The 238,032-nt window shown below is 51.2% G+C and overlaps 4 protein-coding genes and 1 pseudogene across 16 annotated transcripts; 2 read left to right on the top strand and 3 right to left on the bottom strand.

Annotated features, from left to right (window-relative positions):
* Positions 1 to 1,325: 1,325 nt before the first annotated feature.
* DOC2B (double C2 domain beta) lies at positions 1,326 to 31,218 on the bottom strand. Its single transcript, XM_045984462.1, has 9 exons — positions 30,061 to 31,218; positions 22,248 to 22,327; positions 19,219 to 19,293; positions 16,434 to 16,543; positions 16,139 to 16,265; positions 13,592 to 13,749; positions 4,104 to 4,185; positions 3,241 to 3,337; positions 1,326 to 2,593 (listed from the first exon to the last, which is right to left on the bottom strand). The coding sequence occupies exons 1-9, from the start codon at positions 30,752 to 30,754 to the stop codon at positions 2,457 to 2,459; spliced, it is 1,560 nt and encodes a 519-aa protein (XP_045840418.1). The 5' UTR covers positions 30,755 to 31,218; the 3' UTR covers positions 1,326 to 2,456.
* A 20,825-nt stretch (positions 31,219 to 52,043) lies between these two features.
* RPH3AL (rabphilin 3A like (without C2 domains)) lies at positions 52,044 to 212,156 on the bottom strand. 12 transcript variants are annotated; one of them, XM_045984468.1, is made up of 11 exons: positions 212,080 to 212,153; positions 211,525 to 211,653; positions 179,394 to 179,560; positions 139,456 to 139,568; positions 134,319 to 134,462; positions 131,619 to 131,748; positions 108,265 to 108,351; positions 56,788 to 56,898; positions 56,506 to 56,617; positions 54,310 to 54,453; positions 52,046 to 53,236 (listed from the first exon to the last, which is right to left on the bottom strand). In XM_045984468.1, the coding sequence occupies exons 4-11, from the start codon at positions 139,530 to 139,532 to the stop codon at positions 53,202 to 53,204; spliced, it is 840 nt and encodes a 279-aa protein (XP_045840424.1). In that variant the 5' UTR covers positions 139,533 to 139,568; positions 179,394 to 179,560; positions 211,525 to 211,653; positions 212,080 to 212,153; the 3' UTR covers positions 52,046 to 53,201. The 12 variants fall into 12 exon arrangements, 11 of the variants coding, with proteins under 11 accessions (XP_045840428.1, XP_045840424.1, XP_045840429.1 ...); XM_045984463.1 differs by lacking the exon at positions 56,506 to 56,617 and adding an exon at positions 77,745 to 77,919 and having other exon boundaries at positions 52,054 to 53,236; positions 212,080 to 212,151; XM_045984465.1 differs by lacking the exons at positions 56,506 to 56,617; positions 211,525 to 211,653; positions 212,080 to 212,153 and adding exons at positions 77,745 to 77,919; positions 183,649 to 184,008; positions 189,504 to 189,734 and having other exon boundaries at positions 52,054 to 53,236.
* Positions 87,178 to 87,688, top strand: LOC123929158 (annotated as a pseudogene).
* Positions 212,157 to 212,194: 38 nt separating the features above from the next.
* Positions 212,195 to 215,255, top strand: C18H17orf97 (chromosome 18 C17orf97 homolog). 2 transcript variants are annotated; one of them, XM_045984474.1, is made up of 2 exons: positions 212,195 to 212,553; positions 214,717 to 215,255. In XM_045984474.1, exons 1-2 carry the CDS (start codon positions 212,349 to 212,351, stop codon positions 215,175 to 215,177), a joined length of 666 nt encoding a protein of 221 aa, XP_045840430.1. In that variant the 5' UTR covers positions 212,195 to 212,348; the 3' UTR covers positions 215,178 to 215,255. The 2 variants fall into 2 exon arrangements, with proteins under 2 accessions (XP_045840430.1, XP_045840431.1); XM_045984475.1 differs by having other exon boundaries at positions 212,196 to 212,553; positions 214,720 to 215,255.
* Positions 215,256 to 219,793: 4,538 nt separating this feature from the next.
* RFLNB (refilin B) lies at positions 219,794 to 228,277 on the bottom strand. The gene is made up of 3 exons (XM_045986307.1): positions 227,935 to 228,277; positions 225,123 to 225,232; positions 219,794 to 222,910 (listed from the first exon to the last, which is right to left on the bottom strand). Exons 1-3 carry the CDS (start codon positions 228,148 to 228,150, stop codon positions 222,580 to 222,582), a joined length of 657 nt encoding a protein of 218 aa, XP_045842263.1. The 5' UTR covers positions 228,151 to 228,277; the 3' UTR covers positions 219,794 to 222,579.
* Positions 228,278 to 238,032: the final 9,755 nt, after the last annotated feature.

The raw sequence follows: 238,032 nt of genomic DNA, 5'->3' as shown, positions 1-238,032 counted from the left end.
AAGCTAGTAGGTACCCAGGGCTCACAGCCAGGAGGTCCCTCAAAAATAGGCTGTCTCTTTCCTTAGTCCCCCAGAGGTTCCCCCATTCCGGCCTTGTGGAGAAAAGAGGAGCCCTTGCCTCAACCCCCAGGAGGAGGAAGGCCTGGCCCACAGACACAGAGGTTAGGGAGGGATAGCTGAGTTCCAGGCCTGGATGGTGGGAACCTCTGGGAAAGCTCCAAGTGGATCAATGATTTCAAAGCCATCTAGGGGAAGAGGCAGCTCTCATCAGGCATCCCCTTCATCAGGCACCAGAGCTTCCCAAGTCTTCTATCTGCTGAGCCCTCCACAGCCCAGGAGGGAGAGGACTGGGGAGTATGATCTCCCAGACAACCAGAGGGTGTGGCATTCACAGGACCTGGGCTGAGGCCTGGTTTGCCCTTTCCCCACTGTGTGACATTGACAAACTACTCAGCCTCTCTGAATCTGTTTCTTCATCTGTCAAATGAGGATGACAAACCCACCTCCTAGAATTGTGAAAAATTCATGAAGACAGTGCATGTAAAACCCTTAACATACACAAAGCCACCTCAAGGACAGGAAAACCAAGGCTCTGTGGCCAGCCAAATTGCCAGGTGCGGTGTGGGGGCCAGAGTGCTGTTGTCTCAGCAGATTGGGAAAGGGCTGATGGGCACTGGGTGGGATTTGAATCATCACCCTAGGCCTCAGATGGTGATGTGCTTTGTGTCTGCAGCAGGCAGGGCTGAGCCCCAGGCAGGCAGCTAACAGGACAGACCTCTGGTGCAGGAGCCCAGCACCCTCCTTCGCTTGAAGCGTGGTGTCCAGAGCTCTGGGCTGGGGGTGAGGCAGGGACCTGGAAGCCTGGCCTACCCCAGCTGTGGCAGGGTGGGGAGGCCTCACTCAGGAAGGTCACTTTCCCTCTCTGGGGCTCTGTTTTCTGTTAGTGCAGTGCTGGGGCAAACAAAGAAATTCCCTGGTTCTGCATTTGTTCGTACAGCAGTCTTGAAGGCCCCTTGGCAGTCAGGAAAAACTTGGGGCTTCACACCTCGGCCCCCAAATTCCGATGCCCTCAATCTGACTCAGGGTGCCAGGCCCACCAAGGAGGGTGTTTCTCTCAGCTCTTGGAGGTAGGAGCCAGCCTCACAGGCGTCTCAGAAAGGAGGCCCTGGACTGCCACCCAGCACTCCTGAAAGGGACATCAGGGGCCACAGTAAGGCCAGGATATGTGGGCATTCACCTGGATTTCTCATTCCCCAGGCCTGAACTCAGATGTGGGGGGGTGGGTAAAGGGGAGAAGAGGGTCAAGATGAGGACTTTTTGCTTCTTTTCATGAAAAAAGGGGGGGTGGGGACCCTTTTTTTGATTACAGCTGACCTCATGCTTAAGCTGAGAGGCAGGATCCTCCAGGTTCCTTGGGAAGAGAAAGACTAAAGGTGGGAGAACTGGGTCTGAGGACTGAACCCTGCCCCAAGATCAGTTTCAACACAGTGCTTCCCTCAGTTCCCCCAAAGCTATGAGCTGGGGCTGGCCTGGCAGGCAGGGATGTCACCTCTAAGCCCCACTCCTGTCCTAACACACTGTCTCCAGCATGAGTCCCCAGGTCTTGCACAATGACCCTAGCCCATTCACCATCCTCTCCTTTTACAGATCATTCCCACAGCACACATTGCCCTTACACTTCGGCTGCCCAGAAACTCCACTCACCCTTCAAGACCTTGCTGAAGCATCACCTCCTCGGGGAAGCCCTCCCTGCCTCTCAGCAGAGTCGGAGTCTATGGCACTCACAGGTATGTCAGCCTGGCCTTGGTATTCCTCGTTCCCCATTGCAGTGGTTTGTTCTTAGCTCCTTGATTAGATAAGGAACTCAGAGGCAGGCCCTGGGTCTCATTCATCTCCAATGGGTTGTTGCATCATTGAGTGAAGTGCTTGCCAATTGCCCATGTTCAGTAAAGCTGGAACTTTACCATACTCCCTGCTCTTGGGTCAGCTTTTTCCCACCTCCCCAGTAATGCCAGAGATGAACAGATGTAGTAAGAACCTCCCTTTGGGAACGCTTTCCCAAATCTCCTTCCCCCCATGCCCCTCTCCCTAATGTCCCTCTCGGGAGTTCTCACTGGCCCTGCCAAAGCGCCCCTACACTCCTGTTCTCTCAGCCTGGGGTCCCCGTGACTTACTGCGGACCTCCAGTAAGGCCCTCACCCCCTGGACGACCCCATTCCCTTCCCTGGGGTGGGTGCCAAAAGCAGGCCCAGCTCTCTGGCCTTGCTGTCCCTAGGAGTGGCTGAGCCCTCCACAGCCTCCAAGCAGGGGCCACAGTGGCTCAGTGTCCAAGCAGGCACCCCGGGTCTCCCCCGAGATGAGGGCCGAGGCCCTTGGTGGCAGCTGAGGAGGCCCAGGGCCAGGCCGGTGCTGGGCCAGGAGACAGGCAGGGGGGTGTGGCAGCAGGTGGGGGCTGGTCAGTCGCTGAGCACAGCCCCTGGGAGCTCGTTGGTGAGCGTGTGCCAGCGCTCTATCCGCTTGTCCTTGTTTTTCAGGCAGTCAAACCAGTGCTTCAGGCGCTCACCCTTAGCGTTGATGCCCAGAACCACGCCGCCTGCAAAAACAGAGCCAAGTGGGTAGCGGGGGACCAGTGACTCCCAGGGGCCTGCGGGCAAGTGCTCCCGTAAGACTGTCCCTCTGCACCCAGCGCCCCTACCCCAACACCACCCTCTCCAGATTCTGTACGCCAAGGCTCTACTCTCCACCCTGCCCACCAGACTCTGAGGGTGGGCAGTGCTCTGACCACACGCCACACTCTTAGCCTGCCCCCTCTTCCCCTGCCCAGTCAGGGCCCTGGGATCCTGTCCTTCCCCTCTCCAGGACCAGAGCGATGCATGGGTGGGGGAAGAGGGGGTGAAGGACAACGTCCTGTGTTAGGGCCCAAGGGCTGGGCACAGCCATGAAACTGACCAGGAGTTCAGGGCCACAGGGGCAGAGAACTGGCCAAAGCACTATCATCACCTCTCCCCGCCCCGCCACAGGCTTCTGTGTGACCCTCCCAGGCCTCTCTATTCCTCTGTCACATGGAGTCAGGCTGGATAAGGTCTGAGGCCCCCTGTGTCTGAGGGCAGATAGTCTGGGGAAAGCTGGGGCCGTAGAGGCCAGGAAAGGAGGGGCTATGGCCTGGATTCAGGGCCACTGCCCTCTATGAACCCAGAACAGGCCATGAAGCCAAACAGCATTCTCACTGTGTGCTCTTACCAATGAAATCGTTGGATTTTCCAATGTCATAATCCCAAACAGTGACTTCCAGGGTCTTCTTGGCCAGGTCCCCATGCTTAATCTCGTAACAGAATTCCTGGTGGCCAGAAGAAGAGAGTCAGGGTCAGCACCACAGGGCCTGGAACTTGGACAGGAAGGCTCCGAGGCGTGGCAAGGGGATACAGGAGTGGAAGGAGAGAGGAATGGAGGGGAGGGTGGTCAGACAAGGGTAGATTCTCACCCACTCCACCCGCTTCTGCCTGAGAGTCTGGTTGGGATCCTCAGAGTCCCCTACCCTCCTACCTGCTTCTCTGTCACTGAAGCTGTTCTCTCCAGATCATCCCCCAAGAGCCTGGTTATTGGCAGATCAATACACACGTGCTGGCCTTGGTGTGCTTGACCTCTCTTGGGTCTGACTCTGCTCACCACTCCCTTCTTTGTGCAACTCTCTCTTCCACAGGCTCCTGGGATGATCTGACATCTGGTATCCCCTTCACTCAGTCACTCAGCTCTGCCCTAGTCCTCTCTGCTCCTCTCCAGATGTATCTGCTCCCCACGCTGAGGACCTGCGGATCCATCTGGACCAGACCTCAGGCTCTGGGGCATCTCTCATTCTCCCATTCCACCTAGAGCTTTCTCCATCTCGTTTGAACCTCCCTTCTTGCTGTTGGGTGCCCTCATCCCCTCTCCACATCCTACCTTGCCACGTCTCATTAATTTGGTCCTCGGAAGAGCTTTGCAGGCTTCCCTGCCCCTCCATCTCTACCACCTTGGCCTGTCTCTCTCCTGCCCCCCGTGGCAGGTTCTCTCCTGGTGACCCCTCCCACCTCTGGGTTCCCAGCAGCTTCACCAGCCCCTTGTACCTCATTGAATTCAGGGTTCAGGGTCTTCTTCTTTACTGCTGTCTTATGTTTAGATTTCTTGTCCACATCTGGCTTCAGGTATCTGGAATTATAACCAACCAGTGAGAGTGTGGGGAGAAGCTATGGGTACAGCTGGAGCCAGCAGGGCTTGGAAGAGCTTTTTGTTCCCTGGGCCTCCTGTTCCTACTCGTCACAAGCTACCCCCGCAGCACTCTGTGGCAAAGGTTAGTGGTCAGCTGCCGCGGGAGAAGCGGGCGGTTCCTCTTCACCCAGACTTGCGTCCACGCCCACTTCTGACGTTAACCACGGAGTCCCCTTCTCCCCTGGAGGTTGTTCCTTGTTTCTGGAAGTCTTATTTCATAAAGCTCTCGTTTCCCACCAGAAAAACGTTTTTAGCAGAGTTGGTCCCTTGTTAGAGAGACTCAGAGAGGTAGAGGGGCTTGCCTGAGGTCACACAGCTGCTCAGCACAGGGCTGGTACTCAGAAGCCGGGACAGGAGTTCTTTGCAGAACTTCTTACCCTGTCCCTGAAGAGACACTTGAGAGTGCTTTGGGGGTGGGGATTACACCTGCCACCCTGCTGGGGGCTCAGTACACTGGGTAGGTCAGCAAACACCTGTTGAATGGCTGAGTCCCTAGAAGTGAAATTACCCACTCAAAGGCACACATGTATCAAACTTCCTTCATTATGCAAAACTGTCCTCTGAAAAGGCCATATAGATGAGGCTCAGTGCTCTCAACAAAGCTGAGTATCGTGCCCTAAAAATCCTTGCTGGTTTGCAGTAATCTCTTGAACCTCAGCCTTAGTAACATATTTATGGATGGTCTCCGCAGGCAAGGGAAACAAAAGCAAAAAATAAACTAGTGGGGATACACTAAAATGAAAGGCTTTTGCATAGCAAAGGAAACCAATAAATTGAAAAGACAACTTACCGGATAAGAGAAGATGTTTGCAAAAACCATTTGCAAATGGTTTATCAGACAAGGGGCTAATACCCAAAATATATAAAGAACTCAACATCAAATAATTTGATGTTTATATATATCAATATCAATGTTTATAAATATCAATAATTTGATATTTAACCCCCAAATAATTTGATTTAAAAATGGGCAGGGAACCTGAAAAGACAATTTTCTAAAGAAGACATACAGATGGCAACAGATACATGAAACCAATAATCATCAGGGAAATGCAAATCAAAACCATGATGAGGTACCACCTCACACCAGTTAGAATGGCCAGTATGAAAAAGACAAGACGTGGGGCGCCTGGGTGGCTCAGCGGGTTAAAGCCTCTGCCTTCAGCTCAGGTCATGATCCCAGGGTCCTGGGATCGAGCCCCGCATCGGGCTCTCTGCTTGGCTGGGAGCCTGCTTCCTCCTCTCTCTCTCTCTGCCTGCCTCTCTGCCTACTTGTAATCCCTATCTGTCAAATAAATAAATCTTAAAAAAAAAAAAAAAAGACAAGACGTCAGTGTTGGCAAAGATGTGGAGAAGAGGAGGGGCGCCTGGGTGGCTCAGATGGTTAAGCATCTGCTTTCAGCTCAGGTTATGATCCCAGGGTCCTCGGATCAGGCCCCGCATTGGGCTCCCTGCTAGGCAAGAGCCTGCTTCTCCCTATCCCTCTGCCTGCTGCTTTCCCTGCTTGTGCTCATTCACTCTGTCAAATGAATAAATAAAATCTTAAAAAAAAAAAAAAGGTGTGAAGAAGAGGAAAGCCTCATTCACTGTTGGTGGGAAATGTAAATTGGTGGAAAACCACTGTGGAAAACAGTATGGAGGCTCCTCAAGAGATTAAAACTAGAAGCACCAAATTCCATTACTGGGTATTTACCCAAAGAAAAGGAAAACTATAATTCAGAAAGCTGTATCTACCCCTGTGTTTACTGACGCATCATATGTAACAGCCGAATGATGGAAGCAACCCAAGTGTCCACTGATGGATAAAGAAGATGTGGCGCGTGTGTGTACGTGTGCGCACATGTATGTGTCTGTACACACTGAGCGCATGTAGGTGTGTGAGTATAAGCACCTGATACACACGTGCACAGCCACTGCAGCAATGACCGTAAGGCCGAATGAGATCCTGCTATTTGTGGCGAAATGGCTGGACCTGGAGGGTGTTATGCTACGTGAAATAAGTCAAACAGATACTATGATTTCACTTCTATATGAAATCTGAAAAACAAAGCAAACGCACAAAAAAGCAGAATCATCCTCATAAACGGAGAACAAACTCGTGGGGAGGGAGAGGAATGGGAGGGGATAGTGACATAGGTTAAGGGAATTAGAGGTATAGACTTCTAGGTATTTAAAAAAAATCCTTGCTGGTTCGAAAGGCAGAAAGTGGCATGTCGTTACTGATTCTTGTCACATAAATAACACTAGTTCAATATAAACACACTACAGAATAGGTATTGAAGGAAGCTGGGGTGGGAGAGAGAAATGAAGACAGATCCGCACAAAAACCTGTTCTTTAGCAGCTGTAGGCAGTCATCAATGGCTGGAAATTCACAAAAACCAATAGGAAACGCTTAACAAAATGGCAGTAAGTGCACACCTATCAGTAATGACTTGAAGTCTAAATGCTAAAGTCTAAATGCTCCGATCAAAAGGCAGGGTGACAGAATCGATAAAAACGACTTGACTCATCCATATGCTGTCTACAAGATACTCAGTTCAGATTTAAAGACAGAGACTGAAAAGGAAAGGATGGAAAACGATATGCCATGCCAATGGAAGCAGGGGTGAGGGTGAGCAGGAGTAGGGGGGAAGCTGGGGTAGCAATACTTACTGACAGACAAGATAGATTTTAAATCAAAGACTAACAAGAGACAAGGACATTCTAAAATGATGAGGGGGTCAGTCCAACAAGAAAATACGATAGTTGTAAATATCTATGTACCCAACATTGTAGCACCTAAATGCATAGAGCAAATATGAATAAAGAAGAAAGTAATATAATAATAGTAGGTGACTAACACCCCAATTACATCAGTGGGTAGATCGTCCAGGCAGAAAATCAGTAAGGAAACAGTGTCTTTGAACGGCACATTAGACCAGACGGACTTAACAGACATGCACAGAGCTTTCCATCCAAAAACAAGGCAACACACATTCTTTTCAGATGCACATGGAACATTCTCCAGGACTGATCATCTGTCAGGCCACAAAACACTTAAGGGGCGCCTGGGTGGCTCAGTCAGTTTAGTGTCTGACTCTTGATTTTAGCTCAGGTCATGCTCTCAGGGTTGTGAGATAGACCTCCATGTCAGGCTCCACGCTCAGCATGGGAATCTCTCTCTCTCTCTCTCCCTCCTCTCTCTCCCTCTGCCCCTCCCCCTGCTCTCTCAGGTTAAAAAAAAAATACTTAAAAAACTCTGCATTTAAGAAGACTGAAATCAGGGGCATCTGGGTGGCTCAGCTTCCCTTCCTCTCTCTCTGCCTCCTCTCTGCCTACTTGTGATCTCTTTCTGTCAAATAAATAAAATCTTTAAAAAAAAAACATCAGCACTACGTCAAAACTAATGATGTATTGTATGGTGACTAACATAATTTTTGAAAAAAGGAAAATAAAGAAATGAAGGAACTGACCACAGTACAAATGATTGCAAGAGATTACTATGAAAAATTATATGCCGGGGCGCCTGGGTGGCTCAGTGGGTTAAAGCCTCTGCCTTTGGCTCAGGTCATGATCTCAGGGTCCTGGGATCGAGCCCCACATCGGGCTCTCTGCTCCGCGGGGAGCCTGCTTCCTCCTCTCTCTCTGCCTGCCTCTCTGCCTAGTTGTGATTTCTGTCAAATAAATAAAATAAAATAAAAATTATATGCCAGCAAATTAGACAACCTTGCAGAAATCAATAAGTTTCTTAAAAACATACAATTTCCAAAACTAATGAAAAAGATAAAAATCTGAACAGACTGATTGCTAGTAATGAAGCTGAATCAGCAATCAAAAAAAAAAAAAAAAAACTCCCAACAAACAAAAGTCCAGGACCAGATGGATTCGCAGGTGAATTCTACCAAACATTTAAAGAGGAGTTAATACCTATTCTCTTTAAACTATCCCAAAAAATGGAAGAAGAAGGAAAGCCTCCCAGTACATTCTGTGAGCACAGTATTAGCCTGATACCCTAATCAGACAAAGACACTTCAAGACAAACCCACAGCTAATATCATATTTGGTGAAAACCTGAGAGTGTTTGTTCTTAGATCAGGAACCAATCTAGGGTACTTGTCGCTTTTATTCAACACAGGACTAGAAGTCCTAGGCACAGCAATCAGATAAGAAATGAAAAGGTATCCATATTGGTATGGAAGAAGTAAAACTGTCACTGTCATGTTAACAGGTGACATGATACCATACAGAGGCAACTCCAAAGAGTCCAGCAAAGAACTGCCAGAATAAGTGAATTCGGTGAAGTTGCAGGATACATAATTAATATACAGAAACCTGTCGCATATCTATGCACTAATAGTGCATTAGCGGAAAGAGAAATTAAGAAAAGAATCCCAAGTAGAGTGCCTGGGTGGCTCAGTGGGTTAAAGCCTCTGCCTTGGGCTCAGGTCATGATCCCAGGGTCCTGGGATCGAGCTTCGCATCGGGCTCTCTGCTCAGCAGGGAGCCTGCTTCCTCCTCTCTCTCTGCCTCTCTCCCTACTTGTGATCTCCGTCTGTCAAATAAATAAATAAAATCTTTAAAAAAAGAAAGAAAGAAAAGAACCCCAGGGTGTTGAGCCACCTGCGTGGCTCAGTCAGTCAAGCGTCCTACTTAATTTCAGGTTGGGTGGTGAACTCAGGGTCATAAGACTGAGCCCCACGTTGGGCGTGGAGCCTGCTTGGCATTCTCTCTTTCCCTCTGCCTCCCCCACCCCCTGCTCACGCTCGCTAAAACAAACAAACCAAAACAAACAATACGGTACTGGTACAAACACAGGCACATACATCAATGGAACAGAATAGAAAGCCAATAATTAAACCCATGCTTATATGGTCAATTAATATATAACAAAGGAAGCAAGAATATACAATGGGGAAAAGACAGTCTCTTCAATAAATAGTGCCGAGAAAACGGAACCACTTTTTTTTTTTAACACCACATACAAAAGCTCAAAATGGGTTAAAGACTTAAATAGAAGACTTGAAGCCATAAAACTTCTAGAAGAAAATATAAACAGCAATCCCTCTGACATCAGCCTTAGCAACGTTTTTCTGGACGTGTCTCCTGAGGCAAGGGAAACAAAAGCAAAAATAAGCTACTGGGACGACATCAAACAAAAGAAAACTGTCAACAAAATGAAACTTACTGAATGAGAGGATATTTGCAAATGATACATCTGTTATTGGGCTGAAAACCAAAACGTATAAAGGATTTATGCACTCAGCACCAAAAATATCCGAAGAAAAAGTGGGCAGAATAGACTGTTTTTTTCAAAGACAACACCCAGCTGGACAACAGGCAGGGAAAGATGCTTGACATCACGCAGCACCAGGGAGATGCAGGTCAAAACCACGAGGAGCTATCACCTCACATCTGCCGGGACGACCCGTATCAGAAAGATAAGGAGTAACAAGTATGGACAACGACGTGGAGAAAAAGGAAACTCCATGCACTGTTGGTGGAGATGGAAATCGGGGCAACCACTGTGGAAAACCATCTAGAGGTTCCTCAAGAAATACCAAGGGGAGGGGCGGCCGGATGGCTCAGGCGGTTAAGCATCCAACTACTGATTGTGGCTAAGGTCGTGACCTCTGGGCGGTGAGATGGAGCCCGGAGTCAGGCTCTGTGCTCAGCGTGGACTCTGATGGGGATTCTCCCTCTCTAAATAAATAAAATCTTTTTTTAGAAAAAGATTTTATTTATTTGACACACAGAGAAATCACGAGTAGGCAGAGAGGCAGGGGGGGGGGGGAAGCAGGCTCCCTGCTGAGCAGAGAGCCTGATGCGGGGCTCGATCCCAGGACCCCGGGATCGTGACCTGAGCTGAAGGCAGAGGCTTTAACCCACTGAGCCACCCAGGCGCCCCTAAATACATAAAATCTTAAAAAAGAAAGCAGAAACAAACCCCCATAAACACAGAACAAACTGATGATTGCTCGAGGGGAGAGAGGTGGTCACAGGGATGGGCAAAATGGCTGAAGGGAGGTGGGAGGCACGGGCTTCCAGTTCTGGGATGAAACAGCCCCAGGGATGACAGGCGGAGCACGGGGAATGCAGGCAGTGCGGTGATGACAGTGTTGTATAGTGACAGGTCAGCTGCACCTGTGAGCAGAGCGCGGTGTGTAGGGCGGTCCAGTTACTGTGTTGTGCCCCTGACACGAATGGAACGTTGTGTGTCAACTATACTCCACCCCCAAACCCGCCCGCCAGAAAAAAAGGAAAGAAAAAGAAAGTCAAATGCGCTTCCACATAAAGCGAACTGAGCAACAACTTGTGGTCTCTCTACGGACGGGTACTTGGAGTGAACCATGTGGATGCGAGCAGCTGGATTCCAAAGGCCACATACGCAGAGTTTGCTTTTATAAGAAAGTCTGGAAAAGGCAAAACCATCGGGACAGAAAACATCTCAGTGGTTGCCTGGGGCTGGGGGAGCCTTCTGGGTGAAAAGGTTCTCCGTCTTGACTGTGGTGGTGGTAACGAGACGGTACACATCCTCATCCTCTGACCTCCACAAGGGGAGAAACCTCCAGGGTGTAAATTCTACCTCAAGGAACCCGACTTTTAATCCAGCCCAGGACCCTGCAAGTCCCGTCAGCCTGGCAGGAGCATGCTGAGCAGATTTTAAAACTTCAGCACCAGTTTGGCTTTGGATTAGCTTTCCTTCCGAACGGGAACGCCAGCATCACAAGTTCAAATGCGGGCACTTTGCTGCCCGCCCTCCCTCCCCAGAGACATGGCAACTGTGACATTCTCTGCGGAGCCTGCGATACGCAGATGTACAGACGCCGCCTCCCGCTGTGCGCACTCCTCCGGAGCCCGCTCCTGGGACCCGCACGCTTGGAGAGCCATCCGTGTTCGTTCACCCGGTCCGAAGGGATCCATTTCAACGGCACCCGACGGCATTATGTGCACGTGCCGCGTCTTACGACTATTCCTCTGCCGACGGCGACTGCTTGGCTGTTTCTGGTGTCCTGCCGCGATGGCAATGCCACCGTGAACAGCACTTCACCCCTACACGGGTTTCTAGGACATGGACTTGGAGGGGAGATCATGCAGTCCGAGGGAGTGCACACTGGCCTCGCTGACTGGGTGTTATCGACATTCCCGCCAATGTTTTTTTTTTTTTAAAGATTTTATTTATTTGACAGACAGAGATCACAAGCAGGCAGAGAGGCAGGCAGAGAGAGAGAGGAGGAAGCAGGCTCCCTGCCGAGCAGAGAGCCTGATGCGGGGCTCGATCCCAGAACCCTGGGATCATGACCTGAGCCGAAGGCAGGGGCTTAACCCACTGAGCCACCCAGGCGCCCCTTGGCCTTGGAGTTTTAAGAAATAACAGCTCTAGGAAAATACGATTCACAGGTTGTAGAATGCGCCCTTTTAAAGCATACAGCTGAATGGCTTAGTCCATTTAGAGTTGTACAGTTGTCACAGTCAATTCTAGAACATTTCATTTCCTCAGGAAGAAATACGGGCACTCCCTATCCGCACCCCCACCCTCCCCCAGCCCCTGGCAACTACTAATCTAATCTGCTTTCTGCCTCAATGGATTTGCCTATTTCAGACTTTCATGTAAGTGAAATCATGTAAGGTGTGGTCCTTTGTGTCTGGTTTCTTTCAGTTAGCATAATCTTGCAATAATCTTTTCAAGGTTCAGAGATGTTATAGCATGAATAAGTACTTCACTTCTTTAAAACAATTTTTTTAAGAGAGACAGAGTGAGCAAGCACAATGTGGGAGGGGGAAGAAAGAGCATCTCAAGCTCCATATCCAGTAGGGAGCCTGACATGGGTCTCGACCCCACAACCCTCAGATCAGGACTGAGCCGGAATCAAGAGTTAGCCACTTAACCGAGCAAGCCACCCAGACACCCCTTCACTCCTTTTTATAGCTGAATAACATTCCATCCTGTGGCTGTTTCTCCAGTCATCAGCTGATGGACATTTAGGGGGCTTCCTTTGGTCTACCGCGCACAGTGCTGCTACAAGCGCACATGCGCAAAAGCGTTTGTGTGGGCAGGTGTGTCTGCGTCTCTCGGGTATGGACCGGGGAGTGGGATTGGTAGGTCACACGGTAACTCCGTGTTTAACTTCTAGAGGAACTGCCAGTCCGTTTTCCAAAGTGGCAGCACTATTTTTGTGACAGGATTTTCTTTATTTCTTTACTTCAAAATAAAATCTCTGGGGCGCCTGGGTGGCTCAGTCATTGTGTCTGCCTTTGGCTCAGATCATGATCTCAGGGTCCTGGGATCGAGCCTGCATCGGGCTCCCTGCTCGGCAGGAAGCCTGCTTCTCCCTCTCCCACTCTCTCTGCTTATGTTCCCTCTCTCGCTCTGTCAGATAAATAAATCCTTAAGAAAAAAATAAAATAAAATCTTTCAAAATAAATAGCTTATACACCCAGCATGGGGCTCGAACCCACAAGCCCAAGCTCAAGAATCACTCACTCACTGACTGAGCCAGCTAGGTGCCCCTGTAATAGGATTTTAAAACCGCCAGAAAGAGAACAGCGGCCAGCGGGAATGGTAGCCCCAGAGTCGAGCAGTCGGGAGCCCTGGCCTCCCATGGCCTCCGGCACCCGGAGCTCCTCACTGTCCCCTCAGGCCGGGCTCATCCCTGTTGCTGTGTCTTAACTCCTTTCTTCCTCTACCTAAACAGGAATACCTCCTTTCCGTGGAGCCAAGTTCCTCCCCGTGTCCCCTCCTCCAAGAAAGTCTCACTGTGAACCCAGACTAGTATCCATCTTTTACCCAGAGCACGGATGGCGCTCGCCGTGCCGCCTGCTTCCTTCCTCTCTGAAGGGCCACAGCGCATGCCTTCCTCTCAGAGCGAGGACCACAGCCTCACCTGGGGCCCCTGTTGCCTCGCACAGGTCCCTGACTTCGGGTTTCTCGCCAGCACCAGTGGGAGCCCCGCCAGGAGGCCGGGCGACCCCTTAGCAGCACCCGTGGCAGCAGCACAGGGCTGGGCGCCCGGGGGCAGCACTGTGTCCTGGTGGAGCGCCTTCACTGGAGCTCCTGGCCCAGGTCCACCCTCTCCTCCAGCCTGCTAACGGCCCCTTCTGAGGTCACAGTCAAGGGGAGGTCTGAATGCAGAGTCGGGAGCTAACTACTCTCTCTGTGTGACCCGGGAAGCCACTCAAGTTCCACAGGCCTCAGTTTCCTCATCTGTGAACCGGGGCTGACCAGCCTGAACCCCCAGTGCTGCCAAAGGAGCACGGCAGAGGACATGCCCCGTGGGTGCAGTTGCCCGCTGTGCTGCCGGCGCCGTCAGTGTGCGCTGCGCCGAGGGGACGGGGGAAGAAGAGGGCCGGCCTGGGCCACCCACTCACGTCTTCACGTAGGGGTCCGAGTAGCCGTTGGCGTCCATGGCAGCCAAGTGGGCGCAGCGCACAATGCCGACCAGCAGGCCCTGCTTTTGTGAGCTGTACTTGAGGGAGATCAGGATCCGACCCCGTTCCTCCAGGGACTTGTCTTCGGTCTTGTCCACCTGTTGGGCAGGAAGACACCTGGCTGTCCTCACCTGCTCCCACGCCCTCCCTCAGCCATGGGCCACTGAGGTGGTCTGCTGGCCCTGGGGATGGGAAGGTTGGTGACCCTGGCCTCAGCCCCCTGCATGTCCCTTTGCCCAGACGGTCCTCTGTCACTAATGTGATGCCCATGGGGCTCCTCAGAGGCAAGAGCCATGCCTACACCTCTCTGAAGGTGGGGCTCCTGGGAGGCCAAGGGAGGGCCACCTTCCCCAACTCCCACACCCGGAGCAGACATGACTGCTGCATTTACTCTGAGTTCAAATGAAGCCTCAGCCCCTCTCAGTGCCGGCCGCTGTTATTAATGGACCTGACTGGGCATGTGGGATTGAACGACCTGCCACTCTGGCCTAGGGCTTTGTGTGGATAGCCTCCCTAAACAGTGATCTCGTGCTAGTTTGGGGGCAGCGTGAAAATTAAACATCATAAACAAGCAGGAGTGCTTTCAGCGGTCTTTCTAGGGGTAGAATGTTACACACTGGGTCATTTCCTAGGAAGCCTATCGAACTGGGCGCTGTTCAGTCCTCACTGAGGACTAATGTTCACAGACCACACAATCTAAATGTATCACCAAAGTGTCTTTACGGTCAGGGCAGTCCCTAACCTGCACACTCCCGTGGTCACCATATGTCGCCGGGTCCAGAGCGATGAGCCATGAGCAACAAACAAGGCAAGCCCACATTCCCACCCAGCCACGTGCGGGAACACACACGTGTGCACACGCATTCTACATCCCTGAAAACACGCCTGTGTGCACTTATACACACACACCCCTGCACGCTCCCGTTCCCACACAGCTCTGTGTCATGCTGGGGTTCAAAACTCCAACACCACTACAGTAGGAGCCGATGGTGTCTTTTTCAAGTGACACAGATCTTTCGGAAAAACTGGGTTTTGGTTAGTGACAGATAATAAACTAAAAAATGTTATACGCATCATACAAATGTCTATGAGTAGGAAAGACTGTGACGAGGGAATACAATTTGATCAAATTATGCAAAAAGGCAGAGCTGGGATTCTGGCCTCAGGCCGGCTTGTTCCCAGGGCTGGACTCGGCCAGCCTGCACCGGCCACATGTCCCAGTGCCCAGGCCCCACCAGGGAAGGACGGGCTGGCCACTGGGCTTTGTCCTCTTGAGCTTTCCCCTTGCCCAGGCCTCTGGGGGGGAAATGTCCTAAAAAGGGGATTGTGGGGGCACCTGGGTGGCTCAGTGGGTTAAGCCTCTGCCTTCGGCTCAGGTCATGATCTCAGGGTCCTGGAATCGAGCCCCACATGGGGCTCTCTGCTCAGCGGGGAGCCTGCTTCCCCTTCTCTCTGCCTGCCTCTCTGCTTACTTGTGGTTTCTCTCTCTCTCTCTGTAAAATAAATATTAAAAAAAAAGGAAAGAAAGAAAAAAAAAGGGGGATTGTGCCCTGAACATCAGGCTGCTGGAGGGTGTCAGGACCCTGGGGCCTCTTGGTCAATGCCTCCCAGCCCTTCTGAACCGGGCAAGGCCAGGCCTCCCAAGTGAGGGGAGGGAGGGGGAGGGAGGGGAGACACAGATGGACAGTGTTTGGGTGGGCTCAGCTGCTGCAGACAACAGGGAGCATGATTGCTTTTGACATTGTTTTTTTAAAAAACTGCAATTTCTAGGCAAGAATTATTTTGTCTCCTCAAGGCAGCTCACAGGCATCTCATGCCCATCCTGTTCTAGTCAAGTTTCGGACATCCCCAGCTGCTCCCCCACAAGGAGTGACCCCGCATCTGTCCAGGTGCTTGCCCCCCCATTCTGGGAATGCCTGATCTGCCAGCACACCCCACCAGGATCCCACACTTCTCTCCCTCCACTGGGGCTCCAGCCCAGGTTGGGTCAGGCTCGTCCCCTCACAGCCCTCCCCACCCTCAGGCTCCTCTCCTTCTCAGCCTGCACCGGGAGAGAGCCGGTTAAAATAGTGAGAAACCCTTGTCCCTGGCCAGCCTTGCCCAGTGGCACGGCTCGCTCCCAGCTCCCCCGTCCACCCTCTGGTTCCCGCCTCTTAGGACCCAGTCTCATCCCGCTCCCAGCCCTCCGCAGCAGGCGTCTTGCTTGGGCCTCCCCCAGGCTTACAACCTGCTGTTTCCTCTGCCAGGAGCAGAGGGAACCTCCATCGAAACCACTGAGCTCTCAGGCTTTCCTTTGTGACCCCGCTCACTGTCTCACGTGGGCTCTGCCTGGGTCATTCACCTCGTCTGGAGTCTGTCTGTCCCAGGCTGCGGGAGGGCGGGCATTCTGGTCTGTTCCCCTCGCACCTGAAGCCGGGCCAGGCATTGAGTGGGCGCTCCTGGCAGGGAGGGCCCCGCATGGCCCGTGGGGCCCCGTCACCCACTCACCGGCAGCTGCTTCTCCAGGCAGATGCTGAACGTCTTGGTGTGGTTGGCTTTCAGCTTCTTCAGGGGCACACGCGTCTCCCCGATGAACTCGTTGTGACGGAATTTGTCCTCATCACACACAGAGATCCTGGGGGACAGGAGGCACGGTCAGCTCTTCAGACACACAGGGGGCGGTGCTCCCACTTTGCTTCCAATGTCAGTAGGGATCTGGGAGGGCGGCAGGGGGTATGGGAGGCAGGGCAGGGCCCTGCAGGTGAGGGGCGTGGGGAGCAAGGAGTCTGGGGCCCTCACCCACCGCAGGGTCTTTCGAATCATGTCTTCGTCCGTGATCCCGTAGTAAGTGAGGGTCTCATTCCATGTGGGGTTCAGAGTGTTTCGGAGAGTTTTCGTTCTGAGTTTATTTGCCTGGTGAGAGCGGAAAAGGTGCTCTTGGCATAGGGGAGCTCAAGAATGACGGCCCCCAGATGGCCTTGCCTGGTCCCCGGAAACTGAATGTGTCAAGGGGAGTGAAGGTTGTTACTCATTTTTTTTTTTTAAAGATCTTATTTATGTGACAGAGAGCGAGCACAAGCAGGGGGAGCAGCAGGCTCGTCGCTGAGCAGGGAGCCTGATGCGGGGCTCAATGCCAGGACCCTGGGATCCTGACCGGAGCCCAAGGCAGACGCTTAACCAAACTGAGCGCCCCAGGCGCCCTCAGCTGACTTTAAAATACGGAGATTATCCAGGTGACCTGGGCAGAGGCAGGCCTCGTGCAATGTGATTATAGGGCCCTGGAAAGCAGAAGAGGGAGGCAGGAGAGGAGTGTCAGAGGGACACATAAGGACAGAAGTCCCAGGCGGACGCTGGTGTGGAAGAAGGAGGAAGGGGCTGAAAGCCAAGGAATGTGGGTGGCCTCCAGGTGCGGGAAAAGGATGGGAATCACTTCTCCTCTAGAGCCCCCCTTGTCGGGACTGCAGCCCCGCCACACCGTGTTTGACCCATGCCGGAGCTGGGCTGGCCTCCAACCCGCAGCACTGGAAGACAGGACCCGTGTGTTGCAAGCCACTAAAAGTTGGAGATAATGGCCACTCCCGGAACCTTAATACCAGAGGCTCCCCATTGCCAGGCCCCAAATGTGTGCTGGTGGGGGGGGGGTCCGCAGGAGGGGCTGGGGCTGCTCTCCCGCACATCTCCTTGCTTCTGCGCGGGCCTTGCCCTCCACTTGGAACGCCGCCGCTCCTAGAAAATGCTTGTGGGCTGGCGTGTCCCAGCTGCCCCACTGCCTCCCGTCCTTCCCCTGTGCTTCTCTGGCTCTCGGTCCTTGGGCTCCGCACGGTCCTGCCCGTTCAGACTCAGCGCCATGACTGCTTCCCCTCACCCGGCTCTGAGGTCAGGCGCACCTACATCCCGATCCCCGCTTGGTCACCTGCTGGAGCTCCGTGCCGCCCAGCAGCTTACTCCCCCTCTGCGAGCTCCAGGCTCCTGCTGTAGGAAAGGACATAATCATCCCTCTTTCTCAGCGTGGTTTTTAGGAGCCTGCTTTGTAGAAACCACTGCCCTAGGGGGGAATCCTGTCTGTGTGGGAGGGTCCCTAGGACTCAGACTTCCGGTATTGCCAGTTCTAGGGGCCTTGAGTCTAGGGCCTCACAGCCATTGAGCTCCTGAGTTGGGGACATTGCCCTGGTCACATTACTCTCACAGCCCTGGGAGTCCTACCTGCAACAGGGGCCATCGAGGCCTGGAGCGGTGAGCAGCTTCCCTAGGCTACCGCCCTGCCTTCCCTGAGACCGAGTCGTCGCCTGTCGGGGGCCCTCCTGGACTGGTGGGGAGCCTCGGCCCTTACACATTGTCCCAGAGGGTTTGGGCCTCGGACTCAACTCGGGTCCCAGCTCCTCAGCTGGCCTGGAAGAGTCCGTGGCAAGGAGGGGCCCTCTGCCCAGGACGGCATTCCCATTACAGACTCTTGTCATCAGCTGACTTGAAGGGAGCCCCCAGCTCTTGGTCCTAGAAAGAGGCCGGGATGAGAACACCAGCCATTGGGCTCTGTTCCTCACGCTCCGATGTCCTCCATCCCATGTCCCCCTGCCTCCCTCTGGTCTCCTCTTGGAAGCAAAGCTGCTAGTCTCCTGTTGACCCCATCCCCTCCTCAGCAATGATGTCCACATAACCTGCCCCTTGAAAAGTGTGGGTCCCAGACCCAACTCTGAGAAGATGATCTAACCCTCCCTCTCATGAAATTAAGATTTAAACACCACTGACCAGTAAGACATGTGTAAGAATGTCTAAACAGTTTTGACCTTCCAATGCTGAAGGTCACCTTGATGCTTTTGTTTAATAGCAAATCTTTTCTTAAAAAATGTCTTTTTTGGGCGCCTGGGTGGCTCAGTGGGTTAAGCCGCTGCCTTCGGCTCAGGTCATGGTCTCAGGGTCCTGGGATCGAGTCCCGCATCGGGCTCTCTGCTCGGCAGGGAGCCTGCTTCCCTCTCTCTCTCTCTCTCTCTCTCTCTCTGCCTGCCTCTCTGCCTGCTTGTGATCTCTCTCTGCCAAATAAATAAAATCTTTAAAAAAAAAAAAATGTCTTTTTTCCTTGGCACCCCACATGCTTGGTCAGGCTGCTGGGTCACCTAGTATAGGAACAAGGGTTCTGTGGCCCAAGAACTGGGCAGAATCTATCCACTCCATTCCCCTTTGTGGGGTGTTGCGGGGCAGCCCATCAACATGTTAAAGGCTCTGGTAAGTCCTAGAGTAAAGGAACCTGTTTAACAAGGCTTCCCAGTGTTATCTGGCCACAGAGCCCTTTATTCCCCAAAACATAGTAACCTCCAGCTGAGTCTGCTTCTTATAAAATTCTGGCCTAGAATTTTCTGGAGGGTTTCCCCAGTTCATCAGGCAAGTAGTGCTGACTGGAGGGTCCCAGGAAGCCTGGGGGCTGTGGAGCTGGCCAGGTGTGCTGAGTGGCGGTGAGTCACTGAGGTCCCATCAGCTGGCTTGGTCTGGGAGGCGGCATGGGAGGTATGCGGCTCCCTGCGTGTGCTGAGCTCAGCCGGGGCCGAGTCACCGCAGTCAGTGCTGTTTGGCAGGCCCTGGGAGGGACCCCTCACCTTACTGGCTCCTGGCAGCAGGTGCAGCTTGACGTAGGGGTCTGCCAGCCCGTTGTGGTCCATCGGCTTCAGGCCCTGAGTAGAGGGGAACGGCAGAAGGTGTGAAATGGGAGCTGGAGACACAGAGAGCAGCCAGGGCCTCTGGGCACTTTGCTGGGCACGCGCCCCTTGTCCCCAGGCCTCCTGGCTGGGTCCATTCAGGACCCTCTTTGCAGAGGTCCCCGGGAGCCCACGCTCTCAGAACAGGGAAGATGGCTCAGTGCTGGTGTGCTCCCCCTCCCCCCAAATGTCCTGGCTGGGACAGGGGTCTCAGGGTGTCTTTGTCAGACCAGCCTTTCTCTTTCCAGCCTCCCTTTCGTGGAGGCCAAGTGATCCCCCTCTTCTGAAGGAGGTCCTCATTATCCTGCTTCGGGGAGGCCCTTCTTTCTTCCAGATTCCCCTTCCCCCACTCCCCAAATACAGGGACTTCCCTCACTGGCCCTATGTCCACTCACCGCCAACGTTCCCCTCTTTACCACAGGAAAAGGTTCTGGGTCCTGGAGACCAACCTCAGTTTCTCTCTGATCTGCCACGGCTCCCTGCTGGCCTGAATCCGAGGAGGCCAGACAGCGTGGCTGGCCACAGAGGGTCCCTCCACAAGATGGCACCCCTCACTAACTTGGAACGACAGTCAAGTGCGCACAGCCAGGGAACCAAGGGAACCGAGAACAGACGGGGGCTTAGCTGACCTCATGACTGCTCTGAGCTCTGAAAATTGTGCTTTTTCTTTTGCGGTGGTTCGCAGGCTGCGGGGCAGCAGCATCCCAGAACTGCCCGGCCGGCCTCCCAGGAGAACGGAGGCGCTCACCCCCAACCTTGGTTTGGTCTGAAGAGCAGGGGGTGGGGATGGATAGAAGGGGCTGAGGCAGGAGGTGGGTCTTCCAATGCCCCTGCGGCTCTGCTTCTGGGAAGGAGCACGCTGGCCTCAGAGCCAGGCCGGCTGGGATCCCTGCTCCTGCTCGCTTAGCCGGGGAAGGGGCGGAGGTGCTCTGTCCCCAGAGCATCAGCTTTATCATCTATAAAAGGGGTTACTGGTTCCCACTTCCCAGGGGAGGTCCAGGAGTGGAGGTGGCGATGGTGACGCAGGGCTTGGCCTAGGCCATTTGTGCCCCTTCCCCACGTCCTCTTGGAAGATGCCAGAAAGGTGGTGGACGATCAGTGTAGGGCTCTCTGAGCTGTGTGGGAGCTGCTGGGGCTCCGTGGCCACGTGTGTCCCCGTGGCGAGGTGGTGGCCCTCCCGGACTCAAGTCCTTCCTCTCGCGCTCACCACCTGTCCCTGATGTGCCCAGGACTGGCGGGGCGGTCAGCACTGTCCCAGTCCCTCTGGGCCTGAGCTCCCGGGTGCCTGTGTTTGTGTGGGCGGGGCTGGGCCCCCGCCACCAGGCAGTCCTCCAGGACGGTGGCTGGGACTGAGCACTTACAGGGCTCACAGCCACCACACAGGTGGGGGATGCACCCAGTTTTACAGATGAGCAAACGAGCTGCTCGGCTTCCCTGCAGGGTAGTGTCCAGGAAGGGCCTGGCTGCACAGCCTCTGTCCTCCCCCAGAGCTCCTCAAGGGGCTCTACCTGTCAACCCCGCTTCAGCCTCCTTAACTCCCTCTGGCTCCCGCCCAACCCGGATCCAGAGCCGCAGTTCTTCCCCTGCCTGCACCAGCCTCTCCCCTGCAAAACGGGAACTAAGCAGAGAATGACCTGGAGAACAGGCCCCTATGGCTTGGGGTCCTCTCCTCCCCCACCTCCAGGCCTTGAGTGACACACCCCAAAAGATGCACACACATGTGCACACAGAGACCCACGTGTGCCCCCCCCCCCCCCGTACAACCCCACAGTCCTAGAGCCTGGGTAGGGAAGGCAGGGCACACAGCACAGAAGGGGCCTGGTGTCTGGGATGGTGTCTGGCAGCAGATGCCCATTCCCAGTTCCCAAGCCTGGACAACCTCTACAAAACTAGGGGGAGGGAGAGGGAAAGGGCTCTGCCCGGGCCCTACAGGCTGCCCTCCACCTTGGCCCCCCGTCATGGAGTCACAGTTCTTGGCTCCTTCCCAAGAGGCAGGTCTGGAGCCCCCGCATCAAAGCCCAGGCAGCTCCCGAGGGGAGGGCAGGGCGAGGACGGCCCGTGGGGGCCTCTGGGGTGCCTGAAGCAGACACCGCTGTCTACCACAATGGCAGTCCGGGTGTGCTGGCCCAGGCCAGGTGGGGACAGTGGACACAGAACCAGGCAGCCGGCCCCTCAGGGTGGGCAGAGCCCTGGCTGGGGTGCTGAGGGGCACAGAAGCGCACAGAAGCACACAGCTGGGACGGACGGTGGGGTCTGGGCCCAGGCGGCTCTGCTGGAGGCTCCTTGCTTTGAGCCTGAGCCAGACCCTTCCATGGCTCTACTGGGAGTCCTACTAGGCCGCGCTACGGCCCTTACCTTGCGCGAGAACATCAACTTTGGCACCTTCCTCCCAGAGGGATGGATGCAGGGGGCGAAGCGAACAGCATGGCTAAAGAGAGAGCTGAGGCCCCCCCAGCCCGAAGGGGGAGATGCTCCGGCTCAGGCCCGAGACCCGAGAGCCAGGCTGGGGCCCTGAGCCACAGGAGAGGACTCTCCCGCCTGGAGGAGTCTGGGGTGCTGGGAACGTCAGGAGGCCAGAGGCAACCAGTCCAACCCCCACTGGGCCACCAGGACAGACCTGTCATTGCTCCCCTTCCTGCCCTCTTTCCATCCCCAGCCCCTCCCCAGCTCTGCCCCCTGCTATCCCACCTTCCTTCTCTTTCTCTTCCTGCTTTTTTGTTCTACTCCTTCCCTGAATGTCTATCCAGTAGGGGTTTTTCAGAGCAGCGGAAGTGAATTAGGCAAGAACTCCCTCCCTGCCCTGCACCCACAGGCAGATGCCACAGAGCCTGGACAGGCACCAGCGGGGAGAACAGGCCTTGGGACCTCAGCCCCTCACCTCCACCCAGGGCCCTGGACCCCGGGGACCGTGGGGGCCGGCAGGGGCCTACCTTGGCCTTGCTAATAGTGCAGTGGAGGGCGTTGTTCTCCTGGTCGTAGAGCAGGCTGAAATCCAGCGTGCCCAGGGCAGCTGCGGACAGAGGGCTCAGGTCACGCATCGGCCACACAGAGGGCGGGGGAGGGCGGGGGAGGGTCGCCCACCCACAGCCGCACAACGCCTGCCATTAACGGAGCACCTACTGCATGCAACCCCTCCGCCCAGTCCCCCAGGCCCACCAGTCCTGGGAAGTGAGCACTGGCCTCCTCAGGTTCCAGAGGAGGGAGGAGTGGAGGCTCAGTGAGGGGAGCTTGGCCCCTGCGTGGTGCTGGGGTGCTTGGCCTGTGGCTGGTCCACTGTTGGACTCCCCCTTACAGGACACTCAGCTAAAGGTTCCCGTCCTCCTGCCCTCCTTGTGCGACCATCAATCTTGGCTCTGTGCCTCGGTTTCCCTGACCCGTTAAAATGTCACAAGGTGGGGCGCCTGGGTGGCTCAGTGGGTTAAGCCTCTGCCTTTGGCTCAGGTCGTGGTCTCGGGGTCCTGGGATCGAGCCCGGCATCGGGCTCTCTGCTCAGCAGGGAGCCTGCTTCCTCCTCTCTCTCTGCCTGCCTCTCTGCCTACTTGAGATCTCTCTCTCTGTGTCAAAGAAATAAATAAAATATTTTGGGAAAAAAAATGTCACAAGAGTTGTGTGAGAGAGCCTTGAGAGAAGCCCTGGGGCCCTAGCCGGGCTGACTGGCTGATCCACCCCCAGCAACCCTCGGGGCTGCCCCTCCCCAGTCTCTCTGGTCCCTTGAGGGGCCTGGGGCAGGCGGCAAGGAGGCCGCTAAGTCCTGGCACTGCTCCCGGCCAGCCTCTTGAAGGCGGCAGTCGATTCCCTAGGGCTGGGCGGAGCGTCCGGCGGTAATTGGGTGCACCTGTAGCCCTGGGGGCAATCACACAGAGCAGCTGTAGCCGGCCCTGTTCACGTGGCTCCTGGCGTAAGGGCGGGGGTTGCAGGTGCGGGGGCAGGCCCCAGGGGCAAGTCTTGGACAGCAAGATGCTCACTGACAGGAAGTCTTTAGAAACCCAGATCCTGCCAGACTGCTGGGCGGCTCAAGTGGCACCCAGTCGTTCCTTCATTCTTCTTTACCAAGCCTTAGTATAATAGGTGGACTCCAGGGATGAAAACATCCATAAGGCGGGGTTCCTGCCCCAAGGAATCCCATGCTATCCTGCCCCATGGCGTAATGGGAGAAACAGATGAAAAGAATCAGCCCTAGTAGAGTCTGGTGAGCCAGGAGTGATAGGGGTTCAAAGGATACGCCTTGCTCGGCTGTGAATGGGGGCCACCAGGGAAGGCTCCCCGGAGGAGGTGATCCTTCATCTGGGCCGTGAAAGATGAGTGGGAGTCGGCCAGCGCACAGGGGTGCCCAGGGGGAAGGGCATCAGACCTCAGGCTGGTTGGATGAGGGGGCCTGGGCAGCTGGGCGGAGGCTGGGGGGAGGGCGGGGCTCTGTTCTTCCGGCCAGGGGCACCCAACAAGGTTCTAGATTCACGCCGAGCTCAGCCACGCTCATCTCTTTACATCTGGTCCACGGCTGCTTTTGCATGACAAGGCCGGAGCTGAGTAGATGCCGTTGGCCTGCAGATCCCTGGGCTCCTGTGGGGGTGGCGGGGCGGGGGGGGGGGCGGTGCTGGCATGGCAGCATTTGGCTTTGCGGAAAAATGGGCAAATGAAGGCCCATGTGCGTGGAGCTGCCCTTTATTCCGAGGTGCGGGCACTGAGCCGCATGTCTTGCTCCCTAGCTCCTGAGACAGGGTTAGGAAGGCACCCAGCTCATCTCTGTCCTTGCACATGTGGGGTACCAAGACCGGCCCTCGGACACCTCACCCCGGCGGGGGTCAAGTCCTGGCCACATGCCTCCTTGCTGTGTGACTTTAGATAGCCTTTGTGCTCAGTTTCCTTATCTGCAAAATGGAGACACGATAGTATCCGCCTCAGGGCATCGCGCTGTAACAGCCCCTGGGGTACAGAACACGCTCAGTACGTAATTATAGAAGGAGCAGACCCATCCAGGGGATTTTCCTGGATAACCGTACTTGCCCCCTGAGACACCTTCTGGAATGAACTCGTTACAAACTGGATCACTCCCCTCCCAGTCTTTGTGGAGAGACTATACAAACGGTCCCTTACACCCCTCTGCATGACCTGAGTCATCGCTGTGACCACAACGACCGTTCTGGGTGTCACGGTGGCGGCCCAGATCCAGGGATCCCCGGCACGAGGTTTTCCGAGGTTTTCTCCATTTTTCTGCCTCCTCCTTTGCCATCAGCTTGAAACTCCTCTTAGGATACTTGCCTCTGATTGCACAAGCAGCCCGCCTGCCTGCCTTTTCAATAGTCACTTCTTTCTTCTACACAGCCAGGTGCGAATACTTGACAGAATTGTGCCCAAACTCTGAGTCAATAGGCCAAGCCCAAGTTGCTCTTGGCCCTTTGCGGCCTGTATCAGGGCTCCCACCTGTGCAGGTGGGCAGGTGGGGGCGCTGGAAGGGAGGTAGGTATCACCATGCCCGTCACAGTGAACACAGCCATGGGCCCAAGATTCTCCAGGTCCATGCTTTGATGATATTTTCTAAAGCCATTGGCTTGGCCTGACAGTCGGTCGGTCTGCGGTTCCGTTCAGGCCTACCCATAGCTTGTTCTCTCAAGATGTTCGCCTCCAGAGAGGAGGGACCCTGCCTCAGCCACACCAGTGACATCAGCAAAGAGGGCATGTTCAGTCCACACGGCCGGTCCCGTCAAACCAATCTGCCTTCCAGCTGTTCACAGGCGCGGGGATTTGGTGACGTCCATGTGTTAAAATACACCCACCCCATCCCTGCCCATTTCCCGCTCTCAGAGAAGGCCAGCCAGCCAGACGGTGGGGGTCACTTGCTTCCCACTGGGAAACTCAGACCCCGGAGAAGAGAGGAGCCCCTTTTGCTGGCGCCGCAGGCATCCCTGTTTAAGGAGGGCTGACACGGCTCGGTGAAACCGACACCCATCATCCATTCCCAGGAAGGAACAGCGCACCCAGCGCTCCTTCACGCAATGTATGATTTTTCTTTTTAAACTCCAATGGAGGTTTTGTAAGAAATAATAGTTTATTAATAGAAGCACGGTCACCATTTTTAGAGATCTGCTGGTGGTGGAGCTCTCTTAGGGATCTTACAGTCCAATGTCTTCATTTCCCATTCAGAGAAATGAGGCTCAGAGAGGGGAGGTGACCTGGTCAGGGCGGCCCAGCAGAACTGGACACAGAATCCAGGCCTCTTCACTTCATCCTGACAGTTCCTGTCTTAAGCCTAGTGACTTTCAACTTTTTTTTTTTTTTTTTTTTGGTCTGCTACTTTGTGAAGCTGAAATCTTAGGGGGTTGCCACAGAGAAACAGAAAAGCAGAGCTGCTCTCAGGGACGCAGGGGAGGGGCAGTGGCTGGGCTACCATCCTAGAGGGGCCTCTGAGTCGGAAATGCAGCTGTGGGCTTGTGGTGCAGGTGAGGAGGCCCCTAAGGGCAGGCAAAGGGGTTTGTCTGCGTGAGCCACGGGGTCCTGCCCTCCACCCACAGAAATCACGTGTCCTGGCCGAAGTTTACATCCTCGGAAAAATAATGAGGGTTGGTCACTAATGGGCCTTGGCGAGTTGTCACCCGCCTGTCGATAATTATAGAGCTTTAATGGGGCTAATTCAGAGAAAATCAGGCTCAAGCCCTGGTCGGTTCCTCTAAGGCCAAACACCCCTTTAGTCTGCTGATGGAGACTGACAGCATCATTCTGACCTTGGTTTTCACCTGAACCTTCCTCACCCGTATACCCTTGGGAATAGGAAATCGGTGCTGGTTGTTTTCTTCCTTCCTTCCCTCCTTTCTTCCTTTCTTTCTCTCTCTCCCTAAGAAAAATGTCAGCCTCTCAAATAGTTTTTAAAAACTGTGGCAAGAACCACAGAAAATTGGTCAAGCCTGAGTTGACACCATTTCATAGTTGGGGAAACTGAGGCACAGAACCAAGCACTGCAGGGGGTACAAAAAACAGTCATCTGTCCCTGCTTCCCTGGAGCTCAGAGGCAGAGAATTAGAACTTTAGGACACTCAGAAGTCTATTCATTCTCTTGCTTTCAATTATTCGAAGGTTCACCACTACCTCCTGGACTCAGTTTAACCTCCTCGGTGTAGCATTCAAGGGCCTCTATGATATGACCACTCTGGCCTCATCATAGATCTTTTCCCCTTGCTTCAGCCTCTTGACTACGGCACCTCTGCTGGGCTGTTTCCTCCACCTCTACCCTTGTACACAGCAGTCCCCCCACCAGGAGCATCTCTCTTTCCTCCTTCTACTCAGCCAGACCGCTTCCTCCTTTCTCCCAGACTCAGAGCACAGCCTTCTCTATGGGTAAACTCTGTGCAAAACAGCACTTCCCATTTGGCTTCCTGCCTCTCTGTTGTTACCGCTGGGCTACTTGCTCATCTCGGCTTCCCTGAACTCCCTCCTGTCAGAGACCAAGTCTCAGGCATCCGTGAATCTCGAACAGCACCTGACATACAGCTGGTCTTATAATGTTGAGTATCTAAAATTATGGTCTGAGAACAACATGCCTGGGCTCCACGGAAGGGGATGCAAAGCCAGCAGGGACTGGGAACCGCTCCCAGCTGAGGGCCTTGGAGACAACACTTTCTCCACTCCATCCCTGCCTCCAACGGCACCACTCCTGACCCCACCCAGCATGAATCACGCAGAGGCAGGTGTCCGCACGGGCATATGATGCCATTCTGGCCAATAGGACAGAAGGACAGGTCTCCTGCGGACCCTGGGAGAGCTTTCCTTGCTTTTCAACTGAGATATGGGCAAGGAAACTTGTCCTTGTCAAATTGAAGATCTTATGGTTACATGTGACACCTGGACTTGAAACGGGCACCCAGGACCAGGAGGGAGGACACCCTAAGGAGAGCAGAGCATGGCCAAGGGGAGAGGTGGACAGAGACATCACCTTTGAGGATGCCAACGAGCCACTGCCTACGCTTATCTGGGTGTCACGTGATCCCAACTGTCCCCACGGTTTAACAAACTTGGAATTTTCTGTTACTTGCAAAACCCAAACAATCTAGTCCTTATAGCTTGGAAGAAGGACCTGGGTTTCCACAGGTGGAGGCTGGGCAGGAGACGGTGGGCAGGGGATGGACACGTGCAGATGGTGGGCCCCGGGGCTTGGGGCCCAGCTGGGGGACAGCAGGCAGCGGAGTCCAGCTTGGCCCGCCCATACTGTGGACCAGTGAGAGGGAGGACACGTCTAACCCTGACATTGACTGCCTTTGGCCCCTATTAGATCAGTTTGGAACATGCAAATTTGATGCTTGGGTCTTGAGGTGACTTAATAAAGGACGAGATTTAAAGAGAAGGGGGGAAAAGGTCGAGTAGATAAAGTCTTTCATTCTCAGCCTTGGACAACAGAGCAACCGCCCTGATTTCTTTTTGTTAGGACAGAGATAATCCAATAATTAGGGCAGCAAATAGCATAACCCTGGCTAAAGCCGTAAGGAACCATCTGGCTTGAATCACTTAGGCTAATTCTAGGGATCTGGTTGTCAGAGCCTAGAGGGGGCCCGGGCCTGGGGTATGGGCTAGGGAGTGGTTCCGTGGCAGAACCTGGTCCCACCACAGGAAGGAGCCGAGATTTCTGTGTTCCCGTGCCTGCAAAGTCTGCTCAGCTGCTGATGGGATCCAAGCCTGGGGCGGGCTGTTCCTTGAAGGGGACGAGGGGGCCCAGACTGGCCCTGGCTCAGCCACACACCCTCCTCCTTAGCTCTTTTCAGCAGACTGCCTGGTGATATGAGTGTGGCCAGCCCTCCGTCTGGGCGGGCAAGGCTGTGTCCCCCATGGCCTTGCGTTGTCGACCTCAAGTGAGTCTGTTCCCTGTGAGGACATGTGAGCTCCCTGGGTCCCGAGCCCTGGTCCTGTGCCCCTTTGCCCCACTCTCTGCTGCTGGGACAGTGCTCAGGGAAGGAAGGACTGGAGTCGATGGCCTGGAGATGAAGCAGCGACCTGAGTTTGGGACTTTCGGGCCTCCTTCTTGCCGGGCGTGTTTAGGGAGAGTCCAAAGAAACGACAGGATTTCTCACCAAGTAACAGTGTGTCATCAGAGGGCCCTTTGTGGCAACAGGAGGAGCGCCTGGAGTTCCTGTGGAAGCTCTGTCCTGCCCCTGTCACTCTCTTGGTCCAGCAGGAAAGATGCTGGAAGGGTAGCAAGTTCCTTACCCTTTCTTCCGGAGGTGGCTTTGGGGTCAGAGCATCCAAAGGGGTGACTTGGGTCCCAGTTAGGGCCTGCCCAAATGCACAGCAGGTGAGGGGGTGCTATGTGCCCAGGGTGCCAGGAGCGGGGCGAGGGGGTGTGGTGGGAGAGATCCAGGCACAGCCCTGAGGGCATAAACTCTCCGGACCCAATTTCCTGATGATGCAGGAAAGTGAAGGGAGAGGACTGCTCCCCACCTCCAGGCCACGGAGGGCAAGGTCTCAGTACACCCGGTGCGGGCCAGAGTGGGGAGGTCCAGGCCCAAAGAAAGTGCACAAGGGACAGTCCCCTCCTCGGAGAGCGGACAGGCCTCCCTAGGTAGGACGATGAGAGGTAGGTCACCTCCCCCAGTGGTGCTGGTAATCTCCACCTTCAGCTTCCAGTGACACATTATCTGCTTTGGGGAAACTCCAGGCCCCCGGCCCTAGGCCCACATGAGTCCCCAAACCAGGCGCGGCCACCCTCGCTGCACTGCACGCGGCAGGACCCGGCGGAGCGTCCCTTGGCTAAACCCGCGGGAGACCCCTGCCCAGAAAGATCCACCTCCCGGCTGGTGTGGCAGATTTGAGAGTGACGCGGCTGGGGCTCCAGCCTAGCGAGCCGCGCTACTCCCAGCCCCACCCCCATCTCGCGCCAACCCCTTCCGAACCAGGCGGCAACCTCTTTGGCCTCGGTTTCCCCTCCACTCCCGGTTCCGGCGCGGCAGGCACCTTAGAGACCGGAAAGGCGAGGAACACCCGCTGGCCCGGCCCGGCCTTGGCCTGGAGGGACCCCCGGTGCTTGCCCCCTCCCCGGGGCTCGGGGCTCAGCCCGGGAAGGAGGAGGTGCGGGCTGGGGGCCCTTCCTGGAGGTGGAAAGCGGGCGTAACAGGTGGGCGAAGGTCGGCGGCCGGGGACAGAGCCGCAGCGGGGTCCACGGACGCGGGAGCAGGAACCGCCAAGGTTTTTCCAAAGGACAAGCGGCCCCGCGGTCCTCCGGTGCTCGGCTCGGGCGCCAGCCGAGCCACTGCGCTCTGCGGGCCGCCAGGCCCACTCCGGAGGCCGGCCCGGCCCCAGCCCCCGCGCCCGCCACCTGCCGCCCGAGCCCGGCCCCTCGGCTGCGAGGCCGGCCCGCAGCGGGCTCCCGGGCGGGGAGGACCGCGCGGCAGGCAGCAACTGGTGTCTCCCCGGGGCGCAGCTCCGCCCTTCCCGGGAACAAAAGCCGCCGCCCGCACCGGAGCTCCCCGCCGGCGGGCCGAGAGGGGGCGCGGCGCGGGTTCGGAGAACCGGGCCCCGCAAATGGGACGCCCTCAGGGGGCGCCCCCAAACTTCCCACCTCTCCAGTGCGGGTCAGGGAGGGGTCGGGGCAGGGTCTGCAAGGCGCGCGGAGGGCGCACGGAGCAGGCGAGGGGCCGCTACAGGCGGGGGTGGATGCCGGCGAAAGGGGAGACGGCAGAGGGCTGGAGGACCCGCGGGGTCGGGGTAGCGCGCCGGAGGCCGGGCCGGGGGAGGGGGCGGGAAGTCGGCGAGTTGGAAACTTACTGCAGTCGTCGGACTCGTAGCCGTCGGCGTCGGGCTCGTCCTCCGGCGGCTTGGCGGGCGGCCGCGCGGGGCTGGGGCCGGGGCTGGGGCCCGGGCTGGCGCCGTAGGCTCCGAAGAGCTGGTCGACATCCTCGTCGTCGTCGCGGGCGCCGTCGGAGGGGCTTCGGCGGCCCGCGCTGGCCGCGGCGGGGCGCGCGGGGGCGTCCGGGGGCGCAGCGGCGCGGGGCCCGGCGTCCGGGGGCAGGCCCCGCGGGAAGCGGGGGAAGTAGTCGGATATTTGCTTGATGGGCCGGATTGGGCCGGGGCACACGTCGATGGCCATATGCTCCTGGATGCTGATGGTCGCCTTCTCCCCGCGCCGCCGGAGGGTCATGCAGGCAGCGCGGCCCCACCCGGGCGCGGCCCGGCCCCGGCCCGGCGCGGTCCCTGCCCGGGGTGGGGGGTGGGGGGGGTGCGGCTCAGCAGGCCCGGTGGGGCGCGGCGAGGGCTGTGGGCATCGCCGGCGGCGCCCCCGGACGGTCCTGATGCGGCTGTTGCCTGCTCGGCGGCGGCCGGCTAGTGAGTGCCGGGGGCCGGCAGGCGGGGGGCGGGCCCAGCCCGCGTCACCCGGCAGCAACCAAGCAGTGTGAGTGTGCCGGCTGCGCGGGCGGGCGGGGAGCGGAGCGAGCGGCGCCGCACTCACTCGCGCTGGCATCGGCGCGCGCACACCCGCGGGCACCGGGCGCCTTCCACTCGTGCACACCGGCAGGCCCGCCGAGAAGCCGAGCGGGGAGCCGCAGGACGCACACTCGCACGTTCCCGCCCGTGCCAGCCCCCTGTGGGGTTCTGTTCGCTCTCACAGGACACACGCGGGTGTGCCAGATCTCACTCCAAGCACACAGGAGCGTGTGCAGACGCTTGGCAGAAGCGTCCACCGGCTCACACTTGTAGGACACATACGAACATGCATCCGTACAGGGCTGGTTGAGGTTGCTGTGGTACCCTACGTCCCCAGCACACACCTGCCTAACAGGATACACAAACACGCCCTTGGAAGTGGTGGTGGTGGGGGGGACTCAGAGCACAGCCCTCCCCACTCCCCACATCTACAGGACTCACAGCCACCCTCCTAGGAGTGTGGGGGACAGGTTGCTGACATGCTAGGAGGACATGTACATCCTCGGTGGTCCAAGGTCATTGTAGGCACAGTCTGTTCACACTTCTTCTCAGGTCACATACAAGCACACACTCTCTGTAACCCTGAGTCAGTCCCTCACTTGGTCAGTGGAGGGCCCTGTCTCCCCCCTCTCCCCATGGGGATAGGGTGGATAAAAACCTTGAACACAGGCTGTGGTCAGGAGAGGGTTCTGGGCAGAAGACCCCTTCCCAGTGAGTGATGGACGAGGCAGAGGTGGGGAGGCAGGGCCTCGCCTGCACACGGGCTCAGGCTCCCGCATACAGTCAGAGAACTAAACAAATCTGGACAGCCCAGCCCCAGTGCTTTCCGAGAACAGGGCTCTGTTGGGAATGGCTGCTGCTTATACAGGTGTGTCTCTGGAAAGCCTAGCGCCAGGGCAGAATCCTGTTTACTCCCTGGTTTCTAGGGACGTACCAGAAATGCTTATCTTTTCGGCTGGGTCCCTTCCATGAGTCTGACTGAGGGGCCCCAAGCCTGTGTCCCTCCCTCCACCATAACCCCTTGAAAGGGTGGGGAGCAGAGAGAAGAGAGGAGAGGCCCTTTCTCATCACTTCAAGCTGCTACATTCTGAGATCTTCGAGGTCTTTGAACCTCAGTTTTCTCATCTGTGAAATGGGGCTAATTCCAACCCACCAGCCTTATGGTGAGACCCCTGCTGGCACAGAACACGACAGAACAGAGGTGCTCGATAGGGTGGACTTTCTCTTCTCCCTTCGCTGGGGAGACACGTGTCACTGGTGAGAAAGGATGGAGAACCACATGCTGTCTTGGGTCGGTTCTGCCCTGGATGGTGACGTCACTGTGCGGTATCAAGAGCGTTCATAGCACTCACTGCATTGATTTTTCACATCACGCCACGTTGTAAACAGGATATACTGTCCTCATGTTCGGGTGAGGAAATCAAAGCTCCGGCGCATGGACTTACCCACAGTGATGCCGGCTTGTAGCAGAGCTGGGATGAGAAACCGAGTTGTCCTGACATCCCTTCCTCTGTCTCTTCCTCCCCCACCCCTACAAAGCTCCAGGGGTCAGAGCAGAGCTGGAAACACAGGTTAAATGTTGTCGCCCAGAGTTCTTCCTGAGCTTCCGGGATGGAGACAGCCAGAACTCAGGAGGAAGAGAAGGGGAAGCAGGAGGGGCCGATAGTCTCAGGGGTTATGGTGGGAATGAACTGGCCTGGAGGCCCCCTAAGGACCATCTGGGATCCTGGTAGGAGAAAAATTCAGCCTTCGAGGAGTCAAAGGCCAAGGGAAGGACAGAAGAGCCTAGAAGCCTAACATAGCAGATTTCTCATTCCTGGGAATGCTAAGGGGATTCGTCCTTAAACAGGCACAGAGTGACTTCTGTCCCGAGGTGGCTGCTTCACAAAGTGATTATGTAATGATACGGGTATTAACATACAGACACACTGAAGCATCATTCATAATTCTTTCACTTGAGGAGACAGAGAGTGCTGTCATCCTTTCACAGTTGGGGAAACTGAGGCTTCAGGAAGGCAAGTGACTGGAATGAGAGTGGATATCCTGACCCCTGACCCTGTGCCCTTTTGACATCTAAGGTATACCTCTGGGGGCACCTGGGTGACTCAGTTGTTAAGCCTCTGCCTTCTGCTCAGGTCATGATCCCAGGGTCCTGGGATCGAGCCCCATGTGGGGCTCCCTGCTCAACAGGGAGTCTGCTTCTCTCTCTCCTTCTGTCCCTCCCCTTGCTTGTGCTCACCCTTTTTCTCTAATAAGTAAGTAAGTAAATAAATAAATATATTTTTTTTAAAGAAAAGGAATATCTCTGTGCTCACTGGTGTGGGGATAGAAGGGCACTGACCTCTCCTTCTGGCCTCTTGACTTTCTGTGGGTCTGGCTTTTTGGGGGAGCAGCTCACAGCTTTCGGCTCTGCAGGCACTGGCTCTCAGAGGGTCTGGAAGGAGTGGGGAGGGCCCAGCCTCCAAAGCACTGAGTCAGGGAACCCTGGGATACCCCTTGGAGAAAGACATGGCATATGTGCCCCAAGCAAGGGGCAAAATGAAGAGTCACTCTGAGGTCTGAGTTCATCCAGCTCTGAGCCCCACTGAGATGGGGTAGAATCCCCTGGAGGGATAGAATTGGTGCTTTCTGAGCAGGTGTCCATTTTCTAGAAAGAGTATGGACGGGGGAGTCAGGCAAATTTAGATTCAAAAGCCATTGTCTCCCAGCTCCTATGTCTGACTTTGGGCAAGTTGCTTCCTTAGTCCCGTCCATCTCACCGGTGGCATGGGGGACGACATGGACAATTTTGTGAGAGATGCTGGAAAGGATGGCTATAAAGTTCCTGGCATGCAACAGGCACTCAGTCAATTGTAATTCTCTTGCCCCTACCTTCCTGGTGCAAACCATCTCTGTATGCCCTGTGCCTGCCTCTGTTTCCCTACCAGTGAAGTGCAGTGGGCAGCCCTCTTCTTGTCTGCTGCAAGGACTAGGTGAGGATGCTGGGCGAAGTGCTGGGAGAAGTGAATGCACTTGCCAAGGCTGGGGTGCTGGCTGGCATGAATGAGGATCTTTAAGTCTGGACCCCATCCGTCACATTGCCTTCCATGCTGGCAGCTGGATCGGCCCTTAACAGAGTTAATGGGACAGTCTGCCCTCAGTCACAGCCTTCAGGAACCTTGGGCCTACGCTTCCTCCCCACCTGCTTCTCCTAACAGGCTTTTGAGAACCACCCCCACCCCATAAGGCCTCCATCCAATGAAGTAGAAGTGGGTTTCTCGAAGAATGGCCCAGGGGTCTGTACCAGCAGGCGCTTGTTAATAACGCAGATTCCAGATCCCTACCTCACACCCACTGACTCCGATATGTGTGTGAAGACTCAGGATGCATCTTAACAAGCACCCCTGAATTATTTTTATGCACAATTATTTTTATGCGAATCCCTGGGTTAGAAGGTGCTAAGGTTTAATACCTTGATTCTCCATCCATTTTGCTGCCTCGAAACTGTCCAATGTGCAATACCCAGGCGGGGGTAGGTGTTGGAATTTCTAGAGTGCTTTGGCAGAGTCCCACACACACCACTTTGGACATCATGACTTCTTTTCCCAGCTGAGAATGACCAGTTAAAGCCTTTCCTTCCAGAAGGTGACAGGCATCTTAGGGGAAATGACCCTGCACTTGGCTAGATGTTCTTGGTTGGCATCTCTGGCTGGCTGGCTGGGGTCCACGGGCCCGGGGAGGAAGGGCCCTCCCTGGCCCTGCCCTGACACATACCCGCAATTTCCACTCTTCCCGGATTGCTGGAGGAGCTCTTGGCATAGTTGTGCTGAAAGAACCTTCTCTATATTGCTAGGAATCTTTTACCCAAAGGAGGCGCTGATGGAGGAATTCTCAGCACGGCGGCTGGTTGGTGAAGAGGCCTTCCAGGGGCTCTTAAGAATCTGTACTTTTCCAAGCATTTATTGAGCCCCTCCCCTGTGACAGGCCCTGTATTACATTCTCCAGGGGGCCTGGTGATAAAGTCCCCCTTTTCTTTAGATTCCAGTGATGGAAAGCAGACCGCTGCCTCCTCCTTGCTCCGCACGGTGGCCTCAGTGTGGGAAGCGTGGTGCAATACCGAGTAAGCGAGGCCCCGTAAGTGTTTGCACGGTAGCCTGTGGCTGCTGAGGGGCACGCTGGATGTGATCGTTTATTATGCATGCACATTCTCATAAACACCTTAAATGCGTAAATGCATTTACTAGCCTTACGTCTACCGGTGGGGAAAAGGTAACACTTACCTGATGGTGGTGTTTTGTAGGTTTCACATGCTCCTGGAGCTGCCGGGAAGGGCTAAGTGGCTTAGAGATGCTTGTCGCCTTCCTCCTTCTGGGACAACTGTCCAGTGGTGTGTGGACCATGGATGTGTGAGCCCCTCACCTGCCCCTCTTAATTCCCCTGAGACGAAATGGGCCTGCCGAGATGGGGGACCCGACCCAAGGTCATAGGAGGCAGAACCCGGACTCACACCCAGGGGTTGGGTGGAAGGACCATAGCTCTGTCTCTGCTGCTGGAAGGAAAGCGACCCAGGGGAGAGGCTTACCTGCCTGAAGGGACTGAGCCTGGGATCAGGCTGCGTCTGGGGGAGATCGGATGCCAGCAAAGGATAAGACAGAATCCTTAGGGGCAGCTCCGGAAATGACCTGCTGGAGGACAGGGGTGTAATCTGAGGCTTGGGAGACAGCCCAGATGAGGCGGGGCCTCCAACACGCTGCCCCCAGAGGCCCCAGGGCCGCTGGAGCCCAGGGTCTTGTCTGAGTGTCTGTAGGATGGGCGTGGCCACGTCAGCATTAGCGGAGGTTAGAATGGGCAGGAGCTCTAACTGTCAATTTTGAAGCCTAGGTCAACAGCCGCACATGTTCCCTCAAACAGCTTTATATTAATGATGCAATTCAGAAAGGGTTCACAGTGCAAATGGTGGCTTCCAATTTTAATTCATTCTACTTTTAAAGTTCAGGTAACTCATTCTACTTTTTAAAGTTCATGAAATAGTTCAGTCATACAAGAAAGGCCCGGAGGATAATCTAAAGACTGCTTAAACCCACCGCCAGCTTACAAATAAAACACTACAGGCTCCCCAGGAAGCTAAACATGCAATTCCCACAATTTAAAAAAAAAAATACAGACGCATTTGAAATGTCCCGATATTCCTCCTCCATTCCATTGCTCTCCCCAGAGGAGGTCACTGTCTCAAAATTGATTATCATCGCACCACGTGTCCATTTTTACATTTACTAAATACATACGCATCTGTAAACAAGGCGTGGTATTGTCTTGCTTGTTGTAAAATCTCGTATAAATGATATATGGTACATAGCCTTATTCAGCTGATTTTTTCCACTTCCTATGGTTTGTGAGATTTACTCCTGTGGGTGTGTGCGTGTAGTTTTAGTTTGTTTGCTTTGTGGTAGTTTTTAAGATTTTATTTATTTATTTGACAGAGAGAGAGCGAGAGAGGGAACACAAGCAGGGGGAGTGGCAGAGGGAGAAGCAGGATGCGGAGCTTGATCCCCAACCCTGGGACCATGACCTGAGCCTAAGGCAGACGCTTAACGACTGAGCCACCCTGGCGCCCCCTATCTTGTCTCCTGGCCCACATGTGACAGTGCCTTTAGAGTTCCTCAGAGAGAGAGAGTGGCTGGGCAGGACAGAGAGAACTTTAGTGCCCAAATGCTCTCCAAAGCGGTTGTGACCATTTCCACTCCCAGCAGCTGCGCATGAGAGTTCTTCGTTCTCCACGTCCGCATCACACGTGGTGTTTCCAGACTTGACTTTTTGTTAGTCTGACTGCTGAGAAAGGACATCTCATTGTATTGAATTTGTTCTCCTCGCTTCCTCAGTGCTGGTAGACCTTTGCTGCGAAGGATGGGTGTGTGCTGCCAATAGTAAATGTAGAAAACGGAAAACTGAAGAGTTTCTATCAGTAAGGGGTAGGTCAAATACAGAAGGAGTCACCTGTGTGGTGGAATAGTGTCCATCCGTCAGGAAGGACAAGGCAGCTCGTGTGCACAGATTGGGAAGATCTATTGATATTCTGAGGCACCAAAAACCTTTTCACCTCAGAAGTGTGGTTAAGTAAAAAAAGAGGCATAAACAGTATAAAAATAAGAGGATACATATATACATGTATATTTTCATGTGTGTGTAAGATACCTCTGGGCTTGAACCCAACATCAAATCATGATGTTGTACAAATATATGTCAATTGTACCTCAATAAAAAAATTATTTAGGGTGCCTGGGTGGCTCAGTTGGTTAAGTGACTGCCTTCGGCTCAGGTCATGATCCTGGAGTCCCGGGATGGAGTCCCGCATCCGGCTCCCAGCTCCATTGGGAATCTGCTTCTCCCTCTGACCTTCTCCCCTCTCATGCTCTCTCTCAAATAAATAAATAAAATCTTTTAAAAAATAAAAATAAATAATACTTATTTAAAATGCCACTGTCCGGATTTCCAGCCCTGGAGGCAAATCCTAATCCCTGTTCCATGGCTGGGATGATGGGGGCCCCGGAGCCAGCACCTGGACCCACGGAGGCAGGACTCTCCACGGGAGGGCGCTCTGACCCCCCGGGTCCTCCACTGGGCAGAGGGGCTGCTGCTGAGGCCTCACCTTGGCTGAGCACGCCCTAACTGTCCAGCAGGACTCCCGTCCACAATGACCTGGGGGGCCTGAGTGTCCATGCATCTCTGAGCTTCCCTAGCTACACGCTTCCTCCCACCACTGACTTTCTCTCAACCCTGTCCCTATGTCTCAGACAGTCCTGCTTCTCTGGAAACAAGACTTCTGATGACCCAGGCCTCCCCCACCATTTCACCAACCCCTTCCATCCCTCGGCAGTGGAGCCCCCCCCCAAGCCCTTCTGAGGCTCCTACCACCGCGCTGCACCCCAGCCCCCGTCGACATACACACGATCCTTCCCATGTCGTTCCAGTGGCTCCTGACACCTCTGCCGGCCAACACCAAGGACCCAGTCCTGGACCCCTCAACTGCCCACCACCTTCCCTGCAGCTTTATCGTGCCCACCATCCCCCTTGGCCTCACCCGGGCCCTGCCATGCCCTGTGGCCATGCTAGTCTGCAGCCCAGACAGAGTTGCAGGGACTAGACACCAGATGCGGGGGTGCCGAGCTCCCAGGGCAGAGTGGCTTCCTTCATCGTCCCCGGCTGCTACTGACGGCTCTGTGGCCCGAGAGCTGTGCATCTCCACCTGCCCCAGCCTTCCGGGGGGCCCAGGGTCTGAGGAGCAGTTTGAAAACCATTGGGCTCCCTGTGAAAGCCCAGAGCAGAGCCAAGCAGCTCCCTGAACTGGCAGTCCCTAAGCTCTGTAACTTAAAAGCCAGCCCCAAGACTATGATCTGCATTATTTACTTTACATTTTTCTTTATAAATCAACTTGCTTTAAAACTGCTTTAAATATTGGGCCTAGCTTCGTCCTAACAAAAGAATCTGGGACGGCAATCGGTGTGCTGGTTATATTTCTCTACTCCACATGGACAGAGACATGTAATTATTACAATAAAATTGTTTTCACTAAGTACATGAGGTTGAGTCCATTGCCCAAGGCCTCACAACTAGAAAGAGCCAGAACCAACATTTGAGCCCTGCAGTTTGGTTCCAGAATCCATGCCCTTGACCATCACCAGCCTGGATGTGTTCAGCCCTGTCACCCCGGCTGAGACAGTGACTCTTCCCCCAACTCCCATCGACAATCCAAGCTGGCCGCACGTATTTCAGCTGAAGGTAACAGCACAGTGCTTTGCAGACGTGTGAGGGGTGTTGAGGCTGGGTGAGGTTTGCTTAGCGTCTTCCATGGTTCTTGCCAGCTCTCGGTCCATCCTCCCCGTTCATGGGACACCCGCCCTGGGGCCGCACTCCTGTGGGGTAGGCTTGAGGCCTCACCCCTGCCCTCCTGAGAGAGCCCAGGGTCTTGGCGGTGGACGGGAGCTCTGCCCCCACCCCCGACCTAGCTTCTGGGTCTCTGAAACCCAAGGCTGAGAAAGAGACAGCCCAGCCAAGGTGGGGGTGGGGGTGGGGTCCTTTGCAGGGGGCAGGGTCCGCACTAAAGCTGGGGTGGGAGAGTGTGGCTGTTTGCAGAACTGTTTGTGGTTCAGCGGGCAGGAGCTTCCGGGGTGCAGGGGTTCCCCAGGGGTGGGGGGTGGAGGCCTGATGCCCTGCTGAGTGTCATACTGCCCCTGGGCCCTAGATGCCAACAGCGGTTCTGCCTGCCTTCTGGGTGAGTGTGTGGAGCACCTGGCGGCATCTGTATTTAGAGTTGAAGAGTTGGGGACAGCGAAGGGCTCTTCCAGCTCCTCCGGCGCCTCCCCCACAGCATGGGCTCGTGTCCAATCACGCCCACTGGTGGGGCCGCTGCACCACTGCCTGCCGCCTTCACCGCTCCCTGACCCTGCTGCTCGGGTTCTGCCCACCATACCCCCGTGGGGCCGTGTCCGTGACACGCTCCGGGGCTTGTCACACAGCTTGGGATTTTAGGTTGAAGAGTCTGTCTCCCCACAGTGTCAAATTTCTTGAAGACCTGGAGGAGACTGCTCCATCTTTGTGGCCCTCGAAGTGTGGGGTCTTACCTGAGATGACCTTGAACCCCCTGGGGCAGTCTCAGGACTCACCCCACCAGGGAGCCCAGGCAGAAGGTCTGGAGTGGGACCTGGGAATCACAAGCCCAGCACAGCTTGACTAACATGGAAAGCAAGGTCCTGAGAGGTGACCCAACCGGTCCAAGGTCATCTGGTAACTCTGCATCAGGGACAGGGCTTGAGTCCAGTATCTCCCCTTGTCCGCCTGCCCCTGGACATAAACAAGGGCTTGCCTCAGAGCATTTGTACTGGCCCGCTCCTTTTCTTTTTGTCTTTTCTTTTCTTCGCTTCCCTTTTCTTTCTTTCTTTCTTTCTTTCTCCTTCCTTCCTTCCTTCTTTTCATTTCTTTCTTTCTTTCTTTCAAGATTTTATATATCTATTTGAGAGAGAGGCAGAGAGAGAGCACACACATACCACGAGCAGGGGGAGGGGCAGAAGGACAAGCAGACTCCATGCTGAGTGGGAGCCCCACCCGGACCCAGAGATCATGACTTGAGCTGAAGTCAGTCGCTTGACGGACTCAGCCACTCAGGGGTCCCTAACCAGCTACTTTCCCAAAATATCCTTGCACCAAATCCATCCATGGTGGCTCATTCTCACTTTTAGATCTCAGCTCAAGACTGTCTCCTAGAGAGACTGACAACCCTACCAAAGCCGCAGCGTTCAGATCCTGTTTATTGTTTGTAGCCTGGGAGCTCCCTGGGGGCAGGGATCTAGCACGGAGTCTGGCCCATGGCTGGTGGAGCTCAATTCACAGTGCTCGAAGGGGAGGGATCTGAGCACCTAGGCAGCCCAGACCAACCAGGCCTGGCTCTGGCTGTGGGCAAGACCTCGGGGTTACAGGCAGGGCCAGGGGGTGGAAGGAGGCAGGGAAGGCCAGCCCAGGCCCTGCCAGCCCATCGGCCCAGCTCCTCCCCGCCTGCGCACGCGCTCCTATTCTGGGCGGGTGGCCTTGGAGACAGAAGCATTTAGAGGGAGGAGAGAGGGAAAGCACAGGTCATCCATCAGCCGGGAGACGTGGAGAGCCTGGTAAATCAGGAAGGCTGTCTGAGGCCCCTTTGCCAACTGTCTGCCGGCGCTCAGGGCGTCTGGGAGCCGGGGGCAGGGTCGGGGGGAGGCAGGCTGAGGGGCTGCTGTAGCCCAGTCACCCCCGTGGGGACTGAGGACAGCAAGGCCACCTGAGGCCTGGTTGAGGAAGGAGGACCAAGGCAATGCTCCAGGACCTGCCCACCCCCCCCACCCCCGCTACCCGCCCGCACCCTCACCGCGCTTCAGTCTGTGGTCCCAGAGGCGGCTCTTTACCCTCTACCAGCCCTCACCCCACCCGCAAGGCAGGCTATTATCTTGTTTTAACTATTTTGAATTTCAATGCATAAGAGTATAGAAATTAACATAACAAACCCAAAAGCATTCTCAACAAAAAGAACATTTTCATCTTTTTTTTTTTTTTGAGAGGGTTTCTAACTTAAAAAAAGTGAACTGTAACCTTGAAAATTGACTAAAGCATGATGCATAATCACATTTCAGCCCCGGAGTCGCGAAATGAGCCTCCAGTGCGGGTCCTTCACTTGCTCGTGTCCCCTGTCCCTTTGGGCTCTGGTTTCTGTGACACCATGGCCTGGATTCCCTGAATTTTTAAAAATATCAATACCATAAAATATCACAGATAAAACTTTCCCTTCCTGGGTCCCATGCTTACCCCCCCGGGGGGAGGCAAGCATAATTATGCAGCTGGTGTGGACCCTCCCCACACTTGCCTTTGATATTCTTACTACACATAGTTATATTAGAGAAGTATTTTTTTTTATTTTTTATTATTTTTTAAAGATTTTATTTATTTATTTGACAGAGAGAGAGATCACAAGTAGGCAGAGAGGCAGAGAGAGGGGGAAGCAGGCTCCCTGCTGAGCAGAGAGCCCGATGTGGGGCTCGATCCCAGGACCCTGGGATCATGACCTGAGCCGAAGGCAGCGGCTTAATCCACTGAGCCACGCAGGCGCCCCAGAGAAGTATTGTTTTATACAGTTTAACGCTTCTCACGGATGGCACTGAAGCCGCATGTGTTATTTTGCAACTCGACTCTGCATGTTTTATGGGAAAAAACCAGCTTTATTGGGGTATAATTTATATACTATAAAACTTACCCATTTTCAGTGTAGGACTTAATGATTTTTAGCAAATTTACAGGGTGGCACAACCATCAGCACAATCCAATTTTAGAACCGTTCCCTCCCCCCGAGACGTCTAAATGCTTGTTTTTCCTTTTTTTTCTAAAAAAAATTTTTGAAGAGCTGCCATCATGAAGCTCCCACTGTGTACCCCGCAGCAGTCTGAGAGCGCCCCGCCCCTCACTCACTTAGCCCCCAGAGCCAGGGCACAGAGAGGGTGAGAAACCGCCTGGTAGGCGGATGCTCGAATCCCACGGACGGGACACTGGGGCTGGGATTCAGACCCAGATCTGCATGACTCCCTGGGATCATGACCTGAGCGGAAGGCAGTGGCTTAACGCACTGAGCCACCCAGGCGCCCCTCTTTTTCCTTTCTTTTCTGAAATGAGAGTGATCTTGTATGGCGGCTGTGATTTTATATTCTTATTTAGCAAGATAAAAATATGGGCAGCTGCATGCCAACCCCCAAATCCGGGGGAGATTTTTCTGGCTTGTGGCCCCCCCAAAGTTGGGGTGCCCCCACTTGGCATGCCTCAGGCTGCAACTGGGACTTTGTTTCTCTCTGTCCTCCCCAGTTTCATATCTGTTTGCGCCAAAACAACCTAGCCGAGGAAAGGCAATCCAGGATGTTTGGAATTTTTGTGTTACCGGCTCAGACTCTGGATTGAGTTAACAACAAAATGGACGGAAATTCTTTTTCTCCTTCAGCAGTCAGATTTCAAGGCAACCTCAACCCCGGGAACTCAGCCAGCTCTGGGGAAGTGAAGGAATCAAAGGTCTCTGAACAGTAAAAAAAATAAATAAAAAATAAATGTCTTTAGAACAGAGCTGGGTTCGGAGTCCAAGCTTTGGCCACTGCAAATTAAGAACAATGATTTGGTAAAGCTTGTTTATCTCCCTTGTGGCAGCCCCGGGGCAGTGGGCAGAGGGTTCCAAAGGCAGCTGGGAGGATTGTGGGGGGCTGGCCAAGTTAACAAGGGCATTCAGGGGGAAGGCCGCCGCCCCAAGGGCCCCGGGTCATTTAGTGTGGGGGTAGAGAGGTCTCCTTTCCGCAGCACCCTGAGTAGTCAAGCAAAACTGACAAGACACTTATATGTTGATCTGGAGAAAAAGGTGCTCCTACTACATCTCTGGGATGATTTTCCTAAAACTGGCTAAAAAGCAATCATAAAACCCAAACAAGGCTGGAACTGACAAGGGAAAGGATGCACTCTGGTTATCTGGAAGCTTCAGGGAGAGTGGAGAGCACCATGGGAGAGTGCCTCGGCTGGTGGGAGGCAGGGGTCAATCTGAGCAAACCCTCCCCCCTCCCCTTCCAAATTACAGTGTTGGGCAGGGGCAGGAGCGTCCCTCTGGGAGCTGGCCCTTGCGGTGGGCCTAGTACCCCAGGATTGTAGATCCAATTGCATTTGCTGTCCTCCACCTCCCAGAGCTCTTGCCCCCAGAGCTCGGTAGCTATTCTGGGCCCCCTCTGATCCTGGGAAGTGGGTTTAGCCAGAAAGAGTGGGTAAGTCAGGGCATTTACTGCCCTTACATGAATGAGGCCATGTTTGAAGCATGTGTCCTACCCTATTTCATGTAATCCTCATGGTTGTTCTCTCCAGAAGACTGAGGGTCAGAGAGGTTAAGTTATCTGCCTAAGATCACACAGCCAGCTCACACTAGAGGTAAGAAAAGGATACAGGGGCGCCTGGGTGGCTCAGTGGGTTAAAGCCTCTGCCTTTCGCTCAGGTCGTGATCCCGGGGTCCTGGGATCGAGCCCCGCGTCGAGCTCTCTGCTTGGCAGGGAGCCTGCTTCCTCCTCTCTCTCTCTGCCTCTCTCCCTACTTGTGATCTCTATCTGTCAAATAAATAAATAAAATCTTTAAAAAAAAAAAAAAAAGAAAAGGATACAGCCTCTCCTCTCTCCAGGGCCTGGGCTTTCTGTCCTTGACTCCCCAACCTCTTCAGCCAGCTGGTGGCAGGTTCTGCTGCTTGGGGCTTCCAGGGAGGACACGCCTGCTCGGGGGCAGCCGTGTGCCCAGCCTGGGGTTGACCTCACATTCTCTCTCGCTCCCCAGGGCTGTACTAACAGCAGAAAGGAGAATGCTTTCATTTCTCTTTCCCCAGATACCAGCTCTGACACCTCCAATTTCTACTGTGATCACAGTGTTTTCTGAGTCAAGCAGGGTATAAGGAAAATCGCTCTTTCCCTGGAATAATTTATCATCTTGTTATTTCCATTAGCTGACTCTGTTTGAGCCTATTCCATGCTGAGCTGTTTGAATTCCCAGCTTGGAAATCCCTGGGCTGGACGGGAAATGCCACTTCCCACGCTCTCCCATGCTCGGAGGGGATGAAGGAGGTGCTGCCATCAGATGGGGGACAGGGCGTGGACTGTAGCGGGGACAGGGCCGAGTTTACAAACTGGGGCAGGAAGCAGGGGGCGTTCTGGTTTCTTCTGATTCCACAGGTGTGTGGTGGAGTTTCACAGGGGTGGCAGAGACCTTCTGGGATCCACAGCTTGGAGTGCCTAGGAAGGCCAAGGCCCTGGCAGGAATGGGGATGGTTCTAGAAAATGAGACCGTGGCCGTGGACCAGGGTGCAGAGTGAGGCTGCTTGAGGCTGCTGGTTGCAGTTTTGCACAAGGTGAGGGTCCTCAGGAGACCATGGTCATGAGCACACAGCTTAAGAGCTGCGGCCTCCCGTGCACGCCCTCGCTCCGCCCCCTGCTGGCAGTGTTATCTCGTGTAAATTGCTTATCCTCTCCCGCCTCAGTTTTCTCATCTGCAGAGTGGGAGCAATAATGTCACCCTCCCAGTGTTGTGGGAGGGAACGGACGGGAAGTGTGTGGAGAGTTTAGTCTAGCTGCCTGGCCGCCAGCCGGGGCACGTGTGACCTAGATGTCAGCCGTTTACGGAGATGGGCTCTTCCCAGTTGGCCTGGGAACTTGCTTGTTTAGGTGCTTCTGGGAAGCCCCTCAGTTGTGGAGACGCTGGCTGTGGTCTCCACACTCCTCAGATCTAGGGTGGCAGACCTCAGAGTCCACTCCAGTGCCCGGGGGGAGGCCAGAGCCTTTGCCGGGGCCCTGCACCGTCCTGGGTGCCAGCTCGCTCTGACTCTGCGATCTTACTTTGGCTGAGTTAACTCCCTGGTCCGGGGCGGACTTGAGTTTCCATTAACTTTTGAACCACAGGGAGTCAGATGTAAAATTCAGGCCCTTCTTTACCCAAATCCATCTGCATAAGGATCTGGGCAGGCAGGTGACTCTGGGGACGGTCAGGGCCGGGTGAGGAGTCCCTTCCTTCCCCGCGGTGCCAACGGCACCCAACGGGACATGGCAGCCCATGCTTCAGCCACCCCCAGGGGGCATGCGGCCACGTGGGGGGCGGGGGGGGCTGTAGTCAGGGATCCCCATCTCTTCGGTTGCAGTCTCTCACCTCTCTCCCTTCTTCACTTCTGGCATCTTTTGTGTGGCTTTGGTCCCCTGGTGAAGTGTGTTCTTGAGATCATCTGTGATCAACCTTTGAAAGTATTTTCCTAAACAAAGACAGTTCCTCCCCAGGAGGACTCGTGGGGCCACATGCCCAGATATTAGCAGCTGTGCTTCGCAGCGACGGGTGCTGAGTCATCTCTTTAGACTTGGAAAGCCCTAAGCATCGGGAAAGGCCACGTTTGGGCTCTGTTCCATTCCTCCCTCCCTCCCTCCCTCCATCCACCCTGTCTGCCCACTCACCCACCTGCAACATCCCTTGACAGCTAACCCAAGATGAACGAGACGCGGCCTCTGCTTTGATGGAGCCTGTGGGGTGGATGGACTTGGGAGCCCAGTCCTGCCCCACCCCATCTGGAGGTAGAACCCAGGCTCTGCACGGGGGGCAGGATGACAACACCTAGCCTTCTGTTCCCTTTCCCTCATAAAGCGTGAGCCTGGACAGAGAGGTGGAGAGATGGCAGTCAGAAGGGAGGGAAGGAGGGAGGGAAAGGATTCACTTGTCAGTGGCTCAGCAGTTACAGTCAGACTTAAAACGTCCCCAAAGAGTGTCTGCTGAGAGGCAGGGGGTGAGTACGCCGAATTGATTCTCCAGTAATTGGCACTGAGGAAGCTGCCGGCATCCCGGGGTCTGCTCAGAGCTCGCCTGTCTGGCTGAAGACTAGGGGGCCAGCTTGTCCGGGGCTCCGAGGGCTCTTCCAGCTCTCATCCACCTCCCCTCCCCATCTCCGAGGTACTGAGCAAGGCCAGTGCTGGGTTTTCCTTTGGTCTCATCCCTCCCCTGTGCAGAAGAGCCTCTGCGGGTCCGCTGGCACCGTGGATGAGCGATTTGAACCAACCGGTCACGCAGTTTGTAAACAGACGCATCTTTCTGTGTCTGTGTGCACTAGTGTGTGCGTGTGTGTGGGTGTTTGGTGTCTATCTCCCCTGGCAAGGGTTTCTGGCTGGTACGTGGGGCATCTCTCCTGCAGCTGGGCCCTCCACCTGGTAGCCTCATGCTGGAGGCTTCTTCTCCCTCCTGAGAGGCAGGGTGCTTGCGTGGGCAGCCTGGGGTGGGCGACCCAGACAGATCAGTTTCTAGCCATCTCAGCCTCCTGCCTGCTATGAATGAAGCAAGAGAACAGGTCAAAGGGGAGCCCCTATGTTGGTAGTAGGGATGAGCATGGGTCCCAAACTGCCCCCTGGGACTTCCTGTGTCCCCACTCCCAACTCAGGGAGCTCTGGGGGTCACAATTAGAAAACTCTCTATTTAGGGGTGCCTGGGTGGCTCAGTGGGTTAAAGCCTCTGCCTTCGGCTCAGGTCATGATCCCAGGGTCCTGGGATGGAGCCCCGCATCAGGCTCTCTGCTCAGCGGGGAGACTGCTCCCTCCTCTCTCTGCCTGCTTGTGATCTCTATCAAATAAATAAAATCTTTTAAAAAAAACTTAAACAAAAAAAAAGAAAACTCTCTATTTAGTTCTGTTCCCCCATCTCATAGATGGGAAGTGACAAAGACAGAGGGCTGGCCCAGGTGGAGAGTTTAAGGACTCTCTTCATCAGGTCTTGACCGAGGATCTGGCCGTCCTTACAGAGTGTGCTCCCAGGAGGTACATTCAGGACTGGCCAGGACTAGCCACATAATATACAGGGCCCAGTGCAGAATGAGAATACGGGCCCTTGTTCAAAATTATTGAGAATTTCAAGGGGGTGCCTGGGTGGCTCAGTGTTTGGGAAAGGGTGGGGCAGAGGCAGAGGGAGAAGCAGACTCTCCGCTGAGCAGGGAGCCCAGTGAGGGGCTTGATCTCAGGACCCAGGGATCATGACCTGAGCTGAAGGCAGATGCTTAAACGAGTGAGTTGCCCAGGCGCTCTGCCCTCATGTTCTTACCTCATCGGAGCGTCTTTTGAAGCGCCACGTCTGAATTCTATGGGAGTCATAACTACTAGCAGTGGTAGGAGTTTTATACGTGCTTTCAGGTTTTGAATTTCCACAATAGTCCTATGAAGGAAGTACTATCCCATTTTATAGCTGAGAAACTGAGGCACAGAGATGTAGCCATAATTTCAGGTACTAAGTGGTGGAGCTGGGATTTGACACAAGGTGTTCGAACTTTATGAGCTCTCTACCTGCTATCTTTTTTAGGGACTGCTTGGGTTATCCAGCGTTGGGGACCAATCAGGTCATGTCTGTACTCCCTGATGTTCTCCACCCGCTGCCATGAAAGGTTCAGCTCCAAAAGTTAATTTGTAAGTTTGCCTGTTTGAGACTCAAATAGCACTTTTGTTTAAAAAAAAAAAAAAGAAAGAAAGAAAGAAAAGGAAAAAAAAAAAGGATTTCTTGGTTCCCAGACCAGTCCACAAAGAACCCTTGACTCCTGGCAGCTCCCAGGCCCCTTGGGATCCACATTCCACCTTCCCACCTAAATCTGAGGACTTCCAGGATTAACTCAAGAGCAAACTGCTTCAGAGCCTCATCGACCCTGTGACATGCCTCTGGGATACTCATTTGGAGTTTACCTTGGAGACTGCAGGATCGGGTCCCTCTGGGGACTGGGTCTGGCCCTGGCACAGGGGTCTAGTGGGGGCTGAGTCTGGGGCCTTGTGCTGCATCAGGTCTGAGAGGTTTAAGGGAGAGTCCTTCTACCGAGGGGTAGCTTACAGCCAGGGAACAGGACAAACAGCCCTTACAGGACAGGATCTGGATATAGAGACCTCCTGGGCTGTGTTCTCTCTGCCCTGCAGGTCCTTGTTGCTCCCTCTCCCTCACCTGTTATGGCTCAGGATTCTCACTCCTACCCTGCAGGTTTATCCCGAGTTGGTTTTTTTTTTTTTTCCTTTAATAAGAGCTCAGTGCTAGAAATGCAATAGAGGGGTGCCCGGGTGGTTCAGTCATTAAGCATCTGCCTTCGGCTCAGGTGGTGATGGTAGGGTTCTGGGATGCAGCCACACATCGGGCTCCTTGCTCAGCGGGGACCCTGCCTATCCTTCTCCCACTCCCCCTGCTTGTGTTCCCTCTCTTTTTTTGTGTGTGTGTTCCCTCTCTTGCTGTGTCTCTCCCTCTGTCAAATAAATGGAATCTTAAAAAAAATATATGATATAGTATATTGTGGAAATAAGAACAACCGTCCTTCAAAGTTTATAAAATAGGGTAGAACCCCCAAGCCTCCTCGCTCCCACTCTAGGCAACTATTCGAACCCCTAACCATTCTGCTGGTATTCACTTTTGTACCAAAATTCAATTCGGTATCAAATTCGATTTCTTGATTTTTCAGTATTACATATTATATAACATAATATAAAATATCATACCATATACATGCTCTCCAACACACATATGCTTCTTCCCTTCTGTATATCCTTATATACTGCCTCTGTGCTCATGCTCCAATCTTGGCCTCTAGCCCAGCTATACAGCCACTACCATCATCCTGGGGACTCTCTCTGCCCCTCTCCTGTGTTGGATCTCCAGGTTCCAGTCCCCGCTATCCTCTTTCCTGGTTTTCTCCCTTGTCTGGCTGGAGCACATCCTTTAGCTGCCTGAGAAAGAATGTACGGGAGGTCAATTATTTAAAAAACTCACGTCTGAAAATATCTTCATTCTACCATCACTGAGATTTGGCTGGGTACAAATCGAGATTAGAAAACGTTTCCTATCAGAATTCAGAAGATAATACTTCAAAATCTGCTTTGAGAGGGATGCCTGGGTGGCTCAGTTGGTTGAGCATCTACTTTCGTTCAGGTTATGATCCTAGGGTCCTGGGATCGAGTCCCACATTGGGCTCCTTGCTCAGTGGGGAACCCGCTTCTTCCTCTGCCTGCCACTCTCCCCTGCTATGCTCTCTCTGTTAAATAAATAAATAAAATCTTTAAAAAAAAATCTGGTTTGAGAATTTCAATGCCATTTAAAATCCCTGATCCTTGGTATGTGACTAGTTGCTTTTTTTTTTCTTTTATCCCTTAGGATTTTTAATCCTGGGATCCTGAAACTTCATGATAAGAAAGCTTGCTATAGTTCCTTGCTTTATTTTGAAAGATTTCAGAACTATAAAATAATGCAAATATAACAACAACGAAATACTATGATATAAACATTGTGAAACCATCTATCCATCAGTGATGTTAAAACATTACTAACACGGGGCACCTGGGTGGCTCAGTGGGTTAAGCCGCTGCCTTCGGCTCAGGTCATGATCTCAGGGTCCTGGGATCGAGTCCCACATCGGGCTCTCTGCTCAGCGGAGAGCCTGCTTCCCTTCCTCTCTCTCTGCCTGCCTCTCTGTGATTTCTCTCTGTCAAATAAATAAAATCTTTAAAAAAAAAAAAAAAACCCCAAAAAACACAAAAAAAATTACTAACACATTGAAACCCCTCTGTAGCGGGCTCCCTCTTCTAGAGATGTGCCTTGAGATCTGTTGTTTATCCTTCCCGTGCCTCTCTTTATCCTTTCACTGCATAAAATATATGTTAATATATGTCATTTCACCCCATTTTAAAATCTCTATATAGATGGTGTCATAAAGTATGTATTTTTCTGCCATCTGTTTCTTTGCTCCTGGTTGCTCGCGAGAGTCATCTGAAAGTACCCACTCATTTCCACCAGCATGTTTCATTGTTGGTCTACACTGTATCACCGCTTATGTATCTATTCTTCTGTTGACACTACATAGGTCGTTTCCAATTCTTGTCTAATAAAAAGGTACTGCTCTTGACACTCTGGACATGTCTCCTGGAGCCCACTCAGAGGAGCTTCTGTAGTAAAATGGTTCCCATTTCTGCCAGCACACTGGAGTCATGTGTGGTTTACAGAATCCTAATGTCAAGGCTGAGCCCCAAATTGATGAAATTAGAGTCTCGGAGAGTAGGGGGAGGTGGGGATGGTGTCCAGTGTGATGCGCTTCTAAAACTCAATGGGTATTCATATTAGCCAGTGGTGACAACTACTGGTCCACATGGGGGCTACTGGCCCACACGTGTGGTCCTCCAGCCAGCGGTTTGTTAGATGGACACTCAAAGACCCTGGCCCTGGCCCCGTGAGCGAGAGTCTGTTTCAGGAGACCTCCGGTGATGGAGAGAACGTCTTCAACACTTTTCAACCCCCCCTTTTTTTTGTTTCTTGATTTGAAATGCCTATCCGTTGGAAGTTAGGCCTTCTGCATGGGCCTTACCTTTGGGTCGTCCAATTTTCTTGACTTTTTCCTTGTATGCTCACATCTCTTTTTATGTTTTACTTCCTGGGAGATTCTTCTCTCATCTCCATCCCTTCTAATGCATTTTTATTTATTTTTAAAATTTATTTATTTTTAAGATTTTATTTTAGAGAGAGAGAGAGAGAAAGAGATCACAAGTAGGCAGAGGGTGGGGTCGGGGGGAGGAAGCAGGCTCCCCATTGAGCAGAGAGCCCGATATGGTGCTTGATCCTAGGACCCTGAGATCATGACCTGAGCCAAAGACAGACACCCAACTGACTGAGCCACCCAGGCACCCCTCTAATGGATTTTTAAATTCTGCTATTATATTTTTAATTTTCAAGAGCCTTGACACTTCCTTTTTATTTCATTTTAACACTTCTTTTTTTAAAAAATTATACTCTTGATTTCAGTCAGGTCATGATCTCAGGGTTATGAGATCGAGCCCCCTGCATTGGCCCCTGGGCTCAGCATGGAGTTGGCTTGAGGATTCTCTCTCCCTTCCCCTCAAGGGAGGACCCTCCCCCTAGCTAGATCTCTCTCTCTCTAAAATAAATAAATAAATAGATCTTTGTTTAAAAAAAAAAAGATTCTCCCTCTCCCCTTTGTCCCTCCCCCCACTCGCTTGCTGTCTCTCTATAACTCACTAACTTTCTTTTCCTGTTTCATGGGTGAGTATCTTCGGAGGGTTGTTCCCTGACCCCTTTATCCTGGGTATTGGAATCTCTATTTTTGGTTTGTTGGTTTTGGTCAACTGTTGGCACCTCTGGCTGTTCCAACTGAGGACCACACAGCCAAGCTACTAGAAACTGTACAGGTGGGCGGGGCTTGCGTACAAGGGGCCTCACGGGGGTGACTGGGCAGAGAAGGGGAGTCACCAACATTAGGATCTGTCAACCTTTTCAGTTCATTCCCCAGTGACAGGCTGAATAACATCTTGCCTTGGGGGCAGGTGGACGGAGAATAAGCCAGCTGTTAGTGGGGAAGGGGATGGAGAGTCTTTCCATTAACCACTGCCTCACTCCAGTCTTTGGCTGGGCTTGGGGCCCCCAGTCCCAAATCCTTCTACTGCACCCTTGGCCTGCAGTAAACCTGGGTCTCCTAGGGACTACCAGGGTCAGGAAAGGGCCATGTGGGCTATGAGAAGGGACTTGGGGATCTAACATCTTCCCAACAATACTATTTTCATACCCATCCTAACTTTCACCTTAGGGACACCTGGCCTCTCTGAGTTCTGAGAATTTGGCAGATTCTGCAAAGCTAATGGGCTTGTTCATGGCTGGCTTTCTCCCTTGGAGACATTTTGGGGAGCTGGGGAAGCTGACAGTGTATCTTCCATCTCCCAAAGTTCCCAGACCCCTCCTCTCTGTCGCCATTCCTCTCCTCTCCTTTACGGCTTGGTAATTTATGCCACTTCATTCCTTTAGGTCGTCCTGGTGGAGCTTGGGGGTAAGAAGAAATAAACATGTGTTCAGTCGGCTCTATTGAACCACAAGTCCCTGTCCATTTTACAAGCATTTTCACATCTGTGCACAGAAGTTCTTACAACTCTGGGGCACCCGGGTGGCTCAGTTGTCCAGCATCTGCCTTTGGCTTAGGTTGTGATCCCAGGGTCCTATGATCGAGTCCGGCATCAGGCTCCCTGCTCAGCGGGGAATCTGCTTCTCCCTCTCCCACTCCCCCTGCTTGTGTTCCCTCTCTTGCTGTGTGTGTGTCTGACAAATAAATAAAAGCTTTAAAAAAAAGTTCATACAACTCATTTTGATTATTTGTATGTATACTTAAATTTTTTTTTCTAAGCAGAAATGGCCTTGTTTTTCCATTCAACATGAGGATTGTGAGTTCTACCACACATATCGAGCTCATTCTTTTCACTGTGAGCAACACGCTACATTCTTTTCCATCCATTTCTCTATCGATGCATCTCAGAAACACAAGTGACTGTGGTCTTTGGGTCAACACACTGGCTCAATGCAAATTCTAATCTTTATTGTTACAAATTTTGAAGCATAACTTGTCACAGGGAAACAGTCTGTCTTTTTACCATCTGCCAGCGGCAAGGGCAAAAAAGCCAACGGTGGGGTCCTGAGAGCCCGGAGAGAAGGCCCTTCAAGGAACAGGAGTACGGGGCAGTGGAGAGTGGCCGGATGGAGAGATGAGGACACCAACCCCCCCCCCCCCACTCACTCTTTCTCTCTCTCTCAAACTCTGTCTTCAGGGAAGGGTTTTCCAGAAGCATTTGCTCACCTTCTGAATTATTTTTCACGCCCAACCGAAGCTACTGAAGAGAAGTGAATTAAAGGCTTAGGGGAGACTTGTCCCCCAGCTGGGGACGCAGCTGAAGGCTGCTCTTCAATGAGGGAATTCACAGTATCCCCCAGAGCCCTTCCAGGCTCCACGAGCTGGGGAGAGGCTGAGCAGAACCCGAGGCCGTCAGAGGGGTCCCCAGAAACCCGAGCAAGGGCCAGCATTCGACAGCAGCTCCTGAGCCAAGGGAGGGTGCTGCTCCTGCTTCCTTAGCCCTCGGGAGGCGGAAGGGTGGGCAAACCTCTCACCCCGCACCCTCTAGGACCCATTGCTCATCTCTAGGGCCCAAGCTCAGCTTTGAAGGGCAATGTTCAGGGCTGGGTTCTTCCAATAACAGGAGATAGCCCAGCCCAGTGCCTGCTGCAGTGCGTACGGGAGGGCCCCATAAGGCCGGTCTGTAGGCCCTTCCGGCCCACCCCAAGACCAAACTTAAAATGAATATAGAGGTAGACTGGGGGAGGTTGCAAGGGAAGGACAATAAATAAAGGTCAGGGCTGAGTGGGATGGCTGTGGGGCGGAGGGGAAGGAGGGCTTCCAGGGTAGAAGGGGGCAGAAAGGCACTGAGTGGGGGGAAGGAGACTCAGCCCCCCAAACACTGGTTGGTTGAGTCAGAGGTCACGTCCAACAGGGCTGGCCAGCTGAGGGCTCCAGACTGCTCACCAGACCCTCTCAGCTCGCTTTCTCTCTCGAACTCCACTTCAAAGTCTGCTCCGGGCACCAAACGCGTCTCTGCTGAGGCAGGCAGGCGGGGCCTTGGGAGGTCGTGTCAGCAACGGGGAATTGCCCAGGCAGGCCTTTTGCCTTTAGGGGAGAGGAAAAAGAAGGCCACTATAGGGTGAGCAGAGGCCAGATCCCTCCCCGGCGACAGCCTGAACTTTGGGAATGGCGTGGGAATACAAAACTTCCACCAGCTTGTTCTGCAAGCCCTGGAGCCCCTTCTATGCCCTGGGCCACACAGATAGCCTTACTGGCTATCTGCTGAAGACCTACTTAGGGGACGCACTCCACGAGAATGCTGCATTTCACCCACCCAGCCCCAGCCCCACAAGGAATACAGCATGGTCCCCACATTAGCAATAATGGAATTGGGTGCAGAGAGATCAAATATTAGGTTGAGTCATATCGATGCCAACATCTGAGTATTTTTGGTCTATAAAAAGGCAATTTCATATGGCTGAATCTGATGGTTTGCCCAGGTTCACGTGTCTGTGGGTGGCACGGCTGGGACTAAAACGTGGCTGATTCCAGACTGTCCTCTGCGGGGGATTTCAGGAGAAGGAGGGGAGAGGCTACGCTCCACATGCACGGCCACGGGGCCTCCCTCTCCAGAGACCTGCCCACCTATGGCCTCTCTTAAATGCCCTAGCCTGTAGCTTCTTGGCACCATCGAGGCAGGAGAAAGGGGAGGAGGGAAGACAGGGAGCGGGTGAGAGCTCCCACAAGGCTTCCCGGTGTGTGGGGGGCTGCCAGCACACACAGCCTGTGGGAGAGTCACTACTGGGCGGGGCAGTGGGGGGGCGGTCAGCAGCTGGCTGATCCATGCATGGGCTGCAGGCCCACGGCTCCTGGCCCAGAGGTGCCAAGTTCAGCTAGGGCTTCTTACTTGAAGGAGACTGGGGGCAGAACCGAAGTCCCTCACACTGCCTGCCCCCATCGCATGATGCTCCCAAGTTGCCCGGGTTGGTTCACTGCAGGCAGGAGAGGGGTCTGGCTCACCTCGGATCCTCCCGTGCCCGGCACAGTGCTCAATAAACAGAGAATTGTGAACATCACCTAGCACTGTCTGGTTTGGGTGGACTGAGTGAGGAAGGAGGACCATGGGGAAGCAGAAAAGGGAGAGGAGGGTGCGTTAGAAGGAGCGGCTTGGTACTCACCGGGGCTCTTCGGGTCTGGCCAGGGTGGGGTGCCCTGCGGGTCTGCAGAGCTGGTCCCAGTCTCACTGGCCAGGCTGCTCTGGCTCCCAGAGAGGGGGCTGGGCCGGCGGGGGGGTCCCATCTTGGGGGACTCCATGCTGCCACCTGCAAGGGACCATGAACTGAGATGGGGATAATCTCAGCCTGATAAGGAGCTGATCTAAAATCTCAGTTTGGGAGCTTCTGGGTGGCTCAGTCGGTTGAGCGTCTGACTCTTGATCTCAGCTCAGGTCTCAGTCTCACAGTCATGAGTTCAAGCCCTATGTTGGGCTCCATGCTGAGCGTGGTCTACTTAAAAATAGATAAAAAAGATAAAATCTTCTTGGGGTGCCTGGGTGGTTCAGTGGGTTAAAGCCTCTGCCTTTGGCTCGGGTTATGATACCAGGGTCCTGGCATCGAAGCCCCACACCAGGCTCTCTGCTCAGCAGGGAGCCTGCTTCCCCCTCTCTCTCTGCCTGCCTCTCTGCCTAGTTGTGATTTCTTTCTGTCCAATAAATAAAAAATAAAAATTAAAAAAATCTCTAAAAAGAATAAAATAAAATCTTCTCATTTGGAACTGTGCAAGGTGTCTGTGGGATTGTCTGCTCAGAGTCCCTTACCTGCTGCCCCACATGGCTGCCATGTTCTCAGGAGACCCTACCCTCTGACCAATATGGCTGGTCCAGGATATACAAAGGTCACTGCATAGTCCTTCAGGTGGGTTCAGCAAGGAACAAGTCACCAGCATGAAAACTAGCAATGACAAGTTATTCCTGCCTTCACCGACTGAGGGGGAGGGTGTACATATTCACTAACTCAGTGGGATTTTTTAAAAGTTTGTTTATTTAAGTAGTCTCTACACCAACATGGGGCTTGAACTTGACCCTGAGATCAGGAGTCACATGTTCTACGGCCTGACCCAGCCAGGTGCCCCCCAGTTTTTGTTTTTGGATTCTTTTAGAGTCTACTTATTTATTTGAGAGAGAGGGGGAGAGCATGAGCAAGAGAGAGCAAGCACACACGTTGGGGGAGGGGCGGTGGGAGAGGGAGAAGTGGGCTCCCCGCTGAGCAGAGAGCCTGATGCGGGACTCGATCCCCAGACTCTGGGATCATGACCTGAGCCGAGGAAGGCAGACACCCAACTGACTGAGCTCCCCAGGGTTCCCCCAGTAGTGTTACTTGCTGCCTTTATTAACTAAGTACTCTTCCCTTATGTAGGCCTGTTACCTCGTGGCCGAGCAGAGAGCACAGAGGTGAGGCCCGTACTACCTGTACTCTATCTCTTCCTACCTACAACACCCCCTTGGTCATGGCTGAGAGCTGGTGTGAGGGAGGGTTCAGTGCTCTGTGGGGGGTGGGGGATGCGGAGGTGTATAAAATCTGCCCCAGAAACCAAGGCTGGCAGCTGAGTGTCCTTCACACTCTTCTAAGTTAGACTCTTTAGACTGAGAGGGCTCAGAGATCGTCTAGTCCAGAAACCAGTGTCGTCTCCTGTGTGGTCTCCACCTACCGGTAATGACCACTTGGAACAGTGTGCTGAGGAGGCTTCTGAGGCCATGTCAGGCTCTGTGGGAGAGTCCTGAGATCGACTAGTAATGTCTGCCAGGGGCGCAGGAGTGGAAGTGGAAGTGTGCATGCCAGGCATCTGCCTGCTCTGATCCAGCCTGAACTGCCATTCCCACCGGGAATTCCCTCCATATTGGCGCTGGCAGATCACCCCACCTTGGTCCCAGGACAACACCCTGAGGCATGTCCTTTGAGTTTGGGGCAGTTATTATAAAGCTCTCTGCTTATGCATTAAAATCAGCCTCCCTGAAATGTTTTTCAAATATCCCAGTTTTCTACCCTCTGGAGTAACTCTAACTGACCTGGTCCTTTTCCCAGGAAGGCCCTTTGTGGGTTTAAAGGAAAGAAAAGTGTGCCTCCAGGTCTTCTCTGCACTAGCCTCCAGGCTCCATTAACTCTCTTTCATATGACAAGGTCATAGAGGCCAGCTCGGAGAGGTCAAACTCAGAAAACACTTTGGGGACCACATGCTCTGGGAGACAGAGGCCCAAGAGGTCAAGATATGTATTATTCAGGGCCCCACCGTGGTTTCACGGCAGAGCCGAGCTAGACCAAGGCACTTTCTACCTGATGTTCACAGCTCTCACGACTCAGCAGACAAAAAAATCTCACCCTGGGGATGCTTGCCGGGAGCCTGGGGGATCCAGGTGTGGAGGCAGGAGTGCTGGATCTGCCGTCCTCCCTTCACCCCGTCAGTCCATCTGGGTCTCCCCTCTGTCCCGCTCTGCAGAGAAGCTAATGCTTAGCTCCTGGTCATCCCAGCCCCACGCCCCCTCCTCCTCCCCTGTCAAGAACAGTTCCACAGACACCGGCTGGGCGGCCACGATCTGAGGAAGCAGCCATACCACCGGCACTAGGGGCTTCAGGAACAAGCACTGTCCTTGCTCTGCTTACCTGCTTCCCCGCAGGGCTTGGCATCTGTGGGCTCCCTGACCCCTGTTGGAAGTCTGTCCTCCAGGCTAGAGGCGCTGAGATCCGAGTCACTGTCACTGTCACTGGAAACCACTGGAAAGAACAGACACTAGCATGAGAGGTTACCCTTCCTGGTCACTACCAGTAGGCACAGCAGACAGAGGGCCTGGGGCGGGCCTCCCTTCTGCTGGGACAAACTGGCATGGAACCTTGGCTGGTCCTTGTGTTTGGGATACAGAAACAGTGACCTGGGGAGGGGACTGGCAGGGTATTCCGTTCTGTCAGCCAAAGAGGTGAGTGCTGGTGTGAAGAGGCTGGGCCTCAGGCTTACCCCTCTACAGCTGGCCGTCTCTAAAGATGACCCTGTCCCATTGGCAAACTCAGGAACCTCTTGCTCTGGTAGGAGCCGATTATCCCCTTAGGTTGCAGGCACAACTGCTCTGAGACGTGCACCTGGCCACACTCAGGGTGTAAGGCCACGCCCCTCTACCTTGTGCTGAGGCTGTGTTCCAGGTACAAAATATCCGGTCCTCACCAACCCTTATAGAGCACTCCAGGCACTTGACATCCGCTAGCTCGCTCAAGCTTCTGGCCAACCCCAAACACGGGGCTTGCAGGTGAGGAAGCCAAGGCACTTGCCCAAGGTGCTAAGTGGGAGGGCTGGGGTCACTCCCCTGGCAGAATGGCTCTACCCTCTGTGTCTGCAACCACTCTGATTTTACTGGGAGAAATAAACTAGGCAGGCCTGGGCACTCGTCCCAGTTCATCCGGGAATGTACAGTGGGGTCTTGTGAACACAGACGGGAGCCAGGCTGATGGGGCTGCAGTCCCAGGAGAGGGGAAGAGAGGGAGCTCTCCTGGCAAACACCTGCTGTGGCAGAAACCTTCTTTTCTGGACTACATGGCACCACATTTGGCCAGTAGATCAACAGTGGGAGTCATAACACCAGATATATTCATAGATTAAACATTCTATTTTAATTTTAAGCATAGAAATGTACACCTATTCACCCATCTTTTGATGGAGGGATTGGGGGCTGCTTTGAGATCGAGCCCACAGGGTCTCTCATGCCTAAGCTGTGTCTGCACGGCGGTGTCTGTGCTCCCCGGGCGCGGGGTCTCTACACTGGAGCACAGCTTAGAGACATTAGCAAAGAGGGATGAGTGCAGGATCCTTCTCTGCTTTTCCATTTCTTTCTCCTGCTTTTTACAGTTGTCCTGCCCACACCTGATTCAATAGCTTTTTTAAGCACGTCGCTTCTCTCAAGACTTTCGGAAGTCCTGGTTTTAATGAAACAACTCTGTCTTTCCCTAGCTCTTTCCAGCAGTTTACATAACATTTAATTAGGTGATGTCATCCTTATACCAAGTACCACACAGCACAAAAGGTCTGGGGTCATGGGTAAACCACTCTCACGGGGCACTGACTCGGTGGACGGGGTGTGAGTCCATGTGCCTTGTCGGGGAGGGCAACATGCGGGGTCTGGAAGGAAGGGAGGAGAGGCTGGGCACTCTGCCCAGCACAGTGTCAGCTGCCCAGAGGGCACGACTGCCCAACAGCTCCGAGCCCCAGAGACCCATGGGGTGGGGTGGGCGACGAGATTGGAAATCAAGTCAGTCTATGCTCAGGGTGGCTGAGAGGCTTCATGTGATGGGCCAGGGCCCCTGTGGAGCCGTGGGCAGGGGAAAGCACTGAGCCGGCGTCAGCATCCTGCAGGAAGGACAGTGGTCAGGCAGGGAGATCCCCAGGGGTACAGGAGCAGCTGCAGCAGGACCCAGGCCATGGAGCTTCTAGGGCCTTCTGGAAAGCCTTTGTGCCTTCAGCAAAGAGTGTCACAGGTCACCGAATCTGGCAACCGGAGGGATGGAGCTGGCCAACCATTCCAGCTCTAGGAGATTCTCTACCCCGTGCGGCCTTGGCAGAGCGTCAGGTACCCAGGTGCTTCGGGAAGAAGTCCTGATGACTGCGTGACTCTTCCCTCTCCCCATCCCCACATCTGCCCGCTTTGCCTTCTGAGTGGTTCTCCAACCAGTGGCCTCCTCCCCATGGTCACCTGCTTAGCTCCAAACCTCCGTGTCTCCAGTCCGGACTCCTTCACTCGCTTCCCACCGCGGCCCCACCTGTGGGCACCTCTCTTGGCGCGGAGGGGAATGGTCCAGCTAACACGCGCATCCTAGCCTACCCTTTCATTCTTTAAGATCGTATTTATTTATTAGAAAGAAAGAGACAGAGCATGAGCTGGGGAGCAGCAGAGAGAGAGGGAGGCTCCCTGCTGAACAGGGAGCCCAGTGTGGGGTTCGATCCAGGCCCTTGGATCATGACGTAAGCCAAAGGCAGACATTTAATGACTGAGTCACCCAGGCGCCCCCATCCTGCCCAATATTACTCAGGCTTCTCCACAGGACTGGGTTTTTACCAAACTGCCGGTTGGTTCCTCCTCCAGCAACTCACTTCCTACTGCTCAGAATTCCCTGCCCGTGCCTCTTCTCCTGGGTACTTTTGTTCACTGATTTGTTCTTTTAGTAATCTCCACACCCAACGTTGGGCTCGAACTTACAACCCCAAGGTCAAGAGTCCCATGCTGTACCGACTGAGCCAGCCAGGCACCTGTCTCAGGGAACCTTCCCTCTCACATGCGCCTGGCTGGCTGAATGCTCTAGGCATTCTGCTACAGCCACTGTCTGCTTTTAGCGTGCATGTGCGCGCGCGCGCGTGTGTGTGTGTGTGTGCACGCGTGTGTGCATGTGCTTCCCCCAGCAGACTGCCCGGCTCCTGGGGGGCAGGGGCCAAAGTGCACTGGTGAACGAGGCTGGCACGCTACTTGTGCACAGCCTGACCCATGTGGGTGGGACAACAGTGATGTTAACGTGACTGTTCCCAGCTTTTCCTTCCTCTAGCTGCTCAGGGATTTTTGCCTTTTCTGCTCTTTTTCCCTCCTGGCCTTCCTGAGAAAAGAGCTCTGGTTTGGCTTTACGGGCTTTTGTGATGTAGCTTGGGATTCAGAGGGGCTGGGGGTCCATATGCCCCTTCATAGTATTTGAGAAGTGCAAAGGCCTGATTTATTCTGCAGCTGCTTTGCAGGTCCCAGATGGGTGTCTTTGATCATGACTCCATCTACAGGACCTCACAGGTGTTGGTTTTGTAAGCACTGACGTATTTTTGACTCACTTGGTGACAGATGAGGCATCTGCCCTGGGGGTCCCTGGACAAAGGGAGTGGGAGGTGGGCAGGAGGGCTGAGAGCAGCTCCCTGGGTCTCCCTTGGGGCAGCTGCAAAGAAACCAGGGAGGGTGGTGTCCTCCCAATAGAAGGGGGACTGGCAGCCTGTTAAGCAGAGGGGAGTCTCCCTGAGGAGAGCTGGGACTGATTTCCAAATGGCTTTCCTGAGTCTCTGCTTATGCATAATGTAGTCATTCTTCCTGACTTGGAATGCTCTGTCTCCCCTATGGTCAATCTTCATAATTCTGGGGCCAGAGGGGAGTGAGCCTGGGGCTGGGGCAAGGGGGACAGGCAGCTCTCCAGTGTTGAAACAAGGCCAAGGTCCTTGGGCGCTACTGTGCAGGTGACCAAGGGAGCAAAATACCAAGAGCTCCAAAGGAGACGACGGGAGAGGGTGTCTCAGGGACTCAGGTTTTGGTGGCAAGCTCATTTACCCTGCTCCTTCACCCTCCTCCCTGGCTTGTCATCTGCACACGCAGTGCTGCGTCACATAGGTCCCAGAGTGAGCTTAAATTGCAAGAAGATGGTCTCGTGTTACACCAGGGGGGCAGCTTTTGTTGTGAGGGTGGGTCTTGTCCCAAGCATCCCAAAGTTGGAGGCCGGGTTTGGGCACCATGTTGCCTAGTCCCACGTGCCTAGGTTGTTCAAGTTCTATAAAAAAAAATAAGTCCTCCTTTTACAGACCCCAAATGCCCATAGCCATGGAAAGGGGAAACGGTTCCAGATGACAACTGAGCTCACAAAGGTGTCACAGGGAAGGGAACCAGCGAATCGACAAGACTCATCCCCCTGGGCCATGCCTCCCTGGCTCATTGTGTCTGGAACTCTGAACTGGGGCCGGACCTCAGCTTGGAGGTCTTGGTAGTGCAAACCCAATCCCATTCTAATCCACTGTAATAAACTCTACTTGAAAGAAAGAAACCGAAGGAAGCGAGTAGTGTCTACCCCTGGCCTTGGCATTTACTGTCGGTGGGAAAGAAACACACCAAGAAGACACTGCTGAGAATGTACCTGGACAGGACCCAGTGCAAACACTATTTACCCCAACATTCCTCCTGCAGCAGGGGAAGAAGTTTTTCTTCCTCCTCCCCCTCCGACTGCCGCCGTAAAACCTAAATCTTGGCTAATCTGCCATTCGGTTGCCAATTGCCACCTTTCTTGCCGCATGGCAGCTGTGATCGTAAATCTTCCAGGTCTATTAAAGAAGCTTTTAGGCTCATAAATCTTTTGGCCCTTGCTCTTCCATCCTCAACAAAACACTCTGTGTGTCTGAAGGCTGATTTTCCCCTTCTAATTCCCCCAAGACAGTCTAAGATGGCTTGGTGATGAGTGCTTGTGTTCAGCCCACGCCTGATTTTTCAGATCGAAGATGGGAAAGCACTAGGGACAAGACAGTCCCACTCATCTGCCCAAGAAGAAGGAGGAGTCACCAAATGGACTCACCTGGGCTCTGCCAGAAGGCAGGGAGGAACTCCCCCACCCCAGTGGCCCTAGACCCAGGACCCTCTGCTGGGGGAGCTGGCATCCCTGAGATTTTCCCATCGTGCCCCAGAAGGGCTGCCCCACTCTGCTCAACTCTCATTCTTAGCAGTGGCTAGCTTCTCTGGGGACAGGCCAGCTTTTTTTTTTTTTCCCCTGGCTCACTCTTGGATGGATTTGCAATTTGACTGTCACCATGGAAACTCAGAGTTTTGGTACACGAAGGTGGGGGGAAGTCTTCCCTTTTGAAAAGTCTTTCCTGACTGCCTCAAAGGATAGGTGGAGCAGCTGCTGTCCTGTGAAGACGCCTTGCCTGGGATGGTCCAGGCGACAGGCAGGATGCTGTCCACTTGACCTCCAAGCACTGCACTGGGATTCTGAGGACATAGTTCCCGGCTCTTCTCGGCCACCCCCTCTCTTTGTGGCCCTGGGCATTTCTCAGGGCTTTATCACAGACAAAGAGACCAACCTGGACAGCTATTCAGTCTGAACCCTAGGATTCAACCTCAGGCCGGCTGTGTTTCTTTGGGGGAGGGCCCCCAGGGTCCCTCTCTGGCTGAGAGGTGAGGAGATGTGACTTCTGGGCCACAACATCCGCCTGCTGGCACAAGAACAGCCCGTGAGCCTGGGAGGCACTAGCGAGCTGCTGCTGTTCCACTTGGAGGCTTCCAAAGCCCCCAGAAATGATGGGAATTAGAGAGGAAGAGAGATATTTTCAGCAAACATTCTGCCAAGGCAAAGCAGATGGTGGAAAATTTTGCATACTAAAACCAAAATAATTTTTTTTTAATGTAAAGGGAAGATGAGAAGGCCCCGGGGAATGCATAGACGTCCCCAATTAGCCTTACCCTGCCTACCAGGCTGCAGAGGGCAGCAGAACTATCCCCAAGGGGACAGGGGAGAAGCTGTATCTCCTGCCGAGAGGGCGGGGCCTGCAGCCTGAAATCCCACTGAGGGGGCTCCCAAGTCTGGGCTCTGTCTGGTGGTTGCAAGGGGGAGGTATGGGGTGGTGAAGGGGCACTGGCTCTGCTGGGTCCTTTTCTGGCTTTCTTGTGAGCAACACAGGTGGCGTCTGGCACATGGCAGGGCCCTTTTGCTTGAGGGACTCTTCTGGAACTCAAGGCCCACACCACCTGCTGCAGGACTGGCCTCACTGTGTTTGGTGCCAGGACCAACCTCACAGGGGTGGACTCACCTTCTCTGGGGAAGGGGGACATGGGTTCCTAGGTCGTGCCAGAGGGATGATATGTTTCAGAGGCCATCTGCAGGCTGGGCTAGGATTTGAGCCCAGGTCTAGTTCCTTCTGAGACCTCTGCTCTTTCCTCCCCGCCCAGCAGGCAGGGCACCCCCCAGTCTGCCCTTGCCCTCAGTGCTCTGCTCCCTCAGGAGTCCTCCCCTTAAGGCCAGCCAGCTCCTACCCTATCTTCCCAACGCACGCTTTCTGGGTTTCTCTCCCGAGAAACTGTCAGAGGCAGGCACTGTGATGTGAGTGACAGACTTCTAGCTCCCTCCCCACATCCAGGCTTGAGTCCTGGCCCTGCCTTGGACACTCCTGGGCAAAGACCTTCATCTCCCTGAGCCTCAGTCTTCTCCTCTGTGAAACAGAGACAAGCGCAACCCGAGGAAATAAGATCGAGTAGGACAAAAGGCACTGCACGTTCAGCAGCTATGCAGGCCTGTAAATATTTTTAAAAATTCTATTCCAGTTCATCCCCCAGAAGCCCAGCTAAATTGTGCCTCTATTGAAAAATGTCTTCGGTGGGGCGCCTGGGTGGCTCAGTGGATTGAGCATCTGCCTTCAGCTCAGGTCATGGTCTCAGAATCCTGGGATCCAGCCGCATCCAGCTCTCTGCTCAGCAGGGGGCCTGTCCCTCCCCCGTGGGCCCCCCCACCCCCCCGCCACGCTGCCTGCCTCTCTGCCTACTTGTGATCTGTCAAATAAATAAATAAAATATTTTAAATAAAAAAAAAAGTGTCTTCGGCCCTCGGGGAAGGGGAAATGGGAGACAGGCCCTTCCTCACTCTCCCCATGACTGCTGGGGCAGCTCTTCCGGCCTCTGAGACACCGCCTGGCATTGCATTTCTTTTCCTATGAATGACTGTCTTGGTTCCCCCAGCTGTACCAGGAACCGCTTGAGGTCAGGGCCCCATCTCAAAATCCGCATCTGCCTCCTTTCCTCGGCCCCAGCACTGAGCTTTGGGTCAAGCAGACACGCAGGAAATACCGGCCCGCTTCCTGGAAAAACCTCCCCAGGAGAGGACGCAGCACTGAATAGAGACAGCAGGACTGGATGGTGGTCAGTAAAGTGGTGACGAGCCAGCTCCAGTTCCAAAAGCGGTGGACCCAGCAGGCGCCTCTTCATAGCCTCCTCCCTCTTGAAGGACACTCAGGTGGGCCAAGCCAGGCTGCTGGTGGCCTCAGCCTGAGCCAGGGACAGACAGATGGGGAGAGGGGTGGTCAGAGGCTGGTTGTCGCAAACATGGGGTGGGTAGGCCTTGGGCAGGAGATGATGGATGGCAGGGCTGAGGCACTGTTCACACAGTCTGCTCTTCTTTAAATCCAAGGCCAGGGGAACCTGTCCTCATAGGGACAGGATCCTGGGAAGCCAGAGAGGGACAGAGTCCACCTCCCTCTCTCCCAGACCCCAGAGTCAGGAGATCTGTGACCTTTGCTTGCCAGCTCCCTAACTGCCCTGAGCTTCATTTCCTCATCTGTGGGGTAGAAATAACAGGACAACCTCAGAGAGCGGGGTGAGCATATGGCACTCAGGGTGGTCTTCTTCCTTGGTCTCCCATCTGGGGTGTCACGAGGGACATCAGTAGGGACAGCACAGACCAAGCTAGGAACTGAGAGTTAGGGAGTGGAGAGTTTCCAGTGCTTGCTTGTTCCTTCACCATTGATTTTAATTAACTCCTTTCTTTGGGCTTACAGACAGACAGGAGGTGCTGGATAATGAAGACGAATCCTCAAATCAATAGTGATGTGGTCGCCGGCATTGAAATCCTATGGTCCTGCCCTTGGTGGAGGAGCTCCAGATAGAACGGGAGGGGGAGGATGGAAGATAAGAACAGCTTCCTCCAGAGTGAACATGATACTCTTTGCGGAGGCAGAGTGTTCAAGGAAAAGGGAAGTCAGGGAAGGCTTCTTGGAAGAGGTGGAATTTAAAACCAGGCAGAGTTTAGACACAAATGCTGGGACAGAAATGCTGGGGCTAGGGTGTGTCTTGCATCCCTGACAGAGAACAGGAAAGGCAAAGGCCAGGTGGTGGGCTTCTCTGGGGCCTGGACAGCCCCGTTGGCTCAACAGAAAGGCTTCAGGCTCAGGCACTTAGGGGTGAGGTCTGGCTTGGGCGTGCTCTGCACTATTTCTCTCTGGCGGGTTATTGCTGCTGATTTATAGCACAGATGAAACAAAGTGAATGAATATCTCCTGCCTTTGCTGGGATGCAAAATGTGCCTTGCTTCTATCCTTACCACAGCTCTCTCTCTCTCTCCGTCTCTATGGGTCTCTGGGCTTTTGTCTTTTGTCTCTTTGGGCCTCCTTTTTTGCTTATGTTTTTAAAAAATCTCTCTCTGCCTTTGCTTCTCTTATCTTTCTTTCCTGTCTTATATGTCTTGTGTGTCTTTGTGTTCTGGGTCTTCCTGGGTTTTTTTTTTTCTTGGTTCCTCTGTTTTTGGTTAGGTTCTCTCTCTCCAGTCTCATCTCTTGGCATCTCTGTCCGTCTGTCTTTGAGTCTGTGTCTCTCTCTTAGGGTCCAGCCTTCTTGGCTTTTGGGTTCATCCCTTCAGTTCCCCCACCTAAGCAGAAGCTCAGGGCCATGGGGTCTGTGCTCAGAGCCTGAGTGTAAGGGATGGGCTGCCAGGTCGACCTGAACCCCAGGTGGATCCAGAAGCAAGTGAGGCAGGAGAGGCCTGGCCCCCCTGTCCTGTATGGAAATCTGGGTAGATGGACTCTCCTATCCTTGCTGCGGCTCCTGGGCCAGCAGTGGGGAATCAGCTCAGCCTATGTGACAGGGCAGCCTTCACCTATGATGGCACAGCTATCTCCTTGGGCTTTACTGGTGTCGGACAGGGCAGGCGGGACTGGGCGTCACCCAGGTTCCTAGAGGCTGAGAAATCTAGAGCGGGCAGAATTGAATTGTAGGTTTCCACGGTGACACAGGTGAGTGGCTGGAGAGGGTGTGCTTCATGGCACAGGGCGGAGCCCCGCCCAGGCCCCTCAAGTGGAAGTTCAGCACACATCCATTAACAGAAGCCAGAGGCTGGCTGTGGGGGCTGCTTCCCCGGGGTTGGCTCAGATGGGGTGGGAGCGGGGACAAGGAGGCCCAAGACCTTGCCTTGGAGCTGGAATCATCCAATCAACTGAGGCTGTCACTGGGCTTGGACAAACGAGAATGGAGAGCCATGCCCCTGAACCTCCGTGGTGAGGCTAATGAGGGCCTTCTGCTCTTGGGAAGTCAATCCCCAAGCCAAGGAGGATGCCCAGGACAGGCAGGAGGTGCTGCTGGGGCAGGGGTGGGGCACAGCAGTGGGAGCCCACAGTTCACTGAAGTTTCAGGCTTCTGTTCTGTGGAAGACACCCCCCTTCCCACCCACTGGCATCGGGCTAGCATTTGGCATCACCAAGGGCTCTGAAGGTCAGGACAAATTAGTATCCATGGGATTCTTTTTGAAAACTGCCACAAAATGGGGCGCCTGGGTGGCTCAGTGGTTTAAGCCGCTGCCTTCGGCTCAGGTCATGATCTCAGGGTCCTGGGATCGAGTCCCGCGTTGGGCTCTCTGCTCGGCAGGGAGCCTGCTTCCCTCTCACTCTCTCTGCCTGCCTCTCTGCCTACTTGTGATCTCTCTCTGTCAAATAAATAAATAAAATCTTTAAAAAAAAAAAAAAAAAGGTGGCCGGGCCTCTACTTCCCTGAGATTTAGGCAAAGGGCAGAGTTTCCTAAATGCAGAGGGCATCTTTCTGTCCACACTGAGATTATCTGACCTCTCGGTGCCCTACTGTAACATGGGACCACAGTAGTACACGGCTCACCCTGCCCAGTTGTCAGGGGATTCCACGAAACAAGGAATGCCCCCCGCCTGGCACAGGCTGCGGTGAGAAACCAGGCAAGCAAGCCTTGGCAGCAACCATCCTTGCTGGTTTTATCTGGCCACTCAGCACCTAGGCCCCAGGCCGGCCTCTTTCACCTGCACAGACCTACAGGCAAACAGTCCCCGGGCCCTCAGAGCGTGCAGGAATGGCAGCCACACAGGAAGACTGCCAGCTGAGCGCCAACCCCCCGGTCTTCTCCTGCCTGTGGAGAAGGAAGGCATCTAGCTCCCCACATGGCTGGGGGGAGCTCCACACAGCACTATGACCCTTTCTCATTTATTCGTCTTCTGGACCCAAACAGCTGACCTATACCATGCAGACCTGAGTCAGGCATCTACGGGTTGCAGTGAGGGATGCCTGATGCCCTCGCAGACACTCAGAAGACAGTGTCTCCAGCCTCTTCTCTAAAGCTCCCGGGATCCTGCGTGCCTGCCCGTGTGCGCGTGCTTGCGTGTGCGCGCACAGGGAGGGCAGGGCCAGTGCTGAGATGGGGCTGGTCTCTGAGGGAGGGGCAGCCTCAGCGTAAGATCTGTGAGCTCCTTCACTACCTGCCAGAAATTTCTCCAGAAAGTTTCCTTCCCTTGGATTTGGAACTGTAAGATACCAAAGCTGGAAGACAACAGACTGTCCCGGCCTCCTCATCTCCATCCTACTCCTGGGGCAACCCAAGCCCAGAGAGGAAGAAAGACTTCCAAAAACTAATTTCCCTAGCCTGGGGTCAGGATTGGGGGTGGGGAGGCACAGACGTGATGTGGGCAAGCTCTGCTTTCCACAGGTCAGCTGGCAGTGTCAGTGGGTAAGGTGGGCTGGGCATGATATTTATTTTGATATATTTATCATCTTTCTGGATATGAGTATATATTTCCGCAGAGCAGCGTGCCCGTTTTTGTTGCAACAGATGTTCCTGTTGGTCTAATTCCTAGGCTCTCTCTTTTCAATAGGGATGTGGGAACAAGAACTATTTCAGTTTCTTCTTAATAACGCTGGAAGGGTGGCGATCAGAGTGGCAAGAGACAACAAGGAGGGGTGGGGACTGCGGCAAACCCAAGAAAGCATGCCCAGTGTGAAGATGGAAGCTGCCTTAGCCTGTCCAATTTGTCCAGGGAGGGGGCAGTCAGCAGACTTTCTGATGTTCAAAACAGCCAGAATTCCGTATCTTTTCAAATAATAAGAATTCTTCACATTTAAAAAAGTTGTCAGTGAACTTAAACCAGTGAGCCAGATCGAGCTGCAACCTCAAACACTGGCAAATGTCCAACCCTCAAAGGACAGATGGCATCCCACTTCCCAACATGGAAGCCCTCCTGCTCTGCCATCCTCTGCCTCCTTCCTCAAGCCTCGGCCAGCCTGGCCCCCTGCACGGAACACACCCTCCCAGCTGCTCCGAAGGCTGCAGGGAGTTCATGTGCCATGTCTGAGCCAACGTGACAGAAATGGCAAGTCCAGAGTCTGGCTGGGGACATGTTGCGGGGGGTGGGGGTGAGTAGGGAGTGGGAGAGGGCAGCTGAGCGCTCCAAGGAGCTTCCAAAATGCTAATTTCTTAGGAACAGAGAAAGAAGGAAGGTGGCATAGCAACAGCTGGCTCTGGGCAGTGAGCAATCCTGTATGAAAATAAAACATTTTACAATCCACAACCGTGGCTCATTAAGAATGAATGGATCTACTGGTATAAATAGCACGCTGCGTTAAGAAGTCAGGAAACAGCATATGGGTTTGATGGAAAAACGGCTGCCACCGAACTGCTGATTAGCTCCGCTGGCTGCAGCTCTGCACTAACGAGACAGAGGTCTGTGGTTCCAAGCTTTCATGGGCCATGTGGATTCTCCATCTTGGGCCATAGCATGTATTCCCATCTCCCCAGCCCTGATCACAGTATGGGGGCAAACTCTGGACACACAGTAACAAGTCTGTATTGAATTTCCCTCAGTTTCTAAAGCATGGTATCTTCACTATAATAGCCAGCCTCTGCTTGAATGCTCCCAGTGACAGGGAACTCACTACCATGTCAGACCCCAAACATCCAATTCTGTGGCTACTGAGCAAGAGACACAAATTTCCCCCTGTGCTGTCCCAGCCCTAATTTAAGGGAAAGCAGCCCTAACTAGCCACGCCATCTGATGGGATACAGGCTAGATGTGGAAAGGACAGCCTGAGTAGGAATGAGTTGAACCAACCATCTCCTCTGTGAGTGCAGATGTGTGGTGGTAAGTGCAGCCAGAGGAAGGGCATGCCAGATGCAGGGGATGGAGCTGACCTGAGAAGCAGCCGCTACCATACTCCTCCACTCCGCAGGTCTCGCAGGCCTTGTCTCCTCTGCATCCGCAAGACTTTTCCCAGCAGCCTGGCAGCAACCCCTGTACTTGAGCTGGCCTTGGTGGTCTCCGTTCCTCGCAACCAAAAATCCTCTTGCCAAAACTTAAAGGGGACAGCCACTGCACGTGGTGATTTGGGCAATGGTTTACTCTATGCTGACCCCAGAGGGGAGACGAATGGCCTGTGATTCAGAAGCCTCTTGGCTGCAAGTGTGTAGGGCTGCCTCCCCCTCCTCGTCTATCCGGAAGCTGCCCCACGGGCTGTCTGAGCCTCTGATGAGATAATGACCATGAGTTGCAGAGCTCTGGCTGCTGCCAATGCAGCGCCCAGTGTACCGGACACGGTGGTGTCAGGGGTAGAGGTGGGCCAGTTGGGGGTCATTCAGCAAGGCTGGCCCAGAATACACATTTGTAGCCTGACCTGAACCAGACCGCTCAATCCAAACAATCCTGACACTTGCTTTCCCTGGACTGCAAATGGAAGCACAGTTGAGGATTTTTTTAAAAGTGTTTAAAATTTAGTGAACCAAGGAAGCAATAATGAAACCCCTCTATTTTTCTCAAAATGATCCAACTGGAACAAATCCAAAACCTTGAAACAGACCTTGGAACAGGTCTGTTTTCTGGAACAGACCTTGAAGTCCCCCAGTGTGTAAATCTGTTCAAATCCTTCCAGGAAGCCCCGCTCTGCTCACGGGGCTGCCAGAGGGCAGGACATGGGAGGGCCCTGCAGAGGGACAGTGACACCGGTTCAGCAGAGATGGGAAAGTGCACTTTCCCCATAGCTATGGGAACTCTAGAGACCTTCCTGTGCCTCAGCCAGGGACCTTCTGGCCTATCATGGCTTCTGTGCTATCTCTGAGGAGGAGTGGGGAGGAAATGGGTTATCTGTACACTTGGGTAGGGCTTTTTGGGTCTGTGGTGGAAGGCAAAATGAAAAGGCCTCCCTAATCCGGCCAGGCCACAGAGCAGTGATGAAGGCTTTAGACAAGGGTCCCCTCCCACCTGCCCAGCCCCAGGCTCCAGGGAAAGGTCAACATGGCAAGGCCTTACCAAGCTGAGGTTGGTTTCCAAGGGATCCCAGCTCTCTGGTTCCCATCTAAGAAAAGCAGACACATCCTAGAATGCCCTTTGAACAGCATATGTACTCTAGACTCAGGGCTTCAGGCCCCCAATTTCAGGACTCAGCCACAGCTGGGCCAGTTGGGGCAGACCACCCATCGAGTAGATAGGGCAATGTCGCCTCCAGTCAGAGCACTGGGGGCTGAAGAAAAGAAGCCCCATCATGTTAAGGATCCTTGTCACTGGAGGGAGAGAAGCACAAAATCCTATCTGAGAATAATTTCCAGATGTAATGACTTCACTCAGATAAATTCAGCTCTCTCTCTGGCTCTTGTAGGGAATTAGGCTCATCTAATATCCAAGAAAAGCCCTCCTCCCTATTGCCTGCTTCTATCATAATGCAAGGCTGCAGAAGTTAAAGGCTTGATTTTTCAGCCTCCCCTTTTAACTTTCTTCCATTCTTTATAGTGATGGCTGGAGGTGCTGCAACCATCTTGTGACCATGAGGGAAAGAACAAGAATTATAAAGACACCTGTCCTGACATCACTGAGCTTCCCTAAACTTTCTAGCGTATGACAAAACAGATAATCTCTTATTACCCAGATATGCCAGGTTAATATGGTATCGGCCACCCCTACTGCTAGCAAATATCTTTGTACATAGCCCACGGGTGAGAATCCAGCTCAAAGGAAAGAAGTCTGCTAAAGAGGTGGGCCAAGTTCTAAAGGGATTAAGACCCAAGAACCCATAGTACTGGCTCCACATTTTACACCTTTTTTTCACAGGGCAGCAAAGAGACCCAGGAGTGTGCAAAAGCTGGCATTAGTCATTACTGCCATGAACTGGGAGCAATGATCTGCCACTGAAAAGCAGTGTGGAGCACACACTCCATTTAGATCTATCAGGTGCAGGGCACCTGGGTGGCTCAGTGGGTTAAGCTGCTGCCTTCGGCTCAGGTCATGATCCCAGGGTCCTGGGATCGAGCCCCGGGTCGGGGTTCCCCAGTCATCAGGGAGCAGCTTCTCTTTCTCCTCCCTGCTTGTGCTATCTCTGTCACTCTGTCTCAGTCTCAAATAAATAAAAACATTAAAAAAAAAAAAGATTAGATTGTTTAGGTGGGAAGGTGGACCTCTCCCAGAGACACACAGGTTAGACCCAAGGCCACTCAGGTCACTCTGTTCCTTCCTCCATCCTGGGGAAAGAATGAATGACCTGCTATAAGCAAGCTTGCAGAAGGCTCGCCTAGTGGTCTGCGGGCAAATCCTTGTCCCAAATCAACACCCACGGTACAGAAAAGGGCGAGAGAAGTAAACTCAGGTAGTCGGCCAACCTGTTCTGCACGTGCCGGAGCGTCACCAGCTCTCTTTGAGATAACACAGCAGAAAAAAATATCCTGGATCTTTTCTAATATAGTCTTTGTGTTATTTTTTTTTTTTAAAGATTTTATTTATTTGAAAGAGAGAGATCCCAGGCAGGAGAGAGGCAGGAAGAGAGGCGGGGGAATCAGGCTCCCGGCTGAGCAGAGAGCCCGTTGTGGGGCTCGATTCCAGGACCCTGAGACCATGACCTGAGCTGAAGGCAGAGGATTAACCCACTGAGCCACCCAGTGCCCTCTTTGTGTTATTTCTAACTTTTTATGTTTTTTTTGAGGGAGGGATGGGAAGGCAGAGGTTAAGAGAATCTTAAGCAGGCTCCATGCCCAGCAAGGAGCCCAACACGGGGTTCGATCTCACGGTCCTGAGCTCATGACCTGACCCGAAATCAAGGGTCGGACGCCCAGCCGACTGCACCACCCAGGCGCTCCTAACATTTAGATCTTTAATCTTTCTGTGGCATGTTTCTGAATACACATGGAATGGGTGGAAATCTAATTATGCTAATTCTGGTTGTTACATAAACCTGTTATTTTCCCACTGAATTGAAAAACTACCCATGTTCAGCTTCCATACATCCTTAGGTCTTTTATTTCCCTATTGTGTTCTACTTACCTATTTATCCTATAAATAAATATTCTATTTATTCTGATGCCAATACTTTACTATTTCTATTGATTATAGTAATTTTAGAGTAAGCCTTAAGAGTAAGCAGCTCCTTCTACTACCTTGCCATTCTTAAAAAAAAAAACAACAACAAACCAACAACAAAATATTTTGGGGATTCCTGGGCGGCTCAGTGGGTTAAAGCCTCTGTCTTCAGCTCAGGTCATGATCCCAGGGTCCTGGGATCGAGCCCCACATCGGGCTCCCTGCTTAGCCGGGAGCCTGCTCCCCCCCACCCCCCGCCTGCCTCTCTGCCTACTTGTGATCTCTGTCTGTCAAATAAATAAAATAAAATCTTAAACAAAACCCCCAAAACATTATGTTAAAATGAAATATAACTCATATACCATCAAATCCATCCTCTGGAAGTGTATGACTCCATGAGTTTTAGTATATTCATTAAGTCGTGCAACCATCCCCACTATTCAGTTCCAGAATATCTTTATCACATGTTCTCTGTACCCATTAGCAATCCTTCCCCCTTTCCCCCAGCTCCCTGGTCCTGGCAATCATGAATCTACTTTCGGTCTCAATGGATTTGCCTGTTCTTTTTTTTTTTTTTTTTTTAGGATTTTATTTATTTATTTGAGAGGGAGAAAGTGAGCAAGAGAGCACAAGCAGGGGGAGTGGGAGAGGGAGAAGCAAGACACCCCACTGAACAGGGAGCCCATCTTGGGACTCAATCCCAGGACCCTGGGATCATGACCTGACCCGAAGGCAGACATTTAACTGACTGAGCCACCCAGGCGCCCCATGGATTTGCCTGTTCTGAACATTTCATATAATCAGAGTGATACAACAGTATGATCTTTGTCTCTGGCATCTTCACTTAGCAGAGAGTGTGCACAGTTCATCCACGGTGTAGCCTGTGTCGGCAGCGCATTCCTTTTTTAAGGCTGAATAATATTCTACTGTCTGAGTAAGCCATGTTTCATTTATCCAGTGGATAAGAGAAATGTCTGAATCTGTTCCTTCCTAAAAACCCCACTAGAAATCAGATAGGAATTATTACATTTATTAATTTGGAGGGACCCAGATCTTTGCCTTTCTATTTGTCTCTTGCTTTTTTTTTTTTTTGGTCCTGTAATAAGGTTCTATAATTTTCTTCAAGTTGAACCTATAATTGCTTTTCAACTTCACTTCTAAGTATTTTATAATTTTTGCTGAAATTATGAGTGAATTTCCCCATTGTTCCTTCTAATTAGCAGAGAGTAAAACTATCAATTTTTTTTTTTTTGGTGTGTAAACTATCAATTTACTTTGCATCCTGTCAGTTCCCAAATTGTCTTATTAATCCCAATGGGTTGTCTTAGCAGGCTCCCTTGGGTTTTCTTAGTGTACAGTCACATCATCTGCAAATAATATAATTTTTTCTCTTTTCCAATAGCAACAGATTACTTTCTTGCCTTATTTCATTAGTTAAATAATACAAAACACTGTCAACTGATGTCTGTTTTTTTGTTTGTTTTTAAATTTTTATTATTTTATTTTATTTTTAAAAATATTTATTTGACAGAGAGAAATCATAACTAGGCAGAGAGGCAGGCAGAGAGAGAGGAGGAAGCAGAGAGCCCGATGTGGGGCTCGATCCCAGGACCCTGGGATCATGACCTGAGCCAAAGGCAGAGGCTTTAACCCACTGAGTCACCCAGGTGCCCCTTGTTTGTTTTTTTAAAGAGAGCGAGAGAGGGCATGAGCATGGTGAAGGGCAGAGAGAGAAGAAGACTCCCACTGAGCAGGGAGCCTGACTCTGGGGCTTAATCCTGGGACTCCAGGATCACGACCTGAGCCAAAGGCAGACACTTAACCCACTGAGCCACCCAGGTACCCCGATAGGGGTATTCTTGATTTGCATTTTGATAGAGCATGGCTTCAGTTCTTTATCAGTGAATGTAATATTTGGTATCGGATTTTTTTTCTTCCTTGGTAGTTGTATCATATTTAAGCAATTTCCTTTTATTCTCATATTAAATTTTTTATTTAGCATGTATTTGTTTTTAACCTTGGAGAGGAAGACAATTTGAAGCAAGACAGGAAACCTAGAAACCACAAAGCCAACAAAAGACATACTTGACTTCACAAAAATGAGAAGAAACAGGTTTTGAATGGCAAAATACTATGAGTAAAGACCAAGGTCAAACAAAATGGAAAGTCAAGGAGGAAAGCATTTGCCAGCCATCTACCATCCCTAACATAAAGCAGCACCTGCAAATCGATACGAGAAAATAAACCACTTAATAAAAAATGGGGAATGGGTTCAAACAGCTAATTTTTAGTGTATGTGCCGCTGTAGCAAGCACCAAACAGGTACCATTTTTAAGGTTTACTTAAATATATTTGGTGGGGAGAGAGAGGGAGAGAGATATAGAGGAACAGGGGTAGGGGAAGAGAAGAGAGAGCATCTGATGCTGGGAGCAGGTTTTGTTTTTTTTTTAAGATTTTATTTAGTTATTTAAGAGACAGCAAGTGCGCGCGAGAGAGGACACATGAGCGGGGTTGGGGGTGCAGAGGGAGAGGAAGAAGCAGACTCCCCACTTGATCCCACAACCCTGAGACCACAACCTGAGGAGATGCTTAGCCGATGGAGCCCCCCAGGTGTCCCCTAGGATCAGCTTTCATGCTGGGAAGCAGGGACTGTGGGGCAGGAGGGGGATGATGGTCTTGGGGTTTCCAGAGGCCGGGGCTCTGCATCACGAGGGGAGCTGCTTCATGAGAGTGGGGGTGGTTTTCATAGTCTTCAAGTCTCTCTTGGGGTTGTCCAACAGAACTGTGACCCAGGGGAGCCTGCAGGCCCTAGGGAAAATCCTTTCACAGTTTTTCAAATATCCTGGTGGGGGGTATGGGTAGTTCATTCATTCATTCATCCACTCATTTACCTAAGAAGCCTCTATCCCATGTCTCTCCCATGCTAGGTAGTAAGGAACTGGCCTATTCAGGACAGACATGGCTCTGCCCGTATGCAGCTTCCACTGTGGTGGTGGTGGGGGGGGTCCCCGCCCCAGTGCTGGTCCCTCTATTTCTGCCTGGCCCTGAGCTCAGTTTGGGTTGAATGGGGTGCTCTAAGGGCTAGGCTTACCACACAGGCTTTCACTTGGCCCACAAACTATAGTTTTGACCCCAACCAACTGCTGGGCACCTGGGTATGGCTGATGGTAGGCTGGGGAGGGGAAGCCACTCCTGGAGCTGGGAGTATGTTAATTGGTTCTCCAGTTGTCAGTCGTTTAGAAAGGCCCCGTGAGGTCCCTATGCCAGACTCCCAAGGCTGCCGGCCAGTGGCTGTCTGCCGCCAGGAGTCTGACAGCCTGGAGACCAGATTGAGAAGGAATTGGGACTGAGGTAGTAGCCCCTGGCAGCTCAGGAGGCTTCCAGACAGGCAAGGCAGAGCATTATTGTGGGGCTGCTACAGGCCTGATCTCCAGACCTGTACACCACCAGGAAACCACAGAACGGCTAGTGTGGGGCTGACCTCCCCTCGTCCCAGGCCCAGGCCCATCACAAGGATGGTTCCAGGTGGCCTGGGCTTCCAGTCTCCCACAGCGGTCCAACAGCCACCCAAATGCCTCTGTGAGTACACGGTAGGGTCTGCAATGGCCAGGGGAACCAAACTCAATCAGAAAGCACAGATCCCTTTTCGCAGGGACTCATCAAAGAGGACAACCACAGGATCAGGCTTGTGACCCCTTCCTTGCAAACCCCTGGTGCTTTGGTCACCGTGGCATAGAATGTCTGAGCTTTCGTCCTCCCTCCCCAGCAATGCCTCCTCCATGTCGTTCACCAGCTCCTAGTCTTCCTCCCTCTCGACTGTGGCTTTTCTCAAGTTCAGGCCTGCCCATACCACATACTCCAAGCACCCCCCAGTGTACCCCATCTCTGCATGTATGCAGATACCCTCTGGGCCTCTCCAACCAGCCTGGAGCCAGCAACTGTCACCTTTCTGCTGCCCATGGGCAAGACACATAAGTCATCTGCCTGGACCCCCCTTCCCGCTCGTCACTAAAATGGGGATCATCACAGAACTGCAACATGCCTGGCCCGGGGGCTGCACAAAGATGTGCTGCCTCCTGCTCCAGAACCCTGGAAGCTTCTGACCCAGTCTGCAGACAGAGCCCAAGTTCACCTGGAGGACCTCCACATGGTCCGGCCTGGCCACAGTGCAAACTCAGTTAATAAATCATGCCACCTGTGTGTGTGTGGGCCGCTGGCCTCCTCACCCGCATCATCATGTGTCTGCATGACTGGGGGAAGGGAGGCCCTGTCCTTCCCAGGGGTGTGCGTGAGCACATGAGTGTGTGTGAACGTGTGCCCCGCGTGGATGCTGAGCACACAGGGCAGTGAGGACCCCTGGGGCCCACTCAGGACAACATTCTATCTCCCCAGCTGTAACTCCTCCATCACCCCAAGGGACACAGGTGTGCCCGAACAGGGCAGGGGCAGGAGGAAGCCTCAGTTGGAGGGTGGAAAAGAGACCGAGTGGAGGAGGGAGCCACTTCTCCAGAAAACTCCATTCCGCGTGCCTCCCTGAGGCCAGTCCCACACAGCCTGTGCCCCTGCCCGCCTGCCCAGGGGACCCTTGCCTTTGCCCACGGTCCCTACAAGGGTTTTGCTGCGGCAGTGACGGCAAACTTGTGGGAAGGAGAAGTGCAAACAGAGGCCAGCAGAATTTGCAAGGAAGGCCTTCTGGACAAAGCGGCGGGGGACGCCTAGGAGAGGGTTTCAGGAGAACAGAGGCCCTGCTGTTAATGCCGGTCATGGCTGGACAGGCTGACCTACAGCTGACGTTTACTTTCCACAGGATATCACTTGGCAGCCTTCAACATTTTGTAAAAAACACACCTTAATTTTGCAACAAGGGAAAAAAAGCCCAAATGATATAAAGATAGATGCCAGGTCTTAAACCAAACACAAAGATCTTTAAGAGCCCCACAGAAACAGCTGCCACGTCTATGAGGCTCCTCCACTTGGACCTTTTAGGCCGGAAGGAGCGAGGGCCCAGAGGACAAGACCCTGCCTTTTGGTCGCATCTCAGCCACACAGCAGCTCAGTAAGTGCAACCTCTTCTCTGGGCCTCAGGCGACACGTCTATAAAACAGGCTTAAATACCCACCCTGATCACCTCTGGAGCCTGATGTGAGACCGGGAATTTTAAAAATGAAGATCACGAACATTAAAGCATCCTGCAAACCGGGGAGGGCCATCTACCATACCAGGTACCGTGACCACCAGTGGGGCTGAGCTCCCTTCCGACGGCGGCCACCTGGCCGGCTGCCACAGCAGTGCAGCTTCCACATGACCCAGAGGGCCCTGGGCACAGTCATCTGCTCATTAGGACCAGGGAAGCCTGGAGTCCTCCCTTCCTGAGATGCAACAGAAGTGCCGAGAAGAGATGGTACAGGCCAGCTTTAGAAAGCTGCATTTTCATACTTTGCGAGAAACCTCAGTAGGCATCATGTTCTTGCGAAGATCTATAGCGCTCACAGCATCCCTAGGCCCAAAGGAGCCTTAGTTTGTGAAATGGCCCCCCAGTGGATCCTCTGCTCCAAGCGATCCCTGTGCTAAGGTCCAGCTGCCCACGTGGGCGTGGGTGGCAAGCTGAGGGCCCAGGGAGGGACGATGTGCCAGGATGAGCCCCGTGCAGGTGTGGAAGACACCGGCCTGGTGCCGTGGCACTGCCCAGCTGGCTGACTGCGGGATTGTGACAGCTGCTATCTTGGGACAGGCGGCAAAGGGGACTTACCTCTCCCTCGGGCCCACGTGTAGACACGACTAGTCTCAGTGCTTCTGGGCTTTTGCTCGATGGGCTCCATGGGCAGAGGTCGGAAGTGGGGGTCATCGGCCCGGCCAGGGGTCTTCAGCGGCAGGATGTACTTGGGGAGCCCTTTGTAGAACCAGGCCCCCGACCTCTTCCAGACCTGGCAGGGGTGACATCTGCTTAGAGCAAGGGACGCAGGGCAGCCCTCCCTGTACTGCTCTCCCACACTGGCCCGCCCTCCTCTCCTGTTGGAAAGGGCTCTGTGCTGTGGACGCCCAGAAGGTGCTCCGTACGCTACCTGCATTCCTCCCCTCTGCCCCTTCCCTCAAGGCTCTGGGGCAGAGCGAGCAGCAGGAAGCTCGGAGAAGGGCCGGGCTGGGGGACGGTGCAATACTGGAAGCTGTCCTGGAGAGCTCCCTGGGGATGGGGCGCTCTCTGTGCCAGTGCAGGGAGGGCCCCAACCTCAGAGAGTCCCAGGTTAGAATTCCTAGCAGCACCAAGATATGGTCATCGAAATCTCCATGCCTACTTCAAGTACTCCCTGATCTCTTTCCCACCGAAGGATATACCTTCAGGGTATTCAGTAAGAGGACGGGGAGAGTGTGAAGGAACGTGACCTTCTCAGAGAAGACTTTGGCGATTCAGAGCAGATGGCTGGGGTCCAAACCTTGGATCTGTCACCGGGCTGCTGTGAGATAGGGACATATGGACCTTCCAGATTCCTAGTTTCACCACCAGGAGGTAGAAGTAGGAGGAGGGCCTGTCTCACAGGGCAGCCACGAGGACCAGACTCTGGAATGAATGTAAGACGCCACCAGACAGATGTGATGCTCATGGCCGTCACTGCCACCCTCTTCCTCTGATCTGACAGACAAGGAAATCCTAAAACCAGTGGACCAAGTTCCTGAGTAATTTATTTATTGGAGAGGGAGGTGGGGAGGGGTAGAGGGAGAGGAGAGAGAGACCCTTAAGCAAGCTCCACGGTGGCCTCCGTCTCACAACCCTGAGATCATGACCTGAGCCAAAATCAAGAGTTGGATGCTTAACTAACTGAGCCACCCAGGCGCCCCTCAGAAGAGAGAATTTAAAATCAGAAGGCCAGAGGCTGCCCTGATTTTCTCTAGGACTGAGTTTCCTAATCACCAAGCCTCCTCTGTACCTCAGTTCTATGGGTTGTTAACATAGGCTGGACCAAAAAAAAAAAAAAGTTCCTAATCATGTACACTTGGGAAGCACTAGGTTAAACGAAGCATTACTGCAGGATTCTCAGAGCCTTTAAGATACCAAAGTACATAGGGTTCTCCAACAGAGCCAAAGAACATACAGTGCTTCCCACTTAGAATCTACTCAACAGGTTTTCCTAGAGAAGCTCAACCCGGGTAATCGGTCTGCACAGACTCGGCACCTAACCGCGCGGCACTGAAATCACTCCGCTGTCATGAGTCATCTCCTATGCTCCAGAGTGCCAGGACTGGGGCCACTGAATCCCAAACCTGTCCCTGGCTCGAATCACTCACCCCTCCCTCCCAGGTACCCTTGCAGAAGGGCCTGCTTTCGCGTGGCTCTTGAACAACAGAGAATCCGTCTGGTAGGATGAATGCCAGTGGAGGCCCCTTTAAAAAACCCATTCTGATCCTCTCACGGCCCTCCTACAGTAAGTATTTATTTGTGCACGCACAGTCTAAAATTGATGTGGTGCAAAATTAAAGTCTCCTCCCCATTGCCAGAGGCATCTGGTGATAAGTTCTTTGAAGAAGCTCTGTTACTATCCCCACTTTCCAGATGGGAAAATTGAGGCTCCAGCAACTTAAGCAACTTGCCCAAGACCACCCGTCATTCTACTGGCCTCTGTTGCACAGTGGAGGCCCCAGAGTCTCATCCCAACGATTTATGGATGCAAAGTAGATGCTCACTAAGTGTGGCTAAGTGGTGAGTAAAGCCTCAGCAGGGCAGACCTCATGGGGACTGAGTGTCCTGCAGACTGGGCGCCTTGAGGGGAGGGAACTGCTATACAGGCAGAGGGAAGGGGCTCAAGCAGTGGCTGCCAAGGCCACCCTGTCTCGGCGGAGCTGCTATGTTGTTCCTGAGAACACAGGCCCAAGCCCAAGAGGCCACAGGTGGCCAGCGAGGGGCTCACTCTGCCTCTGCTTTGCCTGCCCTCCCCTGAGCACACCGGCCTCCTGCCCCCCCAACATGGGCTGGGCCTCAGGGGGACCGAATGGAACAAGCCCTCAAGAACCAACTGCATGCCCCGGGTATGTACAGAATTTGTTCTGAAGGATCGTGTAGAAGCACCCTGTGTTTGCCTCCCACCTCACCTTGCATCAGAGCAACGGTTCTGTGTCTCCACCACCACTTTTTCATGACTTCAGAGTTTGGATTTATGAAACCTAATTACACCAGCCTTCCACGGATAGACATTTACCTGGTTTCCAAAGTTTCACTCTTGTGAACAGCGCCGCAGCGATCATCTTTGCAAACACATCAGTTAGGTGTCCGTTATGGCCTTACACCCATAATGGGGATAACCAAAACACCCTGGGGGCGGATCTGCTGGGTCAAGGCACGTGTCTAAGTTTAGATGGGGACATCCATTGCCAGACCACCCTCCAGGAAGAAGAGCTGAGACTCCAGTGGGGAGTGCTAAGTGCCTTTAGGCTGGGAAGCCTGCACTACATTTCCTGGTGAGATCTAGGGTCTGGTCTGGGGACCAGCTCAGAGCAGTTCCCTTGGGTTGCCGGATGCGGGAGACATGCATGTCGGGATCTGAGGCCACCAGAGTTAGGTGCCACAGGAGGGAGGATGGGGGTCCTACGGTCCCCTCTGGGGCACCTTGTGTGGGCCTCTTTGAGGGGGACTGGAGGGGACGACACCAAGGGTGACTCAGGGACAAGGTTTATGTGTTACTGTTGTGTGGCTTTCAGTGGGACGTACCAAGAGAGGATATGGAGCTGCGTTTGGAGACTCCACAGGGCCAGACGCATGCCTGATTCTCACTGAGGCCACATCGTGGGCTTCTCGGCTCTTCCTCCAGAGCTGGGACTATGGTTCTGGCCCAGGCATGTGCATAGCCCTCACTTTCCTTTTTTTTTTTTTAATTAAAAAAAATTTTTTTATAAACATATAATGTATTTTTATCCCCAGGGGTACAGGTCTGTGAATCGCCAGGTTTACACACTTCACAGCACTCACCATAGCACATACCCTCCCCAATGTCCATAACCCCACACCCCTCTCCCAACCCCCCTCTCCCCAGCAACCCTCAGTTTGTTTTGTGAGATTAAGAGTCACTTATGGTTTGTCTCCCTCCCAATCCCATCTTGTTTCATTTATTCTTTTCCTACCCCCAAACCCTCCATGTTGCATCTCCACTTCCTCATATCAGGGAGATCATATGATAGTTGTCTTTCTCCGATTGACTTATTTCGGTCTCACTTTCCTTTTTTGTTTTAAATTAAAATTAATTTTAGTTTAAAAAATGTCCATAGGTGGCTCAGTTGGTTGAGGGTCTGCCTTGGGCTCAGGTCATGATCTCTGGGTCCTGGGATCAAGCCCTCTGTCTTGTCCAGTTCCCTGATCAGCAGGGAGTCTGGTTCTCCCCCTGCACCCCGCGCTGACTGCCACCCTGCTCATGCATACTATCAACTAAATAAAATATTAAATAATTAAAAAATAAATCCATAACATGAAATTTACCATCTTAGCCATTTCTAAGTGTATGGTTCAGTAGTGTGAAGCACATTCATGTTGTATAACCCATCTCCAGAGCACTTATATCTTGTAAAATGGAAATTCTGCACCTACGGAACAACAGCTCCCTAGTCCCCTGTCCCCCCAGTCCCTAACAGCCACCATTCTACTTTCTGAGAATCTGATTCAGAAAGAATTTGAGGATTCTAGGTACTTCATATGAATGGAATCGTGGGATACTGATCCTTTTGTGACTGGCCTTTCACTGAGCATAAGATCCTCAAGGTGTTGCAGCCTGTGTCAGAATTTTCTTCCTTCTTGAGGTTCAACACTAGTATTCCATTGTAGGTCTATACCACATTTTATCTAGCCATTCATCCATGGATGGACACTTGAGTCGTGTCTGCCTTTTGGCTGGTCCTTTCATTTTATTTTTTTAAGATTTTATTTATTTGACAGAGAGAGAGAGCACAAGCAGGAGGAGCAGCAGGCAGAGGGAGAAGAAGCAGACTCCCTGCTGAGCAGGGAGCCTGATGCAGGACTCAATCCCAGAACTCTGGGATCATGACTTGAGCCAAAGGCAGACGCTTAACCAACTGAGCCACCCAGCTGCCGCTGGTCCTTTCACTTTTAGAGACCACTAGGCTCTACCATCCAGAAGGGGGCCCAGGGACAGGGCACTCACCGCTGTATCTTCGAACTCCTAGCACATGTCTGACACACAGTAGGTGCTCAGCAAACACAGGCTGCATGGCTGAACTGGCAGCTATAGGTAGTTTGCCGAAAAGTGTCCCAATCCATACAGCTGTCACCTTCCTAGAGATGTGGCCTGAGGGTTTCACCTAAGTCCTTGTAATTAATGAAGTGGATTAACTGTTTCAGATTAAAGAGGGATAAAGAAGAAGTGTTAGGAGTGCCTGGGTGGCTCTGTCAGTTAAACGTCTGCCTTCGGCTTAGGGCACGATCCCATGGTCGTGGGATTGAGCCCTGCATTGGGCTCCTTGCTTAGTGGGGAGTCTGCTTCTCCCTCTCCCGCTCCCCCTGCTTGTGGTCTGTCAAATAAATAAATAAAATCTTGAAAAGAAGAAGAAGAAGTGCTCAGCAGGGCGTACCAGTGTCCCGCAAACCTCCTGACTTTACTCCCAGCCCTTCCTAGAGCGCCAGTGCCACCGCAGCCCGCGCTGTCCCTGGGTCCCCTGGCTCATCACAGCCAACAGGCCCCAGGCCCTCAGCTTCATCTCCTGTTGCAATGATCCACCTCCACCCCGACCCCATGCTTTAAAAACTACTGATCAGTAAAGTGCTTTTAGAAAATAGGATAAAGACGGCAACCCTCTTGGGTCCCCTCACTCTCCGGGAGCTTTGTACCATCACTTTGCTATCGCTCAATAAACCTTGGGCGCCTGGGTGGCTCAGTGGGTTAAGCCTCTGCCTTCGGCTCAGGTCATGATCCCAGGGTCCTGGGATTGAGCTCCGCATCAGGCTCTCTGCTTAGTGGGGAGTCTGCTTCCCCCTCTCTCTGCCTGCCTCTCTGCCTACTTGTGATCTCTATCAAATACATAAATAAAATCTTAAAACAAAACAAAACCTTGCTTTGCTGTCCTCTCCCCCCAAAATAGGATAAAGAGCCCAAGATCCAAAGTTATTAGGCTCCATTGCATGAACATGCAGATATTCAATGGTTTTTTGGTATTCAATTATTTTGACCTATAAATCCCCCCATAACTTTCATATAATTCATTCTGACATTTATGCTCAGCAGGAAGATGACCCCATGGGGCTACCCTGGAGTCCAGTGGGTCAGTCATTCCATGTGAGTTCACAGTCCCGGGGCCTGGGTTCTGCCTGCTTCTGACGCCACCGCAGAGGACAGAGACCAGAAGACCAGAAAGGCCAGCGATCCCAGACCGGCTCGAGGAACCGCAGTTCCTGAGCCCCCACAGCAGGGGTGACCAGAGCACGCAGGGGCCTTACCCACTGTGGAGGGCACTCCTGGGAAGGAGCATGTGAAACACAGTGTTTTGGAAAGTGCCTTCCACAGGGGAGAGCAGGACTGCTGAGCTGAGGTGGGAGGGATCCCAGCTGGCTGAGGGGTGCCTCCTCCCCTCACGTGAATCCCTGCCCATTCTCTGACCTTCTCGTGCCTTGAAAAACGCAGGACCGAACCTTGCAAAACGCAGGACGGGAGCTTTGACTTTGTATCCTGTTTTTTCTGCTCTGAGCATCCAGGCCCATCCCCTGCGGGCTGGCCCAGCACCCCCCACCCCTGGCCCGCCCCAAGAATAGCAGCAGGAGAAGCCCTCCACAGACTGGAAAACCTCCACTGCCAGGAAAGACCATGGGACTCTGCAAAGCCCTAGTCCTCTCCCCACGTGTGGTCTGCAGTGATAAGGCCAGGACGGCGGCCAGCCTTGAAAATGCTGTTAACTAGGAAAAGACCCACGCAGTGGCATTTGGAGGGGTGGCCAGTGGCATGAAACCCTCCCCGTAGAGCACTGATTTGTGCTCTGCTTCGAGGTTTTCATTAGGATTTCAGCTCACGGCCAACCTGACTGCAGCTACTGATGGATATTAGCCAAGCTGTTCCCAGGGAATTTTAATTACCATGATAACGATCGCTAATCATTGGCGTTTCCTAAATGGCTGTGGCTGGAGAAGGCGGTGAGTGCCAGGCCTGTCAGGAAGAAGAGGATCCTAGGGGACCAGCCACTGGGGAGGATGGGCAAGGGACGGCCCAAGACCTGTGTCCCTGCCCGTTACCCCACCCCTTCCATGTGCTACTGCCTCTCCCTGCCTCCCAAACAACTCGGGAGTGCCCCTGAATGCATTCAGGTGAGGTATCCACACCTGGGTCTGGGCCGAGGTACAGTCTGCGGCCTTTGCACATGTTGTTCCTTCCACCTGGCATGCCCTTCATCCTCATCTCCCACCAAGGCAGTGACACTGCCCGTCAGAAGTCTTCCGCACCACCTGGAGCCGAGGCAGAGCCGGTCTGCCACGCTCCTGGAGGCCACATGCAAATGCGGCAGCTCCAGCATTTTGCCCAGCCAGGGAGCTGGGAGCCCAAGGGCAAGGCTGTGCCCGAGCCACCCCCGTATTCCCAGGGCCCCGCGAGGAGCTGCGGCGTGGCAAGAATGTTGCCGACAGACAAACTGAATGAATAAACGAGGAAAGCAAAGCAAAGGAGTCATCTTCAGGGGACAGAACTTGGGCTCTGTCTTTAGGGAGACCATGTTCTGTCTGCTTAACAAGCTCCAGGCTGGCCTGGTCTTGAAAAGCCACAGGAAATGGCCTGTTACAGAGAAGCCTTCCTGCTTCCACTTTGGTCTTATAAAAAGAGTTTCTTAAGGGGTAAACCCACCTGGCAGAGAGGCTGCACAGCCTTTCCTAACCCATTACCTGAACACGTATACACACATGCATGCACGCACAGCATGTCAACCTCCTGGGAACTCCACTGGGCAAGCTAAACTCCACAGCATGGCCAACAGGACCCCAGAACTCTACCAGCCTTGCCTCCCTCACCAGCCCCATCTCTTGCCTCCTCCTGCCCTGTCCTCGGGATCAGCCAGAGAGAGCCACTCCCACTCCCTGACCACATCAAGCTGTCTGTTGCTTCCAGGCCTTTGTACCTGTTTTCCTTCTCCCCTCCCTGGGCTGGGATGAAGAAATCCAGCCTTTAGGAAATGACATTTATCCAGAAGCTTCCACAGAACTGTGCAGGTCTCCCACTGCAATGCACACACAGTTCTGACTACCCATGTATATGCCTGTTTCCTGCACCAGATTGAAAGCTCCAAATCTTGTTAGGATGCACATAGGGCCCTGGTGCCTGAAAGTACACCAAAATCTGCCAGCTGAGGCTATGAGCTCATCTGAGTTTCAAGGTTTTATGTAACTCAAGTTCCTTAAGAGAAGCCCTGGCTTAGACAGTGCCATGGACTGAAGTGGGTCCCATGTCCCAATTCCTATGTTGATGTACTGGGAGGCAGTGTTTTGAGATGGGTCTTTGGGAGGTAGTTAGGGCTAGATGGGGCCGTAAGGGTGGGTCCCTCGTGATGGCATTCGTGGCCTTAGAAGAGACAACAGAGAGCTTGCTTCTCTCGCCTCTGTGGGAGGACACATGGAGAGGGCAGCCATCTGCAGGACAGGAAGAGTGCTCTCAGTGGGAACCAGCTCTGCTGGAGCTCTGATCTGGGACTTCCAGCCTCCAGAGGGTGAGCAGTAAATTCTAGTTGTTTAAGCCTTCCTTCTGTGCTCTCTTGTTATGGCAGCCTGAGCAGAGTAAGACAGAGTGAGAAGCCAGGAGGTTACAGAAGCTTTAAAAATGGCCCCCAATTATTATCCTTTCCTCCCATCAAGAAGTGGGGTCTGTTTCCCCACCCCTCACATCTGCTCTAGGCTTGTGACTTACTTTGACCAACAGATTGTGGTGGTGGGAACACGGGACTTCTGGCCAGATCTCGAGAGGCCAGGCAGCTTCCCTTCTCACTGTCTGGAACACTGTGGCCATCCTGTGAGAGAGCCTTGTCCAGTGTACGAGATGAGAGGTCACATGGAGAAGAACGGAGGCACCCCAGCCATAGCCAGCACCATCCCCAGAGGAGGGAGCCTTCTCAGACCCATCCCCCCGTTGAATGGTCCATGACTGCAGCCCTTGGATGACCCTGGGAGGTCTCAGCAGAAGAACCTCCCTGCTGCACCCAGCCCACACTGCAGACTCAAGAGCAAAGAAATGATTGTTGTTTTAAGCCATTTAGGGCTCCAGGCCTCCAGCAGGAGGTCCATCCTCTATTTAGACACTTCTAGAAAAAGAAATAATCAGGTATTTTGATAACTAATTGACTAAAGTAGGAAAGCTAAATTCAGGGACTTAAAAGCAACAACTGGAGAAGAAAAGGCTCCTAGAAGTTAAAAATACAAAGTGGAAATATAAAAATGTAAAATAAAGGCTGAAAGAGAAAAATGAGGAAATTTGGAATGTGGAACACAAAGAGAATGAAACAGAAAAATGTAAAAGAAGTGATAGGGAACAAAAATGCTCAATTTGAGGGATCTAACTCCGAATAATAGACTTCCCAAAAAGAGAAATTAAAAAAAAAAAAAATCCTGGACCTGAAGAAGAACATTTGTCTTCAGATTAAAGGATTTTTATTGAATATAAGGTAGGAAAAATGAAAAGTTAAAAAAGCAATAGTTACATACTCATAAAATCATTTAGTTCCAAATATAAAAAAGAAGATCGTAGAAGCTTCCAGAAAGAAACAGACCTATGAGGAAACCAGAATCAGAATAGTATCAGACTTATCATCGACAACACGGGTTGAAAAAAGGTATGCATCTAGTGTTCTATCATCCAAACTATCAACTGAACATGAGAGCAAAGTAGAGACTTTTTAGACTTGCAAGGACTCCAAGTTTTCCTTACACGCTCTCTTTTTAAGAGGCTACTTAAGGATGGGCTCCAGCAAAATGCAGGTGAAAAACAAAAAAGAGGAAGACACAGGCTCCTAGAAGCAGTGTTTCCAACTCTGGAGGGTGGTGGAAGGAAGTCCCATGAGGTTGACTCTCAGTAACCAGTGCAGGCTGGAGCCCGAAGAGGGTTTACAGGGGTTTCTGACAGGAAAAGAGAAGGCTCTGCACAACAGAAGATAAAAAATCAAAAAAGCTGTAAAAGGGCATAACATTTCGCTCTCTGTCTTCTCTGCTCTGGGAGCAGCTCTCCTGCCACAGCCCTCACTCCCTGTGATGTCTGCCTGTGCAAAGTTCATCTCCACCCCCTTCTTGGACAGGAGCACCTCTCACCTCTCACTGTCTGCAGTGGGGCTAAAAGCACCAGGGACACTGACAGATGGGGTACCCTATAAGAACCTCAGCAGCTTGGCAGCCCCACATCCCCTGACCTCACTTATTCCCAGCCACAGCTTTCAAACCAGTGCATCTCAGGGACATCGACAGGGAAGCCAAGTTCATTGGGACTGGGGCTGCTGTGTTGGGGAGTCTCATCGTTGGTTAGGCCAGAAATCCCTCTCTGAAGCAACAGCTCTTCTTCTATGCCATTCTGGGCTTTGCAGTCTCGGAGGCCATGAGGTTCTTTTGCCTGCTGGTGGCCTTTCTCATCCTCTTCACCATCTGAAGGAGCTGTCTCCACCTCCCATAAGTCTTTCTCCTGAGTCTCATCTGCCCTCTATGTTCCTTTTCCTATACCTCCCCAGGTAGCCTGCAGAAAGTGGTTGGCTTAGGGTTTGACAGAGGGAAGGCAAATAAATACTGTGTTAATAAGATTTTTTAAGAAAAGGGCATAGCGTTTCATTATTCATTTGTCATTGAGGAAAAAAAAATCAGTAAAAACCTTCAGGGAAAATTGAATCTCAGACCATTAAGTCATGATCTAAATACCAGGTCAATTAAAATATGGCACAGAAATGAAAAATTCAAAAGGAATTAATCAGATCATAGTAATTTTCATTTGGGGGATGTAGGGGTCAAGATAATTATCATAAATATGATCTTTAGGGGTGCCTGAGTGGCTCAGCCAGTTAAGTGTTTACCTTCTACTCAGGTCATGATCCCGGGGCCCTGGGATTGAGTCCTTCATCAGGCTCCCTACTCAGCGGGGAGTCTGCTTCTTCCTCTCCCTCTGCCTGCCGCTTCCCCTGCTGGTGTTCTCTCTCTGGCAAATAAATCAATCTTTAAAAAAAAGTGATCTTCACCTGACCCTGAGGTGTTTAATGGTTACAAAAAATTAAGAAGTTAAATCCCCAGTAATTGTTGAGCACTATGTGTGTGTTAGTGACCATTCTCAGGAGTTTATATACAGTAACTTATTTAACTCTCACCAATATCCCATCTGTCGGTGTCAGCGTAACTCTATTTTATAGACGAGGACACACCCAGTGCAGAGAGAACAGGGAAGACAAGAACATAAACTAGAGCCCATGCAGTCTGGCCTGGGACCTGCCCTCTTCAACCTCTTATAAAATCATACACGGGTTTGCTAAAACAAATGCTATTTTTGCATTTCTCAATCTGAACTAACTTAGGGACAATGTGTTCTAACTTTTCTTTAGATTCTGTATTTGTCTATTTGGCATCCATTGATCACATGGCCAAACTACTGGCCAAAGACGTTGCTATTGGCCCTGTGTGTTTTTTGCAGGCATGTGAAGGTTATGTGACAAGCCCTCATCCCCACACCACCAATCACTGCCTTAGCTGACCCTCACCCACCCGGCCAGTATCCCCCTGCCCTAAATTAACCAGGGCCGCCCCGTATGCCCCAATGCCTCCTGAAACTGCTTCAACTAGCCAATCCAAAGACAGTTACCCTGCCCTGCCTAGCCCTTCCCATAGAAACCCTAGTAAAGGCCCTGGCCTAGGCTTTCCCCTTACTCTTTCCTGCCTCCTGACTGAACCTGGTGCTTCCCCATATGACCTGTGTGTGGCGTGCCCCCTTCTCTTGGGAACTATACGCAATAGATTGTTCTTTCAAGGGCATTCGCCTCTGTGTTGTCACTTAGTCACTTTTGTAAATTAAGACCTGGCCAGGGAGAAAGAGAGAAAGAAAGAGAGCGTGAGCGTGCATAAGCAGGGGGAGAGGTAGAGGGAGAGGGAGAGGGAAAAGCAGGCTCCCCATGGAGCCGGGGGCCAGATATGAGAGTCGATCCCAGGACCCTGGGACCATCACCTGAGGCAAAGGCAGATGTTTCAGTGACTGAGCTACCCAGGCACCCCAGGACTCGGAATTTTGACGAGGGGAAAAACCTGGACAGTTTTCCAAAGGGAATCGGGGCTTCCAGCACTGGGTCCTTCACAAAGCAGGAAGGGCAGGGGCATCATGTGCTATTGGCTGGAGGGCATCTGCTCTCAAAGACAGCTGGCCAGGACCCTCTTACCAGGTTTCCGTGGTGACAAGCTGAGTATGAAAAGCCATAATTACAGCCAACAGCGACAAGTTGATACCAAGCAAGGCAAATTGACATGAGATGTGCTAATGTAACACACAAATGCATTTTTAGTACTAGTTCAAACCAGATTGGGACCATCACACCTTAAAGGTCTGGCTAACGGCTTGATTACCTATTGCCCTACTCAAGGAGGAAGGAGACTCAGCATTTATATAGTGTGTGTGACTGTGGCATGGACTTAACCGTGTGTCTGCTCAGCGTGAGCAGCGAGTGGGGGCAGAGAGTAGGCCACTGGGCCTGTTTCCACACAGAGGCAGCCCAGGGAGCCCTGCAGTATCTGCCAGCCCTCAACCCTAGAACAGCAACCTCTACTTGCCCTAGGTAAGGGAGTGTGCGATCCGGAGTATGGCTGTGATTCTTACCCTGAAAAGGTACTGTGGGTCACATCAGCAAAAAATAGAAAACAGGTACATCCAGTTTTCCTAAAAAAAAATTGCTCAAAAGTAGAGTTCATTTGATCAACAAATGAATTAAAATAAAAAGCTCCTGAGTGGGAAACTTATGGTACCAGAAAATGAACAGTGATCAAGGAAATAAAGACAGAATTCAGTGTAAATAACTGGGTATGCATAACTACAAAATGATAAAAATGTGAAGGAAATGATGCTTAAAATGTAGATGTAAAATAATCAGCTAATGGGCGCCTGGGTGGTTCCATCGGTTAAGCGTCTGCCTTTGGCTCAGGTCATGATCCGGAAGATCATGAGATGGAGCCCCACATCGGGGTCAGGGAGCCTGCTTCTCCCTCTTCCCTTGCTCCTCCCCCCTGCTCATGTTCTCTGTTAAATAAATAAATAAAATCTCTTAAAAAAAAAAAATCAGTTAACAAAAGAGACTCTGACCCAAAATTCCAGATTGTCTCAACAAAAGCAAAAACTGGCTTGAAACATACATACATACATAGGACTAGACATACATACATAGTAACATACATAGGACTAAACCTAACCAAAGACATAAAGGATCTGCACTCAGAAAAACCATAGAGTACTCATGAAAGAAATGGAGCAAGACACAAAGAAATGGAAAAACATTCCATGTTCATGGATTGGAAGAATAAACATTGTGAAAATGTCTAAGCTACCCAGAGTAATCTACACATTCAGTGTATCCCTATCAAAATACCATCAACTTTTTCCACATAGCTAGAACAAATAATCCTAAAATTTGTATGCAACCAGAGAAGACCCTGAATAGCCAAAGGAATGTTGAAAAGGAAAACCAAAATTGGTGGTATCACAATTCTAGACTTCAAGCTCTATTACAAAGCTGTAACCATCAAGATAGTATGGTACTGGCACAAAACCAGACACATAGATCAATGGAACAGAATAGAGAGCTCAGAAATGGACCCTCAACTCTACGGCCAACTAATCTTCAACAAAGCCGGAAAGAATGTCCAATGGAAAAAAGACAGCCTCTTCAACAAATAGTGTTGGGAAAATTGGACAGCCACATGCAGAAAAATGAAATTGGACCATTTCCTTACACAACACACAAAAATAGACTCAAAATGGATGAAAGACCTCAATGTGAGACAGGAAACTAAAAATCCTTGAGGAGAACACAGGCAGCAACCTCTTTGGCCTCAGCTGCAGCAACTTCTTGCTAGACACACCGCTAAAGATAAGGGAAGCAAGGGCAAAAATGAACTGTTGGGACCTCATCAAGATAAAAAGCTTTTTCTGCACAGCAAAGGAAAGAGTCAATAAAAAAAAAGACAATCGACAGAACAGGAGAAGATATTTGCAAATGTCTTATCAGATAAAGGGCTAGTGTCCAAAATCTATAAAGAATTTATCAAACTCAACACCCAAAGAACAAATAACCCAATTAAAAAATGGGCAGAAGACATGAGCAGACACTTCTCCAAAGAAGACACCCAAATGGCTATAACAGACACATGAAAAATCACTCGGCATCAGGGAAAAACAAATTAAAACCACAATGAGATACCACTTCACACCAGTCATAATGACTAAAATTAACAAGTCAGGAAATGACAGGTGTTGAAGAGGGTGTGGAGAAAGGGGAACCCTCCCACACTGTTGGTAGGAATGCAAGCTGGTGGAACCACTCTGGAAAACAGCATGGAGGTTCCTCAAAAAGTTGAAAATAGAGCTACCCTATGATCCAGCAATCGCACTACTGGGTATTTACCCTAAAGATACAAATGTAGGGACCCAAAGGGGCGCGTGCACCCAAATGTTTATGGCTGCAATGTCCACAACAGCCAAACTATGGATAAAGAAGAAGTGGTATATATACACAATGGAATATCAACTCAGCCATCCAAAAAAAAAAAAAAAAAGAAAGGAAAAAGAAATCTGGCCATTTGCAATGACATGGATGGAACTAGAGGGTATTATGCTAAGTGAAAGAAGTCAATTAGAGAAAGACAATTATCATATAATTTCACACATATGTGGAATGTAAGAAACAAAACAGAAGAGCATAGGGGAAGGGAGCGAAAAATAAAACAAGACCAAATCAGAGAGGGAGACAAATCATAAGAGACTCTTAATCATAGGAAACAAACTTAGGGTTGCTGGAAGGGAGGGGGTAACCAGGTGATGGGCATAAGGAGGGCACGTGATGCGATGAGCACTGGGTGTTGCCTACAACTGATGAATCACTGACCTCTACCTCTGAAATTAATACACTGTATGTTAATTAACTGATTAAAAAGTGGCTGATAAAAAAGCAGTGGGCTCCTCATTCTCAGAGGCCAAGGGGTGTTAACAGACACTGTCTCTATTGTAACGTAAGCAATTAGACAAATACTGCCTTAAATATTTAAAAACTTCTATAGGTAAGTACACACATATCCGTCCCTTTAAGGCAACCAGCAGAATTAAAACTAGGGGAAAGTTTTGTCACACTGAAATACATGATTTTCTGAATTTTTTTCCTTTCTCTTCCTCCTTCTCTCATTCCCTATCTCTCTTGTTTTGAAAATGTTCTCCTTTTCCTTGCCATTTTTGCTCTGTACAAACTGAGATGAGAGCAGCCATCTTTCCTCATTGCTGGCTTCCCTTATGCCAGAAAGATGACGCTTACAATCAGCCTCTGAAGACGGAGCAGATATTAATTCAAACAACATTCATTCAGCACCGCCTCTGTGTTAAGACAGAGCCATGGAAGAAAAGATCGAATGTGCTTGCAAATGAGTGGCCCGTGGCATAAATCCACCCCAGACTGAGGGCCACCGCCAAGTTTTTCTACGGAGACTGTGTTTCATGCCCTGCCTTCAGGAGCTGTTCTGTTCTGACGGCCTTCCCTATATCCATCCCCAAGGTCCTGGAGGGTGAAACCTAGCCATCCTGCACCAACAAAGGCCTTTGAGCAGCCCCAGAGCAGCAGGACAGAGCTCTCCTCCTACTGCAGGCTCTCCACTTACCCCTTGGGAAGTGCTAACTCATGACTGACATGTTCCAGAAAGCTAAGTCAAACCCCTCCTGGCAGTATTTGTGTTTTAAAGGATAAAGATTTTTAAAGGATAACACTTGGGGTGCCTGGGTGGCTCAGTCATTAAGTGTCTGCCTTCGCCTCAGGTCATGATTCCAGCGTCCTGGGATTGAGCCCCACATTAGGCTCCCTGCTCCGAGGGAAGCCTGCTTCTCCCTTTCCTGCTTTCCCTGCTTGTATTCCCTCTCTGTCTCTGTCAAATAAATAAAATAAAATAAAATAAAATAAAAGGATAGTACTTTAAAAACCTCCAGAGAGAGAGAGAGAGAGAGAGAGAGAGAGAGAGAGAGAGAGAGACAGTGTGTGTGTGTGTGTGTGTGTGTGTGTGTGTGTGTGTTGGGGAGTCTGGCTATCTCCCCATCCTGTAGGCCCCAGCTCATCCCGTCTGGACAGTCTCCGGCTTCCTGGGTACTGCTGAGGGCTGGCGGGTTCCCCACACTGGGGCCAGGCCTGCGCCTCATCAGGAGACGGACTGGAAATCAAGCCTCAGCCAAGATGGAGCTCACACCTGACCTCTCTGCCAACCCCACCACAGCCCGAAGGCGTGAGGGAGCCCTTGTGAATTTTCTTCTCATTTCAAGTGGTTTTTGAGCAAGCAGATCAGTCTGGAAGGCAAGCAACTGGCAGCGTAGTGGAACGGAAAAAAAATGCAGTGAGAAAGACTCTTCTGAGGGTGCTATCTGTTTTCTTGACAGATAATTTAAACACCGTGGCTAGATTATTTCAGAACCAAAGGAAATGCTTTGGCTTCCATTAACCCCTGGCAAGGGGCTCGCTCCTGGGAGGCTTCCGCACAATTCCTGGTGAGGACTGTTTGCCAGTTGGGAGGGAGGTGGCTCTCTGTGGCTGCTGCGGGGCTGTGTGGGGCCTCCACCTGGGGCCTCACCCCTTCCTCACTGCCTCCGCTCTGGGGCTGTGTCTCTCGGGTGCCGTCCTGGCCCCCCGTGTCTCCCCATCACCTGTGATGTGGTAAGGTCCCCGCAAGCCACTGAGAACAGGGACCACCCCCCGCCACAGGGTATAATGGGCCTGTCCAATGTTCTGATTCCAGCTCTATTCATTCCCCACATGCAGCAAGACAGTTAAATACTAATTTTAATATGATAGTTAAGTATTTCCCCTATCTTCCTTCTCTCTTGGGTCCCACAGGCCATCTTGTCCCCGTTTTCGGAGTGGTCTAGCGAGGTCACCAAATCCGAGGCAGGCTCAGGACGCTTTCACAACTGTTGCTAATCACTTGCTTTGTCAACAGAGCCTGTGGGCCCGCTCTTACTCTTCGGCAGCCTGAAATCCCTCTGCCCCCCAAATATTTAACTGTTTTGCCTGTTCCAAGCCAGATTTGAGAGGGCAAGCGTGTTGTGGTGGTGTTTGGCCACGGAGCCCGCCTCTGTCCCCAGATGGAGTGGGCTGCACGCGGGAAATGAATAGAGCTGGAACCAGAAAATTGGACAGGCCAATTATACCCAGCCAGGTCTTTTCAGAGGAGCTCTCTGATTTTGATTCAATTCCCAGAACAACAAACATGACTGTGTTTAAACACAGGCTCAGAAACATATTCCACGGCCAACGTGAAAGTGTTTCTGGGCTGACCACTACCCGGCAGGACTGGTGGGCCTCACGGGAAGGCTTTCCTCAGCTACGGATCTGATTATTGCTTCATTTCCAATGGCTTTTGCTCCTTCTTGGGGAAAACCGAGAATTCTGAGGTTCCATGGCCTTGTCTGTCTTCCAGAGGCACGGTGGTCTCTCTTATTGTTTGCAGCTTTCTCCCCTCCTGCTTTCTGAGAGATCTTTAAAGTTTTTGTTCTTAGCACTGACTCAAGCTTTTTGGACTCTGGTTTTTGCAACCCCTTGTTATCTTTAAGGGTTGTGCTGTGAAATCCAGCATCCACACGAAACTGCATGAGAACACGGTATATTTCAAAGAACCATAACTCAAGTAAACACCTGTGAACTGGTGAAGAAAGTAAGTATTATTGAATCTGAGAAGTCCCTCTAAGCCCTCCCCGTCTTCCAGAGGAAGCCATTAGGAACCTTGTGTTGGGGCGTCTGTGTGGCTCAGTCGTTATGCATCTGCCTTCCGCTCAGGTCGTGATCCTGGGGTTCTGGGATCAAGCCCTGCATGAGGCTCCCTGCTCAGCAGGAAGCCTAGTTCTCCCTCTCCCACTCCCCCGTGCTTGTGTTTCCTTTCTTGTCTCTGTCAAAAAAAAGGGGCGGGGGGAGAAAAACTTTCCCACATCTCGAGACAGGCTCTTTAAAAAAAAAAAAAAAGGAATCTTGTGTTAAGCAATCCCTTGTTTTTCTATTAAACAACAACAAAACAGAAAACAAAAAACCACGTATGTATGCCTTTCTAAATAAAATTAGTATTTACCATTACTTGTTTCTGAACATCATATTCTTGGATCACTGTGTATTCTTTGGTGACTTTTTTCCTTTTGCTTATTGTGTTTTTAATTCATCCTTTGATGAGTTTAGCTGCAGTTCTTTTTTTCACTGCTATATATTATTCCACAGCCATGATTTATCTACCCACTGCACTGTGAAAGGCCATTTGGGCTGTCTGCAGTTTTTTTGCTGTAACAAAATACACTGTTGTGTGCACTCTTGGTCATGTTTCCTGGGGAGCACTCTGAGAGTTTCTCTAGGTCGTACAACCAGGAGTGGGGGGTGGGACATTGTGCATAGGAGATGATATGCAAAAGGTACCAGGTGCAGTGTGGAGACGACCCAGCCGGGACTCCTACCAAAAGGGCCACTCTGATTTAGTTTGTAGACAAGGGAGCATCAGGAGCTGGCCCAAAACCGTGACATGACCCTCAAGTTGATGCAGTTTGGGAACAGCCGGCAAAGTTCAAGGGTCAAGGGGACAACCAGGTGCTGGGACCAAAAGCCAGGTTCAGAGATGCAGATGGTTATTAGAAAGTGGTCAGGGCCAGGCTGGGCTCCAGTTCTGGGTGCATTGGCCTGGTCTGGGATGTAATGACTTACAAAATCAAAACAAGAAGAAGCAGGGCAGGAATCCAGGAGTCCCTGGGGAGGTGGGGGATGACTACTTTGGCAACAAAGGGGAGAGAGGCTGAGGACCACCTCTATTCATCCATCCATCCAGTCTCCCTCCAGCCCTGGAGCTGTCCTGGAATAGGAGGGCTGAGGGCCTATTCTTGAGAGCAGTGGTCACTGGTCTGGTGGAAAATCAGGAGCAGGAAGCTGGTCTGGTGGTAAGAGCCTGTCAGACGGCCAGGTTAAAATCCCAGCTCTTTGTGTCCTTCCTGTGTCACCTTGGACTTGTCACTTGAGGTCCCAGAGCTTCCATTGGGCTGGAAAGTGGGGATACAGAGCCCCATGCCTGGCCCAGAGGAGGATCCCAACAAAGGCCAATTCTTTTCTGCTTTGTTTTTTGACAGAGGGATTTTCTGGCACTGTGGCAGGTCATGTGACTTGAGTTATTTCGTTAGAAGAGGGGATGGATGTGTTTTTCCAGGGCTGGGCACCACCTAGGAGCTTAATAAATATTTCCTGAAGAATGGAGTCACACTCTACTCCCTAGTCTCCATCTGCAAGACAGCTGGCTGGGGGAGGGGCACAATCGTGCCAGCCAATGTCATTTAGCATCTGAAAAACTGGGCAGGAAAATCTGATGATCCAAATTTTTATTCAAATTAATGCAGGAAAACAACCAAATTATATTCTTTCTCCCTAGCTTTTCGCCTACCTCCCAGGGACACACACATGACGATATCATAGCAAAGAAAACCAGGTCATAGAGGTCTAATAACAGAGGCATGGGGGGAGAGCTGGGTTGTGTACCCACAGGGACAGTGAAGCTGGACTGTACCTTGTTATGCTATATATGAGGTTGGTCACACAGATCACAAAGTTCCCAAGCCCACAGACCACTGAAGCACCATGCGGTGGCTAAGTAAGTGGGGGGTGCCCACGCTGTGACAGAGCCAAGAATTAGGAGCTGTGGGCCATGCTCCTGGTAAGGTTTCATAGCCGGCCACGTCAACCCATCTCTCTATGGTCAAAGGCGCACCCCACAAAGGCTTGCCCCCACCTGAGTGGAACTCAGGACTTTGAATTCGGAAGGGGGGTTATCTCACCAGCTCCATGCTTCTCTGTGAATACGTCGGCACAGTGTGTCCCCATCCCGGACAGCTCCTCCCCTAGAGCCCCTGGCCTCCCTGCTCTACCTTCTTTAGGTCTTTGCTTCCATCTTACCTTCTCAAAGAGGTACACCCTGGTCAGTCTCCACCCTTCCCCCTTTTAAAATTTTTATTTTTTTAAGATTTTTTTTTATTTATTTGAGAGAGACTGAGCCAGAGAGCACAAGCAGGGGGAGCAGCAGAGGGAGAAGCAGACTCCCTGCTGAGCAGGGAGTCCAATGTAGGGCTTAATCCCAGAGTCCTGAGATCATGACCTGAGCTGAAGGCAGATGCTTAACCAACCGAGCCACCCAGGCGCCCCCTCCCTCCTTTTTAAAACTGTGGTTAAAATATACATTACATAAATCTTACCATTCTGCCCATTTTTAGCTATACAGTCCAGGGCCATGAAATACACTCACGTGACTGCATTCCTACCACTCCCATTCGTGTCCAGTTTTTATTTTCATTTGAAACTCTGGCCCCTGCTTCCCCCAACCCCTGGCCCCTGGCGACCACCATTCCACCTTCTATGAGTTTGACTACTCCAGGGAGCTCACATACATGGGGCCCTACAATACTGGTCCTTCTGGGTCTAGCTTACTTCCCTTAGCATAACGTCCTCCAGGTTCTTCCACGCTGTAGCGCGTGTCAGAATTCCATTCCTTTTTAAGCCTGGGTACTATGAGCAATAATCAATACACACAACGTTTTGTCCGTCCGTTCATCAACAGCCGACACCTGGGCTGTTTCCACCTGCAGGCTGAAGTGAATAATGTGGCAATGAACATTAGTGCACGATGTCCGTTGGAGTCCCTGCTTTCGGTTCTTTAGGGGATACGCCCAGAAGGAGAACTGGTAGGTCACTAATCTGCGGAGGAGCTGCTTGTCCACAAAGGCTCAATGTTCCATATTCCCCCCAGCAGTGTGCGAGGGGCCAATCTCTCCACATCCTTGCCAACACGTGCTATTTTCTGTTTTGGGTTTTGTTTTTTTTTTTTTTTTAGGATTTTATGTATTCATTTGACAGAGTGCGAGAAGGCATAAGCAAGGAGAGAAGAAGCAGAGAGAGAGGGAGAAGAAAGCTCCCCGCTGAACAAGGAGCCTGATTTGGGGCTCGATCCCAGGGCCCTGGGATCATGACCTGAGATGAAGGCAGACACTTAACCAACTGAGCCACCCAGGTGCCCCAATTTCCTGCTTTTTCAATATCAGCCATCCTAATTAGGTGGTGACGCCCTCCCTATCCCGTACCCACCACTCCTGATCCTTGGATCTGTTCCTCTTTTTTTCCCATTCAGAATCTGACAGCCTATATAATTGCTTATTGATTAATTCAGTTACATTCATTGTCTATTCCCTCTCTTCTCCCCCAGCCCCTGCTAGGACGTAAACTCAAGGTACAGGTATTTGGCTGTTTTGTTCACTGCTATTTTCCAAGGGCCTAAAATAGTACCTGGCACATAGTGAGTCCTCCATGATGAGTGAGTGAACGAATGAACAAACAAAAGAACAGAAAGTTGAGTTGTTAGAAGCTCTAGAGGCAGACACTCCTGCTCTAACTCCTGGTCCCACCAATTAGCACCTAGTATCTTTGGGCAAGTGACCTCCTTTCTCTAAGCCTCAGTTCCAGCATCTTCCCCACAAGGACAATAATGACTACCTCACCGGACTCCTGAGAGGCTGAAGCTCGATATTCACTGTCTGGACCACAGTGGGAGCCCAGTTAATGTCCATACTCAGTGCTGGACCGGATTCCTCTGGCGTGCACTGGCAGGACAATGGGGCCAGTGGCCAGGAGCACAGTAGTGACTCAGTAGAGACACAGGTGCAGGCAGGAACCTCAAATAAGGGGCGGGGAAGAGGGCGGGAGATGACTCTGCCCTTCCCCCACAGAAGGAAGGCAGGGCTAGTGGGCCCCAGGATCCTACTCCTCCTGTCACTTCCATGTGTGTGGGAGGCCAGGAGCCTGCACCGACGGTCTGCCTGGCACAGCCACGGAGTGTGGGAGGTGACCAACACACCGAGGAAGTGTGACCATCCGGGTCCCCCTGGGACGCCGTGACAGCAGCCCAGAGCCAGACACAGATGGTGGAGCCCTCAAGCAACCACCCGCCTGCCTGCTTGAGTGCCAGCCACCCACTTCTGAGCACACCCATGGGCCTCTGGAGGGGGCCCTCTGGCAAAGCTGTTTGCAGCAAAAATCCAAACTGCAAGCAACAGCAGGACCGGGAGAAAAGCAGCGTGGGGAAGCAGATGGCAGTTTTGCAGGGAGCGCAGGCTGCCGGCCTGGGAGGCAGGTGCCATGGGGGAGCTGGGCTCGGCAGGCGTGGCTGCTTCCCACTGGCACTGGCTGGCAGCTGAGGGGAGCCCCTGCTTCTCCTGGCCTCCCACAGGCCTGTGCCAAGGTAGACCCTCTCCCAGGGGCTTATCTGGGCTATACTGGTCAGGCTAGGCAATTAGAGATGGTTTTTTAAAGAGATTTTATTTATTTATTAGAGACAGACATAGAGATAGCACAAACAGGGGAGAGGGAGATGCAGACTCCCCACTGAGCTGGGAGCCCAATGCGGGGCTCTATAAGGGGCTTGATCCCAGGACCCTGGGATCCTGATATAAGCCAAAGGCAGATGCTTAACCATCTGAGCCACCCAGGCACCCCGATTTAGAGATGACTTAAAGACCACCATGGGAAGCCACTTTCCTACTTCAAAAACTCCTTTTCAGTCAATCAACAAACAGGAGAGCGGGGTGGGGGGGGGGCAGGAGGTGAGAATACAGACTCAGTGCCAATGGGCATCCATGTGGGACCCCAGCCAAGGCTAGATGTGATGAGACTGTGGGAAATCAAAAGCACCCTGCTGGGAAAAGGTTCTGAAGTGATCTGAACAGGGAACCCGTTTTCCTTTTTTGCAAACGTCTCTTTCAATTGGGAAACATTTCCTGAGCCCCTTTTATATGCAGAGCGCTGCAGGAAACGGAGTAAGTGTTGGTGTGGACCGGACTCCACTGAGTTATAATCAGGATGCAGAATGAAACTGCGAAGGCAAAGCAAACGCTCTAATTGTATTAATCAGCTTTCAATTGCTTACAAATTGGTCTTCTCCCCTTCCTAGCTCAGCCCCCTTGCAGACTGCCTGCATTCTCAAAGCCTTACTCCAAAGCTATAGCCTCTGAAAAGAGGCTAGAGGAATGGTTTCTAGAATCCTGGGGAATTTAGAGTCTAATTAACTTTTCCATGGATTACAGTAGAACTCTGAGTGAGTCACTCTTTTTTTATTGTTTTTAAATGAATTGGGATTAAAGGCTAAACAAGAAATGAAATAATTTCCACCTTGCAATGTCATGTGCTTAGAAGCCCACTAACACATTCAGGAAAGCATGTGAAGAAAGGGCAGAAGGACACCAGCCAAGAAGGAATCTGATGGTCAACCTACATACATCTGGTCCCCCCATCAGACGACAGAGTGGGCCAGATGGGAAGTACATCACTGGTCCACTGAGTAGGGATGGTGGGGGGCAAGGGTCCGAAGTCCCCTGGGCAGTCTTCCGGCATGTCTGTGGGTTTCTGGTGCCGTGGAGGAGCTGTCTCCCTCCCCCAACCCTGTCTTCATTGATGGGAGAGAGACTCCCAGAAAAGAACCAGGTGTGGGGAGGAACTGGCATAGTGAGCTGCATCTGGGAAGGTGTGCTCCTTTAAGGCTCAACAGTGGGAGAGCAGGGATAGGCAGGAAGGACAAACTAGGCCTGCAGATTTCTCCATCCCTTCTAGACCCAATGGCCAGAAGGCCAGGTCACAGTAGAGTCATGGTGCCCCTTCGGGTGAGTGAAATCCCCGACAAAGGAAAGGGTTTGCGAGCCATGCATGTGCTGTCTCAGGTAAATCCTGAGTCTGTAGCACTCACAGCGTCTGAAGGTGGACGGATGCGTGTGCACCAAGACAAACACAGACCTCCAAAGTCAGAACAGGGGAGTTGAAAATGATCTGGTATAAGACCATGGATACAGAAGACAGAGAATGGAAATGCACCGTTCAAATTAAAAGTGCCCCCAAGAAGAAACAAGAATAGTTGAGAATGAAGCAACAAGCAAAAACATACTTGAAACACTTTCTGGAGTCGAAGATCCAAGTATGTCTGTTCTAGACCAAAATCAATGAAAATGACCCAGGCATATCCAGACAAAAATTTTCATTTCCCAATATATACATATAAGTAACACCTCCAGGTTATTTAGAGAGGAATAAAAGCAAAGTCTGGCTTCAGACTTCTCCCCCGTGTCTGTGCTTGCCGTGAAAACTACTTTCTGTTGTGCATTGGATCCTGTCATCCCGCCTTCTCTTTTTCTCAGTTTTGCCTTCACGGGCTTCATCTACTTGGAGGCTCAGCTGCATGCTCGAAACGATCCTCTGGCTCTCGAGGTCCTCTTTGGGGTTCTAGAGCCATGCCTGAAGTGCCATTTAACCAGTCTACTGAGGGCCGCTTCACGTCCCCTTCTGGTCCATCGGTCCGTCCTTCCTTCCCTCCCTCCTCCCTCCTCCATCCATCCCTTCCTTGCCTCCCTCCTTCCCTTCCATTTATTTATTTATTTTAGAGAAAGAGAAGAGTGGAGGGGAGAGACAGAGAGAAAGAGAGAACCGAGCCATCTTGGTGCTGAGCCTGACGCGGGATTTGACCTCAAGACCCTGAGATCATGACGTGAGATGAAACCAAGAATCAACTGCAACCCCCAGGTGCCAGACGTGACCCCTCTTTCTGGTTCTTTAAATCTCGAACACAGGTCCGACTTTATTAATTTGCCAACAAGGAAATCAGAAAAGTGACTACAGAGTGTGCCTGTTCAAGGAGGGAATGGAGATGGGAGTGGGGGAGGGGGGTGGGGGGATCCAGTGCTTATATAGCAGCAAGTTGAAAAAGGCTAATTGGGTAAAGACTGTATTATTGTGTGGTCACAAAAGCATCATAAAGACATCATATTCACGATAGTTGGTAGAGCAGAAATAGGGCCTCGGGACTCCAGGCTGTTGGGACTGCCACCCAGGGATCAAAAATAAAAAACAACTGATAAGAAGCAAATGATATGGGGCTGCCTGGATGGCTCAGTGGGTTAAGCCTCTGCCTTTGGCTCAGGTTATGATCTCAGGGTCCTGGGATCGAGCCCCACATCAGGCTCTTTGCTCAGTGAGCAGCCTGCTTCCCTCTCTCTGCCTGCCTGCCTCTCTGCCTACTTGTGATCTCTGTCAAATAAATAAAGAAATTTAAAAAAAAAAAAGAAGCAAATGATTAGGAAGCCTATGTGGCTGTTAATGGGAATGACATTAGTTAAATTATTGCTCTAGAAAACTACCAAATTAAGTTTAATTGAGTTTTAAAATTTATTAATAAAATTTTTCATTTTTATTTATTTTTTTTAAAAGATTTTATTTGAGAGAGAGAGAGAAAATGAGAGAGAGCGAGCATAAGAAGGGAAAGAGAAACAGACTCCCCGCTGAGCAGGGAATGTGGAACTGGATCCTGGGACTCCAGGACCATGACCTGAGTTGAAAGCAGTTGCTTAACCAACTGAGCCACCCAAGCACCCCACATTTTTCATTTTTTAGAAATGAAAATGGTTCATTTTTTTCAAATGAACCATTTGAAATTCTTGGAAGGGAATTTCACTTGGTTCATTTCTCAAATTTGGTGATTCCTTTCTCAAAGGTCCTGTTTGCTTGATGTGGTTTCTCTTCCTTCTCTTATCTTTTACTTCACTAATTTAAAAAATGTATTTATATCTCTAGTTTCTCTATTTTCTCCCGTTCTCTGGATACCAGTCCTACTTGTTGCATTTGCTGACTCTCCCTCATGGTGATTCTTTCCACATGTGGTTGGCAGACAACAGGGACAAAATCCACAGAATTCAGAGTGGGAAAGATTATCAATTCTACTATCAGTCAAGTGTCTTTTTTGTATAAAGCAAGAGCTACTGAGGCACCTGGGTGGCTCAGTAGGTTAAGCAGCCGACTCTTGACTTGGCTCAGGTCATGATCTCAGGGTTGTGAGATTGAGCCCCACGTGGGCTCTGTGCTCAGTGGCGAGTCTGCTTGGAATTCTCTGTCTACCTCTCCCTCTACCCCTTCCCTAGTCTCCATCTCTCAAATAAGTAAATAAATAAATCCTTTTAAAAAATTAAAAAATAAAAGCAAGGGTTATTACTAGATAGAAAAAGACATACCATGCATGTGCCCTTATTTATGATTACACAAAATTATATGCCAGTTAATTATGGAATAAATCAAAAGTAGTAACTTAAAGGTCTATAGAAAAGAGGGAATATAAATGCTGCTATTTATTTTTCTCTTCCAAGAATCCATTCTGAGGATATAATTTTAAATGCAGGCAAGAAGTTATGTACAGATAAATACCGTGGTTGTTAATAAGGGGAAAAAAAGAAATAACTTAGATATCCTAAATAAGCAAAAGTAGCCATATGCAGAATGTTTACAAAGAGTTAATGACTGTGCTGAAAACTACTTACGAGACAATGTTAATTTTAAAACATAGGTTCAATAATATAAAGAAATAAGGCAGAAAAAAGACCGGAAGTAAACATGCCAAGATGTTTGTTAGCAGTGATTGTCTCTGGATCCTAAGATTTTCCATTCTGGGCGGGGGGGGGGGGGGGGGTGTATTTCTTTATGCTTTTTGATACACTGTAAATGTCAATAATCCACATTAACTTCATAATCAGAAAAGAGTAAAGTATGTAATATTAAAAAAAATGAAAACTTCAGGGCGCTTGCCTGTTTCAGTTGGTGGAGCATGTGACTCTTGATCTTGAGGTTGTGGGTTCGAGCCCCACGTTGGGCGTACAGATTACTTAAAAATAAAAACAACAGGGGCGCCTGGGTGGCTCAGTATTTGGATCTCTGCCTTCGGCCCGGGTCATGATCTCAGGGTCCTGGGATCAAGCCCCGCATCGGGCTCTCTGCTCAACAGGGAGCCTGCTTCCCCAACACTCTCTGCCTGCCTCTCTGCCTACTTGTGATCTCTGTCTGTCAAATAAATAAATAAAATCTTAAAAAAAAATAAATAAAAACAACAGGGGCACCGGGTGGCTCCGTCAGTTAAGCATCTGCCTTCTGCTCAGTCATGATCTCACGGTCACAGGACTGAGCCCCCCATCGGGCTCCCTGCTCAGTGGAGAACCTGCTTCTCCCTCTCCTTCTGTCCCTCCCCATTGCTTGTGCTCTCGCTCACACACTCTCTTTCAAATGAATAAATTTTTAAAAATCTACAAAAAATAAAAATAAAAAATGAAAACTTCAAGGAGGAACAACAGCTAAGAACTTAAATATCTAGGATAATATTAACTAGGAGAGCTGAAATACCATCATACTGACTTTGACATTATAATACACCATTTATTCTCAAAACAATAGCCAGAGTATCCTTTAAAAAGAGGTAGGGGAGGGGCGCCTGGGTGGGTTAAAGCCTCTGCCTTTGGCTCAGGTCATAATCTCAGGGTCCTGGGATCAAGCCCGGCATCAGGGAGCCTGCTTCCTCCCCTCTCTCTCTACCTGCCTCTCTGCCTACTTGTGATCTCTGTCAAATAAATAAATAAAATCTTAAAAAAAAAAAAAAAAAAGAGGTAGGGGATTCCAGTCATGTCTCTACTCTATTCAAGACCCTCCAAGTGCTCCCCCTTCCACTCAGAGCAAAAGCCAAAGTCCTTACACCGTCCTACAAGGACCAACGTGCTCTGACTCCCTGCCACATCTCTGACCTCCTCTTCCAGTCACACTGGCTTCCTTGCTGTTCTTCAAGCCTACCAAGGACTGCCTGCCTCAGGGCCTTTGCACTCACTATACCCTCCACTTGGAATACTTTCCAATCACAGAACAACATAGTGTGCTCAAATGCCATCTCATCCATGAGCCCTTCCCTGACCGCCATATAAAACACAGCAGCTACCTGCCACACTCCCAGCACCCTCCCCCCTTTACCCTGAGCACCCTGTCACCATCTGTGACACGGCAGGATTTATGATGTCCGTGCTCTCCCTCTCCCATGAGAGGAGCTACTTTGCCTAGCACATAGAAGATGCTCGGTAAATACATGTTGGATGCTCAAATGGATAAATGCATTAAACTGGGGCTGAAGTTCACAGAGCAGGCAGCAACACCAACCTGAAAGCACCCGGGATCTTTAACCAGCACCCAGGAAAAAAATCTGGACAATTACAGCCAGAGAGGACAAGGAGGGACGTGTCAAAAGGAGAGGCAGATCTGAGCGTCTGGACACAATAACATGAGTCTCCACCAGAAACTTCAGGTTCTCCCATCAGAATGTGGCTTCTGCCGTAGGACAGAACTCCACGTTTTTATCACAGGCTCAGAACCAGCTCTAAGTGGCACTTAAAATGACATTTTAAATGCTTTCTATTTAACTATCTCTTTGTTGTGATTAGATAATTTTTTCTAAGACAAAAAAGCATGAGGAAACCAATTACCCTGTCATTCTCCCACCCCCAAAGCAGCCCCTGGATACAACCTCCACCGGCACGCAGCCTCCGAGACCTGCGCGCTGCCTGTCCCAGCCCAGCCACACCTCCCAACCGGCTGTGGTATGCCAGGTGCAGCAGAGAGGGAACAGGAGGAGCACTCCTGATCTTGTTAAGTTGCATCTGCCTCTAGAAGTTCAAGGACAAACTGAAAGCACACTGCACAGCCTCATATTCTTTGCCTTAGAAGAGATAAGAAAATTCATCCTAAGCTATTTTGGACTTTTCTGGGCTCTGGAGATTAGGAGAGGCGGGTGGTGGGCCCTGCACAAGGCAGCTCAGGACGGTTGGGGGGTTGTAGCGTAAGGGTGACCTGAGGGGGTGCTGGCTAGGGGCAGCTGCCTCCAGACTGCTCCACTAAATCATTACATTTGCTGAATTCGTCCTCCACCTCCTTTTCCCTGACAGCTCCTTCCTCTCTGTCCTCCCACAGCTTGGGGGTGACTGTCATTTCATCCTGCTGAGTGTCTGCCACAAGATACTCTTTGAAGGAATTTTCTCTCTTGTGGCAGTGGATATCCCTGCCTCAAAAGGGAACCCTGAAGACCAGAAAGACCTCAGGTTCAAAGTGGGGATTTCTGGCTGGGTGAGAGGGAGGTCTCTGATATTACGAAGTTCCTGTTCAAGACAGACATTTATATGCCTTTTGTACACTTTAATGACCTTGCTTGATTCCCACAGCACCTCTGGTGCTTTCACCCTGCAATGGGTGAGAAATCAGGGACCTCCAGGCAAGACAGAATGATAGTTCATACTCTGAGGACCTTCCTTGTTCCAAAAACACAGCAGGGACCGATGAGAATATTCTAAATACAACAAGAAAACTTATCTGTGTTTAAAAATAAGATATATTCTCTATATCTATCTCAATGGATCGGAGACTCTAAACAGTTACTATTTTGAGAGGCTGAAGGCACAGCCTACTGAGCTCTGAGTCCAGAAGCAGGTGGAGGAGGGGCGCCTGGGTGGCTCAGTGGGTTAAAGTCTCTGCCTTCGGCTCAGGTCATGATCCCAGGATCGTGGGATCGAGCCCCGCATCAGGCTCTCTGCTCGGCAGGGAGCCTGCTTCCTCCTCTCTCTCTCTCTCTGCCTCTCTGCCTACTTGTGATCTCTATCTGTCAAATAAAATAAATAAAATCTTTAAAAAAAAAAAAGAAGAAGAAGAAGCAGGTGGAGGGAGGCAGCTGGGAGCTTAGCCTTCCAGGCCACGGGGACTAAAAGTGCCACCGGGGAGGTAGAGCACCAGAACCAGAGCCACTGAAAATGGGAGCTGGTGAAGGGATTTCCCACCTGGGGAAGGAGGCTCAAAGAGCACTGAGGTCCACCCTGCCCAAGCCAGAGATGATCAGCTCTGGGCATAATCCCCATTGTCACTGTGGACAATCACTAACCCAAGACACATGGCTTTGCACTTGGGTGTGGGGGGGCGAGGGGGGACCCAGGCCCTGGATGGAGGAAACTCAAGACCCCTCGGCAGGAGATCTGGCTGGAGGTAGTGGGGCTGGGAGACAGACTGACTCCCACTCAAGCTGAGCATACAGACCCAAATTCCAAGACACCGGAGGAAAGCTGACACTAAGAAAGACAAAGGACAAAACCAACAGTTGGGAGACAGTCCCAAGGTTTAATGAACTAAAGACTACCCAGTACTAACGACTCTCCCCAGAAAGTATCCAGAAAGATAAAGGAAGAAACAAGAAAGAGCAGTTCAGAGGCTCTTGAGGATGGATTGAGGTTCAGCAATGGATCCAAGGGGATTTCCAGGAGAGGAGACATGCATTAGCAGGAGAGCAATATTCAAGGACAGCACAGCTGAAAATTTCCCACAACTGAAGACCTTTTATGGATCCTCCGATTAAAAGCCCATATCAGTTGCCAAGCAAGGTAAGTAAGAAAATAAACCCACACCCGGAAAACCAGGGTATGCTGCATTGTGCCCAGTTCATTCTGTTACCAGATCCCCACCCCATGACCCTCCACAGAGAGAAGCTGCGTGCTGACATCCTGCTTCAGCCCCGATCCTGGTACAGTGGAGGGAGCCCTGGGTTTGGGGTTAGGAGACTCAGTTTGAGCCCCCCATCTGTGATTGCCTCAGAGAACTCACTGAGCCTTGATTTCTTCTCCTCAAATGGGGTCAGAACTAGAAGTATGGAAACTTCGTACCAGAAGGGACTCTGGGGTGGTATCATCACAGCAGACCAGGGCTGTGTTGGATTTCCAGTTCTCCCACCAACTAGTGTGCCTATAAGTTACTTGTGTCCCCATTGCTCCACCAGTAAAAGGGGATAATCATAGCTTCCGCCCGTGGGGTGGTGTCAGGATGGAAGGAATCTATCTATATAAAGAACTTGGTGCAGTGCCGGGCACATAGTTAACAGCCTAGGATAGCCATTGCTGTTACTGTAATAAGAGCTTCGCCCAAAATGCTATACGCACCTGTGCTCGGTGTGAGGGACTTCCCACCGAAACCACGGGGCCCAGGCACAGCAGAACCAGGGCCCCCTGCCCCCTCTGCACGCGGAACAGGCAAGCAGACAGGCTAGACCTCCCCACTCTTCTCCCTGGCCATCCTCAGTGGTCCCACCTGGCCTCTAGAGAAGGCCCTCCCAGTGACCAACCATGGATTTCCCCAACTGCAAGTATGCTCAGACCACCCCAGCCCACCCCCACCTGTTGCCCTGGGCATCCTACCTCTCTCTGCTCGCTGCAGATCTTACAAAGCCAAAGAGGCCGCTTCTGGCCAGGGGAGGCCTCGATCCCACATTTGGTGCAGACTTTCTACAAGAGAGAGGACACAGGAATGTAAGCACTTCAGCTACTTCCTCCTCGGCTGAGGGGCTGAGAAACTGACAAAGGAACCCATTGGCATCTTCCAAGGGGATGGTGTGAGACTCATACCAGCAGAGTACATAACTCAAAGGGCACAGATCACCTAAAATCCATAGCTGGCTTTGGGGCACGACAGGGGTACCCATCTGTGGATCGCCACAACGTAAATTCCCCACCACGCCCCCACTACATTCTGTTAGGGTCCCATAAAAAAGGAAGCTGGCTGATATTCATGGCTTCATCATTTTCCACAGCAAAGAGCTGGAAGCAACCCAAACCCCTGATACCAGGGGAAGATCCAGGTCGGCAGAACGGAATACGATGTGGCCTTGACTTAGCAGATTATGTTGCTACCTGGTAACAAGGGCAGCAAATGATATTGTTCAACAATGAACACACATTTGTATACAACTGCACAAAGACCTCACATGCATGCCTGACGAGGTGAAAGGATGATCTGGGGAGAAACACCGGTGGCAGGTTTGTGCCACATTGCCCACGGGATGATTCCAGGAACCCTGTTATGTAAGTAGGAGGCCCGTTTCACAGGCAAGAAAAAATTTGCCCAAGTTCACGCAGCAGGTGAGTGAGAGCCTCAGGTCTGACTCTAGAGCCATGAGATAATTTTCTCCAGACGCCTAAGTAGCCCGAACCTAGTTTCCTTAGTGTTTTTCCTTTTACAGTGTTGCTGAAGTTCATGACTTCTGCATCCACATCTCGCTTCTCTGAAACACAAAGCAGCAAGCAGCAAGCGTGGGTGCGCAAGGCCAGATGAAATTCGCAGGGAGGGAGAGGGGGACTTTGTGGGGCTGGGACCTGTTTCCAGCTAACCCAGGCACAGTATGACTCAGCGGCCACGTGTCCTCCTCAGAGAGCTGCCTCACCTGCTAATCCATCTTCCTACCCCCATGGAAGCCGCCCTGTCCCTGCCAGGCTGGGGGCTCTCTCCTGCCTCCCGCCACCTAGGGAAGGTGAGATCTGTAGCTTGGCCTTTTCTGCAGGCTGCCAACTGAGCAAGGAGCACACTCTCCTCAGAGAGGGAAATGTCACCGACTTGGCTTCCCAGAGCATGTCGTCACTGCTTGATCAGGCGGATGAGCCCAGCACCGCGGGAGGCGGGAGCCAGCTCTGGGCAGAAGGAAAGCTTGGATACATGGGGGGTGGGGGTGGGGGGTAAGACATTTGCTACCATTCAACACTCAGGTATGAGAAATGCCACATCTATTTCTCCAAATAAAATGCAACCTGCTTTCGTCTGTCTGGGCTGGAAGGAAGTCCATCCCAGTCACAGCCGGGGCCCCTGAGCAGCTCCTGTGAAGGCCCTGAGCTGGGGGTCTCTGGAAGTGCAGTCCATCTGGGAAGGGGTCAGCGAGTGCTGTCTGGGGTGCTCCCTACTCTGCTGTTCTCCCTCTGAGCAACTGTGGTCCCTTGGAGGGGGATGGAGGCCCGGCCACTTTCATACCAGGCCTGGGTTTGGGCTGTGTGACAGGCTGGGGCTGAGCATCACTGCGGGCCAGCGGCCTGTCTCCCAGAAGGCCCGAGCTGCCTCTCCTGACCTGGTCTGGGGACTCTCCCTACCCTTCCCAGCAACCGTTCTACCCCAAGGACGGGGTCCCCATAAGCCCACAAGACGGACCTCAGAAAACACAACACAGACCTTTCTTGCTGGGGGTAAAGAGAGAGGAAGGAAACCCTGAAGCCAGTTGGCTGTTTTCCTTGCTGTTTCCCACCATCCCGTATGAATGGCACATGTGTGAGAGTAAGTGAGGCCCTCCCAGTGTGGCGAGATTTTCCTACTACTTAGCAGGTAGGATGACAGCTCGCCCTCTAAGCGCACTCTGCCCCTCCCAGTCAGATGAATGTGTGAGGAATAACGAGAGGAGAGATGGCCAGTTACTACCATTTACTGGACAATGGCAGGGGCCATGCACTAGGACCCTGGTGACAAAGTACGAACGAGGGGAGTGTCATGTTCTCCAATATGAGGATGAGAAAACTGAGGTTCAGAAGTGTTTATGACTGCCCGAGGCCCCCCAACAAGTGGGGGACAGTCAGGATTTAGGAGGCTCCCTTCTTCCTGACTCCAGGAAAGCTGGATAACTCCCTCCCCAGCTCAGGTGCCCAGCAGGTGTCCAGGGCTCTCCAGGGAGCTGATTCATGTCCCCAGGAGTGTGGCTGATGCCTCTTGACTAGGCAGAGAAGGCAACGCAGCATGACCCTGGGTCAAGGCTCTGCTGGGGATGGGGGAGCAGCTACACTGCTTCCCAGCTGCAGGATACGGGTTCTAGGAGCGAACATTTGGAAGGGAGGCTGGGAGTGTGGGCACACACATTCCCTCGATAAATATCTGGTGGAATGAACATCTACGCTGCTGGGGACACTGCAAGAAACTGGAGGAGAGTGCAGAAAAGCCTTGTTGTCTTCTCCCCGCAGACTGTGGGACGCAGACCGCCCAGCCTGGGGACAGGAGCGGCGTGGACCAGCTGCCCTCCAAAAGCTGCCTCAAAGGCTGTTGGTCAATTCCCAGGAAGAGGATGGGTTGCATGTCCCCAGTGTGCCCTCTGCTTGTCCTGTGGGGTGCTGTGGGGGACTGGGGTAGCACAACAGGACACACCTGTCCCAGCCCACGCACAAGCCTGCTTTCAACCTAACAGCCATCACTGGCAGAGAACCCCAGTTCTTGCCACCTCTGCCATCTTCATGGGTCTGCAGTGTCTCTGGCTGGGGAATCTGGGCCAGCAAAAAGATAACATGCTCCAGTTCAAATAATACACAATGGCTGCTCTATTAAATCTTGGATCAATAAGAGAATAATGAGCCTTTTCTCCTTATGGGTTTGGTCTTTGCTCCAAGGTTCCAATAAAGAAAATTAGGTGGGTGGCATTTTAAAAAGCCCAGGACAGAGAGGACAAGGCAGCCATGATATCGACTGGGTGCAAAGGAAACACTGCACCATTAAGTCAGGGGCAGTGTCGGGGGGAGGGGCCTGGGGTGGTCCCTTACTTCCTGCATGAGATGGGTTTCCACAGAGTGGAATTGCCCAGGGGGAGCGAGCTCCAGCTTGCCGGCCGTGGCTCTCTGTCACTTCCTGCAACTGCAATCGTGTGGGCGTTAAACAGTACAAGTCTAGCTCCTGGGTCAGCCTCGGAGTAGAATCAACAAAGCTCCAGGCCTCCAGTCTGCACATGCTCTCTCTTCTTTCCCTCCATGCCCTCCTTTTGCAAATATGTATTGCAGCTCAGAGGAGGTGGCTCGGGCCGCAGGACACAGGCTTTGGGGAAAGCATAATCTGCCATATAGATGCAAACTTGGACTTGTTTCTCTGAGCCGCACTTCTTTGCCCGTAGAACGGTGGTAACTGGCAGACTCCCACTGTTGGGAGGATCGAGGAGATGATTCATGAAAGTGCCTAGCGTACTATGTGGTAAAGAGCAGCAACAACCACGGTTCTTCCCCATACACCTGTCTCAGCGAAGGGTGCCAGCACCCATCAGTCACACAGGCCCAAACCTGGAAATGTCCTTGGTCCTCACCCTCCCTCATTCCCACCAAATAATCCATCGCTGAGAACTCTACATCTCCCTTGACATAGTCACTTCCCCTTCGTCGTGCCCCACCCCCTGGCCCCGGTCCACACTGCAGTCATCTCCAGTGCCCCTGCCTACACCGTGGCCTCCCAGCACATCTCCTCACCCCCACTTTGGCCAGCCTCCAGTTGCTTCCGGCATAGCAGCAGGAGTGATCTTTTCAAGATGCAAATCTAATCATGTCATTTCTCCTGTCCCTGCCAGCTTAAAAACCTCCAGAGACTTCCTGTTGTTCTGTGGATGGAGGCCACCTGCTCTTGCATGGTATGCCATGCCTGCCCGGGCTGGACCCTCCTCGTCCGCCTCAGTTCACACCCTTCTCCCCGGCTTTACCACCTTGCTCTCCACGCTCTGAGACCTAGCCATGTGGGCTTGCCTTCAGGCCCTGGTCTTCACTTGCTTCTTCCACCACGGGACCTTTGCATGTGCTGCTCCCTCTGTCTGGGATACACTTGGCCACACTCTCTCATTGTTAACCTATGCATCCTTCAAACCTCAGCAAAAAGCACCACTTCTTCAAGGAAGCCTTCCCTGACTTCATACTTCAGTGGAGCTTCTGTGACAGTCTCTGTCCTGTTTTCCTCCACTGTCAGGTCAAGATTTTTACCCTCAGGTGTGGGGACTATCACTGCCTCCACTAGGCTGTCAGAGGCCACGTCTATTTCTGTTCACTTTCCTATTTCCGGTGACCAGCACAATGAATACTTGTGGAATGCATGAACAAATAAACAGGAGATACATTTAGTATTATCATTGAGAAGGCAAGACGTAGCCTTTTGTAGAATGTGCCGAACTGCTGTGGAGCCAAGACACCGAGAGACAGGAAAGAGTCTGTAGCACAGGCCAGGGTGCGCTCCCACCCACACCACATGGTGCTCACCAGCAGGGCAGCAGGACAGCCCAGACAGGGGGCAGAGTGTCTGCAGTAGCAGGATGGCTGGCCAGGTGGGCCTCTCTCTCAGGGCATGGGGCAGGAAGCCAGCCAGGCTGGCCCAGTCCCAGAGGAAATGAGGGTCCTTTGTAAAGGATGTGAGGTCATGGGGGAGAGGAGGGATGTGTTCCCTGCCCTCCATGTGACTGCTCCTGCGTGCCCAGGGGTACATCATACAGGCCACCTGTGTGTGCAGACTCATTCCATGGTCCCATCAGGTGCCCTCTTGGACATCCTCATCATCCAGGCAACTTGGGTCACCCCACTACTCCTCAAACCTCCGCACTACAATCCAATACCTACACCTTCCCACACCATGGCCAAGGAGCAGAAGTACAAAAGGTCTGAGAGGCCACTTGCTCCGGATCTCAAGCATTTTATTCCCAGGCCAGGCCTTTACCTCCTCACTGTGAGCCCCCAACCCATTTCAGGGAGAACCCACGGTCTGTGGGGCTTCCCAAGCTGCTGCTGGTTAGGAGGAGGGAGGAGGCGCAGGGCCCACGGCGGCAGGAATGCCACCATTGGGCATGCAGACCCCAACGCCTCAAAGGACAAGAGGTCAGAGAGCATTTATCGAGCAGGACACAGCCACACGGCCCTCGACACCTCCTGAGGGCTTCACGGCACCATCAGTCGTCACTCAGAAAGCCTCGTGCGTGATGCTCCGTCAAGCAGAGAGAGATGGAAACACGCTCAAACGGTTCATGCAAGGAGGCCAGGATGTGTACGCTGGGCAGTAGACATGAATATTGAAGATGGTTCATCTGAAAATATCTGGTGCTTCAGCAAACATCTGATACCTGACGCAAGGCTCTGTTCTAGGAAGGAAGGGGATGAACAAGGCATGACACCTTGTCCTCAGTGACTCGGAGTCCCACCGAACGGAGGAGTTTATGAACTGGCAACACTCATCTAGAAAAGTACTTCCTGAGGAGTTCCGATCACCCGAGAGGGTGACTCAGGGTGATCTGTAGGTGAGACACACTTGTGAGGACCCACGCGGCTGTGATGCTCATAGAACGGCCGCCCCCCCCTGGGGAGTGAGGAGACACAGGGCCCTACCTGAATGTGGGCAGCACCTGCGGGAAGCAGTGGGAGGAGCAAGCGTGCCCCTCCCGCCACAGGGTGTGCTCCTGGGGCCAAAGATCGAATCCTCCGCGAGGAACCATTCGATCGCATTTCAGGGAAAGCTATGCAGCAGTAAAAATGCTGATGACGGAAATCGAAAAAAGTGGAAACAATCCCAGCAAAGCTGTATTTGTACTGAAATGGAGCAACACTCACAATGAATTAAATTTAAGGAGCACGTTATAAACAGTATGCAGAGTGTGATGCTCTGCGCATAAATATGCATACGTGCCTGTATCTGTTTAGAAGTCGGTATATGCACAGAAAAATATATGGAAGGATAGCACCCCAAACGTAAATCCTATCGTGCTAGGTCAAAATCTATTTCCAATGGATAAGCAGAATGCCTATTTAAAGGAAGCCGATGCTAAATGCTCTGGGAAATCACTCGCCCCAAGTTCATTTTTTGGCCAGATCTGGATTTTTGTGGGTCAGGATGGATTTAAGAAGCTGAAAGCACATGCACAAAGAGGCAGGAGAAAGGATTTTTGGTTGACTGTGGCTTGAATATAGATCGTCAGCCTTGTCCTTTAGCCTCTCCCAGATGACGTCACTGAGTCCCTGGCCCCCAGATCAGAGGCTCGGCCCTGCTCAACCCTGGAGACATGAGCCAGGTTTGGAGGGGCTTCACCAGCCCCTGTGGGACAGGAGTGCAGGGGCTGGGGATGGACTTGTCTCCCAGTTTCTGTATTAGGAACCTGGGTCCTGCTGCCAGGTGACTTCACATAGCTGAGATACCCATGTACATATTCTAAATCTACAGAGCACTTATGTGACAACAGGCACCAAATTAGGTGTTTTATGTAGAACCTTATCAATTTTCATAATAACTTAGGAGGTGGGTATTACTGTCCCGATTTTACACATGAGGGATCTGAGGCTTGAGATAAGGAACCCGGCCATGGGGAGCTGGGCTGGGAACCCCATGCTATTTGAGCCCCCAAGTGGCTGCCCAGACAGATACCTATCCAAGCCTTCAACCACTCCCCGCACCTCCAAGTGAGGGCAGAGCTGGCCCCCCCTCCGGAACTGCAGACAAGGTCATGCCTCAAGTGGGAGAGGACACAGCCGGGTACTGCCTCCTTCCCATTCACGAGGACACAGTCCCCGGGGCCAGTGGGGCTATGGGCACGCTGACCTCAGCTCTGACTGCCTGCAAGTACTGAGTCACTGGGGCCCAAAGACATGCAGCCTCAAGAACGCCAGCCATCTATCTGCTGCTCCATCTGAGACACTAGCCAGGAGGCAACAGGAGAATTTCAAAAGGAAGTCAACTCTCTCTGTGCTTCCCACCGTAACGCTGGCCCAGGGACACGCCAATTCTCTCCATCCTGGGTGCAGGTGGCAGGTGCGTGACCATGCAGGGCCAAGTTCCCCTCTTCACCCAGACTTCTGGGAGGCTGCACAGTCAGACTGCAGCAGGCCTGCCCCCACCAGATGAGCCGCTGTCATCTGCCCATCAGTCCCCCAACCCCCCGCCCAGCCCCCAGACGCCTCTCCCAATTGAAAAGAAGCACCACAGATTTCAGGACTAGCTTCCAAAACACCTCAGTCCAGCCAGCGAGCACCGAGCCCCGAGTGGAGAGGGAAGTCAAAAAAAGTCTGGGTTTTTTAACATTCACAAGTGGATGATAAGAAATCGTAATTGGATGTGACTTTGGATCATCTCTGTGCTCGTGCCCCACCGTGTGCATGTGACAGGGTCATAGGCTACTTTGGGCAAGATGAAGCTGCCAGACTGACGGGGGGTGGGGTGTGTGTGGATACCTTCCCCCCTCCCCCCACAACCCCGCTAACTCTTCCTGGTCCTCCTTCTCCTCAGCATCACCTCTTGGACCAGAGACTGTGTCTGGTTTTTGCCTCTTTTCCAGACAAATGGGAATCAACATGCGTAAGAACTTGCCACTCCTCTGAGAACGGTTCTATCAGATCCCTGAACACAACCCTCCTAAAATCTCCTGGGCCTGGTGTGCACCTCAGGGCTTGCTTGTCACTGAGCCAACCGGCCAAGGGAGAAGGAATGGAGTTCCACCTTTGAGCTTTCCAGAAGCTCGGAATGCAGCCTGCTGCTCCCCTGCTTGACTCTGACAAGTCCTGGACTAGAATCCTTGAGCCTGGATTAGCTCCTTCCAGCCCAGGGGAAGAACTTCTTGCTTCTGCACCTGGCTTGCCAGCCTGGGTTCCTGGAATGGACGGCGCCTGAGCAATGGCTGAGGCCATGTTGTCCCCCAGACTCCTATCCGCAGGTCCAGTGGGCTCTACCGGAGTCCCTGGGGATGAGGCTGGGACCAGTGGTCCCCATGGTGTCCCCCACCATGTCACACAGTGGCCTGCCGCTCTCCAGCTCTACTCTGTCAGGAGGGAGGGCAGGCAAAGGCCCAGGTGGTGGAGGGAGCCAGCTTCCATCCATCTTGCTCCCTGCCGCGGGGTTACTTAAAATTACAACTCATAATAATGATAATAGCCACCATTTATTGAGCCCGGCACCATGCTCAGCATTCAACACACATTATCATCATCATATTCAATCTCGTTTACATTCGCAACAGCCCTGCGAGGGTGGTTTTATGATCTGAATGTTGTGGATGAGGGATTGGAAGCCCAGAGAAGTGGGGTGGCTTGACCAAGTTCATGTTATAAGGAAGTGGCAGAGTCGGTGGGGGGTGGGGGGACCCAGATCCGTAATAATAAAATCAAGAGCTTATATAACGCATACCGTGTGCTGGGCACAGCATGGGGGTTTCACACGGATTATTCATTTAATGATGACAGGAGCAGGGCAGACAGTTTCAGTAACTTGTCCGGGGTCACACAAGGGAAGTGGAAAGCTGGACTGGGATCCCGGTCCTGATCTTGCCTCTTGCCCATGGCCCTCTACAACCCCCCACTTGTTAAGAGGGATGCTTCTAGGGCCCAGGAAACGGATAGACAGACACTGGCTGTGCCAGGAACGTGAACACAAGGAACTGAAAGTCCCAGAGCCAGCTCTGGCCTCCCTCAGCCCAGCCAGCGCTGCAGCATCAACCTCTGCTTTTCAGAAACCTAGGCCTCTCACGGACAATTTCTCACTGGGAGAGCCACCTGCCACCTGGTAGAAATTTGGCTTGGGTTCTGTTAAAGGAGCCTTGGTTCTCAGAACCACAGCTGAAGAAAAGACTGGATCTTTTTTTCTTTCTTTCTTTTTTTTTTTGGTCCTCACAATCCAGGATCTTGAAAATGCCCTGCCCCTCTGAGCACCCTCTCAGCAGTCAGCTCCAAGTAAGCCTGGCTCCTCGGGGGCCACCACAAAGCCACACCTTGGATGGGAGACGCTCACCATGGTCAGTGCTGGCCACGCAAGGAGCCCTTGGCCAGGTCTGTCTGCCCAACAGACTCTAGTGCAGAAACTCTGCGGCTCCAGGGCCTGTGACCCCAAAGACAATGACCTTACAGCCCCATGTTTGGAAGACTTGAAATCTCTACAGGAAGACGAGGCGAGAGGCTCCTGTTAAGCCTCCACCATCCCTCTCCCTAGAAGTTGATGGGCAGCAACCTTAGCTGCAGGCCAGAGCTCATGCAGGCCCGAACATTCAGTCAACACCTCTGGAGGCCACTAATCCCAAGTTCTAGAGCAGTCTGCAAACCCAACAAGGCTCCCAGGTGAGGGGCAGAGAGAGAAGAACACATACACACACACGCACACCTGAGGATCCTGATACTTGGCCCCTCCCAGCCCAGCCCCCCATCCACACCCCACTGTCTGCTCCCAACACTCTAGGTACTTCCATGCTTCCAAGCTTTTCCCCAGGCTTGCTTCATGCCTAGCAAACATCCTTCAGGCACAAAGCAAATGTCTCCTCCTCCAAGGCTCCTTCCTTGATTTACGACCCCCCTCCGCCCCCCGCCAGCGAAGTACTAGTCACTTCCTCGCGTGCACTTCCACAATGAGTAGACATTTCTAGAGTGCTGATTGCATCATATTGAAGGTCTCTCCTGGGACTGTGCACCCTCTAAGATTATGAATGACTCCTTGGAGAAAAAGGACATCACTTGCATCTAAATGCCCAACTTTAGCAGGTCCCTGGCATGAAGTCAGCCAGGAAAGGAGGGAGAGGCCCACCGATAAGCACAGCATGCGCAAGGCGGGGATGCCACGGGTTTTGAGGACAGGAAGGACAGATCAGATCTGGGATTCAGAAAAAATGCTTTTGCTGAGTGATTCAGTCACGTTCCTGGTCGATCTGTCCTCCACATTCTCAGCAAAGGTTCTTTTTCCAGAACATTCCCAAATGCCTATGGAATTCCAGCTCCTGGCTGAGTAAGGGAGACGAGGCAAGGAAGGATGCCGGGTCATTCCGGGTTGCTAGCGTGGACAACAGGTTGTATGGTGGTGAAGTTAACAGGGTGGGGAGAAGGTCGGGCTTTGGACACGCTACTGCCTGCAGTACGAGTGGACTCCCTTGAAATAGCTGCCCGTGGTAGCTGGTACATGGGACCAGGGCTTGGGAGGAAGGCCAAGCAACAGACAAAGGGAGGGCTGAAGCTGGGGAACTTGGCTGCAGATCGGGGAACTTTCCATGTGGATTTCACCACCCCTGGAAGGTGCTCTGGGAAGTCCAAAGCTTTGACCGCCTCGTTCCCTGAGGGAGCTCTAGAACCTGGATGGTGCCCAAGGTGCTCAATAAATGTTTGCTTAGTCTGAAGGGGACTTAAACACTTGGATTCTTAGGGATGGAGCTGGTGGAGGGGGAAAGCACAGAAGGGCAAGGGGCTGTCACAGGGGCCAGTACCTGGAGGAGGCGGAAGGGGATCTGGAACACAACCGTGGGGCCCAAAGCTGGACGAGACTGCCAACCGTCCAACAACCTCAAGTTGCTTGGCCAAAGAACAAGGTTGGGAAACCGAGGAGGGTTGGGGAGACTGGAGGTGGCTGGTCAGGGTCTGTGAGAAGCCAAGTCAGGAGACCAGGGTCTGCCTGGTTCAAGTCAGGAGACCCCACCAATCCCCCAGCCCTGCGCCCACCACCCCGGCATGGGACATTCCAGCCCCTAGGGACCCCCACTTGTCCGCGGGGTCAGCACTGCCTTCTCTGCGTTCACAGGATTATCATTACTCTCAAAAGGTCAGTTTATGTGAAAATACCCTCTCCCTCCAGTGCCTGGGACACAGTAAACATTCTTGGAGCTAAAAAATACCCTGTTGGAACTGAATTTTTCTTTTTTTCCTAAACTTGAAAAACACAGCAGACTAGATAAACACCCTAGGGCTTCAGAACATTCCAGGAGCAGCAGCACTAATGATCAAGGAGGGGCCCTGCTGACTGAGCCCAAACAGAGCACCAAGGAGAGCAGTGACCGGTATAGGCAGGGTGGTGTCAGGCCCCAGCCTCAGGCCTCAGGGCCCCCAGCCCATGTTTCATTTATGCTGCTGACGTCCCCAGCGTGTGCCCAGGGAACGGATAGGAGGCCATGGATACCATGTGGGCACGGTGAGACTTGATGCGTAGGGAGCAGTACACCAATCACACCTGAGCAGAGAATGAGCTGGAAAGGGAATGAATCTCCACTGCAGGCAGGTGGGAGCTGCGTCGGGAGGCTCTGCAGGGGCTCCGGGCGCTTAGGCCTCTCTCCCCGGAGGGCCCAAGCCACACTCCTGGCTACACCTGGAAGCTGAGCAAGGCAAGTGTGCTTCCCAGACAGGAGGGGTCTTGGGAAGGCCTCCCGGCCTCAGCTTCTCCATCTCCATCTCCATCACACCACAGAAGGTGGGATGACAAAGGTGAGGAAAGGGTTTGGAAGGGACCTTACAGAGCCCCCAAGCTGTCTCTGAGAAGGGCCTGGTTCTTTCTTGGTTTGGAAGCCCGGGCTAATGGGAGCTGTAGGAGGAGAATACATTCCCCCCTCTCCCCTCAGCAGGAGAGGCGCCCTATGCTCCTCACAGTGGGGCAACAGAGAACCAGCTAAATTCACCTTGAGTTAAGGTCAGCGAACAGCAAACAGCCGGGAGGGAAATGTCGTGAAGGGAAAAACAGAGGCCACTGGAGAGCGATGAAGAATCGCAGGCCCTCCGAAGTGTGGCAGCTTGCCGGAGAGGTGAGGGCCACACCACTGCCTGGCAATGTCATTATCTGTTATTTACCACAACAGAGTGCAGAGGCTGCACGAAATTACCGTTCCTGGTAACAGCCACTAAACAGATTTGCCAACACTGCTTCCTGCTGTCCGTGTTCTCTCAAAGCTACCCTGACCAGACCCCAGGAAAATAGCTGCTAAGACTGGATGGGGCCTGAGGGGCTTGAAGGCGTGCTGGACAGGTGTCCTCAGGGACGAGGCCCAATCATGTTCCCCAACACCCTAACCCAAGTCTGCAGAAGCCTTTGCCCGCTCAGTGAGGAGCTGGCCTCCCAGTGACTCTGGTTCACCACTCAAGAACCCCCAGCAGACCCCCTCAACACACATCCAGCCACCCAGATACCTCAGGGGTGTGACAAATCAGGGTAAGTCCCCAGGCTCACTCTGTAATAGGTCTGCTTCAGGGGTTGGGGCAGGTGCTAGGGTTGGGCACTGTACCCTATGATGGTGGGCTCTAAGGGGAATGCACTTGGTCAATAGCCTTGGTATCCCACCAGCAAGCTGGAACCAGACAGCACCTTCCTTTGCAGGGTCTCCTACACGTCTTTAGCTCTACTTCCCACAGGATATGTGGGCAAAGGGTTGAAATGAGCAATGGGAGTAGCTCTCGCTTAGCCTATTTCTCCATCTGGAAAATGGGTATAATCACTGCCCTTTGCCTACCTCCGAGGGGGGCTGTGAGGGCTGTGTGGCATCAGAAAAACATCAGAGGCAAAGGAGCTCTCAGAAGCACATGTCAACCCCCACACTGGCCTCCTCCTGCTGAGAGGACAGGGACGCAACCACAGGCAGAGCCAAAGCACACCGGGAAACAAACCGATCACGGCTTTAAAACAAGAAACCCAGCTGCGTTCCGGAGGCTTGAGAAACGAGGTTTAGCTCTCAGCTGCTGCTCCGTGATCTGTGAGGCCGGCACTGGACCCTGGGGAGTAGGTCTGGGGCAGGAAGGCTGCAAAGGCTGACGCAGCCTGAACTTCACAGGAGGAAAGTGCTAGAAGGGCCCAAGAGACCCTCTCACCTCACGGTTTCCCTCTGCTGGGGCAGGGGAGGGGGAGACCGAGGCCCTGGGATGCTGCCCCAGGGTCCCCTGGGGGGATTGGACAGAGATGTGCCTGTGGAGGGCTCTCCTGACTGCAGGTGCACTTGCTGCAGGTGTGGGCAGAGCTGGCCGGTACTGGTGACACAGATGCACATGGCTCGCACCTACAGACGTAGGCACCGCAGTCCCAGCCGCACCCCAGTAGGTATGTCCAGCCTCGCACTCCCTTCTGGGAAAGAACCTGACCCGCGGCCCCAACTGGATTTCAGTCTTGGTGGGGGCAGGGGAGTGAGTGTGCTCACGCATGTGCGCCGGAGAAGCCTGAGCTGCAGAGTGGGGCTGTGGCCCTGGAAGAGGTGGGACTGGGGGGAGAGGACACACCTAACGGGGGGGGGGGGGGCGTTGGGCCCCGCGTCTCTCCCCAATCTCGACCCCCAGAGGGTGTTTGTGAGCAGCCTGGAAGAGAAGGGTCATATGGGAAGTGTGAAAAATTCTCTTACATCGTACAGCTCCTATAGATGGAATTAGATTTCCATGTACGGACCTGAAGGGGGATATCTTTGATGTTATTGAGTGAAAAAAGAAAAAAAGGTTAAAAAAAAAAGAGGAAACCAAAGAGTAAAGAGTCTATTATGGTCCCATTTACAGTTATGTATGTATACACACCTATGCCCACTTGTACACATGTGGAGACAGAAGGGGACAGAAGGACAAATGCCCAGGCTGCAAAGGATGGGGGGTGGGGAGTTGAATTTTACATGCTCTGTACTGTTTGATTTCTGGAATTATTATGCAGTTACCATATGCCAGGCACTGTTTCTAAGAGCTTACCATATACCCCACTCCTTCCGCCCCTCCCGCCCCTGTGTGAGGTAGGTGCTATCCCTAGTCTTCATTTCCAGGTCAGGAAACTGAGGCAGAGAGGGGAGAGGCAACTCGCTCAAGGGAGGCAGTGAACACAGGCAGCCAGAAGCCAGGGCTCTTCACCTCTATGCAAAGGTGAAAAGTATTTTTTGAAATTACAAGGGGGAAAATAACTTCTAGACGAAGAGAACCAATACAAAGAATGGGAGGCTAGCTTACGAAATCCTTTAATACTCTGGACCCCAGCAACACCTCCAGCCCCCCACAACACACACCCCTCCTCACTTCTGAGGGTCTGGCACCCTGCGGGGATGCTAACGGGTTGGGACAAGGGGTGGCACACTTTTTCGGCAAAAGGCCAGAAGGTAAGCATTTCAGGCTCTCTGTCACAATGACTCAAGTGTGTCACTGTCAAGCCAAAGCAGCCGTATGTGAACTGGCAGAGCCTGTTCCCACAGAACTTGATGGACACTGAAACTTGAATTTCATGTAACTTTCATGTGTCACAAGATATCTATCTTCGATTTTTTTCAACCATTTACAAATGTAAAAACCATTCCAGTTCAAAGACTGTACAAAAATTGGTATTGACCCCCGAGGGAGTGCCTCCCAGACCTTGGGTCCCTGGTGCAGGAGAGGAGCAGGGAGCAGGCAGCGTCCCCAGAATGCCACCCCCAGAGCTGGAGGCACAGGTGCTGGGAGAGTCAGGGCTCAAGGCGAAGCCCGAGTAGGGGCACTGTCAAGAGGGAGCACAAGACCGTGGCCCCACAAGGGACAATCAGGGGTCTGGGGCGGCGCCTACCCCAGAGGAGAGGAGAACCAGCCCTCCCTGGCGGCCCAGCTCTCTCCAACAGCCTCTGCCCCCCAGCACCCTACTGGGCAGCTCCCCTGACCTTTACATGGATCCATCCTTCTCAGGGTGATCCCTGTCACGCCTGGGTGACCTGACTGTCTGGATCAGGTGCCCAGTGACCATCCTGGCTCACTTGCTATACAGAAAGGCGCTGATACTTCAAAAGCAGGATACCCACACGGGGACAGTAAGTCACAGAAATGTCTCTGGATGAGTCATTTAGGCAGGGTCAAAGGGAGAAGACAGCTGCTCCCTACTATCTCAACATGCTGCATGAGGTGGGAGTCTTCTACTCAACCCAGACCTTCACCTTCTCCCAGGTCACTTCAGTCTCACCCCACCCGCCCAGCATCCACCTCTGGGCTGCTCATCTCTCTCCAGGGTCCCTCTTTAGATGCTGCGGCCTCGGATCCTGCATGCCCCAACCGGTCCCACCAACCACTCCCCAGGCTTGCTCCTGCCCCAGCCCGGCACGCCAGGCCCTGAGCACAAGCATAGCACCTGGGCAAGGCCATCTGACCCTCGTGCAGCCCGGCGAGGGACAAACACACACCTGTTTCCTCCCCTGCAAAGTGGGGACGATGACCTCCCAGGGCAGACCGTAATTCAGTGGGCTCTCAATCACTGGCAGCTTCTGTTATTTACAACTCCTTTCTGTCGTTTGAGTCTCCATCCTGGTTGTTCCTCTCTGAATTCAGGCCCTTGTTATTACTACTTGGATAATTCAGCATCCAGCAGGTTCCCCAACCCACTATGCATTCCCTCCTCCAAATCTGTCTCCTCCCCAAAGACCCACCTGTTTGTCATTTCCTTTTTCACACCCTTTGATGGCTTTGCTGCCTATAGGATCCTCAGCAGCCCGCTGGATTCCTTCCCTCCCCCAGCTTGTCTCTCCCCTTCCACCTGCCCCCCACCGGCACTCCCCCACACCCTCAACTGCCAGCTATGGCCCATGGGCCACCAGTCCGAGCTCTCCTTCTCATCCTGCCTCTACACAGCTGTGTCTCCTGAAACGCCCTCCCCTGGGACCTGGAAGCCCACCCTCCTGGGCGCAGCCAGCTGAGAACCAGCTCTTCTTTGCAGCCCTTCAGCTCTCCTGGGGCCCTGTGCTCCCGATCATGGATCACAACACACCTCTGTGCTACACATTCTCACACAGCCCGGCACTGTCGGTCACCACCGGTGAGCTCTGGGAGGCGGGGCTTGGTGGGAAGCTGAGCTAGGGGGAGAGTCCCCAGAAGGCCGCAGGGAATGACCCAGTGGCCACAACTCCCCCTTCAGCTCCTCTGCTCTTTTGTCCTGATGACCCTGAGTTCAAGGTCAGCGGCACAACGGGGTGAACAGAATGGGCTCTGAACTGCACAGAATGGCCAAGAAAGAAGTCAGTGTGGGGGCAGAAAAGCCACGCCACAGGCACCGGAACAGCAAGAGAGAGAAGTATGCCCTCATGGAGATATTCTGTTCCTTAGATGCTGGAGGGAGGCAAATGTTGCCTCCTGTGTGTGTGTGCGTGTGTGGTGTCTGGTCCATCCTCCTGCAACAGCAGCCAAGTCAATTCCTGCCAAGCAGCCTGGGCAACACACAAGCAGCCAGAGCAGGCCCGCAGGACAGGCGAATTAAGTGACTTTTCCTGGGAATTGAGGAAACATGGTAGCTGAATGAAAAAAATCCATCTTGGTAATGAGGCACAAACACACGTCTTCTACATCTGAATTAGGTTGAGGAGGAGAAAGGACAGGGCGAGGAGAGGACATGACTGCTGTGGGAGGAGGCTGCTGTTTTTGTGATCTGAACACAGCTGCTGGGGATGGGGGCGGGGCAGGGGGCTGGACCGGGTGTGGGGGCAGGGCTCAGGCATGACCTTCAGACATGCAGGAGGCGGACCCATGAAAACCTACCCCCTCCCAGCCCTCCTGCACCTTTGGTGGCATTGTGAAAACAGTGTGGGTGCCACGGAGACCTGTAGACAGCTCCTAAGGAAAGGAGACACAGAATTACAATGGCAATGCTCACTTCTGGAGAGGATGGAAAGCAGAGCCTTGAGAGATTTACATATCCATATTCCTCACAGCACTACTCATAGCAGCGAGAATGTGGAAGCAACCCACATTCCCACCCACTGATGCACGCATCGACAAAGTGGGCTAGGTACATCCAGTGGAGTATTATTTGGCCTTAAAAAGGCGGGAAATTCTGACACAGACTCCCACATGCACGTACCCTGGAGACATCATGCTAAGTGAAAGAAGCCAGTCACAAAAAGACAAACGCTCCAGGATTCTGTTTATATGAGGCACCTGAAGAAGTCAGACTCCCAGAGACAAGAAGTAGGCTGGTGGGTGACAGGGACTGGGGTGGGTGGGAATGGGGGTTAGTGTTTAATGGGTGCAGAGTGTCGGGTTTGCAAGATGAGAAAGTTCTGGAGATGGATGTTGATGGTAGGACAACAATGTGAATGGACTTAATGCCCCGGAACTGTACCCTTAAAAACGGTTAAAATCATAAATTTTATGGAATGTACATTTTACCACAACTTAAAACAACATTTCTAAAAACTGCCTCCTGTTTTGGGGGGACTCAAGCACATCAAAGGAGCAGGGTGGGGCAGCCCCCACCATGTAGGCCCGACAAGGGGCAGCCTACAGAGATCTGGAGGGTCATCTGTGGGGCCCTCTCCCTCCCCAGGCTCCCCGGACTTCTTTCTTCTGCTTCTCATTTGTGCCTCGCTCTTCCCCCTCAGCATCTTGTCCGCTCACCCCTCCCTTCCCTGGGCCTGGGACGCTTTCTTCAGATCCAACATCAATTTCTTGTCACCGTCTCAGCTCAATGTCATCTCACAGGGGCCCACACCGTGCATCCAAAATAAAATAGCTCCTTACTACTCCTGCCCCACTGGCTGTCACTGTGGCTCCCCCTGTTCCCTATGGTTTTGTCTGCTGCTTTCTGGAATTACTGTATTTAGTTATTCTTGCCCATCTTGCCTTTCTAGATCATCCACTCCACGGAGGTGAGGCAGGGCCCCAGTGTGTAGCCAGGATGCTCAGGACTGGCCTGCTTGGTTTCAAATCCTGGCTCCCCAACTAACTTGCTGAGGGCCCCTGGGTGAGGCTTAACCACTTGGTGCCTCAGTTTCCCCATCTGTAAAAGGTCAATGAGGACAGCGCTGACCCCACAGAGTTGTTAGCAGGACTGAGTACGTTCATGCGTGAAAAGCGCTTACAACAGTGTCTGCACGGCCAGTGAGAGGAGTTACTAGCCCCGCTTCCGAGGGCTGGGCTGCCTCCTGCCTTGTTCATCGCTGCTACCGCCACGGCCTGGAACACAGTCAGTGCCCAATAAACACTGCAGAATGAGTGGAGGACAGAATTCTGCAGACAGACAGCCCTTCATGAAAGTCCATTTCATTTGCAAGGCCTAGGGAGCTGAGCTGGCCCCAAAAGGACGTGAAAGTTCCCCAAGAGGGCTGCTCCATTCTCTTGCCCGCATCAGCCCTTGGCCCCTCAAAGTGGGCTCGACCCGGCCCCAGGTATTTAGCTTTCGCACTGGGAACATCCAGAGAACATGCAGGCTCCTTGGGAAGGTTTTGGGAAAAGGGCTAGAAGAGCTGTTTCCCCCAGTGGTGGTGAGGGCAGCCAGCCAGCCCCACTGCTAGCACTGGACTGAGCACAGGTGGGAGGGCGGCCTCCAGACAGGGCCATCTGGGTGTGGGGGGGGGTCCCCTAAGGCATCGTCCATGCTGACACAGAGGGGGTCCCACATCGAGCTCCTTGTTCAGAAGGGGGGCCTGCTTATCCCTCTGGCCCTCCCCCTGCTTGTGCTCCCTCTCTCCCTGACCAATAAATAAAAGCTTGAATAAATAAATAAATAAAATCCAAGATCCATGTAGAATTGACTTTTGTGCCCAGTGTGAGGTAAGTCAAGATACATGTTTTTTCCAGATGAATATCCAAACAGCTTTGCATAATTTATTCAAAAGACCATTCTCTGCCCATCAGTGGCTCCGCTGCCCTAAATTGCACTTTGTGTTTTCTCTCATCTTTGTCTCCGGGCTATGGGAATACTGATTTTCTGACAAGTAGTATTAAACTTACAGGCAACAACCCTGCTAATAAATTCACCTACTAATTGTGACCATTTGTATTTAAATTCTGTCAGACGCTCTCGTTACATAATGACGCTATTCACAGAGGATGACAGCTTTAGCTCTGCTTCTCCAGTCTGTACACCACACATTTCCGTCCTTGCCTGACTGCACTGGGCCGGGGCTAGTTCAATGTTAGATAGAAGCAGTGATAAACATACATAGAACTTGCCTTATTCCTGATTTTAAAGGAAAGTTCTTGATATTTAGCCCATGAATATGCTTCTTCTCCTGCATTCTTTAGAAAGATGAAACCCTGGGACGCCTGGGTGGCTCCGTGGGTTAAAGCCTCTGCCTTCGGCTCAAGTCAAGATCTCAGGGTCCTGGCATTGAGCCCCGCATCGGACTCTCTGTTCAGCTGGGAGTCTGTTTCCCTACCGATCTCTCTCTCTGCCTGCCTCTCTGCCTACTTGTGATCTCTGTCTGTCAAATAAATAAATAAAATCTTAAAAAGAAAAGAAAGAATAAACCCTGCTTCTCCAAGGAAGGGAAATGCTGTGACTGCTTTGGCCTGAAGGAGGGGAGGCCCAGCATGGCCCAGCAAACACCCCCGGGGGACCCAGCTCCCCACCACGCGGCTGGGTGACCCAAGTAGGCCATGTGACCTCAACTGAACCCTTACTCTCCAGCTATGACTGGGGAACAGCCTCACCACCCCTGCTCCCCCTATAGCTTTGTTCTAAGGATCACACGAGGAGTTTTGTGAAAGAGCTTTCTAAAGCTCAAGGGACATCGTAAGGTAAGAAAGACCACAGGTTTGGTGTCCACTGTTTGCAAGAGCAAGGATGGCCTGAGGGAGGCTGTGGGGACCATGAGCTGGGGTGTGTGTGGTGTGCAGGTGGGGAGGTGTGGGGGAGGGCAAGGCAAGCAGAGGGCCCTACACACGACCTGAGTCTGAGCCAGTGGTAGGGACTGGTGCTGGGGCTGGGATCTTAGAGCAGAAGCTTCTTTTTCCCCCGGGGACTCAGCACACACTGTGGCGACCACTGTTTCCCGGGCAGACCCCCCTGTCCACACCTTGGAACACATTTTGGCTTAGACCAGAACCGCTGCGACTGCTTCCCCGTCACGGTGACAATGCCATCCCAGGCTCAGGCTGGCTCTCTGGCAGCTCCGTCTGGCCTCCCCCATGGTTGGTGCAGACAAGACTCTCAATCAAACCGAAAGCTGGCTGACTCAGCTGCTAAGCAATCAGAAGCGCCAGGCCTCTCTAATTAGCAGCCAGCCCCTCTCCCTTCCCACCACATCCCTCCCATAATGAGGGATGGTGGCCCAATTACGGAGGGGGTCACCGCACCAAGGCCTGCCCGGCATCACGGGCTCTGCTGGCACACTCATTAGCTTGTGGCTGCTGAATGTGCCGGGGATCTTGCTGGGGATTGCTCCATGTGGCCAGGAGCACCTGAGACTTAGATCTGGACACTTCCCAGATCTCCCAGCGTCCTTTCTACAGCCTGCCCCCACTCCCACACCGGGACTGCAACCCACACGTGTGCATAGTAACGGCACTGGCAGGCAGGCAGGGGGCCCACGGCCCCCCATCACGTAGGACGGACCCAGTAACCTCTCACTCTGACCTGGCTGCAGTCTAGGACCCGCTTTTCCTCCTGCAACCCTCCATCACCCACCTGCTTTGATACAGTGAAAAGATGGATTTTCTTAGAATATGGCCCCCATGCCATGCTGCCTCATCTCCAGCCCCACTGTCTCATCCCCAAGGACAGGCAGTGCCTAACTCGCCACTCACTGCCGCTTTATGTCCCCCTGCCATCCACTCACCAGATAGCAGGGAGGCTCATCACTTACAAAGACAAATCAGATCGCATCACACCATGCTCACAACACTCCACTGGCATCCCATGAAACTTAGAATCAAATCTCAACTCCTGAGCTTGACTATGAAGCTCTCATGTGATGGGCATGTCCACCTCTGCCCCAGAGGCCTTCATCAGTTCCTTGAACATGCCCAGCTGCTTTCCCCCTCAGGAACTTCATGCTGGCTGCTCCCTCTGCCTGGAACACTTTTCCATCCAGATCTTCCCAGAGCTGGGTCCGCTTGTGCTCAGGTCTGAGCTCAGAAAGGCCCTCCTAGTTGTACCCTACCACACTGCCCTGTTCTAACTCACTACAGAGCCCTTAGTTTACCGGATAGTATTTTGTTTGTTTGTTGTTCCCCTTCTCCCACCCCTGGAGAAAGGCTCCACGAGAGCAAGGGCTTTGTCTCTCTTGCTCATGGTATTGCCAACACCTAGAACAGGGCCTGCATATAGTGGGTCCTCTACTATTTGCAGAATGAATGAATGAATGAACAAATGAATGACACCATCTTATCAAGGATGGAGAAGAAAACACACAAATGCCTACTTGCACCCTCTCCTCCCACTTCTACCCAGGAGCAACTTCCCTTGGAAACCCCAAGTCCTCTTCACCTTGCTGCCCAAGCCAAGATCAGATTCTCAGCCCGCAGCAAAATATGAACAATTTCAAACTGGACCAGCCCAGGGCTGTCTGCGTTGGTTAAGCTTCTGCCTTAGGCTCACATTGTGATCCTGGGGTCCTGGGAGCAAGCCCCATACGGGGCTCCCTGCTCAGCGGGAGTTCCATCTTTAGAACTCTCTCTCTCCCTCTCCCTCTGTGTGTGCTCTCTCTCCCTTTCTAGCTCTCACTCTCTCTCAAATAAATAAATAAAACCTTAAAAAAGAGAAAAACTGGAACAGCCCAGTACTCCAGGGTACAATGGGGTGGGGAGTGTCCAGAGCATCTGGAAGAACATTTTCTTACCACCCCTCCCCAAGCAGCTGGGATCCTCCCCGGGATTGCCAGGTTGTCTAGGAAATGGCTCTCCAAGGACCCTTCACCAGTCAAGACAGCATCCTGCCCCTATAGCAGAGGTCTCATACTTTTCCAGGGTAAGAGACAAGCCTCTACCCCATCGTCATGTTCCTGCAAACCTGAACATTAATAGCAGTTGTGGGTTGAGGGGCAGAAAGGGGAAATGGGCTGCTGGGCCCCACTGTCCCGGGCAGAAGTCATAAAGTACAACCTAATCTGCCCAAGGGCTGGGAGCAAGACATTCTGAGTCCCTCTGCCTACTGCCTATGTTGGTATCTAGCCTGGGGCCATGGAAGGGTTAAGGAGAGGGGGGCACACGAGTGTCCGCCCCATCCTGCCACTCAGGCCCCGGCCACATCTCCACTGTTCTTGAGACCCTTCACCAGTGACTCCACAGTCCTTAGCCCAGCTCACCACATGTCCCAGAACAGGTGGGGAAATGACCTTAGCTGAAATCTTGACTTTCCCACTTATTAGTTCAGTATATTGACCCTTTTGCATCTGGGTTCCCTCATCCAGTTTTTGAATGCCACTCAAAATGACCTTATCAAGGTTGCCAACAGCTTTTATGCGGCTAAGTCCATGTTTACTTCTTTGACTTCTCTGTATCCTACAGTCCTCTCGGCTCTAGCCACCTAACTCCACCCCATCCCCAATCTTCTATTTCCTATTATTTCTTCCAAGAATGTATTGCTTCCTGAAACATTCTTATTTATTTGATCATTATTTGATTTTTGTTCCCCCACCCAATATAATCTCAAGAGGAAAATTTCTATCTCTGTCTTGTTGACTAAAATAACTTGAGGCTTAAAACAAATGGAAGATAGGTACCAGCAAAACTAGAGTGAAAAACAAAGGAAAGAGGGAGATATGGTATCTTGGGAACAGCTCTCTAACCTAGGAGGGTAGTAAAGGGAAGTCCCATGATGACAACTATGCAGTAATAAGTTTACACTGGAGTAGGACTAAAGGTCCAAAAGAGGGAAAAATGTAGGCTCTATGAATAGAGAGTAAAATGGGGATGCTAAATAATCCCAAGGATTGGAAGGCACATTATTCTTGGGTCAGTAAGAAAAGAAAGGCAATTAGAAACTCCAGGAAAAACAAAAAGTTATTTTAAGAAGTCTGGGACTCAATCTGAAACAATTTAACATGCGGCACCATTTAAGTAACCAGTGGAGTATAAGAAAAGGGGAAAATCCACTTGACTTTGCAGCAAAGATCATTCTCATTTGAGGGACCAGGGATCGAGAGCAGATCAACAGAATTAGAAGTATAATCCTAGCACACTGTTTCACCCTGAGGAGAATTTTAGTTCTTTAATAACTAATAAAGTTTTCTGAGTACTTCTGTGCCAGACAAGGTTTTTAGGACCCAATGAATATAATATTTAATCCTCACAATTTTCTAAGGTACATTATCCCTATTTTAAAGATGAGGAAGATGAGGCTCAAAATATTAAACCAGTTTTCTGAGATCATCCAGCTAGTGGAAAAGCTGAATTTACACCCAGGCCTGTGAGACCCAGAGGTCCATTCCCCGGAGTTGGTCCTAGAAGCCAGACCATTCAACCATAGGCTCTAACTATTCTTGCCAAGAAGGACAGGATATCATCATGTGCACGCACCTGCACACAAGGACACACACTGACACGTACAACATACACTCCTAGAAACCAGGGTGTAAAGTCACAGAGCAGGTCCAGATTGGGAAGCCAGAGCAGGGTCTTACCTTCCTGCAGTCTTTGCAGAACACTGATGAGCTGCCCAAGAAGCCTAGCACCTCCCCACAGAGCAGACACTGGGAAAGGCCATTCCCCATCACGTTCCGCCTCATGGTCTCCAGCCGCTCCACCAGCCGTCTGCAGCACAGGATAGAGTCAGATGGATGTGTTTCCTGTTCCCAACCTGACCACTGTCCCAGTATGGCTGCCATGGGGCCCCAGCGCTATATCAGGGCCCATGTGCTGTACCCTCACCTGGGATACTGTTCCCTGCCCCACCCTTTTTCCAGGCTACCTTCTAATCTTTCATTTGCTCACAAACTATTGAGTACCTACAATGTGCCACACCCTGGGGATATTGTAGCAAACAAGCCAGAGACAGACATGCTCTCATAGAATAATAAAGAGAAAGCCCATAAAAAGTCCACAAGCAAACTGACTTCAGACAGGGGGAGTGCTATGAAATCAAGTAAGTGTGTGGGGAGAAGACTGAGAGGGAGCATGTCTGGTGATCAGTGAAGGCCTCTGTGAGAACATGTGAACTGAGAGCTAAAGGATGACAAGGTGAAAAGCAGGGCAGGGTGAGGGGCACTCCAGGTAGAGGGAAGAGCGTTGGGCAGGGGGGATGGCAAAGACAAAGGCCTTGGCATATTAGAACAGCCAGGAGCCCAGTGTGGCCATTCCCTTGTAAGCCTGCGGGAGCCTGGGATAAAAGGAGTCTGGAGGGGTGAGAAGGGGGCAGGTTACATGGGTTTTGTAGGACACAAAATAGGGTTTGGATTATTTTCTAAGATCAACATGAAGCCACTAAAAAAAATTTTTTTTTTTTTAAAGATTTATTTATTTGACAGATAGAGATTACAAGTAGGCAGAGAGGCAGGCAGAGAGAGAGAGAGGAGGAAGCAGGCTCCCAGCCAAGCAGAGAGCCCGATGCGGGGCTCGATCCCAGGACCCTGGGATCATGACCTGAGCTGAAGGCAGAGGCGCCACTAAAAAATTTTAAGTAGAGGAGGGATTTGATCTAAATTGAAATTTTTAAAAATTTTTTAAAGTTCTTATTTATTTATTCATTTATTGAAGTAATCTCTACACCTGACGTGTGGCTCAAACTTAGTACCCCAAGATCAAGAGTCGCAGGTTCTTCTAACTGAGTCAACTAGGTGCCCCCGGGAGTGGCAGTTTTCAAACGTCACTCCTAGTAAGCCAGGACTACAACAAGGGAGTGCAGGTGAGGAAGCCAACAGGAGATGCTGGGAGGCCCAGTGAAGGGGCACTGAGGCAGCATTCATGGAAATGGAGTACAGGAGGTCAGAGAGAGAGAAGGAGACCTGGGATGATGTAGAGGCTTTGGTTTGAGCAAGCGGCTGAATGAAGAAGCTGGAGGAAGAAAGAAAAAGAGCTTCCCTTCAAACCTCTGATGCTGGGTGTCCACGTGCCATCCCTGAACTGTGCTAAGCCTAGGACAGGGGACTCTCCTCAGGGTCCCATGGCCCCTCAGCCCACCATGACCCCTTCTTTTCATGGCAACACTACAACCCTCACAAAACTAGTGGCCACTTCTGTCTTGTTGGCCACTGTATCTCCAGTCCTCAGGGGACACACAGGGAAAGTTCTTGAATGAAGGAACACAGGACAGAGTGCAGGTATGTTATCTCAACCTCCCAGGGAGGAGGATGTTATTTCCCCCATTTTAAAGACAAGAAGGCTGATGCTCAGAGATGTAAAGTCACTTCCCACCAGCGTTACATAGTTCCTAAGAGGCAGAACCCAGGGCCCAACACCTAGGCCCCCTCTCCCTATACTCTCCCCTGAGGTGATCAGGGGAGAGTATACCACCTGGGTGGTTCAGTTGGTTAGGCATCTGCCTTTGGCTCGGGTCATGATTCCAGGGTCCTGGGATTGAGCCCCGCATTGGGCTCTCTGCTCAGCAGGGAGCCTGCTTCTCCCTCTTCCTGCTACTCCCCCTGCTGTGCTCTTTCTCTTTCTCTCACTCACTGACAAAATAAATAAATAGATTCTTAAAACAAAAACAAAACCAAAAAAACCTGCATTTCCACAATGTCTGACTTTGTAAATGATCACACAGTCTAGCAAACAAGATGAGCAGAACAAGATCAGAATCAAATTAAACCCTGCTCGATGCCATGCGCCGCATTTGTTTTCCTACTTGGGTTTTCCGTGTCTTTCCAATCTTCTAGGAGGTATGAAATGTTTTTGTAATTCAGCAAACAAAAAGAGACACCACCAAACTGTATGAAGGCTGGATAGAGGTCAGCTCTGGACGCTGGAGGCCCGGAGAAGAGCTTAGAACAACTGGAGAGCATCTTCTCTTGGAGTCCTTGTTGGGGCAGGACGATCCAGGTTCAACTCCCCTCAAATCCCTCCTCTGGCTGGACCAGAGCAGACCCTCACACGTATGGAGCTGAAGAGCTCCAAATGCATTTCACCACACTCATTCATCCCCGCACAGCCTAGGGCCCACGCAGGAGCCACTACCCTCTTCTTACAGAGGAGAATATTGAGGCTTTGTGGGGCTGGGTGATGTGTCTACACCCCAGGGGTGTTCGGGCAAAGCAGACTCCCTCCCAGTGCCGCATGCCAGCGCTAGGACCCAGGGCGCCACTCTCAGCCCACAGATCTGACACTAAATGACTTTGCTTCCTTCTCAAGCATTCTGTTCGGGGCCCCAGCTCAGAAGCAGTCCTTACCCGATTCTCTGCTGCTCCATGACGTCCAGCCGCTCTGCCCTCTGGATGACCTGCAAGATGGCCTCCACCTCAGCAGGGCTGAGGCACTGGCTCTTCCTCTGCTTCTCTGTCTGGTAGGTGTGCACAGACCAGCCTGTCTGCAGCCTGCAGAGAGCACATGGCCGGCCCTGAGGCCACCGCAGGGCAAACTCGGGCAGCCCCTCCATATCACAAAGCCCTCCCACCGCCAAGAACCGTGGGGGGACAGCCCAAGTGGTATACGTGCAGAAGAGGGCATCGGGCATCGGGGAACAGGGCAGATGCTTCAGATGCTGGCTCTGACACCTGCCAGCCACCACGCCCCACAAAGGCGGCAGGGCTACCTTAGCACCATGGCTATGACCCGCTGGACAGATGGGGAAGGCCACCGCCACAGCACCGGGGGCTGCGAGGGAAGAGTGCAGAAGATCAGCAAGACTGAGGTCAGGGGCACCTGGGTGGCTCAGACAGTGAAGCCTCTGCCTTCGGCTCAGGTCATGATCCCAGGGTCCAGGGTCCCTGCTCAACGGGGAGCCCGCGTCTCCCTCTCCCTGGGCTCCTCTCCCCCCACCTCCCCCGTCTCCTCTCTCTCTCGAATAAATAAATAAGATCTTAAAAAAAAAAAAAAAAAAAAAAAGACTGTGCTCTGTGGCATCTAAGTGAATGGAGCTCACTGGCATGGGAAAGAATGGTAATTAGATCAAAAATGAACCCTGAATGTAAAAGGAGGTGCACATAGTTTGGAAACGAGAGGGTTTGAGGGCAGGAGGGCAGCGCTGCTGCACAGAAGGAGAGCCAGTGAGGGCAGGTGGGCGACAGACAGGAGTGCAGAGTGGAAGGACGCACGCCCTTCCTGTCTTTCTCGAGGGAATGGAGTGGCAGCCACAGACCAAGCCCCAAATCTCTGCCCAGGGTCCCAGCCTATCCGGGAAATTCTGTGCCAGGTGCTAGGAACATGGAGGTGGGCAAGAGAGCAAAGTGACCACACCAAAGAATGACAACAGGCTTGGGGACACAAGACAACCCATCATTGACACCAATATTTACTTAATGCAAAACCAGAAGAGCAATTCGTTTGTGACCTGTTCACTGGGCGTCCTCTGTGAGGCCAGGCTGGGTAGGTATCGGGAACAGGCTGCTGGGGGGGTACATGCAGGAGGACATTAGGAGGCTGTATAAATCAGGGAACTAACCTGATCAGAGGTAAGGTTCTAGAAGGGCTTCCCTAAAGAAATGACAGCAAGCAAGAGTCTCCAGTGCAGGACACAGGGCAGGAGGGTGAGGATGTGGATGCCTTCTTGATGTTCCCTGACACGGATGGACACTGGTGGTCTTACTTCACTGCCCCATCCGGGCTACTGCAGCTAACAGTTCTCGTAACTATCCATGCAGTGCACATCAGGAGGGTTAAAGAACATGTCCTTCCTCTGCAAGTCCAGCAGGCCCGTTAAGGGGAAGGGTTCAGACTGGGGTCCACCAGATGGTCTTAACTTTAGCTCAGTCCCTTCCTAACCATGAGAATGTGGGCAGCTGCTCATCCCGGATTTCCTGATCTGTCCCTTTAAGGGATGCCACGCAGAGTAAATGGGGCAGGGTATACAAAGTGCTCTGCACACAGCAAATGCCCAACTGCTTCATCCGGGGTGGTTCCTGATGATGACTAGCATTCTCACGGGCAGAACCATCAGGAATGGCTAGACCAAAGACGCAGTGCTCCTACAGGATTTTGCAGGATGAAAGGTGCTTCCCCCAGAGAAAGAAGGTGATGGTGTTCAGGCAGGAAAGCCACACGTGCAAAGGTGCAAAGACGTAAAGTAAGGTGCCGTACCAAGGGTCTCCAGACTTCTAGACTGCCTCTGTCTCCAAGTGAAAAAGAAGTACTGCCCAGAGCAACACTTTTGGAAGAGGTCCTCATAGGGCCGGCGGAAGTGAACAGCGGGAAAAGGGCAGGGCTGGTAGACAGAGGAAGGGAGGCCAGTCCTTAGAGCGAGCAGGGGCACAGGCCCACCTTTCTTCTGTGTATCGAGCAGACTCGAGGGGTTTAGGCCTTGAAAAGAAACACGTGCCCACCCTGAGCTGCAGGTTTTCTCCACCTGAGCATTTCTGGGATTCAGGTAATCAGGGATTGGCCAGGACACCCTCCCGGGGCCAGCAAAAGAGAACTGGAGAACAGGGTCCCCAAGCTCAGGCCTCCCCCACCACGGGGAACACAGAAATGGGAGGGCACAGCACCAGCACCGTCATCCGCCCCGGAGGGTGCCAATTCCAACCCGGTTAGCTCTGGGCCTGGCGCCAGCCCCGGGCATAGCATACCTCCTCGCGCCAGACCCTCCTGTCATCCTATAAGGCTGGCCTCCCCTTCTCTCAGCAGAGTAAGGAGGCCGAGAGTGATTAGATGGAGTCCAGGGCCCGTGGCTGCTGAAAGCCCGGCCAGGCTTCCCTGGGGCATCTTCTTGGCCTCCTTTTCTGCCTCCATCTGGTCACCGACCAAACCCTAACAACCTGTCCCCTCAGATAAACTCCTTCCCTGGCCTACTGCCCCTATCCGGTCAGGTCGCAACTCCCACGATGGCCCTGGTTAACAAGGAACCTCTTGTTCCCCTGAATGCCCCCCCACCCCATGTCACAAAGGTGGACTGCTCGTGGCTGCCAAATGCATCTGTGATTGTAAGCCCCAAGGAAGAGTCTTCAGTGGCCCCTGGCACCCATCAGTAGGGTCCCCTGGTATGGAACCTTCACCCCTCCACTGGCCTGGCCTCACATAGTGTGCTCTGGGCTGCAGCTGTCTTCTCCAGGCCTTTGCCCACGCTGTGCCCTCCACCTGCAGTGCCTGCCCACCTCCCTAAATCCCCTTTCCACTGCATCACTCCTATTCCTTTTTAAGACTTCTTTAAGGGACTGCCTGGGTGTTCAGTCAGTTGAGCATCCAACTTTTGGTCTCGGCACAGGTCATGATCCCAGGGTCCTGGGATCAAGCAACACATCAAGCTCCATGCTCAGCATGGATCTGCTTGAGATTCTCTCTTTCCCTCTTCCTCCTTCCAACATCCCGCCCATGCCCTCACCCTCTAAAATAAATAAATAAGTGAAATCTTAAAAAAAAAAAAAAAAGGACTTGCTTCATATTCTGGGTGAAGATCCCCTCCAAGATGGGCTGAGTCCACTCTCAGAATTCCCAGACAACCCAGGCATAGCTCCATCATGGAGCTTAAACATTATTTTAAGGCCAAGTAGGACCCTCTGTCCCCCCCCTCTTGAATGTGAGTCTGGAGGACCAGCCCTATACCATCTGGCCCCTGCCCACTTCCCCAACTTCCTTTCACCCCATTCACCACCTCCTTTTGCATTCAAGCCACACTGGCCTCCTGCCAGGCCCTCTACATGTCCTGTTCCTCCTGCCTCAGGGCCTTTGCACATGCTGTTCCTTCTGCCTAGAAGCTCCCTCCCCCTATTTCCATCTAACAATTACTGCTACTCCAGGACTCAACATAAACCACATTCTCATGGAAGCCTCTCCAAATTCCCAGATTAAATTAACACCTGCCTTCACCCCCACTGCCTGTTTCTGCTGTCCAAGTAGCCGCACAGGGGTAATTCCATGTATATTGCTCCCCTCTCCCCACCAGAGTCTTAAGACAAAGGACCACATCAGTCTTGTTCACTGCTGTGCAGTCAGTGCCTGACCCCTAGTAGGGGTTTAGAGTATCCTATAGTGCTGGAGGACAGACCTGAGCCTAAGGTAGGGAAGGCAAATTCCCCAGGCCTCCCAGAGGAACCCTCAGGGCACAGAACCTGGATGCAAGAGCTATAGTATTCTCCTTTACGGAGCCTGGCATTACAAGGAGCCTGGCATTACAAGGAGCCTGGCATTACAAGGCGGCACACCCTGGGGAGGAGATAAAAGCATCTGCTCTACTAAAAAATGCTACAACAGCTTCTGGCTGCTGCTGAGGGCAAGACAAGGTCAGGGAGAACTGAAGGAAATGCCAGGGGGGTCATGAGGGGTCACACCAGGCCCCGGCAGCAGCTCTCCCCAGCTCCTTGTATCCTGCCAAGGAGGACACATCGTCACGCCCAGCATCAGGGCAGAGAGAGCAAGCGACTGGTTTCTTCCCTGGTCTCCCCCGCAGGGGCTGCACAGGGGACTGAAAGGAGCCTAGCCATCCTGGAGAGAGGGACAAATTAACCGATGCACAGAGATGCCTGCCAATCACGGAGGACTCCACTCTTGGGCGTTTTGGATTAATTTTTCTAGCCCTCTTTGATGTTTCAGCTCTGTCCCCCTGCAGGCCTGTAACATCTAATTGCAAATTTCTTGAACTTGGTCCCCTTTGGGAAATGCTGGCTCCCATAATTGGCATGGTTTGACAGATGAAGAGGTGTTCTTGGGGCTTATCAGACACCAGGGGCCTCCAAATCCCTGGATGGAGAGGGAAGCCTGAAAGGCAGGAGAAGTACCTGGGAGGCCCTGGTCTCCGGCCACAGTGGGGAGGTGGGTAGAGATGGCCTGACCTAACTGGGTCTGAGGGGTCACCAGGCTGAGGGATAACAGGGAAACTGGGAGCTGGAGGGGACAAACCAGAACCAGAGAGAATCTGACAGGGTACTGGAGGAGACCGGGGATGCTTCGAGGCTGGCTGAGTGTCGCAGCCTGGCGAGGTTCATTGCCCAGCCTTTGCTCTGCCCTCTCAGTGTGAGGCCCTCAGGTGAAGGGGCATCCAGGTATCAAAGTCTCCCCACCTCCAGGGACTCAGGGACTGAAGGCTCAGTGACAGGGGGGTTTACACTCTCATCAGAGAAGGCAGAGGAAGTGGTTTGATCCCCTGCAGCCTGCTGTAGGCCTGGGAGTCAGGGGGGCTTGGGTGTGGGTCCCATGGTCTGCCATTGGGCAAGGAGCCCGGCCTCCCTTTCCTCCTTGGAGAAATGAGGGTAAATTCCAGTTAAAGGAGTGAATGGCTGTTCAGTGTTAACCTTGGGGCCTGGAGTGTGGCGGGCATTAGAATGCACTTGTCCTGAAACTTCTCTTTCTGGGTCCCTGATATTAAATCTTGCCCCCAAAAGGAGGGAAGCAGGGAGAGGGAGGGAAGGGAAGGGCTGGCAGGGCCTTGGAGGTACTCACTTGGCTCGCAGGGCAAGCTGCCGATCATTGGGGCAAACCCACTGGTCATTCCCACTGCCGAAGATGGTGTCGGCCATGGCTCGGAGCGCCCAGGGCGGGGCAGGGAGTCACATCTGAGGCGAGAAGGGGGAACAACCAAGAGCACGCCATCAGCTGGGGTGCAGGTGGCAGCCAGGGACCATCAGGCACCAAGCACTGGCACTTCCGGCATGTCCCTGTACCTGTCCGCCCGCAGATTGGCCCGCCTGGCCATCAGAATCCTCTGGCTTCTATTCCCTCAAAACTCATCGTTCAAAAGGATCATAATTCGGGGAGGGGGAACTAGGTAGCTCATGCAGCCAAGTGACCAGATTGGACTGGACTGGCAGGACATCAGGAGTTAGAAGCAGAAAGGGAAGGAGGAGGAAAAAGGGGAGGGCACTTGACTCCTGCCCCTCCCAAGTACAGCCACTACCCAAGAAGTACAGTGCCAAGCAGGAGGGGCTGGGGCTGTGGGGCACACAGCTACATGGCCCGGGGAAGCCATATGCCACTCCCAAACCTGGGGGACCCACCATGGCCACCCCAGGCCCACGGATGCAGCTGAAGTTGGCCACCTTCACGGCTTCTGCTCCCCAATATGTTCTGCTGACCATCACAATGCTCCCCAGGACAGGAAGGAGGGTGGGGAGCCAAAGCTACAGCCAGGACTACAAGGATGATGGCACCATTGGGAATCCAGCAGGGAGGACACCCTGCTTCAGAACTTCCTGGTGCTTAAATGTGCATGGTGTAGTCCAGCTGCCTTTCTCCTTGCCCCCGAGGCTATGACCAGCTCTTTGATGATCTAGCATAAGGGTACTGAGCATGTATGCTGAAAGGACTGTGTGTGTGTGTGTGTGTGTGTGTGTGTACTGGGAGGAGAGAAGGGTGGCTGTAACTCAATCCCAGAGCAAAGATGAAGGGCTGCACTGAGTTATCAACACTGCCCTCGTCCAATCCCATCTAGACCAACAGATCTCAAACAGTGGAATCCTTCCTACTCTTAAAAACTACTGAGGCTGGTGGGGAGCCTGGGTGGCTCAGTCAGTTAAGCGTGTGCCTTCAAGGGCTCAGGTCATGATCTTGGGGTACTGGGATCCAGCCCCAGGTCGGGCTCCCTGCTCAGTGGGGACCCTGCTTCTCCCTCTCCCTCTGCCTGCCCCTCCCCCGCTTGTGCTCTCTGTCAAATAAACAAATAAAATCTTAAACAAAACAAACAAACAAAAAGCTTGTATGTTCATAGCAGCATTATTCACAACAGCCCCAAGGTGCAACTAATTCAAATGTCTGCCAACTGATAAATGGAGATCATATGGAGTTATCCATACACAACAGAATATTATTTGGCCATTAAAAGTGAAGCAGTGCTATAAGCTGTAAGCTGGCTGAATCCTGAGAACATTATGCTAAGTGTAAGAAGGTGGCACAAAAGGGGCGCCTGGGTGGCTCAGTCGCTTAAATGTCTGGCTCTTAATTTCAGCCCAGGTCTTGATCTCAGGGTCATGAGTTCAAGCTCTGCATTGGGCCCCACACTGGGCATAGAGACTACTAGGAAAAAAAAAAAAAGCCAGTCACAAAAGACCACATGTTGTATTATTCCATTTACAAGAAATGTCCAGAACAGGCAAATCCACAGAGGCAGAAAGCAGACTAATTGTTGTCAGGGGCTGGAGTGCGGGCGGAGGGGAGAAGGAATGCGTTTCTGCTAATGGGTTCAGGGTTTCTTTTTGGGGTCATGAAAATATTCTGCAATTAGATCGTGGTGATGGTTGCACAACTTTGAGAATAAACTAAAACCAATGAATTGAATCCTTCTAGAATGTGAATTTTATGGTATATGAACTATATCTCATTAAATGGTCATAAAAAGTTTTTGAGAACACCAAATTGTGTGGGCTCTATCTATTGATACCACATTAGAAATTAAAACTGAGAAAAAAAAATTAATTTAGATTCATTGAAAAACAAAAAACCCATTAGGCATTTACATGTTTCATTTAGAAAGGTGCATTTTCAGAACAAAAACGAGTGAAAATAATAGCTTTGTTTTGCATTTTTAAAGATCTGTGTAATGTTTGGTTTAACAAAAGTTAGCTGGATGATATCTGATTTTTTGTTCAATCTTTTGTGATTCTGTGGTTTTGTTCTACATGACGGATGTCTAGACTCTCACAAACACGTACTACAGTTGGGAAAAGGAGGAGTATTTTAACAGTCTTTCCAAATATTCGTGGATATTCTTTCCTCATGTACCAGGTTCAACAGATGGCAGCTTCTTAAAGATTTAGTGCTAATGTGGCATCTGAAACCATATTCATGAACTCCTTCTTTTCTGTACGTTTGTGAGAGAATGGGATGGAGCATTTCATTGTTATTACGAAAACAGTTCTGACCTTGTGAATTTCCTGAAAGGTGGTGGAGACACCCCCCCAGATCTAGGGATCATGGTTTGAGAACTGCGGTTCCAGAGTAATGTCACCGATTCCTATGATGACCAGCAGGGGGCAGCGAGTTGGCTGTAGCTAACTGACCCACACAGAGACCAAGACCATGACCCTGACTGCAGTGGTCTCTCTGTCCCATTCGGCACATCCAAGTACCTGTGCTCTCTCCACTGTGGGCCCCCTTGGGAGAGAGCCCAATGCACATCCAGACCCTAAAAGACCCACCTGCAGAGACCCCATGGCCAGGCCCAGCACTAGGATGCCACCATCACCAAAGGCCTTCTCAAATCGAAAGTCTTGACCTTCTCCCAAATGAGGCTAACGTATGATCCAGGAAAACACAGACCAGGACAAAAATGACACACTCATCAAACACCTGTAAACCAGCGTCCCACTTCCAGCCTTCAGTGCTCTGCGGTTTGCTTTGTTGCTTTTCAGAACTTGTTATCTTGTGAACAGCACAATCACACTGCCACGTGGCTGTGAAAAGCATTACTCTGTTCCAAGTGAACGTGCAGACCACACTACAGTTCATTAGCCCTGTTTATTATTGTTTAAAAGAATACTCTAGGAGCTTCAAGAAATGGAAGTGATGGGGGTCTCCCTGACCAGGAGAGAAGGTGCCTGGGTAAAGTGGGAGTCTCACTGGCCATTTGTGATCACCTCCCAGGTGCACCACTCCTGCAGGAGGCGCCATGTCCCAGGCCACGAGGGTCCTGAGCCTTCCTGCCTGTCCAGGGGCAGCTGGACATAGTGAGGAGGGGGTGGCCCCTCTGCTCTACCAGTCACCCCCACAGAAGCAGCGGCACACCAGTGGTGACCCCAGAGGGTTGGAGCAAGCCAGGGAACCTCAGGGTGGGAACTCTATCTTCTGCAGGAACTTCTAAACCTAGAGTATATTGAGTTGGGGGGGGTGGGTGTTGAGGAGAAAAAAGGGTCCTATGCTCTCAGGCTTAAACCTTCACCTCCTTTATGGTGAGGACAGGTGGGGACATCCAGGAGAAGACAGCACAGGTGGAAAGGAGATGCAGCAGTTTCACAAGCAGAAATCAATCTTTATGGAATGAACCTCTTTTTGTCCCCTTTGGGTCACTTCCTAGAGAGGCAAGAAGATCCTTGGGGATCATGGGCAAGAGAACCCCCAAGCTAACACTAATTTTTCCTCTGGCCCATTTGAATTCTATTCCTCTTCTTCTCTTTTTAAAACTTTAGCTGAAACAACTCTGCAACCACCGACAGGCATTTCTGTTCTGTTCTTTCTAAATCGCATCACTATTTTTCTTGTTAGACAGAAGAGAAACAAGAGAGCTTAAGAGACTGAGGAAAGGTTACACGGCTAACAGCGCTGGTCTAATAACCCGTCGTTCCATAGTGATGTCTCTGCATGGGGTCACCCTCCACCATAGGGCGGAGGGAAGGGTTCGGGGGCAGTGAGGAGGGGAAAAGACTCAAGGACAGAAAAGACCTGAGAAAGTCTGGCTTTTATGCAAACTTACTGGAAGGCCAGGAATCAGTCAGTTATCTTCCTCGGGCCTGCATTTTCTCATAGGTACCAAAGAGGCTGAGACAGACATGCTAGAGGGACCACCCTGAGCAATTCCGACAAGCGGGGTGTGGGGGGAGGCACAGGTGGTATAGGGGTGAGGGGGTGGGGGACAGGAGACTGGTGGCTGCTCCAACCCGGGAGGTGGGAACTGAGCGCCGCCCCCCAGCCTAGTCCCCCCCGGGGTGGGAGCAGAAAGGCATGCCCCTGTCCCCCAGCTTCAGGGAAGGCAAGTAGACAGATGTCACCTCCTGGGGTCTCAGGCTGTGAATGCTGGCTGGCAGGGTCCTCATCGATGCTAAGATCTGCTAATATCACGGCTGAGCATGTCCACAGGGGTGGCTCCAGGAGAGAATTTGGGCTTCTACCCAGACTGCCGCAAACATCTCATAAGGCACAGCTGTCCCCTGCCCACGCAGAGCAACCTCGGGACAGATGGGGACAGATGGCAAGAGAGGAAGGGCAGCTCGAGGAGCCACATTTTAGGAAACTGCCAACGGAGCCAGCTTAGAGTCTCCAAAGCTCTTCAGTCTGAACCGCCAGCTCCCTGACTTGCCAGCCAAGCCCTGTCCTTCCTGAACCCTCTTCATCCGGGGGCCTTCTGCCAAGCTGTGTGCTTACTACCAACCAACACACACCTCCCAGGGCTCTGCTCCCCTCCAACGGGGGCTCCAGAAGGAGGCTCAGGGAGGGCCCCTTCCCAAGGCCTGTGCACACTTCAGAGCTGGGTCCTTATAGATTCCAAAGAGCAGGGCCCTGGGAGTTGAACATGGACTACACTCTTGTATGAGCAAACTCCAATCAGTCTGGGTCAAAAATCAGCTGAAGAGGGAACCAAACAGGGGCTTAGAGAAGGCAAGTAAAAAGACAGGAAATGTAAACCACACGTTCTCCAGGAGGAAAGAGAGGCAGGGCCAAGGGCCTAGAGAGAAGCGAGGTGGAAGGTCTGCGTTAAGAGGGCTGTGCGGAGCTCTGGCCTCCTCTGTAAGCAAGGGGATAACAGGCAGCCGGAGCCAGGTCTGTCTCTGAAGCCTGTCCGGCTGTGAGGGCAAAGAGCCCAAAGGAGAGAGTAACCAGTGTGTGTGCACACTTGTATGTGCGTTCCGCCAAGGAAGGAGACTGGTCCTGCAGGAGGCGGGATCAGACCTGGGAACCCAGAGTCCCCCCACTCTACTGACAACATGCTCCCATATCCTCCCCCACGGGCCTATGAACTCTCCAGGGGCCTGTGTCCTCTTCCCCTCTCCATCCCTGGAGCCCAGCAGGATCAGCTATGCAGCAGGTGCCCAGTGACTCTCTGTTCAGTGGAACTGACTTCATCAGAGAGACAGGCGTTCCCAGACAAGGAGCCATGCAGACAACAAGCCAAGCGTGCCCAGAGCAGAGCTGGGCCAATCATGCTCTGCAACTTGCTTACTCACAAAACGGTCTGTTCCTCAGGATTCCCCACAGGGTAGTCAGCACCTCTCCACCAAGAAGCCAGTGTGCCCAAAGGCTGGGACTCTGGGCCTGCGGGTGGGGGCTCCTTCCTGCAGAGCGAGGCTCACTGAGCCCTCGGAGGCTGTGCCCTCAGGGGCACATAGGCTCAGGGGACACCCTCACTCTGGGGACCAGGAACAGGGAACTGGAAATGCTTGGTGATCATTTCCGGAGAAAATTCCATGGGGAAGAAGTTCATGAGCCTCAGGCAACTTTCTGAGGCAGATCTGTGAAAACAAACTTGGGCTTCCAGAGAGATTCAATTCTCCTCTCCCTAAGGTCCAAAGCCCTTCACCCTGGGCATTAGTCACTGCAGACAAACCCTGCTGTCACGGCCCGGCTGTCTCCACTGGGTACAGCAGGGTATCACAAGCAAAACCAGCCCACACTCACTCACTGCCCACCCCACATGGAGACTCCTGACATCTCAATGTAAGGCCTCCCATTTTTTTTCCCCCAGGTATTTCTGTAGAGATTTCAAATAAAATTAGATTCTTGCCACACATCCTACTTGGTGTTCTCTTATCACATTGTACTTTCCTATGTTGTTAAAATTCCTCAAAAAAAAGGATTTTAATCATTTGGCTTAGCATTCTGGATATATTTTATCACTGTCCTCTTTGGGAGCCCATAGATCGTTTCTGATTTTGTTCTACTGTATTTATATTCAACAGCAAAATGGATCTCTGGGGGGTGAAACTCAATGCCTATTTCTGATTGTTTCCTTAGGATAAATTCCCCAAAGCGAAAGCATATTTTTTTCTCATATATTGTTGAGATAACTTTTACCACAGTGACGTTCACAGTCTCTCAAAGCTTTCAGGTGCTGGTCTCGGCCTACTCTCTCCAAGGTGCTTCTAGAATTATCTACTACTTTTTGAAGCGACAGTAGCACTTTTGAAGTGTCCCATTAGCCTCATATGGATATTGTATTTTTGATCCCAGAACTTAAAACCTATCTGGAAATCTCCAACAATTTGGTTTTATGACGTACACAGTCCCATAATCACTCAAACAAGGCCTCCTCTCCACAAACATTCAGATCTACTTGAAAGAAACCTTCTGTCCCCTTAAAGGGCTTCCTGCACTAAGAATCCAGTTAAGTGAACACAGATGTGAACCCAGAGCCCCAAGTGACCCAGGTGGTCAGGTAATTCCCCTCCGACCAATGTTCTCCTCCAAAATAGGGGTGGGGGCTCCTCCTCCATCCCAGGTGAGGATGAGATGAGAGCACGCTCCTATAGACTCCACCAAGCAGCCCAAATCATCACTGATCCAAGAAAACACCGCGGTCAGATTCCCAGCCTTCCAAACCCCTTTAATTGTTTTAACACTGCAGTGGGACACGCTGCAGCCCAGGCTGTCTCTGAGGTCACAGAGGGTGGGGAGCTGCAAACCCACCCGCCCTTTGAGAACGATTACACACACACACACACACACACACACACACACACACAGGCACTCACACTCCAGGGTCTCTGCTCTGCCTGCCAGGGCCAGGACAGGGATAAGAGGCAACTGACCTATTACCAAAGCTAATGACCTTTTCTTTGGTGTGGTTCCATCTCCCACCTTTAGACCCTGACATCTTCCGCCTCCTTGATTTTGTTTTAGGGAGACTTCCACGGAGACGACTGGGACGATGACTCCCCTGGGTACGGTGTGCATTGACAACCTCATGGGAAGAAAAGAACTGATACAGAGAAAAGAGTGGGAATGAAGCAGGCTGAACGGAAGGGCTCAGAGAAACCGCCGGGCCAAGGAGGGGACACTGAGTACAAAGGCCAACATAGTCACCAGCAAGTACAGGGCTCTGGCTACAAAGAGCCACTGAGAGAGAACGAGAAACGTGCATCCCTCCATGTGCAGTGCAGGAGGTTTTCTCTGAGCTGCTGAAGCATGATGAAAGGAATGCGTGGTCCAGCCAAGGGCCACAGCTGGCCCACGGACTCGGGAACCATAAATAAATGTCGTACCAAGTTTGGGGGTGGTTATTATGCAGCATTATCGTGGCAACGAATAACCGATTCAAATGATACCTGGTAAATAAGATCGCGACCCCGGCCTCAGTACCCTGCCAAACCCCCTCCCACAGCTGTTTGTGGAGTTGGACTCTCAAACCTGTGAGCCATGGGAAGGCCAAAAGCCCAGACACAGGATGCAAATAGACACAAGGGGCAAACAGAAGCAGCCTACCCCAGCGCCATGCCAGAGTGAGGAGGAGGTGCTGGGGGAGGGCCCGGAGCCTCCTCGGGTGGCCTGTGCAGGGCTGGAAAGAGGCTTCATCCTGGTGCCAAATCTGAGCCGACACCCGGACGGCAGCACCCGCGAGGCCTCAGAGCCTGCTTCTAGCCCCCCACTGCTGTGAGCCTTTAGCCATGCCTGCCTGGAGCGGGAGGGCAGAGCGGCCGTTCCCCCTCCACCACTGGTCTGCCTGAGACAGGCGCGCTGTGAGGGGCTGGGGCGGCAGGGGAGGAGGTGGCGAGGGTCTAAAGAAGGGAGAAAAAGCAGGGTTGAATATTAAAAATACTTGCCCCCGAGCTGGTGCTTCCCAAGGCCTCCGAGACGCCTGTAAGAGCCCTCAGTTCTACGCCCAGGGATTAATATTCCAGGGAACCCTTAGCAACAGGCCCTGACATCTGTTCGGTTACCATGATACGGGCAACATGCTAATAGCAAGATAAGGTGAGCGGAGACATCCACGTTCCCTCCACCTGTCACGCAGCCCCGGGAGGATCAAAGAGCCAGACAGGAAGCCTCAGAGGCCTGTCTGAAACCAGAGGGAACCTCTCCGTGGTGTCTTGGGCTGATTACGCATGAGGCAGGGCTCCAGGGTTCGGGAGAAGAGGCGCCCTGAGGAAGCCACTGCCTGACAAACGTCCCTAGAACCCACCCCGTCTGCAGGCTTCTTCACAGATCTGCTTCCTCTCCTCGGGTGACTCTTCCCTCCCCTCCCTCTTCTGTTCTCCGCCTCTGCTGTTAGGCCTCGCAGTTGGCCTTTGGACCTCCTGAGGCCCTTTGCCCTCTGCCTGCGGCCAGAGAGATGCCAGAGAGCTCATCCTTAAAGCTCAGGTCAGGACGTGGGATTCCCTCATTCAAAAACCTCCAAGGGCTCCCCACTGCCAAAGGAAAAAACAAACAAACAAACAAAACCCAATGCCACACTCAAGGTCATCCATGATCTGGCGCGAGCAACCCTTCCCAGCTCACCTGCCACCACATCCCTCCACGAAACTCAGGCTCTAGCCCCGCGGGGAGCCTGGGAGCATTCCCGCCCGGGGTCTGCCCCTCAGGGAACATGGCTCCTGCACACCGTCTACCTGAGGCGGCCTGGCCCCGCCTGTCTGGGAAATTCCCTTACTCCTTCCCACCCAGCTCCTCTTAGGAATCCAACCCCCTTGCCTCCCCACAGCATTTCATCCCCCTTCGTATGGGGGCGGGGGGCGCTCCACCTCTGTTACCCGTATGAAGACCGCAGCTCCCAGGATGCACCTCGGCGGCCCCAGCACGGTGCTCGGAACATGGCGGGTGTCGGTCCACCTTTACGGACCTAATACTAACCTTCGAGCATCGACCGCAGCCTGCGGACGAATGCCCAGCCTCCCCGGCCTCAACCGGAGGCCCCACAGTGTGACCCTCGCACTTCCCTAAGCACGCGCAGGCCCATCCCCGCACAGGCCTCGGGGGTCCTGCCTCCGGCCCACCCTGCAAAGTGGTCTCCACGGACTTGAACCATAGGAAATCTAGAAAGGACCCCAGCTCCCGAGGAATGGTCAACAACGGCACATCCAAGCACAAAGGCACTGTCGGTATCACAGATGACAAATGACCTGGACAAGGGTTTACAGCAGGATTCGGTACAAGAAGGATGCACAGTGATGGCACGATGGATCCATCGGGTGCCCACGCGGGAAATGCAGGGTCCACGCGTTACAGTACAGTTTGGTACTGAGGGTTAATTTATTTCCGTAGTGACTTTCTAAGGCTACGTAAGGCACACTACCTGTCCTCGTGGCTCCGGCTCACTGTCCTCCTTTCACATGGGGCTCTCTTAGACCCCACAGCCCCTGCTCGGATTCCCGCAGCCTTTCTTGTCCATTGTCTTCCAGGCCAGACAATCCTGGACACCCCGTGGCCCGTTCCGTGGCACAGCCCCACTGAGTCACAAAGCTAAGAGTCCGCTGTGGCCCTCCGAAAGGCAAGCAGCAGCCACTTTTGGCTCCGTCACCCTCATTCATTCAGCAAAACAGCACTGAGTGTAGACTTGTGTGTCTGACTTTGCTGCAGGGTGAGCTGGGGTTGTTCTTTGTGCCCCCAGAAGGCTTCCCACGGGAGGAGGCCTCCCTTACCACGGCAGGGTCTTCTTCCCAGGGAAGTAAATCCTCACCCATGATGCCCACTCGGCTGGGCCCAAACCCATGCCTGTCTCTTTGTCTAACTGAATCCGTTTTCTCGTTCCCAGGCTGAAATGCTGTGGAAAGCCTCCAATTGAAATGAGATGCAAAACATCCCACTTCTTCCCCCTCCCACTTCCAGCGCCAGCCCTCCAATCTTAACAGCCACGTGCTCTGCCTACATGTCCCCAGAGGCACAGCTCACTTTTGTTACTTCTGAAGGCCTAAAACAGGGCAGGGCCAAGTCCTGGCTCCAGGCAGTAACAGTTGGTGGAGCCCCACCCTGGGGGTCCAGACCCCTGGGGCCAGACTCTACTTGCACACACACAGGAGGGACGGTGGCCTCACTAGCAGTGATCCATTCCCCATCAGACCATGCGGCATCAGTCTCCTAGGGCTGCTGGATCCATGCACCACAAACCAGGGGGCTTACACAATTCTAGAGCTTAGAAGTCCAAACCCGAGATGCTGACAGGGCCAAGTTCTTTCTGAAAGACCTAGAAAGGAATCTGTCCCATGCCCCTCTCTTGGCTTCTGAGGTTCGCATGGCAATCCTCGGTGTTCCTTGGCTTGATACTGTATCCTTCGAATCTCCATCTTCATCTTCTCGTGGCATTCTTCCTGTGTGTGTTCACATGGTTGCCTCCCTGTGCCTCTCACTGTCCTGGACTGAGACCAAAGGGAATCCAGGATGACCTCACTGGAACCAAGGACAATCACAGTGCCCCTAATTCTCAATAAGTCCACATCCTGAAGTGCTGGCGGGGGTGGGAATTCAACATAGCCCTCTGGGGGACATGATTCAACCTAAAACACAGGGCGACCACAGAAACCGGAGCCCTACACTGGGGGTGTGGACAGCAGCTATGAGGACCCTTTGGTATGTATGCACAGATGCATGAGTTGGTCTAAAATGCCCCCTGGAGTTCTAGGTGCAGTAAACTGGGAGAGGAGCCTAAATCTAGGAGAGTCGTCATGGTTGATGCAAAAAGGGGATTCAAGGAAACAATCTCCGGGACACATGGGAGGCTCAGTCAGTTAGGGGTCTGCTTTGGCTCAGGGCATGACCTGAGGGTCCTGGGATCCAGTCCGGCATCAGGCTCCTTGCTCAGTGGGGAGCCTGTGTCTCCCTCTACCTGCCGCTCTCCCTGCTTGTGCGTTTGCTTGCACGCGCTCTCTCTCTCTCTTTCTCTGACAAATGAATAATCTGTGAATAATAAACACAACAATCTCCTTTGGTCATTGCTTCTCTTGGGCGTTCTTAACAGGGGAGTCATGACCTCAGATGGGAATAAATTATACCTTTATTTTTATTAACCTGCAACTGAAATTATCTATTTTCTTCCACTATGAATGTAGGCAACACATCATAGTCATATTATCAGTATACCTATGGCGTGGCCACTAATAGACCAACAGATATTTACATATCACAGAATTGCAGATATCCCCAAATATCATTTATGTTCATCACTACTTCAAAATTATAATAGCCATTAGACCTACTGTAAGGTGATTTACTTAATGATTCAAAGGACAGAGCTTACTGTATCAAAAGCTCGTTTTTAAAAAATATTCAGATAACTCTAAATCAACATAATTGGTTGCTCTGTAATCCTGTTTGTGCATTTAAAATCATTATCCTGAGAAAGGTACCACAGGATTCACCAGGCTATCAAAAAAAGGGTCAATGGCACCAAAAAAAAAAAAAGAAAAAAGAACAGGAGATGGAATTAGAGCTCGGTTAAGGTAACCAGAAGAAAAACCAAGCTTGCAGGGTGATAGGTGTCTGATAGGTGTCTGTGGCCCCAGGGACTCTACTTGGAAAATCGCCAGTCCTCTGGGGCTGCCAAGCACCCCGCTTAGGGTGCACACGGGAAGGGGTGTTACCGCTGTTTGTCTTTTAGTGCAGAAAGACAAGCCTGCTTTTGTGTATGCAATGTGTGTGGGTCTGAAAAGTCGAAGCCCAACAATTTTTGCAAAGGAAATCTGAGTTTAGTTCACACCTGGGAGTGGTCGTTAGAGGAACCCAGCAGAAACTTCTCCACGAAGCAGAGAAACCTCTGGAAGCAAAGAAGGTACACGCCAGCTCACTGGCTTGATACAGTCTCAATCTTCAGGTATGCAGACAGGGGCAGTCCCCCAGGTCTGGGGGGTAGCTTCAACACCATCACTGCCCCCAGCGGCCTCCACACGGCCCCGCCAGGACACTGGCTCTCGGGGGGTTCTTCTCAGGCTCTGCCAGGTACTTCTCCATTCTTCTTCCACCCAATTCAACCAGAGCCTGGGCAGGGACCCTGGCCCTGGCTATTTGCTTAAAGTCAGCAGCCAAGGAAAGCCCCAGCCGACCTAGCCTGCTATCTGCCAGCCAGCTGTCCCCTCTTGGTCATGGAAACACAAACAGACGTTTCTCTATTCCGACTCCAAGGTTAAGTACTGCGCTGCCAGGTGCCAGCTGTCAACTTCTCTGCACCCGTTCCCCTGGTAGAGGCAAAGACCCCAAACAAATGGGGGTGCCCATCCTGAATGTCCATGGTGAGGACTGCCAAGGATTCAGGCACGAGAGAAGGGAGCACCCCCAGCATGTGGCAGCAGGAGAAAGGCCAGCCTGGCCCTGAGCTATCCCGTGGGAGAGAGAAAGCCGCTGGCTTTATGGGGCACCACCCACCTGCTGGTCCTTGACCCAGGTTGATCTACTGAAGTTCATCACAATGGGGACGGCTTGACCATCATCTCCTTCCAGAGAAGGAGCTGAGACCTGACGCTTGAGAGGTGCAGCCTCAAGGCCACCCAGTTGGCCGCTGGCACTTCTGGTCCCCTTCTCTGTCCCCCAAGGAGCCCTGGCTATGGCATGTAGCATCTAATGAAAGCCAAAGACTGGAGTAGTCGGCCACCATCTCCCATGCTCCCAGCACCAGGGAGTGTGCAGGGGTTCACAGAAACTGAATCGCACAGAAACTGGCCAAATAGTTCTGGGAAGGCTTGGGGTTATCTGGGTCACAGCCACACATGCAGGCTGCTCTGGCCTGCCCCAGAGCCCTCGGAGCAGTGAGGCATGAAGCCACAGGTCTCTGACAGCCCCTGCTCCCCGCCATTCCCACTGCCTGACCCAGGTGCTCACCCAGACCTCACCCTGGGATCCTAAGTGGTTTGCCTGCCTCCAGTATCCCCTGCCCAGACGTAGCCTACCCTGCCATGAGATGGGCCTGACAAAGGCCCAGCTCTCCTCAGACACTTCCAAATCAAGCCCAGCATCTTCACCTAGAAGTTCATGGCCATCCACAGGCTGTACCCCACCTTGCCAAATTTGTCTCCAGACACGCAGAAACACTTGGTCTTCTTCCTCATGTCTCAACCCACACCACCTCCAAGCAGTCCTCTTGCTGCCCCCCACTCCATACCCACTGCCCCAGTCTGAAGCAAATGACATCCTCATACACACTTTTTGCCCCTTCCTAGCACCTGACAATTCCTGATGGCTCATGAATGTGTCTGACCTTTCCTATTGGACCAAATGTTCCCTGGAAGCAGGACAAGCCTTGTGCCTAGACAATGCTCCAAATGTGCACTGGAACAGGACTGAGAGTCCAGGAATAAGCCATGCATCTATGACCGGGTGATTCTGATGCCCTTGACAAGGGTGTCAAGATCATTCAATATGCAAATATGAAGTTGGACCCTGACCTCACACCACTTAAAAATTCTAACTAAATGGGGGCGCCTGGGCAACTCAGTCAGTAAGCATCTGTCTTCAGTTTGGATCATAGTTCCAGGGTCCTGGGATCAAGCCTCACATCGGGCTCCCTGCTCATCGGGGAGGCTGCTTCTCCCTCTGCCTCTGCCACTCCCCCTGCTTGTGCGCGCGCTCTCTCTCTGTCAAATAAATAAAATCTTTTAAAAAATTAACTAAATGGATCAAAGAACTAAAACTGTAAGACTCTTAGAAGAAAATAGAGGGGTAAATCTTTACAACCTCAAATTTAGCAGTGGTTTCTTAGCTACAACACCAAAAGCATGAGCAACAAAAGAAAAAAAAACAAAAACAGATAATTTGGTCTTCATTGACATTAAAAACTTCAGTGCTCCAAAGGATGTTCTCAAGAAGGTGAAAAGATGATCCACAGAATGGGAGAAAATATTTGTAAACCATCTATCTGATAAGGGTCTAGAATTCAGAATAAGTAAAGAACTCTTTCAGCTCAATAGTAAAAGGCAACTCAATTTAAAAATGTGCGAAGGACTGGCATGGACATTTCTCCAAGGCCGATGTACACGTGCCCCAAAGCACATGAAAAGATGTCAGACACCGTCAGCCATCAGGGAAACGCAAACCCAAACCACAACGAAATGGCGTTTCGCACCTACCAGGATGGCGAACATTTTTTTTTGAAATGGAAAACAGTGAGTGTTGGTGAGGATGTGGGGAATCGGAGCCCCCTTACACTGCTGGTGGGAATGTCAAGCGCTGCAGCCACTGTGGAAAAGAGTTTGCCAGGTCCTCAAAAAGTCAAACACAGAGGGGTGCCTGGCTGCTTCTGTCGGCAGAGAGAATGGCTTTTGATCTCGGGGTTGTGAGTTTAAGCCCCACATTGGGTGCAGAGATTACTTAAAAATAAAATCTTAAAACAAACAAACAAACAAAAAGGTTAAGCGTAGCATTACCATACGACTCAACAATCCCACTGCTACATGCGTTCCCCAGAGAACTGAAAAGAGGTGTTCTATCAAAACCTTGTACACAGATGTTCATAGCAGCGCCGTCTGCAACAGCCAAAAGGCTATGGAAACAACCCAATGTCCATCAACTAATGGCAAAACTGTACAGTGGAATATTACTTGGCCATAAAAGGAACAAAGTTCCTATTCATGCTACAACACAGATGAACCTTGAAAACGTGACAGCCACAAAAGGCTGCCTCGCCTACGACTACCTTCATTGAAATGTCCGAAACAGGCAAATCTATAGAGACGGGAAGTAGACTGGTGGTTGCCCAGGGCTTATGGGGAAGAGGGCAACTAAGAGTGGAAGGATACAGGGTTTACCTTCGCAGTGATGAAAATGTTCAAAAACTGGGCTCGGACAGTTGCCCCATCTGTGAATACACTAAAACCCACAGAAGTGTACATTTTCTTTTCTTTCTTTCTTTCCTTCTTTTTTTTTTTTTGAATTGTACATTGTAAATGGGTGACCTGTATAGTATATGAGTTGTATCTCAGTAAAGCTGTTTAAAAAAATCATGGGGCACAGTGAAGAATGAACTGGGGTGTGAACAAGACAGCCAGGTACACAGTCTCCAGCGGACAAAGAAGTGGCTGTTTACACTTCACCATCAACCCCTGATGGTCTGGGGCCAGTTTAACTGTAAATTAACCTCAAAAAAACCAAATCACACAACAGATGGTACATCTGTGGAAACACTGCAGGAGAGGGGTAGGGACGAGAAAGAGAGAGACAGAAAGCAAATACAGTCAAATGCTAAGAATTACTGAATCTCGGGAGGGATGACAGGTCTCCTTTGTATTATTTGCCTCGAGCTCTTCTGCGATGGTTGTAAACCTTCATAATAAAAACTTTCACGGTGAGCTCTCAGTGGCTACCGCTGGAATGATCTGGACAACAAAATAAATAATACTAGCATCGGATTCTATAACCATAAGATAAATATCTATGAGTCCTTATATAAATAATCGAGCAAATAACTAAAGAGGGCAGTTCCTTTTTGCAGAAGAGCTCCAACTAATAAATGTAGAAGGAATTAAGGAAACCGAAGAATCACCATAAAATATCTCAGTGATAACTGTTACAGGGAAGATCTGGGGATGGATCCCAAAATTAGGACGCAGAAGTTGGAGAACAAACAGGGTCTATTTGCATAGTCTCAAAGTATCTCCCCCAGAATATTTGTTAATTATGAAGGAAAAAATAGTAACTTTACAGGAGAGAAAGTAGCAGACACTACTGGAACCAAGTGATCCAGACTGACACCACCAGTGATAAGACATTCAGACATCATGTACCTCCTGATACAGTTCACTGAGAAAGACATATCCCTCTGGGAGATTCTTACCAGAAATTCAGAGCCCCAAATGCATCACGAGAAAATACCAGACAAACTCAAATGGAGGGACAATCTATAAAGTAATGGGCTAGAGCTCTTCAAAAGTGTGACCATCGTGAGAGAGAAGGGAAAAATGAATGCGGAGTGGTCAGACTGTTACATAAGCAGGTCAAGCAGGGTGAAGGGGACACAGGAACTCCGTGAATCATTTTTGCAAATTCTATACGGGTTTAAATTATTTCAAAATAAAAAGGTTTTAAACTGTTCATAATTAAAAAATAACTTGAAGGGGTGCCTTGTCTGTGTCAGGCTATTTTTAGGACTTTCATTGTTTGATGAAACTATTACACTTGTATTTTTTCTTACTTCAAGATAACAAGGATTAAAAACTAGATGACATTTTGTTTATTTTTTTTTAAAAGATTTTATTTATTTGACAGATAGAGATCACAAGTAGGAAGAGAGGCAGGCAGAGAGAGAGAGAGGAGGAAGCAGGCTCCCCGCCAAGCAGAGAGCCCGACGCGGGGCTCGATCCCAGGACCCTGGGATCATGACCTGAGCGAAAGGCAGAGGCTTTAACCCACTGAGCCACCCAGGCACCCCCATTTTGTTTATTTTTAAAGATTTTTAATTTATTTACTTGAAAGAGAGAGAGAAAAAAAAGCAAGCGGAGGGCAGGGGAGGCAGGACAGAGGGAGAAGCAGACCCCCAGCTGAAAAGGGAGCCTGATGGGGGCTCAACCTTGGGACTTCGGGATCTGGCCTGAACCACCCAGGCGCCCCCAGACAGCATTTTTAAATAATGTTCCAATCTATTTAGTAACTAGTTTGAACTAGTTTTGGTTTAACAGTGAGTAGGGTCATCAATGGCCCTGAACTCCTCCAACAACCTGGTTAATGAAGACCATCTTTGTCTCATTACCCTGGTCTATGCTATTAATGTATTCTCCTCATGGAAAATTCATAGTGCACTCACTGACCCACCAGCCAGAGATGACGCTGATCTGAGTTCCAGAAAAGGGAACCAGAAGAGAAGTAAAATATTAATAATAGAATCTAAACAGTGGGTATGTCAGATTTCACGGTGAAAGTCTTTCGACTCAGCTTTACATTTAAAATTTTTCAGAATAAATTGTTGTTAAAAAAAAAAAGGAAAGGAAAATTACGAATGAGTATTTTGGGCACTCAACCCATAAGCCCAGATTCACAGCCTCAGTGGGAAAAAGCAGAGGAGTGCAGGGGCCCCATTTGCTGAAAACTATACCCGTGTGCCCTCCTTCTCCCTACAGGTGTCTGCAGGTGACGGGGCTGCCTGGAGGAAGGAGAAGCAGTGGGACTTCCTTGCCACAGCAGAGGCCTGGGGCCTGTGGAGACAATGTCCACGTAAAAACATTCAGCTCTTTGGGTCCAAACCATGGCAGAAAATGGGCAGTAGCCCACTGTTTTTATTAGCTCCAAATGAATTCGGCAACAGATGCCCAGGCTGACCACGCAGGCCCAACCTGGTCCCGTACCCCCAGGTAGTCCCATTGAAGGGCACACAAATTTGCCTTTTCTGCCGAGCCATAAGGGCAGTGGTTACAAGTCTGTTCTTTGGATCAGGTGTCAGGTTTGCATTCTCCCTGTGAATTATGAGCTCGGTGACCTTGGACAGCTCCTTTATTTCTCCAGGCCTTAACAGCCTCATCTGTAAAACGAGGAGCTGTCTCCTGAGGCTGTTGAGAAATTAGATCAGTGCTTCTGAATCAGGGTGATTTTGTCTCCCAGGGGGCATCGGCGCGTTCTGGAGACAAGGCAGGGGGAGGGGGTGCCACTGGCTACAGTCCCGTGGGCAGAAGCCAGGATGCCACTAAGTATCCTACAAGGCACAGTCCAGCCCCCCACAACATGAAATCATCTAGCTGAAAAGGTCGAAGCACAAGTTGGAGAAGCTCTGGTTTATTTAGATGCTGCGGCTAAGACATCCAGCACGGGACCTGTGACACTATGTGCTCTTGGTGAGGGCTGCCATCATGACCGTCGCTGGCCCACCACCTCGGCCACCAGGACCCGCACTGTCACTGCCATGGCCCATTATTAGCAGCCTTGAGATCCCAGGACCCAGCAGAGTGCAGGGAGGGGGCATCAAGAAATGCCACTCTACCAAAGAGAGCTAACAGGTCCTTCCTTGGGCTGGAGCACCGCCATCTTTGGACCTGTCCCTTCAAGTGGCTGAGCTCACCTGAGTGACCTGAAGCAGTCTGGGGCAGGGAGTGGGAGGTGGGTACGGGGAGTCCAAGTGGGGCACCCCAGGGAAGGGGTCTGAACAGATGACGATGATAGCCGCTGACATCCTCATTTAACACTGACCAAGGGCGCACCTGGGTGGCGAGGTTGGTTAAGCGTCCGACTCTTGAATTCAGTTCAGGTTACGATCTCAGGGTCCCAGGGCTGAGTCCCTGTGTCAGGCTCCCCACTCAGGAGGGAGTCTGCTGTAGGGTTCTTTCTCTCCCTCTGCCCCTTCCATCACTGGCTCACTCTCACTTTCTTTTGAAAATAAATAAATAAATAAATCTCTTCCCAAAATCCACAAAAAACTTAACTCAATTCTCTCAGAGACTGAAGGAGGTCACTTCGTAACAGAATAATATATCCACCCTCCCCACCACGACTGCAACTACAGAGCAGTGTTTCCCTGGCAGGAAGGAGCAGTATTTCACAGAATTTGCCCTTTGCTTGTGGCCAGTCTTGCCACGCATCTGACCTCTGCACAAAGGACCTCAGAAGGTAGATGGTTCCTGGGCCTTCCACTCCGTTTTGTGGGAAACGTCCAGAGGGTGTCATTTCCGGGCGGGGCAGAGGCCTGGGGAGCAGCAAGTCCCCCTCCAGCAGGAAGGAAAGGCCACACTGCCTCTCCAAGAGATCTGTCGGGGCCACTGGGGAGGCCGTACGAGGAGCCAACTCCAATGCCCATGTCTAATGGAGCCAGGAGCCAGCCAGCCTGCAGCCGCCACCGGGACACCGCCGTCCACACGGTCACTTTCCCACCCCCCCTGACTTCTCACTGCCAACCGCAGGAACTCGCTCAGATGAAATGGACCTGAGGTTCATCCCCAGAGAAGTCAGAAGGAGGAGGACCTGGGGTGTCTATGCTTGTAGCCGGGCTTGGAGAAAGAGCAGCTCAGGGGACAGGGCCCGTAACAGGTCTGGTCAAGAGCAGGCGAGCACAAGTCTGGGGCTTGGAACGAGGGAAGTGAGAGGAGGCCAGGGAAGGGCTGAGGCCGAGAAGCGGGTGCCTGCTGGGGCATGACATGCATTCCATACGCACACACACCCTGACTGCTCTGGGGTCTCAAAGACTGGGACACAAAGGGAACACAAAACATCGTACAGGAGAAGTGAACGTCATGCTTGTTGATTACCTGTTAGAAGAACCGCCACTTACAGAATATTTACTTATTTGTCAGGCTTGGTGCCAAGTGCTTTGGCAAATCAAGGCAGGGTTTTGGTTTTTTTTTAAGATTTTATTTATCTATTTATTTGAGAGACAGTGAACGAGAGGGTACAGCATGGGGAGGGCAAGGAGACTCCATGCTGAGCACAGAGCCCAATGCAGGGCTTGATCCCACAACGCTGAGTTCATGATCTGTGCCAAAATCAAGAGTCAGATGCACAACCAACTGAGCCGCCCAGTCACCTCTCACAGCAGGTTTTAACATGCCCATTTTACAGGTGAGCAAACGGAGGCTCAAAAAGACAAATGATTTACCCAACGTCACACAGTCAATAAGGGGCAAAGCCCGGGATTTGAACTTTAAGCCCAAGCTCTTAATTTCAAGGGTATCCCAACAGCTCAACACTAAACAGAACTACATGTGTTTTGAAGTCAATCACCCCCACATAAACACACACACTCTTTTTGCTTTATCCTTTCAGATAAGTCAGAGATGATGAATAAGATTCCGAATGCGGGAACACTAATTTTTTCAAAAATAAGAAAACAACCCAATTAAAAAATGGACACAAGATCTGAACAGACACCTCATCAAAGAAGATACACAAATGGCAAATATTAGCATATGAAAACATGGTCAATATCAAGTCCTTAAGGAATCACAGATTAAGATAACAATGAGATACCACTACACACCTATTAGAATGGCCAAAATCCAGAACATTGACAATACCAAATGCTGACAAGAACACTCTCTCCTTCTTTTTTTTTAAAGATTCTATTTATTTTTTGAGAGAAAGCACATGCACAAGCCGAGGGAGGAGCAGAGGGAGAGGGAGAAGCAGACTCCATCCTGAGTGCAAAGCCCAATGTGGGGCTCGATCTCGCAACCTTGAGATCACGACCGGAGCTGAAATCAAGAGTCGGGTGCTTAACCGACTGAGCCACCTGGCGCCCCAGGAACTCTTACTCACTGCAAAACTGTCCAGTTACTTTGGGAGGTTATACTTTATAAAACCAAATATACTCTTTAGTTGTAATCGTGACCCCACAATTCCACTCCTTGGTATTTACCCAAAGAAATGCAAACTTACATCCACACACAAAAGGGCACACTAATGTTTATGCCCGTTTTATTCATTATTGCCAAAACTTGGAGCAACCGACACGTCCTTTCATAGGTGAACGGATAAATACACTGTGGTACATCCATAGAATGGAATAAAATTCAGTAATAAAAATGAGCTTAGCCCATGAAAAGACATGGTGAAAACTTAAAGCATACTGCTAAGTGAAAGCAGCCCATCTGGAAAGGCTACGTGCTGTATGACTGCAACTCTGTGGCATTCTGGAAAAGGCGAAACTATGGAGTCAATAAAAAGATCAGAGGTCTTGGGGGAGAAAGGAAATGAACTTGTAGAACACGGGATTTTTAGGGCAGTGAAACTATCACAGGACGCTGTAATGGTGGATGTACTCACGTCTGTCATTATGCAACTGTCAAAACCCAAGGTACAACACCAGGAGCGACCCCTACATGTAAACTACAGGCTTATAATTAATAATTATACATCAAGGGACGCCTGGGTGGCTCAGTTGGTTAAGCGACTGCCTTCGGCTCAGGTCATGCTCCCAGAGTCCCGGGATCAAGTCCCGCATCAGGCTCCCAGCTCGATGGGGAGTCTGCTTCTCCCTCTGACCTTCTCCCCTCTCATGCTCTCTCTCACACTCTCTCTCTCAAATAAATAAAATCTTTAAAACAAAACAAAAAATAATAATTATGTATCAATACCAGCTCATCAATTGTAACAAATGTACTACCTCATCAATGCAAGAGGTTAGTGAGAGGGGGAAACTGGGGGCAGGAAGGGGATATATGTGAACCCTCCCTCCCTATGTTTCACTCAATTTTTTCCTGTAAACTTAAAACCATTAAAATCAAATGCTAATAGAAAAATTTGTTTACTTTTCTTCTACAGAGGGAAAAAAAAGACGACACCCCGGTCTTCATCTGTGGGAAATCTGCTACTAGGATTAAAATTAAATTGGTAGACCATGTCAGACCCTTCAAAATGTTTTTGTGTCAGTTGAGGATCTGCTATCATCCCCGATCACAAACAAGGAAAGAAAGCACGTACTGTTCGTGCCTTTATTCCACGAATGTCTTCTGCGTCCCCACCACATGGGGACACAGGCCTATCGCAGACGGCTGCCAGGCTGACAGACGCTAGCTCCCAATTCTTTTTCTTCCCCGCCTGTATCACAATTTGAACGTGTGCATTTCCGTTTTGTTCGCTGCAAATACCCAGTGCGGGCGCCCATGAGCAGGAGGAATCCCGAGTGAGCCAGACCAGGACTCTACAAGCGCTGGGGCCGCACGAAGAACGGCAGAGCAGGGGCGGCTGGCGTCCTCTGCGGCAACCCCGGAGGGCCTGGGACAGAAGAGTCTGGTGGAGAGCCAGAAAGGAAAAAGCAGGGACTTGGCAGGCCCGAGGCCGGCATTCCAGGAAGACAATCTTCCTGGTAGGACTGCCAGAAAGGAAGAGGCCTCTGTGAATTTCAGAGCTGGAAAATCATTCAGAGGATTGTTACTTAAGATCACAGGCCTCAAGGACACACGGCTCCTGGGTACCAAGTCAGAGCAGGTGAGATCCCAGGACCTCCTAGGAGCCCAGGAAAAGGGCAAAGTGCACCTTGATTCTTGGGCCTTCATCTAAGTGAGGCTAATGATAGAGGAGAGTGAACGTAGATCCCCAAACTCCCCAACCCCCCGCCATCCCCTGCCATCCAAGGTCAGGGAGTGTGACCAGAAACAGCCAGCTCAAAGATGAACTATCTCTGATGTCAAATCCCCATACTAGGCCATATATATTCATTATTTTTAAATTAAAATAATTTAAAAAAAATTTTTAATTAAAAGTAATTTAAAATTAAAACAATCACTTTTGCTGTATCATAACTCCCAGAATCCCCACTATAGCGCTGCTGGATTAAACAGATGTGCCCAGGACGCTGTGGGGGGCTGTACCCCACGCAGACAGTGACTGGCTTCTCCCAAGTGATAGACCCTGTCCAAAGTTTCACCAGCAAGTATACGGAAGCAGGCTCTGCAGCAAACAGCCTATGTCATTTGGGACCAGCTCCGTTTCCCCACACTCTTTTCCCTCCTTCGCACAAAGGAGGCAGTCATCCTTTCTCAACAGGTTTTGTCCCAGATGAACTCTGATTAACACAGTCAAAGTTCCAAACACAGTGCCTAGAACACAGTAGGTCCTCAAGGGGGAAAAGAAAAAACCCTTGCTTTTTAAACCAAGCTGGTCTCTGAACACCTGGTGAGCTTCTCTGCACTAGAAGGAAGAAATGGGAGAGTTAAATAAGACAACTGGACCAGATGACTGCAGGCTGATCGAAACGCTTGCCCAGGGCTATCGGCCAGGCTGCCTGGGCCAAGCTGGAGGCCAGGAAAATGCTCTCTTCCTTCTCCTGCAGGAACTCAGTGCTCTGACCTGGAGAGGAGCTTCCTTCAGCTGTCCCCACCCATTTCCTCCAGAACATTCCACGCTCAGCCAGGACATACCAAGAAGAGGCCACTGGGACCAACTGGGAGGAGTGGCCAGAACCCTCCTTCCAGGCCTCTCTGTGCACTCGACCTGCACTTTCGCCTGGCTCCTACTGCGTCCCCACACAGAGACCAAGCCTTGGTTTGTCCATCCTAGACCTGCCTCTCTCTGGCTTCTCCAGGCTGCCGGCCAGAAACAGCTGGAGACGGGCCGGGGGGCTGGGCTGCTTGCCCTCAGCCATGGCCCTAGTCTGGCCTCTTATACTCTCTTTACTTGGGTCCCTGAACGGTCAGCCTACCTCTAGTTCTGGTATCTACTATAGGTGACTCTCTTCAAGGGCAGTCATGAACCACTCCCCTCCTCAAGCACCTTCAATGTCTCCCACTGCCCCTGAATGAGGTTCAGAGACCGCACCCGGACTGACAGCTCTCTCCAGCATAACCCAAACCCACCCTCCAGTCCCCACGGGGCTCATAATGAAATGGATTCTACCAAGATCTGCACATACATTTCTGGACCTGTGAGTACAGATTTGCCCTAGCTGGATCTTATTCCTCCACCACCCTCCCCCCCACGCCTCCTGACTCTCCCGAAAGCCCTTTCCCTTCCTGGTCTCTGAAGCCCTCTAGCACGCTGTCCCCAAACCTCAGGCATCTAGTGCCACTTGCTATCCCCACGCAGCCCCCATGCTAGTCTTTACTTAATATTTTCCTTAACATCCATTCATTCTTTTGCTTCCACTTCTTGTCAAAGGAAACTTTGTATCTCCACCTTAACCAGGAAACCATCTCGGGGTGCCTAGTCTGACTCTTGATTTTGGCTCAGGTCATGATCTCAGGGTCATGAGATAGAGCCCTGCGCTGAGCGTGGAGTCTGCTTCGATTCTCTCTCTCCTTCCCCCTCTGGCCTTCCCCTCAACTTGCACACATGTGCGCTTTCTCTCTCTAAAATAAATAAATCTTGGGCGCCTGGGTGGCTCAGTGAGTTAAGCCTCTGCCTTCAGCTCAGGTCATGATCTCAGGGTCCTGGGATCAAGCCCCACATCAGGCTCTCTGCTCAGCAGGGAGCCTGCTTCTTCCTCTCTCTCTGCCTGCCTCTCTGCCTACTTGTGATCTCTCTCTCTGTCAAATAAACAAATAAAATCTTTAAGTAAATAAGTAAATAAAATCTTAAAAAAATAAAGAAAACCATATCATTCGCCATGAACAGATGACGACTAAAGAAAACAAAGCTATATTCTAATAGACATGACAATAAATACGTAATTCCTCAAGTGTTTCAAATGCTCATCTGTATAATGTACTTAATATCACTAAGTACTTACAACCACACCCTAAGAAATGCTGTCTTGGCGGTTTATTTTTGCCTCTCATGGCCCGTGGTTTTTCAGGCCCTGTCGCACAGTTATCTGGGGACTTGTTCTAGGCCTGTCCTGGGTCAACCAGGAGCAGGTTGGGGGCAAAGAGCCTACCGCCTCTTTCCTGGTGCCTACGGACAGCATTATGTGCAATAAAGATATTTTATCAAACCAAATGTTTCAATTAGCTCAGTCCTATTAATGGGTCCCATTCTCCGCCTGGCCCTGGGCTCGCTGCTGCTCAGTTCTCTACTGAAACACACAACCTCTCTGCCCACCAAATCAATTCCTGTCTGCTGGGTCTCCTGGAAGATGGTACAGAGCGACGGTCACAGCAGCACCACTGGCGGCAGTGGGGGGAGACCCCAGCTGTCTCTTCCTCCAGAGCTGCGGGACCTGGGCAACCCAACCCGGAAAAGCAAGTCTCCCATTAACCATTAACCCACATTCTCCCGCCTAGACACACACACCCTGCCCTGGGACTGAGCGGAGTTCTGGGAAAACCCCTGTAGGAGCTGAGTCCCTGGTTCCAGGAAATACAAAAGTCCTCTTCCTGTCCCCTCAGAGCCAGAGACCCCCAAACACCTACCAGGAGCAGGAGGGGCTTCGCAGGGGGCGCCTGGCCCTGGTGGCACCCAGGGCGGAAGGTGACTCTCCCTCCCACCACGTGTTGTCAGGGGTGACCCCAGAGGAAGATCTGAATCACTCAGACTTAAGTCAATAAGTGGCAGCCGCAGGGAGGCCCCAGCTGGAGCCAAACCAAGGCCTGGATTCTCCCCAGTGGACTGAAGCTGGGACAAAGGCAGCCCACAGCCGGTCTGCTGGTGACCAATCTCCCTGACAACACAGTCTTTTCTGCGAACAGACTAGGGATACTTCCTATTAGAGGGAGACCTCCTTTGGGAATGTTTATAACCTTTTTGTCTTTTTGGTATTATTTTTGTAGTCTGGTTACTTTTATGAATTTCAAGGATTTTTTGTTGTTGTTCTTGTTAGAAAGGGTACCTTTCGTCGAAAGGTAGCCAAAATATGCATTCTAGGGGCACCTGGGCGGCTCAATCAGTGAAGCATCTGGCTTTGGCTCAGGTCATGATCCCAGGGTCCTGGGATGGAGCCCCACATCGGGCTCCCTGCTCAGCAGGGAGCCTGTGTCTCCCTCTCTCTCTCCTGCTCCCCCTGCTTGTGCTCTATCTCTCTGTCAAATAAATAAAATCTTTAAAAACAAACAAACAAAAAAAACTTGTTCTAGATAGTGTCATGCATGAGACATCTCATAAGTATGGGTATGTTTCCCCAAGAAAAAGGTAAACTGAGAAATAGATAACTTGACTAATGCCATAAACGGAACAGCCTCCCAAATACAGCTTGAGGAAGACAAGGATACGGAGTGAGCCCCTGTGCAGCCAGCGGCCCATACACGCTGACACCTGCCTACAGTGGGAAGATGACGAGGATCTCCTTTTTGACCTTTTCATAGTGCAAGCAAGTTAACAACAGGAAAAAAGGCTATCTTGATAAGAAAAAACACCATGTCTAGCAATCTATCCCTCATGGAGAACAAAAGCAGATGCCACTGAAAGGGATGGTTGGATAGCATCATGAAGAGGTTCTCAAACCGGGTTCCAAGGAGCCCTGGGGTGTCACACCACCTCTTCAGGGCTGCTGATGGAGGACGGAGGGAATACAGAGAGTGCGTTCCAACCCAACCCAGAGCAACACGGCGCCCCTCTGCTTCCTATATTGGACTTTCAGGGAAGGTTTCATTTCAAGGAAAGCTCCCATAGCTAACAATGTCAGCGAATGCTGATAAAGTGACATTGGTGATATCACACAGGAGGACGGGACACAGCTGTCTCTGAGTCTGTGGGAAGCGGCCGCCGCATCCCCAGGTACACTGGGAACCAGCTGGTCCTTCATCCTGAAGGTGGGCAGAGGCTGGCCCAGGCATACATTTCGTCTGTCCAGCATTCCTGTCTTTGTGCATGAGTCCTCCTCCAGGCCAAGGAAATCATGCCCACAAGTCCTTGGGGGAGGGGTCCGCACAGACACTATATGGCCCCACGTTCCCCCCTCAGGGTGAACGTGACTGGGCCCAACCAAATAGAATATCCCCACCCCTTGAGCACAGTGACTGGGACAGGACTGGGTGGGCCTGTGGGTCCTCCCCCAGGGTTCTCACAAGAGTTACTGAGAAACACACTCTTTCCCGGTGAGAGTAAGCTGTGAGGACAATGTTGGCTTGGGATGACCGTGGCCATCTTGCCACCACAGCCTAAGGATGAAAACAAGCTGAGCTGAGAGATGGAGGTAAATAACCCAGATGGCATCGTCAGTCGCTGGATCCAGCCATGCCTGAACCACTACTCTGATTCCAAGTTGCCAGGTCCACAGAGTCTCTTTTATGCTCAAGCTGGTTTAAGTCAGGTCTTTGTCAGCTGTAATCACGAGTCCTGAGTAAAGCACCTCTCCACGAATGAGAAGGAGTGGAAACGTATACGCAAATTTGAGCGAGCTTGACATGTTTACAGAAATGTCCTAGAAGGGAGCTTCCTGCTCCAGAGATCACCGGCCCCCGTGGAGGGCTGTGCCAGCAGCAATCTAGTCTGAACATGCCAGGGCAGTGGCTGCTTCCCATTGAAATGCCCAGGGTTCATTCCCAGGCCTACTTGGGCCCTTTGCAGCAGCCGCATGCCCAGAGGAAGCCCCCCACCCCACCGTGGGCTTCTTCCCTGGCCCCTGGATGGTGCGGCAGCCTTCATCTGTCCCCATGACTGAACTGTTCCCTCGGGATCCACCCAAGCCACTACAGGAGGTTCACCCACTCTGCACGCCGCAGGGCTATGTGAGGCTGTCCCAGATCTTCCCAGACTCTGGCTCACCTGCCAGGCTCCATCGTCCAACCCCAGATTTGCCAGGGCAACCAGACTAGTGCAGCTAGAACAAATGGTAAGGAAGTAAGTCTTGCATGCTGACTTGAGAACCTTCCATACTAACCTGTGGGGACTGTGTGCCCCCTCTGGCCTCTCTCAATCCAGCATCATCCTGCAATGTGGGAATCCCAAGCAAAAAGGCCCCGTCACTGCTGCGTCCGCACACTTTCTAGTCAAAACCTCACCGAACAGGCTTGAGCATGAAAGTAGGAACCCAACTGTTTCATGAATCCATAGGTAAGATTTGCAAGAAGGAGGCTGAAAGGGACAAAGTGAGTGACTCGTATATGAAAGAGGGTAATGTGATACTTAATATAAATGAGAAATAAAAGTTCCTTATGTAAGTGACTGAAAAACACCTTAAAAAGCAGAAGAGGGGGAAATGAGTAAAATAAATCTGTTCCTGGAAAATAAAGGCATTTTAAAAAAGCCATGTGCAAGAAAACATGCTACAGGGGCACCTGGGTGGCTCAGTGGGTTAAGCCTCTGCTTTTGGCTCAGATCATGATCTCAGGGTCCTGTGATCGAGCCCCATGTCGGGCTCTCTGCTCGGTGGGAAGCCTGCTTCCTCCTCTCTCTCTGCCTGCCTCTCCGCCTACTTGTGATCTCTGCCTCTGTCAAATAAATAAATAAATAATCTTAAAAAAAATGCTACAAATATGATCAGTACATATTCCATTTTAAAACTAGAAATGGGGGGGGGCAGGTGGCTCAGTCGTTAGGCGTCTCCCTTCGACTCAGGTCATGATCCCAGGGTCCTGGGACTGAGTCCCGTGTTGGGCCCCCTGCTCAGCGGGTCAGCGGGGAGTCTTTTTCTCCCTTTCTCTCCACCCGCCCCCTCATGTTCTCACTCACGCACTCTTTCCCTCAAATGAGTAATTTTTTAAAAAATCTTTAAAAGCAATAGATAAGATAAAATTGGATGTGTGGGCAACAGAATTATGCAGTGAACCAGAGGCACAAAGAGCCTCCAGAGAGCGGGGCCAGGCCAGCGGGGGTGGCAGGCATGGCCAGGGCTGCGCTGGGGTCTGGAGAGCCAGAGCCTGCCGGAGGGGGGTCCCCAAGGACTGACAGGCACAGGAGAAGCAGGATGTAAAGACTGAAGAGCAAAGGCTACCTCCACTGTTCCTGCATCCACTTGGGTGTGATCTCCCCAGCCCTCCTCCCCTCTGCCCCTTCCTGCCTGAGGTCCCTCCCCCACCCCATCCCTGCTCCACCCACAAACCTGCTGCCCTCCCCTCTGCTGCCCCAGTCGCCTTTCCGCACAGCTCCAGCAGCTAGCTCCCCACCCCACCCCCGCCACTGCCCTTACAGCACCCCAAAGTAATCCTGGCCCTTCCCTCCTCCAGCGCTGCATCTGTGCCTCAGCTCCCTGCCCCCGGGCCGTGGATGACCCTCCCCTCTACCTCATCCTTGCAGACTCAGCCAGGGGGACTACACCCTGAAGCCTTCCTTGATCTCCCTGTCCCCTCTGACACTGTCCCCATCCCCCCTCAGGGCTGGGCTTTGGCTCCCTTATGCCGGTCTTCACCAGGAAAAGCCTACACCTGCTTCACCTTGTGCTTTCACTCATTCACGCCACAGTTGCACCAGGCACCTACAAGACGTACCGAGCCTATGCTGGCATAGGAGGGGGCATGAGCAAGACACACCCCGTCCCTGCCTTGGAGCTCGTGTCTTGGAGGGCAACAGAGCCACCAAACAAATCAGCGCAAAGAAATGCATCGGTACCAGCTGTGATGGGGGCTCTGAGAGAAAAGTGCACGGTTTATGAGCTCCAAAGTAGAGGAAGTCAAGGAGGGCATCTCGGAGGTGGTGACAGGCCCCAGAAGGGAGAGGACGGTGGGCCAGGCACACTTTGCTAAACACCTGGGGAACGAGTGAGTGGCTGGAGTGAGTCAGGAACTGCTGGTGTGTCCATGTCCTTGCAGATGCATTTATCCCCTCTTCTCACCCCAACAGGTCACTGGTACCCAGAGGGCTTTCACAGCAAATGGATCTGCGGTGCACACAGGATAGGCCCACCTCTGTCACACCTCGGCAGCGCTCAGCCCGAGCATGCGGCTCTCCGCTCACGGCTCTCTCGTGGCTTCCAACACCGCCATCACGCCCAGTGTGGGCACAGCCCCGGCAATGGCTGCCCAGAGCACATGCTAGAAGGATGGTAGGGTTCTGTCTGGCCTCTGCAGGCAAGGGCCACGAGCGGTCAGTGACATCTGCCCACGGGAGCAGGAGTACGCCACCATGCCCCATATTTTCTGTCCACTTGCGATCGCATAGAGGACCACGCAGGCAAGAAACTTAGATCTAATGGCCTGGAGCAGCCCCTGGTGACTGGTATCCTATTCCTTTTGGACCACATGGACCGTGCGAATAATATCGTTTTCCTGCTCCGACCACTCACAAGCTCAGAGCTAAATTTGTGGTTCAGAGGCAGCCCACTATGCACAGCTCTCTGGCCTGAGCGTGTATTCTCTCTCCCTGGTTCTCACCTTCTGGTTAATCTACATTTTTCCTGATCTTGCTTTTGCAGGTTTCTATTTAATTACATACACACAGACACAAACATATGTACCTAAGTACACAGCAAACACCCTCTTCTAGATCTGACATATAATATCTATTTTATGTTTCTGTGGCAAAGACATATTTCTACATGTTGTCTATACTCCAGATCTAGAGAGAAAGCTATATTCCTGCGGGCATCTGGATTCCTTCATGGAGCCAGATGGAGGCCTACAGGGAGAGATGGGCAGAAGCCAGGGAAAACGAGGAAGAACGAAAGAATTCGGATCACCCCCACGCCCTGCGGCGAACAGAGTCTGGGATTAGAGAGGAGAGGCTGGGCCTTTCGTCCCAGCTCAGACCAGCAGTGACGGAAGTACAGGAGAAAAACGACTCTCACCACCCCGCCCCTCGCCGGGCAGCCCGAGGTTTTACCAACTACTGAATGCATGTAAAACAATCTGTCCTACTTACTTTGTTCAGCTGTAACAGAGACTAAATGGAGCGGTTCCTGACTGCTAATCAGCGGTAAGCCCCCAGCTTATGCCACCGGCATCATTATCAGCACTGGAAAGAATATTCTGGGCAACCAGCACCAAGCCATGAGCAAGAAAATGCCACACTGCGTGGCCTCCTACAAATGCTGGAGGCATTCAACAAGAGTTGAGGCTTTGGAGCCAACATCTGTATGCAGAGTCCTTCCTTGTCCCTCCCTTCCCTCCACCCCAGTGTCTGAGAACCGCGCCTGACTGAAGGACTTCAAGTCCCTGCTTCTCACAGCCAGAGAAAAAGCACCGTGCAGATCAATCACACTCCTTGGGGCTGGAATTGGCAGCCGCCACCTCCCCCTTGTGCCAAGGACCAGGGCTCCAGGCCCCAGGCACTACCTGCAGGCCAGGTAAAGAGCATGAGCAGAGGCTGGAAACCATGGGGCAGTGTGAGGTCACCGGCAGCCGACCCCCACGCACACCTCCCACCGGATGTAACACGCACTTCCTGTGGCCTCCCGTCTGCAATCAGAGGCCCATTTACTCCACAATCACCAGGGTTTGGAGGTACCTGAAGTCAGTGCTACTGAGTTTCAAGCAGCAGGTGAAAACAAGACAGTGACAATAACCAGGGTCCTTTTCAACACCTTGGTCAGCGGGGAACGGTTAGGTCTTTCTTTATTGGGGGAACGGACAGAATTCACAAAGGTGGCAAGACTAATTCTAAATTCTGGAACGTTCCCAGCCCAGCCAGAGGCTGAAAGTAAAGGCCAAAAGCGTAGGGGAGATGGACAATCAAGAATGAGTCTGCAAACCAGCTCAAGTGACAGTAGAAGGTCTCGTGTAGATTACCCCTGGGGGCAGACCAGTCCTAGGCAGCGAGTTACCCCAAGTGTGTGTGTCTGGTTTGGGGGGGCACCCTGCCATAAAAGAACCTGGCCTTTATCCGATGACCCTTCTCCTCCTCCGCCTTACCACGGCTGCCCAACTGCCTTTGGGGGTGGGGGCGCTGTAGAAGCCCAGCATTTACATTGTGATCAGCCCCCTCGGGCCCAACAGACCCTCTCGGGGTGCGTTCCGTGCAAGCAGGGATGTTGAAGTCCTTCCCCTTGAAAATCTGGGAAATGGGCTGAGTCTCAACTGCTTTCTGGAAGAGTAAGCTTTAAACCCAGGAGCTGGTGGAGGGTCCACTTCCCCCACGTGGATACCCAGGAAAGAAAAGGATCGTGTGTGGTGGGAAACAAGAGGTCACACGAGGCTGAAGCAAACACGAGTCAGAGAGAGGGCTGCTGTGTTTCCCTCAGGTCCATGGGCTTGATTCAGCCCTTCCAGAGGCCTGAGCTTCCATGAGATACTCCAGTGCCCTGGCAATAAACCCCTTTTTTGTTCAATGGCTACTGTTTGCAACCACCTAGCCCTCGTTAGCTGGATGAATATGAGGTCCGTTCCCAGACCACACGGTAAGCCAGGAGATCTCAGCCAGTCTCTGGGCTGATGAAGAACACCCAGGGGGGTTCCAATCAGTGGCCCGGGAGGTCTGGCTCCATCTAGCGGGGGGAACCTTGAACAATTACCTCCCTGAAATGCAGAGGCCTCCCCAAACCCACCGATGACCCTCTCCAATCCATTCTCCTCCAAGGTCACAGAGAGCTCTTCAAAATGCAACCCAAAATGGAACTCTCTAGGTCCAACCTCCAGGAGCCTCCTACTGCTCTGAAGATAAAACCAAAATCCTCCCTGCTAGCCTACCCCCTCCCAGCACTCACTCCCTATTTTCCCTCCCCTCAGCAACCCCCCAACAACCACTAATCCTCTTGTTTTCTCTATGAATTTGCATATTCTGGACATTTCATATAAATGGGACCATGTGACAGATGGCCTTTTCTACTCTTTCATTTATCTGTGCTCTAATCTTTATTATTTCTTTCCTTCTGCTCACTTAGGATTTAGTTTGCTCTTCTTCCAGTTTCTGAAGATGGAAGATTATTAATTTGAGGTCTTTCTCCTTTATTAATAATTTATTACGGCACTTTTAATGTAAATTTCCTCCTAAGCACGGCTTCAGTTGCATCCCAAAACTTTGGGCATGTCGTATTTTCATTTTCATACATCTCAAAGTATTTTTGAATCTCTCTCACAACTTCTTGGACCCATCGGCTAGATAGCCATGCTTACTTTCCATTTGTTTGTGAACTTTCCAAATTCCCTTTTGTTACTGATTTTTAATTTCATTCCACTGTATGCAGAGAACATACTTTGAAGGATTTTGATCCTTTGAAATATAAGGAGGCTTATTTCAGGATACGGTTATCTCCTGGAGCATACTCTCTGAGCTGTTGAGAAGAATGTGGACTCTGCTTTTGTTGGGAGGCATGCTGTGTAGACATCTGTCAGTCTTACCTGGTTGACAGGGTTGTTCAAGCCCTGTGTTCCCTTGTGGGTCTGGTCTGCCCCGGTCCATCTATTACTTTGGAACCTTGAAGTCTCCAACTATGACTGTTGAATTGTCTGCTTCTCCCCCTCATCTCTGTTAGTCTTCACTTTGAGTATTTCACGGGTCCCTTGTTAGGTGCATATATAATTGACATGTTTTCCTGATCAGTTAACAGTAATGTACACACATTACAAAATGTCTTGTTTGTCTCTTGTCAGTATTTCTGTCTTAAACATTTTCTCTGCTATCAGTATGGCCACCTCAGCTAGCTCTTAGTTACTGCTAATGTGGTATATCTTCTTCTACTCCCTTACTTTCCCCTGACGTGTATCTTTAAATCTAAAGTGTGTTTCTCGGAGACAGTAGAGTTGGATTATCCATTCGGTTAATCCCTGTCTTTTATTGGACTTTTTAGTCCATTTGCACTTAATGCAATTATGGATAAGATTTATGCCATTTTGCTATTTGTTTTCTCTATGTCATGTCTTTTTATTCCTACATTCTTCCATGACTGCCTTCTTTTATGTTAAATAGGGATTTTCCAGCATACCATTTTAGTTCTCTTTTACTACATATTTTTAAATTATTTTCTTAGTGGTCGTCCTGGAGATAACAATTAACATTTTAACTTAAAACGATCTAGCTCTGATTAATAGCAAATCAATTTCAACAACATACAAAGACTCCACTATGATATAGCTCTGTCTCCTCTCCCCTCCTTTGTGCTGTTATTGCTATGCAAACTACATCTCTTAATGTTATCACACTGTCAACACAGTTTTATAACTATTGCTTTATGCAGATAAAAGAAAGGAGTTACAAAAAAATACATCTATAGCTTTAAAGGTGCTCCCGATTTCTTCATGTGGATTTGAGTTCCTGTCTGGTGTCCTTTCATTTCAGCCTGAAGGACTCTCATTAGTATTTCTTGTAGGGCATGGCTGACAGCAACAAATTCAGTTTTGATTTATCTGAGATGTCTTAATTTCTCTTTCACTTCTGAAGGATAGATTTGATTCTGGATGTAGAATTCTTAGTCGACGGTCTTTTTTGTGTTTGCACTTTGTCACACCACTGCCTCCTGGTTTTCATGCTCTCTGATGAGAAGTCAGCTGTAAGTCTTATCAGGGATCCTTTGCCGGATTAAGTCTTGCCCTTCATTTCTGAGCTCAACCATCTCCTCATCCATGGACTAGGTCAGGCCCTTTTGCACATGCCCCCCAGCGCCCTTTACTTCTCCTTTGTAGGGATGATTACAAATGTAATTAAACGATTAACAACAGAAGTAGCTCTTGCATGCGTGCACGCGCGTGTGTGTGTGTGCGTGCGCGCGCGCGTGTCCCTCACTAGAAGTTCCATGAGGCAAGAACCAGGACTGTTTTGTTCACTGCTCTATCCCCAGAGGCAGCACAATGACAGCACACTGTAGTCTTTCAGAAAAATATTTACGGAGTGAATGAATGAAAGTCATCCCAAGGTAGACTGAGTTACTGGGGTCAATTCTTTACTTCCAGTCATTGTATAAGATAGCCACACTCTGCCATGGCCTCGTGGTGGGCAGTGTACTTCCCTATCCCTTGGCTTGGGACTGACCACATGGCCTGGGACTGGCTGATGGGATGTGGGCGGATAAGATGTGAGAGAAGGCTTGAGATGTGCTTGTGCCCGGAGCTTGCCCTCTTGTACTCCTGCCTGTCACCATGACACAAACATACCTTGGTGGTCACTGGTCCAAATGATCAGAGACACATGGAACACACCTAAACCCCACTCCCAGCGTGAAGTCAACAAATCCCACTGAGCGCAGCCTAGGTCAGCCAGACCCCACCCAAGCCAAAGACCCATGATGAGGAATAACCAGTTACTGCCATATGCTGGTGGGTTTTGGGTGGTTGGTTATGCAGCAATATTGTGGCAAGAGATGACTGAGACATATGTCTTGGCAAGTTTGAGGAGCACAAGGAAGTCCTGGGGAAGGTCTTCCATCTGGTCCTTCATATGGCCCACGACTGGGTCCAAACTGATTCTATGGCAGACCCACCTCCCTCCTCCAGACTTACAGAATAAACTCCCTAGAATTCTACAGTCCCACAGCTGGGATAATGATCCCGAGTGGCAGCCTTCTGGCTGCTGGAGAAGCCCAAAGCGGATTAGGCACCTGCACAGTACCAGGCATGGAGCTTCATGGGAGCTCGTCTTTGTCCTCCTCCACCCACCCTCTCACCAACACCCAACATGGCCTGAGAGTGCATCTTCACAGCCAGAAAAATCTGGGTTTCTCTGCAGTGGGTTTGGGGCGGGGGTTCCCAGCAACTGACCTTTCTTAGGGCCTCCACTGATTCCCCCAAACTCAGGTAAAGAGAAGTGGGCAGGGACATGGGCAGGCAGAGCCTACCCCTTACATTCTTACCCTGATTCAAGGTATGATCTAAGGTTATACTCATCCATTCAAAATGTATAACTGTCTCTTTCAAGGAGGGCTTGAGGTAGCTTGGGGACTAAACACAATAACAAATAAACTTAGGGATCAAAGAGAACAGAGGCCAGGCAGAGAGCAGAAAGAGGAGATGCCACCAGAAATCTGAAGATTAAACTAAGAGACACATCAAACTCACTGAGCTCACAGCTCCACAGAAAGGGAGCAGGTATGTGGGTTCCAGAATTCGATAGAGCACTGGTGTCTGAGTAGGAACCCCACCAGCAGGCAGGTCCAAGGCCCAGAGGACACCCCACAGGCCAAACCCAGAACTTGTTACTAGCAATAAGAATCACCCTCACCCACATGCCAAGCATCGTTCTAAATGCTTTGTCCAAGACTTCTCATTTCGTCCTCACGACAGCAACACAGGGACTCACTGTTTCCATTTTACAGATGAGGCAACTGAGGTCCAGAGAGGCAAAGCAACTTTTCAAGGCCACAGAGGGAGGGAGTGCTAGAGGCAGGATGAAACCTCTAAGTCTGAACCCAGAGCCCCTTGCCCCTTACCTAGGAAGCAATCCAGCTTCTGCGCTGCTTATGCTAGGTCCCCACCGCATCCTACAGACCCCGGGCACTTCTGGCTCTGGGCCAGCTACAGGCCACCCTCCTCTCTGCTGAAGCCTCACTCCCTCGGCTTCCGAAGCTCTACCACCCTGCTGGCCTCGCCTGTGTGTCAGAACCCTATGACTGCCCGTGAGCCTCCTGCGGATAGCCCACCCCCCGCCAGCCTCTGGAGAGGTGCCTTACCTTCCCACCCCCACTAACCCTGCCTCCCCAGCACACAGCCCTCCTTGCCACCAAGCCCTCCTCCGAGTGCAGCGGCTCCCAAGCTGTCTCAGCATGCTGGCCATCACACACACCTGCCCCAGACTCCAACACTGACGCCCTAGGAGCCCACGTTCCTCGTCAGTCCACAGAGCTCAGCACTCAGAGTGAGGTCAGTGAGGCTGCTCCAGGGCAGGGACCCGTGGTGGCAAATTCTCAAACCCTAAGTAGTTCCCCGACCCACGCTCCAGACAGGCCTGTGCAAAGTGAGGTCAGTCCATAACTGAATTCTGGCAGCTCCCTTGGCTTGTCCTCTCCATGAGGACCCCAGAGAGGGACCCAGGCACCAAGTTTCAATTCTGCGAAGGCGACTAAGATGCCACATGAGGCCTGCTTGCTCCCAAGATCCCTCCCCTGCCAAGTTATCCCCCGTCACCCTGTCGAGGGCGATGCAGTTCACCATGGGACCCAAATCCAAAGACAGGTTCACAGGCAGTCTGAGGCCATCCCAGCCCATGATCCATTTTGTGTGGGATGAGAGGAGGCTCCTTTTATCTGAGGTGCTTCTCTCCCCACTGTTGGAAAATTATTACAGTACACTGGCAACATGAAAACAAGAGACTTAATGTCCATTTGTTGGAAAATCACTGTCATCAACTACGTAAGTCAAAGCCATCTTCTGTGTGGTGCCTTCATAGGACACTCAGCTTGCAAAAATGACTTTGGCAAACCCACCACCGCCATGGCTACCTGCAGCTCAGGCCAAGAGAGATGCTCCAAGCAGCTGAGTGACGGACCTGGCAGCACCCTTTAGAGGGAGAGGGGGAGGCTACGTGGGGAAGAACCAGGTCCTGTTTCTGCTGAGCTCAAGTCTTAAGTGTAAGGTCCTAACAAGCCCAGACAGTAGGAGGAAGCTCTTCACGTCTAGGCTGGGATAATTAGATCCCAAAGCTGAGGCTTCCACAAATGAGGAAAAGCGCCTCGAAAATTAGAACTGGTGGGAAGAGATGGCTGCAGGAACCGGCCATCCAGAAAGGCCCTGGGATGGAAACGGTAAATGCGGGCAGCTGCCCCAAGACATAGCTAGACTGGGTCTTACCATTTGGGGTTAGAAAGGACTTCACATTTGTCTCTGACCTTTTTTGGCAAACTTCACCCATGGCCCCTGCCCCTTGATCAAACACTTTCCCAGACCCTGACATTAAGGAGGCCAAGCACTGTGACAACTCAGACACCAGTCGGAACTGGGTCATCTCCTGTCACTAATCGGTGTGATTTAATGACATTAAAAGAGCAACCAGAAATGACTTCATTTCCTTTTTTACTTTCAATGAGGCCCCACTTAGAATAGAACAATTTGGACGTTGAGCCTTCTTAGGCAAACGGTCCCTGAGGGATGGTGTGGAAGAACCCCGACTCTGGGTCTACCTTCTGATCAGCGCCCTGAGCACCCTCTCCACTGGCCCCCCAAGTGCTCTACTTGGAGGAGCAAGAGAAATGAACCTGGTTTCCAAAAATGAAGTTCAGAAAATCATATGCACTCCTACATTTCATCTTCTAAATTAAGCCAGCGTTTTCCATTAACTTCCCACCAGGGACCGAGAAAAAACTGTTCCAAAACTCCAAACTAAATTTAAAGTTAGAGGGGAAAGAAAACAAAACAAAACAAAACACAGAGTTGCCAAGCCCAAACGTTTGAAGTAGTTTTGCCACCAACTTTTTAATTAGGTACTTACTTTACCTGTCTGAGAGCTCACTTTGTTAGCCCAGGAGTTCAAGGGTTCAAATGGGGTCATATAAAAATTCAGGGATTGGGGCACCTGGGTGGCTCAGTGGGTTAAAGCCTCTGCCTTCGGCTCAGGTCATGATCCCAGGGTCCTGGGATCCTGCCCCACATTGGGCTCTCTGCTTGGCGGGGAGCCTGCTTCCTCCTCTCTCTCTCTGCCTGCCTCTCTGCATACTTGTGATCTCTATCTGTCAAATAAATAAATAAAATCTTAAAAAAAAAATTCAGGGATTGGTTAAAAGCAGATTCCACTGCTAAGACAGTTCTAGCAAGACGAGGGGTGCAATCCACTAAAATCTGGGGGCTAGCGGTTTGGCTGCAAGCAACAGAAGCCAGGGCAGGCTGACATGAGCACAGAGGAATTCACCAGAGGGATACCTCCTAGCTCAGAACCGATGGCAAGGCTGAAGGTGCTGATGTGGGAAAAAAACAGGAACTCTAGTAGCGGCAAGGGGCCAGGCCGCAAAGTCTCTTCAGCAACGCTGCAAAGACAGTGACTCCACTAGTTTCCTTGATTGCTTGACTCAGCACAGTGTCAGATCCCAGCATGGCAGCCCAGCTGACCGGCCCAGTGTGGGCCCAGATCCCACCCCCTGACCTGGGTGATGGCTACATGACAGCGTACACTTTCGAAAATTACTCAAGCAGTGTACTTTGGATGTGAATAGTTTTCTGAATGGATCTTATGCTATTAAAAAAAAAAAAAAAGTTAGGCCTAACCTATGACCCAGCAATTCTACTACTCCCTACAGAAGTAAAACATGTAAGAGAAATAATGTACATAAGGCACCTGAAAACGTATGTCAACAAGGAACTCAGGGTTGCTCTGTTTACAACAGCCAAAAAACTCAAAGCAGCCCAGGAGTCTATCCATAGGCTAGCAGGTAAGTAAATGGTACATATCCATATAATGGAGCATGACAGCAATCAAAACGAAGCACATACCAATGACAAGTATCAAGAAATTATGTCAAGTGAGAGAGGAAGAAGTCTTTGACAAGGGGCACCTGCGTGGCTCACTCAATGAGCGTCTGCCTTCGGCTCAGGTCATGACCCCGGGGTCCTGGGATCGAGCCCACATCAGGCTCCCTGCTTGGTGGGAAGCCTGCTCCTCCCTCTCCCGCTCCCCCTACTTGTGTTCCCTGTGTTCCTTGTGTCCCCTGCTTGTTTCGCTGTGTCTCTCTTTGTGCCAAAGAAATAACATCTTTAAAACAAAAAGAAGCCTTTGATACAAGAGTACATACTGTATGATTCTATTCATAAGAAGTTCTAGCACAGGCAAAATTGGTCCATGGTGGAAACAAATCCAAACAGTGGCTGATTCTGAGGGAGTCCCCCTCCCTCGCTCTCAAAACAGATGCAGAAATAAAAAATAAATAAAAAATAAAATGTATCAAAAAAAGAAAAAGTAGGGGACGCCTGGGTGGCTCAGTGGGTTAAAGCCTCTGCCTTTGGCTCAGGTCATGATCCCAGGGTCCTGGTATCGAACCCCACATCAGGCTCTCTGCTCAGGGGAGCCTGCTTCTCCCCCTGCTTGTGCTCTTCTTTCTCTCTGACAAATAAATAAATAAATAAAATCTTCAAAAAGAAAAAGAAAAGATGCAATTAAGATAGTGAAAAAGCTAGCCATAAGCTGGGAGAAGTGTTTATTACACATAATAAACAAAGAATTAGGACCAGAATGTGAATGTGGGAGGATCACTTGTGAATCCAATATTTTTTTTCTGAATCAGTAATAATCTAATAGGGCACCACCTGGAGGAGGGGGAGGGAAGAGACAAAAAGTCAAATAGGAAAGAAATAGATAAAGAAAAGTATAGGTGCATAAATGAGGAAGCACAAATCGCTCATCCTCAGTCTTAGCTGTAATTATCAAAATGCCAATTTTTAAAAAGATTTTATTATTATTACTTTTTTTTTTTAAAGAGAGAGACAGAAAGCATGAGTGCAGGAAGTGGTTAGCAGCAGAGGGGGAGGGGGAGAGAATCTCAAGCAGACTCCAGGCCCAGGATGGAGCTCGATTGGGGGCTCGATCTCAGGACCCTGAGATCATGACCTAAGCTGAAATCAAGAGTCAGATGCTTAACCGACTGAGCCACTCAGGCGCCCCAAGATTTTATTTTTTTAGATAATCTCTACACCCAATGTGGGGCTCAAACTCACAACCCCAAGATCAAAAGTCACACGCTCCACCAACCAAGCCAGCCAGGCGCCCCTTGAAACACCAATTTAAACCACAGTAAGACACCAGTTTCTACTCACCAGACCGACGAAAACGAAGAGAGTGGATGATACCAAGGACTGGTGAAGACGCCAAGCAACCAACGCTTTGGTCCAGGGCTTCGGGGAGCGCATGTGGCTTCGAAAGGACAGGAGGTGAAGGAGCACACGGGCCTATGGCCTTGTAATTCAACTCCCAAGTAAACACCCTACAGAAATTTACACATGGAGAGGATGTTGGTGATAGCAGAGAAAAGCAGAAACGACCCAAATGCCCATCAACAAGTGGCAGGGAGAAATAAACTGGGTATTAGCCACACGTGACAGCAGGCGAATGTCAACAGCATGTACACACACGTATCCGTTTAAAAACGGACCCGGCCTGAGTCCACTGCCAATACCTCAAAAGCATACAAAAATCCGACAACATATCGTTGAAGGATATAAACCCGCATGGTGAAGCTATGAAGGACAGAAGGTTAATAATTATAACAAAATCCAGGTTAGTGCGTCCCCTGGGGGTGGGAAAGAGGGAGAGCCATTTAAGGAGAGATAGAAAAGCAATTCTAAAGGGCTAGCGGTGCTCTATTTCTTAAGCTAGGTAGGCAGACGTCGGTTTCATTATTCTTCTTTAAATTGTACACATATGTTTTATATGTTCTTGTGTACATACATTTCACAATAATTTTTTTTAAGTCAGTAACTTCTTATATTCCAACATATCCAATTGAAAATAAATGTTTAAGTGGCACCTGGGTGGCTCAGTGGGTTAAAGCCTCTGCCTTCAGCTCCGGTCATGATCCCAGGGTCCTGGGATCCAGCCCCACATCAGGCTCTCTGCTCAGCCTGCTCCCTCCTCTCTCTCTCTGCCTGCCTCTCTGCCTACCTGTGATCTCTGTCTGTCAAATAAATAAATAAAATCTTAAGAAAAAAAAAGAAAGAAAGAAAAGAAATGCTTAAAAAAAAAAAAAAAAAAGATCCCGGGGCAGGGCGCCTGGGTGGCTCAGTCAGTTTGCATCTGCCTTTGACTCAGGTCATGATCCCACAGTCCTGGGATTGAGTCCCTCATCGGGCTCCCTGCTCAGTGGGGAGCCTGTCTTGTCCTCTCTCTCTGTCCCTATCTCCTGCTCGTGCTTATCATCCCTCTCTGTCTCTCTCAATATCTCTCTCAAATAAATATAATTTTTATTTATTAAGATTGTATTTATTTATTTGACAGAGAGAGAGACACAGCGAGAGGAAACACAAGCAGAGGCAGTGGGAGGGGAGAAGCAGGCTTCCTGTTGAGCAGGGAGCCCGATGCGGGGCTTGATCCCAGGACCCTGGGACCGTGACCCAAGCCGAAGGCAGCTGCTTAATGACTGAGCCACCCAGATGCCCCTAAATATAGTATTTTTTTAAAAATTAAAAAACAGATGCACCTAAGTGGCTCGGTCAGTCCGACTCTTGATTTTGGATCAGGTCATGACCTCGAGGTCGTGGGACTAAGCCCCATGTCAGCTCTGTGCTCACCCGGGAATCTGCTGGAGATTCTCTCCCTCTGCCCCTCCCTCTACCCCTTCCCCTTCTTGTATACATGCAAGTGCATGTACATGTTCTCTCTCAAATAAATCCTAAAAAAAATAAACATAAAAATAATTTAAAAAACATGAACTAAGACAAAAGTGTGTTACATATATGTCAGTCATCATTCTTACAGATAAGCAAACATGTTAAATAAAATCCAGGTTATAAAATCATTTATATAGAATGATCTCAATTTTAAAACAGTTAAACAACAGTTATCTCTGGGGGTTGAGAATCAATGGCTTTTATTTTCTTGTGTTTCTGTGTGTTTTCTAAATTTCCACAGGGAATGTGAGTTATTTTTATAATTCAAAAGACTCTTACTTTGAAAAAGTGTTAGGTCATGGGCAAACAACATCAGGGCGGAGGGTCCTGATCTGCACAACTTTAGGACAGCTTCGAGCCAGGTGCCCAGCACAGTCTGGGATCTGGAAGGCGTGATCCCTGGGACCCTACAGACTCTACAAGGAACTCCTTTAAGAGGGGAGTATTTCTCCCCAGAACAGGTGGGCATGACAGGGATCTTGCACCAGTGAAAATCCCAGCCCATGGAAAAGGCTGATTTGAAATGGCTCCAAAGGGACAGATTCAGAGGCAGAGCAACGAAGAGGCTACCTCAGTTCAAACAATGGAAGACTTTCCACCTATGCCAGCTGCCCTTAAAAGCCAAGCACTAGGGGCGCTGGGTGGCTCAGTGGGTTAAGCAACTGCCTTCGGCTCAGGTCATGATCCTGGAGTCCCGGGATCGAGTCCCACAGGGCAGGAGTCTGCTTCTCCCTCTGACCCTCCCCCTTCTCATGCTTTCTCTCTCTCTCTCAAATAAATTAATAAAATCTTAAAAAAAGAAAAAAAAGCCAAGCATTAAACAGTGAGCATGTCACGGTCCATCAGTGCTCAGAGATGCACTGAGGAAAGTCTCCTATCACAAAGGGGGTTAGACTAGTATTAACCTCTAATTATATAAGTACTTTTCCTTTTATGGATTTAAATAGATTGTATACTTAAAATGAGTGAATTATTTGAGATATATGAATTAACTTATCAATTTAAATATAATTTAAAATATTTTAAATCTCAGAGAAGGATACATTTCCTTTTGATCATCCCCACCCCTCCCCACACACAAATCTGGTCCCCTTCTCCCTTCCCTGGAGATAACATCTTTTATTATTATTTGGAACATATTTTTCTAGACCATTTTATATGCTTTTACATATAGATGTGTGCTGCATATATACAAAGTATAAAGGACTATGTGTATATATTTCTACAAATAGCATCATAATCTATTTACCACTTTGAAACTTGGCTTTCTTCCCCCTATAGTCTTAGAGATTCATCTATATTATTTCATATATATATATACATATATTCATATATATAGTTTTGTTTTGGGGGGCAGGGAAGAGGGAGAGAGAGAGAATCTTAACCAGGCTCCATGCCCAATGTGGAGCCTAACTTGGGGCTTGATTTCACAACTCTAAAAGATCACGACCTTGGCTGAAATCAAGAGTTGGACGCTTAACTGACTAAGCCACCCAGGGGCCCTTCATCTATATTGTTATATAAAGATCTAATTATTTTCCTTTTTTAAAAAAAGGTTTTATTTATTTGAGAGAATGAGAGCCCATACAAGCAGGAGGAGGGGCAGAAGGAGAGGAAGAAGCAGACTCCCCGCTGAGCAGAGAGCCCACACGGGGTTCGATCCCAGGACCCTGAAATCATGACCGGAGCCAAAAGAAGATGCTTAACTAAGATACCCAGGTGACTCTAACTACTTCTTTTTCAAAGCTGCACAGTACTGCTGGGTATGAACATTTGAGTTTCTTTAGCTGTTCTACCACCTGTGAATGTTCAGACTGTGGTTATTCGTGACTCCAAACTGCCATGAAGACTGTTCCAGAACTTTCCGCCTGTGCACACATGCCGGGGTTTCCTTAGGGCAGATCCTGAGAAACAGAATCCTTAGGTCATAGGGCAGATGCATTTTTTATTTTAACAAATTGATGTTCACGTGACATTCCTTTCTAAGCCTCAGATCCCACAGCTTTATCAACCTGGTCCCCGTGAAATTTCCTCTGGTTGGTTTTGGCCCCGCAGGTTGGTCTCTCTGGCATACTGTGCCCTGGCTTTGCCCCATGGCTCTTCCTTCCTACTCACACCATCACCCAACAACGAGATGGGCTGCCCTGCTCACTTCCAATCGGCCACCACTCCCAGCTACTCATACCTGGTACCATACGATTCCATTTATATAAAGTGCAGAAAAGGCAAAACAAATAGAAGGTGTTGGAAGTCGGTGTCATAGGTTCCTGGAGGCATAAGGAAGGCTCCTAGGAGGCTGGTAATGTTATGTTTTCTTTATCTGGGTGTTGGTCACATGTGTGTTCATATTGTGAAAATTCATCAATTTTGTTATGTGTACTTCTCTGTATGTGTGTCATACTTCAAAACTTAGCAACAGGACGCCTGGGTGGTTCAGTGAGTTAAGCACCTGCCTTTGGCTCAGGTCATGATCCCAGGGTCCCGGGTTCAAGTCCCTCATCGGGTTCCTCACTTAGCGGGGACCCTGCTTCTCCCTCTGCCGGCTGCACCCTTACCTGTGCACCTGCTCTCTCTGACAAACAAAACAACAATGACGAAAAGATTTAGCAAAACCAGAGTAAAGGCAGCAGTGACCTTAGACTCAAGACATGAATACAGACATGCCACCCCTTTGACTTCACTCTACCTGGAACCTTGGACTTCTGGTGACAGTTGAGAGGTGACACAAGGCTGGATGCGCAGGTTCTGGGGGGCCATCTCTGGGCATGTGGAAGCAGGGCCAGATCAGCTCTGGTTTCCTCCTGTCCCCCTCCACTCTGTTGGGTTTGGGGAGCACTCGCTAAGCTCGGATGTGGCTGGTAGGGAATCGGCCAAGTCAGTGTAATGGCCTTTTTCTTGCTGCTGTGATGACTGGGGGCAATCGAGGTGATGTGCATCCCTTTCTGTCGGTTGTGGGGTGTCAGGTGGACCTGGAGAAATTGCAGAATCTGGCAGGTGCTACTGTCCTCAGCACAGACATCCTCACTCCTCTGACGGCCAGGCCAGCCTAGAAAGGGAGCGGCATTCAATGGGAGAGCATCTCCTTTCATACGGAGCTGCATGTTGCTAAAAATACCAGAGCACCTTATGTAAGACCAGAGTTACATGGTGAGCACCTTATGTAAAAGCACTTAGTACACCACGGCAGCCCAACAGCTGGGGGACGCCGCGACGGCTGTGGGCAGTGTTACGAAGTTACAGTGTGTCTGCCTGGCGAGGAGGGTGAGTGATCGTCACTGTCCAGTCCAGCCTGACTCATGCTGCTGTGCGCAAGCCAGCAACGTACTGGCCGTTTTCTTCTTTAGATCTGGCCATCCGAGCGGCTGGGCTGATGCTGGAGTTTATAAAGTGCCCTTTTGCTTGCCCTCAATCCCCTTCTCATTCACCGAGGATACATCCTGATTCCTAGAAATGCAGTGTCTTGGATTTAAAAGGGCATCCTCCCCACCCAAGAGTCCCCTCACGGAGTAGCCGGGAGGAGTGTCCGATTGGCCTGTGCTTGGAAGTGAGCAGGGCAGCCCATCTCGTTGTTGGGTGATGGTGTGAGTAGGAAGGAAGAGCCATGGGACAAAGCCAGGGCACAGTATGCCAGAGAGACCAACCTCTGTGGGGCCAAAACCAACCAGAGGAAATTTCACAGGGACCAGGTTGATAAAGCTGTGGGATCTGAGGCTTAGAATGTCACGTGGAATCAATTTGTTAAAATAAAAAATGCATCTGCCCTATGACCTAAGGATTCTGTTTCTCAGGATCTGCCCTAAGGAAACCCCGGCATGTGTGCACAGGCGGAAAGTTCTGGAACAGTCTTCATGGCAGTTTGGAGTCACGAGTAACTGTAGAGTCTGAATATTCACTGGTGGTGGAACAGCTAAAGAGACTCAATCATACAGTTTGTGTGATACATCCATGTTCCGTGTTCCTGTAAATGGGTCATCCTTGCTGTAGCCGAGTGTTCTAGCGTGTGTATTTCCCCCCAGTTTATTTGTCCATCCTACTGCAGTTGGGTGATTTCCAGTGTTTTGGCGATTACAAACAGCGCTGTTACAAACAATTCAATTACGTGCCTTTTCACCACAGCCTTTTGCCCTTAAAACATAAAAACTGGCAAACTGGGGTGCCTGGGTGGCTCAGTGGGTTAAAGCCTCTGCCTCCGGCTCAAGTCATGGTCCCGGGGTCCAGGAATCGAGCCCCGCATCGGGCTCTCTGCTCAGCAGGGAGCCTGCTTTCTCCTCTCTCTCTGCCTGCCTCTCTGTCTACTTGAGATCTCTCTCTCTGTCAAATAAATAAATAAAATCTTTTTAAAAAATTAAAAAATAAAGGTACACTGAAAAAATAAATAAATAAAAAGTGGAAAACCACCACTTTAAGCCTCAGTCTTGAGAAAGCCAACATACCCTACCTCGCCAATTCACCCTTTCAGTCTTTAAACACTGTCCTTCCTCGGGCCACCCAAGTAAAGGGCACTGGCCACAGGGGCCACATCTTCTAGGACCACTGCTATGTGTCCTCGGGCAAGCGCTTCGCTTCTCAACACATAAATTTCCTTACCTATAAAATGGGGATGGGGAAAAAAAAAAATGGGGATGGGGCACCTGGGTGGCTCAGATGGTTAAGGGTCCTGGGATAGAGCCCCGCATCAGGCTCCCTGCTGCAGGGAGCCTGTTTCCCCCCTCTCTCCCTGCCTGCCTCTCTGCCTACTTGTGATCTCTGTCAAATAAATAAATAAAGTCTTTTAAAAATAAATAAATAAAAAATAAAAACCAAATAAAATGGGGATAATAAAAGTACTTTGCCCTTCACCTGGATGAGGATGAAATGAGGGAACAGCATCTTAGTGTCAGGAGCTCCGACCACTGCCAAAGGCACCCTCTCTCAGCTCCCTTGATGCACTCTGCTTTGGGAGGCCCAACCCCCAGGAGAGCCTAGCAAGGCTCTAACACAGAAGGGGGCAGCGACTGAAGGCAATCTTGCCACCTCCCAGGGGAGCAGAGTGGCACCAAAAAGTCTGTCCCCACCACACCAAACCACTACCCCCACTCCGGCCTCTCCAGTCACTGAAGACACGGCGCAATGGCCTTCACTCAAAATATGGCCTAAACGTTCTAGAGTCATTATTAACGGCACGTGCCAGCAGTCCAGCGACAGCGCCCAACAACCACTGCCCAAGAAACACGATATTTTTTAATGTTTATGCAAAAGAAAAGAGCGAAGCATAGTATTTTGTGTTTTTAGGCGACAGAGATGGAAAAAAGCCCCTCAGAGCTTACAGTACAGAGACCTAGGAGCAAGAGACTCAGGGCCTCACGCTAGTGGTTGCCATGGCAACCGTACTTCACAGCTGGAACTCATTTTCATATGACAGTGACCTGCAGAGGGGAGGAAGGACCAGGAAACTTCTTCTGTTGAAGGTTGAAGGCGGTACAGTTTGGGTGGGTGGGGGTTGATTTTCTTGACCAAAAAAAAAAAAAAAAAAAGGTAAAAGTGCCTTAGGGGACAGATATGACCCTAGTTACCAGAGGGCCCTGCAGGGTTCTCTGTACCACAACTTTTACTTAAGACACACACACAGCCGTCCTGTTTCTAGGGCCTCAGGGCTGATGTCACAGCCTTCCTGAGTCATTTGCCCCGCCATTAACCATCTGTTCTGTTACAAAGTCTTTTCCTGGAGTCCCAAAGCAACCAGCTGACCACGCCACGGGCACAGCCCACGCACCTGGGCCAGGTGCCAAGAGGACAAAGAAGACTCCTTGGACGGAAGCACACGCTTCCCCAAATGGCAAATCCTAGCACTGGAAACATCTTGGAAGTCAGGCCAACTGGAGTTCCAGCCTCTGCCCTGCCCACCCACAAGCTGTGTGATGAAGGCAAGTCGCTCAGGCTCTCTGGGTTGGTGTCCTCATGGGCAGGAAGAGACAATGATGGCAGAATTGAAGGACCCACCCCTCTGGGCACTGGATCTCTCTCTCTCTCTCTCTCTCTCTCACTCACACACACACACACACACACACACACACACACACACGGGAAAGATCAGCACCCTGCTCCACTCCTAATGACCACTCAGTAAACAGCCGCTGTGGCGTGGGGCCAGAAAATCCTCTCTCACACCCGCAATACAACTGGAGGCTGATGGCAGAGAACAAAGCATTCAGTTGGGTGGCCCAGACTGTAATGAATCCATCCATAACTCAGAGGAGGTGTGGACAGATGGCAATCCAGAAGGCTGGAAGAGTCTAGGCCAGAGGTGTGGTTTCAGCCAGACTCTGAAGGATAACAGGGAGGTATGCCCAGATGTTTGGGGCTGGGAAGTCCTTTCTCGAGTGCTTGCAGGAGCTTGGGTCCTGGGGATCCAGGAGAAAGGGAACAGGTCTCAGGGGCCCAAAGAGCCAGAGATCAGCAGCAGAGAGCTGCACCACAGGTGTGATGAAGAGGGAAAGCCAGAGGAGTCACCAAGCTCTCCCAAGGCCAAAGGACTCAGCGGGGATCCCGGAGGGTTAGGACAAAAGGGCTGACCATGGTAGGGAGGAAAGAAGTTACAGGCCTGGCAATTGGTTGAGCAGAGTGAGGGCCCATGAAGGAGGAGACTTCAACTCTGGGAGGAAGGGATCAGCTTTGTGTGGGAGGAATGGCTTTGTGTGGGAGGAATGCGGAGCCTCTGAAGATTGCTGAGGGAGGAGGGTCAGCCACAGGGCGAAAGCAGGAGTCAGGGACCATCCGTCTACAGGTGACGCAGAAGATGGACCGCAGAGGCCGGACTGGATGCTGGTTATCAGAGAGACCCACTAAAGGGCCTTGGAGCCTGGCCCGAGATATTCAAGGCCTGCCGTGGTAGCTGGTTCACAGGGGGGCAGCGAGAGGCAGACATACTTCAGGGAGAAGGGAATATAATGGAGGAGGGAACCCCATTCCTGAGTAGCAAGTGAGAGCAGCTTCCTGGGAGGAGGAGGCCAGACACAAATGCACCAAGTTTGGGGGTCACTGGAGCATCCAAAGGGTCCCAGGACTGGTGCTAGAAGCTAGAATGCCCCATGGGGCTGCTGAAGAAAGCTTCTGGGAAGCTAAACACAGCACCCAAAAAAACATCCCGCTATGGAGGGGGGTCCAAAGAGAAAGAACAATGGAGAAGAACCAAACAAGGAGAGCAGGACACCCTAGAAATCACAGCAAAGCAGACTGCATGCACACAGGGTCTGCTCCCCAGGCGGAAGGAAGCAGTGTTTGGAAACAAGATGACTTTCAGGAAAGCAGTTCCAGCAGAGCGGGATGGGGCTGGGCTGCACCAGGCTGCGGAGGATTAAGAAGGGCGGCTTGGAACTGAGAGGCCAGCACCAGGTGCAGAGCACTTGTCTGGAAAATGTGACAGTGAGAGAAAAGAAGAAATGAAGCCTAGGCCTCTGATGCATGATTCCTCCCCGCCCCCACCCATGAGATGAGAGGGCAAGTGGATGTCACAGGCAGGAGGATGAGGGGCATGGAGACCCAGGGAAGAGCACATTCGCTCAAGGTGGAGGGGAGGGAAGAGAAGGGGCAGAGACTGGACCATAGCCCTGGATCTGACAATGCTCTTTACCAGGGTGCCCAGGGCCACCCCTGGCTCCCCCAGCCCCCAGCTGCTAGGAAGATCAAAGAGTCCCATGAAGCAGCACAGGTGAAACCTGATCATTCAGCAGAATCCCCCTGGCCCTGATCTCACTGAGGATGGGTTTCCACCTTCTGCATCACACTTCTCCCTAGAACAACATCAGGGGAAGGAATTGGCCCAGGCGGGGGCGGCAGTAAAGACCACAGAAATGGGAAAATCAGGTCCTCAGCCTTCCCAGAAGCCAGGCAGGGGACAAAAATCCCAGACCTCCGGGCAGAGCCCTTGTTGAACCCAAAAAAGGGGGCTTCTGCCCCAACAGCGCAAGTGTCATGGGCACCACTATGAGCCCCGAGCCTGCATCCTGAAAGCAACAACGCACCCTGGATGGATTTCAACACTTCTCCAAGTCTTCTGCCTGGGAAAAACAGGAGGGCCTGCCTGATGGCTGGAAGTGGCTTTCCAGGGGGCGAGAAAACAAACCCAGGGCAGGATTCCCACATTGAAAGACGTGGGCAGAGTGAACCAGAGGAATCCCGTCTGGCTAGTGAGAAATACCCGCATCCCGCACTCACACGCTCCTGGGCACGCACGTGCCACAGGAGTCCCACTCCCGACCACCTAACGACGGGTAACAGCTCAGGCCCGGGCCCATCGAGGCGCCCCAAGCCAATCGCCCGGAGTGTGGGATCCTCACCGAGGGCAGGTTGAGCGCAGAGGGGCAGCGGCTCGGCCACACTGGGGCCCCTGTCGCCGCACGTGCCGGCGGCGGGCGCTCGGTAAACACGGCACTTGTTGACTCTCTCCCGAGGAACGCTCACCCCAGCGCCGCCTGGCGCCTGCAGTCGCGCTCGTCGCTCACTCCCCTCCCCCACCCGGCCGCCCCCGCCTCGCCCACCGCGGCGCCCCACCTCCGGGCGCACCATGAGCTCCCCCGCCGGCCTCCGGCCGACAGCAGGCCAAGCCCGGAGCGCACGCCGTTGCGGGGCTGGGGGCGCAGCCTGCGGCCCCTCGGGTCCAGCCTGGGCTCCTGGAGAGACGGGCGGCGGGCGCGGCGGGGACGGGAGTGCAGCGCCAGGGCCTGGAACGCCCCGCCGGCCCCCGGGGCTCGCCCCCACTCGCGAGGCGAGAGCTCCCGGGTCCCCCGCAGCTCCACAGCCGTCCCGCGCGCCCGCCTGGGCCCCGCCGGGAGCCAGACATACACCCTCACCCCCGGCCCTCCGAGACTGGGCCCCGGACGAGGGGTGGCCCCACTTTAGCCACACTCACCTGGGGTTGGGGGGGGCGGTTCGGCCCTGCCGCCGGGCGCGCTCCCTGGCTGCCCTCTGCCGGCCGCCGCGGGTACCCGGGCGTCAGCCCCGCCCCGCCCCGCCCCTCGCCGCCCTGGGGCCTGTGGCCGCGTGCCGGGAGTCGGGCCTGAGAGGTCACCCGGTAGGCGAGGGCCCCGCTGCACAACAGCTCTCTCCACGGGACAGGTGTCGATGGCCTCTTTTTGATACTGGATTCCAAATATCACTCTTTTCTTAAGGAGCTTCAAGTCCCCAAAGCCAAAAAATGACCTAATCTAACAATCCCTGGACGCAAACGGAAGGCGGGTATGGGTTCTGGAGCCTGAAACAGAACCCGGGACCCGCTGGAGGTCAGCATCTTATTTGTTCAACGAACGAATCCTCCACTGATGGACGGGCAAATGGAGACAACGCTACAGTCACTAAAGGAAGCAGCAACCCAAAGCTAAAGCTTTCAACAGCCTGATGACTTGGTTCCACCATTTCAAGAACCTCAGCAATGCTCTCCATCTCATCTTCATCCACTCTGAGCCTCGAGATGGGAGGGGGAAGAATGGAAGGGCCACGCTAAAGCCCTTCAACCCTCCACTCTACCTTCCCAAAATTTATGAAATGATTTCCGGAGAGAACGCCAGAAATCAGTAGTGGAGTGATCACCAAATCAGAGCCCTGCTTTCCAGACACACAGCAACCCCAACCTGTACCAGAGGGAGACCTCCATTTGGGATATGGATCTTCCCCAGGGGAGATGTGATCTTGGCCATGTGAGCAAATGTCTCTAAGCTAGCACCATCCACCAGACTTCCCGCAATTACAGGAATGGCATACTCGGGGCACCTGGATGACTCAGTCGGTTGAGCATCTGCCTTCAGCTCAGGTCATGATCCCAGGGTCCTGGGACTGAGTCGCTTGTCTGGCTCCCTGCTCACTGGGGAGCCTGCCTTCCCCTCTCCTCCCTGCTCGTGCTCTTTCTGTCTCTCTCAAATGAATAAATAAAATCTTAAAAAAAAAAAAGAAAGAAAGAAAGAAATCTCATACTGCTGGGCTGCCCAGTAGCTACTTGGTCGTAGGAGACTGATTCTTAAACTCCATTTAATTTTCCTTAATTTAAATCTAAATCACCATGGTAGCTAGTGGCTAAGTCTCAGTTTCTTTATTTGCAAAACAGACATAACAGTCCTACTGTGAGGATCGAAGGACCCAAGACCTGGCTCTTTGTAAAAGATCAGGGGTGCCTGGGTAGCTCAGTCAGCTGAACACCTGTCTTAGGCTCAGGTCATGGTCTCAGGGTCCTGGGATCCAACCCCCTCTCGCTCAGCAGGGAGTCTGCCTCTCCCTCTGCCCACCCCCATGCTTGCGCATTCTCTCTCAAATGAATAAATAAAATCTTTTTTAAAAAAACAAATAAAAGGAGTTGTTAACATCATTTTTATCACCACCACTTCACTAAACCTAAAATCTCAAGGCTGCCAGGATTTTACAGGCTCTACCCCAGGTACCCACCCAAAATCCACCCTCCAGGAGGTCTGCCCTTCCTGCTTTTGCAATAGCCTGTGACAGAGCGCTTACCCCCTCTGGGGGCACCTAGTTTCTCTTTGGACTGCTGACCACCTGGAGATTTATCCCTAACACTTCCGTGTGAGTAGATTTTGGTGGACGACTCAAAGAAGTGTTGAGTTTCAAGAGTGCTCAACAGCCAAGGACAAGGTGAGGCCCAAGACAGAGAGCTTTGAAAAACTCAGTGCCTTAAATTAGGGACGAAGTCCGCTTTCATTTCAAGTCTACACATACTTGTCAGCGATGTTGGAGGATGCACCACTACTGGGATTTGTCTGTTTTTTCACAGTCACACTGGGGCTAAGGGGTTTGGGAGAAAGACAATAGGCAAGAAGCCATTTTCCTCCCATCATACATTTCCTACATTTCCTGATGTAGGAAAGACGTTAGGCTTTGAAGCTGAGGGCCAAGATAGAATTCTTGAGATGTCTTTGGTGCAAAAAGGTGGGGTTCTTTTAAGCACGGGGACAGGACCCGTGGGCAGAAAGAGCTGCACCGGCGTCAGGGGGAGTACCCACAAGTTGGGAGGGGGTTAGGGATAGCATATGTCTCTAAGAAATTTTGGGAGCAAGGTTTCCAGGACCTTGAGATGGCCAGCTATTGTTGGGAAAATGTTGTTTATTACTGTCTAATAAAACCTGAGTCATGAGACCCTTCTGGGTCTCATGGGCCATATGGTTGGGGGATTGCCAAAACATATCTTGGGGGGTTTAGAGATAAAGGAAGTTCCCAAAGGAATTTTTATATGTTTAAGTAGACTTATAGGATCCTGGTGTGGGGAGTGGGGACTTGTCAGGCTAGGATTCCCTTTTGTCCTTAGCAAAGTATTAACATTGAGGCAGTTGAGTCCTTAGAGGAATGTCACTCTGTCAGTTTCAGGGACTTGTGAATGGGCTATAGGTAGTAAGGAAATTAAATAATTTTTTTCTTCTGCCTTTGTTTCCCACATCAGTATCGAGAGTTTACAACTGTTGCCCTAATTTATCACAGTTCTGGCTTTGATTATGAGACTGAGGTAGTGTTCGGAAGATTTCTTCACTCCAAAGTTACTCTCTCCAGGGAAGTCACTACGAACAGCCCACACTTAAGGAGTGGGATGTTATGTTTCCCTTCCTTTGGGGGGGGTACCTACATAATTTATTTGGAATTCTTCTGTATGGGACACTCGTCTCTTCCCCCTGTGATAGGACAAGAAATATATATTTTGGTCTTCTTCCCGACTCCTAACCAGAGTTCCTAAAACCCTTCCAGTTTCCAGAGTGGTAAGAACAATAGGGGCATCTTTTGTTATAAAATTCAGGTTTTGCCCCAGAAACAGCTCCAGAGTGCTCAAGCAACAGGAGCGTCTTTTCTCATTCATGACAAGCCCCCCTCTCAAGCACACCTGAGTCTGTATTAAGGAGTGACTTTTGGAAAGCCCCTAAGGATGCTGGAAAGATGGAAGAGCCAGTTGCCAGGGGGAACCAGCTGTGTTTAAAGGGTTGGAATTTTCAGCCCCCACCTCTGGGGAGCAGAGAAGGGAAAGGGGCTGGGACTTGACTTACTGGTCAATGGCCAAGGATTTAACCAAAGCGCTGACAGAAGGAAGCCTCCACAAAAATCCTAACTGAGGGGCGCCTGGGTGGCTCAGTGGGTTAAAGCCTCTGCCTTCAGCTCAGGTCATGATCCCAGGGTCCTGGGATCGAGCCCCACATCGGGCTCTCTGCTCCGCGGGGAACCTGCTTCCTCCTCTCTCTCTGACTGCCTCTCTGCCTAGTTGTGATTTCTCTCTGTCAAATAAATGAAAATAAATAAATAAATAAATAAAAATTAAAAAAAAAAAATCCTAACTGAAAGGGTCGGGAGAGTTTTGGGGTTGGTGACAGCATGGAAGCGCTAGGAAGGTGATGCCGCAGAGACTGCATGGAAGCTCTGCACCCCTTCCCACGGACCTTGCCTTATGCACCTCTTCATCTCCCTGTTGGTCTGCGTCTCTTAACATATCCTTTGTAATAAATTGGTAACACCTCCCGCCCCTGCTAATTTATAACCAATCAGTTCGAAGCGTGGGAGGCCCGGACCAGTGATTGGCGGCTGAATGGGAGTGGGGGTGAGGGAGGCGTTGTGGGATTGAGCCCTTAATTTGCGAAGTCTGTGCTACCTCTGGGCAATTAGTGTCAGAATTGAATTAAATTGTAAAACACTCAGCTGGCGTCTGGTGACGATTGGAGACTTGCTTGCTGTGGAAAAACCCATGCAGCTGGTGCCAGAAGTGTTATGTGTCTAAAAGGGAACAAAGCAAAATTTTCCTTCAGTCCAGGTCAGAAAGTGGGATTGGGCTGGAATGGCCCTCGCTTGTGAAAACGGTGTGCTTTGGGAAGAAAACGGATAAAAAGGTGGGAGTGAGGAGCTGTGGACTCCGAGGTGGTCCCCGAAGGTCTGATGCAGCAGCTGTGCTCAGTTACTCAAAGTAAAGGTTCCCGGTGGAATTTAGAGGTAGGTCCAATCCCAGGACTTGGCTCCCAGGATGTAGAAAGAAATGCAAACCAGTAATAAACAGGCAAAATAGTCCTTTGGTTATCATTGGTAACAGCTCAAATGAAACTAAAAGAGAGTTCTGGCTAAACTCAGATTTGGGTCTAAGTTTCGGTTACTGGCCTCGAAGCCATTCACCAAGGGAAAAAAAGTATGCAGCGACAACAGAAAGTACTTCTAAGACCTCTCTTGTCCCCAGAAAGGTAGTCAATGTAGGGGGAGGACAAAGCCAAGAAACTGTTGAAACCAGGAAGTAACGGTGTGAAGGAGCAGTTACATCCTGTAGATTGGTGTCAGCTGACCGGGAAAGCTTTTTTTAACATTTTTTTAAAAAGATTTTATTTATTTATTTGTCAGAGAGAGAGAGAGATCACAAATAGGCAGAGAGGCAGGCAGAAAGAGAGGGAAGCAGGCTCCCCGCTGAGCAAAGAGCCCAACGTGGGCCTCGATCCCAGGACCCTGAGATCATGACCCGAGCCGAAGGCAGAGGCTTAACCCACTGAGCCACCCAGGCTCCCCCAAAGCTTTTTGCACATTAGGGAGTAAGTGGTCAGAGGGTGAAGAAATTAAGTTCCTGGGACCCCTTTACATGAGAGCCCCATGAACCATGGTACCAAAACCCATTGACAAAGCCTCCATTCAGGCCGCAAAGAGATGGAGAACATATAAGTACATGAGTGTTGGTAAGATTATGAAAGTCAGAATATTTAAACAGGCTCTTATGTAAAGCAGTTGTGTTTTCTTTATGTGAAGGTTTTATGGGAATGAATATTATATCTGCCCAGGGAACACTTCTACCTATAAACCAAAACCTGTTTATGGAATCCTAATGGAGGCCACAGTCAGGCACGTAAGGGTTGCTGGAACTAAGATAAAATTGTGGAACTGGAATGTTTGAACAGGCTTTATGTGAACCGGTTACATCTTCTTACCTGCTTATTTATGATGAGAATGTGTTAGAGCAGAAAGCTAGTTGGGCTTTAACAGGATGCCTGGAGGCCAGCAACGGGGGAATCAAGGCCCACTCCCAGGAAGGTTCCAACCTGCCCTGACGGCATTCCACACGAGGCCACAAGAAGCCAGACCAAACTGGACAGGCCCCAGATAAAGAAGGCCTGAGACTCTGACCAGGTAAGAAGAAAAATCACAAAACCCTGCTCCCAAAGAAATCCCCTCCCCAAGCAAGAAATAGCACACACCTTTGTGAACAACTGTCAATAAAAGATAGAGACCCAAAGCCCTGGCACAGCTCTCTCTGGGCTCGCTCTCTCTTGCGTCTCCAGAATACACTCTCTCTCTCTTCATGTGCGCAGGGCAACCGCAGTCTGGTCCGTCCTTGAATTCTTCTCTTTTCACGAGAGTAAGACTCTCCAGTGACCTCCGGGGGATGGGCTGGGCAGTCGCCTCAGAGCCTGCAGTTCTCCCCAGTCCACCCAGCAACAGATGCACATTGTGTCTGACCGGGAAGCGTTCCCCCTACCTGGTATTATAAAATAGAAGGGATATAAATCTGGGTACCTGGATGGCACAGTCGGTTAAGCGTCTGACTCTTGCTTTCAGCCCAGGTCATGATCTCAGGGTCGCAAGACTGAACCCCATGTAGGGCTCAGCATCCCACACGGAGTCTGCTTACAGCTCTCTTTCCCTCTCCCTCTGCCACACACTCCCCTTAAAATAAATAAATATTTTTAAAAAGAAGGGAATTAATTCGCCCTCAAGCAATATTCCCTGGACATGCTAAATGGGAACCAGTAAGCCTGTTTGAGCCCACACAGTGTCAAATAGAAGCTGGAGCCGTGCTAGGGACAAATTCTCTGTGTCATACCCCTGTGTAGGGTATAGACTGGGGCTTGGGGGAGAAGCCTGTGAGTGAGTGCCTCGGGAACTAGAGAATTTCCATTTGAAGGGCATTGACTAGCTTGCTCTCTGACAGTCATTGTCCCTTAGGACAAAAGGACAAGAAGTAATCTTGAAGCCTGAAGTCTGTGGGATGTCTTGGGGGAGGTCAGATGAGGCACTCCCTTGATGATGGCCGTGCCCAGAAGACTTCCATAACAGGACGGCAATGGTTTCTGTCGGATCATGCTGCCTGGGGAATGTATGAAGACGCTGAAGTTTCTCAGGCAGGAGAACATTGCCATGGGGGTTAGGCTGAAGAAGACTTCTGGTTGTGTGTGTGTCTGTTTGAGAGACCATGTTTATACTTTAAGCCAATTTCTCAGATGGGGCTTCTTGCGTCAGAAGCAAAGGAGGGCTTGGTAAGTATGTAGACTCGTAAGTTCTGGTATTGAATCACATTTGCACATGTTCTCCCAAGGACTCTAATGTACACCAACATTAACTCTTCCAGGAAGGAGTGGAAATCCACCATTAGGATACCACTTAAGAGACAAAGTCCTCTTTCTGCAGATGCCAACCTTGGTTCTTCTTCAGCCCATGTGTGGAACATTGGAACAAACACATTGCTCCATTTTGAGCCCCTAAGACCCTCAGCAGGAACAGTCTCATTGACCTTCCTTTTGAGAAAGACTCTCATGTTGGCCAAAATTATCAGGTTCCTCTGATCCCACTTCTATTCTTTTTTTAAAGATTTGATTGATTGATTGATTGGTGAAGGGGAGGGAGAAGGACAAGAAGACTCTTCCTCCTGTTGCCGAGCCCAAGGTTGGGCTCCATCCCATGATCCTGAGATCAGGACCTGAGCTGAATGAAGAAGAATTGGATGCTCAACTGACCGAGCTATCCAGGCACGCATCCCCTGATCCCACTTCTTGACTGGGCCTCCATCTTGGCCTATAAGAGCTTCAACTTTGAACACAAACAATTTTGTTCACTCCCCTCATATAGAGACTTGAAGAAAAAAAACCTAGTTTGGCTTTTAGTAGCCTAACGTCACCACGTCACCAGTATGACCAGCCTTCCTTGAGTTCCTGTCTGAAAAAGCTCAAGGCTGCCAAAAGGATCTACCATTTGTTCCAGCTAACACTTGTCTTTAAGCCCCTGACCTCCATTTTCTTAGAGCATTTACTCAAAAAATTTAGTGTTGCATATCCTTTCTCTGTCCCTTTGAGAGGTACATGTACATCCTAAAACCTAGGAGTATCTTCCTCAAGGACCTGGGAACCATTCCTTTAAATTACAATCATCAGGGGCACCTGGGTGGCTCAGTGGGTTAAGCTGCTGCCTTTGGCTCAGGTCATGATCTCAGGGTCCTGGGATCGAGCCCTGCATCAGGCTCTCTGCTCAGCAGGGAGCCTGCTTCCCTTCCTCTCTCTCTCTGCCTGCCTCTCTGCCTACTTGTGATCTCTCTCTGTCAAATAAATAAATAAAATCTTTAAAAAAAATAAAATAAAATACAATCATCAGGGGCACCTGGGTGGCTCAGTGGGTTAAGCCTCTGCCTTTGGCTCAGGTCATGATCCCAGGATCCTGGGATTGAGCTCCGTGTCAGGCTCTCTGGTCGGCGGGGAGCCTGCTTCCCACCCCAACCCCGCCCCTCTGCCTGCCTCTCTGCCTACTTGTGATCCCTGTCAAATAAATAAATAAAATCTTTAATAAAAATAAAATAAAATATAATCATCAGGAAGGAAGGAATGACAGGGCCCCTGTGTCTCAGTCTCTGCAGGATGATAAGTGCCTAACTGTGTGAGTGCCAGTTAGTGTCAGATTAATGGCCTAATCCCTTTGACAATGACCCCTTACCCGGCTTTGGTAATTTTTCACTTTCCTGACTACTCAAGCCTCCACTTGCTCCCGGTCCCTATTCCCTCATCCTCCCTTTAAAAGGCCAACTCCCCTCCACACAGTGCAAAACCAAAGTCAGTTCTATACTAAAGAAGTCTCTTTCCCCTGTTGCTATAGTATTGAAAAAAATCTGTCTTTACCACCATCAACTAATAACTAGTTTTGTGTTTCTGTAACACCTCCCAGGAATGTTCTGGATGAGATGGGGCCCCCTGCCACCTCAGGCCAACAGGCCTGTGACTCAGAGTTAAACAGCAGCTCACAAAGGCAACCAGGAGGGCAAACTGCTCAGCCGTCAGCCAATAAGGCCTGGATCTGGTCACACACACAAAAAATCTCCCCTTGCTTGGTCAGGGAGGCCCTTCCTGTAGGCAACAGCCTTCCTATAGAGCTGGCAGCACAGTCAACAACTAATAGAGAAAGAAACTTTGAGGGGCACCTGGGTGGCTCAGTGGGTTAAAGCCTCTGCCTTTGGCTCAGGTCATGATCCCAGGGTCCTGGGATCAAGCCCCACATGGGGCTTTCTGCCCAGCGGGGAGCCTGCTTCCCACCCCCTCTCTCTCTGCCTGCCTCTCTGCCTACTTGTGATCTCTGTCTGTCAAATAAATAAAATCTTTTAAAAAAAAACAAAAACTTTGGTCTCTAGAATTCTGGAAACAGCCTTGGGGCGGAATTGTAGATACAATCAATTAACATTCTAAAGGAAACTACAGTCCACAGAAGGGCCCCAGCACTTAATCACACACAGTGTGAGGAAGGGCTATACAAACAGAACCATAAGCCGGTGGGTCCCAACCTCCTGGGACTTGCATCATGAAGAGACAGCCAACAATGGCCCAGGCCCAGGCCACAGATCATTACATTCATGGAGCACACAGACCCAGTGTAAGTACTTTCTGTGCATTATCTCATAGGTACTATGAGAGTCCCCATTTTACAGGCATGGGAACCAGGGCTTAGAACAACTAAATGTACTTCTCCAAGGTCACAGAGCAAATACGCAGTTGGCCCAGGATTCCAATGCAAAACATCTCTAAGGCTGGCTTTCTCCATTCCAACACAAAGGTTGATTGGTGCCTCAGCTCCCCCATTTCTGCCGCTGGTAGAGGAGTGGAGTCCATTCAGCCCTCATCAGGCCTCTAGTCCCACCTCCCTGGGTTCCACCAGCAGAGCCCCTCTCCTGGGCTTCCAGACATCCAGGATGTGGAGGAGCTCCAGGAGGCCAAGGTCCCCACGGGGGCTGTGGGCTCAGGGCTGCCCAGTCAATGGCAGGTGTCATTTCAATGCTCCCAGGCACTTACAGGAAGGGAAATACTCCAGGAACATCCAAAGTCCCCACCTCTGGACCAGGCTGAAATATTCATCAGGTCACTATGTCTGTAAGGGAAAATCTTGAAAAAAGCACCCTTGGTGCTGGGACCCGGAGGTATGGCCCTGACAGGCATCACTCATTGGCTTTTCCACAAATTGCATCAAATATTCTGAAAGTTGTGTTTTCAAGGAATAAATGTCAGCCAGGAGCTGAGAACGTCTCATCACTGCCACTTCACCCAGGCCTTTTTGTCTAGAGAAATAAACACTGATCTGAATGAAGCCGGCATACTGGGGTTTTGAACAGACCAGATTCAGCCCGGCACCACCAAAGTCAGAATGATAACAAAACAAGAAAGGAAGTTACTTCCTGAGGCCAACACAGGGAAAACAGTGGACTAAAGTCTCAAATACTGTCTCCAGAGTGCCAAAAATTCTTCCAGGTTATGTAAGGAAAATGTGGGGCAAAGTGGGCGGGTACATGAAGGTACGCAGTCAAGGTCAAATCCATCCCTGTCTTAGAGTCAATCACAGGTGGGGCTTTGCTGGCTCAGGGATGTCCTTAGCTCTTGAAGGGGTAGTTTTGTTCCCTTCAGGAGATGCTTTGCCTGCAGAGTCTTCCACCCGAGCAAGGGGACCAGAAGGCAAGAAGAACCCAACTAGGAAGTTCAAAACGGGGCAGCCAAAGCCCTCTTCTGTGAATTTTTTTGTTTCTGTTTTTTAAGGTTTTATTTATTTATTTATTTATGTGTGAGAGAGAGCACAAGCAGGGGGAGTGGCAGGCAGAGGGGGAAGCAGGCTCCCCACTGAGCAAGGAGCCCAACATGGGACTCCATCCCAGGACCCTGAGATCATGACCTGAACTGAAGGCAGACACTTGACTGACTGAGCCACCCTGGTGTCCCGTCTTTCATGAAGTTTAAAGCAAACAAGACAAAACAAAATACGATATACATGTGAGGCAGGCGGGCTGGCTCTGGGGACCTGGAGGGGGTTCTGCAGGACCAGCCAACAGGGTCCCTGGGTGTGCACAGGATAGAACGCAGAAGTGAGCCAGCAGGAGGTAAATGTGGAGATTATTGTAGGTGTAGAAAGAATGCAGGTGTGGTGGGTGACCCAAAGGAAGGGAGGGAGTCTCATCTTTGTTTGGGGTCTGGGGGTTTTTGACTGAGCATGGTGGCCCAACATACATGTCCTCTCAGGCACCCAGGAACTGGTCAGAGCAAAGATGAGGGCCCAGGTGTTAGTCCTTAGAGCTGGGGGCACCGGGGGTCCAGAGGTCTGGTGCTAGTGCTCTGAATTACACCTATGATAGTTTTTTCCCTGTCATTGACACCTGGTCCTTCCTTAGATTTGATCCACCCTAAGGAAATCACTAACTCCTTGTCCCTTATAAGCAGGACATACACTATTTGGTTTCTGAGGCATGTGTGAAAGTGAGGGTGCAGGTCCTCGTAAGAACAGAAGCAGGGTTGGGCGTCGGCCTTCGGCTCGGGTCATGACCCCAGATCCTGGGATCCAGCCCCGGATCAGGCTCCCTGCTCTGCGGGAAGACTGCTTCTCCCTCTCCTACTCCTCCTGCTTGTGTTCCCATTCTTGCTGTCTCTGTCAAATAAATAAAAATCTTAAAAAGAACAAAGCAGGAAAAGGAGCAAAAAGCAGGTTTCCCTATCTCACAGGCATGAGGGACTAGGTTAAAGGGTTTTCAAAAACTCAATAACCCTCTCCACAGCTCTAGGATTTAAGTATTCATTATGGTATATTCAAAAGATGAGAAAACGGAAACAGAAAGGTTAAGTATTCCCCCAGGTCACACAGCAAATAAGGAGCAGAGCTAGGACTGCAATCCCACCAGTCTAGTTCCAGAGCCCCTACAAGTAAAACCAGCACAAGACGTAGCCAGCCGGGTGGGGCACGTGGGTCCTCCCCAAACCCCCCACCCCTGGTCTTAGGTCAGCCCAAACAGTTCTCCAAGCTCCTGGCATTTTCTCTGCCAGTTTCTCCCTCTGGAACCCCAGCTCCTACAGGGTCTGGGTTCAGATCTGAAGATGGGTTTTTAAAATGCTAAAAACAAGGGGCATCTGGCTGGCTCTTGATCTCAGGGTCATGAGTTCAACCCTCACTTTGGGTGTAGAGAGTATTTAAAATGCTAAAACCAGGGGCGCCTGGGTGGCTCAGTGGGTTAAAGCCTCTGCCTTCGGCTTGGGTCATGATCCCAGGGTCCTGGGATGGAGCCCCACGTCGGGCTCTCTGCTCAGCGGGGAGTCTGCTTCCTCCTCTCTTTTCTGCCTGCCTCTCTGCCTACTTGTGACCTCTGTCTATCAAATAAATAAATAAAATCTTTAAAAAAAAAAAAAAAAAAAGCTAAAACCAGGAGATGGGAGGATTAGCCTTTCAGTCAATGGCAGACCCCACTCTTTTCTGTGCTGTATTTGTCTGCTCTGGTGGCTAAACATACCAGGAAGTCACTTGGCCTGGCATCAGGTGGAGAATAGGAAGTGGAAAGGTAAAGCTGTGGTCTGTGGGGAAGGGGGACGGAGTGGGTCGGGAGTGGGGTGGTAGGGGAAGGTAGAAGACAAAAATTGGGATGAGTCTACCCAGTCTGTCACAACAAAGTACCACAGACTGCAGGGGGTTAAACAGCAGATATTTATTTCCCACACTTATTGAGGGCGGAAGTTCAAGATCAGGGTGCTGATAGGAGTGGTTTCTTCCAAGGCCTCTCTCCTTGGCTTACAGACAGCCCTCGTCTTGATGTGTCCTCACCTGGTTGTCCCTCTGTGCAAGTCTGTGTCCTAATTATGATGATACCAGTCACACTGAACTAGGGCTCACTCTAATATCCTCATTTTCCTTTATTGCCACTTTAAAGATCCTCTCTCTAAATACAGTCACATTCTGAGGTGGGGGCGGGTGTTGGGATTTCAACATATGAATGCAGGTGACAGTTCGCAGATCACAGGATTCTAAGGCAATATACGCTGGAGTTGTGTGAAGTTTTGAATCGCTTAGAAAACGTTTTAGACAGGGGCGCTTGCCTGGCTGGCTGAGTGGGAAGGGCGTGCAACTCTTGATCTCAGGATTGTGAGGTCGAGCCCCATGTTGGGTGTAGAGATTACTTAAGTAAATGAATAAAAATAAAAACTTAAGGGGCGCCTGGGTGGCTCAGTGGGTTAAAGCCTCTGCCTTTGGCTCGGGTCATGATCCCAGGGTTCTGTGATGGAGCCCTGCATCGGGCTCTCTGCCCAGCGGGGAGCCTGCTTCCTCCTCTCTCTCTGCCTGCCTCTCTGCCTACTTGTGATCTCTGTCTGTCAAATAAATAAATAAAATCTTTTTAATAAATAAATAAAAATTAAAACTTAAAAAATGTATTTTAGACCTACATAAAAGTATAAGGAACAATATAAAACATACATATATGTGGATGCCTGGGTGGCTCCGTTGGTTGAGCATCCGACTCTTGGTTTCAGGTCAGGGTCTTGAGATCCAGCCCCACATCTGCTCGGCGCTGGCTGTGGAGTCTGCTTAAGATTCTCTCTCCCTGGGCGCCTGGGTGGCTCAGTGGGTTGGGCCGCTGCCTTCGGCTCAGGTCATGATCTCAGGGTCCTGGGATCGAGTCCTGCATCAGGCTCTCTGCTCAGCAGCAAGCCTGCTTTCCTCTCTCTCTCTGCCTGCCTCTCTGTCTACTTGTGCTCTTTCTCTGTCAAATAAATAAATAGAATCTAAAAAAAAAAAAAAAAAAAAAGATTCTCTCTCCCTCTGCTCCTCTCCCATCTCCCTCTCTAAAAACAAAATAAATGTTATGGACACACACACACACACACACACACACACACAATGTACCTGCTGTACAATCAGCTTAAGAAATGAAATGTTTCGGGGCGCCTGGGTGGCTCGTTCATTAAGTGTCTGCCTTCAGCTCAGATCATGATCCCAAAGTCCTGCTCAGCAGGAAGCCTGCTTCTCCCTCTCCCACTCCCCCTGCTGTGTTCCCTCTCTCCCTGTGTGCCTCTCTCTCAAATAAATAAATAAAATCTTAAAAAAGAAAAAAAAAGGAATGAACTGTTTCTGGGGTACCTGGCTGGCTGAGTCAGTACAGTGTGTAATTCTTGATCGTGATCAAGATCTTGGTCACGAGTTTCAGCCCCACATTGGATATAGAGACTACTTAAAAAAGAATTTCAAATTTTTAAAAAATGAAATGTTCCCAATACAGTGGAAGCAACTTGTATAACTTTTCTGGTTCTGATCATCTCCCAACCTCCAGAGGTAACCTTTTCTAGAATTTAGTGTTTCTGGTTTCCCTGCATTCCTTTATACTTCTATGTACCTGCACATCCTAAAATGAAATATAATGTTGGTTGTTTGTGCTTTAAACATTCTGTAAATGGTAACATTCTCCGTGCTTATTTATTTATTTTTAAAAGGCTTTATTGATGTATTTGAGAGAGAGAGCAAAGCAGGGGGAGGGGGAGGGAGAGAAGGAGAAGTAGTCACTCCACTGAGCAGGGAGCCCGACTTGGGACTCGATTCCAGGACCCTGAGATCATGACCTGAGCTGAAGGCAGATGCTTACCTCACTGAGCCACCCAGGTGACCCATAACTGCTCAGTTAAAATGAACTCATTATATTATTTATAGATTTTATTTTTTTATTATATTTGAGAGGGGGGGAGGGGCAGAAGGAGAGAGAGAGAATCTCAAGCAGACTTTCCACTGAGCGCAGAGCCTGACTTGGGGCTTGATCCTGTGACCTTGAGATCATGACTTGAGCTAAAGGCAGACACTTAGCCCACTGAGCCACCCAGGCGCCCCTACAATTAACCATTTTAAAGTGTACAGCGCAGGACATTTACTGTGTTCACAGTGTTGTGCAATCACCACGTCTTTCTAATTTCAAAATTTTTCATCACACTAAAAGAAACCCCCACATCCGTTAAGTAATTACTTCCTGTTTCCCCCTTCTTCCCACCCCCCTGGCAACCAGTAATCTGCTTTCTGTCCCTATAGATTTGCTTATCTGTACTTGGCAAATTTTTTGCTCAATATCCATGTTGTCCCATTTGACCATAGCTTGTTTACTTTTCATTCCCATAAAATAAAATCAATTCCATCATGGGACTCAACCACATTTTTAAAGTTCTTTCTTTTAAAAAATTTGTTTAAATAATAAAGTAAAATAAAATTCTTACTTCTTTTGATGAATTTATAGAACTTAAAAAATCATTTTTAAAAAATTTTTATTAAAGATTTTATTCATTTGACAGAGATCACAAGCAGGCAGAGAGGCAGGCAGAGAGAGAGGAAGAAGGAGGATCCCGCTGAGCAGGGAGCCCGATGTGGGGCTCAATCCCAGGACCCTGAGATCATGACCCGAGCTGGAGGCAGAGGCTTTAACCCACAGAGCCACCCAGGCACCTCTTAAAAAATCACTTTAAAAATAAGTATTATAGGGGCACCTGGGTGGCTCAGTGGGTTAAAGCCTCTGCCTTCGGCTCAGGTCATGATCCCAGGGTCCTGGGATTGAGCCCCTTATCGGGCTCTCTGCTCCGCAGGGAGCCTGCTTCCCTCTCTCTCTGCCTGCCTCTCTGCCTACTTGTGATCTCTCTCTGTCAGATAAATAAAATATTTTAAAAAAATAAAAAAAAATATTATATGCATTGGACAACAAAGTTAAGCAACACAAAAGAAGATAAAGTGAAAGCAGTCTCTCCCTTCCTCTCAAAGAGACAACCACCTTACCTGATATTTAGATATCCTTTCAGCACTTTGCCAGATATATAGATATATAAATATATATAGAGATATATATTTGTGTGTGTGTATTTAAAAAAAATTTTTTTTTTTTTTTTAAAGTATGCTCCATGCCAGCATAGAGCCCAATGCAGGGCCTGAACTCACAACCCTGAGATCAGGACCGGAGCTGAGACCAAGAATAAGATGTTCAACCGACTGAGCCAGCCAGGAGCCCTATATATAGCATATATTGTTCACGCGTGTGTTACTTAATAAGCATTTTTTAAGTTTATTTATTTTTAGTAATTTTTACACCCAATGTGGGGCTCAAACCCATGATCCCAAGATCAAGAGTCGCACATCCTCTAACTGAGCCAGCCAGGCGCCTCTAGTAAGTATTTATTGAGTGCTTGTTGTATGTCAAGCACTGCTTTAAGTGTTGGAAGTACAACAGCGAACAAAACAAAGTTTCCGACAACTAGATGTAGACATCAAAGAATGGTAAGCGCTCTGGACGAAAATAAAGGACAGACAGGGACAGTAGTCAAGAAAGGTAATATTTGAACTGTATCTATCCTCCAAGGTTTGGTAGCTAGGATCTGTGAATTAGACTGATAGAAAACAGATTTCAAGAGAATAAAAGTTTTAAATACCTTATGCCAGAGCTTACAGAGAAAAAAATGTGGTCAAGGAGGAGGGCCAGGTGCTTGAGGCTTGTATTCTACCTTAAGTCAAATAAAAGCAAAGAGATCTGGGGCTTCTAGGTGGCCAGGGAACAGGGGAAGGTGACCAGGGGGAGTATGGAAAACAAGGGTTGTCTAGTAAGGTTGTTTTTTTTTTTTAATTTTTTTTTAAGATTTTATTTATTTATTTGACAGAGGGATCACAAGGAGGCAGAGAGGTAGGCAGAGAGAGAGAGAGGTGGGGGAAGCAGGCTCCCTGCTGAGCAGAGAGCCTGATGTGGAGCTCCATCCCAGGACCCCGGGATCATGACCTGAGCTGAAGGCAGAGGCTTTAACCCACTGAGCCACCCAGGCGCCCCGTCTAGTAAGGTTTGTTATGCAGATTTAAGTCAGTGACTTCTGGAATTAAGAGTTCACTTCTTCTGGTATGGCGGAGGGAGACGTCTCTACAAATGTAAATTTCATTTATAAATGTCAATTTCCTTTACAAGAGCTTTTTAGAGCTTTTCCTGTGTCTGCTAGTTCTCAGTGGCCTTTCACTCAAAATAAACCATATTCCAAAGAGGTATATTTTGGGGTGGCATATTCTGGTACCCTTTAGAATGAAGGCAGGACATCTAGAGCAAGAGTGTTCTGGGGGCAGCAAGTATAAAGATGGGAGCTGAGCTGTCTCAACATGTTGAAGAAGCAGCAAGCTCAGAGGGGCTGGCGGGAAGTGAGGGAGTGGGTAGCAGGTGTTAGCAAACCATTTACACTGCTCTGCACTATTCTCCTCCATAAGCACTTTCTTGGCCTCTGTCCTGAATCAGTCTAAATCAAGCTGCCTCATTCTGTTTCAGAAGCTGCCAGGGACTCCACCATATGGATATGGTGCAATTTATTGAACTGGTTGTAGGGTTTTTCTTTTTTTTTTTTTTTTAAGGTAACAGGAGGTATGAAGTGTATATAAAAGAAAACCACAGACCCAAAATGGCACCACTTGGGCCTAGTGAGCTAACAAGATTTCATACCTAACCTAACTGCAGTTTCAAACCCCCAGCAATGTAACCTTTAACTGTAACCAGTTAACATGGAATTAACTGGTCAATGCTAGGAAATTTACTGATAGAACCCTTCTATATCCCTTAGGAGGGCAATCTTGCCTAAACAATGCATTCCTTACTAATAATTTCCTTTCCTCCTCTCTCCCTCCCTCCCTTTTTTCCTTCTTTCCTTCCCTTCTTCCTTCCCACACCCCTTCCTTTCTCCCTTCCTTTTCCCCCCTCTCTCTGTCTTTAAAAACCTTTCTTTCCTTTGGCTCAGCGGAGCATCTCTCCACTTGCTAGATATCAGGATGCTGGTCAATTCATGAATAGATTGATAAGGCCAATTAGATCTTCAAATTTATTCAGCTGAATTTTTGTTATTTAAAAGTGAAAATCCGGAAACAGTTGGAGCGGGTAATACAAGGAGGAAAGATAAAGAACAGACCTGCTCTTAACAGCCGCAAAGCCCGGGGCAAGAGTAGAGACAGAGGCCCACACACCGTATGTCTGAATATTAAAAGTCATAAATTAAATGGACATACTGTTAAATAAAATATGTACCATTTCCCACCTTGACAAAGAGACCTTCATAACAATCTGGGAGGCTAGATTTTAATTTAAAATTTCAGTGCCTTTGGGGTTCTGCACCCAGCCCATGGCTTGCCACCCTTCTTCCCATTCCCAGCTCCGTCCTGCACTGACAAGGTCCTTGAACGAATAAGTCTGGACACCCCAGTCTGCCTATTGAGTTGCCAGCTATGCTGCCCTTGGCCCAGGGCTACTCAGGAGGACAGACTCAGGAAAGAGGCCCAGAGAGGTCCTACAAAGGGGCTGGGTCATTTGGGCAATAAAATCCAAGATGTTAGGAACTCAAATTGTGGGTTAAAGGACGGAAGAGAGGGAGCACTCGATTCCACAGACTTCCTGTAATTTATGGAGGGAAAGAGCTGGAGGGGAGTCAGAGTGGAGTCCCATGAAGCACAAGACCCAGGATGGGGTCTCCCCTTGCCCAAGTCTAAGGCTGGTGCTGCTAAACAGTGGAAGCTACCCAGTGACCTTGGGAAAGAAACTGACCACATGGAGACAGTGGGCAGGACAGAGCAGGGAGCAGGAACCAGCAGCCCAGCCAGCTGCAGGGACCCAGGCTGAACAGGTAGCAGGAAGGGGTAAAGTCACAAGCTCTCCAAGGCAGGCGCACATAAAGCTCTGGCCAAAGGGAAAACTTGATTCTTAGAGAGACCTCAGCTTTTACCTGCTCAAAACAATACCAGCCATTAAGACCACAAGGACAAAGTTTAAGCAGGGAAGATGCAACAATTATAAAAATACTATTATCTCGGGGCACCTGGGTGGCTCAGTGGGTTAAGCCTCTGCCTTCAGCTCAGGCCATGATCTCAGAGCCCTGGGATCGAGCCCCACATCGGGCTCCCTGCTGCAGGGAGCCTGCTTCCCCCTCTCTCTCTGCCTGCCTCTCTGCCTACTCGTGATCTCTCTCTCTGTGTCAAATAAATAAATAAATAATCTTAAAATAAAAAATGCTGTCATCTCTTCTGTTGGTCAGTGAAGATCATGGTAAAACTGACTGCTTTCCTGCAAGAGATATAGAACTAGGAATGTGGGTTTTGTCACCAGCAAGACTCCAAGACATTTTACCAAGACATTTACCACTCACCTGCATGTACCCATTCACCTTGGTTTCCTTAAGTTCTCCCTAGCTTTCTTTTTTTTTTTAAGCAAACTCACCTGCAACATGGGTTTAGAACTCACAACCCCAAGATCAAGAACTGAACCTCATTAACGTAACATACAACATATGCATGCTTAGGCACATTTCCTTAAGACCCATTTGTGACCTGATGCTCACCTCTACATACAATGACAATATTCTTTCTGAATATTGATCCTAAACCAAATAAAAGAGACCCACTCACCCCTGCTTGGGGAGTCATAGCATGGCAAGTTATAGCTTTGGAAATTATTCCCTGTGATCTCCTTATTTGCTGCAAATAAAGTTTCTTCTGTCTGATACTCCACCTGGTGTAGTCTCTACCTGGAACTCACCAAGGAGGGAACTCCCATTAGTTCAGTTGCAATTTCAGGCCTGATTTAGTAGCTAATTAACACAGAGAGCCTGAGCAAGTCACTTTGCATCTCTCTGATTCTTCATCCATCAAAGTGGGATATACTTCCCCAATCTCTATTTGCAAGAGATTTTTATGATCATTCAAAACTGCATTCCAGATGCCTGGGTGGCTCAGTCAGCTAAGCGTCTGCCTTTGGCTCAGGTCATGATCCTGGGATCCTGGGATGGCGTCCTACATTGGGTTCCTTGCTCAGCATGGAGTTTGCTTCTCTCTTTCCCTCTATCCCTCACCCCTGCTCGTGCTCTCTCTCACTCGCTCTATCAAATAAATAAATGAAATCTTAAAGAAAAAAAACAACAAAAAATGCATACCCCAATATACCAAAAATGCATTCCCGAAGTCCTGGGTGGCTCAGTCAGTTAAACATCCAATTCTTGATTTTGGCTCAGGCCATGGTCATGGGATTGAGCTCTGCATTGAGCTCCCCACTCAGCAGGGAATCTGTCTGTCCCTCTTCCTCTGCTCCTCCCCCCACTCACACTCCTTCTCTCTCTCTCTCTCAAATAGATGAATAAATAAACTCTTTTAAAATAATGTATTCCTTTGCTGGATGTGAATTTTCTCTTTCAAAGCTGACTGGCTGGCTCAGCATAACCTCAATGCAACCTTCACCAAAATCAAGAATAGAAATGTGGGCAAGCTGTTTCCTGCCAGATGAGCACCCAGGCAAGGAGGACCAGCTGAGAGGGAAGACATGCCAGCCTTTCTTGGAAAGGGAGAAAAGATAGCCTTTCCAAGCACCTGTCTGCAAGCACTGGGGGAGTAAGGCAGTGTACCTGGGAAGTAAACCCTGACATCTCATCCAGCAGGTGATCATCTGCACAAAGGATCTCTGTCATTTACATTCCACTTAGCTGCTAGGGAGAAAAGCAGATAGGTGAGGGGCAGATTCCAAGCATTCACCATGCACAGAGTTGTGCTGGACAAAACCGAGAGCTTGCCAGTGTCTGAGAAGACTGTTAACAGAAGGGTCCCTTACAGAGTAATGTGGCCACACATGCCTGTGTGTGGGTCAATACTAATGACTGTCATTACTGAGCAGAAGAGTGCCAAGCTTGACAGAGCTGATGCAATCGCCATCAAAATCCCAGCAGGCTATTTGAAGAAATAGATAAGACGATTTGAAAAATGTAGATGGAAAAGCAAAGGCTCTACAATAGTCAAAACAATCTTCAAAATGAACAGAGCCAGAGGGCACAAACTACCTGATACCAACATTTACTACAAAGCTGACCAGAACCAGAGGGATGCCTGGGTGGCTCAGTCAGTTAAGTGTCTGCCTTTAGCTCAGGTTGTAATCTTAGGGTCCTGGGATCGAGCCCCACATCGGGCTCTCTGCTCAGCGGGGAGCCTGCTTCCCCCCCTCTCTGCCTGTCTCTCTGCCTACTTGTGATCTCATAAATAAATAAATAATAAATAAAATCTTAAATAATAATAAATTATTATTTAATAAATAAACAATAAAATAAATATTTATTCATTCTAATAAATAAATAATAATAAATAATAATGTCAAATAAATAAATAAAATTAAAAAAAAAAAAGCTGACAATAACCAGAGGAACCCCTGGGTGGCTCAGTCAGTTAAGTGTCTGCCTTCAGCTCAGGTCATGATCTTAGGGTCTGGGATGGAGCCCCACGTCGAGCTTCGTACTCAGCGGGGAGTTGCTTCTCCCTCTCCCTCTACCCTTCCTCACCCACCCCCCACTTAGGCTCTCTCTCTCTCAAAAAAATAAAATAAAATTTTAAAAAGCTTATAATAACCAGGACAGTGTGGTATCAGTGGAAAGAGAGACAAATATACTGATGCAACAGAACAGAACCCAGAAATGGATTCATATAGTTAGTTGATTTTCCCAAAAAGTGCCAAGTCAAGTCAATGGAGAAAGGAATGTCTCTTCAATGAAAATTACTGAATCAACTGGAAATCCATTTGGGAAAAAGTGAATCTTGACTCTTATCTGACCCTTATTCAGAAAATTAATTTGAGATGGATCATGGACCTAACTTTAAACTTCGGGACCATAGAGCTTCTTGAAGAAAATGGAAGACTATCTTTGTGATTAGGAATAAGGGAAGACTCTTTAGGCAGGCTACAAAAAGGAAAAAAAAAATCCTCCTAAATGGCTTCCACAGAATTTAAAATGTCTGTTTATCAAGAGACACTATGAAGAAAATAACTGACAAGCTGCAAATCTGGAAAAATATCTTTGCAGCCGTAACACTGACAAAGGATTTATATCCAAGACATGTGAAGAACTCTTACAAATTGACACTAAAAATAAAAACATCCCAGTTATAAAATGGGAAAAGACTTCCGACAGACACCTCACAAAGTAAGATATACAGGCGGCCAACACACAGTTGAAAAAGTGCTCAACATCGTTAGTCCTCAGGGAAATGGCCCATACAACCACAGGGAAATATGACTTCATATAAACTAGGAACTATTCTAAAATTAAAAAAAAACACACACACAAAAAAAACAACTGATGCTCCAGTTACTTATTACTGCGTATCTTGTCACCCCAAAACTTAGAAATGTCAGCCAATATAATCGTTTTATTATCTCTTACAATTTCTTTGGGTCAGGAACTCAGGAAGGGCTTGGCTGGGAGAGACTGGCCTGGGAGGTAGGGGAGGTCGCTCCTGCTGTTGTGCTCAGACTCTAGCTGGAGGTGGGAAATCGGGGACTGGAGCAGCTAGGGCATCTGGCTCTCTCTCTCTCCATGGTCTCTCTCCTTTTTATGGTCTTTCCATGTGGTCTATTTGGCTTCTTCACAGCATGGCAGCATCGGGGTACTCAGACTTCCCTCCTGGGGGCTCAGGTCTCCAGGGCTAACAAGGATGCGGTTGCATTACGTTTTATGACCCAGCTAAGACGAGACAGCATCACTTTCACCACATTGCATGGGTTACAAGTGAGTCGACCAAACCCCACCTAGATTGAAGGAGAGTGGAATTAGACTCTGTCGCTTGATGTGGAAGTGGCAAAATTCTCGAAGAGCATGGTGGGATAGGCGCTATTACTGCAGCCGCTTTTGGAAAATACAATCTGTGGTGGATAAACCTGTCAAGAAAAGCAGACAGATCACGCCAGGCCTTGTAAGGTATTGTGACCAGGACCCACTGGAGGGCTTTAAGTGAGAGACTGAAATTAGCCAGCCAATTGTCTTTAAAAGTTCGTGGCAGCGGGTGTGCGGATAAAGAACTTGAGAGGAGGCTTTGGAAGCAGGAGAGACCATTTAGGAGGGGGTCCAGAAGTTCAAGTGCCAGGCACGGCCGTGAGTCCCGACCAGGATGAGTGTCGGGAAGGGAGAGCCACCAGGTTTCCCCTAGTCTAGCTGTTTTGCTCACTGAGAACCACCGAGAAGTAAGTTTGTTGGAGACGCGTTGGGCTTGAAAGGCCAGGGTAGACGCTCGAGACTGGAACTCGGGGCATAAAAATTTAGGGAGACGACCAACGGCATTTTAAAAAGCACAGAGGTGGACTTACGTGTCGGGGAAAGTTTTAGTAACTCTCCACTCACTCCTCCGCGGCGCACCGCGGACTGCGCCAAGGTCTCGCGCAGGCTGAAAGACGCATGCGCACACCTACGGTCCCGGGCGGCCCCCTGGGCGGCAGCTCCCGGACTGCGCACGCGCGGTGTGTGGCGGTCGCCATGGAAACGCGTGGCGGTGAGCCGGCGCTCAGCTCCTGCTGCGGCGGGCTGGGCCGCAGGGGTCTTGGGCTGTCCCTGACGCAGGTGGTGGCGCGGAGGGCGGATGGACTGCCGCGGTGTGGTGGGGGCGTCGGGGTACGGCGAAGAGGGCGAGGACGATGAGGACGACGAGGAGGAGCGAGAGGGTGGCACTGTGGGCTCTCTGGGGGCCAAACTGCCCCCCATCGCAGGCAGCGCCTCAGAACTGAACAAACGGAAGGTGAAGAAGAAAAAGAAGAAGAAGACCAAGGGGTCCGGCAAGGGGGACGGTAAGGGGAGCAGCTAGCGCAGCAGCCTGGGCTCCAGTACCAGAGTTTCTTCTCCGAGGTCACCTGTCCCCACTCCTCTCAGAGACCGCCATCTACTTGGGGACCACTTCAGACCAGAGACAGAAACTTACCAGTCCCAAACAGAGGTCCTCCCGCTCCCCACACATACCACTCAACGCAACACAGCGATGCCCCAACCCTGCCCATAAAAACCATACATGTCCACAGGGACCCCGAGTCCTGCATGGAGAATTCTCAACATTCATGGAGACCCTCTTACCCCTAAGAGATCCTCAACATCCCCAGCATTATTCCTGCAGAGCTTCCAGTTCCACACAGCAACTCAGCTTTGCACGGACACCCTGTCCATTTCCTAATCCCTCAGCTAAAATTCAGAATCTTAAAGAACCACACTTTCCCCCAAAGAAATGTCAAGCCCTCCTACAGAGATACCCTCATCTTCACAAAGACTTACCCCAAGCCCAAGATACTAAGACACTGGTGACAAACAGTCACAGAAACACAGGGTTTTGCTTCCTGCCCCATGTGTCAGGGGCACCTGCCCTTTTGATGTTATAGAGACTTACTGTAAGTGCCTAGAAAGAATCCTTCCTGCACAGGCTGTCTCCGGCCCTCAGCTGCACATGCACCATCACACCAGTCACTGCTACATACTTGTAATCCCCAACACCCTCAACAACACCCCTTATAGCATCATAACCACCAAATATAACTAAAGAACAGGTACCTCAACCAGCACACACATTCCCAGGCGACACATACATATGGGTACTTGGCTACACACTCAGGTGCATAAACCCCACCTCCCACAAACACTTTATACACATACCAGCATGGCCACAAGCCCACAGAGTACCAATTTTTTCACCAAGTTCCTGTTCCAGCAGCCTTTGGATTTCTTGACAAAGGCACTGAGCACCCAGTTTATGGAGAGAGAGTGCAACGACGACATAGAAGGCACCTGCCCGTGAGTGCTGTTTCCACTGGTGTGGTCCCTTTCTGGGCCTTTGACTGTCAGGGAGGTGGCTCTCCCCTCTAGCACGGGTAGTCCTTGGTTCAAGTTTCCGGGCCCTGGCCTGTTGCAGGTAGAACTGGCAGGGCTGGTAAGCTGGAGGCAGGGGGCGTGGCAGCGGGCGTGGCAGCCTTCCCCACGTCATCCTTGTGGTTTGCGAAAGGGAGCAATAGGAAGGTTATAATGACTTCCTCCAGTGGACTCTTCATAGGCAAGAAAAAGATTCTGGAGTTGAGGTCAGAAAGCCCCACATGTATCTACAAAACCAAATTAGGAAACTTATTGTCTTTTGGCTTAGTTTCGGACTCTGGAAATAATAGTGGCATGTAACTCTTATGGTCAGCAGTGGACACCAAATAGTTTTTGAGGAACAGGAAGAAAGAGAAATGCCCAGAGAGGATTGTTTTCTTATTTTCTCTTTTTTTTGGCCGGTGGGGGGCGGAGGGCGGATTTCTGTCTACCCAAAAAGCAGAAGGATAGGCTGATGAAAGAACCACAGCTTACAGTATTTTATATGAGGGCTCTATAATTCAGAAATGGTATTAATGAAAAAAAAAAACAAAAAAACAAACCTCAGTACAGGCCACACAGCAGAAATAGTTCCTGGCTGGGCATGATATTGCTTTCCACAAACAGATTTAGGAAGCTTTTCTGTTGTTCTTCATTCTTCCCATCGTAAACAAGTCCAGACTCTGGGTGGAGTCATAGACTCTTTAAACTGGACGGTACCTGGGTGAGATAGAGAGCATGAATGGCACGGTGGAAAGAACAGGAACAGGGCACTGGGATCCAGGCCTGTGTATAAATCCTGGTCCCTACCTCTCACTATGTAATATTGGTAAGGTAGACTTTTGAAGTTTTAGTTTCCTCACCTGGAAAATAAGGCTTATCATCTTTCTCCAAAGGACCCGGCCTACAGTATGTGCTCAGTAAACCATTCATCTTTCCCCCAAATTACTTGATAGAAAGCCTAGAGCCAGTGGGTGTGTAGGAGGCCCTTGGGCTTGGCTCTTTGAACCCTAGGTCAGGAAGGGTCTCCATGCCCCTACATCTCTGGGGATTTGGGCATCACACCTGAGCAGGCTGAGGGCAAGCCTGACCACACTGGCTAACACCCTTGATCTGCTCAGCAGATAAACAGCAGAGTCGAGGCCTGAAGAGTCAGCAGCTGTCCTCATCCTTTCATGACATCTTAAGTGCCAGCAAAGATCATGGCCCCAGGCAAGAACATAAACAGGACAAAGGTGAAAACAAGCCCATCCCGCCTTACTCCACCGTAAATCTCCCCCATTTCACTGAACTAGAAGAGAACCTCTCCAACCACATCAACGAAAGCCTGCGTTGGGATGGAGTTCTCGCTGACCCAGAGGCGGAAAAAGAAAGGATTCGCCTATATAAGCTGAACCGGAGGAAGCGGTACCGCATTTTGGCCCTCAAGGGCTTCCACTCTGAACTGGGTGGCGAGGAGAGCCCCGAGAACCTTCTGTACCTCTGCGATAAAGACAGCAGCTCGGATGGCAGGCCCTGCTTTGAAGGAAGCCTTACTCCCAAACTGCTGCCCTCTGACGGGGCTGCTGCTGCGCCAGAGTGAAAATCCAGCCTGATGCTTTCCCCGAAGCACCAGATTTTGTGTTACCGAAGAGTAATAATAAAAGGAAATCAGACTGTCTGAAGGAGGCAGATGTCTGGTGTGTCGATGAGGTCAGCTTCTCCGTCCACCAGGGTGCCTTTAGTGGCCTGGGGAAGGCACTGTTTCTCAACAGGAGCCATGTAATGGACAGAGCTCTTTCTGATTTTCTTTTTTCTTAGATAATCTGGCATCTTTTTGTTACTTAATTTCTCATCACCGACAGCTGTAATCTTCTCTAAAAGAGAAAGTGTGTAGATTATATCGATTCTCAATCTAAAGCTAATTTAATGGGTGAAACTCCTCACACAGCATGCTTCTCTAGGTCCAAGGAAAATGCCCCAAATATCCCGGAGGGTTGTTGTTGTTGTTGTTATTTTTAAATTACATACACTCCCTGCCCTTATGTGGTCTTCAAAATAACTGAGTTCCAGAACTCCATCCCTGGGAGATAATTTTGAGAAGTCTCAAGAGGAGTATTGCTTCTCTTCTAAATATGGTCCTCCCAAGGGAGCGAATTGGCAGTTGCCAGAGGGGAAGGGGGTTGGGGGTGGGGAAAACGGGTGAGGGGGCTCAGTGAGGGGTGGTAAGCAGACTTGTGGTGGTGATCACATTGTAGCATCAGACACCTGAAGCTTATGTAATGTTACATACCAATTTTACTTCATTAAAAAAAAAAATATATATATATATATATATATTCCTCCTCTAATCCCCTTAAACAGCATTTTAAGCAAAGTTCTAGAGCATTAAAAAGGTCCTACTACACTACTTGTCCTAAGTTAATATTCTTCCTTTGCTCCAATGTTTATTAAGTGGGGGCTAAGGTGTTGCATTAGTTTGGGTTCTCCAGAAGCACACCCTGAGACAAAGACTCAAATGGAAATAGATTATTTGGGATCTAAAGGAAAGCTCAGTAGGGAAGGCACAGGGAGGGAAGACAGCCAATCCAGGGGCATGGTTAAGCCTTTTTCCATACTGGGTAACGGGAGCTTAATTCTACCTGGAAACATTGTGGGGATTCTCCCGCCTGAGCCTGAGGGAGCTGGGCCGTTCTACTGCCCACAGGCCTTGGCTGAGGGATGGTCCTGGGGTGGAGGTGGGGGGGTGTTAATTTCCTGGCATTTCCTAGAGGCCTTTCTCAGGCACAAAGATGCAGATCCAGAGGTCCAGGGTGGGGTAGTCTCTATGCAACATGGTGCAGGGCCCAAGAGGGACAGAGCGGTGGTTTAAGATCAGGTTCCTGCCTTCCAAGGAGTTACCACCTGCATTGTACTCGGGAGAAGTTGAAAGTCAATACAAAACATTACAGAATGCTTTTTTGAAAGTGAAGGGAAAGTGGTCATCTTGGTCCCTGCTAGACCCAGCTGACACAGCAGCCCTCTTCTCACCTTTCCTTAAATGGCCACTTACAAAGTTGTTACCATACTGTGACAAAATATAGCAAAGGGACTTTCGGAAAAGCCCTGTCCTCTCCCTAGACTCTAGGTTAGCAACCAGGTCCAGCAGGGGCCGTCAAGCAGACAGGAATGGCCCTCCCTGGGATGCTGTCCAGATTGAGGGGCACCTATAGAATCAAACGAAAAGGAACAAGGGGGGGCGCCTGGGTGGCTCAGTGGGTTAAGCCGCTGCCTTCGGCTCGGGTCATGATCTCAGGGTCCTGGGATCGAGTCCAGCATCGGGTTCTCTGCTCAGCGGCGAGCCTGCTTCCCTCTCTCTCTCTCTCTGCCTGCCTCTCTGCCTACTTGTGATCTCTCTCTGTCAAATAAATAAATAAAATCTTTAAAAAAAAAAAAAAAAAGAAAAGGAACAAGGGCTTTGCTGTGTCCCCATGGGGAGGAGGAGACGGGACATGTGTTAATCCTCAGCCACAGGATCTTGCCTGATGCCACAGGGCTCCAGGTAAAGATAGCAGAGGATGGAGCGGTTCAGTTGTCCTCTGGATCAACCATAGTGGCTGGGGGTGTGGTGCGTGGGACAGTGAGGCCACAGGATGCCTTGGTTGCTTTGCAGGGGCATCTTCCATGTGTGGTGAGAATGGGGCTGGCCTGTGGTCACCTTTCTGCTATGAGATATCCCGGTGCGGTGGTTAAAATGATGAGCTTTGACATCAGAGCTGAATTTATGTCTTCCTGCTATGTGCTAGCTGTGTGAACTTGGAGAGATTGTTTAACCTCTCTGAGCACTAACCTCCCACATCTGGAAACAGGGACATAGCTACTTACCTCAGTGCGGTGGGAATCAAAGGCAGTACTTACATGAAGACTTTAGCAGAGCGCCTTGCCCCTGGGAAGCACTCAGTCCACTGGGAGAGTTTTGAGCAATGATATTTTAGGTTGGGGCAGCTGCACAGCCACTGAAGAGGTCGTCCTGCTGATGGTGTAGGGCTCATCCCATCAGAGGGTGTTTCACAGGGGGATGTGGGCAGCCAATAGATACAACTCGAAGAAACCACAAAACAAATTACAGGGGTCTGGAGCAAGAGGGAATGCAGGAGAAATGAAGCCAGGGTCTCAAAGTCTGGTGATCTGGGGGCCTTGGGGCCAAACATAAAAATGCCCGCGTGTAACCTGGGACTAATAGAGACAAGCGGAACAAAACCGAACTCAACACCTAGCCTTGGGCAGAACTGCCCCATCAGACCTGTCCATTTTTACCCAAGAAATAAATGCCTGCTGCCGTGTGCTACTATGGTTTGTGGCTGTTACGCAGCAAGAGCTGATGGCAGGTGTTCCGTGAAGGCCCACAATAAACATATTTGGGATCTGCGGCTTTTCATTTTCCCAAACTTATTTGATCATAGAACCTTATTTTATTCCATAGAAAGCATTTCGGGAAGTAGTGTTACGAACGAAACACTTTGTAGTGATTCTGCTCTACAGTAAAATTATTAGAATTCAATTTTGAGGGGCTCCTGGGTGGCTCAGTCAGTTAAGCGGCTGCCTTTAGCTCAGGTCATGATTCCGGGGTCCTGGGATCAAGTCCCGCATCGGGCTCCCTGCTCAGCGGGGAGCCTGCTTCTCCCTCTCCCTCTGCCTACTGCTCCCCCTACTTGTGTGCTCTCTCTGTCAAATACATAAATAAAGTCTTTAAAAAAAAAAGAATTCAGTTTTGAGAAGAAGTATTTCTTGCAATAAGATTTGTTACTTAATCAATAGAGTCATTCCCTTCTCATATTTCTGGGCAGTATACAAAAATGGCTTCCTAAGATTTATCATAGTATTCATTACACCCGCTACTTTTCCCCTTGAGGTACCAGCTTAATCTGATATGCTTAGAAAGGTATTTTTTGAGGCAAAATTGAAGTATTATTAGTTTCAACATGTTTGCTTCTCTCTCTCTACACACACACACACACACACACACACACACACAGACAATTATAGCTTTAATCTATACGCTTTAAATATTTTTCTAACATAACCTTGGAACTGCTATTAGCTCATTCATTTTATGGGAAATTTACACTATATAACCTAAGTGGCAGCGTTAGCTCTTGTCACCTGAGCCAGCCAAATTAGACTTAATTTCTGTTAAAAAGAGACTGGCTTAAAAAAAAAACAACAACTCACATGAACACACATAATTATATGCATTCTTGGGACACATTTAAGTTGTAACTCAAAGATTAACCGATAAGCCACCGATAAGCCACCAAGCCTTGAAAAATTTGACACTTGAGTGAAATAAGATGCCTTCACTTTCGAAAATTCTTATCAACTCTTCTCTTATCAACACTTTGCCCAAAGGGATTTTCGGTCAGGGAAGACAATGGTCTGAGATTGAAGAGATTGTAGGTATTAAATGAATTGTGTTGTCACTCCAGCTGCCTCACTTCGAGTTACTGGAAGTAAGAACTTCCCACCGCAGGCGGACCTCACTTCTGCCCCTGTGCTTCATTCTTAACAGGAGTGTGTGAAGGACAGACAGACAAGGAGCCCTACAGTGGGGTCCTGGTGCCCTGATTCCAGTGTTTCTGTCTCTTTGTCCAGTGTCTATAGGTTTGTCCGGCTCAGAGCAATGTCCCACCGTCAAATAAAGATGTGTTAGGCTAACACATGTATTTCTTCTGCAAAATGGGAGAAAGGCAATTTTTTAAAAAATATTTTATTTATTTATTTGACAGAGAGAGAGATCACAAGTAGGCAGAGAGGCAGGCAGAGAGAGGGGGAGAAACAGGCTCCCCACTGAGCAGAGAGCCCGATGTGGGGCTGATCCCAGGTCCCTGAGACCATAACCTGAGCTGAAGGCAGAGGCTTAACCCTCTCAGCCACTCAGGCGCCCCAAGAAAGGCAATTTGAAAGGGGAGGCAGGAAGGAAGAGACCGGCTCAGTCATAATCTCAGGGTAGATGGGTTTTAGCAAAGAGTACACATTGAATCTGCGAACAAATGCCCTAAAACTATCTGTGCTGAGGGGTGCCTGTGAAATCTTTCTGTACCCCAGGGGAATGCTCCTCCAGACAGAAGTATCATGGTATTAAAATACAATCACATCTTAAAATTTCTCAAGATGAGGTGTTTTTCTCATGTTTCTTCACCAAAACATGATTTTACTGTAAAAAAGAGAGGCATCTCTAAGTTTTGTTTCTTTAAAGATAATTTATTATTAAATGAAGAGGTCACAAAGCAAAATGGAATGGGACAGATGTCAAAGATAAATTTAAAAAATAGTTTTTGTCAAACACTGTTCTGGATTTCCTAAGGTTAGAAACAGGAAAAGAGTCAAATGAAAAAGGTAATTATTCTTTTCAAAAAGTCTGACTTTGAAAAGGAAACAACTTTTCTCTGAAAATACAAATCATCCTTCTTACGTGAAAGCTATAATTTAAGAGAGGAGCAAAAAGACTTTTTAATTCATAAGTAAACTGTATCTCTCAGATATGCTTAAGAATGGTTGGTTTTAAGGAATTTTAAAAACCATTGCTCCCACCTCGGAAACGCACACACAAGTCCCCCAAGATCAATGTCATTTGATCCACCCTGAAGTGTCCCATTACATCTTCTTCCGCTTCTTTCCTGTAACTTGCAGCAAAGCAGGTTTGAAGAGAAAGAAAGGATTAGAAAGAACTGCCGTTAGTTCCCTAGTGAATAACTTAAGATAAAACCTGCTTTTCAATTTGCCTTACCCATTCACAATGACTCACTCCTACTTACTTTACTGATATATTTCAGATTCTCTCCACAGCTAGAATGCTTTGTCCAAACTTAATCCAACCCCCCAAAAACAAAACAAAATCTCATACGGACACCTCAAAACATTGCCATCTCAAAACACTGCCGTGTACAAAGGCCATGTTCTCCCCTACGTCTCTCCTGCCACGCTGCCTACAATATGGTTCTGATCTCATCCACGTGTCCCCACAGGGCCAGGACACAAAGCCTTGGGAACTCTCTTAACATAATTTAAAAATCACATTTACCGCTTGTATTAAATGCCAAGATTATGAAATCAGAGAGGAAGAAAAATCCATTTTAATCAAGAAATGCCACGTAATTTACTCTTCCAAAAGAGGACAGCATCTGCCACTCTGCATGACGGAGGTCCTGGAGTCCCAGAGTGCCGCCTGTACGGGTCGCCGCTGAGCTTCGCTGCGGCAAACTGGGAACCACGAACCCACTCAAAGGCTCCACTGAGGGTTTCGTCCAACAGTTAGGGGCATGACAGACCATACATTGTTAAAGCTGAACAAGACACCGGACAGTTTGGCTCTAGAGGCTTCGAATGACTTTAAGTGAGAGCGATTATCATCACGCCTGCTCTCCTCAGAACACAAGTCCCTGCTGTGGCTCCAGGGTCCCCAGACAGCTCTCGATTCTGCTTTCAGGACACACAGAAGCCATCAACAGAAACCCCAAAATACAGCGGGAATCGGGGCTTACAATACTCTACAACCCTCGAGCACATGGTCTAATTTGGATGTATTCAAAGGAAATATTCACGGATTGTTCTTTCCAATATTGGAAGAGAAAAGGCCACCGGCCACATTTTTCACTCAAACCCCTCAGGGCTTGGCAGGAGGAAGAGGCCCGGGCTGGTGGGGAGGCAGGGGGGCCGTGGGCTGAAGCCAGACACAGCCTGGCCTGGCACAGCCTCTGGCCCAGCCACCCCTTCTGCTTCTGAGCCTGGCTCCCGCTGAGCTCTGGAAGTGTCCTCCACATGCGCCAAACGCCGTGATTGTCACTTACGTTACAGTAAGACTTACAAGAAACATGCACCATCCCAACGGTGCCCAAGTTTTGGGGTTTGGCTTGTGACATCGATCCCTATCCTGAAGTCACCTTTCCTGCACCTGGAGGGAACGATGGGACGATTTTCTTGCTTTCTGGCTTAGACTTAAGGCACTGCAGAACGCCTCTGAGGTGTTGACCCCGTTGAAGTTGACCCGGGGTCCCTGGAAAGGACGCACATCCTAATGAAGCAGGTCACCGGAAATATCTATATCTGCCTCTCCCAGACGCCAGCCAGTCCTGGGTGGGCCGAAACCTCGTGGAGTCCCCAAAAGTGGTTTCCCTAAGCAGTCCTTCAAAATGCTGTTTCTCTAGGCTATGTTTGGTCTTATGAAGAAAATAGGAAAGTATTTGGAAACCCAAAATACATTATCAGGAGAGTTACACAAGCCTGGGGAGACATTACCAGATGCCAAGTGTTCAAGGCACTTTGCCCAAGCTTGGTCCCTACCGGTAGAAGGACCCAGAACTGAGGCCAAAGCTCTCACACGGGCCCCGGTGAATGTGAGCCTCCTGAATAGTGGGGAGAACAGGGTGAACCTTTTCTCTCTTTCTTAAAAAGGCATCTTATATTGTGGCTTGGGGTTTTTTTTCATACGAAGAGGATTTAGAGAATTCCAAGAGTTTGGGTGAACAAGAAATACAAATGGAAATGGACATAAATGATGGAGTGGAACTGGACTCTCCACAGGTGGACCCAGTTGGCTGTCACAGCTCAGGGAACCAGCACTGCTGTGGGGGAAGACGACTCGGGGCTGGAAGGTCTTACAGCTCACTTTTCCCAGCCCAGAAACTTTCTCCACGCTCTTCCTCAGGCCAACCGGCCGAGAGGAGAAGGGCCCTCTCCTCCCTCCCTATTTCAAACTGGGGCCATTTTCCTTTCGCTCCAGTTGGCTTTCTATTTGTTCAACAAATTGAGACTTTAGGGAAGCCATGCAGTGGCAAACGAGAAATACACGCCTTTGGAGACTAATCTGAACATTTTTAAAAGCCCAATTCTCTCCATGACTCTAAGAGGCTGTGACATTGTTTTCTTCCCCAGGCCGGACTTTGAGGGACGACGAGGCCAGACTCCTCTGGGGCACACGGGCCCCTCGAGGGCAGAGGAAGAGGCGGTCCGAGCCCACCCCGCCCCCGTCAGCACTCATCCGAGAGGCCGTCACTGCCCAGGACCTCTGAGGCTTCGAGCTCCACGCTGGACAGGAACCTCCTCAGTGTCTTGCGGCAGTTGTAATCCAGCGTGGTGGTGTAGATGGTCTTGGGGTACTTGGGGTAGACGATGGTGGTGCTGAGGAAGCGGGTGGCCTTGTGGCGGGGCTCGAAGCGCACTTCCGCCTTGTAGCTGCGCCAGGTGGAGTCGGGGAGGCAGGTGACGGTCTGGCTGCAGGAGGCCACTGCCAGGCCCAGGGGCAGGTGGACGTCGTCGATGAAGTGCCGCTCCGAGTCATACTTGACCGACGATGTGTACCTGGGTGGGAGAGAGAAGGCAGCTCGAAGCCGTTCCCCTGAGCTTTGGGCACGATGGCCCCTATTGGGACCTTGATCCTCTGGTGGGGTACGAACCCCGAGAGGGGGCTGCTCTGGTCAGAAGCAGCCCAGAGCTGAGGAAGAGCTTACTGGGCGGTACTGTTCGAAGCACTTTCTTTCCAGGATCTAATCTAACGGAACCAAGCACCCGGGAGAAGAAATGGCCGCACAGAGGTCAAGGTCACAGCGGGAGTGAGTGGCGGGGCTGGGATTTACGGGCAGGTGTGCAAGATCCCCACGTTCACCCTGCACGCACTCTTTCTCCCGGCAGGCGGCAGCCCCTGGAGGCGGCGCCCGGGTGTGTAAGCTGGAAGAGCCGCTCCGGCTGCTTCTCCGCGGCTTGTTTCCTCTTTCTGAGAAACGTGCCCAGAAGTAACTGAGCGGAGTGTTCACACGCAGCAAGTGGTATCTGTCAGTGCAGAACAAGGCGGGTTCTACCCCCTCATAAGGGGTCCATGCTTTGTTTTCTCTGTCCCCTGAAGTCACCATCAGCTTGCTTTTTTTAAAATGTAAGCTCTCTGTCCAACGTGGGACTCGACCTCACCTGACCCTGAGATTAAGTGTTGCACGCTCTACCGACTGAGCCAGCCAGATGTACCCTGCTTCCCACATCGGCTCTTTAATGACAGAATGAAGGAACCCAGGAATTTTTAAAAAGTTCAGTAATATCGGGGCGCCTGGGTGGCTCAGTGGGTTAAGCCGCTGGCTTCGGCTCAGGTCATGATCTCAGGATCCTGGGATCGAGTCCCGCGTCGGGCTCTCTGCTCAGCGGAGAGCTTCCCTTCCTCTCTCTCTGCCTGCCTCTCTTGTGATTTCTCTCTGTCAAATAAATAAAATCTTAAAAAAAAAAAAAAGTTCAGTAATATCGAGTACTAGAACTTGGTCCCCCTTGGTCTTCGATGGGGAGACCCCTCAAACCAGAGACGCGGATATATGACCTTATCAATTAGAGCCAATCACCATCTCGATTTCCATAAAATAAATTACCTTCCATGTTCCTCAGCAACTACTTTACCTTTTTTTTTTTTTAATTCTTTCTTTGGTAATTTGGGAGCTAATTATTTTTTTTTAAATGCAAGCAAAGCACGAGTTCATTTTATTGAGTAATCATTACAACTTCATAGAGCATCACACAGACCCTACCCATGGGTCCAGGAGTAAGAATTAGCATTCTTTCCAGTGGGCCGGTTGGATGATGGAAATATCTATTCCCCTTAAGCAAGTGGGTAAGAGGCTGGCGGAAGCTAAGGTGGGGAAGTCATGTCCTCATTTTGTTCAAAATAAAAGCTCCACAGGAATAAAGGAATGAACTGCTCACCTCCAAACTGGTGAGCTGCTCTTGTTCCCCATCAAAGGGCCCTTTGTGTTAGGGAACTGAAACTCCAGGAAAAAAAAAAAATAAACCCCACAAGCTACCAAAAGTAAAATTCCTTTCCCTGAAGAGACAGATCTTTAACAGAGACTCTCAGTGGATCTCTGCCCCCAGGTAACGGCGGATGAGATCAATTCCCAAAGGAAGACTCGTCCTTGCCCAGTGAAACTGTAACAGGAGACAAGGGTAGAGCACCTTGAAGCAGGGGCGGGGCAATGGGGCACGCAGCTTCCCGGAAGAGGAATTACTGTATTATAAAGCTCTACGCATCTGATGGTCATGATATGCAAAGGCAAAAAGGGCAAAAAACAAGTCGCAGGACTTTACATATAACATGATCTTGTTTTTATTTCAAAGGGTGTATCTATATATAAATATATATATTTTTTAATTTTTAGAAGATTTTAAGATTTTATTATTTATTTGAGAGAAAGAGCACAAGCAGGGGCAGCAGCAGAGGGAGAAGGAAAAGCAGGCTCCTGAAAGAGCAAGGAGCCCGATACGGGGCCCGATCTCCGACCCTGAGATCACGATCTGAGCCGAAGACCGCAGCTCAACTGACTGAGCCACCCAGGTGCTGCAGGGCGTGTCTATATATTTAATTGGTTAGAACACACAAAGAAATCCAACATAGTACCCGACAAACTATGAGTAATCTTTGGCACTTTTTTGTGATTAACTTTTTAAAAACAAACAAACAAACAAACAAGCATTCATTTCTGGAATAAACAAGGAAAAAAAATGAAAAAACTCCAATCCAATCTGGGCCTGCTGTATTTACCTTACTTCCATCGGTGGTAAGGGGTCAAACTCCACTCCTTCGCCAAAGGACAGAGGGCACAGCCTTGGTGAGCAGGCAAAGGTCAGAGGGCTGGGCAGAGATGCTGGGTTCTGCAAGAATGGAGAAGGCAGTTAGACCACAGGCCAGGCCCCCCATGGAGGTCCTGGCTCTGAGCTTCCAGCTGATGGGCCCGACTGTGATTTGTGTCCCCGTCCTGGGAATGATCCTGAAGAAAGGCCGCCCCACAGCATGGGAAGAGCTCTGGCTGGAGAGCCAGGAGGCCTGGGTCGCATCCCATGCCTCATTACCTTATCTGCACACCAAGGGGATGCCTCCTTTCTTCACTGGGGTTTTGTGAGAGGTTAAGGAGCTCAGCATCATGACCCTGGGATGAGGCCCCTGGGCGGTTGCCCCATCCCGCATCAAGGCAGTGAGAAAACCTTGACAAACCGGGGCTTCACTAACCAGAGCCCTCAACGATGTATCCCCCAACCCTGTCATGGTCTCAGCAACACTTCAGAAAAGGCCAGAACGAAAAAATTCTACCAGAATTTTTTTCACACTGAAGATTCAGTGGGACTTGACCTGTGTCTTCCCAGCCTCTGGGACGGCTCAATGAACACCCAACCAAGACAGAGGGAGCCACAAACTCACTGGTAAGATGAACACCAAAAAAGTTCTCTACACCACCTTCCACTGCTCGGCAAACTCAAAGAACAGAGCACAGCATCCCTAGAGGTTAACTGGCTCCCAGCCCGGACGAGGCCCTGAACTTTCTGGTTCATCAGGTACCCTGAATAAGGGAGGGTTCTGTCCTAGACACAGGTGCTAGTTTCCCCTGTGTTGACTGGAATTAGGCCTCTGTGGTAAGTGTTCAACAGGGAGCAGCGCCTTGGGTTCCTGGGGTTACTGGCAATCTGTCGCTTTCTTTGCCTAAATTGAGAGAAGGATCCACACTTGGGCCAGGATGTGGCAGCCCTGCCCCCTGACGTCTTCCAGGGTAGAGAAGGAAGCAGACAGTTTTAGAAGGGACGCTCTAAGACTTATTGGGTTACCAGGCCAGTGTCAAGTGAGGGTACAGGGTTGAAATACAAAGTCAAAGGGGACCAGGGTAGGTGAGGGAGGGGCGAAGTGTCCCTGGGTCCAGCTCCTGAACTTGGGTGGAGGGCTGAAGAAGCCCTGGCTGGAGGAGGGGCTGTGGCTGGGAACCGTGGTCAGTAGACGGGGGCAGGGGAAGGTGTGGGTACTGGCTGCCGCAGAGCTTTCGGAAACAGCCCCGAGCAGGGACAGTGGGCCCTGCTCTGCCCCCAGCTCCCTGGCTACCAGACCCTCTAGGGAGCACCTCTGGGCAGCCCTGGGGGCTGCGGGATGACAGCAGGAGGGGAGGTGCACAATTCTCCCACACTCACACTGCAGCCAGGAAGTCACACAAGCCCTCCGTTCTCCTGCCCCTGCCTTATGGGCTCTCTCCTCCCTGCCAACCCAACAGACATGCCACACCTCGGCGCAGGTGCAGTCTGGAAATGGAACAGGCATCAGGAATGACAACAGGCCCATGAACAAGGTGCCACCAGGGAATGGGGACCAAGCCATTGATTTTGGCATAGCCCTGGGAAGCGTCAATGAAGACTTCCCAGAGGAGGTGACATATTGAGCTTGAAGGGCCAGCAGGGGTCTGACAGGTCAAAAAGGCAGCTGTAGGAGGGGATGGGCTCAGAAGGAAAAGGCATGAGAGGTAGAGGGACAGCATCAGAGACATCAATGTATGTATCTGCCTGTGGTCAGGGACAGACAACAAGGGTTCTGAAGGCCAAGTTGAAGCAAGTGCTGCGCTCCAAAGGGAATGTGCGCCGATGTCCCAGAGACAGGGTCACTGGGTCAGGAACTCCAAGCCCATCGGCGTGCATAGGTCTTTAAGGAACAGCAGCTGCCACTGACTACTTCACCCCGGCGGAGAAGGCCATACAAAGTCACCTCCAAGGGGTAGGAAGGGGGGCTGAGAGCCCCACTTTGAGACTTGGCTGTAGACAGGATGTGGCTTCCCCTGAGCTCTAGGTAAAGGCAATAAACACCACCCCCTGAGCGATTCCTAAGGCAAAAAAGACTACGTGTTTTTTTCTTTAAATAAAAACCTTGACATAAAATAAAAGGATTCCTTTTTGAAAGGTTCCACCCATCTAAAGGCCTCCCACCCTTCAAGAGCCAGATAGGGATTAGGTGACAGGAGAAGGGGCAGGCACCAGGAGGCAGGAGGCTCACGGGGTAACTTTTCTCCAAGGTCCCCTCCCACACTATGAACACGGTCCCCAAAGGCCGGTCCCTCTTGCTCTCTGAATAGGGGAGAGCACACACACACCCTTCTCCCCAAGACCAGCCAGGAGGGGGCTGGTCCTTGGGAGGCGCCACCGGTGGGGGGGCTAAGGCCGGGGGTCCCAGGCCCGCAGGACAGAGAACGCTGGGGTTCCTTCTCGGTGTCCCCGGCCCCTCTCCAGCCCGGCCCCGGGCAGGAACATGGCCGAGCCGCAGCCTGGCAGCCCCGGGGGCCGCCACCCCAAAGACAGAAGGCGGGGGCTCGCCTCTCCCAGGGCTCCCGCGCCTCCCAGGCGATGACAATTTTCCAGCCACCGGCTCCAGCTGGCCAGGCTCTCGCCGCGCTCCCGCCCCGGGCTCCCCGCGATGGCCACGCCGTCCCGACGGGCGGGTGGTGGCGCCGACGGCGCGCCCGGAGCGGGCCGGCAAGGCTGGCGGTGTTCCCTGGGGAACCGGTTGCGGGTGGGATGGGGAGGGAAGGGGCCCGAGCGGGGGCACTCACCGGGGCCGCGGGGGCCGCCGCCGCGTCGGACTCCAGCGTCCCGGGGACCGGCGCGCGCTCCCCGCCGCTGCCGCCGCCCCCGGCCGCCGCGAGCCCCCAGTGACTGGGACTGGGGCTGGGGGGCAGCCCCGAGTCCGGACTGTCCAGGACGCCGTCGCCCTTCTTCTTGGTGTCCACGAGCTCGGGCACATCCTGCAGGCTCAGCCGGCCCACCATGGCTGCTAGCGCGCCGGGGCCGGGGGCGGGGACGAGCGAGGGGCGCGAGGGGCGCACACGCGGGCCGGGGCCGCTGCCCGCCGGGCCGCCCTCCCTGCCGGCTGCCCGCTGGCGGTCCGGGTCCCGCGGGCCGCCGCGCTCCCGGCTCCGCCCTCCGCCCCGCCTCGCCCCGCCTCTCCCGGCGCGCGGGGACCGACCCGCACCCGCCGAGCCGCAGGGCCGGACGCCAGGGGCCGCTGCGCTCCTGCCGTGCGCCGCCCGAGTTCCACTCGGCGCTGCCGCCCAGTCAGCCTCGTGCCGATTCGGGAGCGCTGGGGACGCCGGGCGGGTTCCGCCGCGGGAGGGACAGGCACCCCCGCGCCGCCGCCACCCCGCGCCCCGCTACAGGTGGACGCGGGACTCTGCTCGCACCAGGCTCCTCTTGGCGCCCTGGCCCCTGGCCCTGGCCCTGGCGGTCTGGAGAGCCAGAGTGGAGTCCCGGCCTGCGGAGGCCTGGGGAGCCGGCCGAACCCAGCGAGCAAACAACTGGAAATTATTAATAGTTAATGCGCCTCGTATGGCTCCAAACGCCTCTTGGCTCAGCGTTGCGGGCTCTCTGTGTCTCCGGCTCTCACTTCTGCCCCGGAGGGGAAAACCTACTCCGAGTATCCTCAGGGGACTCCAGGAGGGGGACCCGCATCCCTCCCTGGTCTGGCGGCTCAGCTGAACATGCTGTGACCACACTAGAGGGGAAAATTCTGCAGTGGGCGCAGACTGGGACCTCGAATGACGCGAGCTCAGTAGGCTGCCCAAGGGCTGTCTAATGGGCTAGGGGCTCTAATAGGTGGGGGCCCTAGTTTTCATTCATAGGAGTTCCTTTCTTTAAAAACCAGATTGGGGGATTCCTCCTTTCTTTAGTTTGACAGAGAGACTCCATCTCAGTGGGAACTCGGTTCAGTAGCGCCAGCTGTAGAACTGGGCTATCCTTAAATCTAGGACTTTTGCTCCCAGAGCCCTTCATGATTTTCAGTAAATGCTGGAAGCTCCCACCCCCACCAGCCACCCTCCTCTGGGAGTTTCTGATGGGTGTTTAGCTCAGGGTTTCGAGCTGGAGCCGCACCCAGACCCAGCTGGCAGGTGCCAGCCCTGTGCGCCCCCCGCAGTCTAGGTCCTGGCAAAAACAGGTCCCCGCGCTTGGGACCTGTTAAAGCCAGAATTCAGAGTGGGTCAATGTTAGAGTTTCTCCTGGCAAAGTTCAGCCCTCCTACCTTCCTCACTCATCATTTTGAAGTAACAGAAAAGGGAACTGACGTGGTCCAAGTCACAGAGCAGGTAGGAGGCCAATTGCCTTGGATCATTCCCTTCCCTGGAAAATAAAACCCGGCACATGCCTGTGTACTGGGAAGCCGCTCATTCATTTAGGGCCGGTGAGAATGGATTAAAAAGTCAACAGGGCACAGTCTTGGGCCAGTGGTTAGTGCAAGGATGAACTGTTAGCAGTGGGCCTTGGAAGCTGGGCCAAGAACGCGGCTGTTCCTTCCTGCCCATGCTGATCCCACCATCTGCACCTCCTAGGCTGCGTTCAACACGGGGCACCACGGGAGGAATGGGCGCACTTCTTGGGGTTGTGGAAAGCGTGGTCTGTTGATTGTGGGAGGACTTGGCGCCCTGGAGGGAATTTGCCCCCCAGCATTCCCAGCTACATCCTAAGAACCCTTCAAGGAGAGGTTAGGCAGGGCTTTCTGAACCCAGAGGACGCCCTCAGGCATCACCCAGGACAACTGCCAATGAGTTCCTGAAGCATAAGCCAATGGTCCACTGTGGCCTCCTTCCCCACAGAGGAATCCAGCATGGATTCACACACAGAAAAAACTGTGGAGGGGCTTGAAGACGAATCCAGCCCCAGGCTTGGACACTGAAGAAGAAGCAGAGTTGGAGACCCACCCCGGTTCCCCGGAGACAGGTGCTCCCTCTGCATAAGCCGCACCAAACTCGGGTCTTCCTCTGGCTCCCAGCCAATCCAAAGACAATGAGGAGGGATCGCAGGTTTGTACCCCCCTGTCAGACTGCCTGTGAAAATCTCAAAGGGAAGTCTGAGCAGATTGGAAGCCACTTGGTGACGGAGGGGAAGGCGAGGAACGTCCTGCCTGCTCTGGTATCTCCACCAACTCACCATTCCTGGTGGAGACAAGCAGAGATGCTCTCCCCATCCAGCTTTGACCTGCCCGTGTGTCCTGAGTGCGAGATCAGGGGGACGTCCTCTGTCACTACGAGGGAGCCATGCCCCTCAGCCTGGAAGGCAGCTGTATCTGCTCGGCCCAAGCAACGAGCTCATAATGTGAGTTCACATGGTCGTCCTTTGGAAGAGCTCCATGACCTGTGCTCATTGTTGTCCTCGTCTTATTCCCAATTGCTTTCCCAAGGATGCTTCTTTAAAAATCTCTAACCAGTGCTGGAGAAGGACGATGGGTCCCACCTTTACCCACCCCTGGTCAGCCTCTGAAGACAGGCCTTCTTTTGATGGATTGCTGGGGCACACCTAGAAACCGGGGGTGGGGGGAATCCACGACACCAGACAAGACTGCAGAACCTGTTGAAGAGTGGCCTCTTTAACACGCCGGCGTTCCAGAGCTGGCCAGGGCCATGGTCCCCCTGCCTAGGTCACAGAGACCAATGTCCTCACAGGACTTGGCTTCTGGCCTAAGGCCTTTCTCAGAGGCGTCTGAGGAACAAAAGATGCCGATCGATGATGCCAATCCTGCATTTTCCCCTTTTCTGCACTAAATTAAGCAGATGCCTGAATGGAGTTGAGTCAGACAAGCACAGGACAGGACCTCCCCGCCACCCCCGCCCCGGCCCCAAACTGCCGCGGCTTATTGTTTTGGAACAGCTGGTCTTCAGTAAACCCAGCCAGACAGCAGATTAAGAACACCGAGGGGTCCAGCACGCTGGCTTGTGCCCCTTGCCCCGTGGCACCTTGTCACCCCAGCCCCTTGGGTCCCAGGGTTCTGGAATTCCTGATGTGGTGGATTTGCCTTACCATGGAAGCAGGTCCTCCCTTTCCTTCATCTGCCCCCCATCAAGCCAAATGCTTTCCAAAAAATGAAACTTTGTTTCCGTAAGTATTTTAGGGCTAAGATGATGGTTTTCAAAGAACATCAAAAGTGACCTGCTGGATTCAATTAAAAGGAGGAACTGAATTGAGGCACCTGGGTGGCTCAGTCGTTAAGCTTCTCTGCCTTCGGCTCAGGTCATGATCCCAGGGTCCTGGGCTCGAGCCCCGCATCGGCCTTCCCGGTCAGTGGGAAGCCCAGTTCTCCCTCTTCCACTCCCCCGCTTGAGTTCCCTTTCTCATTGTGTCTCTCTCTGTCAAACAAATAAATAAAATCTTTAAAAAAAAAAAAAAAAGGAGCTGAATCAAAAAGGGGATCCTTGGAAACGACACCGCTCGCAGGAGTGTGTGTGCACAGGCGTGGTGAGGTCAGTTTCTAACCCTGAGCCCCTGGCGCTCACAAACATAGCCTCCACCAGAGAGAGCCAAGGGATCCCAAGGTTCTGGCTTGCCGATTTCAGAGGGAAATGGGCCTCAGGGCACGGGTCAGCTCCTTCTCTGACCTTTCAACTGGGTGCAAAACCTTCTGGCTCAGCCCAGCGGGTAACACTGAACCTAGAAGCTGAATGCAGATTGGGGTGGAGTCAGGCCGGTGTCCCCTGTGTGGGGATCCCCTTGACCCCAGACACAGACTCTATCCTCCTCTATCCTATTTGTTTGCTGAGAGCAATGCTCCCAAAAGCTCCCTAGTTGCACAGAAAAGGGCCATGGCCTCTGCAAAATAAAACCCAGATGGGATTTTGCAGAGAGCTGGGGCACACGGCCTCCTTGGAGCGGCATCAATACACTTGTGCTCCTGGCTCCGTCCTGTGTATTCACACTGGACAAGGACTTGCAGCCCAGAAAAATCGCTCTGAGTTGAGCAGTTGAAGTTAAGACCCTTGGCTCCTTGGCGGAAAGGCAGGGTAGAAGGGTGTGCTGTCACCATCCCTGGGGAACACACAGCAGGTCTGTGCGGTCACACTCCAGAGGACGCCGGGAGACATGGTGGTGTTTCAGGACCACCCCGGGATTCGGGCTTGCCTGGGCCATGAGGGGAGAGAGAGTGAGTGGGAGCCCGTGGAGGCGGCCAGTTGGCTCCACGGTGAAGATCTGAGCCATGGTGTCCCTTCCCGGGAGCCGTAGCCCCAAAGTGCATTCCTCTCCTCCCCCAAGTTCAAAGCTGAGTAGACGCAGGCAGGAGGCGGCTGTGGTTTGCAGCTATGTACAACTGGGAACTCTCCATACTTGCTGAAGATATTTACGTGCCTTTGAAGAAATGTTTTTCAGTTCTGAGTCTCGGCTGAAAATTAGCCAGGGGTGGGGGAAGAACGTGGGGTGAGAGGAGAGGGACCAAATAAAAACCGCTTCTCATGTTTTCCCACGCCATATCCCTGCGGGGGGAGGGGCACTAGCATTTTCCTGCCTCTTGCCCTGCGCTTTCACGGGATGACCCCAACCCCTGACAGGTATTTCTGGAAATCTCTGAAGGTGTCTCTCATGTGCTCATAAGCAAATCTGGTCACACACGTGGGAAGCCTGCCGTCAATTTTCTTTTTCCTGCCCCCTCACCACCCCTGCCTCTGGTTCTGCAAAGTTGTGTGACAGTGTCCCACGATGGTGTCCCACCACGGTCCCCTGGCAGCCCGCCCTTGCTGAGACCACCATCGGATCCACCAGGTGCCTGGGAGAGGTCAGAGCCATGCTGTCGTGGGTACCGTGCCTCTGCTCCTCACCAGGCACTATCCAAAGCCCTGGGCACTGCTGCCAACCCTGATGGTGGGGGGAGGTTAATTTGGAAGGTGGTCCTGGAGAAGCGTGGCTTCCTTCATGCCAGCTTCTCGCACTAGGATTAGAACTTGGACCGTGCAGCGCTAGGCCAGGGAGCGAATAGTAAAAGAAACACAACCAAAAAAACCCCTTTGAATTCCAAATCCCTCCCCACTGAGCCAGGCCCAGCTTTCTGCCACTTCTCCTAGGACTTCTGTAAGAGGCTCCTAGGTCCTACACGGAAAAAGGCTGTCTGGACCTGGGGATGATGGGATATCCCACCTGGGCCTCAGCTGGGACTTCTGCTCCACCAGGACCATCAAATGTCACCCAAGTCCCATCTCAGAGCTTCGTTTTTGGGTTGTTCCTGTTTTAAACAGTTTATTTATTTATTTGAGAATGAACAAGAGAGAGCACGAGCAGGGGGGAGGAGCGGGGGAGAGGGAGAAGCAGACTCCCTGCTGAGCAGGGAGACCAACAAGGGGCTCTATCCCCGGACCCAGAGATGATGACCTGAGCCAAGGGCCGACACTTAACCAACGAAGCCACCCAGGGCCCCTCACTGCCTTGTTTTTGAAGGCTGAAAAGTGGACTCCGATATCCCACAGACACCAGCTAACCTGTTAGCCTCAGTGCAGTCTGCTTGGCACCCTCTTGGGGCCAGAGCTGCCGGGTCAGAAAAGGGGCCTTCTGCAGTTAGTGGGCTGTGTTGGAAGCAGAAGTTTCTAGAATGTCAGGTATCATCATCTTCTGCCCCCCAAGATAGGCTTCTACCTAGGACACGATACCTGCCTATCCTTCTGCACACCTGTAATCCAAAGAACAGGTAACACAAGCTAGGCCCAGGACTTTCTTGAAAACTCTGGGCTCTGTACTCCTAGTTGAAATACTATTTATGGCCTCGTTCCACCAGAACACATTTTAGCTCTGCTCCCAAGGCTGATCGCTCTTACCAAAATCTGTTTCGAATTTGAGTGTCCGCTCTCCCACAAGACCCATTCATTCGACCAGCACCTACTGTATGAGAGGTAGAGAGTGTGGGAGCACAAAGAGAGCCCCACCCAGCTCGGGGAAGGAGGGAGGTGCGGCTTGGGGAAAGAGTTCTGGAGGAAGCAGCGCATGTGCTGATTTTAAAGCACCGAGGAAGAAATAGGCAGGCCTAGAAGAGAGGGGGAGAAGGCAGAGGAACAACAGGCCAAGGCCGGGAGCTCTGACAGTCTTCGCTTATGACTGAGGGGTAGACCGTGAAGCATCCTCTTTACCTAATGCCACCTGCTTCGTGGTCAACCTTGGGAGCTTTTTGGTGGCCCCAGCCAGGAAGGCCTCAGACTGCCTGAACTGTAGGGATAAAGACCACTGTTGGAATCCAATCGTGTCTCCTCGAGTTTGCCTAAGTCTCGGACTAGATCTTGAGACGTCATGGCAGAGATCTGGTGGTCGTCCTTCTCTTCTGGCTTAGCTTCGTTGGGGAGAGGGCACTGCAGACATGGTCAAGGCTCCACGTTCAACCCCTTCTGGAGTCAGTTCCGCGCCTGGATATGCGTCCTGCAGAGCTGTTGCCCTGGTGACCAAGGGAAGCAAGAGGTAGGGTGGCTGGCTCAGTTCAGCCATGCTCTTGGCTAGAAATGCCATGTCAAGTTCACGGTGACAAGCTCGTAATTCTCCTCTTCACTTGTGATGGATTTGTTTCATGACTGTGTGCTCTGGCGGATGAGAGGATAATGTTCTTTTCATCTTTTTTAACAGGACTCGATTGAGCTCATAAGGTTGTGAATAAGGTTGTGCCTCCTTATTCTCCCAATGGAGAACTGTCTTGCTAACTCAGTTTAGTTTCCTATCTTCTGGAAATGACTCGTGGCTTTAGGTAAATCACTGTTCTTATTCTCTTTTGCCTGGGTGGCATCTGGGTGGCTTATTCTAACATGGTGACGGCAGGGGTGAGGTGGCTGGGGTGAGGGCCTGGTCTATGGTCACCTTCCTACCTCTTTGGCCTCCACTAAGGAGAGCTTGTTTTGCTTGGCCATGGAAGGCTACTCTTCATAGCCATAAGCCACGCTTTCTGCATCACAGTTGTCCCAGTGCAAGGGGTCTTCCAGTGAGCTGGCCCTTTCATTGCCTCTGGGAACTCGGGCTGCTTGGGAGCCATCGCCTGACCATGATGGGGTGTAAGGGGCTCTGTGGGGCACACCCTCCCCTAAGCCTGTCTGTCCAGACAACACCCTCAAACACTGTTTCTTCTCCCTCAGGCGCTTTGTTTCTGCCTCCTCCAGGCTCCTCTATGGGGCCTGAGTTCTCCTAGGTTGATCAAAGCAAGCCAGGCAAATAGCTTCTAGATCAGTATTTCCATCAAACTCGGGGAGGGGGGGGGTTGTCTCTTATACACCCAGAGGGCTCAGCCCAGAGTGGTGGCGTTCTGGATTTCTTCTCAGTGGCCTTCAGCCTCTAAGCCAAGTCGTATTTCCTCTAGTTTTTCCTTTCCTGACAGTCAAACCCTCTTTCTTTTAAAATGGGAAAAAATGGTTATGTCAAAATGCACTGTGATGATGGTGTGGCTTGTATGCCAAGCCCTCCAGAATTCTGGCTCTTGAAACATAAAGGTAGGGGCACCTGGCTGTCTCAGTTGGGAGAACACGTGACTCTTGATCTCGGGGTTCTGAGTTCAAGCCCCACATAGAGATTACTTAAAAAAAATTTAGGGGTACGCAGGTGGCTTAGTCATTAAGTGTCTGTCTTCGGGTTGGGTCACGATCCCAGGGTCCGGGGATCGAGCCCTGCATCGGGCTCTGCTCAGTGAGAAGCCTGTTCCTCCCTCTCCCACTCCCCCTGCTTGTGTTCCCTCTCTTGCTCTCTCTGTCAAATAAATAAATAAAATCTTTAAAAAAATTTAAAGGTACACTTTTAGAATAAGAAACAAAACCCAAACACAGTGCTATCCCCAAACTCTCGCATGGACCTCCATGGCTTTCAAGACCTCTCAGGACTTTCCTCTCTACTCCAAAATCACAAAGGTCTATGTAGTTCTGAAGCTAAGGATTTAAGCTACGACATCTCTGTATGTTCCCTCCTGAGGACAGTGCATAGAGGACGCCCTGCCTGTGACTGGAGTGGTGGGGAGAGGGAAGAGATAAAGAAGAAAAGAGGCTCAATTTATTATCAAACTATTACCTCTCTCATACACAAAGGATAACCTTTGCTTTCATGGGTGAACCAACAAGGCACGTCCTCCAGGAGCCCTGACCACGAGGGAAGCCACAGGGCTCTTGCTTCCTAAGCAAGCTTCCTTTCTGCAAGATACAGGCCCGGTTGGGTCACATTTGGTTTTATGTAACAAAACCCAAAGGGGAACTTCTGCTTACTGAGTTTCTAAGGGCAGAGCTACAACTATATCCTCTAGATCAAGAAGCAGGAAAAAACATCTCAGGCCCCTGACGTGGCGGGGCGGGGGGGGGCACACATGCTGTTGATAAGAGCAAGCATGAAGCCATCTCTTTAGAGGATGATTTGGTAAGGGCTAGCAAGATTTTTTTTAAAAAAGATTTTATTATTTATGTATTTGTCAGAGAGAGAGCGAGCACAAGCAGGCAGAGGCAGAGGGAGAAGCAGGCTCCCTGCTGAGTAAGGAGCCATTGTGGGACTTGATCCCAGGACCTCGGGATCATGACTTGAGCGGAAGGCAGTGGCTTAACCAACTGAGCCACCCAGGCGTCCCAAGCTAGCAACATTTTAAATGTGCATTTTAAACGTGTCCTTTTAAATGCCAACAGAACAATTTAATTTTTTAATTTTTAAATCTTAAAAAAAATTTAAAGGTACACTTTTAGAATAAGAAGCAAAACCCAAACACAGTGCTATCCCAATACTCTCGCATGGACCTCCACGGCTTTCAAGACCTCTCAGGACTTTCCTCTCTACTCCAAAATCACAAAGGTCTATGTAGTTCTGAAGCTAAGGATTTAAGCTACGACATCTCTGTATGTTCCCTCCTGAGGACAGTGCAGGTTTGAAGAGTAACCTACAAAAAGGTGAGAATAAGTAAGCAAAGATACTTACATACGCGGAGCTTCACTGATTTTTTTTTTTTTTTAAAGATCTTATTTGAGAGAGAGAGAGAGAGAGAGAAAGCACGAGAACGGAGAAGGTCAGGCGGAAAAGCAGTCTCCCCACTGATCAGGGAACTTGATGTGGGATTCAATCCTGGGACTCTGGGATCATGATCTGAGCTGAAGGCAGACGCTTAACCGACTTGAGCCACCCAGGTGTGCAAGAAAATGTTTAATGATCAAATAAACCTTATTGGTTGACAAGGAGAGTTGTTAAGGGTGACTAAGACGGAGGAACAAGGAAAGGAAGGTGGTGCCATAGAGAAATGGGGCTGAGGTTATCTGGAGGTGTACCCATGAGCTTAATGATGGGACATGCAAATAAGCTGGGGTCAGCTGAGGGGGAAGGACACAAACGAAAAATCTGAGAAACTTCAGAAGGCACAGCTGGTACTTACACCTGTGATACATGTTCTCTCAAGGAGTGTGGAGTGCAAACTTCCGGGCTTCACCACAGTCAAGGGTCAGAATAAGAAGAGTCAGGGAAGGACACCAGGAAGTTTGGGAGCAGGAAAGCAAGGCATCGAAGGAGTTTAGGAGTTCCCAGGGGTGGGGAAGGACTCATCAAATAAATGGAGAGTGCACAGAGAATGAAAATTTAGCAAGAAGATCACCAGTGACCTTCCACAGAAGTTTCTGGAAACTGGATGACTGGATGCTGAGTAAGGAGAAATGCATGTGGGGGACAGAAGCAGTGGCTATAGCTTCCATTTGAAATGATAACTAGAGCAACAGAAGGAGCACAGGGGCTGGGAGGGGGTGCAGGATCACAGTGGGCATAAGCAAGTGATTGAAACTCTCAGGGCCTCCATTTTCCATCTGCAAAATGAAGGAATTTGACCCATGTTCTAAAACCAAATAAACTAACATACTATCTAACACTGATGCTCTAGTTCAGGGCTTCCCAACTACAGACCTGGGACTAGCTCACACATAGCAAAG

The sequence above is a fragment of the Meles meles genome, chromosome 18, assembly GCF_922984935.1.
Source record: "Meles meles chromosome 18, mMelMel3.1 paternal haplotype, whole genome shotgun sequence".
NCBI classification, from domain to species: Eukaryota; Metazoa; Chordata; class Mammalia; order Carnivora; family Mustelidae; genus Meles; species Meles meles.
Note: the sequence above shows the minus strand (reverse complement) of the source record. Positions and strands in the feature narration are given on the sequence as shown.

Coding starts and splice junctions, on each gene's coding strand:
- DOC2B (XM_045984462.1), bottom strand. CDS start 30,754: ATGCCAGCGCGAGTGAGTGCGGCGCCGCTCGCTCCGCTCCCCGCCCGC. Junction 19,294..22,247: donor GCACTATTAGCAAGGCCAAG/GTAGGCCCCTGC, acceptor CCCTCTACTCAG/GGCCTGAAGCCGATGGACCA. Junction 4,186..13,591: donor TCGGACCCCTACGTGAAGAC/GTGAGTGGGTGG, acceptor TTATAATTCCAG/ATACCTGAAGCCAGATGTGG.
- RPH3AL (XM_045984463.1), bottom strand. CDS start 139,532: ATGGCCGACACCATCTTCGGCAGTGGGAATGACCAGTGGGTTTGCCCC. Junction 134,463..139,455: donor CAGCTTGCCCTGCGAGCCAA/GTGAGTACCTCC, acceptor TGCTCTCTGCAG/GCTGCAGACAGGCTGGTCTG. Junction 131,749..134,318: donor ATGGAGCAGCAGAGAATCGG/GTAAGGACTGCT, acceptor CCTGTGCTGCAG/ACGGCTGGTGGAGCGGCTGG.
- C18H17orf97 (XM_045984474.1), top strand. CDS start 212,349: ATGGACTGCCGCGGTGTGGTGGGGGCGTCGGGGTACGGCGAAGAGGGC. Junction 212,554..214,716: donor GGGGTCCGGCAAGGGGGACG/GTAAGGGGAGCA, acceptor TGATCTGCTCAG/CAGATAAACAGCAGAGTCGA.
- RFLNB (XM_045986307.1), bottom strand. CDS start 228,150: ATGGTGGGCCGGCTGAGCCTGCAGGATGTGCCCGAGCTCGTGGACACC. Junction 225,233..227,934: donor CGGCGGCCCCCGCGGCCCCG/GTGAGTGCCCCC, acceptor CCATTCTTGCAG/AACCCAGCATCTCTGCCCAG. Junction 222,911..225,122: donor TTACCACCGATGGAAGTAAG/GTAAATACAGCA, acceptor TCTCCCACCCAG/GTACACATCGTCGGTCAAGT.